We start from the raw sequence: 252143 nt of genomic DNA on the forward strand, positions 1-252143 counted from the left end.
AGTCCGATGCTCCATCCACTGTGCCACCGCCTGGTCAGGCTCTTTTTCTTTTTAGATGAGAGGAGGGGAGATAGTGGGGCAGATTCCCACATGTGCCCCAACTAGGATCCACTCAGTAACTCTGTCTGGGGCCAATGCTCAAATACTGAGCTATTTTTAGTGCCCAAGGCTGACTCTTGGACCCACTGAGCTATCCTCAGGGCCTGGGGCCATGCTCAAATCAATTGAGCCACTGGCTTCCAGGAGTAAATGGGGAAGAAGAAGGGCAAAGGGAAGGGAAGAGAAGCAGATGGTTGCTTCTCCTATGTACCCTGACCAAGAATCCAACCTGGGACGTGCATATGCTGGGCTGACACTCTAGACACTGAGCCACCAGGGCTTGGGTTGTATCTTAAGTAGAAATTTTTAAAAGATGCAAAAATATTCTTCAAATTGGTAGCTTCTTATCTCAAGCGCTTTTAAGAGATAAAAGTTTTCTTATTTTTTTTAAAGATTTTATTTTCTGATTTTTAGAGAAAGGTAGAGGGAGAGGAGCAGGAAGCAATTCACAGTTACTTTTGCACATGAGTTAACCCCAGAGCCTCGAACCAGCAACCTCAGCATTCCAGGTCAATACATTATCCATTGTGCCACCACAGGTCAGGCAAGAGATAAAGGTTTAATATGAAGTTGAATACATTCTACAGGGGGTCAAAAAGTTGGTTGAGATTTGTAGTTCTCTGCTGACCCAGCTTAAGACAGGTTTCTGACATGAGCTGGAGGAAGACATGTTAGTTCCTGCTCTTTGCCAAGGCTTACTGTGTGCTAAAGGCTTGGTATCCCCCACATCTCTCAATTCCCATAATGACTGACTGAGCCATCCATAACCGAGATAAAGGATGTTGATTGAATTAGTTATCTGTCTCACTATGTAACAAATTACCCAAAAACATAGCAACTTAAAACAACAGCATTTATTATATCATTTACTATATATACTTTTAATATAATAGGGAAATTAAAGGTAATTTTTAAAAATTGATTTTAGAGAGAGGAGAGAGAAAGAGAGCACGCAAGAAGGGGGGTGAGGAGCAGGAAGCATCAACTTATAGTAGTTGCTTTTTATATGTACTTTGACTCGGCAAGCCCAGGGTCTCAAACCAGCGACCTCAGCATTCCAGGTTGATGCTCTATCCATTGCACCAGCACAGGTCAGGAACAACAGCATTTATTATCTCCTTGTTTCAGAGCATCATGGATCTGGGTGCAGACTAGCCTCTGATTTAAGGTCTCTCACAAGGTTGGGACTGCAGTCGGACCTGAAGGCGCCATCGGGAGAGCTTCCACTTGAAGGTCACTCGCATGACTATCTTGGGGATTCACTGGCTCGTGCGCTGTTGGCTGAAGGCCACCCTCAGTACCTTGACACCTGAGCCTCTACATACACTAGCTTAAAACAGCAGCTAACCTCCATTAGAGAGAGCACTCAAGCTACAGTCTTTTGGTAACCTAATCTCAGACATGAGAGCCCATCACTTTTACTATATTCTGTTTGTTAGAAGTGAGGCACTAGATCCAGACCACCCTTGTGGGGAGAGGGTTTCAAAGGGAGTGAATGCCAGGAGTTGAGAATTATTGAGATGGGTATCTTAAAGGTAATGTAGCCCTGATGCGAAGGTGGCAAAGTTGACTTTTTTTTTTTAAATTTTTTCTTTATTTTTTCTTTATTCATTTTAGACAGGAGAGGGAGAGACAGAGAGAGAGAGGAGAGACAGAGAGAGAGAAGGGGGGAGGAGCTGGAAGCATCAACTCCCATATGTGCCTTGACCAGGCAAGCCCAGGGTTTCGAACCGGCAACCTCAGCATTTCTAGGTCGACGCTTTATCCACTGCGCCACCACAGGTCAGGCCAAAGTTGACATTTTAATGAAAATGAAACAGTCACTCCTCTCGGTGCACTGGTGCAGGGTGACTACCCTGCAGCTGGAGGTAGTGGCCAGAGCCCCAGGACTCTCCTCAGAAAGGAGCTCTGTCTGGCTCAGCACTGGTGTCCAGCTGTCTGGAAGCCTTAGTGGTACAGCGTGGGACACTATGAAAATACAAGGGGGAAGGGGGAGGTGTCTTCCATCATGACTGTCTTTGCTTAACTCTTAGAACTGTGGTTCAGGGCAGACATGACTCTAAGTACTCTGCCAGCACACAATGATTAATTTACTATTAATTTAATCAGACTTGAAACTCTTGCCTCCACACTTTTCTCCTTTGCAACCCTTTTTTTTTTAGATGTTATTGTGGTTGTTATTCTTTTTTACAGACAGAAAAACCTCAGCTTAGAGAGCTCAAGTAACTGCCCCAAACACACAGTAAGTGACTTAACTGAGTTTCAAATTCATGTCCCTCTGATTCCAAAACTTCTGCTCTTTCCATCACATTCTGCCGCTTGTACTGCTCCAAAAATACCTCTCTGCATAAGCAAATGAATCAACGTGTAAGGTGGAGACACTTTGTGTTGTCCGTTGGTCTGTCGGATTGGCTGATATGGAACTGCCCTTGGCAGTAACTGGCCAGCAGATTCAGAGGTTTTGACAAATATCTCCCAGAGTGTGAGGACAGGACCATGTCATCGGCTCATCTTGCAGTTGGCCCGGCAGGATGCACTGGGCCCTGGTTGTCTAAATGCTATGCCAAATTAGGTCGAGTTTAAAAGGAGGATTCAACTCTGTTTAATGCCATTTGGAATTAGAAATTTCCTTATTAAGAGTCCATTTCTGCCAGTTTGATTCTAGGAGTTTCTCCGTGATAAGAGCTCCAGGGGACTATTAACAGCCTGGAATCAATAGTGAGCTTTTCCAACTTGAGCGAGAGATGTCTCCTGAAAGTACCATCGAGCTTGACAGTAGATCGCTAAATGTTACAGGTATCCCTGAACTGTTCTGAGCCGTTCCATGGAATGATAATGACAACGGCAATGGTTCTTAATTCAGTGGTGCCATTTCAAGCCTGTCTCTCTCCTCAGACATTCTATTCAATTATGAACTTCAAACTGCCCTTTACTGGGAAGAGCTGGCAGAGAGTCCCCAGGGGGTACCCAGCAGCAGATAGCTCTGTAATTTGGGGGAGAAAATAGGTTGCCTTTTCTGTGTACTGGGTTGTTGATGCTCTGATTTGCTACAGAGGTCACTTGATCCCAGGTAAGGAAAATGGGGGGAAGTTCCCAGGACTATAATTAGGAACTGAAGCACTCACAAGGCAGCAGCAGAAACATGTGTCTCCCAAACCCTCTGTATAAAACCATGGAGGGACCAGGTTTGAGCGCCTGTTGGTCTGTATGACTAGGACCAGACACCTCGCTTAAGCTGCAGTACTGCACTAAAAAATAGAAAAATGCCTTCTTAAAGTATTTACACTGTCTGAATTTCTGCATTCTTTATCAGCGTCTGTTTCGGATGCAGGCTTTAAACTCTGCTGAGGGTTTTTTGGTTGTTTTTGGTTTTATTTATTTATTTTTGGTTTTGTTTTTAATTTCAACATATCTTTGTCAAAACCAAGAATCCTGAGGCCAGTCCTCTGATCCCCATAGGGTAATTTAACTCTCTGGTGTTCATTAAATGAGCCGAGTGTCCCAGGTCCTGGGTCCATAACTAACCCCATCCTAGCTCAACTCCACACGGGCCCTGGGCTGACCAGAAGCCAAAGTTGAGCCCAGGGCCCACATAGTAAAAAGCAGAAATCACTGAGAGAAGGAGCCTTTGGCTTCTTTTGGCTCCCATATGATCAATCCAATTCACCTTTGAAATAAAGTAAGGGCTAGGCTTAGGGTTTGCCTCTCCTCTCCCCAATCCTAGAGTGAAGCTTTCTGTCTCCTCTCCACATTTCTCAGTCTTCCTTTCTCTTCATCTGTCTGCCATTTTATTCCTTCTCTCTTTCTCTCTCCTACTCTCTCTCATTCTCTTGCTCGCTTGCTCATTCTCTGACACACACACACACACACACACACACACATACACACACACACACACACACTGCAGGACTCGGTCTCCTCCAGCCATGCCTACACTTCTGGCCTTTGCTATAGGATGCAGTAGCCATCTCTGTCCTGGGTTGGGAGTTTTTTAGGATGGAGGTGAGTGGCCCTTAGCAGGAGAGTGTAGGCTCAGCTACTTCACTAATGTGAGCCTGGAGGACCTGCCTTCTGAATCTCCATGAGGCCCCTGGCCCCTGGGCAACTCTGCCCAGCACATGGGGTGTTCTCTGAGCTCACTTCAGTCTCGTGTCAGGGTTGGGTGCCGGGCCAGCTGCGGCTCCCTGAGCCACACCAGCTGCTCTTTGCAGGCCACCATCGTCTTGCCTGACCTGGATGCTGTGCTTTATGACCCTTAGTGTTGGAAGACCCCTGACAGTTCAATCCCAGTTGCTTCCTGGACAAGGATGGAAACTTCGTGGTCAACAGGCCTTTCTGCCATTCTCTGCAGGTAGTGGCACAACCCTGGGTCATGGGTGGTGAATAGGCAGTGTGGTGGGACAGGGACAGCTGCCACCCTGTGACTTTTTCCTCTGCTTCCAGGCCATTGGGTGTGCCCAGGGGACCAGCTGGCTCAGATGGAGCTTTTCCTGATGTTTGCCACCCTCCTCAGGACCTTTAGGTTCCAACTGCCAGAGGGGAAGCCGGGGCTCAGACTGGAGCACATCTTTTGGGGTACTCTGCAGCCCCATCCCCAGAAGATCTGTGCCGTATCCCATCTGCACTGCCCTGCCCCAGGTCCTAACGAGAAGGGTCTTTAGCTAGTTGGGGGTCTGGAGACCTACCCTCCTCAGTCTTTCCTTGGTATCCCTTGGCTCCTGCCAAGTTGGAGAAGATGAAGAACAGGAGCCCACCTAGCTTGGCTGCTTTTGGTTTACCCTAACACAAGCTTTTCAGAGTGGTATTAGAGAGTAGACCTTTTAAGGATTCTACAAAGGTAGCTCAGTTTCCATAGTTCTGTAATTAAAGTAGGTTAGTTATGCTTTGGCAGGGAAGGATTTTACAAGGTTAATTAAGGTTCACTGCACAAGATTAATTTGGAGAGTCAAGCCCCACAAGGTAGCAGCTAAGTAGGTTCAGTGGGAAAGGTATTTAAGCAAAACTGAATCTAAAACAATATGTCCAAATACAATTGATGCTTTCGTAAGGTAAGCCAAAAACTGGGCATCTTATTTTCTGCCCTCTCCTGCCCTCTCCCGACTGAAGGGAAGAAGTGCAGGTCCTTGCAGACCTAGGACCAGAAAATACCTCCCCTACTCTCTCTGTATCAAGCAAAGACAGCAGCCAGTGCAATTGTTTCCATCCAGCAAGTTTTCCACCTTTACTTCCCCCCAAGGGTTCCCAAGTTTCAAAATTCTGTGTCTCCAGACAAATCGTGTTTATTTAAAAAGAATAACTTGTTTTAAGGAAAAACATTAAAATAAAAATAAGATGCCAATAGCCCTGGCTGGGTAGCTCAGTTGGTTAGAGCATTGTCCCCATACATCAAGGTTGCAAGTTTGATCCTTGGTCAACACACATACAAGAACAAACTAATGAATGCATAAATAAGTTGAACAACAAATTGATGTTTCTTTCTAGAAAATCAATAAAGTAAATGAGCAATGAGCCTGACTAGTGGTGGCACAATGGATAGAGCATCGACCTCTAATGCTGAGGGCCCAGGTTCAAAACCCCAAGGTCACTGGTTTGAGTGCAGGTTTGTCAGCTCAACTGCAGGATCATTAACATGATCCCAAAGTTGCTGGCTTGAGTCAAAGGTCATTGTCTTGAGCCGAAGGTCTCTGGCTTCAGCAAAGGGTCACCAGCTCAACTTGAACTCCCTGGTCAAGGCATGTCTGAGAAGAAATCAATGAACAACTAAAATGATGCAACTATGAGTTGTTGCTTCTCATCTCTCTCCTCCCTCACTCTCTCCCTTCCTGTCTCTTGAAAGAAAGAAAGAAAGAAAGAAAGAAAGAAAGAAAGAAAGAAAGAAAGAAAGAAAGAAAGAAAGAAAGAAAGAAAGAAGAAATTTAAGAAAATAAAATGCTGCGTCGGCCTAGCGTGTGGAGGACCCGGGTTCGATTCCCGGCCAGGGCACACAGGAGAAGCGCCCATTTGCTTCTCCACCCCTCCGCCGCGCTTTCCTCTCTGTCTCTCTCTCTTCCCCTCTCGCAGCCAAGGCTCCATTGGAGCAAAGATGGCCCGGGCGCTGGGGATGGCTCTGTGGCCTCTGCCTCAGGCGCTAGAGTGTCTCTGGTCGCAACATGGCGACGCCCAGGATGGGCAGAGCATCGCCCCCTGGTGGGCAGAGCATTGCCCCTGGTGGGCGTGCCGGGTGGATCCCGGTCGGGTGCATGCAGGAGTCTGTCTGCCTGTCTCTCCCTGTTTCCAGAGTCAGAAAAATGAAAAGAAAAAAAAAAAAGAAAAGAAAATGCTAATATGCATCTATTAAAATTGCTAAAAATCTAGCAATCCCAAGTACTGAAACTCTCATACACTGCTGGTGGGAATGTACAATGGTACAACCACAGGTCTTCTTTGGTGACTCCTCCCCCTTTCCAACTCCACCCACATTTATCTCTTAGGGGACAAGCTAGCCCTATCTCAAGTCTCTTGTGCCCACAGAGCCTGATCGAGTCTTGGCTGTACCGTGTGGGTGAAGGACTGATTAGCTGAACCACAAGTCAACATGACAGGTCGTTTAGGGGAAACTGTGGGGTCCTGAGAAGTCTTTTTCATTTTGACTGGAGATCACAATATACAAAAGCTGCCCTACAACATGAATGAGGATTGGGATTTAGTTTTGAGTTCACTAAACAGCAGAAAGAATTATAAGTTATTGCTAGTAAATTTTCCAGGAAGGAAATAATCCCAAGTGCTGCAGAATATAAAACTGATAAGTATCCTGTCCCCCTAATTAAAAGAGCCTGGGAATTCCCTGGCCCCATAGCTCTGCTGGTTAGAGCATTGTTCTAATATGCCAAGGATGTGGGTTTGATCCCTGGTCAGGACACATACAAAAATCAACCAATGGCCCTGGCCGGTTGGCTCAGCGGTAGAGCATCGGCCTAGCGTGCGGAGGACCCGGGTTCGATTCCCGGCCAGGGCACATAGGAGAAGCGCCCATTTGCTTCTCCACCCCTCCGCTGTGCCTTCCTCTCTGTCTCTCTCTTCCCCTCCCGCAGCCAAGGCTCCATTGGAGCAAAGATGGCCCGGGCGCTGGGGATGGCTCTGTGGCCTCTGCCCCAGGCGCTAGAGTGGCTCTGGTCGCAACATGGCGATGCCCAGGATGGGCAGAGCATCGCCCCCTTGTGGGGAGAGCGCCCCCCCATGGTGGGCGTGCCGGGTGGATCCCGGTCGGGCGCATGCGGGAGTCTGCCTGACTGTCTCTCCCTGTTTCCAGCTTCAGGAAAAAAAAAAAAAAAAGAAAAAAAAAAATCAACCAATGAATACATAATAAATAAGTGTAGCAAATCAGTGCTTCTCTAGATCTCCCTTTTTCCCCTCTTTAAAATTAGTAAATTCAATTAAGTAAATAAAAAATAAGTAAAAAAACCTGGGAACATGGTTTAATAAATATATACATTCTAGCCTGACCAGGCGGTAGCCCAGTGAATAGAGTGTTGGACTGGGATATAGAGGACCCAGGTTCGAGACCCTGAGGTCACCAGCTTGAGTGCAGGCTCATCTGGTTTGAGCAAAAGCTCACCAGCTTGGACCCAAGGTCGCTGGCTCGAGCAAGGGGTTACTCGGTCTGCTGAAGGCCCGCAGTCAAGGCACATATGAGAAAGCAATCAATGAACAACTAAGATGTTGCAATGAAAAACTGATGATTGATGCTTCTCATCTCTCTCAGTTCCTGTCTGTCTATCCCTCTCTCTGACTCTCTCTGTCCCTGTGTGTGGGGGGAATATATATATATATATACATACACACACACACACACACACACACACACACATACATTCTAGAAAGTTGTAGAGCCCTTGAACTTGGAACTTTTGATGCCTGTTTAATTACTGAAGAATTGGCTTATGTAAAAGGGTTCAGACTACTACCGAAGCAAATTCTTTGGGGCAAATGCCTCTTATTATTGCTGGAAATGATCAACAACAAAAGAACTATTTGGGGAGGATGACTGAAGAACCAGTGATATGTGCTTACTATGTAACAGAACATGGAGCAGGTTCTGATGCAGCCAGCAGAAGGCCAAAGCAGAAAGGAAAAGAGATGAGTATATTGTTAATGGTCAGAAAATGTAGATAACCAATGGAGGAAATGCTAATTGGTACTTTTTCTCCATTGATTTGAGGGGGTGGGGGAGGGGAGGAAGGGAGAGAGAGAGAGAGAGAGAGAGAGAGAGAGAGAGAAGCATCAATTTGCTGCTCCACTCACCTGTTCCATTTAGTTATGCATTCAATTATTGCTTCTCCCAAGTGCCGTGACCAGGGATGAACCACCACCTTGGTGCAATGGGAGGACACTCTATCCACTGAGCAACACAGTCAGGGCTTAATTGGTATGTTTTTACTGGCTCGTTCTTATCTGGATCCTAAGCTTCCTTCTGGTAAAGCCTTTACTGGATTTATTGTGGAAGCAGACACCCCAGAAATACAGATTGGAAGAAAGGAATTAAAGATGGGCCAGTGTTGTTCAGATATAAAAGGACTTGTCTTTGAAGATGTGAAAGAGCCTAAAAAAATGTTTTAACTGGTAAGGGAGCCAGTTTCAAAATTGCTTTTAATAAAATCAGACCTCTAGTAGCTGCTGGTGTAGTGGGACTAGTACAAAGAGTTTTGAATGAAGCTACTAATAACGCCCTAGAGAGGAAAACTTTTGAAAAGCTGCTTGTAGAGCACCGAGGAATATCATTTTTGCCAACTGAAATAGCAATGAAAGGTGAACTAACTAGATTAAGTGGTGCAGTGGATAAAGCGTTGACCTGGAACACTGAGGTTGCCAGTTCGAAATCCTAGACTTGCCTGATCAAGGCATGTACGGGATTTGATGCTTCCTGCTCCTACCCCCTTCTTTCTTTTACTCTCTCCCTCTATTATGTCTATTGCAAAGGCATTTGCTGGAGATATTGCAAATATGTTAGCTACTGATGCTGTGCAGATGTTTGGAGGCAATGGGTTTAACACAGAATGTCCTATAGAAAAACTAACGAGAGATGCCAAGATCTATCAGATTTATGAAGGGGCAGCACAATTTCAAAGGCTTATTATAGCCCATGAAGACACTAGCAGGTATAGAAATCAACAAGATTGCTGTAGAAACATGATTAATTGTTGAGTAAATAGAATACAATCTACTATTTAAGTGACAGAAAAGGGAAAGAGCTTTAAGATTTTTCCTGATGAAAATCTTAAAATATTGGGTTGGGGAATAAGTTCGTAGCGTTTTTACCGAAGACTTTTATTTAAACAAAAAACAATAATTATATCAATAAGTTAATCAATTATATATTCGCCGTTGCTGTTTACAACCTCTTCCCACCTCTCGACCAATTTGTTGATGCCGTTCCGCCAAAAATCGCCTGGTCTGGTGTCAAAGAAGTTGTTGAGCCAGTTTTTAAGGACCTCTTTGTTATCGAAGGTAACACCCTTCATATGGTTTGACAGGGAGCGGAAAAGATGGTAATCGGTCGGTGCAAGGTCCGGAGAATACAGCGGATGCTGAAGGACCTCCCATTCGAGCTCTTGGAGTGTGGCTTTGACGACTTGTGCAACATGGGGCCTGGCGTTGTCGTGAAGGAGTATGGTTTGACCATGTTGATCAGGTCTTTTCAGTCGAATAGCCTCATTCACGCGGTGTAGCTGGGCAATGTAGAGCTCCTTGTTGACCGTGGCATTCTTTTCGAGCATTTCCCAGTTCTTCATCGAATTCAGAAGGCCTTCCACTGCGGCACGTGTCATCGACGTCAAAGTCGCCATTTTTGAACTTTGCAAACCATTTCCGTGCTGTAGACTCACCTATGACACCTTCTCCATACACGTCGCAAATGTCCCGGGCTGCTTCGGCAGCTTTTTTACCTCGATGCAAAGAAGAGCAGGTGTCGAAAATGTTGATTTTTGCCTCCTGGGTATTCCATTTCTAAGCCTCAAAACTAATAAAAAATTAAATAACTCAAAAATACAATTAACATAGTTTTGTAGAGCAGAAAGAGTTTTATCGAATGAATACTTACCCTTTGCCAAACAGCAAACAAATCATTGTAAAATAAAAGAAAATATAAAAACACTACGAACTTATTCCCCAACCCAATAAGTACTCTTAACTAAATATATGCAACGGATTCTAATAGCAGTTTTTATTTTATTTAACTTTATGACTTACCTTTCCTCAAATAGATTTGGTTTTCTTAAAATTATGTGTTGTCCTCATTACCACTATACTTGAATTATATTAACCTTAAAAAATACATTTGTTGCCCTGGCCGGTTGGCTCAGCGGTAGAGTGTCGGCCTAGCGTGCGGAGGACCCGGGTTCGATTCCCGGCCAGGGCACACAGGAGAAGCGCCCATTTGCTTCTCCACCCCTCTGCCGCGCTTTCCTCTCTGTCTCTCTCTTCCCCTCCCGCAGCCAAGGCTCCATTGGAGCAAAGATGGCCCGGGCGCTGGGGATGGCTCTGTGGCCTCTGCCTCAGGCGCTAGAGTGGCTCTGGTCGCAACATGGCGACGCCCAGGATGGGCAGAGCATTGCCCCCTGGTGGGCAGAGCGTCGCCCCTGGTGGGCGTGCCGGGTGGATCCCGGTCGGGCGCATGCGGGAGTCTGTCTGACTGTCTCTCCCTGTTTCCAGCTTCAGAAAAAAACAAACAAACAAACAAAAAAAAAACATTTGTTTTGTTATTTTGACCTCTCAAAATTAAAGTAACAGAAATTTCTTGGAATTCCAATACTTTTCAAACAACAGAAAAGTGGGTTTATAAAAGTATTCAGGGTGGTCTCAGATTTACATTGGGATAATATTGTAGGATTTGGATGCCATCAAATAACTTGCCAGTGACTTTGTAGACTTAATGGCAATATTGCATTAGACAAGTTCATTTTGCTACCATTTGGAAAACATTTGTTTTCAGTTTTGTACAGTAATAGTAAAAAATTTGATGTTCAGCCTGACCTACAGTGGCACAATGGATAAAGCATCGACCTGGAGTGCTGAGGTCACTGGTTGGAAATCTCTGGGCTTGCCAGGTCAAGGCACAAACAAGGCACATGTGAGGAGCAACAACTATTGCTACAAGTTGATGTTTCCTGCCCCTCATCCCCCTTTCTCTCTCTTTTTCTTCTCTCTAAAATCAATAACTAAAAATCTTTTTAAAAAATTTAATGCTCAGGCCCTGGCCAGTTGGCTCATCAGTAGAGCACCGGCCCGGCGTGAGGAAGTCCTGGGTTTGATTCCTGGTCAGGGCACACAGAAGTGCCCATCTGCTTCTCCACCCTTCCCCCTCTCCTTCTTCTCTATCTCTCTCTTCCTCTCCTGCAGCCAAGGCTTTATTGGAGCAAAGTTGGCCCAGGTGCTGAGGACAGCTCCATGGCCTCAGGCACTAGAATGGCTCTGGCTGCAAAGGAGCAACGCCCCAGATGGGCAGAGCATCACCCCCTGGTGGGCATGCCAGGTGGATCCTGGTTGGGTGCATGCAAGAGTCTGACTGCCTGCCCGCTTCTAACTTTGGAAAAATACAAAAAAAAAATTATGCTCATATTCTCCCATTATACAATAACCAGAAGTTACTTGTAAATCTTGTCTAGTTCTGAGCTCATGTTTCACTTACCTTATTTAAAATAAATCAATATAATTTGCCTTCAGTTAAAAAAAATGGTACAACCTTTGGTGGGATTCAGCCGGTTCACACCAGTTCAACAGAACCGATACCTAACTTTTTGTTGAGTTTGGCAAACTGGTTGTTAAAGTGGCACTTGTGATCATGGTTCTCTCTTAAGGTGTGTGCCTGGGCAGCTGTCCAATGTGGAAATCAAAATTTACATTCATTACTCTTTTTAAATGCTCATCTGTGCAACAGCATATTTTAAGCACCCATAGTAATGTTTATTCCGTCCACAGGTGAAAAAATTGCAAGTGAGGACGCCAATCAAGAAGCAATTTGGGGATCAATTTCAAAATGGCGAAGGAGTAGGTGGGTGTTCCAACTGCCACCTCCCAGGAGCAAATTGGATTACCTCTTAATTTAAGAACAATCATCTTGAAAAACCAACTTTGGACTAAACAAAGAGGAGTCTATAACCAAGGATCACTGAAGAAGCCACACCGAGACTGGTAGGAAGGGCAGGACACGGAAAGGGCTGCCCTACTCCCAGGAGTGAGCAGCAGCTGAGGGTCCAGAGAAACTCTCACTGCTGGGAGGGTCGCTGAGAGGTGTCGGTGCTCAGCCCCAGGCCTGGAGCCCCAGCCTAAAGCCCCAGAGCCTAGAAGAGGTACCCACACAGTATATGAAGGTGAAAAGAGCTGAGTTTCTGTCTGCAAAAAAGAGACGGAGCTCTAAGAGATGCAGGCTCCATCTTAAAGGGCCCGTGCAGAATCTCATACACAGCCACTTACTCAGGGCTCTGGTGGAGGGAGAGCTGAGAGGACTAAAGTTGCAGGAGAAGAGTGTTAAGTCAGAGACCCAGAGAAAGACACTGTGGGGGATGGCCACTGGAACCCCTGTGCTGAGTCATTCTCCAATACTGCAGTTGCCATCTTTCTTGGGTGGAGCAGTCCTCTCTGAGAAGCTTCAGCCTGGGGAAAAGCAACTGCTCCACCCTCAGGAGTCTCTCCTACCCCAGTCATGGCCACAGGTCATTCTGAGAGGCCAGCAAGCAGGGGGCACATCAGTGACTCAGTTTTCTGGCGTTGAGGATTAAGCTTTCCCCCACACGCTCCCGACTCTAAGACTGGTGCTTCCACCTCACTGGAGACTCAGTAGAAAGTGTTGAGAGTGTGGGCAGACCACACCTCTAGGTTTCAGAGGCCACACCCACCAGATTCCTGGGGTATACCCTACTGAAGTCTGTGAAAAAAGTCTGGACAGACTGACACCTGGGGCCAAAGGACAGAGCCACACCCACTACCCTTCCTACTTCCTGAATTGCTGTAGGCACCAGACTCTACCAGGGTTTTTTCAGTGGCCGAGCCCAACAAGCAGCCAGCAGACAGAGGCTTCAGGAGGCAGGACTCAGGGAACCTTGGCCTTTTAAGCAGACCTTCCTCCAAGCCCAGAATGGGTAAAAACCAGCCTAGGTGTGCAGCTGATATTTCCATGTGCACCTGGGCCCAGCAGAGGCAGCCACAAATTCTGGATTGCTTATAACTCCAAGAAGGTTGCTGAGGACTGGTCACGGGCAGTGTCTCCCACTGGTTTGTGCTGGATTCCCTCCAGGGAGGCCCAAAGATAGCACATCCAGGGGCCAGCTGTGGAAAGCATCGGTTCAGTACCTAACAACCCTTGCTAGAGTGGTATCCTAAGGAAAGGCTCCTCACACCCAGGAAAGGCACTGGGCCCAGCTGAGATGAGTTCCACTTTCTGTGATCAGCACCAGCATAGCAGCTCATGTGTTTTGGATAGGGTGGAGCTTCATAGTCAGCTAGCCTGGGTGCTGGATATCCTGCCCTGCTGGGCTACATTCTACAGGGGGAAGAGAGAGAGGCTTGGAGCATGGACATTTAATGTGAGGGACTGTGTGAGTCTACTGTTGGATCTGGTCGAGGGGGCTGGGCTTAGCCACCTTTGGTGGGGGCATCATCAGCCCCAGGATAAGACTCTCTCAGTCTTCCTCCCTAAGACCAGGGTCTCACCAGCTGAAAGAACTTCTGCAGAGGGGACTGTTGGCCACACTTGGTCTGAACCTACTGCTCACCTTGTTGAGGAGAAATAAAATTTGAGTATCCAGCAGTGGCTGAGGGATCAAGCTCTAAAGTAGGGGCCAAATTCCCCGTACTGTGCTTCTGACCAAGAGACCCTGAGGTAGGGGGTCCCACTAACATTGTATTCACAACCTCAGCTGCCCTAACCCACCAAGCATGCAACCTGTAGAGGGGTTGGTTGGGTGAGAACAGTCTGAGCCCACACTACAGTCTTTCCACAGAAGACTCTGTGGGAAGACAGGCAGCTACAAGAGGAGGAGGAGCAGCTGACAAAGTGGAGACAAATCTTACAGAGCTTGCAACTTTTATGGAGCTGCTATCATCTCTAAGCAGGAGGAAGCTGATCCTTATACACAGTTTGACCACTCCCACACTACCCAGGCACAGAAAATGCAGACACAAACAGCAAAAAGTGCAGTAGCTACAGACAGGTAGCCCATAGCAGGTTACAAACAATAGCTGATGCCAACCCAATATGATCTAGAACCAACACTACTGGTAGTGGGTGGCAGACAGCACCAACCCTAGACTCAACTATCTACACAAGCAGCATGCCCAAAAGAGGAGTCTATCAGGTACCAGACACAGTGGAGAATAAATATGCCCAACAGGACAGACATTGCACAGCATGTAATACACATGATCAAGGTTGACCCTTATAGCCAGCCAGCCTGAAGGTATAACCATACCCACAAAAGAAACAACTGCATTCAATACTCACATACAACAAGAGGGAAAATAGTACCCTCAAGAAACATTTCTAGAACAAAGAGAACAGGTGGCCTGGAGGTCAGTACCATCGAACCCATCTTCTTCATAAAAACACCACAAAAATTTCAAAGTCAGACAGTGCTACCTAATACACAGACAAAATGGGCAGACAGAGACATGTGACCCAAATGAATCAACAAGAGAAATACACAGAACAATAACTGAATGAGATGGAAATAACCAAACTACCAGATGCAGAGTTTAAAATAATGATTTTTAGAATGCTCAAGGTTCTCAGAACAACAATGGATGGACATAATGAGCACCTAAATAAAGAAATAGCAAGCATCAAAGAGGACATTGAAATAATAAAAAAGAACCAGTCAGAAATGACAAAAACAATATCAGAAATGAAGACTGCACTAGAAGGAATCAACAGCAGGCTGGATAAAGCAGAGGATTGAATCAGCGATCTAGAGGACAAGATAAATGAAAGCATGGAAGTAGAGCAGCAAAAAAGAAAAGAGGCTCAAAAAGACTGAGGAAACTCCGAGAGAGCTCTGTGACAACATGAAGAGAAAGAACATTCTCATAAGGGTTCCTGAAGAAGAGAACGAATAAGGGATAGAGAACCTGTTTGAAGAAATCATAGCTGAAAATTTCCCTAAAGTGATGAAGAAAAAATCACACAGTTCAAGAAGCACAGAGAGTCCCATTAAAGAGGAACCCAAGGAGACCTACACCAAGACACATCATAATTAAAGTGCCAAAGTTAAGAGACAAAGAAAGAATACTAAAAGTTGCAAGAGAAAAGCAGTTAATTACCTACAGAGGAGCCCCCATAAAGATGACATCAGACTTCTCAACAGAAACACTTGAGGCCAGAAGGGATTGGCAAGAAATATTCAAAGTAATGCAAAACAAGAACCTACAACCAAGACTTCTTTATCCAGCAAGGCTATCATTTATAATTGAAGGAAAAATAAAAAGCTTACCAGACAAAAAAAAACCAAAAAAAACTCAGGTGCTGTGAACCAGTGCAGCTAGTAATTCCAGGTCCTGAGAGGGAATGGTGTGGAATTAAGAAAATAGGCTTAAAGAGAAACAGATAGGCTTGGGAGGCCTCTGCAATGCCTTTTACTTGCCAGAGAGAGAGAGAGAGAGAGACCCCAGTCTGCTTTATTGGATAGTGTAGAAAATTAAAGCCTTCAAGCCAATATACAAATAAGGAATTCTTTGATACAAAGCCACTTATCTGAGGCATAAATGGGATTCCTCATAAGAGTGCACCACCCCCCATCATGCAACAGTCAACGGAAAAGCTTAGTTTTGAGAAAATCTTAGTATTAGAAGGATGTTGAAAAGATATTAGTATTAAAAGGGTGGGAAAGGCTTTGTCTTAATCTAAGTCTTAGGCTATAAGGACTTTGCCAGCTTACAGCCTGTTTCTCACATATGCCCCTTTATTATTTTTTAAATTTAGCTCATGTGCTGAGATTTGCACTCATCTGATTTCCCAGATTCTAATTCAAAGTCAGATAGGAAAAATACAGAATAAACAGAAAATTAGCATAGCCAATGTTAACAAATATCAAAACAAGTGTCTTAATACATTATAGGGATTAAAACCTTTAAGCCAATTCTTAGCTAATAACACCTTTGCTGTTTTGAATATGTTCAGCAAGTCCATGCTGACACATCACCGTTTTGTATTCCCTGAAAATGCAACCCAACCCCAGTTCAGTCCATTAAGAACTGTCACAAGGAGCAGGAGTCGAGGAAACACATCCAGGAAAAGTCCAGGAACACGTCCAGGAAAAGTTCGCATGGCACTGGAACTGTTGTCATATTTCTACACATTGCAGATAGCCTTCAAGTCCCATGACCACTGCTTCCAGCACATTAAACTTTCGTCTCAAGCCGAATGTCAATTTTTGGTTTCTGGCGATGGTTCATGTAAACTGGAAAGGCCATTCGCAGGCATGTGTGGAGATGGAGCCCCTGTTCTCTTCAGCCTGGAGAGATGAGACCAGGGGCCCCTTCCTGGAGTTTTGCAGCCGTGAAGGTGCCGAGGAGAACCTTGGGATTTACTATGCTGGGTGGTAGAAGTAAATTTGTAACAGAAGTGGGCAAATCTGGCTGGCCAAAAGTAGTAACAAGGCCAACTCTGAGAATGGAGGTGAAAGGAGAGAAAGACTCTGAATTCTTGGCCTAAAATAAGGTTGGGGCACTGAGGCAGGAGGAGAAAAAAAACGTGTAAAGGAGACACTATGTATTAGACAAGGCAATGGATCCATGGCAAACAAGGAGGAAAATAAGACCATCAGCACCCATGATCTTCAAGGGATGAGCAGGGCCTGAATATTCATGCAAGGCAGAGTAAGTGGTCCTGTGTCTATAAGAAATGAGATTGGCTTACCTGCTACTTGGACGGTTACCCTAGGTTCCTCCACGGTGACATGATATGGGGCCAGTGGCCCTGGGCACCTTCAATCTTCAGTGGCAAGCTAGGCAATGCTGGGCAAGGCTAGGTCAGAGGTGGCTGGGGTAGGGCTGGAAGAGACTGAACCTTCCCTTGGAGGAGCAAAGGAGCAGTCTACCTTCCAGGGTCCCTTTTTCCCATAGCTAAGGCATGGCCCTGGTGGGGGCCAAGAAGCCTGACAGGCTTTAGCCCAATGACCTTCCTTTCTACTCTTGAAGCAGGGCCCTCATGGGGTCTTATGAGACCCTTAGGGGAGTTGAAGCTTTTAAGGGTGTCTGTCAAGAGGTGGTATTTTGCCTGATCTCTTTGGGCTCTGTCTGCCTTCTCCTGTTCATCATGGTCATTATAGACCTTAAAAGCTATGCTCAGGGGATCTTGTGGAGGGGTTTGAGGGCCCTCCACTGTCTATTTAAGCTTTTTTACAGAATCATTAAAGTTTTTTACAGAAACAGGTTTTACAGAGAGAGGGACGAGAGCAGAGTAAAATAAACCTTATACAATGGCTCTTGTGGAGTAAGTCTCTTCTCCTGGCTCATGGTGTCTCACCAAACATTCAGGACCCACCGAGGAGCCTCAGCAGACCTAGGAAAAACACAAACATATCCTCAGCCCCATAGGAGGGAGAACAAGGTCTAGCCCTTGCCAGATTCCTGTAAGCAGGTCTTTCCATCACACTTTAGGGAAGGCTTTTCTTGTTGGATTCCAGAGTGTCTAAGCCACTGAATGGCCCTGTACATCAGCATTCAAAAAGTTTAAAGTAAAGAGAGCGTGATAAAGAAGATTGGCAGGAGTTTGAGGGTATAACTCCCCCTTTTTTATTTTTTCTAATTGACTTTTAAGTGTTTGATGGGTACACTCTACAATGTCTTGGTCTTGAGGATTGTAAGGAATACCTGTCCTCAGGTCAATTCCAGTAGTTTGACAAAATGTAGTAAATGCTTTTCCTACATACGCAGGAGCATTGTTAGTTTTAATCATCTTAGGAAGTCCTAAATTAGAAAATGCATATAAACAGCAAGCTATAACATGCTTTAGCAGCCTTACCTGTTCTGGTAGAGTCTACCATAAATCCAGAATAAGTATCCACTGTAATGTGGACAAAGGACTGTTTGCCAAATGAAGGTATATGAGTAACATCCATTTGCCAAAGTTGTCCTGTGAGGAGTCCTCGAGGGTTAACTCTAAACGAGGGGAAATTTGTTCAGCAGAACCTCTATGAATGTTTAAAAATGGTTTTAGTTCCCTTGTAGTTAATTTTAAGGAAGGCCTAAGCCAATTAATGTCTCCTAAAAATTTCTGGAAATCATTTAAAGTTTGCAAATAATCTGTCTTGATTTCTCATTTTTGTGTATGAATTTGTTGTCCCTCAATAATTTGTCCCAAATAAGAGAAAGGCAGGACTGCTGTACCTTTTCAGGAGCTATATAAAGTCCTGATTCTTTCAAAGAATATTCTAATTGTTGCAAAATCATCAGCACAGTGTCTTTATCTGGATGAGCAATAAGAATATTATCGGCCTGACCTGTGGTGGCGCAGTGGATAAAAGCGTCGACCTGGAATGCTGAGGTTGCCAGTTCAAAGCCCTGGGCTTGCTCGATCAAGGCACATATGAGAAGCAACTACTACAAGTTGATGCTTCTCTCTCCTTCCCACTGCCCTCCCCCTCTTCTCTCTAAAATCAATAAATAAATTTTAAAAAAATTTAAAAAAAAGAATGTTATCTATATAATGGATTATGTATGCCTTAGGGTGCTGCTTTCATACTGGAAAAATAGCTTGAGCAACATATTTCTGGCACAAGGTAGGACTGTTGGCCATACCTTGAGGCAAAACTCTCCACTGGTATCACTCTATCGGAGCCTGAAAATTAAGTGAAGGGACACTGGATGCAAAAACGCTTGCTATCATGAGGGCTTAAAGGAAAAGTAAAAAAGCAATCCTTCAATATCAATAATAATAAGGTGAAAATTCATTGGAATGGCAGTAGGAGAGGGGAGTCCTGTCTGGAGAGGACCCATAATTTCCATAATTTCATTTATTGCTCTCAAATCCTGTAATAGCCTCCCGTTTCCCGATTTTTTTAAATGACAAATATAGGCATATTCCATAGACTATTAGAAGGGTCAGTGTGCCCAAGCTGTAACTGCTCTTGTACCAATTGAGCAGCTGCCTTAAGTTTCTCCTGAGAGAGGGGTCATTGGTCTACCCATACAGGATTATCTGATTTCCAAGTAATTGGGTCTGCACAATGCATTATTGAGGTAGCAGGAGCTACCAAGGCCCATATGCTAAATTTTGATATCCTAATCCACACCTTCTGGTATTGGGTGTTATTTCTATGGGGGTGAGAATTCCCTGCTGTTCTTTTCCTAATCCCTTAGTGGGCAAAAGTCCCTGATCAAGTATTTGAGCACTGAATAAATTATTAGGACTAACAAGTAATGCTCCCATATTTTTAAAAATATCTCTACCCTATAATATTAACAGGCAATCTAGGGAGCATATAAGGCTGAAAAAGTCGCCTGACCAGGTGGTGGCGCAGTGAATAGAGCTTCGAACTGGGATGCGGAAGACCCAGGTTCGAGACCCCGAGGTCGCCAGCTTGAGTGCGGGCTCATCTGGCTTGAGCAAAGTTCACCAGCTGGGACCCAAGGTCACTGGCTCGAGCAAGGGGTCACTCGGTCTGGTGAAGGCCCGTGGTCAAGTCACATATGAGAAAGCAATCAATGAAAAAATGTTCAAGGTCACTAATCATCAGAGAAATGCAAATTAAAACCATAATGAGATACCACCTCATACCTGTTAGAATGGTGCTCATCAATAAATCAACACACAATAAGTGCTGGCAAAGATGTGGAGAAAAGGGAACCCTCCTGCACTGCTGGTGGGAATGCAGACTTGTGCAGACACTGTGGAAAATAGTATGGAATTTCCTCAAAAAATTAAAAATGGAACTGCCTTTTGACCCAGCTATCCCATTTTTAGGAATATATTCTAAGATTACCAAATCACTGATTAAAAAGAAGAAATGCATCCCCATGTTTATTGCAGCATTGTTTACATTAGCCAAGATCTGGAAACAGCCCAAGTGCCCATTAGTGGACGAGTGGATTAAAAAGCTGTGATACATATACACAATGGAATACTACGCAGCTGTGAAAAAGAAGGAAATCTTACCTTTTGTGACAACATGGATGGACCTGGACATCATTATGCTTATTGAAATAAGCCAGGCAGAGAAAGACAAATATCATATGATCTCACTTATATGTGGAATCTAATGGACATGATGAACTGAGGGATGGAATAGAGGCAGAGGCAGGGTCACAGGGAGCAGAGGGACAGCTGTCAGAGGGAATGGGGATGAGGGGATGGGATCAGAAAAGGTGGAGGGATTAGTGAAATTATATATACATAACACAGAGATTCAGATAACAGGACAGCAAATCCCAGAGGTAAGTGGGGGAGTTCAGGGGAGGGGGGAAAAGGGGTGTAATGGGGAGACAAGGGGGTGGGGATGAAGAAGTTATATTGAGTGGGACACTTGAATCTACTATGTTAATGCAATAAATTAAAATTAATTTTAAAAAGCAATATGGAAATATTTTAAGTTTTATTTTTTGTCAGGTATTATTTAATATTTTTTATTAATATTTTAAAACTACTTTTATAACAATCTAGTTTTGTATACCTCTTTTATTGTTCTTATTTAAGTATTAAATGCATGAAATAATAAACTACCTTTCGGTATATTGTTTTTTTATACTTAAAATGGTCGTTAGGGAAGAGAACGGGTTGTTAAATTATTTGAATCTCACCACTGGGTACAACCACATTTGAAAATAGTTTGGCATTTTCCTGTACAATTAAACTTTATACCATACAATCCAGCCATCTCATTCCTAGGTATTTAACCAAAAGAAATGAAAATATATATTCATACCAAAAGAATTATATGATTTTATTACTATGATAGTCTTGAAAAGTCAAAACTATGAGACATAAAATAGATGAATGGTTGCCAGGGTCTGAAAGTGGAGTTATGGGGTGACTATAAACGAACACAAGGAAACTTTCTGGAGTGATGAGAATTTTCTGTATCTTGTCAATGCTTACACAGCTATATGTGTTTGTCAAAAGTCATTAAACTGTACACTTTAATATGTAAATATTAAATTCTATGTAAATTATATCTCAAGATATCTGACTTCTAAGAAAGGAATCTCTTATCTTTCTCCTTTGAGTTATTTAAAAGGTATGAATATGAATAAACCAATGTTTCTAATCTGTAGGATATCAGTCATCACGGCTACTGTGAGCTGGGAGAATTCCAGCCAGAAATAGGAAACCTGATGTATTAATTAGCCTCTGGCCTATCTGCAAGCAAATGTCCAAGTTACTAAACTTTTTGAGATCTCTTTTTTTTTACAGAGACAGAGAGAGAGTCAGAGAGAGGGACAGACAGACAGGAATGGAGAGATAAGAAGCATCAATCAGTAGTTTTTCACTGCGCATTGCAACACCTTAGTTGTTCACTGATTGCTTTCTCATATGTGCCTAGACCATGGGCCTTCAGCAGACTGAGTAACCCCTTGCTCGAGCCAGAGACCTTGGGTCCAAGCTGGTGAGCTTTTGCTCAAACCAGATAAGCCCGTGCTCAAGCTGGTGACCTCTGTTAGATTTAGGGAGTACTGACATGCTGGGGCTGCCAAGAGTGTACAAGGTCCCTGTGACACTGAGAACAAAGAGTTCAGCAACATCCTGCATTGAGTCAGAGACCCTTATCAGAAGTTTATGTTTGAAATTCTCCACTGAGTAATACCCCCCCTGTAACTGCGCACGACCTCCCTAGCCAATGACTAACAGCCACATCAGCTTCTGTATGATGCTTGCTCATCCTAGATAGCCACCCTATAAAAAGGAGCCATTTTAGAAGCTCGGGGCTGCAGTGCTCCAGTCTCTTCGGAGGCGTGGGTTGCCTGCAGTCCCTGTGCAGGTTTGGGGGCTGCAGTGCTCCAGTCTCTTCAGAGGCGTGGGTTGCCTGCAGTCCCTGCACAGGTTTGGGGGCTGCAGTGTTCCCCTGTGTGGGTTACCTGCATCCCTGCGCAGGTTTGGGGGGGCTGCAGTGCTCCCTTGCATGGGTTGCCTGCAGTCCCTGTGCAGGTCTGCAATAAAACGTATAAAATTTACTTTGTGTCTGCTGTGGCCTGTCTCCTAGGATGTAACAACCTCGGGGTCTCGAACCTGGGTCCTCTGCATCCCAGTCAGACGCTCTATCCACTGCGCCACCACCTGGTCAGGTACTTTTTGAGATCTTGAAGCTTTCTCACAGATACCTTATCTTCTGTGTGGAACCACACCCAGGGCCTGGGGAGACCAGACTGGAACCCACTGAACAAGTGGGGTCCCAGAAAGCTGCAGAAAACCTGGGGTTCTCTTGCTGGAGAGCCCCAGCCAACGCTGACAGCTGGTTGTGACCCAGGCAGGCTCTAAGGTGGAGAAAACAAAGCAGGCCCTTATTCAACTGCTTCTTGCCTTCCTTTCCTAATCCTCTGCCAGTTCTCTCCCTGTTAGAGACATGTGGTATGTTAAAAAATGTATTTGGGGAGATGACGTCAGAGTAATGGCGGGGTAGGAAGCGATACCGATAAATCTCCCCCAAAACTCAACAAGATCTTCAACCAGAAACAGAAAAACCTATACTTGGAGCTTCCAGATGCTTCGCAATACACCCAAAGGTATGATTGAGTGAAAAATTGGCTAAATATATAACCAAACCCCGAAGGAAATAGGGAGTAAGAAATGCTCCGCCTTCCTCACTAACCTAAACAGGGCGGCTTTCTCTGGTAACTGTGAATATAGAAACTGAGGCGGGCAAAGGGGGTGAATACATCCAGGCCGCGAAACAAACGGCCGAACCAGGCTGTGGCACGGAGATCCAAGCTGAGGAAAATCTGATCCTGTGGCAAGCCGGGCAATACAAGCTAACACTCGCGCAAAACCCAAACAAAGAAAGACAAGCGGCGCGGCCATTTTACCCGGTCTCCTGGCTGGTGCGCAGTTAGTGGGCGAGAGATTTCTTCCTAGGCCCCGGGAGTCAGTGCCCGTGTTGCCTCACGGAGAGGCAGGGTCAGAGGCCTTTCTGTGGGCCGAGGGCAGAGTCTCTGGGCAGCCCCAGCGCCCTGGGAAAGCCACGCACGGGAGGGAGTGAGAACTAATTCCAATGGTGGAGATTTTCCTTGCCGAGGGTGTTTCACTCAGAGGGAAAGCGGCCGGCCTCATATCCTGGTTTGCGCGCGCAGATAAGGAGTGAGCGATTCCTCCGAGTGCCTCGGCAGTGCACGCCCGTGTTATCGCACAGAGGAGCAGAGTCAGGGGCCTTTGTGTGGGCCAAAGCGGAATCTCAGGCCGCCCCAGCGCCTTGCAAAAGCCGCGCACGGGGACGGAGCGAGACTCAATTCCAACGCTGCAACTTTTCCCTGCGGTTGGGGGTTTCACTCAGAGCGTGAGACTGCTGGCCGGATATCCTGGTCTGCGCGCGCAGCCAGTGAGAGTTTCCTCCAAGCGCCCCGGAAGTGGGCACCTGCCTGTGTTACCAGACAGAGTGCCAGAGCCAGAGGTCTTTGAATGGCCGGAAAGCCCACCTGATTATGCTAGCAGCTCTGACTGACTGAGCCTTACCCAGAGCCCTGTGCTGAGTGGAAATAGAGTGGGGAGTTGCCAGCTCTTTGAGCCTCTTACTATCCAGGCAGAGGCAGCAGCAACCCATAGCTGGATTATCAGGCTACTAATTGAGGAAGGAAAGACTAGGAGAAAGGCTCTAGGAACACGGACTCTCTCACTGTCGGAGCCTATAAATGCTAATAGCCTAGACTGCCAACGAGACTAAAGCACAATACATGACATTGCCATAGAGACTTATCAACTGCAAACCTCCACCTGAGCGTGGCAAAGGGGCAAAACCCGGGGTACAGAGTCACCGACCAGGAAGAGGGAGAGAAAAGAAAAAGCAAGAAGATAACCTCTCAAAATCAAGAATAATCTGCAGACTTTATAACCTATCCCATTTTATTATATTTGTTCGTTTGTTTCTCTTATCTTCATTCTTGATACTTTTTTTTTCCTCCTCCAATTTGGCCGATTAACTCTCTACCGGTCTTACTCTCTCCTCTCCTTGAACTACACTACCCATAAGTGTTACATCTCCCATTATCTTTTCTCTTCTCTTCCTTTCTCTCTATGAGGGTTGCACTCCAAAACCCTTAACTCTCTCTCTCTCTCTCCTTTCTTTTTTCTTCTTTTAGTGGTTCCCTCTTTTTTCTCTCTCTCTCTCTCTTTCTTTTCTCCCTCTATATTAGTTTCTTCCTTTCTCCTTTACATCTCTTCTCACTCAAACCTCAATAACAAACAAATTATCTTATCTGGGACTCAAACTTATGTTTGTGGCATTCTGGGGGGTTTTTACTTCACCTTTTTAACTTACTAGCAGTGCTCCCATCCCTGGCTCTCCATATTATCTAGTTCTTGTTCCACTAAATACAATAGTAATTTTTTAATTTGTCCCCCCATTTTTCCGTTTTCCTCTTAATCCTCTCATCATAACTCTTAGACAACCAACACCTAAAAGCAAATCATTTTATTCTTGACCCAAATTTTTTCCTTATTTGCTTTTTGTGGGTCCATACGCTCTTTTTTTTTTTTTTCTTTCTTCTTTTTTCTTTTTTTTTTTTTTTTTTTTGTTTGCCCCTTTATTACTTTTCCCCAATTCAGGCCCTCCATCACAGGCATTGTTTGTTATAATTCACAGTCCACCACAAGATTTTATCAAGAAAGAGGGGAGAGGAGAGGAGAGGAAAAAAAGGAGGGGGGGAATAATTTCCTTTTTTTTTTTTTTTTTTTTTTTTTTTAATTTTTATTTTATTTTTCTTTATTTCATTATTAATTTTTTTTTTAAAAAAACAACTTTTTTCGATTTTTTTTTATTATTTTTTTAAACTTTTTATTCTTTATTAAATCTCATTAATACTAACAACAAAACCACCCTCAGATGCCATTAAGGAAGAGAAAATCGAATATCATGGATACAAAAGAAAGAGAGGTAACACAGCTAGATGAGGAAAAATCTATGGAGAAAAAATTTAATATATTGGAAACCTTGGAGCTAAATGACAGAGAATTCAAGATAGAAATCCTAAAAATCCTCCGAGATATACAAGAAAACACAGAAAGGCAATTTAGGGAGCTCAGAAAACAACTCAATGAACACAAAGAATATATGTCCAAGGAAATTGAAACTATAAAAACAAATCAAACAGAGATGAAAAACTCAATTCACGAGCTGAAAAACGAAGTAACAAGCTTAGCTAATAGAACAGGTCAGATAGAAGAGAGGATTAGTGAAATAGAAGACAAGCAACTTGAGGCACAACAGAGAGAAGAAGAAAGAGACTCAAAAATTAAAAAAAATGAGATAGCCCTACAAGAATTATCTGACTCCATCAAAAAGAATAACATAAGAATAATAGGTATATCAGAGGGAGAAGAGAGAGAAAATGGAATGGAGAACATACTCAAACAAATAATAGATGAGAACTTCCCAAGCCTGTGGAAAGAACTAAAGCCTCAAGTTCAAGAAGCAAACAGAACTCCAAGTTTTCTTAACCCCAACAAACCTACTCCAAGGCATATCATAATGAAATTGACACAAACCAACAGCAAAGAAAAAATTCTCAAGGCAGCCAGGGAAAAGAAGAATACAACATATAAAGGAAGGCCCATTAGATTATCATCAGATTTCTCAGCAGAAACTCTACAAGCTAGAAGAGAATGGACCCCAATATTTAAAGTCCTGAAAGAGAGGAACTTTCAGCCACGAATACTATACCCATCAAAGCTATCCTTCAAATATGAAGGAGAAATAAAAACATTCACAGATACAGAAAAGATGAGGGAATTTATCATCAGAAAACCCCCACTCCAGGAATTACTAAAGGGGGTTCTCCAATCAGATACAAAGAACAAAAAAAAAACAGATCCACAAGTAAAAGCTCCAAGAAGAACACAATAAAACCAAATTTAAACTGTGACAACAACAAAAAGAAAGAGGGGGAGAAGATGGAGATTAACAGTAGCAAAGGACGATGGAGTGCAAAAGTACTCACAAAATAGTTTGCTACAATGAACAGGGTAGGGACCCTTTTCATTATTCAAAGGTAACCACCATTGAAAAAACCACCACAGAAGTACATGAGATAAAAAAGATAGCAACAGTGGAAAGATGTATGGAATACAACCAAATAAAAACAAAAGATAGAAAAACAAAAGAGAAGGATCAAACAAGACACAAAACTAACAGAAAGCAAGATATAAAATGGCAATAGGGAACCCACAAGTATCAATAATTACACTAAATGTAAACGGATTAAACTCACCAATAAAAAGGCACAGAGTAGCAGAATGGATTAAAAAAGAAAATCCAACTGTATGCTGCCTACAGGAAACTCATCTAAGTAACAAGGATAAAAACAAATTCAAAGTGAAAGGCTGGAAAACAATACTCCAAGCAAATAACATCCAAAAAAAAGCAGGTGTAGCAATACTCATATCGGATAATGCTGACTACAAGACAGCAAAAGTACTCAGAGACAAAAATGGCCATTTCATAATGGCTAAGGGGACACTGAATCAAGAAGACATAACAATTCTTAATATATATGCACCAAACCAAGGAGCACCAAAATATATAAGACAGCTACTTATTGATCTTAAAACAAAAACTGACAAAAACACAATCATACTTGGAGACCTCAATACACCGCTGACGGCTCTAGATCGGTCATCCAAACAGAGAATCAACAAAGACATAGTGGCCTTAAACAAAACACTAGAGCACCTGGATATGATAGACATCTACAGGACATTTCATCCCAAAGTGACTGAGTATACATTTTTCTCCAGTGTACATGGATCATTCTCAAGAATTGACCATATGTTGGGCCACAAAAACAACATCAGCAAATTCAGAAAAATTGAAGTTGTACCAAGCATATTTTCTGATCATAAAGCCTTGAAACTAGAATTCAACTGCAAAAAAGAGGAAAAAAATCCCACAAAAATGTGGAAACTAAACAACATACTTTTAAAAAATGAATGGGTCAAAGAAGAAATAAGTGCAGAGATCAAAAGATATATACAGACTAATGAAAATGACAATACAACATATCAGAATCTATGGGATGCAGCAAAAGCAGTGATAAGAGGGAAGTTCATATCACTTCAGGCATATATGAACAAACAAGAGAGAGCCCAAGTGAACCACTTAACTTCCCACCTTAAGGAACTAGAAAAAGAAGAACAAAGACAACCCAAAACCAGCCGAAGAAAGGAGATAATAAAAATCAGAGCAGAAATAAATGAATTAGAGAACAGAAAAACTATAGAGAAAATTAATAGAACAAGGAGCTGGTTCTTTGAAAAGATCAACAAAATTGACAAACCCTTGGCAAGACTTACCAAGGAAAAAAGAGAAAGAACTCATATAAACAAAATCCAAAATGAAAGAGGAGAAATCACCACGGACACCGTAGATATACAAAGAATTATTGTAGAATACTATGAAAAACTTTATGCCACTAAATTCAACAACCTAGAAGAAATGGATAAATTCCTAGAAAAATACAACCTTCCTAGACTGAGTCAAGAAGAAGCAGAAAGCCTAAACAGACCTATCAGTAGAGAAGAAATAGAAAAAACCATTAAAAACCTCCCCAAAAATAAAAGTCCAGGCCCTGACGGCTATACCAGCGAATTTTATCAAACATTCAAAGAAGACTTGGTTCCTATTCTACTCAAAGTCTTCCAAAAAATTGAAGAAGAAGCAATACTTCCAAACACATTTTACGAAGCCAACATAACCCTCATACCAAAACCAGGCAAGGATGGCACAAAAAAAGAAAACTACAGACCAATATCTCTAATGAATACAGATGCTAAAATACTAAACAAAATACTAGCAAATCGAATACAACAACATATTAAAAAAATAATACATCATGATCAAGTGGGATTCATCCCAGAATCTCAAGGATGGTTCAACATACGTAAAACGGTTAATGTAATACACCATATCAACAAAACAAAGAACAAAAACCACATGATCTTATCAATAGACGCAGAAAAGGCTTTTGATAAAATACAACACAATTTTATGTTTAAGACTCTCAACAAAATGGGTATAGAAGGAAAATATCTCAACATGATAAAGGCCATATATGATAAACCATCAGCTAACATCATATTAAATGGCACTAAACTGAAGGCTTTCCCCCTTAAATCAGGAACAAGACAGGGTTGTCCACTCTCTCCACTCTTATTTAATGTGGTACTAGAGGTTCTAGCCAGAGCAATCAGACAAGACAAAGAAATAAAAGGCATCCATATCGGAAAAGAAGAAGTAAAGGTATCACTTTTTGCAGATGATATGATCCTATACATCGAAAACCCCAAAGAATCCACAAAAAGACTACTAGAAACAATAAGCCAATACAGTAAGGTCGCAGGATACAAAATTAACATACAGAAGTCAATAGCCTTCCTATATGCCAACAATGAAACAACTGAGAAGGAACTCAAAAGAACAATCCCCTTCACGATTGCAACAAAAAAAATAAAATACTTAGGAATAAACATAACAAAGAATGTAAAGGACTTATATAATGAAAACTATAAACCATTGTTAAGGGAAATCGAAAAAGATATAATGAGATGGAAGAATATACCTTGTTCTTGGCTAGGAAGAATAAATATAATCAAGATGGCTATATTACCCAAAGCAATATACAAATTTAATGCAATTCCCATCAAACTTCCAATGACATTTTTTAAAGAAATAGAGCAAAAAATCATCAGATTTATATGGAACTATAAAAAAACCCGAATAGCCAAAGCAATCCTAAAGAAAAAGAATGAAGCTGGGGGCATTTCAATACCTGACTTCAAACTCTATTATAGGGCCACGACAATCAAAACAGCATGGTATTGGCAGAAAAATAGACACTCAGACCAATGGAACAGAATAGAAAGTCCAGAAATAAAACCACATATATATAGTCAAATAATTTTTGATAAAGGGGCCAACAACACACAATGGAGAAAAGAAAGCCTCTTCAATAAATGGTGCTGGGAAAACTGGAAAGCCACATGCAAAAGAATGAAACTGGACTACAGTCTCTCCCCCTGTACAAAAATTAACTCAAAATGGATCAAAGATCTAAACATAAGACCTGAAACAATTAAGTACATAAAAGAAGACATAGGTACTCAACTCAGGGACCTGGGTTTTAAAGAGCATTTTATGAATTTGACTCCAATGGCAAGAGAAGTGAAGGCAAAAATTAATGAATGGGACTACATCAGACTAAGAAGTTTTTGCTCAGCAAGAGAAACTGATAACAAAATAAACAGAAAGCCAACTAAATGGGAAATGATTTTTTCAAACGACAGCTCAGATAATGGCCTAATATCCAAAATATACAAAGAACTCATAAAACTCAACAACAAACAAACAAACAATCCAATAAAAAAATGGGAAGAGGATATGAATAGACACTTCTCCCAGGAAGAAATACAAATGGCCAACAGATATATGAAAAGATGCTCATCTTCTTTAGCTATTAGAGAAATGCAAATCAAAACGGCAATGAGATACCACCTCACACCTGTTCGATTAGCTGTTATTAGCAAGTCAGGTAACAGCAAATGTTGGAGAGGCTGTGGAGAAAAAGGAACCCTCATACACTGTTGGTGGGAATGTAAAGTAGTACAACCATTATGGAAGAAAGTATGGTGGTTCCTCAAAAAACTGAAAATAGAACTACCTTATGACCCAGCAATCCCTCTACTGGGTATATATCCCAAAAACTCAGAAACATTGATACATAAAGACACATGCAGCCCCATGTTTATTGCAGCATTGTTCACAGTGGCCAGGACATGGAAACAACCAAAAAGCCCATCAATAGATGACTGGATAAAGAAGATGTGGCACATATACACTATGGAATACTACTCAGCCATAAGAAATGATGACATCGGAACATTTACAGCAAAATGGTGGGATCTTGATAACATGATACGAAGCGAAATAAGTAAATCAGAAAAAAGCAGAAACTGTATTATTCCATACGTAGGTGGGACATAATAGTGAAACTAAGAGACATTTACAAGAGTGTGGTGGTTACGGGGGGGGGGGGGGGGGGGGGGGAATGGGAGAGGGATAGGGGGTGGGGAGGGGCACAAAGAAAACAAGATAGAAGGTGACAGAGGACAATCTGACTTTGGGTGGTGGGTATGCAACATAATTGAACGACAAGATAACCTGGACTTGTTATCTTTGAATATATGTATCCTGATTTATTGATGTCACCCCATTAAAAAAATAAAATTATATAAAAAAAAAAAAAAAAAAAAAAAAAAAAAAAAAAGAAAGAGGACAGGCCTTGGGCTGGGAACCCTAAGGAGACCAAGATTTCTAAATTTGAACCTGGCCTTTAAACCTCAGGTTCTTTTGAGGTGCTTGAAAGAGTGATGTTGATGGGATAGGAGGTTGGATATGTGTTATGAGCCAAGATCAAACTGCATGGAATAAAGAGAAAACTGTGATCAGATGGTGATGAAACCAAAAAAAAAAAAAAAAAAAAAAAAAAAAAAAAAAAAAAAAAATGTATTTGGCCGGACCAGGCAATGGCACAGTGATAGAGCGTAGGACTGGATCACAGAGGACCCAAGTTCGAAACCCCAAGGTCACCACCAGCTTGAGCACGGGCTCATCAGCCTGAGCGCCGGGTCACTGACTTGAGAGTGGGGTCATGTCTATGATGGTCTTTAGGGTCACCATCATGGTCGCTGGCTTGAGCCCAAGGTCACTCACTTGAGCAAGGGGTCACTTGCTCTGCTATAGCCCCCCAGTCACAGCACATATGAGAAAGCAATCAATGAACAACTAAGGTGCCGCAATGAAGAATTGATGATTCTCATCTCTCTCCCTTCCTTGTCTATTTGTCCCTATCTGTCCCTCTCTCTCTCTCTCTCTCTGACTCTCTCACACAGACACACAATGTATTTGATCTTTGCCCCTGTTCCTGGCACAAAGCTCCTCAGAATCTTGGAATTTCCCCAGTGATAGGAGTGTCTTTTGTTAGTCATAGGAGCCCCTTTTGACCTTATACTAATGAGGTGATTTTGGATGAAACCCTCAGGTAGCATCAGAATTGGGCTGGTGACCCTAAAAGACCAGGGTTGGAACTTTCAGCTCCAGATAGCTGAAGGGTAGGGCAGTGATGGGCAATCTTTTGAGCTTAGTGTGTCAAAATTTGCCAAAAAACTGAGCATAACTTGGGTGGTGTGTCATTTTGAGAAAAAAACCATAATTTTGTGATATTCATAGTTTAAATAACAAAAATGTATAATTGTAATATATAACTGTATTTTTTTATAATTTTTATTTATTTATTTATTCATTTTAGAGAGGAGGGAGAGAGAGAAAGAGAGAGAGAGAGAGAGAGAGAGAGAGAAGAGGGAGGAGCAGGAAGCATCAACTCCCATATGTGCCTTGACCAGGCAAGCCAGGGTTTTGAACCAGCAACCTCAGTGTTTCCAGGTTGACGCTTTATCCACTGCGCCACCACAGATCAGGCTATAACTGTATTTAATAAACCAAAAACTAATTATTTAACTTACCTGCTTAGTGACTTTTTTGTTCATCTGTCAGTCAGTTTCTTTTGTTGGTCTTGATATTATTTAACTTGTGTGGGGTGCCGTGAACTAAGAGAAGTGAGGGGAAGGGGGAATTCTTTAACTATCCTGCCTATTAGTGACTTTTTGTTGCTGAATTTCATTGGCTAAATCTTCAGTTGAAGGTTGGTATTTTGTACACTTCAAGCCCAAGCAAGCGCTACTGACTTCATCTGTCAATCTGTTTCTTTTGTTGGTTTTGATATTATTTAACACTGAGAATAAGGTCTCACAAAAGTACATAGAGGGAAAAATTGTGAGTAAAGCCATTGCTATATTTTTCAGGGTGCTAAGAGTGTCTGGTAATTGGTTCCAGGCACTCCAAATTTCCTGTTCGTAGTGGCACTCCTCTTGATTCTCCAAGCGGCACCTTTCCAGATTCTCAAGCTTTGACCTCAAGTCAACAAACACCTGAGCCCAGATACTGTCTTGAAATTCTGCAGGTTGCATCTTATGTAAATTAAGATGGCTGCCGCTATTTCTAATGGCGGGAAACAGCACCCATAGCACAGGCCCTCACCTCTCCCAGCCTCCCCCTCACTTATCTCAGTAATGATGGTCAATTAGAAATCCACGACACCCCAGAACAGTAGATTGGATGATGGTTGCTGTGGTTATGTGGTTGCTGATAATGGCGATCACAGGGCCCCCAGAGATGCGTCCCCCATGGCATTCTGCTGCTCCCTGCTCCGCCGGCCAGAAGTGAGGTCAAAGATCCCCTAACGGCCTAACCGGAAGTCCCAGAACTAGACGCTCTGTGCCGGAGTTCTGTTGTTTTGGCCTATAGACCTCCGGCACAGAGTGAATATACTACAGCAAATGTTTTATCCTCGGCTACTGCACCTGGCCATGCAGGATCCGAGGATGAAACGTCCTTCTCGGCATGCAGCCCCATACTTCTCTGGTATGTGGCAGCGTGTCATAAAAAATGACTACGCATGTCAGTGCTGACACATGTGTCATAGGTTTGCCATCACGGGAGTAGGGAGAGACTGCAGATTAAGTTCTGTAAAAACAAATGATTTGATGAGCTTTCAGGTTTGTGAAAACAGTACATCTATAAACTGGGAGGGTGGTTCACTGCAGTTCTGTGGGGACAGAAGCTCCTGTGCTGGGGACCTCCTGGATCTTGCTCTATGTACTGCTTTATATGGCTATTCATCTGTATACTTTATTATATCTTTCATAATATATTGGTAAACATAAGTAAATATGTCTCTGAGATCTGTGAGCTGCTCTAGCAAATTAATTCAATTTAAAATGGAGATCATGAGAACCTGTAATCCAGGGGTCGGGAAACTTAGGCTGAGAGAGCCATGAACACCACATATTTTAAAATGTAATTCCATGAGAGCCATACAACGACCCGTGTATATTAGGCATTATCCAATAAAAATTTGATGTTGTCCCGGAGGACAGCTGTGATTGGCTCCAGGCACCCGCAACCATGAACATGAGCGGTAGGAAATGAATGGATTGTAATACATGAGAATGTTTTACATACATATATATATCTATATATTTTTTTTGACAGGGACAGAGAGAGGGACCGATAGACAGGAACGGAGAGAGATGAGAAGCATTAATCATTAGTTTTTTGTTGCAACACCTTAATTGTTCATTGATTGCTTTCTCATATGTGCCTTGACCGTGGGGCCTTCAGCAGACCGAGTAAACCCTTGCTTGAGCCAGCGACCTTGGGTCCAAGCTGGTGAGCTTTTTCTTTTTTTGCTCAAGCCAGATGAGCCCGTGCTCAAGTTGGCGACCTTGGGGTCTCGAACCTGGGTCCTCCGCATCCCACTCCAACACTCTATCCACTGTACCCCACCTGGTCAGGCGAGAATGTTTTATATTTTTAACGTTATTATTTTTTTTATTAAAGATTTGTCTGTGAGCCAGATGCAGCCATCTAAAGAGCCACATCTGGCTCACAAGCCATAGGTTCCTGACCCCTGCTCTAATCTATAGCCTGTTGGTTAGGAGCATGTGACAACCTGAACTTGTGATGATATCTAAAGTGGGGAGTGGGAGTAGTTTTGTGGGACTTTATCCCTTAATTTGTAGAATCTGACACTATCTTCATATAGTGTCAGAGTTGAGTTCACTTCTTTTTTATTTTATTTTTTACAGAGACACAGAGAGAGAGAGAGTCAGAGAGAGGGATAGATAGGGACAGAGAGGCAGGAATGGAGAGAGATGAGAAGCATCAATTATCAGTTTTTCATTGCAACACCTTAGTTGTTCATTGATTTGCTTTCTCATATGTGCCTTGACCGTGGGGCTACAACAGACTGCGTAATCCCTTGCTCAAGCCAGTGACCTTGGGTCCAAGCTGGTGAGCCTTGCTCAAACCAGATGAGCCCGCGCTCAAGCTGGCAACCAAGGGGTCTTGAACCTGGGTCCTCCGCATCCCAGTCCGACGCTCTATCTACTGTGCCATCGCCTGGTCATGCTGAGTTCATTTTTTACTTATTTATTTGAGAAAGAGGAAATGAGAAGGGGAGAGAAACATTGATTTGTTTGTCTATTTATTTATGCATTCATTGGTTGATTAATTTTTTTTTTTTTTTGTATTTTTCTGAAGCTGGAAACGGGGAGAGACAGTCAGACAGACTCCCGCATGCGCCCGACCGGGATCCACCCAGCACGCCCACAAGGGGGTGACGTTCTGCCCACCAGGGGGCGATGCTCTGCTCCTCCGGGGCATCGCTCTGTTGCAACCAGAGCCACTCTAGCTCCTGGGGCAGAGGCCAAGGAGCCATCCCCAGCGCCCAGGCCATCTTTGCTCCAATGGAGCCTCGCTGCGGGAGGGGAAGAGAGAGACAGAGAGGAAGGAGAGGGGGAGGGGTGGAGAAGCAGATGGGCGCTTCTCCTGTGTGCCCTGGCTGGGAATCGAACCCGGGACTTCTGCACGCCAGGCCGATGCTCTACCACTGAGCCAACCGGCCAGGGCCTGATTAATTTTTTGAAGATTTTATTTGATTTACAGAGAGAGGAAACAGGAAGGAGATGTATCAACTCATAGTTGCTTCACTTTAGTTATTCATCCATTGCTTGTTGTTTGTGCTTTGACTTGTGTCACAGAGACATTGACTACTAGGAGGTCACATGGAGTGCATGGATCCCTTATACAGGTTTCATGAGACGGCCCTGACCCTCAGTCCTTAAGGGTATTTATTGGTACACACCAATAGAAGCAGGGAGGAGAATAAGAAAGTAAGGAAGGGCAACTTCTTTAGAGCAGATAAAAGGTCAAGGGAGTAACTCAAATGTCTCCACCTATCAATTAATCAGAATTGCTAATTACATTCCTATTGTGCTGCATTTTAGTGTCATACTGCCTTCAATACTTTTGTCAGTAAAGCCACTGTGGTCTTTGCCTCAATGCATTGAACCCTGTTCCTATTCTATGTTCCTATTCAGGGCCTCTACAGATTAAGCAAGCCTGGGGTTTTGAGCTGGCAACCTTAGTATATCAGGTTGATGCTTTATCCACTGCACCACCATAGGCCAGGCTCATTGGTTGATTCTTGTATGTGCCCTGACTGGAGATCAAACCCACAACCTTGGTGTATCAGGACAATACTTTAACCAACTGAGAGCTACCGGGTCAGGGTTTGAGTTAATTTCTTGATAGTATTGAAAAACATCCATTGAAGCCTCTGTCTGGGACTGGCAGCACCCTTTAACACTCACCACTACCACCATCCAGCCTCCCATCTTTGATCCTGCCTGGCCCCAGCCATGTTACTCCATTCAAAGGCCAACTCCTTTAGAGAGCTTTCCATCATTTGGACTTCGACATTGGTTAAAATCCCAGTTTTGCTATCAATAACCTCCCTCTGTGTGCTGTGGTATTCTCATATGTCAAATGGGGTGATAATAGGAGTTGTCCCTTGGGATTGTTGTAAGTGACAATGCTCAGCAGAGTCTGGGACATGATAAGCACTCAGTACATGTTGGTGGACATCTCTTTTTCCCAAATACCTATATAAGCACTTTGCATCTTTGTTATGATGATAAGAGACTTTCTCCTTGTGGATTGGCTTCCACTTCAGTTTCTAATTATTATTTCATAATGATATGATGATAGTTAATCATGTGCAACTGGGTACCTAACACATACAAAGTCATCAAAGTGACAAGACAGAAATTATTATTATTATTATTATTATTGGACAGAGACAGAGATAGAGTCAGAGAGAGGGATAGATAGGAACAGACAGACAGGATGGGAGAGAGATGAGAAGCATCAATTTTTTGTTTCAGCACTTTAGTTTTCATTGATCGCTTTCTCATATATGCTTTGATTGAGGGGCTACAGCAGACTGAGTAACCCCTTGCTCAAGCCAGCGACCTTGAGCCCAAGCTGGTGAGCTTTGCTCAAACCAGATGAACCTGCGCTCAAGCTGGCGACCTCAAGGTCTCAAACATGGGTCCTCCACGTCCCAGTCCAATGCTCTATCCACTGTGCCACCGCCTGGTCAGGCAAGACAAATTATTATCTGAATTTCTAGACATGAGAGCGAAAGGGGTTCAGAAGAAACCTTCCCAACCAGTGCTGCTTTGACCTGTGCATTATTTTGAGCTGAAGGCAGTCAAGACCCTGAAGGCTCACAGGAAACTTCCACTTTTCCCTAAAGAATCCAAATTGGAGTCTTGTCCATATTAAGAGATATTAACAAAGACAACTTTTTATGACCTAGCTAGAGGGCAGGGAACATATCTCATCACTGAACATCTGCTCTTCTCACCATCCTGTGGGTGACTTTCCTCCCCTCGGTGAAGCTCTGAGGTGCCTGACCTTGCCCTTATCTCAGAATGTACCCTATACCTGGTTTTAACTTTCTCTCTCTGAACCTCTCATATATGTGGGGGTCTCTGATCCTCATCTATGGGGGGTTACCATACAACGTGTATTTAAATTTGGTTAGTTTCTTTTGTTCATTTGTCTTATGTCAGTCTGATTATAAAACCAGCCAGAAGAATCTAGAAGAGTAGAGTACAACCTTTTCCTTCCCCACAGGAGTCAAAGTGTCAGAATAGCAATAAAACTCAGTTTTAGCATTTGCAAAGTGGGGATAAGAATGCTAACTCATTTGGTTGACATTAAGATTAAATTAAGCATGATAACACATGTAAAATACCAAGCACTGTACCTGGCACATACTAAGTGCACAATAAATGGCAAAGGATAATAATAAATACTCATGCCTGGATCATAGTCATCACATTCCATAGACCCTTCCTACTTATCCTGATCCCTGACTGTCCCCTGAGGTCTCTGCTGCTCCTGCAGCCTTTGAAGTAAGCTGCTTGTTCTTTCTTTGTCAGTTCAGGTTCTGGCCAGGAATAGCACCCTCACTCAAGCTGAACAACGAAAAGGGCTTAATGACAGAATGCAGAAGCCAGTTCATGTGGATCAAGGAGGAAGGAAGTAGGTGCAATAAGTGCTTCTCTCCTCCCATGCTTCTCCACTTTCCTGTTGGCTGAGCCCATCTGAAAGCCAGAGGGCAAGGGAGCCCATTGGTGTAGTTCATAAACGTCAATATCCAGGGGCTGGAACAGCATTCAAGGATGACCTGGAGAGGCAAGCAGAGAACATTCAGCACATCCCAACATCAGATCCCTTGCGTTCAGAAGGTAGACCACATCCTCATCATACCCTAATGTGGATCACGTGTCCACAGATCTCCTTGATCATGTATTTCTCCTCTGGTGACATTCTACCCTGTATCTCTAGCTCTTCTTTGGCATTATTAATCATCTGCTCACTGCCTTTCACTGACATCTCAGGATTCCACTCCAAGTCCTGCTGTCATTCTAGTGACCCCAAGTTAATATAACAAACCAGCCAACAACCAGGATTCTCAGTTTCTGAGCTTCCTCATCTTTAGTAACTTCCAGCTTCATTCCTTCTCAGCCATCAGCCTTATGGCCACACCCAAGTTCTTGTTAGCACCTACAGAAGCTCTCCCTCTGGAATGAAAAATTCACAGTGTGGACCAAAAAAAAAGTGTTCTACAGCCCTGGACAGATAATCAGTTGGTTGGGGCATCATCCGAAAGCACAGAGGTTGCTGGTTTGATCCCTGGTCAGAGCACATGCAGGAGTGGATTGATGTTCCTGTCTCTCTCTCTCTCTCTCTTTCTCTCTGAAATCAATAAAAGAAAGATTTTTTTTAAAGGAGCTTCTATAGGAAGTAAACTCACAGGATGATCTGATCATAAGTCCCTAACTGGGGAGGTCATGGTGAGTAGTAGCCACTAAGCAAACCCTGACTGTTGTTCTCGTGCATCTAGGTTAATACACCTTTAAAATGTCACAGTAACCTTGTTTTTCAGAATTCTTAGAGGCATGACCATCTTCAAGGAGCACATACCACATTTCCCCACGTAGAAGACATACCCTTTTTCAAACAATTTGGGGTCTAAAAACTGGGTGCATCTTATACGGTGGTTGTAGTTTTTTTACTTGCATTTCCTGCTTTTTCGTGCTTGTTTTTGCATTCATTGTTGAAGACAGTGATGTGTCATCAGACACAGATGAGGACAAACTAATGGATGGGAGTTTTGACAGTGATGAGGAGTTGTATGAATTTTATGATGAATAAAACTTGAGTTCAATAACTTTATGTAATACTTTTTTTTTTTTCAAATTTCAGGCCCCAAAATTAAGGTGCGTCTTATACATGGGGAATCTTTATTATATGCGGCTTAAGTGTCTGTTTGTCGCTGATAGCTTATTGGTTGCTTGCGTAACTGTACTAGCCAATGGGGTGAAGTTGCCACGGCTGAACGCAAATTGAGCGGGTCAGGGGGAAGGTGAACATTTGTTTGCATTGGCAATCATCTGTTTTACATAAAAACTGTGTCTTAACGCAATTTCTTTTAAGAATGCCTCCTAGAAAATACAGCACTGAAGAGGAGAGAAAAGGAGCTAAAACTGTGCAAAAACGGCTTTCTCGACAAAAAGAAACCACTGAGCAGAGAAAGACAAGGCTTGCTTTAGTCGCAGAGCAAATGTGTCTTTCTCGGCAAAATGAAACTGATGAGCATAGAGAAACAAGGCTTGCCTCAGATGCAAGACAAAAAAGCCTGTCTCGACAAAATGAGTCCCTTGAACAAAGGCAGGAGAGAAATGCAAAAAAACGACAGAGTGATAGAAAGATCTACACAAGAAATGTTGTGTACAAAGAGATCTTTGACATGTGAATTAACATTTTATTATTTAAATCACCTTTATTTATTGAGCTAGCGGTGGCTCTTAAGAAATGTACTGCCAGTGGTTTCCTTCATTGCACTCTACTTTAAGCAATTAAGCAAGTAGAAAGGGGAAACCCCGTGGGGCACTAAGCAAAGGGGCGTCCTCGCTGCCTGCCCTGGGTAATTCAGTTTGAATTAGCAGACACCTTTGCACAAATCATTTTAATTACAATATATAATATCTAGAACAGTGGTCATTTCGTATGACCGCCGGGCTTTCTAGTATAATATATTTGTTAACTATCCTGTAATCCAATTCCCACCTTGATGTAATCTTCCTTAACTACAAATCCATAAAAGGAACTGTAAAACTGTCATTCTCCAGAGCATTTCTTAGAGAGAGAGAGAGAGAGAGAGAGAGCTGCACCAGAACTTGACCATGCCAGCACCTTGACCACAGACTTCTACTCTCCAGAACTGTGAGAAATAAATTTCTGTTGGTTAAGACATGTATGTGGTCTATCATATTTTCTTATAGAAGCCCAAGAAGACTAAGACACAGGCTATAAGCAAACCTTCCCTTTTGCTCTGGAGGAAAACGTATTTATCTTCTGTCAATGTAAGAAACATTCAGGTCCTGACTGGGTAGCTCAGTTGGTAAGAGCATTGTCTCCATGTGCCAAAGTTGTGGGTTCAGTCCCAGTTAGGAATTGAATTGATTCACTTACAAGAATCAACCAATTGGCCCTGGCCAGTTTGCTCAGTGGTAGAGCATCAGCCAAGCAGGTGGATGTCCCAGGTTCAATTCCTAGCCAAGGCACACAGGAGAAGCACCCATCTCCTTCTCTACCCTTACCCCTCTCCTTTTTTTCTATTTCTCTCTTTCCCTCCCACAGCTAAGGTTCATTGGAGCAAAGCTGGCTTGGGCGCTGAAGATGGCTCTGCAGCCTCCGATCAGGTGCTGGAATGGCTCCTGTTGCAATGGAGCAATGTCCCAAGTGGGCCGAGCATCACCCCCTAGTGGGCATGCCAGATAGATCCCGGTTGGGCGCATGAAGGAGTCTGTCTCTCTGCCTCCCCACTTCTCACTTCAGAAAAAAAATAAATAAATAAATAAAAAAGAATCAACCAATTAATGCATAAGTAAGTGAAACAACAAATCCATGTTTCTCTGTCTCTCTCTCTCCCTCTCACTCTAAAATCAAATAAAAAAGAAAAAACAGCCTTGGCCAAATAGCTCTGTTGGTTAGCAGAGATTGACAGTTCAATCTCTGATCAGGGCAGATACAGAAACAGATTGATATTTCTCTCTTTTCCTCTTTCTCGTTTTTATTTTATTTTTTTTATTTTAGAGAGGAGAAAGAAAGAGAGAGGAGGGGAGAGACAGAAAGAGAAAAGGGAGGAGAAGCAGAAAGCATCAACTCCTATATGCGACTTGATTGGGCAAGCCCCTGGTTTCCAGCTGGCGACCTCAGCATTTCAGGTTGACACTTTATTGTGCCGCCACAGGTCAGGCTCCCTTCCTCTTCCTCTTAAAAAATTCAATAAATAAAAAACAAACAGCCTGACCAGGTGGTGGCTCAGTGGATAGAGTGTCGAACTGGGATGCAGAGGACCCAGGTTCGAGACCCCAAGGTCGCCAGCTTGAGCTCGGGCTCATCTGGTTTGAGCAAAAGCTCACCAGCTTGAACCCAAGGTCGCTGGCTCCAGCAAGGGTTTACTCGGTCTGCTGAAGGCCCATGGTCAAGGCACATATGAGAAAGCAATCAATGAACAACTAAAGTGTTGCAATGCGCAATGAAAAACTAATGATTGATGCTTCTCATCTCTCCATTCCTGTCTATCTGTCCCTGTCTATCCCTCTCTCTGACTCTCTCTGTCCCTGTAAAGAAAACAAACAAAAAAACAAACAAACAAAAAATAAAAAAGTTCAGATTGTCAATGTAAGAAATTTCCAAACCTGTAAGAATTTTTTTTGGAGAGAGACAGACAGACAGAGACAGACAGACAGGAAGGGAGAGAGATGAGAAGCATCAATTCACAGTTGCGGCACCTTAGTTATTCATTGCTTATTTTCTCATACTGTATATGCCTTGACCAGGGGGCTCTCACCAAGCCAGTGACCCCTTGCTCAAGCCAGTAACCTTAGACTCAAGCCAGTGACCTTTGGGCTCAAACCAGCAACCATGAGGCTGTGTCTATGACCCCACGCTCAAGCTGATAAGCCTGTGCTCAAGCCAGCAACCTCGGGATTTTGAACCTGGGTTCTCAGGGTCCCAGACTGACGCTCTACCCACTGCACCACTACCTAGTCAAGCTTTAAAGAGTGTATCTGAGCCAAACTGTTGACAATTGCCGGAAGCAAAGTCTCAATGGATTGAGCAAGTGGTCTGGAAAATGGCAGTTTCACCACTTATTGTATACATCAAAATCAAAGAGAAAGACATGAAATTGGTTGATGATAGATTAGGAAGGCAGGTGAAAGCGAAGTGGGGAAATCTCTGGGACTGGATAAAAGCAACAATGTATATGCTGAAACTTCTTTTATGTAGGCAGGAACAAGATCGTTAACAGTTAGCAATTAACATGGTAACAATAATAACAGAAGGGGTTTATTGTTTCTGCTCTGGTGGGATGCCTGCTCTGAGGCAAGCAGGAAAAGAATATTACCCTTACATTTTAAAGACATGTTATCAGTTATTGTAGATGGAAAAAGACAACAGTCAGGCTTGACTAAGGTAAGCTTTGACCTTTGTTTAGAGAAAAATACCACCCTAGGACATTACTAATCACCACAAACTGCTTTCAGTTAGAAAGTTTTTAATTTTTGACCATCCTGTGTGGTTACTTTAGGTCTCTGAGTTTGCAAAGCCATTGTGCAGGGCTCATCTGAGCTTGTCAGGTTTAGTTTGTGGGCCCATCATTTTTTTTTTTTTTTGACAGAGACAGAGAGAGAGTCAGAGAGAGGGACAGATAGGGACAAACAGGAAGGGAGAGAGATGAGAAGCATCAATTCTTCGTTGTGGCACCTTAATTGTTCATTGATTGCTTTCTCATATGTGCCTTGACTAGGGGGCTACAACAGAGTGAGTGACCCTTTGCTCAAGCCAGCAACCTTGGGCTCAAGCTAGAGACCTAGGGCTTCAAGCCAGTGACCTTTGGACTCAAGCCAGTGACCACTGGGTCATGTCTATGATCCCATGCTCAAGCCAGCAACCCCATGCTCAAGCTAGTGAGCCTGTGCTCAAGCTGGCGACCTCGGGGTTTTGAACCTGGGTCCTTCCCATTCCAGTTCAACACTGTCCACTGTGCCACCACCTGGTCAGGCCGTGGCCCTGTCTTGTTTTTTATCATTCACAAAACCAAATTGATGATAACTGCCAGGAACCAAATCTCAACAGATTGAGAAAATGCTCTAGAAAATGGCAGTTTTACCACTTTAAAAAGGTTATTTTTTATTGACTTTTGAGAGAGAGAACGGGGGACAGAAAGAGAGACACAGAAACATTGATCTGTTTCTATATGTGCCCTGATGGGGGATTGAACTGGCAGCCTCTGTGCATAAAGATGATGTTCTAACCAACCCAGGTATCTGGCCAGGGCTACCACTTATTTTATACATCAGAATCAAAGGGAAAATGTAACGGGTGTAAGGTTGGTGGATAATGGGGAAAGGTCAGGCCCAGGAACTTTGGCTAGAACTGCCCACAACCAAGTGCGCCAGAAGAAACTTCCCAAGAGCCCTTTGGAAAAGAGCGACACCTCTGTCAGCCAGTGAGATTTCACCACGTCATATTAGCTCTACCACCCTAGAGACCCTTTAAATATCTCCCACGTGGGTCACTCCAGGCAACTTCCCTAGCTTCTGTCCCTAGGACTGGGGAACCTTGTCGGATGGGATGCGCTCTGTACTCAATAAAGCCTTTTATTATTCCACACTTTGTGGCTCCGGCCCCTTCCTTCCTTTTCAGCGGGGAAAAATACTTTACATTTTGGTGCCAAAAACCCGGGAGGATTTGAAGTCTGCAAGGACCACTCCTCTTCCCTTCCCCTCCAAGAAAGAATCAGGATCTCTGACCTTCCACCCACTTTGGAGCATGGTGCGGTAAGTCCCCTGCCTCCAGCCTTCCCCTCAGTTCTTTCCGCTGAGACTCCCTGTCTGAAACCGTAGCTACGTCAGGGACCTCTTTCCGTCCGAGTGCATGTGTGCCCGCAGAGATATCCCGAGCATATCCACTTTCCCTATCCATCCGTGGCCAGAGCTTGAGTTTTGAGACGCCAGTTCTCAACTCTGACCATTCAGAGGCCTGAGGGCGGCCATGGGGGCACAAGAATCTAAACCTAATCCAAAAACACTCCTGGAATTGCCTTATCCAAAATCTCTCCCTCCCTAAAGAAGAGGGAGGCTCTTCTCCGCTGTGGCCAGGCCACAGAACCCACTGAATTAGCCTCCTGAAGTGACTTTCAGTTTTAACACCCTCACCAACTTAACTATCGCCAAAAAAGCTGGGAGCTGGTTGGAGATCCCTTACATACAGGGCTTCTAGTTATTCGTGTGCCCGTCCTTAATCTCTGTGCCACCTGTTCCACCTCATAGGCCCTTTTTCTGGCCATAGAAACCTCACCTAAAACCTCCACTCCTGATATTTCTTTCTCTGCGGAAACTCCCAACTCTCTCTCTTTCCTGCCTGACCCCTGGGGGTACCCCTCTCTCGGGACTTCTCTCTGGTCCCTCTGCGGGCCTCTTTTGCTCGGGTCTCTTCCCTCCGAGAGCCCCCTCCCCTCCCTTTGCAAAATCCTGTTTCTTATTCACCACTACCAGTCTCGCTTTCTCCTCCCCTGCTGGCCAGGGGCCCCTCCCTTCTCCACTGTGTTCTTAAGTTCCTCCTCCGTCAGGCCATTCTCAGCCTGGCATTGGCCCTTACACCAGTTTGCAGGACATCCAACCCCAATTTTCTTGCAGGAAATTCTGGCCCTGTCCTGCCTCTAACTCTAGCGTTACTTGCCGGATCTGGGTGCTGGGCTCCCTAGGAGTCCTCCTCTTCTTATTCTCAACCCCCAAACCCCTATTCGGGACCTGTGAACACGGCATTTAAAGTTTTTAATGGTCCCGGCCCTGGCCGGTTGGCTCAGTGGTAGAGCGTCGGTCTGGCGTGCAGGCGTCCCGGGTCCGATTCCCGGCCAGGGCACACAGGAGAAGTGTGCTTCTCCACCCCTCCCCCTCTCCTTCCTCTAAGTCTCTCTTCCCCTCCTCCAGCCAAGGCTCCATTGGAGCAAAGTTGGCTGGGGCGCTGAGGATGGCTCCATGGCCTCTGCCTCAGGTGCTAGAATGGCTCTGGTTGTGCATGCGGGAGTCTGTCTGACTGCCTCCCCATTTCCAACTTCAGAAAAATACAAAAAAAAAAAAAAAGTTTTTAATGGTCCCAACTAGTAGAAACAGGCCAAGGCTGTTCGCCAGGCCCACATGCAGCAGAAGGTAACGCTCCAAACCTAGGCTCTTGTGGCAGCCCTGAGGCCGGCACAGCAACAGGGGCAAGGTACAGGAAGTGCCCGACCCAAGTCCAAGCCACAAAGAGAAATCCCACCAGCAGCTTGCTTTAAGTGTGGACCACTGGTCCCAGCAGGGCCCCTACCCGCAGCTGCCCACTGAGCACTGCCCTGACTGCAAGCAGCCTGGTCACTGGTGGAGCGATTGCCCCTTTGGGAAACAGGCTATTCCTCAGCGCCTCTATGTGGAGGACAAGCCGCCCGAATGGGGAGGATGAACCAGCCAGGTGGGTGCATCACTCGAACTCCTAGGACACGGCCTGGACTCGGAGAACCCAGGGTATGCTGCAACTAGTGGGTAAGTCCATCTCATTTCAAAGACACGGGGGATACCTTCTCTTTTTACCATCACACTCTGGACCTCTAGTTCCCTCACGGGTCTTGGTTATGGGAATGGATGGGACCCCTTCCTTTCCCCTTTTTATGCCACTCCTGACATGCAGTTCTGCCTCAAGCTTGCTTCCATACAGGACCACTGGGAGTCGGAACCACTGGACTCCATCCATCTCCAGTTCACCAAAAGGCTGGACCCTGCAGATCCCCCTATTACTCCTCTTTTTTTAAAAAAAAATTCTTACAGGACCACATCTGCAAAGTTTCTCAACTCACGGCCAAACAGATGTTCCTCCTGACACCCCTCAAAGCCACCACCTTCCAATCTCCCTCTTCCCACGACACCCCTAATCAGTAGGAAGTAGCCAGATGAATAAACAGCGCCCCTATTCTATTTAACACAAAAGGTCAGAATGTAAGGTCAGTGGATAATGGGGAAAGATCAGGCCCAGGAACTTTGGCTAGAACCACCCACAACCAAGTGCGCCAGAAGAAACTTCCCAAGATCCCTTTGGAAAAGAGTGACACCTCAATCAGCCAGTGAGATTTTACCACGTCATATTAGCTCTACCAGCCTAGAGACTCTTTAAATATCTCCCACGCGGGTCACTCCAGACGACTTCCCTAGCTTCTGTCCCCGGGACCAGGGAACTTCGTTGGAGGGGATGCACTCTGTACTCAATAAAGCCTTTTATTATTCCACACTTTGTGGCTCCGGCCCCTTCCTTCTTCCTGGGTGGGGAAAAATACCTTACAAGGGGATTACATGAATTCCACTTGTGATAGATTAGGGAGGTGGGAGAAAGCAAAGTGGGGAAATCTCTGGCATTGGATAAAAAGTAAAACGTATGGACACATACTTATGTTACCTAGGTGAGTATAGGATAGTTAACAATTAACATTTACAGCACGTAAATATGGTGTGCTGGAGAACAAGATAACAATGCAGGATTCTGTAGTCTTGTGTTCTGGGAGATTGAGCCCTGAGAGGTCTGGAGAAAGGGGATTATTCTGGCATACCAAAGGCATATTATCAGGTATTTTATCTTAGATTAAAAAAGACTATAGACAGGCTCAGGTAAGGGTGAAGATTGACCTTTGTTAGGGAAAACTACCATGCTGGGACATGACTACCCACCATGAACTGCTTTTACCTAGAAAGTTTTCTTTTCAGACCATCCTACGTGGTTACTGTAGGTCTCTGAGTTAGAAAGTCTGCCATGCAGGCCTCCCCTGAGCTTGTCAGGTTTAGTATGTGGCCCCTTTTTCATCTACGCTTCTGAGGTTGTTTGCTTGCTTACCACTTAAATTAAAATGGCAGATACCTCAAGTTCAGTGTTCTTAAGTTGAGCTGTAAATCCATTTTGCCCATGTCATTGCTATGGTGGGACTTAGAGAATAAGGGGAACCCATGCAAATATGATGCTCATGCTGCCTGTTGAGCTGTGGGTACTAATCTTTTGTCTCTGACTCAAGCATCTCCGGTTTTATAAGGGGACAGAGAACAGGCATATTCCCAATATACTGTATTAATCTTTTGGTATAACATTATATTGTAGAATTCTCTGAGTGCTTTTTTTTCTGGCATAGGGTGCTTGTGCTAAGGGCAGATTGAGTATTGCAGATTGTGGATTGTCTGCCTGCCATTGTGAGGAGCATTTTGCTGTTTATTTGCCCGAGAAGCGGTTTTCCCTTGCCTATTTGCTCATCCCTGTTGTGAGACTTCATTAAACTGTAATGGCCCAACACTTTCCACCTCCACAGTTTTTCTACTGTCTGCCCGAATCTAATGTGGACCTGCCTGGTCTCTGCCACCAACGTTACAATCCCCATGAGACATACAACCAGAGGAAAAATGGGCAGTAGCAGCTCCTCCCAGGCTAACTCCTTGACCCTGTCTCCAAAGCCCCCTTTTTCCGCTCATTTCTTTTCCATAAGGGTTTGAGAGAGCCGAGGCAGCCCCACCTAGGCTTTCCTGTTGCTTCTTCTATTCTAGGCTGTTTCTTGTTTCACTGACCCCAGCTTTAATAAACTTCCTCTCAAAATCACGCAGACTCATGTTGTGACATTTTTCCTACAGGGAGTCAAGAACCCTAGACCAACCACAATGGGCAGGTCCCCTTTCCAGTAAGGCAGGGACCCTAAAGGTGAAGGAAAACTTTTTCCTCCCGCAGGCCTCCTAGAAGAGGTAATACTTGGGGTTCCTCTGAAGGACCAGTGAGTTAGGTGGGTTGAGAGAGGCGGGAAAAGGGGTCTCATGCAGTGAGAATGGTACGTGAATTGGAGAAGTAGGAACTCAGGAGAAGTAGGAGCCTTTTAGAAACTGCCAATGATTCAGTATGGCTCCACTCACTCGTGTTTGAGCCGCCGGGGCACTGCAAAAACAGTAATATAGTATCAATCTCAAGAGTTTGGGGAGAATTAATACAATAATTTAGGTAAACTGCCTGATTCGTGGCATTAATCACTGCTAGTTCTCCCTCTTCTTCTCTGGACCTCATCTGCAAGTGGGGTTGGGGGTGGGTTGGGGGTGGGTTGGGGGTGGGTTGCCCTCCCACGCCCTCCCACGCCCCTCCCAGGTGCCGCTTAGAGGTCGGGAGAACCTGAGCCCGCTACGGTCCGGGCTCGGCTCAGCCGCGCGGGGGCGCTCTAGACTGTCCCCAGCGCTCTATGGTTTTTTCTTCGCCCCGGAAGTGGTTCGGCGGCAGGGGTTGGTAAGGTCGGGCCATGGTGGGGCAGAGGTTGGGAAGATGGCGTTGCGAGGCTGGGCGCAGAGAGGTTGGGGCTGCGCCCAGGCGTGGGCAGCGCCGGGAGTGGGCCGCAGCTGCGAGGACCTCCCTGCGGCCCTAGCCCCGCCGCGGCTGCTTGGACGCAGGTAATGACCGCCGCTCGGGGCTTGTCGCTTCTCCGCCGCTTAGCTCTGGCCGTGCATCCTCAGGGGCGGAGGCCATGCTAGCGTCTCTTGCTGTTCCGGGCTCATCTCTCCTCATCGGTGGCTTCTTCTCTCCCTTCCCTTTTCTTCTCTCTCCTCCATCCAGTCCTCGCTCGTCCCGCGCCACCCTGCGCCCGTTCCATCTGTGAGCTCGCATGGCCTTTCCATCGGGAGGGACGTGACGGGAAGGGGAGCTAATCTCTGCGGGCTAATTGGGTCCCAGCCTGGTAATCCCGCGAGGAGGTATTGGACCCATTACTTTTTCTTTTTTGTTGAAATTTTGACCTTTTTATTCGTAAAGCATTTTTTTTTTTTTTTTGGCCCTTTTAAATATAGGATAGGTGACATACAATACTCTTGGTTTCAGGTGTACAGAGTGATTCTTCGATATGATCACATGTCTAGACCTTGGCGGGGTAGTCACCCCAATATACCAAGGTTGTGGGTTTAATCCCCCTCAGGGCAGATACCAGAATCAACCAATGAATGCATAAATAAGTGGAACAACAAAATAACAAATCGATATCTCTCTCTACTTCCTCTTTCTAAAATCAAATAAAAATTTAAAGTGTAACTGTACAAAGTTATTAAGATATTTTTTTTCTTTTTTGCATTTTTCCGAAGCTGGAAACGGGGAGGCAGTCAGACAGACTCCTGCATGCGCTGGACCGGGATCCACCCGGCACGCCCACCATGGGGTGATGCTCTGCCCATTCCGGGTGTCGCTCTGTTGCATCCAGAGTCATTCTAGCGCCTGAGGCAGAGGCCACAGAGCCATCCTCAGTGCCCGGGCCATCTTTTGCTCCAATGGAGCCTCGGCTGTGGGAGGGGAAGAGAGAGACAGAGAGGAAGGAGAGGGGGAGGGGTGGAGAAGCAGATGGGCACTTCTCCTGTGTGGCCTGGCCAGAATCGAACTGGGACTCCCGCTCGCCAGGCCAACGCTCTACCACTGAGCCAACTGAATGCTCTATCCACAGTGCCACTGCCTGATCAGGCTCTTCATTTTTTTCTTTTTTAAAATTGGTTTTAGAGAGCAAGTTATCAACTTGTTCATTTATTTATGCTGTCGTTGGTTGATTCTTGTATGTGCCCTGACTGGGGCTAGAACCTGCAATCTCGGCATATGGGACTACACTCTGACCAACTACGCTTCCCGGGTGGGGCTTGTTCCTGCTCTTTAATCCATAGTTTCAACCTTCCCAATTTCTGACTTGGTTAGATTGATGCCTTGGAATCCACCTAATAAATGGTAGCAAAGAACATGAAGTGTTTATCAATACTGGGGACTAGCTAGTGGTAAAATAATTGAGGCCCCAATATAGTGGAGTCATTGCCTAATCTTAAGGATTAGCTGGAATGTTTGTAGAATATGTTATTTACTAGGCCCCACGCCAATCCTATCAATTCAAAAGAAGAGTGGGAAAACCTGTTCTTCAAATAAGTACTTCAAGTGAATCAGAGTAGGTGTTTATGAAAAATGTGCATATGTTGTACTTTCATGGTGCACTGTGACATGGAACAGGAGACCCTAATCTTTAACTCCTGAGGAGGTGGTGATAAATGTCAGTGGACCCGATTTCATTGTTTACTCCAAATCCCAGTTGAAATTGTAGGTTTGAAGGGGGAGAAAAATGAATATGGCTCTTAGGAAGCAACAGGTGTATTTAATATTAAAGTTAGGGATTAGAAAGGAAAAGCAAAAGGAAAAAGTGATTAATGAGCCTTCAGTAAAAATTGGAGACCATTTGAAATAAGCGAATGAAGAAATCTGATGTTGAAGATTACCATCTAATATTTTAGAGTTTGTCATTTCTATTCAAAGCTTGAAAATTACATTTGTTTAGTTGCATAGAAAACTGCATTACAAGAGAATATAGATAAAGCAGAAATAGAGTATATGCCTACTTGCCTCTGGAAATAAGCATTTAAATAGGCAGTATGAGTTACCACATATAATTTATTAGGTCTGCTTTGACTTCTTGTACTTCTGAAATTACTATACAGAAGAATGAAGTCAGGGATATGATTAAAAAGTCCAATTCTGGGCCCATTTACTTAGTTTGTTTACCTAAATGCACAGAAACAATAGGCTTGCTTAACCCTTTGAGTAGTGAGGGTTTTTGTGTTTTTTTTGTGATCACTGACCCCCTGGAGTGAGATTCTTTTTCAAAAAATGAAATTAGTTCCAGTTATAGTTTTATTAACTTAAAATCATGTTTGTTTGATAACCAATTTATGGAAACAAGAAGAACATACATTTGCCTTTTTTTAATGTTGCCTTACACATTTTTAAAATAAAATTTTTTGTTATGATCATACTCAGAATGGTCAGGAGGTATGAGGACGTACACAAACGTTTGTACTATTCAAAGGTTAAGACAAAGATAAGCCTTTTAGTAAAGAAGTTCTGTGCTTTGGGCATGACTACCCACCATGACCTGCCCAGTTAAGAATTTATGATCAGATCACCCTGTGAGATTACTGTTTATAGGACCCCCTTTTTTTCATCTGCCAAGTTTATGAACATGTGCATTGTGCATACACATGGGAATACCCAGTGATGAGTAACTCAAAGGAGTGTTTAGATCTTGGGTTTATATAGCATTTTAACAAAAGAACAACAAAATTTTAGGAGAATCACAATACTGTACAAAGGAAAAGGACTTTGAGTTTCTAGGGCAGCAAATTGTGGGAAGGTAATATGAGAGAATAAGGACTAGTTAGTAAAATTTGCTGTGTAGTTTCCTCTGGTGCCTTCTCTGGGCTCCTAAGGATTTAGAATTGTCTCATGATTAACTTTTGTCTTTCCTGGCAGAGAGGGGGGAGTGGGTACACCATCACAAATTTATATCCTTTTCGGCAGATAGGGACAGGGCAGGGCAGAGAGCTTTTCTTTCTTATAAATTTTTATTGATTGATTTTAGTGAGAGAAATCGAGAGAGAGGAACATCTATCTGTTCCCTGTGTGCCTTGACCAGGGAGGAATGCAGAAGCTTGATTTGGGGCGATGCTCTAACCAATTAAGACATCTGTCCAGGGCCAGGGAGCTTTTCTTATAGCTGCTTCTTCTCATTGCCTTCAGTTAAAAATAATCCTGTGGCCCTGGCTGGTTGGCTCAGTGGTAGAGCATCGGCCTGGTGTGCAGGAGTCCCGGGTTCAATTCCCAGCCAGGGCACACAGGAGAAGCGCCCATCTGCTTCTCCACTCCTCCCCCTCTCCTTCCTCTCTGTCTCTCTCTTCCTCTCCTGCAGCCATGGCTCCATTGGAGCAAAGTTGGCCCGGGCGCTGAGGATGGCTCTGTGGCCTCTGCCTCAGGCGCTAGAATGGCTCTGGTTGCAACAGAGTGAAGCCCCAGGTGGGCGGAGCATCACCCCCTGGTGGGCATGCTGGGTGGATCTTGGTCGGGCGCATGCGGGAGTCTGTCTGACTGCCTCCCCATTTCCAACTTCAGAAAAATACAAAAGAAAAAAAAATAATAATCCTGATGCCAAAGTGGCATATTTTGGAGTGGCATTTTTTTAAAAAAGGTTTATCCTTTTTTTTTTTTTTTTGACAGAGAGAGGGATAGATAGGGACAGACAGACAGGAATGGAGAGAGATAAGAAGCATCAATTTTTTTTGTTGTGGCACTTTTTAGTTGTCATTGATTGCTTTCTCATATGTGCCTTGTCTGTGGGGCTACAGCAGACCGAGTAACCCCTTGCTCGAGCCAGCAACCTTGGGTTCAAGCTGGTGAGCTTTTGGTCAAACCAGATGAGCCTGCGCTCAGGGTCTTGAACCTGGGTCCTCCGCATCCCAGTCTGATGCTCTATCCACCGTGCCACCACCTGGTCAGGCAAAAAAAAGTTTATCTTATTGATTTTAGAGAGAGGAAGGGAGAAAGCGAGAGACAGGAACATTGACTTGTTTCTGTATGTGTCCTGACTGGAGATTGAACTGGCAATCTCTGTGCTTTGGGATGGGGCTCTAATCAACTGAGCTATCCAGACAGGGCTTGGAGTGGCATATTTCGTTACTCTTCAGGAACCAACATTGAAAATTAGTGTTTTCGACTAAGCTTTCAGAATCATCACTGTCTCTGCCACTACTGACACAGTAAGTTAAATAGCCTGACTACAATAATGTACACCTTTTCTTATCCAGAATTTTTCACTATTCCTTGAAGCTGGGTTGGCCTTGTGACTTCCTTTGACCAGTAGCATGTGGCAGAAATATTGTGTAGGTCTAGAGTCTGGGCCTCAGGAGGCCTTGCAGTGTTAGCCTTTTGCTTCTTGGACCACTCCCGCTGCCATGGTAGAAGCCCCTGCTGGACTATTGATTACTAAGAGACCATTTGGAGAAAGATGGCCAGCTGACAACCAGTACTAAGGCTCCACATATGGGAGTGAGGGCATTTTAGACTGTATAGCTCCAGCTGAGTAGTCAAATAACTGGCTGCATGAGTGACCTCAGGTGAGACCAGTAAAATCGGCCAGCTGAGGTCAGCTAACTGACACTCATGAGAAATAATAAATTATGGTTTTAGAACAATTAAGTTTTAGAGTGGTTTGTTATGCAATAATAATGAGACTACTGCCTGACCTGGCAGTGGTACAGTGGATAGAGCATTGGACTGGGATGTGGAAGACCCAGGTTCAAAACCCTGAGGTCGCCAGCTTGAGTGCAGGCTTATCTGGTTTGAGCAAGGCTCACCAGCTTGAGCCCAAGGTCGCTGGCTCCAGCAAGGGGTTACTCGGTCTGCTGTAGTCCCCCGGTCAAGGCACATACGAGAAAGCAATCAATGAACAACTAAGGTGCTGCAACAAAAAATTGGTGCTTCTCATCTCTCTCCCTTCCTGTCTGTCCCTATCTATCCCTCTCTGTCTCTGTCACAAAAAATATGATGATGAGACTGCTGGGAAAGCTATTCCCAAATGTATCTGATTAGCAGACCCTGATCATATTTGGAACCCTAACCAAACGGATACCCGGGAAATAGTTTTTAGCGTTCCAGTCCCTGCAGCATACGAATGTACCCAACGTAATATGAATAGATGTTAGATGAACCAAGACAGTAGTTAATTCTTTTCCAAAAGTTCTGTATATCCTGCCTGACCAGGTGGTGGCGCAGTGGATAGAGCGTCAGACTGGGATGTGGAAGGACCCAGGTTCGAGACCCCAAGGTCGCCAGCTTGAGCGTGGGCTCATCTGGCTTGAGCAAAAAAGCTCACCAGCTTGGACCCAAGGTCGCTGGCTCCAGCAAGGGGTTACTCGGTCTGCTGAAGGCCCACGGTCAAGGCACATATGAGAAAGCAATCAATGAACAACTAAGAAGTCGCAACGCGCAACGAAAAACGAATGATTGATGCTTCTCATCTTCGTTTCTGTCTGTCTGTCCCTGTCTATCTCTGCCTCTGTAAAAAAAAACACAAAAAAAAACCCACAAAAAATAAATAAATTAATTAAAAAAAAAGTTCTGTATATCCAACTATTGTAATACCCAATATATATGTTCAGGATATGTATTCTGCATCTGAACTTGACTGTGGGACCACTTTGCATAATATTGTTTACCTGTTAAAGTTTTACAGAAGGAACAAGAATGTTTCACAAGTTTATGTGGGTTGAATTTGAATGGAGAGTGTATAAAAGGAACTATAGGAGGAGCCTTTAAGCTTATCTGTCATTTAAGGGACAGGAGAGAGGGGAAACCATCTGGAAAGGGAACTTGAAGAACAGGGATGCAGTCTTAGAGGAGCTGGGGCTGGCAGTTGTGATTATTAGTGTCAGATGTTTTGAGGAGGTCAAGCTATAGGGACTCAAACACCAGAACACTTTATAGATCATTTGGTGGATGTCCCCAAAACTAGTAGTGAAATAAATAGGGGGGAAGGAGGTGGGGGACATGCATCTGTTTATAATGGTCAGTACTTTTTAAAATTTTATTTGTTGATTTGAGAAAAGAAGAGAGAGAGAGAGAGACAGAAACATAGGTCTGTTTCTATATGTACCCTGACCGGGGATCAAACCAGCAACTTTTGTATTTTGGAGTGATGCTCTAACCAATCGAGGTATCTGGCTAGGCTCTATAATGGTCAGTATTTATAAATAATTGTTTGAATTTGGAGTAGCTGCAAGGATAATACATTGAGATGTCTGTTCTGGAAATTGATCAGACTTCAAACAAAATAGCAAAGCCATTCTGTGATAATTCAAACTGACTCTCCAGCTTTTTAAAATTTCTTTTTCTATCCATTTTCCTTTTTTTTTTGTTAGCGAAAGAGACAGACAAACAGGAAGGGAGAGAGATGAGAAGCATCAGCTCATTATTGGGGCTCTTGAGTTCATTCATTGCTTTCTCATATGTGCCTTGATGGGTGGGGGCACTCCAGCTGAGCCAGTGACCCCTTGCTCAAGCCAGCGACCTTTGGGCTCAAGCCAGCAACCATGGGGTCATGTCTATGATCCCACACTCAAGCCAGAGACCTTGCACTCAAGCTGGTGAGCCCGTGCTCAAACCAGCAACCTCGAGGATTTGAACCTGGGTTCTCTGCATCCCAGGCCAACGCTCTATCCATTGTGCCACTGCCTGGTCAAGTTTGCTTTCTCTTTTTTAAAGTTTCTTTTAAATTATACTTGACATGAGCCCTGGCTGGTGGTGCAGTGGATAGAGTGTCATCCTGGAGCACTGAGGTCGCTGGATTGATCCTGGGGGTCACTGGCTCTATCCCAGAGTTGCCAGTTTGAGACCTGGTCAGGGCACATGTGAGGAGCAATCAGTGGATGTACAATGACAGTGAAACTTCTCTTATCAATGAGAGTGATGCTTCTCTCTCCTCTCAAAAAAAATTCTAGTTGATACTAAATATATTAGTTTCAAGTATACAACATATTGATTAAACATTTATATACCTTCCAAAGTGATCACCACAGTAAGTCAACCATCTGTCACCATACATAGTTATTACAGTATTATTGACTATGTTCCCTATGCTGTGCATTACTTCCCCGTGACTAGTTTTATGATTGGCAATTTATATTTCTTAATCTTCTAGACGTTTTTTGCTCATTTCCCTGCTCTCCCAGAGTTCTTCAGCTTTTATAGTACTGCAAACTCTGTGTGGAAGATGGATATAGATTATTTTGTTGATTGATATACAGCAGGGGTCGGGAACCTATGGCTCACGAGCCAGATATGGCTCTTTTGATGGCTGCATCTGACTCGCAGACAGATCTTTAATAAAAATAATGTTAAAAATATAAAACATTCTCATGTATTACAATCCATTCATTTCCTACCACTCATGTTCATAGTTGTGGGCGGCTGGAGCCAATCACAGCTGTCTTCCAGGAAAACACCAAATTTTTATTGGATAATGCGAAACGTACACGGGTCGTTGTATGGCTCTCACGGAATTACATTTTAAAATATGTAGTGTTCATGGCTCTCTCAGCCAAAAAGGTTCCTGACCCCTGATACACAGGAACAGCCCAAACAAGTTCTCTCTAAAGTTACTGCAGTTTGTGTCTCCCCTTTCCAGAAGAGCACAGTTCAGTGATTTGACTTTAAGTCCTACCTGGGAGTAGGCGTTCTGGCTCCTCTGGGGTTATTGAGTGCAGATAAACTGAGGTGGTGATGATGCAGGCCAAGTGGGGGAGCTCATAGAGGTTCTGATGTTTGCGAGATGCGGTTCTGTTTCTGATCTCCTGTTTTCCCCTGTAGGTTTAACTTTTTTATTCAGCAAAAATGTGGATTCAGAAAAGCACCCAGGAAGGTTGAACCTCGAAAATCAGACACAAGAACAAGTGGTGAAGCATACAAGAGAAGTGCTTTGATCCCTCCTGTAGAAGAAACAGTTTTTTACCCTTCTCCCTACCCCATAAGGACCCTTGTAAAGCCTTTTATTTTCACTGTTGGGGTAAGAGCTCACATCACTGAGAGTTACGCATGTTGCTGCAGGTGCAGTGTGAAAGTCCTGTTGTTCTGATGGGCTCCCTTAAAGAAAAGTGGGGTGCGGGTTCAAAGGGACCTGGGTATCTTGGGGCCATGAATGATTACAGGAGAACAGGAATTTAATAAATGCTGTCAGACTCTGGTTTACATATATAATCCCTAGAGAAGAAACTTAAGGGACTTTCATTTGATAGAACATTTCAAGTAATATTAAGTTAATATTTTGAGGTTTTTTTGAAAGTATCTAGCTGCAAATAGGCCCCAGAGTATTGTGAAGTTATAAAAAGGGAAACAAAACAACAAAAAAAAAGGGAAACAAATGTTATTTTCACTGAACAGGTTTGACTGTGCCAGATGTTGCATCTGTTAGTAAAAAGCAATGAAAATTTGTATTGTTATTAGAATTATGTATAGACTTATTTCTCTTTTAAATTTATTTTATAATATATTTTATATAGTTTACAGGCTGTGCATTTGGATCAGCTGCCATTTGGCAATATGAATCACTGAAATCCAGGGTCCAGAGTTATTTTGATGGTATAAAGGCTGATTGGTTGGATAGCATAAGACCACAGAAGGAAGGAGACTTCAGAAAGGAGGTAAAGATAAACATAGATCAAGAACTAACAGATCACAATTCTGGAAATCTGGTTATTTATGAAGTATTTTTAGTTAATAGTAACAGTAAATCAGTAGATGTGAAATTAGTGTACTTGATATTCTTCTTTAGAGTCAAGTATTTATTAATATTTTGTTTATCTGGCAGTGTTAGCTTCAGTGATGATTGATACATGACCAGCTTTTTCATCTAGTCCCCTCTCCCTCTTCTCCCCACCGCAGATTACTAGAAAGCAAATCCTAGGTATGTTTCATCTTTGAACATTTCAGTCTGTGTCCCTGAAAGATTAGAATTTTCTGTCTCTCTTTTTCTGAACCTCCTTCGAAACCTAAATAAATGCAATTTTAGTAGAAAATATTCTCAGAATTTTAAAACTAATTCGGACCTTGGTGACTAATCACTTGATAGTTATCTATATCTGATAGTGTGGTGAGTGCTTTACTTTGCTGATATTTCTCAACAATAATACTGCTAGGTATCTGTTACTATTTCCATTTTATGATCAGGAAACAGGTTTATTTTTTGTTTTTTAACAGAGACAGAGAGTCAGAGAGAGGGATAGATAGGGACAGAAAGACAGGAATGGAGAGAGATGAGAAGCATCAATCATTAGTTTTTTGTTGTGACACCTTAGTTGTTCATTGATTGCTCTCTCATATGTGCCTTGACTGTGGGCCTTCAGCAGACTGAGTAACTCCTTGCTCAAGCCAGCAACCTTGGGTCCAAGCTGGTGAGCTTTGCTTAAACCAGATGAGCCGGCGCACAAGCTGGCGACCTCGGGGTCTCGAACCTGGGTCCTCCGCATCTCAGTCCGATGCTTTATCCACTGTGCCACCGCCTGGTCAGGTAGGAATCTGAGGTTTAGAAGTACTTGGTGATCTCAGAGCTCATCAGTGGTTCTGTGCAGAAAATGTGGACTATTATAAAGCACCTGTGCTTGCCACTATACACGAATTTATTATATCTCTTGTTCACCAGTGATTTTCATAAGCACAAAGCATATTCTTTCTGGCTTTTCATATTCCTACCCTGAAAATATTTGCCATATGGTGATCTGTAATTTTCCTTCTGTTTTAGATTAACAAGTGGTGGAATAACCTAAGTGATGGCCAGCGGACTGTGACAGGTTTGTGTTAGCTTACACGTTTTAGCCATTCAAGGAAAGAGAAATCAAACCAAAAGGTACAGTATGTCACAGTCAATGGCTTTTGTACCTCACTCACCAGTGGTTTAGAAGACATAGGGAGTCTCTGTACTTTTAGGCTAATGTAACTGTACAAAGTACTGTGGCATAAAGCTTTGGGTCAGTTATTTTCTCATTTTGATCTCTCTTTGTTGTAAAATCCTAGCTTGTGAAATAGGTTATGAATAATTATTCTGCTATTAAAGAAACTAAAGGGGACCTTGATTAAGTACCTTCTTTAGGCAGAGTGCTTTATATACTTTCCCTGTCTCACAGGGTCACTTACAGGTTAGTTATTTCCCTTTTTACAGATAAGGAAACTGGTTTTCAGAGAAGGAACTTTTCGAAGGTCACACTGCTAGTAAGTAGTAGAACCGAGTTTCAAAACCTGGGTCTGTCTGATTCTAAAGCTGATTTTCTCTTTACTATACCATACTGTTTATAAAATCCTCTTTAAATGTAAGCATGCCATGCATACTTTGTATATTTTTATAAAAAAACAAATCTGCCTCTTTAGGGTAATACTTGTTACTTGAGATTTGTTATGTGGACTTAGTTATTGGAGAAATGTGGGGAATGGATTTGAAAGTTCTTGAACAATTGTGCAGATAGGAAAAACATATCTTTGAGAAAAAGCAGTGTTTTGTTGTTTCCTTAGGAAGATACTTTACAATGGTACTCTTAATTTTCTGTACCTATCTAATTAGAGAAAAAGTGCTTAACTTTCTTCATTCAGGCTGTTTTCTGTCTGGAAGATTCAGTTTTTCTTTCTTTGTTGGAACCTGATCTGGTCCTCAAGCTTATGGTTCAGACATTGCTTCCTGTAGGAAGTACAACTTTTTTCTGAACTCATTGCACCTTTTAGTCATTTATAACAGAACCAGCCTTACGTAATTTACAAGTAGCATCCTTGAGGACAATAAGGTCTTTCATTTGGTTATAGCACCTAGCACATAACTTGCACACAGTAAGGGCATTCTCTTTGCATGAATGAATGTTGAGTGAGATCTTGAATCAAAGGGTTGAGATTTTTCAAAGGCATATTGCCATACTATAGAACTGATTAGTCAAGTGAGGTCTTAATAAATGTAACTTCAAGATAAATCTATAGTAGCACATCTGTTTCCACTAGAATTAACAGGGGTTAAGGTTTTTTTTGGGTGTGCTTGTTTTCTGAAAATTATTAAAACGAACTGCCTTAGGATAGCAAAGTTTGGATTTTTTTCGATATTATCAGAGTATCTCAGAATTTGTTGATATCTAGTGTTCTTTGAAAATGGTAAAGATTTTATGCCATTCAACATTTGAGGAAACCTGGGATCAGAATTGAAAACTTTTCTAATGCCAGTGAATAGTTTATGCAATGGTTGGGCTATAATTAAAAATCAGAATTGTTTCTCCTAATTACCTTTCTGGTAAACCACACTGTCTTTCCTCCATCCCAGGCATCAGAGTGTTGATTCACAGCCCATATTGAAGTAAATTGTCCCAAGGCAGAAGGCTGGAACTCAGGGATGAAAGGTGTCCCTTTTTGACTACTTAGGGTAGTCTTTTTCATTGTAAAATGAAAAAATGTGCATGATAGCATATTAGATAGTGTTAAAGAATATGTAAAGTGAAAAATAAATTTCTCACTGTACACTTGTAGCTCTGCAGTTTCTCTCTGCGTAATAACCATTGCCTTTTTAGTTGCTTTTGTAGCTCTGCAGTTTCTCTCTGCGTAATAACCATTGCCTTTTTAGTTGCTTATGTCTTCTTCCAAAGCATCTATTTATATATAGGCATTTATATCTATTTATTTATGGTTTAAACACAAATGGTAGCATGCAGAACATATTCCTCTGCACCTTGATTTGTTTTTTACTTACTATTTTAAAGGGCATTTCATATATACTGCTCACAAAAATTAGAGGATATTTTATCGGTTCATAGAAAGTGATAAAATATCCCCTAATTTTTGTGTGCAATAGTGTGTGTGTGTGTATTATTATTAATTTTTTTAGTGAGAGAGAGAGAGACAGACAGGAAGGGAGAGAGATGAGAAGCATCAACTCATAGTTGCATCTCCTTAATTGTTCATTGATTACTTTCTCATATGTGCTTTGACCAGGGGTTTACAGATGAGCCAGTAATCTTGTTCAAGCCAGCAATCTTGGGCTCAAGCCAGTGACCTTGGGGTCAAGTCAGTGACCATGGGGTCATGTCTATGATTTGTGCTCAAGCTGGTGACCCTGTGCTCAAGCTGAATGAGCCGGTGTTCAAGCTGGTGATATTGGAGTTTCAGACATGGGTTTTCAGCATTCCAGGTGACACTATCCACTGCACCACTGCCTGGTCAGGCAAGGGCATTTCATATTAATACGAGTAGGTCTGTTACATTATATTTATATTATATTGTAGTATAGTATAGGCAGAAGAATATGCCCATGACAGATGTAGGACTGATTTTCACAAACTGAGCATATCCATGTAATAGCACCATATCCATGTAATAGATCAAGAAGTGGAAATTACAAGCAGCCCACGCCCATTCTTTTAATGGCATTGTAGTAGTTCATGTGAATGAATTCTATGTAAAAAGTCTTTTATTAATAGATACTTAGGTTGTTAATATTGATTCTATGAATAATACTTCAGTGCATATCTTTATATATACATCTTTGCATCCTATGCAAGTATATATATATATTTTTGTTTGTTTTTTGTTTTTGTATTTTTTCGAAGTTAGAAGTGGGGAGGCAGACAGACTCCCACATGTGCCCGACCAGGATCCACTTGGCATGCCCACCAGGGGGCAATGCTCTGTCTATCTGGGGTGTTGCTCTGTTGTGGCCAGAGACATTCTAGCTCCTGAGGCGGAGGCCATGGAGCCGTCCTCAGTGCCCGGGCCAACCCTGCTCCAAAGGGTCTCGGCTACAGGAGGGGAAGAGAGATAGAGAGGAAAGAGAGGGGGAGAGGTGGAGAAGCAGATGGGCACTTCTTTGTGCCCTGGCCGGGAATTGAACTCAGGACTTCCACACACCGGGCCGATGATCTACTGCTAAGCCAACCAGCCAGGGCTCTATGCAAGTATATATATATTTTTTGTATTTTTTTGAAGTTGGAAATGGGGAGGCAGTCAGACTCCCGCATGCGCCCGACCGGGATCCACCCGGCATGCCCACCAGGGGGTGATGCTCTGCCCATCTGGGGCATCACTCTGCCGCAACCAGAGCCATTCTAGTGCCCGAGGCAGAGGCCACAGAGCCATCCTCAGCGCCCGGGCCATCTTTGCTCCAATGGAGCCTCGGCTGCAGGAGGGGAAGAGAGAGACAGAGAGGAAGGAGGGGGGGGTGGAAAAGCAGATGGGCGCTTCTCCTGTGTGCCCTGGCTGGGAATCGAACCCGGGACTTCTGCACGCCAGGCCAACGCTCTACCACTGAGCCAACCGGCCAGGGCTTATGCAAGTATATATTTAAGATAAATTACTGGAAATAGAATAGTTTTAGCTTCCAGAACTGTAAGAGAACACATTTGTTTTTTTCTTTCTTTTTTTTTTTTTACTTTGAGTAAAGCCATATGATCCCAGGCTTTTCTTTGTGGGTAGTGTTTTGATTATTAATTTAGTCTCTTATAGGCCTATTCAGATTTTTTATTTCTTCTTGAATCAGTTTCAGTAGTTTTTGTCTTTTTAGAATTTTGTCAATTTCATCTGTTATTCTGAGTTATTTGTATATAATTATTCATAGTTGATTCGAAACCCCAGGCCTGCCCAATCAAGGCACATAGGAGAAGTAACTACTATGAGTTGTTTCTTCCTGCTATTCCCCCCCTACCCCCAGCTTCCTCTCTAGTGGATCAAGTGTCAACTGGGACACTTGAGTACCGAGGTTAGAAACCCTCTGGTCGCCAGCTTAAGCTTGGGATCATACACATGATCCCATGGTTGCTGGCCTGAGCCCAAAGGTCACTGGCTTGAGCAAAGGGTCACTGGCTCAGCTAGAGGAACCCCTTCACCCCTGTTCCAGGCACAAATGAGGAGCAATCAATGAACAACTAAAGTGGTACAACTATAAGTTGCTGCTTCTCATCTCTCTCCCCTCTTGTCTGCCTCTGCCTCTCTCTTTTTCACTAAAAAATAAAATTATTCATATTCTCTTATAATCCTTTTTATTTCTGTAAAGTCAGTAGTAGCATTCTGCTTCCATTCCTGATTTTAGTAATTTGAATTTGTTTTCTTTGTCAGTCTAGCCAAAGGTTTGTTGATTTTGTTAGTCATTTCAGAAAACCAACTTGGTTTCATTTATTTTTCTATATTTTTCTATTCTCTACTTCATTTATGCAAACTTGTTTTTATTTTTTCCTTCCTTCTGCTTGCTTTTGATTTAATTTGCTCTTATTATTCCAGTATGTTAAACTGGAAGGTTAGGTTATTGCTTTGAGATCTATATTCTTTTTTAACATAGACATTCACAGCACTGCCTTTGCTGTATTTTATATTTTAGTATTGTCTTAGCTTGGGCTTCCATAACAAAATACCATAGCATGGGTGGCTAAACAACACAAATTTATTGTACCTCTTAGAGTCAGTTTTCTTATCTGTAATTGGCATTCAAAATAGGATATGCAAGGAAGAAAATACCTGCTACATCTCTCATTTCTTTTTCATTCGTTAGTGTGTTTTATAATGAATAATAGTGGTTCATATACATAATTTTATTTATTTTTTATTTTTTTTTGTATTTTTCTGAAGCGGGAAACGGGGAGAGGCAGACAGACTCCCGCATGCGCCCGACCGGGATCCACCCGGCACGCCCACCAGGGGGCGACGCTCTGCCCACCAGGGGGCGATGCTCTGCCCACCAGGGGGTGATGCTCTGCCCCTCCGGGCGTCGCTCTTCCGGGACCAGAGCCACTCTAGCGCCTGGGGCAGAGGCCAAGGAGCCATCCCCAGCGCCCGGGCCATCTTTGCTCCAATGGAGCCTTGGCTGCGGGAGGGGAAGAGAGAGACCGAGAGGAAGGAGAGGGGGTGGGGGTGGAGAAGCAGATGGGCGCCTCTCTTGTGTGTCCTGGCTGGTACATAATTTTAGGTGTGTTTGTTTGGTAGCTTACTGCTGGGATGCCAAATCATAGACCACTGGTCTGAGAAGTGAAGGGTTTGGACTACAGTGTGTTCCTGTACCATATTGTCATAATTTACCAGAAAGGATTCTTGTACTTGGGTAGAAAACTTGGCAGTGTTAACTCTGGCTATTGTTGACCTTAATATTGTCTATTTGCTTATTTTTCTCGTTTTCAAGTCATTTCCCTGGCTGTAGTCTCTTCACTCAGAGAGGCTCTCTACTTCTCCGCAGCGTTGTGGTGCTTGTGATTTCTAGATCTGTGTGCTGTGGGTGGTTGGCTTCAGGAGTAGCCTGAAGTAACCTGTGGGACTGGCAGCGCAGGCAGAAATGTTGTTGCCATTTTTCACCCTGGCAGGCAGATTCAGAGACCCTGTCTTGCTCTCTTTGAATTGAATCACAATTGGAGCAAACTGACGATTATCTTTCTGATCATAAAAACCTAGGCAAAATATTCTCAGATCTTCTTTACCTAACTTCTTTATCTCAGTCACTATGTACAGCAACCTAGACCTGAGAGAGTTCTCTGGGTAGTAAATATGTTTAACTCTCCCCAAAGAAACTAAAGCACCCCAGGCAACACACTAACCGTTGCTCCTAACCGTATACACACATACGTTGGGTATGCCCCTGAGGTCTCTTCCTCTATCCGAGAAGGTCCTGCCCTTCCTCTTCTCACCTGCCCTGCCGAGTTCCAGACTCCTTATTAGGAGGCATACACAGTGCTCATACATGCCTTGCTTATTACTCCTTTTCCGCATCCTTTCATAGATACTGTCCCTCTCACCGTCTTTGAAAGAGTTTTAGTTGCTTATGAGAGATGGCATAATAGCTGTCACAGTCCCCACTAGTAAGAATCTGATGAAATTGATGGAATCAATTCAATTAAATACAATAAAAAACTATTTAATTTACTTTGGAGAAAGGAAAAATGCTTCCAGTTAATTGATGACACCACCAATTGTAAGATCTCAGATAATAAATGGACAAAATGTCTTAGAGTCTATAAAAGTGGCAACTTCCTCTCCTCCCTAATTCTCAAGTAGGACAGCAAAGATTGGAAAGACTAGGAATGCCAGGAGATAGCTGAGAGCCTAACAGAGGGAGCAAATATAGAAGCCAAAGGTAACTTCAGGAAATAGCAGCTGGCAAGAACTAGAATAGCCTGACCTGTGGTGGCGCAGTGGATAAAGCATCAACCTGGAAACGCTGAGGTTGCCGGTTCAAAACCCTGGGCTTGTCTGGTCAAGGCACATATGGGAGTTGATGCTTCCTGCTCCTCCCCCCTTCTCTCTCTCTCCTCTCTATAATGAATAAATAAAATCTTTAAAAAAAAAAAAAAGAACTAGAATAAATCCTCTCACTGGAATGTTGGAAATCAGTCCTTTTTATCATTGCGGATGGTGAAAGGGCTAGTTGCTGCCTAAAGAAACTGAAGGGATGAATAAGTGTTTACATTCCTCTCATTCAAGTAGAGAAGGGCCTACCATGTGCAAGGAGTTGTGGTACATAAAATTAATGTATTTTTATTTATTTTTTATTGATTGCTTTTAGACGGGTGGGGGAAGAGAAGCATTTATTTGCTGTTCCACTTAGTTATGAATTTATTTGTTGCTCCCTGTATGTGCCCTCACCAGGGATCAAACCCACAATGTTGGTATTTCAGAACAACACTCTGACTGAGCTAACTGGCCAGGACCCATAAAATTAATGTATTTTTAAAAGTTTATAGCTTTCAAGAATAATAAGTTTGTGACTAAATAGTTAATTCTATCATTAAGTAAACCTACTCAGTTGAGTTCCAATAACATCAGTTCTTGCAGAAAAATGAAGGTCACCCAGCTCCCATGTGTAAACATATTTTCAAAAGCACTTGCAAAATTCTTTCAGATTATTCCTGAATATTTAGCTGATGGGTATTTTTCTCAAACGTGGTTCTTCATCTGCTCAGACCATCCAGAGATGTTTCATAAGCAGTCCATAGTTAAAGAAGCACACCATTTGCTGTAGAAAAAGAAGTGACGTTATATAGTGTCTCTCCTCTTGGCCTGAGGACCTGCATCTGTACATTACTTCTGTCTTTGGCGTGGCCATTTTCAAACAATAATTATAGATCTGATGATTGATTTAAAAGAGTAGACTGTTGTGAAGAAGTAAACTGGATCTAAATGAAGACAGCGCCTAGAGCATCTGCAGTTTTTCAGGAATTTTTTGACTTCACCAACTCATGCCAGTTTTGATATTTCAAAACAATTATTTTGCTTCCTTTTCTTAGCTCACTTTTTCTCCCCAAGTATATAATACAGTGGTACCTTGAGATACAAACAGACCAACATACAAATTTTTTAAGATACAGGCTGTGACTTGGTCCATATTTATGTTCGAGATCCAAGCGAAATTCCGAAATACGAGTCGTGATTCGGGAAGCTGAAGCTAGTTGGCGCATTGGCGCACGGGTCCAGTATCAGCAGTTTGATATACGAGTTGACTGACTTCCGAGCTCGGTTACAGGACGCATTAAATTCGTATCTCAAGGTACCATGCACTCTTATGTAATTGTGGTCAAAAATCTTATTCAGGTGGACTTTCAATCAGACTTTCTTTGCTCTTAAGTTTTAACCTTCCTAATTTATCAATATTTATTTTGTAGGTATCATAGCTGCAAATATTTTTGTATTCTGTTTATGGAGAGTACCTTCTCTTCAGCGGACAATGATCAGATATTTCACATCCAATCCAGCCTCCAGTAAGTCTAACTTTTATGATTTTATTTTGAGATAGAGGTAATATAAAAGAAATATGCTTTATGTTAACTCAAATGCTCTAAAAAGAATGTGAGTTCTCACCCTGGCTGGGTGGTTCAGTGGATAGAGCATCATCCTGGCATGCCAAGGTCAGGTGTTCAATCCCTAGTCAGGAGGGCATATATGAGAAGCAGTCAATGAGTGTGCAACTAAATGGAACAACTAAGTGGAACACTGAGTTGATGCCTCTCTCTCTCTCTCTCTCTCTCTCTCATCAATAGAAAAGAAATTTTTTGAATACTTAAAAATAAAAGAATGAGTCCTTACTAAGAATTATAAGTAAAATCAGAAGATAGACTATAAGCTCTTTGAGAACAGGGACCACAACTCCCTTACTGCTTGCTATGTTTCCCTGCACATAATAGATATCTAAATATTATTTAATAACTCACAGTTCGTGATCATGCCCTGTCCAGGTAGTTCAGTTGGCTGGAACACCCTCCCAGTGTGTCAAGGTTGCGGTTCAATCTTTGGTCAGGGCATATACAGGAGGCAACTGATGAACGCACAACTAAGTGGAGTGACAGGTTGACTTTTCTTTCTCTCTCAAATCAATAAAAGATTCGTGATCATTACAGGTTTACCCTTTGAAAAAGCTGTTATACACAACTTCATATCTATCATTGAAATTATTTACTAATTCTTCTAACCAACTTTTGCTATAAGAACAAGTTGCTTTTACTGAACTGAGAATTTTAATTAGTTGCTTAATAAGTAGAAAAGAGATTTAAGATAGATTTATAACACTTTGAAGAATGCTTTTTTTAAACCAACTTCTTTAACTTTTTAAAAAGTTTTTATTTATTCATTTTAGAGAGGAGGGGAGACAGAAAGCAGGAGAGAGCGAGAAGGGGGGAGGAGCAGGAAGCATCAACTCCCATATGTGCCTTGACCAGGCAAGCCCAGGGTTTCGAACCAGCGACCTCAATGTTCCAGGTTGACGCTTTATCCACTGCGCCACCACAGGTCAGGCCCAACTTACTTAACTTTTTAACTGGCTCTGTTTTTGTTCCCTGTGTTTGATTTTACAGTAATGATGAAAAAACAATCTAAAATGGACCATTTTTACTGGCTGTGTTCCACGATCACCTGTTTCCTTTCTCTTGCAGAGGTCCTTTGTTCTCCCATGTTGCTGTCGACATTCAGTCATTTCTCCTTGTTCCACATGGCGGCAAATATGTATGTTCTGTGGAGCTTCTCCTCCAGCATAGTGAACATTCTGGGTCAGGAACAGTTCATGGCAGTGTACTTATCTGCAGGTAAGGAGCTTTATTCTTGGGACCAGCTCTCTGGAGGAGGTACAGAGGAAATGATTAGAGCCGTGTTCTACATACAGTGAGTGCTCAGTACCTACTCGTTTCTCAGATTGTGCGAAGGGAAGATTACCACAGACAGTGGGGCTGTTGTCTTCCCTGCTTTGGATTTTGTGGGTGTCCTCTTACGTGAATTATTTAACTGCTGTTTAGTTTTAAATGAGGTAGACAGGAGTTAAGGTTTAGTGTTGAACTTAAATATGTCCTTTATGTCACTAGGCATTGGTTTCTTTAGCTTCAGGCTCGCTATTTTACAGATAAGTAGTTCCCAGACTTCCCAGCTCTCTCAGTCATCTGACTCTTTCTTAAGTAACCTTAGGCTTATTTCCCACTGTTTGTTCAGTTTCCAGAAAGCTTTAGATCATTGCTATCCAGTAGATTGTCAAGAATGCATTTATTCTTGCAGCATATAGGTTAGCATGGACTCACTAGCTGTGGTCCTGGGGAGAGCGTCCTTTCCTTCGTTTACCAGGAAATGGCAGTGCAGGATTCTAAGTTCCTGGATGCTGCTAAATTGGCAATTGGTCAGTTAAATTTTATTTATCTCTTTGTAAAATGTACTTAAAACCATAAAGTATAAAAATTTATTTCTAAAAGCCTTTTATTTAAAACAGTGTATTTGGCAATTATTCTGTAGTGTAAAGAGCACTGAGCTTGTAATAAAAGACCTAGGGTCAGATACTTTTTCTGCTATCAGCTCTGTGATGTTGTAGAAAAGACTATATACCTCTGAGGATAATAATTTATACTCTAATGACAAGGGGTTGTAGAAAGGATTAAATGAAAGCATCTACCATGAGGCCCAGAGTAGGGACTTTATTGGTGTTAAATACTCATGTTTGGCCCTGGCCAGTGGCTCAGTGGATAGAGCGTTGCCCTGGCATGTGAACATCCCAGGTTCAATTCTTGTCAGGGCACAGAGGAGAAGCGACCACCTGCTTTTCTCCCTTCACCCTGACAGCCAGTGGCTCAATTAGTTTAAGCGTGACCCCAGGCACTGAGGATAGCTCTGTTGGTCTGAGTGTCGGCCTCAGGCACTAAAAATAGCTCAGTTGATTTAAGCATTGGCCCAAGATGGGGTTGCTGGGTGGATCCCAGACGGGTCGCATGCAGGAATCTGCCTCATTATTTCCCCTCCTCTTACCTTAAAAAAAAAAAAAAGCCTGACCAGGCGGTGGCGCAGTGGATAGAGCACTGGACTGGGATGCTGAGGACCCAGGTTCGAGACCCCAAGCTTGCCAGCTTGAGTGCAGGCTCATCTGGCTTGAGCAAAAAAAAAAAAAAACAAAAAAAAAACCAGCTCACCAACTTGGACCCAAGGTCGCTGGTTCGAGCAAGGGGTTACTTGGTCTGCTGAAGACCTGCGGTCAAGGCACATATGAGAAAGCAATCAATGGACAACTAAGATGTCTTAATGGAAAACTGATGATTGATGCTTCTCATCTCTCTCCATTCCTGTCTGTTCCTATCTATCCTTCTGTCTGACTCTCTGTCCTTGTAAAAAAAAAAAATTTTTAATTAATTTTAAAAATTTTCAAAAAATACTCATGTTCATCTAATCCAGGGGTAGTCAACCTTTTTATACCTACCGCCCACTTTTGTATCTCTGTTAGTAGTAAAATTTTCTAACTGCCCACCAGTTTCACAGTAATGGTGATTTATAAAGTAGGGAAGTAACTTTACTTTATAAAATTTATAAAGCAGAGTTACAGCAAGTTAAAGCATATAATAATAATTACTTAACCAAGTACTTTATGTTGGATTTTCACTAAGTTTGGCAGAATAAATCTTTATAAAACAACTTACTATAGTTAAATCTATCTTTTTATTTATACTTTGGTTGCTCCACTCCCGCCCACCATGAAAGCTGGAACGCCCACTAGTGGGCGGTAGGGACCAGGTTGACTACCAATGATCTAATCCCTCAAAACTGGAAGCTGAGCAATTTCTCTTGACTGTAAGATAAGTGTGTAATTCTTTGGCCATGCACTAGTTGTGTTGTAGGTGCAAATAGTCTGCTTTAGGTGCCATTAATTCCTGCTCTGTAGGAAGTTGTTTGTATAAATAAACCACATCAGCTCAGATGGTATTGGATGGACCTATAAAGGATCATCTAATTTAAACCTGCAGCAGAATCATTGGGCGAGCTAGGTGAAATGTAGACTCCCTGGCCCTGCTCCAGGGGTTATGAGTTAGTACTTGGGTTGCAACCCAAATGATTCCCAGACACTTGGTGAGTTAGGAAACTAGTTCGTTCTTCCAGTTATATCTGAGGAAACTGGTAACTGAGAGGTAAACTAAGTGATCCTGTATCACTCAGCAAGTCGTGCAGCAGTCAGGCTTTTCTTTCCTTTAAGATATCTGAATGATAGACAGAATAAGTATCGATGCCTGCACCTTACAGTCACCCAGGTAGAAACCCAACACTTACTCTGTAGGGTGGAGATCAGAAGTGGAAACCATTGTAATACCTCACTAAAATTACTGAAATGTGACTTATTTCTCAGGTGTTATTTCCAATTTTGTCAGTTATGTGTGTAAAGTTGCCACAGGAAGATACGGACCATCACTTGGAGCAGTAAGTATTTATAATTTAAGGAAATTTTAATTTAGCTTTTTAACTTTATTTTAAAATAATTTTAGAATTACAAAAAAGTGGCAAAATTTTATATTTAAAGTAAGTCTAAAAAGGTTCAATTTTCGAAAAGAGTCTAAGGTAAAATAATCATCCCATAATTTGTATGTTCCTCAAAATGATATATACTTAATTTTTCTAATGAGGTCTGTAATCTTGTTCTATGACCTACATGCTTTCTTTTTTTTGGGTTGATTTTTAGAGAGAGGGAGAGAAAGGGGAGGAAGCAAGAAGCATCAACTTGTAGTAGTTGCTTCCTGTATAGGAGGTCCTTGGGTTACAACAGTCTCGACATACAGTGTTTTGAGTTTACGACACTCACTTCCATAAAAACTTAAAAAATTGAGACATGAGTGTTTCAGCTTAGCTGTTAGCGTTGTACTTACGGACTCCATGGGTGAACATTTTGGTTGCACGCAGCAGAAGAATACACAGTACAGTGGACAGTACAGTATATTTATGTTCTTTTCCTTTTTCTGTGGCTTAGTTGTGTTTTATGTTCTAGATTATGATTTTACAACTGTGTTAGGATAGGTAAGTGACTTAGGCTAGGGGGTGTTTGAACTTACACCAAAATCTGGGTTACGTCACTATCGCAGGAACAGAACTGTGTCATAACCCGAGGACCCCCTGTATGTGCCTTGACAAGGCAAGCCCAGGGTTTTGTACTGGTGGCCTCAGCAATCTAGGTCAGTGCTTTATCTGCTGCGCCACCACAGGTCAGCCTACATGCTTTCTTAAGTTTTTCCTTAATGGAATTTTTGTTTTACATAGAAAATTTGGTGCTGGTATAATTGATGTATTTCAAATTCTATTCTGTACCTCATTTACCAACTAAGCATCTATGTGTGAAGGCAGTAAAGACCATTGAGATGAATCAGAAGTAGACTGTGACTTCTAGCTCAGTTTAGTTGGGGAGAAAACATACACATCTAATATACACTGAAAGGGCCGAGTGTATTCTAGGTAACTGTGGAGGTTTGAGGGTGAAGAGACTTTCCCATTAGCTGAGAGGATCTGGGAAGGCATCTTGATATGTCCTCAAACAACTGTTACTTCCTCTTCACCTATAAAAAATGGAGTCCAGACGCTGGCTGGGTAGCTCAGTTGATTAAATTGTCATCCTCATACACCAGTGTTGTGGGTTCAGTCCCCATTAGGGCACATATAAGAGTTAACCAGTGGCGGCCTGACCTATGGTGGCGCAGTGGATAAAGCGTCGACCTGGAAATGCTGAGGTCACCGGTTCGAAACCCTGGGCTTGCCTGGTCAAGGCACATATGGGAGTTGATGCTTCCAGCTCCTCCCCCCTTCTCTCTCTCTCTCCTCTCTCTCTCTCTCCCTCTCTCTCTCCTCTCTAAAAATGAATAAATAAAAAAAAAAAAAGAGTTAACCAGTGGGTATATAAATAGGTGGAACAACAAATCAAATTTCTCTCTCCCTTACTCTCTAAATTCTCTCTTCTATCTCATCTCTCTCTTAAATAAATAAAATTATTTTTGAAAAAAGGAAAGTAAGAAATAAGCCCAAGATGGCTAGAGTGGCAGCCTGGTATTGGGATTAGACTGGATTTGAATCCTGCTCTACGACGTCTCTGTGATTTCTAGGACATATTAGTTAACCTCTCTGAACCTCAGCTTATCCATATAAATGGGGTAACACACATTCTGATCTGTAATTCAGGGTGTTGGCATGCTTAGCATGGTAAGGAACATGTAGTAAGAGATGTGAAGTGGGACCTAGTCATCTTCAGAGTCCTACAAGGGCACACATGAGATCTTGCTCCCTGGCATATGTCATCATTGGACTCAAACTAATAAAAAATCAATAAATCCCAGCCTCATAGAGCCATGGTGATATAATTAGTATTCCCAAATATTTCCATTCATTCTTGGCTAAAATTAAACTAAATCATCAGGTATATATTTTTCATAAGAAATCTGGAGGGGAAGCACTAATGATAAAATTGTGTTAGAAAATATGAAGTATTAATCTTACTGCCTTTGTAAAAAAATTTTTTTAATTTATTTTTATTATTTTATTATTATTATTTTTACAGAGACAGAGAGTCAGAGAGAGGGATAGACAGGGACAGACAGACAGGAATGGAGAGATGAGAAGCATCAATCATTAGTTTTTTGTTGCACGTTGCGACACCTTAGTTGTTCATTGATTGCTTTCTCATATGTGCCTTGACCACGGGCCATCAGCAGACCGAGTAACCCCTTGCTGGAGCCAGTGACCTTGGGTCCAAGCTTGTGAGCTTTTGCTCAAACCAGATGAGCCCGCGCTCAAGCTGGCGACCTCGGGGTCTTGAACCTGGGTCCTCTGCATCCCAGTCCGACACTCTATCCACTGCGCCACTGCCTGGTCAGGCTAAAAAAAAAAAATTTTTTTTTTTAATTAAACAATTTATTAACTTTAGAGAGAGAGGAAAGAGGAGAGAGACAGGAACATTGATCTATACCTACATGTGCCCTGATTGGGGATCGAACTAGCAACCTCTGCACTTCAGGACAGTGCTCTAACCAACTGAGCTATCAGGCCAGGGCTTACTACCCTTCTTAAAAGACAACGGAGACTATTGGCTGGCTGGGTAGCTCATTTAGTTAAAGCATTATTCCCATATGCCAAGGTTGTAGGTTCATTCCCTGGTCAGGGCACATGTAAGAAACAACAAATGCATAAATAAGTAGAAAAACAAATTAATGTTTTTCTCTCTCCCTCTTTCTCTAAAATTTTTTTTTTTTACTTTTTTTTTTTTTCCCCATTTTTCCGAAGCTGGAAACGGGGAGGCAGTCAGACAGACTCCCTCATGCACCCGACTGGGATCCACCCGGCATGCCCACCAGGGGGCGATGCCCTGCCCCTCTGGGGCTTCGCTCTGTTGCGTCCAGAGCCATTCTAGTGCCTGAGGCAGAGGCCACAGAGCCATCCCCAGCGCCCGGGCCATCTTTTGCTCCAATGGAGCCTTGGCTGCGGGAGGGGAAGAGAGAGACAGAGAGGAAGGAGAGGGGGAGGGTGGAGAAGCAGATGGGCATCTCTCCTGTGTGCCCTGGCCCGGAATCGAACCCGGGACTCCCACACGCCAGACCGACGCTCTACCGCTGAGCCAACCGGCCAGGGCCTAAAATTTTTTTTTTGAAGATGGAGACAAAGAATGTTTCAATTATCATATTGGCACTAGAGAGCAAGAATTTGTTAAGAGTACTAGATTTTGGTAAGGGCTTTGTTTAGTTAGAGCTATGCATATTCTGAATCTCATTTATTTGTTATACTTTTCTGTATTGCGTGTAATTTATTTATTTATTTATTCATTTTAGAGAGGAGAGGGAGAGACAGAGAGAGAAAGAGAGTGAGGAGAGACAGAGAGAGAGAGAAGGGGGGAGGAGCTGAAAGCATCAACTCCCATATGTGCCTTGACCAGGCAAGCCCAGGGTTTTGAACCGGCGACCTCTGAATCTCATTTAAAAACTGAGTTTCTTACTAGTTGTTGGCAGGAAGCTCTTCCCTAATATTCTGCTTTTCAAAAAGTTTACTTTCTGCCAGACATAACTCTTTATCGTGAGATGGCGAAGATCAATCAAATGTTTGTTGTAGGAAATAGTGCTTGTTAAAATGTTAAAGAAGTTTTTTTCACTTGAACTTGTAGATAGGTTTATCATAGGCTGAATTTGTTTACCAATATTATGATAATCTGTTTCTTGTAATGTCATTGATTTAACTATCACTGATCTAACCTGTACATAAAGTGAATTTTCTTGCTCAGTCAGGAGAATATTTTTAGTCTCTTCTTTACAAAGTTTCCAGTAAAATAAAATGATCACCAGAACAGATTCATTTGGAATTCCATTTTGATTTGTTTGTAGTCTTTTGGAATGTATTGCCTTGTATAACGTTTTTGTTGGCTGCTCTACATATTGCGATATATACATCACTTATCAGAGTCTGCGGGTAGTCTCATTCTACCAGTTTAAAGTGAACCTTAACCTCTCTTTTCATCACCATAACCTCTCCAAATTATAATTGTCTTAAATATTTCCTGTACATACATTTATAGTATTAGTCACTGTTAAAATACTTGCTTTGCCTGACCTGTAGTGGTGCAGTAGATAAGTGACAACCTAGAATGCTGAGGTCACAGGTTCAAAGTCCCAGGCACATACAAGAAGCAACTACAAGTTGATGCTTCTTGCTTCTCCTCCTGCCCTAAAAATAATAAATAAAAATATTTTTTAAAAATTTTGCTAACCCTGGCCAGTTTGCTCAGTAGCAGAGCATCAGCCTGGCATGTGGATGTCCCAAGTTTGATTCCTAGTCAGGGCACATAGGAGAAGTGCCCATCTATGTCTCCACCCCTCCCCCCTCTTGCTTCTCTCTCTGTCTCTCTCCCCCCGCCCTTTTCCTCCTGCAGCCATGGCTCAATTGGAGCGAGTTGGCCCCAAACCCTGAGGATGGCTCCATGGCCTTCGCTTCAGGTGCTAAGAGGGCTTGGTTGCTGAGCAACAGAATCACACCTCAGATGGGTAGAGCATCGCCCCCTGTGGGCTTGCCAAGTGGATTGGGGCGCATGCAGAGTCTGTTTCTGCCTCCCCTCCTCTTACTGAATTAAAAAAAAATTTTTTTAAACATATTTTGAAACTTTGTATTTATTTAATTAGTTACAGAGACAGAGAGAGGGACAGACAGGAAGGGAGAGAGATGAGAAGCATCAATTCTTCGTTGCGGCACCTTAGTTGTCCATTGATTGCTCTCTTATATGTGCCCTGACAGGGGGGGGGGGTGCACAGCAGACCAAGTGACCCCTTGTTCAAGTCAGCGACCCTGGACTCAAGCTGGTGAGACTTGCTCAAACCAGATGAACCCATGCTCAAGCTGGTGACCTCGGGGTCTCGAACCTGGGTCTCCATGTCCCAGTCCAACATTCTATCCACTGCCACCACATGGTCAGGCTTTTTTTTTTTTTGCTTTAACCGTTAAACATAATTTAGAGAATCCCAAGGAAGAAGGAAAATCTATTGTATTTGCATATAATTTTTACTTTTTTCATTGTCCTTACTTTCTGATATTCCAAGATTCCTCCTTTTATCATTTTTCTTTTTGTTTAGAGGGCTTTCTTTAGCCATTTCTTTTAGGGAGGTCTGCTCATGACAGATTCTCTAAGCTTTGCTTTGTCTGAAATGCCTTGATTCCTTCTTCCTTTCTCAAAGATATTTTTACTGGATATAAAATTCTAGGCTGACAGTTCTTTCAGCACTTGAAAGTGTTGGGCCATTCCTTTTTGTCCTCCATAATCTGAAGAGAAGTCCCTTGTTATTTAAATAGCCTTTTCTTTTCTTTTTTTGGTATTTTCCTGAAGTGAGAAGTGGGAAGGCAGAGAGACAGACTCCCACATGTGCTCGACCACAATCCACCCAGCAAGCCCCCTATGGGGTGATGCTCTGCCCATCTGGGGCATTGCTCCATTGCAACTGGAGCCATTCTAGCGCCTGAGGCGGAGGCCATGGAGCCATCCTCAGCGCCCAGGCCAACTTTGCTCCAATGGAGCCCTGCCTATGGGAGGAGGAGAGACAGAGAGGAAGGAGAGGGGGAGGAGTGGAGAAGCAGATGGGTGCTTCTCCTGTGTGCCCTGGCTGGGAATCAAACCCAGGATTTCCACATGCCAGGGCGATGCTCTACCACTGAGCCAACCGGCCAGGGTCTCAATAGCTTTTCTTTTTTTTTTTGACAGAGAGAGAGATAGTCAGAGGGATACATAGGGACAGACAGGAACAGGGAGAGATGAGAAGCATCAATCATTAGTTTTCGTTGAGACACCATAGTTGTTCATTGATTGCTTTCTTATATGTGCTTTGACTGTGGGGCTACAGCAGATCGAGTAACCCCTTGCTCAAGCCAGCGACCTTGGGTCCAAGCTGGTGAGCTTTGCTCAAAACAGACGAGCCTGCACTCAAGCTGGCGACCTCGGGGTCTCGAACCTGGGTTCTCCGCATCCCAGTCCGACGCTCTCTACCGCGCCATTGCCTGGTTAGGCTAAATAGCTTTTTGATGTAGGTAAGGTTTCATTTCTCTTACTGCTTTAATGATTTTTTTCCTTTGTAATTTCCAGAAGTCTTGTCATGGGTATTGTTTTGTTTACCTTGTTTGAATTTTGCCTAGCTACTTGGAATTATAGGTTTATTCTTTTGGGGAAATTTTCAGCCTTTCTTTTTCTTTTTTTTTATACAGAGACAGAGAGAGTCAGAGAGAGGGATAGACAGGGACAGACAGACAGGAACAGAGATGAGAAGCATCAATCATTAGTTTTTCGTTGCGCGTTGCAACACCTTAGTTGTTCATTGATTGCTTTCTCATATGTGCCTTGACCGCGGGCCTTCAGCAGACCAAGTAACCCCTTGCTTGAGCCAGCGACCTTGGGTCCAAGCTGGTGAGCTTTTTTTGCTCAAACCAGATGAGCCTGAGCTCAAGCTGGCGACCTCGGGGTCACGAACATCCCAGTCCAACGCTCTGTCCACTGCGCCACCGCCTGGTCAGGCAGCCTTTATTTCTTGAACTACTGTTTCAGCCTCACCCTCATACTTCTCTCCTAGGACTGTGCTGACACAGTATTAGACCGTTTGTTACCATCTCATGGGTCCCTGAAACTCTGTTAATTCTTTTAAGTTTACTTCCTCTCTTGTCCAGATTGGTTAATTGCTGTTCTGTCTCCAGTTCACTGATTATTTTCTCTGTTCTTTTCATTCTGCTTGAGCCCATCCATTGTGGGGGTTTTTTTAGGTTATTGTATTTTTCAGTTCTAAAGTTTATATCTTCTATTTCTTTGCTGAGCCTATTTCTGTGCCTTTTTTTTTATTATTTGTTTCAAGCATGTTTGTGATGGCTCATTAAAGTATTTTATGATGGCTGCTTTAAAATGCTTTTCAGGACCCTGGCCAGTAGTTCAGCTGGTTAGAGCATTGTCCAATACACCAAGGTTGTGGGTTCAATACCCAGTCAGAACATGTACAGGAACAGATCAATGTTCCTGTCTCTCTCTCTCTCTTTCCCCTCCTCTCAAATAATTTTTTTTTTTTTTTTTTTTTTCCTGAAGCTGGAAACAGGGAGGCAGTTAGACAGACTCCCGCATGCGCCCGACCGGGATCCACCCAGCACGCCCACCAGGGGGTGATGCTCTGCCCCTCCAGGGCGTCGCTCTTTTGCGACCAGAACCACTCCAGCGCCTGGGGCAGAGGCCACAGAGCCATCCCCAGCGCCTGGGCCATCTTTTGCTCCAGTGGAGCCTCGGCTGTGGGAGGGGAAGAGAGAGACAGAGAGGAAGGAGAGGGGGAGGGGTAGAGAAGCGCCTCTCCTGTGTGCCTTGGCCAGGAATTGAACCCGGGACTCCTGCATGCCAGGCTGACGCTCTACCACTGAACCAACCGGCCAGGGCCAATAAAAATTTTTTTTAAATGTCAACCAATGAGTACATATATAAGTAGAACAACAAATCGATGTTTCCTTTTTTTTTCAGTGAGAGAGACAGGAAAAGAGAGAGATTAAGAGTATCAACTCGCCCTGGCCGGTTGGCTCAGTGGTAGAGCGTCGGCCTGGCATGCAGAAGTTCCAGGTTCGATTCCCGGCCAGGGCACACAGGAGAAGCGCCCATTTGTTTCTCCACCCCCCCCCCCCCTTCCTCTCTGTCTCTCTCTTCCCCTCCCGCAGCCAAGGCTCCATTGGAGCAAAGATGGCCCGGGCGCTGTCGCAGCAGAGCGACGCCCCGGAGGGGCAGAGCATCGCCCCCTGGTGGGCAGAGCTTCGCCCCTGGTGGGCGTGCCAGGTGGATCCCAGTCGGGCGCATGTGGGAGTCTGTCTGACTGTTTCTCCCTGTTTCCAGCTTCAGAAAAATACAAAAAAAAAAAAGTATCAACTCATAGCTGCGGCACCTTAGTTGTTCATTGATTGCTTCTCATATGTGCCCCTGACCTGGGGTCTCTGTTTGAGCCAGTGACCCCTTGCTCGTCAACCACCTTGGGCTCAAGCCAGTGACCCTGAGCTTCAAGCCAGTGACCATGGGGTCATGTGCATGATCCTATGATCAAGCCAGCGACCTTTTGCTCAAGCTGGATGAGCCCGTGCTCAAGCTAGCAACATCGGGATTTTGAACCTAGGTTCTCAGTGTCCCAGACTGACACTCTAGCCACTATGCCACTGCCTGGTCAGGCTGCTATGAAACTTTGAATCTTGTTTCTTTGTTGTTTTTACATTTTTTAATTTATCGATTTGAGAGAAACATTGACTTATTTTACTTATTTATGCGTTTACTGATTGATTCTTGTATGTACCCTGACCAGGGATCAAACCTGTAACGTTGACGTATCGGGATGATGTTCTAATCAACTGAGTTACCCAGCCAGGGCCTGAATCTTGTTTAAATCCACTGTTTAGCAGGCTGCCTCTGACACTGCTCTAACAAGGGAAGGGAGTGCACTGACCATTACTGCCAGGGGAGGACGGAGGTCCAGGTTCTTCACTCAACCTCCTTTGACACCTAGGACCAAAGGGTTCTTGTGCCTGCAGTACAGGGCTGGGCGCTCTGGAAGTGCAGCCTCCCTAGTAGATGTCTGCGACAGCTATTCTGGCGAGGAGGAAAGGTGCCATGATATTGCTGCCCATTGGACCTCCACTGGCACCTCCCTGCCCAGGCTGTGGGGACGCTTCAGCACAGTCTGCAGAGGTGGACGTCTGGGTTTTCCACTCAGCTTTGTAGATGGGGATTGGGCTACTGTTTTCCTATGGTTTTTGGTTGGAATAGAGGGATTATTGTCTAAAAGGTTTTTGTCTTGCTAGGCTACCCTTTTTTGGTCCTTTGGCTAGAGAGAGTGCTTTTTGTAGGGTAAGCCCTATATTGTGTGAGTTTATTGGAGTTTCTGGGTTGTGAGCTTCTCCTGAGTCCAGTTTGAGCTCTGAGGCCAGAAGAAAACCCAGGAAGTCAGCACTCAGGGCCTGAGGTTCCTGGTCTACTCTCCCCTCTCAGCTTTTCAGAGTTGTTTTATATATAATGCCCAGGGTTTGTAGCTGTACTTTGCTTGTAGAAACAGAAGGCCCTTTAAAGGAAACTCATTTAAAATTAATAATGCAAAAATCACATAAATCATTAACATTATATGAAAATATAGAAAATTATTTATGAACATTGTTTACTTATGAAATAAGTAAAAAATTATATGTGTATATTGATTACAAGTACATAACCAGTATACATAAATTATTGGTGGAGAATAAACAATCTTCATCTCTAACCAAGATGGCAGACCTTGGCCCTGGCCAGTTGGCTCAGCAGATAGAGTGTTAGCCCGGCGTGCAGATGTCCTGGGTTCAATCCCTGGTCAGGGCACACATGAGAAGCCACCATCTACTTCTCTTTCTCTCCCCTTCTCTCTCCTTCTCTCTCTCTCCCCCTCTTGCCACCAGTGGCTCAGTTGGTTTGAGCATTGGCCCAGGCACTGAGGATAGCTCTGTTGTTCTGAGCATTGGCCTTAGGAGCTGAGGATAACTTGGATGATTCGAGCATCAGCCCCAGGTATGGGTTGCTGGGTGGATCCTGGTCTGGGCACATGTAGGAGAATGTCTATCTTCCTTCCTCTCACTTAAAAATAAAAAAGAAAGCAGACTTCCAGGATCTACATGGATTTGACATCATGACTCCCTGAAATTCTATCTAAAATATATGAATGTGAAATTTTTCTGAGGAGAAACGGTCCATTTTCGTTATATCCTTTAAAAGCCTCTGACTAAAAAAAGGTGAAAATAAAGAATATCTGCACAAGAGTGAACTCAAGCATTTGTCAAAAGAGCAAGTTGCGATTTATTCAAACACATAAATGTTTAAATTCGTGTAGGTAAAGATCACTTTGAGAAAATTTCAGAAGGATAGTGGAACTACTTCCTATCTTTAAACTAATGTATAATGAGTTCAATGTGTTATAGTGAGAAGAAACTGGCTTTATGTGGAAATGTGCAGTTAATGAGAATTTTCTTTATTAAAATGTCTGTAATGAGCACTTTAGATGTAGAATATAATCATCTATGGAGAAACAATTTAGAGAACAGAATTTTAGTGCTCTTTTACATCAACTAATCAAATGGTATTTGCTTCATTTGGGGGAAATTGTAATTTTATTATGTTTTTTTTTCTTTGAAAAATAAGGCTTCAATGTGATTTCTTCTGGATTGGGTAGAGCTGACTTTTTTAGGTTTTGTTAAAAATAAACCTAGGATACTAAAGTTGCCCATATGCTGTGCAGCCTGGAAGGTGATGGGCTGCAGTTCAATTGGATTTTCAAATTCTTAGTGACACTGACATCTATTCCAATGCATATGTGCTGCTGATAGGTTTTGGGAGGCAGATGTTGAGGCTCCAGTCAGAACAAATCTTTCAGAATGACTATAAATATGGCCAGTGTAACATGTTGTATGCTGGAGGAACCATGACCCAGTAGTTTCTGTGGGGAAATCAGCCAGCCATCTTCTAATGTGGTTCTGATGTCCTTGAAAGTTGTTGTGACCTATTTAGAGGTGGACGAGGGGAACAGGGAAAGGTAGAATAAATTATGGAGGTGTGTGTATACGTTTCTACACAACCAGTGATTGCCCTGTTAAGGGAAGTCAGGATTTCAGAAGAACCCTGTGTGTTTCTATTACAGACTTGCATAGAAGCTTAGTTTAGTCCGTATACAGTAGCAGGCAGTTGATCTTAAATATAGAATATAGAATTCTGATTCGTAACCCCCACTGCAGAATTGGCAGATACCACCAATACCCAGCCTGTCCCCTGTAATGTGTAGGAAGTTGTTTCCATATTCTTTGCAGTTTTTCAGTATAAGCACTGGGTTATCAAATTCAAGAAATTTAATGTTTTTATAATACTTTCATTTACTCTATAGAACATGATTCCATTTTTTTCATTTGTCTCAATAATGTTCTTTGTAGCTACTTCCCCCTCTTAGATCATGTATTGTGTTCAGTTGTATGTCTTTGATCTCTTAAAACTGGGACATTTCCTCTTTCTTTTTTTCCCCCCCTGTGACAGAGACAGAGTCAGAGAGAAGGACAGATGGGGACAGACAGAGAGAGAGAGATGAAGAAGCATTAGTTCTTCGTTGCAGTTCTTTAGTTGTTCATTGATTGCTTTCTCATATGTGCCTTGACTGGGGGGCTACAGCAGAAGCCATCGATCTTGGGCTTCAAGCCAGCAACCATGGCCTTTGGACTCAAGTCAGCAACCATGGGGTCACATCTATGATCCTATGCTCAAGCCAGCTACCTGTGTTCAAACTGGATGAGCCCGCGCTCAAGCCAGCGACCTCAGGGTTTTGAACCTAGGTCCTCTGCATCCCAGTCTGATGCTTCATCCATTGCGTTCAGACAGGACTTCCTTCCTTCCTTTATTCTTCCCCTCCCCTCTCTTCCCCTCCCCTTCTTTCCTTTCCTTCCTCCTTTCCTCCCTCCTGCCTGAAGGGATAGAAAGGGTAAGAAGCATCAGCTTCGGTGCTTTGATTTTTGTTGTGCATTGATTGCTTCTTGTATGTGCATTGATTGAGGCTAAGCTGGTGTTCCCTTGTTCAAGCCAGCGACCTTGGGCTTTTTATTCCAGTGACTTTTGGGCTCAGCTGGCAAGCTTTGGGATTGTGTGGATGATTCCCCTGCTTAAGCCAGTGATCCCATTCTGACTAGCCTGCACTCAGAGCTGGTGACCTCAGGAATTTGAACTGGCAACCCCAGCATTCTGGGTTGACGCTTGATCCACTGCACCACCACCAGTCAGGCCACATACTTATTTTTTCAATTGTGGTACAGTTGACATACAGTATATTAGTTTCAGGTGTACAACAGTGGTTTGATATTTATATTATGACATGATTTCCACAGTAAGTCTAGTTTAAAAATCTGTCACCATACGCCTGACCTGTGGTGGCGCAGTGGATAAAGCGTCAACCTGGAATGCTGAGGTCGCCGGTTCGAAACCTGCACTTGTCTGGTCAAGGCACATGTGGGAGTTGATGCTTCCTGCTCCTCCCCCCTTTCTCTCTCTCTCTCTCTCTCTCTCCTCTCTTAAATAAATAAATAAAATAAAATAAAATAAATCATCAGTTTAAAAAAAATAAAAATAAAAAAAAAAATCTGTCACCATACATATAGATTTTGTCCTGTCATGAGAACTTTTAAGATCCTTCTTAACAACTTTCAAATACACAATACAGTATTGTTACCTGGTTACCATGCTATACATTATATCTCATGACTTACGTATTTTATAATGGGAAATTTGTACCTTTTAACCCCTCCTTCATGCATTTTGTTCACCCTCTCAAACCCCTCCACCCCAACTCTGGCAACCACCAGTTTGTTCTCTGTATATATGACCTCGATTTATTTTATTTTTTTAGATTCCACACATAAGTGAGATCATACAGTGTTAGTCTTTATCCATCTGACTTATTTTGCTTAGCATAAAGCCCCCAAGGTTCATCTGTGTTGTCCAAAATGGCAAGGTTTCCTTTTTGGGGTGGGGGAGTTTCCTTTTTTTATGGCTGAGCAATACTCCAGTGATGTATATCATTTTCTTATCAGTTCATCCATTGATGGACACTTAGGTTTTTTTTCCATATCTTAGCTATTATAAATAATGCTGCAGTGAATGTGGGATTCATATGTATTTTTTTAGTTATTTTTTATTTATTCTTTAAAGATTTTGTTGAGGGGGCACCAAGAAGTATCAACTTATAGTTGCTTCACTTTAGTAGTTCATTGTTGTTTGTTGTGTCTGCCTCCAGGGTTTCAAACCAGGGACCTCAGCATTTCGGGTAGATGCTTTATCCACAGTACTGCCGCAGGCCAGACAGTGTTTTGTTCTTGTTTTTGTTTTGTTTTGTTTTTTTAAGTGAAAGGAAAGGGAGATAGGCTCCTGCATGCGCCCCAACCAGGATCACCCGGCAACCCCCATCTAGAGCTGATGCTTGAATCAACTGAGCTATCCTCAGCGCCCGGGCCGATCCTTGAATCAGTCAAGCTACTGGCTGCGAGAAGGGGAGAGGAAGAGAGGGAGGGAAAGAAAAGCATATGGTTGCTTCTCATGTGTGCCCTGACTGGGGATTGAACCCATGACTGAGCAAACCGGCCAGGGCTCAGGCAGTGTTTTTGTTTTATTTGGATAAATATCCAGAAATAGAATTGCTGGATCATAATCTATTTTTAATTTTTTTGATGAACTTTCATCCTGTTTTCCATAGTGGCTGCACCAATTTACATTTCCATCAACAGTGCACAAGAGTTTCCTTTTCTCCATATCCTTGCCAAAAACTGTTATTTCTTGTCTTTTGATAATAGACATTCTAACAGGTGTGAGGAGATAGCTCAGTGTGATTCTGATTTGTGTTTCCCTGATTATTAGTGATGTGAACACCGTACCTGTTTACTCTCTGAACATCTTTGGAAAAATGTCTAATCAGATTCTTTGCCCATTTTTTAATCAGTGTTTTTTGGACATTGAGTTGTATGAGTTCTTGATATATTTTGTATGTTAACCCTTATTAGATTATGTGATTTGCAAATACTTTTCCCATTGGTAGGCTGCCATTTTGTTGATGGGTTTCTTTGTTATGCCGAGCTTTTTAGTTTGATGTAGTCCATTTGTTTATTTTTGTTTTTGTTGCCTTCTGGTTAACCTTTTTTGTTTTTTCATGGCATTAACAGTTTTGAACAATGCTGGCTAGTTATTTTAAAGAAAGTCTGTCAGTTGGGTTTATCTGTTTCTTTATGATTAGATTCTGATTGTGTATGTCTGGTTGGAATAGGACATGAGTGATGCGCCCTCAGGTATCACAGCTGGAGGCGCATGATGTCCATTTGCCCTTGATTGTCCTCTGATGACTGCTTACGGTGTTTTCTAGCTTCTCTACTGTAAAATTATTTTTCCTTCTTCTTTTATTTAAAGTTAACAAGTAATTTGTGAAAAGTTATTGGGGATTATGTAAAGATCTTGATATCTTGTTTATCAGAACACACCCCTTGCCCTACTACGCAGAAATAAGCATACATTGATTATTCTGGCTTCAATCAATTTTTGCTGTGATGGTGGTTGTAAGGGTGAAGGTAGATAGACATCTTATTGGCTTTCCCTAATGTTAACATCTTCCATAACCATTGCTCACTTATCAAAACTAGGAAATTAACATTGGTACAGTCCCATTACCTGCAGACTATATTGGGAGTTCCCCACTTATTCCATGGTGGGTTTTTGTTGTTGTTTGTTTTGTTTTTACAGAGACAGAGAGTCAGAGAGAGGGATAGACAGGGACAGACAGGAATGGAGAGATGAGAAGCATCGATCATTAGTTTTTCGTTGCACATTGCAGCACCTTAGTTGTTCACTGATTGCTTCCTCATACGTGGGGCTACAGCAGACCGAGTAACCCCTTGCTCGAGCCAGCGACCTTGGGCCCAAGCTGGTGAGTTTTTGCTCAAACCAGATGAGCCCACGCTCAAGCTGGCGACCTCGAGGTCTCGAACCTGGGTCCTCCGCATCCCAATCTGACGCTCTATCCACTGCGCCACGCCTGGTCAGGCGGTGTTCTTTTTTTTTTTTTTTTTTGCCAGGATTCTACTTTCATTTCATTGCCATGCCTTTTTAGTATTGTCTTAGTCTGTGATGGTTTCTCAGTCTTTCCTTGTCTTTCATGACATTGATACTTTTGAGGAGTAGAAGATACTTTGTACAGTGTCCCTCATGGGAGTTTTATTCTATTTAATAAGTAACCAAGTTTGTCTCTACTAAGAACGTTGGTAGTGATTGCCTCCCCTTGCTCTTGCTTCACACCCGGCCACACTCAGCTGTTTTGCATTCATCCACCTTTATACCTTCTTTCAGGCTTGGTTCAAGCTGTTTTTCTGCCCAGAACACTCTTACCACCTCCTCTTGTTTTACCTGGCCAACATCTGGTCACCCTTCCCTTCAAAGTTTGATGTCACTTACTAACTCTGAGCTTACATCAGGCTCTCTCCCTTCCATCGCATGCTGTATCTCCCCATTACTTAGAATGTCTTTCCTGCCGCTGCGTAAGCTCCATCAAAGCAGGGACTGGAAGTTTTGTTCCTCTATAGCCCCAACATCTAGCATCGTGCCTGGTATGTAGTAGGATTCAAATATTTGAATGAATCTTTATCATGAGATTTAAGGCAAACTAAGGTTTATGATCCAATTTCTCAAATATTTTACCATTTAGAGGAATTTGGGACATGTCTAATGTCAAGAAAGTTTAGTTAAACTGGCATAACTTACCCATTTTTTTCATAGCCATTATAAATTTAAATTATGAAAATTTTGTAACAACCTGGAAAAACATGTATGATAAAAGAAAAACTATACAGCAATTATAATTTAAACTATAACAAGATGACTGATTTATTGATGTTAAGGTGAGATTAGAGGTTTATTGTCTAATGCGAGGCTTTTGGGGGAAATGTGTATCACTCAGGCGGATGAATGGGTGTCCCTGGGAGGAGCCACGAGGGGTGGGCCCTGCAGAGCTGTAGGATAAACATGGCACACTTTCCTGGGAGGAGCCACGAGGGGCGGGCCCTGCAGAGCTGTATGTAGTATAAACATGGCACACTTTCCTGGAACAGAACATTTGCTCAGAGGTTTTAAAGGAAATGTTAAATTTTACTATGAAGTAGGATGCAAATTTTACCTGGTTGTTTAAAAGATAAAACATTATAATTCCACATGTGGGTTTCTTTGGGAAATTCATGCTCTCTGGTTGGGGAGAGTTTTGGTGAAGTCTGAGAAGTTCCTTTTTAGTTATTAAATGAAATGATGCATCTGACATATTTAACACTGTCCCATACTTCACTGAGCGTGCACGGGCTGGCTGTCACACATCTTATTGCCTGCAGTCAGTCCTTCCTGGTGGTGACTCTGTGATGGACTGGAGTCCCTGTGCCCAATATTTTGTACATTCGTAACTGAAAGCTTTTAAGCTTTGTGCTCACCTAATTTGTGTTTTATTGACTTTCTGGAAAAGTATTGCTACTTTCGATGTTGTGGTTGGTGAGCATTGCACATTGAGAGCTTCACCTTTTCACCAGAGTGTTACTTTGCAGTCGGGCGCGATCATGACGGTGCTTGCCGCTGTCTGCACCAAGATCCCGGAGGGGAGGCTTGCCATCATCTTCCTTCCGATGTTCACCTTCACGGCCGGGAATGTAAGTATCTTTATGAAGTCAAGTGTGGGGACAGTGGTGGTAGTTTTATATTGACTGAATTCATGCCCTTAAATGAGAAATGCCAGTGCTGGAGGAACCGAAGTTGTACTGGTTATGTTCTCTCTTGCTGGCTTGCAGGCCCTAAAAGCCATTATTGCCATGGACACAGCAGGAATGATCCTGGGATGGAGATTCTTTGATCACGCAGCACACCTTGGGGGAGCTCTCTTTGGAATGTAAGTTTGAGGGTAACTGATTGCTACACTGCTGTTCCTGTCCGGTCCACAGATGCCACCCTGACCTCCATCTCACAGGTTGGGCAAACACACGGAGCGCGCGGAGCTGGGCTCTGCCTGTAGGGAGTGTTTTGCGTCACGCTGCATGACAGGCCAAGGAGCAGACCACTGTTACCACTTAGCATCTGTTATGTGGCAGGCACTGCTAGTTACCTTATGTTATACTATCGTTACCTCCATTTTATGGACGGGCTCGGAAGTGCTCTTCCCCAGGTCAAACACCTCTTAAGTAGCAGCAGGCCTGGCTGGTGGGCTCAGTGGCAGAGCGTTGCCCAGCATGTGAACATCCTGGGTTTGATTCCCAGTCAGGGCACACAGGAGAAGTGACCATCTGCTTCCCTTCCCCGCCTTCTCCCTACTCTCCCTCGCTCCCCTCCCCCTCTCCTGCCACCATGGCTTGATTGGCTCAAGTGCATTGCCCCCACCCCATCCCAGGCACTAAAGATCTCAGTTGTGAGTATGGCCCTACATGGGCAGAGCGTCGGCCCCAGATGGGGGTTGCTGGGTAGATCCCAGTTGGGGCACATATGGGAGTCTGTCTGTCTATTTCCCCTATCTATCTCCTCTCACTTGGAAAAACAAGAAGTAAAAAAAGAAAAATAGAGCAGAATTTCAACCCAGATCCAAAGCGCTTCCTCCCCATCATACCATATTGAGTACAATTGCATTGTGGTCCCAAGATCTTCCACTTGTGCTTTGGACAGTGAGATTTGGTAGTGCTATATATAGCGTCTCTGCCCCAGAACTTCCTCAGGATTCCTGGAGCCCAGGTGACCACGAGAGTCCCGTTAGCAGTTACCATTTCTTTGATGTGCTGGGTCCCCTGATGGCCTGTCTTTTCTTGTATAAATGTTGCTTTTTGCCCTTGTTTTAACTTTGCTTCATGACAATGGGAAAACTTAATTTTTTTTATTTTTAAAAAAAGTGGAACAGTTTTGCCCAGTAGGTGGTAGAATTAAATGCCATTATGCCATTTTTAGTTATGATTACAGACTAGCATATGTGAGTTCTAGCTTTAACAGCAGCACATTATAAATAGTAGGAACTGACCTGATATTACTGTATGAGAAACATAAAGACTTATGAAAAAGGGTTGTTTTATGAACTCTAAATTTATCTGGACCCTGCCATGTAGACTTAAAGGAGCTTATCCCCAGCAGGTTTATATTCTTCTGAACTATATAATTAAATGACTTTTCTGCATTCTGAAAATAATTGGATCAAATGTATTTTAAAGTCCAGGATCTGAAAGGCAGAGGAATCCTTTTTCTTTGCTGTTTCTAATTTCAGCATCTTTCATTTACTCTGTTCAGACATGTCCCAAATGCATCTTTTTTTTTTTTCTTTGTTTTTTTGCAAGAGAGACAGAGGCAGAAAGGTAGAGAGATGAGAAGCATCAACTTATAGTTGCAGCACTTTAGTTCATTGATTGCTTCTCATGTCCCTTGATGGGGGAGGAGGCTCCAGCCCAGCCAGTGACCTCTTGCTCAAGCCAGCAACTTTGGCCTCAAGCCAGCGACCTTGAGGTTTTGAACCTGGGATCTCAGTGTCCCAGGTTGATGCTCTATCTACTGCACTACCACCTGGTCAGACTCTTCATTTCTCTTTCATTTTTTAAAATATTTTATTATTGACTTTTTTAGAGAGAGGAGAGAGAGATAGAGAAAGGGGGGGTAGGAGTGAGAAGCATCAGTATGTGGTAGTTGCTTCTTGGGCAAGCCCAGGGTCTCAAACTAGCACCCTCAGCATTCCAGGTTGATGTTTTATCCACTGCGCCACCGCAGGTCAGGGTGTTGATTGTTTCTCATACATATCTTGACCAGGGGGCTCAAGCTGAGCCAGTGACCTTGGGCTCGAGCCAGCGGCCATGGATCATGTCAATGATCCCACACTCCAGCTGGCTACCCTGTGCTGAAGCTGGCGAGCCTGTCCTGAAACTGGCACCTCATGGTTTCGAACCTGGGACTTCAGCCCCTCGGGTGCATGCTCTGCCACCACTGGTCAGGCAATTTGCATCTCTTTTAAAATCATTCTTTCTTTCTGTAAGTTTACTGATTTTCTTAATTTTATAAAATTTTAATGATGACTATATTTTTTAGACTAAGATTTTAACTATTTTTAGTGAATATTAAGATTTAGGTGTAATTCAAACACTTTATAATAAAAAATACATATTCAGAACATTGAAAAATGTTAAATCCTTAAACTGCTATTCTAGCACTAATCTAAGGTAAATAAAGCATTTTTCAGACAGGCGTTTGGGAGATGCAGGGGTCAACAAAATCTGGTCTCTGGCTTGGGACAAGAAATCTGGGACACTAGGGCAAAAATAAAGGTTTTAATAATAAAGTTTTCTCCCTGGCCAGTTAGTTGATTGGTTAAAAGTGTCCTCTACATGCTGAGGTTGTAGGTTCAATCTCCACTCAAGGCACATACCAGAATCAACCAATGAGCCTGGCCTGTGGTAGTGCAGTAGATAGGTCTTCGACCTGGAATGCTGAGGTCAGTAGTTCAACCCTGGGCTTGCCTGGTCAAGGCACATACGAGAAGCAAGAAATGAACAACTAAAGTGAAGCAACTATGAATTCATACTTCTTGCTCCTCCCTTCTCCTCTGTGTAAAATTAATTACTAAATTCTTTTAAAAAAAAAAGTTAAACAAAAAAACCAATGATGGCGTGGCAAATGGAATAAATTGATGTTTCTCTTTCTCTGTCTCTTCCTCCTTCTCTCTCTCAGAATCAATTTTTTAAAAACTTAAGGACCTGGCCGGTTTGCTTAGCAGTAGAGAATCGGCCCAGCATGTGGAAGTCCTGGGTTCGATTCCCAGTTGGCACATAGGAGAAGCGACCATCTGCTTCTCCACCCTTCCCCCCCTCACCTTCCCATAGCCATGGCTTGAAGGTTTGAGCAAGTTGACCCTAGGCACTGGAGATGGCCTCAGGTGTTAAAATAGCTTGGTTGCTGAGCAGCGGAGCAGTGGCCCCAGATGGGCAGAGGATCATCCTGTAGGGAGTTTGCCGAGTGGATCCCTGTTGGGGGGCACATGTAGGAGTCTGTCTGTCTGTCTGCCTCCCTGCCTCTCACTTAATTAAAATAAGTAAATTTTAAAAAATAAAAAACTTTCATTAACAGCCATTTCAAATCCCACATCCTTCAGGAAGCCCTCCTAGCCTCCCCAAGCCCAGGAGGGGAGGCCAATGCCCCTGAGTTACTCTTGCAGCCTGTGTTGCCCTTGAGTAGAGCACCTGGTCTTGTAGTACTTGGACCCAGTGTCTTCTCAAAAGCAGGACCTCTCATCTGTCACTCATTCTGTTCCTTAGCCGATAGTACATACCCCCCTAGGTGCTGCATTATGCACAGTGGTTAGAGCGCAGGTGTCAGAGTCAGCTTTGGGTTCTAGTCTCAGTTCTGCTGATTCCTAGTTGTGCAGCCTGAGCAGTTTGGTTAGTAACCCTCTTGTGCTTCAGTTTCCTCAGCTATTGCTTCAGGCTGCTTCTCGGAGTTTCTAACAGGAGAATAGGGATTGGAGCTATGCTTTAAAAGGAGGCAGAATCTGCATCAGCAGATACCCCTTTGTGTAGCCAGGTGGAAAGTGGCAAGGAGCATTTAAACTAGCCATCATCAGCCTGACCTGTGGTGGCGCAGTGGGTAAAGCATCAACCCGGAATGCTGAGGTCACCAGTTTGAAACCCTGGGCTTGCCTGGTCAAGGCACATATGGGAGTTGATGCTTCTTGCTCCTCCCCCTTTCTCTCTCTCTCTCTCTTTCTCTCTTTTCCCTCTCTAAAATGAGTAAATAAAATTAAAAAAACAAAAAAACTAGTCATCATTAGTAAATTCTACTTGTGAATTTTTTTACCAGGCTCAGAATTGGTCTAATCTGCTGGTGAGTCCTTTAAGCTGTTAGTACCTTGGGCAGATTACCTTCTCTCAGGCTTGGTTTCCTCATCTGTAACAGGAAGAGTGATGCTTAATTTGCAGGGCCGTGGGGAATCCAAAGTAGTGTGTGTGAAGTGCAGGGGTCACTAGCTCAGCTGGGGCCCCGGGGCAAGGCACGGAGGAGAAGCAGTCAGTGAACAGCCTAAGTGCTGCAGCTACGAGTTGGAGCTTCTCATCTCTCTCCTTCCGTGTGTGTGTGTGTGTGTGTGTGTGTGTATCTCTCCAAAAATAAAGATGCAAATTAACAGGCATGTAACAGAATTCTTTTGGGCTTAGAGTCAAATTCTGTGGTAAACTTAGAAGAGAAAAAGTATCACTATAAGGTTCAAATACAGTTGATAGGCTTTTCAGATCAGTCGCACATGGTTCTACCCTACTTTGACCTTTTACCTACTCCATATATTAAAGGTGAATCATAAATTTATATCAAATAATCAGCAATTTTAATAGGCTAGATCAGTGGTAGTCAAACTGGTCCCTACCGCCCACTAGTGGGCGTTCCAGCTTTCATGGTGGGCGGTAGCAGAGCAACCAAAGTAGAAATAAAAAGATTGATTTAACTATCGTAAGTGGTTTTATAAAGATTTATTCTGCCAAACTTAGCGAAAATCTGACATAAAATACTTGGTAAGTAATTATTATTATATGCTTTAACTTGCTGTAACTGCTTTATAAATTTTATAAAGTAAAGTTACTTCCCTACTTTATAAATCACCATTACTGTAGAACCAGTAGGCAGTTAGAAAATTTTACTAATAGAGATACAAAAGTGGGCGGTAGGTATAAAAAGGTTGACTACCCCGGGCTAGATAGTAAATGACAGTGGCATAATTTTTTTTAAATGTCACTTGTTATCATCGTGGTACTTACCATTTGTATGTCATACTAGCTGAATGTCAGGCTTGCTTTGTTTTTCTTTTCCCCAGATGGTATATTACTTACGGTCATGAACTCATTTGGAAGAACAGGGAGCCTCTAGTGAAAATCTGGCATGAAATGAGGACTAATGGCCCCAAAAAAGGAGGTGGCTCTAAGTAACACTGGGGTTGGATGATACTGGTGCGTCTGGCCCATGCCACCTGAACACATCAGCCCTGGAGTGACCACAGCTTTGCTCCTGCCTGGAAGATACCCAGCAGCTAGCTTTCCCGGGATTTTAAACTGTGTCCTCAGTACATGTCTTATTAGAAAGTGAACTATGACAACGTTGTGAAATAAAGGTTTATATCTCTAGTTTGTAAACAGAGGGTGTGTGTCTTTTTTGAACAGCACTAATGCTGCCCAGAAATCTTGTTACATTTGATGTAGCTTGAGCCATGAACCTGGCAGGGTACACAGGGAGACCTGATGGGAAATCTAGACTTGCAGGGAAATCGAGAATGTCCCCGGTTTTTGCACATTGGCCTTTTCGCATTTCTGCTAAGCATTTACTCTTCCCTGCCTGCCCCTTTCCTGGGTTGATTAACAGGTAAAAGTTGACTATTTTTCTCTGACATGGTCTGAAACAACAGCTGCAGTATTTTCTAAATTTTCCCAAGAAAGGTAATATTTCCAGGCAGTGAGTGACAACACAAAAAGCGATTTTTAGGCTTTTGCATTCTAGGTTAAAATTGTAGCTTAACTGAGACTTGAAGTATCTTGGATAAATTCAGACGAGTCTGAGCCTAACTGCAGCTTACATTTGAAAATGTGTGTTCTTTGAATTGAAGCATCTTACCGAAATGGCAGGCTTTGGTCATCGTAATAGCTTCACTTCTGTGGGACTGACATGCTCTCATGATTGAGAATTATTTCTAGGAAATGCAATATGAGAATGTAAGGTTTTCTTGAGCAGATTTACAGGAGAGTTTATAGTGCTTTAGTGCCTCGAAAGGTTACACCATATCTTGTATCGCACTGGAGAGGAGCGAAGGCCCCAGTGTCCAGGTGCCGGGCACGGAGCACTGGGCGTTATGAAGGCGTGGGAGTCACACCCACTTCACAGTGTTGACAGCTGAATGGCAGCATGTCCTCAGAACATATGAATTGTCCAGGATTTGGCATTTCTTCACATCCTTTCACTAGACTCTTCTCTAGTGGGAAATGCCAGTTATTCTGACCAGGCAGAGGATTCTGTTCTAAACCTGTGTCCCTTCCAGGGAGAGGACTTTTTTAACCCAGCTCTCATTTTGCCAGTAGGTAGCCAGGGCAGTCAGTTGTGGGACCTGCCTGTCATACTGCTGTGCTTCGACATTTTTAAATACCTGATGCTAACAACTTCGCGACATACAGATGAGGCAAGAAATGCTTTTCAGAGATGGGATAGGGGGCTGTCACATGGATATTTCATATGGAGTTCAAAATGTCCTGCCAGGGGCAGACCAGGACAACAGTTTAGCGGACATGTTTCTTCTCCCTGCTTTCTGGTTAGAGGAGGAGCACTAAGATCAAGTCCCTAAAGCACTTCTGCCTGTTACCTCCTTCCATGAGGAGCCTTGGAGCAGCCAAGGTCCCACTTCCCTGAGGCCTTGGAGGTCAGTGCCCAACTCTGGAAACACAAGCTTTACTTACTGTCCACAGCTGTGGTAACTGTAGTGGTTCTAACATGGATCTCCCTGGTCTGGCCCCTTCTGCCTCTGGCTGGAGCCTATTCATTCCCACCCATTGGATGCCGTATTCCCACCAGGGATTGCCTCCCGCCCTCCAGTGTGAGTCCAGTCTCCCAGACCCCTTTCACTGCTCTTGGCTTTACCATGTCAAAAGCACGAGGCGTTGTTCCAAGCATACAGTAAGTGCCCTTTGTTTGATGAAGTAAACACATGAAGAGCTGCTTTTTTCCCCTATAGGAGTGATTATTTATTTATTTATATATTTATTTTACAGAGAGAGAGAGGGATAGACAGGGACAGACAGACAGGAACGGAGAGAGATGAGAAGCATCAATCATTAGTTTTTCATTGCGCATTGCAACACCTTAGTTCATTGATTGCTTTCTCATATGTGCCTTGACTGCAGGCCTTCAGCAGACCGAGTAACCCCTTGCTGGAGCCAGCGACCTTGGGTTCAAGCTGGTGGGCTTTTCCTCAAACCAGATGAGCCCGTGCTCAAGCTGGCGACCTCGGGGTCTCGAACCTGGGTCCTCTGCATCCCAGTCCGATGCTCTATCCACTGCACCACCGCCTGGTCAGGCCAGGAGTGATTATTTTAGTCACCAAATCTATACTGCTTACAAAAATTTGGGGATATTTCAAAATGAATACAAAATGATAAAATAAAAAAAAAAAGCATTTGACTTTTTTTATTAAACAAGAACATCAGAAAAGCAAATGACAAGTCAAAGAAAGTTGTTTGATTATGCAAATGAGATGCAAAACCAACTTCATTGGTGAAAATGCACTATAGAAAAGACAAAGTACTGGAGTATGCACGTCCCCTGATCCCCTAATTTTTGTGTGCAGTTTTAGGTGGCTAACTCAGGGCCCTGGTAGTGAGGTCACACGAAGGCAACTTGCTCCATCTGGAGAGCATCTGAATATCCCAGTGTCTTCACAGTGCACTTCTCTCCAGGAGCCTCTGGCCAGGGCAGGCACTGTGTCCTTTGCTGTGACTTCACGGCTAAGACAGTGGTTTGGAAGAGGGTCCTGTTTTGTGCAAATACAGCCGGCGCTGTATTTGCAGCCCTTTCTGAGATTCAACACCTTGGGTACCATCCAAGAATATGCTTTAAATGGAACTGTGGGTGATACCATCCAAGTATATGCTTTAAATGGAACTGTGGATGAGTGCTATTTCATTAGTGGTTTTAGTGTAATTGATCTGCAGTGAGCACCCAGGCTATGTGTCAAACATTCAGGAAACATTTGATTGTAGCCAGGAAGCTGTTTCTGGTACTGTACTTGCATGCTAGACTGACTTGGAGGGCTACCAAATTTAGCTTTGCAATAAAACAAGAATGTAGGCCCAAGAGGGAAGGGAACATTTGTACTATAGTGGCCAAAGATTTGTGACAGTTTTATAAACAAAAGCCTTTGACTATGCTTTAAAATTAGGGATTTTAGAGCCCCCGGAAAGGTCAGTGAGGGCTAATACCAGTTCTCAATGAAAACTGGAGTGATTGTCACAAATTTAGCACTGTAGGCAAATAGTTGGGTGACTCACAGGCTGATTCAAACATGTGTTCTCTGGAAAGAATCGCCCCCAGTTTTCTCTGGGACCCCCACCCCCATCGCTGCACCTCTGCGCGCCTGCCCCCGCGGTGCAGCTTGTAAATGCGGCAGCCACCCGCGGTCCCTGAGACAAACGCCCCCGCGGAGGCGTGCTGTCCCTAGTGCTAGCTCAGGGCGATCCACAAGGAACTGTCAACATCCGACCCTCGCCCTTTGCGGAGCCAGCCCTGATTTATAAGATAATATTTAGGAAATTTTGTATTAAATCATGCAACATTCTAAAAGTTGGACAATTGTCAATGCCTCCAGGCGGTTTCGTCTCCTCCGGGCCCCCCGTCCCCATCCCCGCTTCTGCGCCCTTCCAGTCGCGCGCTCCTGCCCGGCTCGCGCTTCGCTCCAGCTGTGCACACGCGGGTCCCAGTCCCACCTCCCCGGGCTGTCACGGAGTCTTCCCACCTCTCATATGGCCACCCCCCGCCAAGGGGCAGTGCTGCGGCGGCGCGGGGAGGACCGCGGGGGCGGGGCCGCTGGGCGGGGGCGGGGCGGCCCGAGCGCGGGGAGCGGAGCGGCGGGCGCGGGGTCGCCATGGCGTGGCCCTGCATCAGCCGCCTCTGCTGCCTGGCGCGGCGCTGGAACCAGCTGGACCGCTCCGATGTGGCGGTGCCGTTGACCCTGCACAACTACTCGGACCTCGAGAGCGAGGAGCCGGGCCCTGGCGGTGCCACCTCGCGCGCGGGCGCGTGCCCCGCAGGAGTCCGAGACCCCGGTCGGGACGTGCCGCTCACTCAGTACCAGCGGGACTTTGGCGCGTGGCCCGCGCCTGTGGGGCCCAGAGATGCGACGCAGGGCCGCCGGCTGGGGGCAGGAGGCCGCAGGGGCAAGTCCTCCGCACCCATAGGCCGGGGGATCTACGTGCTCCCCATCGGCGATGCGGACACGGCTGCAGCGGCGACCACATCGTACAGGTATGGGGCCGCGGCGTGGGAGCGCGCCGTGTCCAGACCCCGTGGGCGGAGGAAATCGGGGCCGGGAGCTGTGAGGACCAGGGTGGGTAGGGGAGTGGGGGCGCCGGGATCCCCCATTTCACACGACTTCAAGAGCGGCAGGCAGCCTGGGAGGTCATCCCCTTTGGTCCCTGGGCGCAGCAGGCGTCTCCTTCGCTGCTCCCTGAGCAGCCTCAAGAGTGAATGAGCAAGCGCCTCCGCTGACGGGGAGCTCACTTCCTCACTCCCAGCCCGCACCCATTTGGGCTGCACGGCCAGAAAGTCCTGCCTTCGATTAAGTTAAAATCTATTTCCCTTTAACTACTACCAGGTGGGTCCAGCCGTAAGAGAGGTGCGCGCAGGCGGATGGACTGAGCTCCCTCTGGCCAGTGCCCTCTGTGGAGTGGTTGGTGGTGAGGCCCAAGCAGGGGCCGAGTGGGTGATCCCCCTTGGGGTCCCACTGAGGGCCGCTGACTTGGCTTTCATTGAGGACAGGTCTGTGGGTCCTCCCCACGCACACCCACTCCCAGCTCGGCCCCTGGACACCAAAGGGCTTTCTCCCTCCTTTCTTTCATTACAAAAGTCATACATACTTACTGTAGAAAAATGGGAAATTACAGAAATAACCCCACCACAACCTGGTAGTTATTTCTAATCCCTAACATTCATTTGAATGCATGTTCATTTATAATTACATATTACAAGGTTAGCTTCTTACTGTACGTGTTGTGGAGGTCTGTCCATGTTACTAGATATCCTTCTACAACATGGATTTTTAATAGATGTGCAATATTGTTTCCTATGGATATGCATTTATCTATCTACCTACCCAAATACTATTAATCTACTTTCATGCCATTGAATATTTAGTGTTTCCAATCCGTTCCTTTGATCCAATTACTTCCAGGAATTTTCCCTATGTAGGAGAGAGCTAAGAAATACAAGGGCTTTTGCAACATTGCACAGAAGATGGAAACAACACCCCCCCCCCCAAGCGCCCCCCCAGGCCTGCTGAAGGAGGGGGCTCGTTAATTATAGCTCCACCATAGGGTGGGCTACTGGGAAGCCCAGGATGTACTGATAACAGAAGCTCTTCAGTAGGTCCATGTTAGACCGGCAAGATGCAAAACAGCATGCCTGCTACTATTTGCATTTTCTTTTCTTTTTCTTTTCTTTTTTGAGAGAAGGGGCAGGGAGAGAGAGAGAGACAGGAACATCAGCTGCTTCTGTATGTGCCCTGACGGGAATTGAACCGGCAACCTCCATGCTCTGGGATACTCCAACCAACCCAAATATCTGGCCAGGGTTTAATTTATCTGATTTTTTAAAAAAAAAGAGGAAAGGAGAGGGAAGGGAGAAGGGAAGCATTTGTTGTACCACTCAGTTGTGTATTTTTATTTATGTTTTTGTATTTTTCCAAAGTTAGAAGCCGGGAGGCAGTCAGACAGACTCCCGCATGTGCCCCACCGGGATCCACCGGGCATGCCCACCAGGGGGCGATGCTCTGCCCATCTGGGGCGTTGCTCTGTTGCAACCAGAGCCATTCTAGTGCCTGAGGCAGAGGCCATGGAGCCACCCCCAGCGCCCAGGCCAACTTTGCTCCAATGGAGCCTTGGCTGCAGGAGGGGAAGAGAGAGACAGAGAGAAAGGAGAGGGGGAGGGGTGGAGAAGCAGATGGGTGCTTCTCCTGTGTGCCCTGGCCGGGAATCGAACCCGGGACTCCTGCATGCCAGGCCAATGCTCTACCACTGAGCCAACCGGCCAGGGCCTTCAATTGTGCATTTTTTGTTTGCTTCCCATGTGTGTCTTGACTGGGGATTGAACCTGCGACCTTGTTTCAGGAGGACAATCTTAACCAACTGAGCTAACCATCAGGGCTATTTGCATTTTCAAAAGAGGTATTGATATACACACATCTGCTCGAATAAGCATAGGATATCTCTGGATGGATGGTAAACTTTGTGAGGAGGGTGGATGCTGCCAGAGAAGGATGGAGACGAGTGACTTTTCACTTTACTCTGTCTCTTGAACTATCGGTTTTTTGTTTTGTTTTGTTGTTTTTTTAAACAGCCAGACCAGTGCTGGCACGCTGGATAGAGTGTCGACCTGGGATGCTGAAGTCCCAGGTTTGAAACCCCAAGGTCGCTGAGCATGAGCTCATCTAGCTTGAGCACAGGCTTGCTGGCTTGAGCATGGCAACATGATCCCAGGGTCGCTGGCAGGAGTGTCAAGATTGCTGGCTTGAGCCCCAGGTTGCTGGCTTGAGCACGAGGTCACTCAACTCGAGCTCCCCCCCACCCAAGGCAGGTATGAGAAGCAATCAATGAACATCTAAAGTGACACAACTACAAGTTGATTTTTCTCACCTCTCCCTTCCTGTCTCAAAAACAACAACAAACAGATATAGGTGTCGGGGCACATACAAGAGTCAGCCAGTGAGTGGAGAGGTAGGTGGGTAGTGGGTTGATGTTTCTCTCTCCGTTCCTCTCACTATAAAAGTCAATAAAAAAGATCCAGAATTTCTAAAAAAATAAAGTCTTTTTAAGAGAAAAAGATAACTTCTGTGATAAGCATCCTTATAACTAAATCTTTGCTCCTACCATAATTTAGTATAAATTCCCACCTGTGGAATTAAAGGGGTAAACAGGTGAACTTGCCACTTCAGTTTTATTTTTGAATCAACTGTATTAAGGTTTAATTTTTTTATTTTTATTTTTTTTTTACAGAGACAGAGTCAGAGAGAGGGATAGATAGGGACAGACAGACAGGAATGAAGAGAGATGAGAAGCATCAATCATCAGTTTTTCGTTGCGACACCTTAGTTGTTCATTGACCGTGGGGCTACAGCAGACCGAGTAACCCCTTGCTCAAGCCAGTGACCTTGGGTCCAAGCTGGTGAGCTTTGCTCAAACCAGATGAGTCCACACGCTCAAGCTAGCGACCTCGGGGTCTCGAACCTGGGTCCTCCACATCCCAGTCCGACGTTCTATCCTCTGTGCCGCTGTCTGGTCAGGCAGGTATAATTTTTATATAGTAAAATTCATCCATTTATTATCAAGACATGTAAAACAGCCCTGGCCAGGTGGCTTAGTTGGTTAGAGCATCTTCCTGATATGCTAACATTGTGGGTTCAATTCCCTGGTCAGGGCACATAGAAGAGTCAACCAATGAAAGTATGAGTAAAGTGGAGCAGTGGGTCAATGTTTTATTTTTTTCTCTCCTTATATCTCTAAAATCAGTAAATAAAACAAAACAAAACGACACGTAGATCTTTCCGTCTCCCCAGAAGCTTCTTCATGGGCCTGCAGTTTTTCAGAACTTGATGCTGAGGGAGGGTGGTTGTTGCAGGCAGTTGTGGCCACATGATCTCAGCTGGAGCATGTCGGGGGCGAGGCCGAAGGTGGTGGGTTCTGACTGCTGCACCACAGGCCCCGAGCCAGCTGGGGGGCCTGACCGGTGAGGTCTGGAAGGTCAGAGGTCCAGGCTGTGCAGTGTCCCCACAGGGCTGATGCTCCAGGTGCCACGAGCAGGACAAGGGGAGGTGCTTGCGGGGAGCAGCTTCAGCTCAAGGAAGGAAGTCCTTTCTAATAATCAGAACTGACTGCGGATGGAGCAGCTGCCTTGTGTGTTATGACTGCTAGCTGAGATGTTCACAGAGGCTAGGCTTTTAGAAACAGTCCCTCACCTGTGCTGAGCAGATGGCAGATGGCAGCTGAACGTCCTGCTGGGTCCTCCCTGCTCCAGTGATACCACGGGCACTAGTTATCACTCTGCTTAGCATCTACTGGGCACCGGCTCAGGACTTCCCACCAGGATCTCCCGGGCCTCACAGCAACCCTCTAGAATCGGTTCAGTTCTTGCTGTCCCCATTCTGCCAGGGAGGAGCCTGACCGGTTGGTACAAGGTTCCACAGAGAAGCTGGGGGTCCCAAGTGTGTCGCCTTAGAGACCAAATCTGTGCCCAGTGGGCCCTAAATGCTGCCTCCTCTGAGTCACTTGGTTTCTTAAACAGCATCCTGCAGTGGTGCCTCACTTCCTCATGGATAAACCTGGTAGGTCACTGGCCTCTGCCCCTCTTATCTGTGAAGCAGAAATAACACGAACTTGGCTGCCTGTCCCCCCCACCCCCCATCCCCCTCCAGACACAGGATCACTGCTGAACCTGGCTCCCAGCACCAGGCCAGCGGCCTCTGGGACCCGCCACCTCCTAGCTCGAGAGCCAGGCACGAGCAAGCCTTCCTGCAAGATGCGCCTAAGTGAACTGTTCCTCAAAGATGTCAGAGTAGTCATGGCCACTTCACCCCGCAGGTCCGGCCCGGCCCCCGTGTGGGAACTGCCCTGCCTCACGTGCTTGGCCAGGTGGGCACAGTGGGCTGGCCCACAGGCAGCCCGGTGCCCTCCTCTCGGAGCCTCCTCTCCAGAACTCCGTGCCTGCTGGTCCGCACCTTGGCCCAGGTTCTAGCCCTCCCAGCTTCTAGAAGAGTTCCTTGCGCAGTCATCGCCCTCTTTCTTCCCTTCCTGGCGAGTCAGCGGAGGGGCCAGCTGCTAGAAGTACCACAGGACTTGACTCCTACTTTTCCAAGTGCCCAACAGGAAGGCTCACAACTTTGTGCATGTGATATAGTAGCCTCACTTTTCAGCAGAGGAAATGAAGACTCAGAAATTAAGGGATTTGTCTGAAGCCACGTTGGACTGAGAACCAGGCCTCCAGATCCTGGGTCCTGGGCTCTCTGAGTTGCCCTGGGCGGCCCCCTGCCTCTCAGTCGGAGGGATTAAGCCCTCAGGGTCCAGCTGAGGCCCCCGTGAGGAGGACAATGGTAGAACCTGTGTGGTTAAGGGAGGCACAGTGGCTTTGGCTAGTCCTCCATCTTACTATCTTTTTGGTCGGAGTTTTGAGTGTGCCTTCCTCTCCTGCAGTCACCAGGTCCTCTGATTGCTGTTGGGTCCTCTCTGTGTCCCTGCTCCGGCCCCTTACCTGGGCCCTGGCCCCAGCCCTGTCCCAGGAGCAGCGGCCACAGGCACCCTCCAGCCCAGCTCTGGTTGCTTCCTGCTCTGGGGTCCCCACAGCCACCCTGGGGCAGCAGCTTGGGATGCCAAGCCCAAGGCCCAGCCCCGTTTGGGGACAGGTCACACCCAGAGGAGGACACGCTTCCCCAGAAGAGTCCAAGCAGCAGATGGCTCAGGCAGCCGGTCCTCGGAGCCGTGCAGCTTCAGAGCACAAAGGGTCCGAGGGCCCGGCCAGCTCTCCTCCTGGCACCCGAGTGCTGACCACAGACACAGCTGCTCCCTGCACATGCAGCCCGCTGGGTGGGCCCAGCTGCGCCGCGCTAAGGAGAAAAGGCGGCTTTGTTGAGCTCGGGGCCTGAAAGCTGTCCAGGGCTGTGGGTGGAAGAGACAGGAGTGGACCCAGTCCCCATGTGCGTGTGCTCCGGCCAGCTGGACACTTTTCCATAGAACATGGCCTCGGCCAGGGGCTCCTGTGGACAGGTTTTTTTGTTATTGTTCAGAGGATTTGAGGAATTGTCTTCATCAAAAGACTGCTCTTCCGGAGACACGGAGCAAGCGGTGCGAGCCGTCACCTCCCTGCAGGGAGCGGGCTCTGCCGGTTGCACCACCTCCCTGCACCTGCTCAGGGCAGAGCCACGCAGGAAAGCCAGAGCACCGTGCAGGCTGTATGACGGTCACTTTGATTTATTCTCTTTTGCAGGAGTTAATAAGATAAATTACTAAAAACTAAACATAACATTGAACCTATTTTCCTGGGTATGAAGGATTTGGCTGTGCTGGGTGCTCTCCTGGGCAGCGCCTCCTCTGGACGTAGGGCCAGCGGTGACCCAAGCCGGAGTGAGCAGCCTTCACTGGTGCGAGGCCCCTAGGGAGGCCCCTTGAACGTGGCCTGGAGACGACACAGAGAAGCACTGGGTGGGAGCGCTGGGAGCAGCTTTGTGCCATAGGACCAACACACAGCAGCTTTGGGCCGAGTAAGGTCCACGTGCTGACTGAGCTCTTTCCTAACTCGCTGTGCAGCACGAGCCAGTCGCTCCTCTGTAACACGGGAGGCAAGTTTCCGCTGCTGCTTCCTTCAGGCATCAGGCACAGCTGGGCTGGCTGTGGCAGGCGGGCTAGACACGCCTCTCCACTGGCCGCACCTGGGGAGTTCGCTTCCTCTGCTGGTTCGTGTTTGTGAGGAGAAAAGAGCTCCGGGAGCCGAAGCCAGGTCTCAGCAGTGGGCACGGCCAGGAATGCTCCGAGAAGGCCAGGAATGCTCCGAGGAGGCCAGGAATGCTCTGAGAAGTGCAGGGCAAGGGCAGTGTTCCCTGCAGGGGCAGGGCAGGGGTGGCTGACCTCGAGCAAGGTTGTGACTTTGTTCTCTGTCCCAGACAGGAATTCCAGGCCTGGACTGGAGTGAAGCCATCAAGATCCACAAAGGCAAAACCCACCCCAGTTATCACGACCCACAGCTCCAGATGGGACGGCAGCCCTGGGGCGGGCTTCCAGGTCAGCCCGAAGTGGGTGCTGCAGGGCAGAGGGCGGGCACCTGGCTCACGGGGGCATGGGAACAGGCCTTTTTTATTTTTCCAGGTTAGGGACTAGCAGTCAGATTTAATGGTGTCAAATGGCATTATGGCTGGGGCACCCAGCTGCCTCTCAATAAACAAAACCGAGTTCCTCCTTCGTCGTGGGGCAGGTCCCCTAGTATTGGCTTCTCTGGTGAGCAGGGTGCCTCTTTCCCTCCTAAGTCTCCATCTTAGCCTCCGCCACTAGCAGCAGTGACAGGCATTTGTGTAAGAGAAGACAGAAGGGAGGTGGGAGCTATTCAGCTTCCTGATCCCATGAAAAGGAGGCTTCGGGGAGCAGAATGGAAGGTCCATGTGCCATGTGTGTCCTACTAATGCAGTGACCTGCCCACTGCTGACACGTTCCCCACGGACCCTTAGGTTAGCAGTCTTCACTCTTGGAGGACAAAGCGAAGGTTGGGAGGAGGGAATTATCTTCCTGGAGCTGGGGGAGGGGCAAAGTGAAGGAAGAGGCCCACTGATAACGTGGCCCGTTCCTCTTGTCAGGTCCCTGAGGTGAGGAAGAAGTTCGCTCCTAACCCCTCAGCCATCTTTCAGGCTCCAGCTCCCCGGATCCTCAACGTGTGACTGCCCGCGGAGCGGAGTGCAGAGACTGGGCGAGATCTCAGCCGACAGCCCCCGCTGTCAGGGGGGAGGGTCCTGCTTCCTCACCCTGGGCACCAGGCCCGGCACAGATGGACATGGCACCGCCAGCTCAACCCTGGACCTCAGCCACCCTCTGCTTCCTCAGGAAGAGTGTGGAGGCTTCTGATCTTTTATAAAATTGCCTCTTTGAGCCACCCTTCAGTTTTTAAATCTGAAGAACTTGAGGATCAATTCTGCTATGAACTGAATTGGTCCAGGGGGCTGAGGCATATGGACACAACAGACCCCTGAAAGGACCAGTCACGGTCACCTTGTTTTCCCAGGCCGCACGATAATTTTATAACCTGTCGTAACCCAAGGTGATGTCCTTGAGTTTTCCTACAAATGGCTTCAAATGTTCAAGTTGTAGAAGATACCTTAGGTTATCACCTGCATGTGATTCGAAACAACCAGGAAGTTTACAAAAAAACCCCATTATCAGTCACAGGGTGTCAATTTCAAGGACAGACCTTTATGGCCCGGATGACCCTTATGTTTTAACAAAGCATTTCTTGGGATGAGTGCTTGAAGAATTGAATGAATGAATGCCAATTACCTTGTGGAATGTTTTTGAGCCCACATTTTATTACTAATTCCAAGTTTTTTCCTTTAACATATTGATAACTAGAAGGGAACTATACCATCTACACTAAGAATTGGGAGCTTTTCTTTTTTTTTAAAGAAGAATGCAGCATCAGCCTCACTCCCTCAAAGACCTAACAGGGGTCCCCAAACTTTTTACACAGGGGGCCAGTTCATTGTCCCTCAGACCGTTGGAGGGCCACCACATACAGTGCTCCTCTCACTGACCACCAATGAAAGAGGTGCCCCTTCCGGAAGTGCGGCGGGGGCCGGATAAATGGCCTCAGGGGGCCGGATGCGGCCCGCGGGCCGTAGTTTGGGGATGCCTGCTTAGAACATCATCCTCACCAGTGGTTTTCAACCTTTTTACACTGGGAACTGGTGAAAACAGATTTATTTCAGGGACCATTCGCTTACTTCGTCATAAGCGAATTTGACGAAGATCGCTGGTTCTATAATCTTCATGCATCAGGGCGCTAACTCCTTCTCAGAGAGCGGGTGAAAACCCTGCTCTACAGCAACCCTCACTCCCAAGCCCGCCTGCTCCAGCGATGGCGCTCGCTGCCTGTGGAGGATGTGCATTTTGTCTTTGGAAAGCTCTTCTCTGTAAATTCCATCCAGTGTGGCCACGGCCGGGGGTGGGGGGGCAAGTCTGGTCCCCTCTGCACAGCAACCCTTCAAACCCAGGAAGGAGGACGCCCGTCATGAAGATCAGAGGCAGTCGGCCAGTCGTGGTAAGGAAACTCAAGGGGTTCCCTTGGGAGCTTCATCCCTCTCCAGCCCATGAGTGGCTCCAGTCAGGAGCACTTGCTGAGGCCACAGGAGGTGGCACTTGGGTCTGAGACCCACCCGAGTGGAGGCGGGGCTGTTCCCAGCTCAGGCTGCAAGGGCGCCGACACTCGGAGGGGCCAGCTCTGGCAGGCTCGGCCCTTCCCCTCACCCCAGCAAAAAAAAGGGTTGGAGAATCATTTTAAAGGGAAAACCAAAAGCATATGCCGACACAGAGGGTTCTGTTGTTTCAGACGTCACTGGTTTGCATGTTAGATGTTTCTAAAAGAGAGACTGCGGGCAGAGCACTGTGGGAAGTGCACAGATTAACGGAACGAGCTCAGATTTTACTAAAACGTGCCATTTCAATTTGTTATTTCTTTAATTATAAACGAGCACCTTCTGTGACTTCCTTCAGCCTCCCCACGAAAATAAGGACTTTAATGTCTGACGAGTGCTGCTGGTTTCCCTGTAGAGCCCTCGCTTTGGGCTGCGGTCCACACCAGTGTTATATGCAGTCTTTCACAAAATCTACCAAACTCGCCTCTGTCACAGTTACCCCCATTGTCAGGACTCTAGGGTAAAACGGCTGTCTTTGAAGGTAGTCTTGGGCTCAGATCAGCTAGTGACTTCTCCACTCACTAGCTGTGAGCAGTAAGCTTTCGTCTTCTTGTCTGCGAAATGAGGCTAATCCCCCGCCTCGCTCGAGTCTGTGTGCCTGTGCAGTGCCTAGCACAGTGAGCACTGGCAGGGCGCAGCTGCTGTGATCACGCTCCCCGCCCAGCACCCTGTCCCTGCCCCAGGGGGCCGGCTGTTCTGAGGCACAGCTCTGACGGTCCCTCTCATAGACCCTGCCTGTCACACCGCCCAGGGGACAGTGCCCCCCAACCCCCAGAGCCTTCTTTTGCCACTGGGTCTGCTGTACCTGGTGGGGATAAGGTGGGCCTGCCTCTTCGTGGCATACTTGCATGTCCAAGAACCTTTCTGGATTTCACTAGAACAGAAGGCTTTTCAAACACCCCAACCTGATAACCACCCTTACTAGACAGACTTCATTATTAGGAGATCTGGATTCTGAAGAAATCTTCCCCTTACTCACTCTAGGTCCTAGTTAAGGCACACTGTGTTACTAGAGTGGCTTTAAGAAGCAACTGCGACAACAGTCTCTACTATGAGGTCCCAACCTGTGTCCCACACATGTACTGTACGCTGACGAAGATGGGAGGAAATGCACTATGGCGGTTACCCTAAGATGGGAATTTATGGGCCCCAGCCGGTTGGCTCAGCAGTAGAGCATCGACCCGGCGTGTGGAAGTCCCAGGTTCGATTCCCAGTCAGGGCACACAGGAGAAGCGCCCATCTGCTTCTCCACCCTTCCCGCTCTTCCTCTCTGTCTCTCTCTTCCCCTCCCACAGCTATGGCTCAAAAAGTTTGAGCAAATTGGCACTGGGCACTGAGGATGGCTCCATGGCCTCACCTCAGGTGCTTCGTTACCTAGCAACAAAGCAATGGTCCCAGATGGGCGGAGCATCACCCCCTAGTGGGCTTGCTGATTGGATCCTGGTCAGGGTGCATGTGGGAGTCTGTCTCTGTTGCCCCTCCTCTCACTTAATAAATAAATAAAAGGGGATTTACAGGTAATTTTAAGTTTTTTACACTTTATTATGTTTACTAAAGTTTCTATAATAAGAATTTTTGTATTAACTCTGTAAAGAGAAGATTTTAAAAATAAAAAAACCTGTTCAATCTGTTAGCTAATTTCAGCCAAAAGATGGAGTTCAATATTAGGATTCGTAGCTGAAGTGCACACTGCCGGCAGCCTCCTGCGGCTGCACGGCCACCAGGGGGAGCCCGCAAAGTCCTCTGTGTCCCTCCGAGCAAGGGCCCACCTCTGTGCCCTGTAGTGCTTCAAACTCAGAAAACCCATCACAAATACTAACACTTCCATACCTGTAATAACTCCAGGATTTTAGGCCAAATTCCAAAACGCCGCTTTTGAGGAAGCCTTGCCCTGCTGGCCAGTGGCCTGCAGCCCACCCTGGGCACATGGGGGAACTTCCCTTTCAGCAGGGTCAACACTGCCAGCCCCTCTCAGTTCCTTCAGCCAGGAGTCCCCAGCCAAGGCACTGCCTGTGACAGGGATCGTACTGTCTGCTCCGCGGCTCCTGTCAAAACCGTGGCTGAGACTACCCTCAGGACGGGAGCCTCGGGACTTCCCTATTTTCCTTCCTCCAGATCATTCAATCCAATCCCTAAAGGTCGACACTGGGTGAAGTCTGGTCCCAGCAAAGCTACATTCTGGGCTGTGCATCACAACGCCTTTTCCCTGCAGACTACGGGCTTCAAGAGCCTTTAGTTCTTGAAAAGGATGGATGTAAAAAGTGGTCATTCTGAAATGTTTCTGCAGTTCTGGTAGTTCTCAGCCGTTACGACAGCAATGGTCACAGCAGTGACTTCCTGAAGACCTTAGCACAGACCAGTTGTGTGTTGTCGGACAAACCAGCGAGTGCGTCACACAGGAACTTCCCTGCGCCCTGGCTCCGAGGCGGCAGTTTCCTTCCCCCCAAGCTGTCAGAAATCATACATCCAGGGTCAACATGGATCTTCCAAAACTTTTTCAGACTTTTACATAACTGTTACCCTTTATCTTGAATAGCCTCAAACTCTTTCATGGAAATAAGAGAAAGGATTTGACATAAATACCTGTATCTCTGCCCCACCCTGCTCTTTCTGACCTAATGTAAGAGGAATACTACCAAAGTGTACTGATGCAAACTCAGAAAAACCCATCACAAATACTAAAAGATTTATTGTAGGTATTTTTGTTACACAATTATGTTACACATTATGATACAAATACATCTGAAACAACACATATGGGGGCTGTTAAGTCATTTAATATTTCTTTTGCAAAAATGTAATTTCTTTGTGCTTTCACCCCGGCAGTACATCCGTTCTCATTTGGATGAAATCTTCCGTCCCGTAGAGCTCAGTCACAGTCCGCTGCTAAATGAACTAGACACTTGCCCACTAGCCTTTCCTAAAGTCAGTCGTGACAGATTAGCGGAGCGTTTACTACTAATTCTTTCATCACTGAGCCAGGGCGCACCCTTGCCTTACAGGGGTTTCCTTCTGCGTCAGCAATCCTCAGATGCTGAATAAAAGAGGGTAGATACCTCGCGTCACCTCCCTGCTTTTCCCGACAAACAACTCATGAAAACATGAATGTTTCTTGGATAAAATCTTTGACTGACTCATGGGTTTCAAGTTATCTTCAAACAGCTTCCTACATGAGAATGAATTCATTCCCTTACTTCCACACAGACTGGTGGAAGCCTGGGAGAGAGTACCTTTAATGGGACTGGACATCATCCGGGTAGGTAGCTAACCCTCCTCCACTTCTCCCTCCCATCTCCTTATAGACACAATCCTTTCTCACTGCTTCTGAGCAGGTGGCCCTGTCTTTTGGCTTCGGCAGTCATTTACCTTTAAGGCACTCACAAGTGTTTCTCTGAAACACTTTCCTTCTTGGGAAACACTTCACAGAAGAGCGGGCGGTGAAATCTGCGGACAGGACAGGCCACCCCAGCAGCGCCTGTTGCAGGAGCTGCTCCCCACTGTCACTCCGCACGGATCCAGCAGAAGCTCCGACGGCCATGCACACAGCATGGCCTAGCTCTCCGCCTGGCACACACAGCAGACTGGCACACATCTGCCAAGGGCCCAGGCTCTGTAGGTATTGTCTATTACGAACATATTGAGAGCTTCTTGGTTCTAGTCAAACAGTTTAGATCAATGCTGGGATCTGTCTATCCCTTATCTCTGAGACTTGTAGTAATGCTCCTACGCTCCAGAAAAAGAAAAAGGATTCTCTCAGCCTGGAACCTTCCAGGCCTTGACGTTTTCTGCGTGGCATTACTGTGTCCTGTAGCCAATGCACGTGGGCTGCGTGCAGGTCTTCCACCACTGAGTGCTGAAGCCTAGTCCTCCTCCAGATGTTACCAGGGTAACTGTTGAGGCCGCTGTAACCCCAGCTACAGAACAGGTGACATCTGCAGCCTGCCAGACTCACTGTCTGCCCCCTGGAGGGGGACTCGGGCCCCAGGAACCCCCTTGAGGCCACTCAGGAGGGAAGGAGCTGACCCACACGGCATGGCCCAGCTCCGGGACCCTCCCGGGGAGCCGCACTGAGTGAACCCATGCAGGCGGACAGAGCACGCATCCACAGCTCTCTAGAATCGAGACTTCTGTCCAAAGGGATCTGATCTGGGAGCGAACACTGGTGTTACACTGAACTGGGTAGAGGCAATGGTTTGGTAGCCACGATACTCTGAGGCACAGAAAACAGCCTCCTCTGCGAACAGAAGAGGCATCCCAGTTCAAAGCCTCGGATCCAGCTCCAGCTCCTGCTTGGCCAGAGGCGCCTTCACTCTCCTCACTGGTCGTCGTTCAGCACCCCCATGTGTTTGTTTGTGAGGAAGTCCAGGAAAGGAGTGTTGCAAATGGCCTGGTGAATATTACTCACTGTAATTTCTTTGGGAATCCTGGTCCAAAAACAAAGGCTGTTAGGTGCACTTCTCTCAAGCATCTAATAGTTTAATCAATTTATCTAAAGGACCATCTCCTGCACAGGCCCTGACAGAAGGGGATTATGGTGAGTGACAAGTCACGGTTTGGGGACCCTTGGGGAGTAGCCAGGTGCATTCTCTCTCCTATTAATTCCTTTTAACTTTGGTAAAGATTTGGCCTACCCTCTTCAGTCAGCCCTACTTAGGGCTCAAATCTGACTCCTCTGTCTCAAGTACGAGATGGATTTCAAGAAGCTGCTTGAATGATGAGGAGAAAAGATGCTCAAGGTTGAAGAAGAATGAAGTCAGGTGCAGAGCAGAACACTGGTGTTTCTGTAACTCGGTCTTAGCAGACTGAAAGCGGAGTCCAAGACCACAGTAGTGGGGCCACATGTCCCCTCTTGGGAAGACAGGGGATGGAGTCAGGGCAGGCCAAATGGGACATCAAATGTCCTCATCAAAAGCACCCAAGTCCCTTCACACTGCCCCAGCAGGACCCGGGGGCGAGGGGCCCGCAGGCGCTCGCCGGATCCCACGATCGCACGCATTCTGGAACTCCTTTGTTTCCCTCCCTTTTCTTTTTAACATTTCAAAATATTTATTGATTTTAGGGATGAGGGGGAAAGAGAGAGACAGAAAGAGAAGCACCATTTGTTGTTCCACTTAGTTGTGCATTCACTGGTTGAGTCTTGTATGTGCTCTAACCAGGGATCGAACCTGCAACCTTGGTGTACCCGAATGATACTCTAAACCACTGAGCTACCTGGCCAGGGCCTCCCCTCCTTTTCTTAAAGACCTCTGTTTTTTGCCTGATGCTTTATATTCCTGTGAGGTCGACCTGACAGTCCTCTGACTTAGGCCTCTGTGCCAGCAGGCATGCCGTTAACAATGTTTTAACTTTATGGCAGCCTTTAAGCACAATGGGATAAAATGCTTCCTTTGGAAGGAAAGCCAGGATGTGGAACAAGGCCTGTCTACCATTCTTTCAGGGCCCAGGAAGAGAGCACAACCCAGCGACCCAGTCAGTGACAATCGGAGAGACAGCAGACAGTGGTGAACCTGCAGCTGCGCAGCCAGTGAGATCGGAGCCTGACTCTGGTTCTAACCTGGTTCGCACCTGCTGGGAAAGCCAGCTGAGCCCCCCCAGTGCAGGCTTCCCAATGCCTGCACGAGGACGGTGAGTTCTGCAGTGAAAAGCAGATCAGGTAGTATATAGGATGGTTGGCCCCAACGTCTGACACACAGTGAAGACTGCTATTCCCTTCCACTGCGCAGAGCCGTATCTGTCCAACCCTGTAACAGAACAGTCCTACTGCGCGGCGTCTATGAAGTAGTGAGTGAAGGCACAGACCTCCTCTGGGCAGAGTTGGGCTCTCACAACCAAGAGGTTCTCTCAAAATAACCAAGTAGACTTGAGTCTGTCTGGCTCTGACAATGTTCCAAGCTTGGACACCTCCATCACCCAGTGTACTGACTTCTATGTAAACATTCTGGTGAGCAACTCAGCCGTCAGGAAGTACCTGCAAGCCTGACTACAGCGATAACAGTACCTGTTGTGGGACGCTGTCTGGTATCCAACCGCCAGAGCCTGTCTCAGGATGTCACTCACCAGCTGCTCCGTGGCCTACAACAGAGCACGTGGTTACACTCAAACACGGCCATCTGCGTGCAGACAAGAAGGGACAGGTCTGATCTATCCCATACCCAAACCTTGGGAACAACCATATCTCAGGATCAAATCTTTAAGGAAAAATTAAGTGTTCAAATAATAGACCACGAATGATAGCCACACGGATAGAAGCTATGACTCTGAGTAACTGAACAGGAGTTATTCTCATTAATCAGAAGCTGTTTTCAGGAAAACAAGGCAGGGTTATCTGCGAGGCACCGGCCGCGGGAGGGGACACACCAGGGAAGGAAGCACTGAGCTTGGGGCAGGCTGGGTAGGAAAGCTGGTCTGTCTTCACCTGACCCAGGGATGGGACCGTTGTGGCTATTTCTCTGTTGCTATAGTGACAGGTGCAGAAACCCCAAGGCTCTGCCTTTGTCACATGAGAGCACCAACCCGCCCCTCGGACTACTTAAAGCCCCTGAAACAACACTAAAAATACCGTTAGAATGACGTCAGCAAAGAAACTCTTACTGGGGGCGCTTTAACGCTTAGAAGAACCGTCCTTTAGTTCATTTAAAAATCAGAAGGGAAAAAAAAATACCTGTAAGCCTAAATAAGATGTGAAATCTTAAAACGTGTCATCTGTTCTGTTTCTGTCCTTGTCCCCGACTCCAGCCTGTCCTGCCCCTGCCCCTTGCTGCCTGCAGGCACCCACCTTCAGAATCATGTCCTCCACCACGGACGCGTACACGTTCTTGTGAAGCGCCACGGGCTGCAGGGTGATCCCAATCTGGAAAAGCAGAGCAGCGTCAGCTCCTGTTTCTACACTCATATAACCTCTCTCCAAACAAGCAGAACTTCTCTGATAGCCAAAGAGATGTCCAATTGGAATAAGATATCCCAGTTCTCCGTGTTTCCGACTGATGTTTAAAAATGCTGTTATAGCCTAACCAGGCGGTGGCACAGTGGATAGAGCATCGGACTGGGATGCCCAGGACCCAGGTTCGAGACTCCGAGGTCGCCAACTTGAGCACGGGCTCATCTGGTTTTAGCAAAGCTCACCAGCTTGGACGCAAGGTCACTGGCTTGAGCAAGGGGTTACTCGGTCTGCTGAAGGCCCGCGGTCAAGGCACATGTGAGAAAGCAATCAATGAACAACTAAGGTGTCACAACGTGCAATGAAAAACTAGTGATTGATGCTTCTCATCTCTCCGTTCCTGTCTGTCCCTGTCTATGCCTCTCTCTGACTCTCTGTCTCTGTAAAAAAAATAAAAAATGAAAATAAATAAATAAGTAAAAACGCTGTTATAATCCTGCATCTACCCCAAGAACCCCTGCGTGGAAGAACACGGGCAGGACTCGCCCAGGGTTCTGACTGTGGGACGACGCAGTGGAAGGCCGGGCCTCAGACTAAGGCCAATCGCAGAAGAAGATGAAGACATACTTGGACACTGCGTCTGCCCATTTTCCATTCCTTCCTGCAACTGAAAGCAGACGCTTACTGCCTCTCAGGTGACTATGTAGGGGCAGATGCTGAAGAGCTCTGGGTCCCACCACAGGCGTAGTGACTGCCGCTCCCCTGCACCGTGAGGAACGGCGACCCCACGACGGCCACCGGGAGCCAGAGCAATGTGAGGGGCTTACCCTCCAAAGTGTAACTTGGAACTATTATGACATTCCTCATAAGAGAAAGGTGTTTCTACTGAGGCCAACCAACAAAAAGGGATGGCAGATAAAAAACTACCTAGCTGCCTTGCTACAATTCCATGTTCAATAAGCAACCTTCCCATATGTAATTAAGTCCTTGCCCAGGGCCCTGGTGTGGGAAGCAGCCATCAGGCAGAGGAAAGTCAGAAACGCCTTCAGCAGAAAGCTCTCTGCGGCTGGGGAGCCCAGCCTCCGACCCGGCTGTGACCCCCCAGGCCACAGCCCCTACCTTCTGTGTGACTCCCCCCCCCAGGCCACAGCCCCTACCTTCTGTGTGAGGTCCCCCCAGGCCACAGCCCCTACCTTCTGTGTGACGTCCCCCCAGGCCACAGCCCCTACCTTCTCTGTGACTCCCCCCCCCAGGCCACAGCCCCTACCTTCTGTGTGACGTCCCCCCAGGCCACAGCCCCTACCTTCTGTGTGACGTCCCCCCAGGCCACAGCCCCTACCTTCTGTGTGAGGTCCCCCAGGCCACAGCCCCTACCTTCTGTGTGACGTCCCCCCAGGCCACAGCCCCTACCTTCTGTGTGAGGTCCCCCCAGGCCACAGCCCCTACCTTCTGTGTGAGGTCCCCCCAGGCCACAGCCCCTACCTTCTGTGTGAGGTCCCCCCAGGCCACAGCCCCTACCTTCTGTGTGAGGTCCCCCCAGGCCACAGCCCCTACCTTCTGTGTGAGGTCCCCCCAGGCCACAGCCCCTACCTTCTGTGTGAGGTCCCCCCAGGCCACAGCCCCTACCTTCTGTGTGAGGTCCCCCAGGCCACAGCCCCTACCTTCTGTGTGACGTCCCCCCAGGCCACAGCCCCTACCTTCTGTGTGACGTCCCCCCAGGCCACAGCCCCTACCTTCTGTGTGAGGTCCCCCCAGGCCACAGCCCCTACCTTCTGTGTGACGTCCCCCCAGGCCACAGCCCCTACCTTCTGTGTGAGGTCCCCCCAGGCCACAGCCCCTACCTTCTGTGTGACGTCCCCCCAGGCCACAGCCCCTACCTTCTGTGTGAGGTCCCCCCAGGCCACAGCCCCTACCTTCTGTGTGACGTCCCCCCAGGCCACAGCCCCTACCTTCTGTGTGAGGTTCCCCCAGGCCATCGCCCCTACCTTCTGTGTGAGGTCACCAACGAACTCAGAGCCCGGGGTCGGTGGCAGGTAGAACTTCATTTCTTCCTGTTTCTCCTCCTGCTCTTTTTTGACGTTTATCTGCAAGGGTCCCGAGAGGTTGAGGACGTCCACCTCCTCCTCGCTCTCCGGCTCTCTCTTCTGAAACTGCTGGAGGTCCTCCAGCTTCCGGCACAGGCCGTCCGCAGAGGACAGGGAGGACGGGCACTCTGAAAGAGCAGGAATCGGTCTCGGGACAGTTACGGTGGCCAAAGACAAGACCTTCCATCTTTGTAAGAGCAACGATCTGAGACCCAGAGAAAAGGGGGGTTCAAGGGAACTGACCTTTCTGGTTCTAAAATTCTATGGGTCTATAGTTATGAGAAACAGTAATTCATGAAGCAGAGAAGCCGGGACAGGCATCCGTTACAATGTATGGGATGTAACTGCCATCTGAGATGAAACAGGCAGGCCATAATTCTGACTTACGCCACCCCAAATTAGGCTGTCTCCTCAACCCTCAAATAATAATGACTGACCTGATTTTTTTTCATATTTTAGATCTAAAAAGTTTTGACCTGATTTTTTTTCATATTTTAGATCTAGAAAGTTTAGAAATGCAGAGTGAAAAAAGTGAAACTCACTCTTATTCTCATTGCTCATGGATAAGTACTGTTACCACTTTAGAGTACACCTTGAATCGGGTCTTTACTAAGTTGATTTATATAAAATCCAACAGAGTAATAGAACTTCAAAACCAGCAGGGGCTGTAAGCATCCTGAAGTGCATCCCCCTCCCTTGATGGGTGAGCACACGAGGCCCGGACCTGCTGCCGGACGAACGGGCTTCCAGGCACCGGCAGGATGGCGGCAGCACACCCAGCTCCCGGCTGCTTGTCTGACTGACCAGGCACTCACCATCCGTCGTATGAACAGAGAGCCCCGTGGACATAAAGCACAATGCTTGACATTTACTACCAGCGAAGCACGAAAGTAATCGGCACGGTCTCTGCTCTCATAGGCGCTTAGATATATTAACATGACACGCCCTCCAGACTGACGTTAAGTGCTGCTGGAGACCAGAGAGAGCAGAGGTCCCTGCAGTAGGGTCTCAGGAAAGCTTCATGGAGAAGTGGGACTTGTGCTAAGTCTTCAAGGACCCTCACACCCTGTGCTCCAGGTCCCCTCAGACTGGGAGGTGGAGCTTCTGTTTCTCTACAGAAATAAAGTTTGGTGGAGAAAAGAACCCTTCTTATTCTTTGAGGTGAAACTCATAATATTCTCCCCATGTACCTTTTATACGCCACTCAGTTGCTTGTGTCTTTATCATAGATCAATCCATTTATCTGCAACATTACACCCGTGCCTCCAACACTGGGGAGTGCACTTCCTAACTCGGTTCAGAGATGCAGTAGTGGATAAGACAGTGTCCCCAAGTTCAGGGAGGTTGGATAGATTTGTCTATGGGGGGTTTACAAGGTCACAAAGGAGAAGTCAGTTCTATCTGGAGGAAAGGAGGTGGATTAGCAGCCTTCCGAGGAGAAGTGGTGCCGAGGGGACTCCTGAACAAACAGTGTGTGCTACTGTATGAGCGGGGCCGGGTCACTGCCGCTGGGGTGCGGCCCTTGGGAGACTTGGGCACAACAGTTCTGCAGGGACTGTATTAGTGGGGGCGGGGATGGAGGGGACACATGGTCAGAGGTGAGCAGAGGCTCCTGTTCTCCATGGTAACTCGTGGAGTCCTCGGTACCCTGCTGGGACTGAAGTGGACCCAGACCCAGCAAGGCTGAAGGGACGCGAGTGTGAGCCACAGAACCCCCCAGACGCCGCCGACGCTCAGTGCGCTCAAGGGACGCGAGTGTGAGCCACAGAAACCCCCCAGACGCCGCCAACGCTCAGTGCCCTCAAGGGACGCGAGTGTGAGCCACAGAAACCCCCCAGACGCCGCCAACGCTCAGTGCCCTCAAGGGACGCGAGTGTGAGCCACAGAAACCCCCCAGACGCCGCCAACGCTCAGTGCCCTCAAGGGACGCGAGTGTGAGCCACAGAAACCCCCCAGACGCCGCCGACGCTCAGTGCGCTCGCCGGGCTCACCTGGCTCGCTGTCGATCTGGGTCAGCACGTCCTCGATCGAGTCCCCGTCGTTCCGCAGGCTCTCGGGGTCGGGCGGGGTGTAGCCGTGACAGCGACACCAGTGAGCAATGTGCTTGGTTTTAAGGGGAGTCAGGTGGTGAAATCTCGGATTCTTCTCCACTATTTCTTGTAAGACTTTTCGCATTGTCATTGCTCTTTGCCACTTAAAGAAAAAATTTTTTGAACCATAATCAAATTCTTCAACTTAGCAGCATGCTCAAGAAGATCCTAACCATAAATCACTCTCACTTGTTAGAATAATTTTTTTCCCAAGGAAAACAAATCTGATTGTGCTGCACTTCAATTTTAAAGAAAAAGAACTTTTACCTAATGATTATAAAACAGAATGAATCTCTAAATTTGGCCTACAGGGTTTTCACCTGGTCTCGCCCTATGATCTCCCACTTCTTCCCCCTCCCCCCCTTCCCGAACCCCTCACGCTGGCTCTCCGTGCTCCCAAGTACGCGCCACCCCCTCATCACCCCACCGTCCGCACGGCAGCCACCACAATGTCAGTACTCAGTAAACGTTTGATTTCATATACTAGGATCCACTAAAAAACTTGTAGAAATGTTTACCAAAGCAAGAAAAGTAGACTTTTCAAAGGCTAGCTACAAGTCCTTTGAAGAATGACATTTTTTTTTTTGTATTTTTCCGAAGTTGGAAACAGGGAGGCAGTCAGACAGACTCCCGCATGTGCCTGACCGGGATCCACCCGACATGCCCACCAGGGGGCGATGCTCTGCCCCTCCGGGGAGTCGCTCTGTCACAACCAGAGCCACTCTAGCGCCTGGGGCAGAGGCCATAGAGCCATCCCCAGCGCCCGGGCCAACTCTGCTCCAATGGAGCCTCAGCTGCGGGAGGGGAAGAGAGAGACAGAGAGGAAGGAGAGGGGGAGGAGTGGAGAAGCAGATGGGCGCTTCTCCTGTGTGCCCTGGCTGGGAATCGAACCCGGGACTCCTGCACGCCAGGCCGACGCTCTACCGCTGAGCCAACCGGCCAGGGCCAAGAATGACATTTTTAACTGAGGAAAAATCCTATCCTCAAACACTAAATGGAATACGCTTCCTGTTTATCACTGTCCTGAACGACGAGGTTTGTGGGGCAGCCCAGACGCACACATTTCGGTCCTTCTCCCCTGGGCTCTGAGTGGCAGCCCGCACCTCAAACTGGCAATTACCTCGGCAGCTCTCCTCTTCCCAATGTTCCAGCCGTAATACTGCTCCACGGACTTCGCGGAGAAGCAGCTGGCATCCTCACCTAGAAGGCACACATCCGCAAACTCTGAATGAAGTGAGGATTTCATTCAAATCTTATTTGCTGGAGACATGTCCAAAAAGTTTCTTTAGCCTTCTTTATTGAAGTATGTTCCTTACTGGGCAAGTTCAGATGCTGCCCCTTGAAAGAGAAGGCATCTCATCTGTGGGTATCGGAACAGCCTTCCTGGGGAGATGAGCTGCTTTGGCAGAGAAAGGTAACCACTGGCACGAAGCTACTGAGGTAAGAGGAGATGGCATTCCTCTGGAAGCCAGGCGCGCTGGCCGGGCCATTAACTAAGTGGCCTTGGGAAGCTCAACATCACCTCCCTGGGCTTCAGTGTTCTGATCTGTAGGATTAGACTGTTGGGAAAGATGGTTTCCGAACTGCCTTCCAGCTCTAATATTGTGTTTGTACCTAATTTTTTTTTTAAGTGAGGTGGGAAGAGAAGGAGAGAGACAGGAGGGAGAGAGATAAGAAACATCAATTCTTCGTTGCGGCACCTTAGTTGTTCACTGAATGCTTCTCATATGTGCATTGACCGGGGGGCTCAAGCCGAGCCAGTCCTTGCTCAAGCCAGCATCTAGGGGTCATGTCTGTGATCCCACACTCAAGCTGGGGACCTCAGGGTTTTGAACCTGCGACCTTGGTGTCCCAGGTCAACTCTTATCCACTATACCACCACCAGTCAGGCCTTACACTTTTTTTTTTTTTTACAGAGACAGAGTCAGAGAGAGGGATTGATAGGGACAGACAGACAGGAACACAGAGAGATGAGATGCATCAATCATCAGTTTTTCGTTGAGACATCTTAGTTGTTAATTGATTGCTTTCTCATATGTGCCTTGACCAGGGGCTACAGCAGAGCGAGTAACCCCTTGCTCGAGCCAGCATCTTGGGTCCAAGCTGGTGAGCTTTTTTTGCTCAAGCCAGATGAGCCCGTGCCCAAGCTGTGTCGAACCTGGGTCCTTGGCATCCCAGTCTGACACTCTATCCTCTGCGCCACCACCTGGTCAGTGAGGCCTTACATTTTATTAAAAAACGATTTTTGAATGGATTTTCCTGCTGGGCTAAGAAAATGTCACTGAAAGTTTACTTTGAATTACCTCAAAATGACACCTCGAACTTCAACCAAAGAAAAAAGATAATTTCTTTGATATTATAGTTGGAATAGAATAAGCAGGGTAGCCTGTATTTGGCCTAGCATTTTCATATTCACATGAATGCAATACGGTAACGTGATAGCGTGCTTCCTCCCTTCCTTCTAAATGTTCGCGGTGACCGTGCCCAAGAGCACACACCTAAGGGCTGCTGACGGTGTCGGGACAACTGTGCTGGGAGCAGTCAGTCAGTCCAGCTAATGAAGGCACTGACAGAGCAGCCCTCACTGCTGGAGGCCGCAGTCATCATGCATCTCTGCCAAGGGAGTGACAGTGAGGGGTACAGGAAACATGAATGGCTTCAGAATCAAACAGAACTGGGTTTGTATCCTGCCTCACCACCCATAGCTAGTGATCTTGAGCAAGTACTTAACTTTACTTCTCCTTGATTTTCTCATCTGTAAAACAGAGATGACACTGCCTATCCTACAAGAGACTGATTAAGACAGTGAATGTAACGAGCCTGCGGGGTCTGGCACAACTTAGGCAAATGTTAATTTCTTTCTTTATTAATAAATATTAAAAACCAATGCAGTTTTAATTACATATATGCACAACAGATTGATTTACATACAGGAAATGTAACAAATTATTCCTGCAGATCAAACACTGAAGACAGAAAAAGACTAACTTGTTGATCATGATGATACTGTGAATTCTAAAACCCTGCAAATGAGCTCTAGCTGTACCTAAATCCTCCTTAGATAACTACCACCTCAGTACTAATGTACAATACAAGTGATTTAAGTTGACTCAATATCCCAAGTAATTCACAGCTTAAGAAAAATGCATCCATACATTTAGTACAATTGTCTTACTTTTTGCAGTGATTAACGGGATCTTCTTCACTATTGCTGTTAAGAGTTGCGGCATAGTCTCTAAATGGTCTATCCTGAGAGAGATAAAAGAAAATTATGGTTGTAAGTATATGTAACAGTTTCTTGGCCTTGGCCAGTGGCTCAGTGGATAGAGCTTCAGCCCAGCGTATGGACATCCCGGGTTCAATCCCTGGTCAGGGCACAAAGGAGAAACAACCACATCTGCTTCCCCCCCCTTCTCCCGTTTCTCTCCCTCTTACTCTCCCATAGCCAGAGAATCGACTGGTTCAAGCATGGCTCAGGCACTGAGGATGAATCCATTGGAGTGTATCAGCCTGAGGCGCTAAAAATAGCTTGGTACTCAAGCATCAGCCCCAGATGGGGTTGCCAGATGGATCTCGGTCAGGGTGCATGCAGAAGTCTGCCTCACTATCTCCCCTCCTCTTATCCCCTTTGTCAAAAAAAGAAAATGAAAAAAACAGTTTCTAGCTATATCTGTTTATGAATCTATGTATGTATTCCCCCTTTCTGAGAGAATTAAAACTTAAAACTAATTACACTGGTAGGTCTTTCCTTCCATAGATAGCCTTCTTTATAAAAGAAGATCATTCTATGCTTATAAAGAAGACATCAGACTAAATAAATAAATGAGACCCCAGGAATGGCAAATTATACAAGTATCAGAAATTTTACTTTACTTATGCTTGTAAATAGCTAACCTTTTGCATTGTGATTGTCACCAGAACAGAAAACACCTATCCCAGCGTTATTACAGTTCATGTTGTCACCTATCATGGGAAAGTGGTTAGTTTTCTATTGTCCCCAGCAATCTGAGATCCATCAAATATGTTGTTAGAGGTAGGTTCCCAATTTGGAAATTGGAAAATCTTAAGAAGAATTTTTAGAAGCACAATGAGTGCATATGGCTCATGAAAAGGCAGCTGTCTAGGCAGACATGTGGGTACTTGGACACAAAATGTGTATACATCTGAGTAATTACATCATGAGCAAAGTAAGTACACGCCGGCAAGCTTGCTGGGCAGGAGTCTGTAATTCCCCAAGACTCCCGAGGTGACAATGCACTGCTGCCTCCAGGTCCCACCAATGTGTACAGCGAAGGCCTGGGCATCGCGGGGTGACACTGCTCACTGCACACAGGCAGCTTTCCCCCCCTCAGGGGCTTAACACTCTATCACACAACTCCACACACTCGACTGGCATCATGGGTTTTTAAGCTTCAGAGAAGCATGCAAAGCACAACTCCCTTAGAAAAGACTGAAATAATTACTTAATAACATAGTTTCCCAGCTCAGAACTTTCTTCTGTTTTCACTGCTGTCTGACCCTCCTGAGAGAGGCAGCTTGGCCCAGGAGTTTCTGGTTCAGTCTTCACTACAAAGGAAGAGCAACAAAGAGCGAGCTGTTAGGGTTCAATGGTGGAAGGACACGTGCAGGCAGAAACAGATGTGCTTCCATGGAGACCCAGGGAGGAGACTGCCACACCAGCTGCTGCAGGGACGCAGCCCAGGACTGAGATGGCGCCGGTCATCACAGGGTCAGCAGACAAGGGAAGAACTGTTCGCTTGGGTCTCATGGGTCTTTGTCTCTGCTGTCCCCTTAATCTGGCATGCCCTTGATATCTCCACAGCTAAAGATGCTCCCTTGTTTTAGAGCCCAGGTTATAATCCATGTCCCACACAAAGTCCTATCCTCCCCGCCCTACCAACTTGGATCCGACATCCTAGACTGAAATGTTCCACACCCAGAGCACCATCCTGCATTTATCCACCATTGCTTACTGTCTACTTCAACTCTCTTCAACATGATTATACATTCTAGGAGGGCAGAAATAAGACCATAGCTCTGTTTCCCTCAATGTCAAGTCCACTAAATAAGCAGTATGCATTTCTAAGGTGGCTGATTGACAGACGCTGAAAATTCACGGGGCTCATTACAGTACCGTCTTGCATAAAACCTGTGGGAAAATATAGTGTGAGAAACAACGTACCTTTTGTAACAGCTGCGGGAGCAGAGCTGGGGACAGCTGGAGCTGGGGCGGCTACAGGCAGAATGGTAGGTGATTTGTTGGCAGAAAATGACTGAACCACTAACAGGCCAAAAAAACAAATAAATAAAAGGAAGGGAAGGATATAAGAAATATTAACATTATTTGAATGAGGGTGATTTAACTCTCAGGGGGTAACCCAATTTTAGGCTAATAGCACAAAAAACAATCACAGTTCAGCAGAAATGGTAAGGTTCTTCATAATAGTGATTTTTGACAAGGTGGGTTGTTTACTAGGGTAAACTAAGTCATTATCCATCAACTGTGGAAATGTGGGCTTGTCATTAAACTAGAAAAATAAAAATCCAATTAACACGAACTCTCATAAACGCTTAAAATGTCCCCCCTCTACTCAACTTTGGCAATGGGCAGCCGTGAGAAGCCAGTGGGGAGTCTGTGTTTTCCTGTCAGTCCAGGACGAGGAGCCGGGGGCACCGTGAGAGCCAACGGGAGCTGGCCCCAGGGGCAGACCTGGAGGCCAAGCCGGGAGCACTGTGAGAGCCAACAGCCGGTGCACGGTGGGAGCTGGCCCCAGGGGCAGACCTGGGGGCTGCCCAGCAGGACTCACCTTTATTCACGGGCATCAGGATGGCCTGCACTCCTCCGGAGGTGTTGACACCGAGTGGTCTGAGCTGGCTGGGGATGCTCAGGACGGCCTGCTGGGGACTGCACTGGCTGGAGTGAACCTTTAACAACCCTGAGACAAGGTGTGAGACAGGCCCAGCCAAAGGTCAGGTGCGTCCTTAACATTCCTGCCCTCTTCCCTGAGACAAGGTGTGACACAGGGCCCAGCCAAAGGTCAGGTGCGTCCTTAACATTCCTGCCCTCTTCCCTGAGACAAGGTGTGAGACAGGGCCCAGCCAAAGGTCAGGTGCATCCTTAGCATTCCTGCCCTCTTCCGCATTTATATTCTCTCCTGAGAGGAAGTTCTTAAGACATTTACCCTTTCACTAAACAAAGAGCTGGGAGCGTTAGGCAATGGACATGGCTGACTACACAGCGAAACAATGGTGTGATCACGATGACTTTTTTTTTTTACCTCGCAATCACAAACAGACATTTTTGGAAAAGCAGAACTAATAGAAAAGAGAAAAAGTCAACCCAAAGTTCTACTTCAGAGACAACCAGTACTGAACGTTCAGAGTTCTTTCCCATGACTGTTTTCTACAACTTGTTTGTGTTGTTGTATAGCTGTAATATGCACAAACCTGGATGTACACTTTCCTACTTAAAAACCTTCCCTGACTCCTGACCGCCTCGATTAACTTTCCAAAATCAGTTTAAAAGCTGTCAGAGTCCATTTTCCTTTGGTCCTGACTACCTGCATCTCCTTTACACCCTCTCTGTGCACCTAACACTCCAGTCTGTCCGCTTGCGACACCTTGTCATTTCCGTTTCCGTGAAGCCTCTATTTCTCAAACATCAGATATTCTCAACTTATTTTGGAGAGGGGCATCCTCTTCCACTTCCCTGGAAAGGTCATTTCCACATTCCCGTTCCAGGACTACTGCAGGTGCTCAAGCCCAGGAAGCAATGACAAAGGGCTCTGTTGTGAGAGAGCACTTAAGAAACAACACAAACACCTGTTAGAACAAAACTACTTATTTTTTTTATTTTTATTTATTTATTCATTTTAGGGGGGAGAGAGAGAGAGAGAAAGGGGAGGAGCAGGAAGCATCAACTCCCATATGTGCCTTGACCAGGCAAGCCCAGGGTTTTGAAACAGCAATCTCAGTGTTTCCAGGTTGACGCTTTATCCACTGTGCCACCACAGGTCAGGCCAGAACAAAACTACTTAAAAACGGCATGAACCAGTCATCTTGTTAAATTTCTAAATAAAAAAACCAAAAATGGCATGAGTGGCTAAAGATACTTTAAGGTACTGGGAAGCAGCTGTGTTAGGAAAAGAATAATCCTAAATACTTTCAAGGACAAAGCCTTAAATAAACAAGAAAATCTTTCTTTGCAATCAATGAACATGAAATCAGTGCTGTAAGTACCCCTGAAATAGCTGTACTTACTGAGATGCTCCTGGAGAGCAAGACAAGGACCTGATGGCTTCTTTTTTTTCATCTTACACAGAACATTTATTTGGTAAACCATTTTATAGAATTCATATTTTAAAAATTCTTATTTTTATTAAAATATTCTATGCTTATCAGTAGAAAAGTAAAAAGGCTAAAAAGCTTATAACTAAAATCCATCCTTTGCACCACCTCCCTAGTCTGGTCTAGTTCCTCAGCGGCACCCACTGTTAACCCTCTTGGTCCTTTCTTTTAATATTTATCTCAGTAATTTTTAAAAGAACGTGTGTATTGTAGGCTTTGATTCATTTTGATGTAACATACTGATGTTACACACTGACTTACCATTAGGATAGATAAGCTTCTTTTTTTTTTGGCAGAGACAGAGAGAAGGACAGATAGGGACAGACAGACAGAAAGGGAGAGAGATGAGAAACATCAATTCCTCATTGTGGTTCCTTAGTCGTTCATTGATTGCTTTCTCATATGTGCCCTGACCAGGGGGCTACAGCAGACCGAGTGACCCCTTGCCCAAGCCAGTAACCTTGGGTTCAAGCTGGTGAGCTTTGCTCAAACCAGATGAGCCCGTGCTCAAGCTGGTGACCTCATGGTATCAAAACTGGGTCCTCCACATCCCAGTCCGACGCTCTATCCACTGTGCCACTGCCTGGTCAGGCAGGACAGATAAGCATTTTAAGGAACTTATATACCCTTTCTCTGCTAATACTCCAGTATTGTTCTCTATTGATCCAAAGCATAACACAATACGATTCCATTTTATTTTCTAGGCTTGCTGTAAATCACTCATTAATAAAATTCTCCACACAGTCAAATCTCCTAAATTATTTACAGTTCCCATTTTTTGGGGGTTTGTTTTATTTTTATTTTATTTATTGATTTGAGAGAGAGAGAGAGAGAGAGAGAAGGAGGGAGGAGCAGGAAGCATCAACTCCCATATGTGCCTTGACCAGGCAAGCCCAGGGTTTCGAACCAGCGACCTCAGCGTTCCAGGTCAATGCTCTATCCACTGAGCCACCACAGGCCAGGCTACAGTTCCCATTCTTATAAGAGATATCCTTCCTGCAGTGTCTGATCTGCACCAGATTGCTCTGTGGCTTTCTAGGCCTGCGGCGAAGCTCTCAATGCCGGGATATCCTCCACTGTGAACTGCGAGTCCCCTTTCTCTTCCCTCTATGTTGGATTCTGTTTTCTTCTTCTGTCTTTGTCCACGACTCTTCATGCTAATAAAACGTATATATATTACATATATATATTTTGTGTGTGTGTGTGTGTGTGTGTGTGTGTGTGTGTGTGTGAAAGAGACAGAGAGAGGGACAGACAGACAGGTCTCATATGTGCCTTGACTCGGGGGCTACAGCAGACCGAGTGACCTCTTGCTCGAGCCAGTGACCTTGGGCTCAAGTGGTGAGCCTTGCTCAAACCAGATGAGCCCGTGCTCAAGCCGAGACCTCAGGGTTTCGAACCTGGGTCCTTCCCGTCCCAGTCAGACACTTGATCCACTGCGCCACCACCTAGTCAGGCAAAAACATCTCTTTTAGTAATGTCTTGAGACAGAGTGCATAGGAAATATATTTGCAACCTTGCCTGTCAGAAAATACGTCTACCCTCATACTCTGTACTGACCTGGCTGATTAGAGAATTCTAAACCAAAAGCCATTTTCCTTTAGAATGTTGAAAGGCTGAACTGTAGCTTCCATTATTGATACTGAAAAGCCCAATGATAATGTAATTCCCAACTTTTACCTCTCTGCCATCTTTTAAGATCTTGGCTCTGTCCCTGGTGCTGTGATTTCATGAACAAACTGCCCTTTCATTTGCTGTGCTGGACTGGGCACTGTGACTTTTGAACCTGGAAGTTTGTACCCTTCAATTCTGGGATAAATCGTTTCATTTCTTGGATCATTTCCTTCTCTCTAGTTGGTTTCCTTTCTGGAACTCCTTTCAGTCTGGTGTTGCTGGGACTCCAGGACACATCCTCGAATTTTCTTTCTTAGTGTCTAGTTCTTGGCCCGTTCCCTGCTTCTACTTTGTGCCTCACAGTTTAGTCTAAAGGGTCTAAAAACTACCCGTGATCCTGTTAAAAGGTAAGGCAGGTCGCGTTACTTTAGCTTAAAACCCTGCAGTGGCTTCCCTGGAGTCAGAGTCCAAGTTCCTCGCTGGGCAACAGAGGCCCGAGGTGACCAGCCCACCAGGCCGGCCTGGCCTCTTGGTGTGCTTCCCGCTCACTCTGCTCCAGGCCCAGTAGCAACTGCCCATGTTCACCCCGGCTCGTAATGCACACAAAAATCTAATTACAGTATTACTGGCCGGTAGGAAATACTTGGATTCTTTTATAAGAATATTCAGAAAGTTTTACCGCAGCATCTCAGGAAACTTGAACTTAAGCAGGCAGACTCCATTTACTTACTGCATGTTAAAACTTTCATCAGAAAAGGGGAGGGCATTTGTTTCTTATAATAATTCCTTCTATTTCCTCTCCAGTCCTGGCAGCGTGCCACCCCAAACATTCACTTAGCAGAGAACAGCACTCGCTATACTAGACAGAACTTGACTAACCTTAGCTGGGAGGTGGAAGTCATGGTAAAAGAGACTGGCCTTACTCTACCCCACAGCGAACACCCCAGGGGCTTGAACAAGAGTCATGTATGGAAGGTAGTGATGATGATAACAATATCCTCAGTGTTTTGTCCAAAAGTGCTAAGGGTGTGTGTGTGTGTGTGGCACACATATCTCAGTGGTACTCAGTTTTCTGTTTACCAGTGTCACGTGGCACACTGTTCTCAATCTACAATAGGACATTAATTTGCGACATTATAGAAATTTAGTGTTCAGAAACTTTTGTAACACTTTGACATTGCCATGGTACTTTCATTGTGTTTTATAAAACTGTCAGTACTGGATTGTAGACAACACTGATTTCTCAGGTTTGAGAAGCAATGCTGTACATTAATTATATCAGCTCCCGGCATCTAGGACAGCACAATGTAATCAAACACATGAACATTTCTTAGGCAAAATATGAATACTCATATTGTAGTATAAATAGCATATCAATGGAGATCAGATTTCACCTTAAAATTAGCTATAGGGAAAAAAAACCCTTTGGTTTTCACAGCAGTTTGGAGTTTAGCATAGCAGATAAGGGACTGTGGAATAAGAATAACACTGGAAAGTGGTAATAATAGCAATTATTTATACACTGGCTACTACATGTCAGACATGCATTAATATATTAACTCACTTAATCCTCTCAACTTTATGAGGTAGGCATTATCATCCGGAAACTAAAGCAAGTGATGTCAATCAAGGTGATGTGGCTCCAGGGTTTGTGCTCTAGTCAGTGGTTTTCAACCTTTTCACACTCAGGGACTAGTGAAAATAGGGTTATTTCAGGGACCACTGATGCAGAAATCACGTTGAGCATAATTATGCAAATCTGACTGAGATCCACTGGGTCTAGAATCTTCTAACAACATCAGGCTGGTTAACTCTTTTGCAGACCTGAACAAACTTTCTGGCAGGCTGGTCCATGGACCAGCAACTGAAAAACATGGCTCTAGATATTATTCAACAAAGTAAAAGGCACACTGTTCTGGGGCCCTTTAGTGTCATAAACATATCATTCACCTTGTCAGACTTCAAGCCTGTCACCCTAATACTGCCCAATATAATAACTAATGTTAAAAATCATGACTTGGGAGTCACTGAGGCTAATTTGTATTTTATATGCTTTGTGAAAGCAGAGACATACAGTATTTATGAGTTCCATTTAAAACTGATTAAAAAAAAAGAAATTGGTACTTTAATGAGTAAACCCTCAGCTCGCCACAAAATTACATTATGAAAGCAGCTAAAATACCCAATAGAGTTCCAGATGGCTAAGGTTTTGTTATGTCATTTAAAATTATTCAAAAAGAACGAAATGAAATCCAAAAGAAAAAATTAAAATTATTATTTAAGCTATAAAACCACCTCTGACTTAAAACTTACATATAGATTTTTAAACAAAAATTTATCTAAAAAGCAGCTACCTGGAAAATGTTCCTGAATTATTTAATAACTTATTCGAACAATATTGTTTAAGATCTTCTAAAAATATTCTAGCCCAAAGAAGGGAAAGAAAAATAACGTCTTTCTGGTACAACTGACCTGATACCGTAGCTTTTCCGGAAATGGAGCTTGGTGTGGACACCAGGGACGTGGCGCTGATGACAGAGGGGGCCGCGGCCTTGCAGCTTCCCACGGTGGCCTGGCTCACACACACCTGCTGCTGCCCAGAGGTTTTCATCATAGAACCTATAGTAGATGATGCACTGGGAGCTGTTCCGTCTGACTGCTCACCCAGGGTCAGAAATAGCAGAAAGCAAAAAAGAAAGCCATGTAGCTTACATAAAACAGTGACTGTCATGTAGCATACTCAGTAGATCTCACTTATTAGCTATTATCACCTTCCTATTAAATGTCATGCCACTTAAAAAGACTGCCTCTCTAGTTTGGTGGGTCTAAAACTTTTGGATTTCATGGGCCTAACATTTTTTAAATGAGGAGATATCAAAGGGTTAGCACATTAAAAAATTCACTTTATAAAAGGATAAACACCAAAAAATGTAGCAGCATATAATCTCAGAATGTAAACTGAAATACAATGAACCTCATTAAAAACTCACTATGATGTTTTAAAGTTTGTTATATTCATTCAACAAATATCTACTACATGGCCCAGAGATAAAACTTCTCAAGAAAGAGAAGGTTACCAGACCGTGATGAATGCTATAGTAGGCACATGGCACCATTACAAATGACGGGAAAGTGACTACTTCTACCTGGGGATGGGGAGGGAGTACTGGGGAAAGCTCCAGGTAAGAATATGTTGTAGCATCTATCAGTACTTCACTCCTTTTCACAGCTGAATAATGTTCAATTTCATAGATATGCCACATTGTTATTCAAATCAATAAGGAAAAGACGATAAACAACCCAACTAAATAATGGGCAAAGGATCTGAATAGATATTTCTCCAAAGATATACAAATCTAAAAAAAAAAGCCCAAAAAACAACAAAAAACACCACTTTAAAAGATACTCAATATCATTAGTATAGGAAAATACGAATTAAAACCACAATGAGTTACCAGTTCATGGCTATAATTGTATTATCTATCTATCTATCTATCTATCTATCTATCTATCATCTATCTATATATCTATACTGCTCACAAAAATCAGGGGATATTTTATCTCTTCATATTAATTTTGAAATATCCTCTAATTTTTGTGAACAGCATAGTTATTTTATGAGTTTATTTGAGCCATACTGACAATTGCCAGGAAGCAAAATCACAATCAATTGAGAAAATGCTCCCTTGAATGGCTATCATTTGTGTGTGTGTGTGTGTGTGTGTGTGTGTGTGTGTGTGTGTGTGTCAGAGAGAGAGAGAGAGAGACAGACAGACAGACAGACAGACAGGAAGGGAGAGAGATGAGAAGCATTAACTCATAGTTGTAGACCCTTAGTTGTTCACTCATTGCTTTCTCATACGTGCCTTGACTGAGGAGCTCCAGGCGAGCCAGTGACCCCTTTGCTCAAGCCAGCAACCTTGAGCTCAAGCCAGTGACCACGTGGTCATGTCTGCAATCTCACGCTCAAGCTGGCAACCCTGTGCTCAAGCTGGATGAGCCCATGTACCAGCCAGTGATCTCGGGGTTTCGAACCCGGGTCCTCAGCATCCCAGGCCAATGCTCTATTCACTGCGCCACCACCTGGTCAGGCCTAGAATGGCTATAATTTTTAAAAATGGACAAGAATGAGTGTTGGCAACAATGTGGAAAAGGTGGAACCCTTCTACATTGCTAGTAGAAATCTAAAATGGTGCAGCCTCTTGGAAAAGTTCAGCAGTACTTCAAAATGTTAAACATAGTTACTAGATAATCTAGCAATTCCTTTCCTAGTTATACAGACAAGAGAAATGAAAATATGAGTATAACCGTGAACAAAATGTTCGTGGCAGCATTAGTCACTGTAGTCAAAAGGTGGAAACAACCTGAATGTCCATGACTGCTACTGGGCACAGAGATTTTTTGGTTTTTCAGAATGAGAACAAGATATTCTAGGGGATAAAGGTATTGAGAAAAAAGAGAGCAAGAGAGAGACAGAGAGAGAACCTCATGGACATAGACAACAGTGTGGTGACCGCCAGGGAAAGGGGGGAGGGGCCCGGAGGAGGGGAAGGAGGGGACAGAGGGATAAAGGGCGAGGGGCAGAGACTTGACTTGGGGTGGGGAACATACAATACCATGTACAGAGATGTGTTGTAGAACTGGGCACCTGAAACCTGTATAATTTTGTTAACCAGTGTCACCCCAATAAAGTCAATAAAAAGGAAATATGTTCTTAGAATTAGATGGTAATGGTTGTACAACCTTGAGAATATAATATAAACCACTAAATTGTACACTTTAAAATGGTGAATTTTAGGCCCTGGCTCGTTGGCTCAGAGGTAGAATGTTGGCCTGGCATGTAGATGTCCCAGGTTCGATTCCTGGTCTGGGCACACAGGAGAAACGATCATCTGCTTCTCCACCCCCCTCATTCTCACTCTCCCCCTTTCGCAGCCATGGCTCAACTGGATCAAGCGAGTTGACCTCAGGTGCTGAGGACGGCTCCACGGCCTCATCTCAGGCACTAAAAATGACTTTGGTTGCAACAGAGAGCAACAGCCCCAGATGGGCAGAGCATCGCCCCCTAGTGGGATTGCTGGGTGGATCCCTGTCGGGGGCATGTGGGAGTCTGTCTCTCTGCCTCCCCTCCTTTCACTAAAAATAAAATTAAATTAAAAAATCAATTAATTAATTTAAAAAATTAATAAATAGAATGGTGAATTTTAGGGTATATAATTTACATTACCTTTAAAGTGAGCAATAAGGCCCACTGATGTGCCTACTAAGTATCTTCCTTATGTTTTTACTACTTTTATTTTCATTATGATTTTCTACTCTCACACTAATTCTCACCTGTTGTGCAGGACCATTTGCTGAGAGGGTCACAGCTGGTGAAGTGGCAGTGGTGATGACCCCTCCTGCTACTCTCAGCATCGTGGTTCCCGGCTTGGAGAGCTGTGAGGTGGCTGGCACCGACTTCAACGTAACATCAGATATCTTCATTAGCGACGCCTGTCCCCCAGGGGCTGCCTGCAGATGCAAAATGGGTTGATGTAATAACGTTGCCCTGGTCAATAGGAGATATAATTTCTTCCTTACTTACATATGTCCCTAGAATTAGAGCATATCCAAGAAACTCCTGCTAATCAAAACTACATGAAGTGTTTGTGCAACTTTCCAACAAACTCTTCAAGTTTATGACCTTTTACCTACAAATGTTCCTTTATCCCTAATGTAGAATGTAACATCCACCGGGTACAAGAACAAACGTCGGAGACTTTCAGGAGTATAGATGTAACTTTATTGGCCAGTTTTACCTGCGCAGGGGCAAATTCCCGAGGTGTCCAGAGACACTGTGCCCACAAGGAGCTGCAGATGGGAATCGCACCTAGCGCTCACAGCTAAATCTTTTTATAAGCTAAGCAAGCAAGCCTAATACAGAAGCAGATGTGGTGGTAACCTATTTGCTAAGGGGGCTGCACATAGTATAGCAACAGGGGCTGGGGTCTAGCTCATTGGCGAATTCCAAACCTAAACTTCTGATAAGGGTCTTTTAACCAATAGAATGCAAACGTTTGTCTTTTCTTTTTTTTTTCTTCTCTCTCAGCCTCCCAGAGTCCCTATCTGTCTCTGCTTCTTGAACGACCTTGGGCATGTTATTCCTAACGGAACAGGAGCAGGTCCTGCCTGTAACCCTTAAGTTCCCTGTTCCATTAGTGCCCTGCTTATTTTCTGATCTTCTCTTGGTCCTTACATAGAACAAGTAAACGAATACAACTGTAAGCCACTATTTGGCAGCCGTGTCTTCAAAAATACCAGGACAGCCTGACCAGGCGGTGGTGCAGTGAATAGAGCGTTGGACTGGGATGTGGAGGACCCAGGTTCAAGACCCCGAGGTTGGCAGCTTGAGCGCGAGCTCATCTGGTTTGAGCAAGGCTCACTAGCTTGAGCCCAAGGTCGCTGGCTTGAGCAAGGGGTCACTCAGTCTGCTGTAGCCCCATGGTCAAGGCACAAAGGAGAAATCAATCAATGAACAATTAAGGAACTGCAATGAAGAATTGATGTTTCTCATCTCTCTCCGTTCCTGTCTGTCTGTCCCTTTCTGTCCCTCTCTGACTCTGTCTCTCCTACAAGAAAAAAAAATACCAGGACATTTGTTAAAATAATGAGTCCAAAGAGCCTATAAATATAATATTTAAACATGAAAATCAAACCAAGAGGGCCAGATTTAAATGGGTAAATTAATGGTGTTCCAGCCTAATACATTTAGCACTGGAGAATCATTCAACAAATTATAGTTTTCAGTTTAAAACTGGGTTCAAAAAGCTCTTCAGCCCTGGCCGGTTGGCTCAGCGGTAGAGCGTCGGCCTAGCGTGCGGAGGACCCGGGTTCGATTCTCGGCCAGGGCACACAGGAGAAGCGCCCATTTGCTTCTCCACCCCTCCGCCGCGCTTTCCTCTCTGTCTCTCTCGTCCCCTCCCGCAGCCAAGGCTCCACTGGAGCAAAAGATGGCCCGGGCGCTGGGCATGGCTCTGTGGCCTCTGCCTCAGGCGCTACAGTGGCTCTGGTCGCAACATGGCGACGCCCAGGATGGGCAGAGCATCGCCCCCCTGGTGGGCGTGCCGGGTGGATCCCGGTCGGGCGCATGCGGGAGTCTGTCTGACTGTCTCTCCCCGTTTCCAGCTTCAGAAAAATTCAAAAAAAAAAAAAAAAAAAAAAAAAAAAAAGCTCTTCATGTAAATGGCGTGACTAAGCACCACAGGCCATGCTATCTCTGCTGTGACGCCTCAACTCCACTGTTAAAGCATTAAATGGGCATGGCTATACAGCAATAAAATGTTATTTATATAAAATAGGAAGCTTTGGGCTTATAGTTTGCTGGCCCCTGATCTAAATATTAGCTTTGTGCCCAAAAGTAATGCACTTCACAAGTCAAGCCATTTCTCAGTCTGTGAAGGCATACTCTGTGTCATAAATGGCAGCACTTTTACGTACCTTATGTCATTTAAACTTTTCATAAACTTTACAGGGCAGACTTTACTCCCATTTTAAAGATGAAGAGATTAAGTTCAAGTCACTTTACCAGGATCAATTAGCTAGTAACCGTAGGAACCATGATTAGAATCCAGGACGCACAGCCATGGCATCACTTGCATTGGAGTCTTAAGTAGATTAAAACCAAAATGAAATATTACTTCATAGTCACAAAAATAATTAAAATGAAAAAGAACGATGACCTTTCGTGTTGGTGAGGATGTGGAACAACCGGGACGCTCCCATATTACTCACGGAACAGTCAAAGGGTGTAACTACTTTGCAAAACCATTTGTCAGTTTCTTGTAAAATTTTTTATTCTTACCCTATGATGTAGCTAGACTACTATACAAAATGATCTATACAAGAGTGTTCATAACAGTGTCATTCATAGGTCAACACTGGAAATAATATAGATATCCATCAACAGGAAAAGAGTCATGCAACAAACTACTCCTCAAGAATGAAAAGTAAACACTGATACACATACGGATAAATCTCAAAACAGTATGTTGACCAATAGAAGCTAGATATATATTATATAATCTTACTGATATAAAATTCAAGAACAGACAAAAGCTAATCTACGGTGATGGAAAGGAAAAGTTCTCTATTTTGATTGGGATAGTAGCTGCATGAGTATAGACACTGGTTAAACCTCACTGAGCGGAGCTCTTATGATATGTGCATCACTCAATGTAAAACCACATCTCAACAAAAAGCAAGGGTAACTGTCTCAGCAGTGGCAGAACAGAGAGAAAGGCACTGTACCAGCTGCAGTCTTAAAGAATTGCCTAAGAATTTGGGGGGCCTCCTCTCTGTTTGAAATAGTTAAGAGCATCTGACCAAAGTATTCAAGGAAACCAAATGCTAGTAATTTGAAAAGATCAATAAAATTGATAAAACTCTAATTAGACTAATCAAGAAAAAAAGATACATCATTATCAAAATCAAGAATAAAAAAGGGGGGCATCACTAAAAATTCTACAGATATTAAAAGGATAATAAGGAAAAAGTATGAACATCTTTATGTCAATAAATTTGATTACTTAGATAAAATAGACAAATTCCTTTAAAGATATGAACTACCAAACTTCCCTCAAGAAAAAATAAACTAATAGTCCTATATCTATTAAATACATTGAAATTATATTTAAAACCTCCCCAGCCTGACCAGGCAGTGGCGCAGTGGATAGAGCGTTGGACTGGGATGTGGAGGACCCAGGTTCAAGACCTGAGGTCGCCAGCTTGAGCACAGGCTCATCTGATTTGAGCAAAGCTCACCAGCTTGGACCCAAGGTCGCTGGCTCGAGCAAGGGGTTACTTGGTCTGCTGAAGGCCCGTGGTCAAGGCACATATGAGAAAGCAATCAATGAACAACTAAGGTGTCGCAACAAAAAACTGATGATTGATGCTTCTCATCTCTCTCCGTTCCTGTCTGTCCCTATCTATCCCTCTCTCTGACTCTCTCTGTCTCTGTAAAAAACAAAACAAAAAAAACCCCAAAAACCTCCCCAATTAGGAAAACTCCAGGCCATTATGGCTTCACTGTTGTAGTCTAAACAGTTAAGGAAGAAATAATATCAATTCTACATAAACTCTTCCCAGAAAAGTGAAGAGGGAAGTTTCCAACTCATTACCTGATACCAAAACTACAAAGAAAAAAAAACTACTGGCCATTATCTCTTGCAAAAATTTTAATTAAAAATTTTACAAAGTAAACTCAATATATTAAAAAAAGGAAATACAGAACAACCAAATGGGGTTTATCCCAGGAATGCAGGACTGGTTTAACATTTGGAAAATTAACATAATTCACCATATTAACAAAAAAAAAATGATATGACCATCCAGAAGAAAGAGCATCTGATAAAAATGCAGTATCTGTCCCATGCTTTGAGAACTGCTGACTTCTCCAATCACAGAAAATGCCGTTTATCGATAAATGGTATCATACTCGCTACATCCTTGTTTGTTTCATTGGATAAGTTTTTGAGATCTAGCTATAGATTTAGATAATTATGATACTCCTCACCCAGTTATTATTCCTTGTCATTATTCTTTGGCTTATACTAAAAAAATGCTGTGGACCCATGCACCAAACTCCCTATAGCACTATTTTCAATCTCCTGTATGAAGTCCCTCCAAAGAAATTTTAGAATGATGTGTCAGGAAAATTTTTGTTTCTTCTAGGAAATAATATGTGGTTACTTTTTTCCCTCTCTCACAAATAATGTGAACTTTGTAACTGATCACGCTTCTCATTTTGCTTTGGCAAGTTTTATTAACTATATGAAACAATACTGTTTGCGTATCTGAAAACTCTGGCTTTATCTCTTATCCTACTTACATTTTCCCAAATTTCAAGATTTTATTCTTATTTTTCTAAACTATTCATTTTCTTTTTCTTTCTTTTTTGTCTTTTAGCAAGACAGAGTTGAGAGGGAGAAAGAGAAAGACAGGAAGGGAAAGAAGCATCAACTCATAGTGGTAGCATCCTAGTTGTTCATAGATTGCTTTCTCTTATGTGCCTTGACCAGGGACTCTAGCTGAGCCAGTGACCTCTTGCTCAAACCACCAACCTTGGGTTCAAGCCAGTGATCTTGGGCTTCAAGTCAGTGATCTTTGGGCTCAAGCCAGTGACCATGGGGTCAGATCTATGATTGTATGCTCAATCTGGCGACCCTGAGCTTAAGCTAGAGGAGCCCATGCTCAAGCCAACATCCTCTGAGTTTAGAACCTGGGTCCTCAGTGTCCCAGATCAGTGCTCTATCCACTGCACCACTGCCTGCTCAGGCTATTCATTTTCTTATGTAACCTTAATTTTTTTTGTGGAAGGAGTAAGTTGTAAATATGTAAATGCCACAATCACCATTTACTTGCGTGTGTGTATTTACCTGGGTAAACAAAGTAGTTTTTTGTCCAGAGATGACTTTTAATGTTTGTTGTCCTTGTGCAGAAGACGTGCTCACTCCAAGTGTTCCCTGGACCACTGACCCAGTAGTGAGCTGTTTGCCCGATGTCTGGGGTGATGGCTGACCAACTAAAAATGTACCCTAAATTAGAAAAAAATAAAGACCTAATCAGTAATTTAGTAAAATCAAAGTTTCAAGCTACAGTGGCTCCCATTATCTGCAGCTCAAAGTAACTGAAAAGAACGGTGCTCGGTGTCGCTGACAATAACCCCCTCTTCTCACTCTGCACGGTGGTTACGGCGCAGGTGAGGGGCACTCGAGTTCTGCAGTCCTCAAAGCTGGATTTAATCCTTCAGACTGATCACTATGCATCCTTCTCAGAACTCTATTACTTTCCTTAGAAGAGAACCAAGACTTAAGTGACAAGGGGGAAAGAAGGCAGACACCTGTTCCCAATCCTGAATCCCCCCGAACTCCAAATACACAACCTGACAGCTTATCCCCTTAGTTATTCCCTAAGAGGAAATTTTTATTTGCACATGAATACTGTCCATTAACTACCTCATGGGTTTGGGAGGCATGAGCATAGTGAAAAACTTTGTTCTATTTGAAAGGTCTGTGTTTAATCCAAAGCAGCGCAGGCTTAGCAGAGAGCCTGGGATAAATTACTGAGTCTTTCTGGATTTCCACTTCAAAACAAAACAAAAAAAGCCCCAAATAACACAGATTTATAACATGGCTAAAATGTCAGTATTTGACTCCTGATCTCAGAGCTATAATGGTAAATCCACTATAATTAAAGGCAGTTATTAAATAACTAAATGATTTAAAAGACCAGTCACAATGACCAGACCTGAGGTGTCTGCTTGAGGATGTAAGATGTGTAAGTCAGGTGCTGGGATATCCCTCCAGGCCCAGCGGGGCTTTGGGCTCCTCCTGTCCCTCCTCCTCCACCGCTACTGCCTCCTCCTCCGGTACCCCCACCACTAGCGGCAGTGGAGCCAGACTGTAGGTCTGTGGATACAATGAATGACAACAACATCACGAAAAGTATATGGTGACAGAAGATGGTCCGACTTGGGGTAGTGGGCACACAATATAATCATACAGATCATGTACAACAGAAATGTACACTTGACACCTAGATCCCATTAACCAATGTCACCCAGTAAGTTTAATTTAAAAAAGTATCGAGCCCTGGCTGGTTAGCTCAGTGGTAGAGCACTGGCCCAGTGTGGGGAAGTCCTAGGTTCAATTCCTGATCAGGGCACACAGGAGAAGCAACCATCTGCTTCTCCACCCCTCTCCTTCTCACTTCTCTCTCTCTCCCTTCTCTCTCTCTCATCTCCTTCCCTCCTGCAGCCTTGGCTCAATTGGAGTGAGTTGGCCCTGGACAATGAGGATGGCTCCATGGCCTCTGCCTCAGGCACTAAAAAAAAAAATTGGCTCCGGTTGCAACAGAGCAATACCCCAGATGGGCAGAGCACCGGCCCCTCGTGGGCTTGCTGGGTGGATCCTGGTTGGGGCACATGTAGGAGTCTGTCTCTGCCTCTCCTCCTCTCACTAAAAATAGAAAAAAATAAAAATTAAATTAAAAAAGTATCGAGAAGCTTAACAGTAAAACAGGTGAGCCCACAGAGACATTTCCTTTGCAGCACCACTCCTTCCCTTCCCTGTTTCCTTCCTCCTTTCTCTAACAAGCATAAGAAATTCCTTGACTTGAAGACTGACATCTATTTACTTCCAAATGAATGACAGTTGACTAGCTCAGCACTGAGTGCAATGAAGAACTTACCTTTGACAACTGTTTCGAGTTAGTTGTGGAAGATCAAGAGAAAGTCTAATACTGTACTGACATTTTTTAACCAAGTCTTGAATTTAATCAACACTTCACTGTGCTCAGAGACATGCTTCCAAACTTTTTGGCATCTGATTCAATTTCAGGGAAACTAGAATGTAGTGCAAATTTTACAGTACTCTCTCTCTTTTGTCTCCCCTCCCCCCCACCCCCAAATTAAGACTTTCCTCATATTTATGATGACTCGGGTCCCACTCATTTTGCTCTTCAGATTCCACGTTGGACCCTTTTCACTTCCCTTTGGGTGACACAGTACATTAACTCAAATCTAAGTAGTTCTCTCTGACAAATTCTGGATTTACATTGTCTTTTCTTACATATCTAACTTTATGATATACCACTGATAAGGTATGAGGAAAAAAATAACCAGGGTGAGAGTGGAAATCACCCATCAGAGTCAATAAACAAATGTTGATTAGCTTACATACTGCATTTTGGCAAGAGTGGCTAATAAGTATGTCTAGATAAACCACTTAATTTCCTTGGGGCTTTAAGACATACAGGTTGAGCCTGTATTTTTCTTCCCATCTCTAAACCCAGCAAACTTAAAAAGCGTATCTAAATAATAGCAGAGACCGTCGATTTCTGCTTATTCCTACTGCCTTCAAAACAGAAAGAGGCTCCAGCTACTGGCAGTAGACAGGCGGCTCCCAGGTGTCACCAGTTTTCAGTCACTGCTGAGGGAAGATCTCTTCCTCATTTACAGTTCACGTAGACAGCTTTCTTCCAACACAGCCTCAACAGCCACACCTCTCTGGTGTAATTCGTCCCAGATCACAAACTCTAAGTAGCGAAACTCAAAATAACAGTGCCACCTCCTAAGACTATGATTATTTAAAGCCAATTCTAGTTAATGCATGCATATGTTTTAAGCGCATATGGGCAAATACTACCATATGTCACCAAGCAGAGCTATGGAAGTGATTCCTCCAACAGGCAGTAACTGCTCCTCAGGTGGATGAGATGAGCAGACCCAGAGACCTAAGAACCAAAGGACTTAACAATCGACTCACTAGCACTGCTGGTGGCCCGCAAGATGGCGCCTTGCGGAATCAGCAGCAGCTTCCCTTTTCCCGAAGGGTTCTTGCTGTTCGTCGTAAGGTAGAGTTTAGTGCCAGGTGGCAAATTTGCCAAGTTGGCCAAGTTCGTGGCTGGTAGCTGCAATGTTGCCATTACTAAAATGGCAATAAAAAGAAGAAAAGGAAAGAGAAAAAACAGTAAGATAAATGGGACCAAGAGTAATGTTAGTTCTAAAATTAAAACACAGATTAACAAAATCCTTATTAAAAAACACAAACGTTAAACTCTCAAGTTTATTTCCCAGATGCACAATGCTCAAGGCAGATATTCTTAAATATCTTGCTGGCTCAAAAATAATTTACACACTAGAGCCTGCTATAAACTATAAAGTCATTTATATTTATATTTCAATAGGGCAACTAAATGTTCTGTTTTGCCCAAAACAGTTCGAGTTTACATCTATGTCCCATTGTGATGATTAATCATGGCTTGTTTTACTCTCAGAAGTACTGTGATTTAGACAATTAAATAAGCACCCTATCTATGGATAAATACACATTCTCTCCCCATTTTTTTAAAGCCCCTTAAGTCAATTTCTGGTCATGGATAAATCTGATTTGAAACAAGACTTCGGGCCTCCCTCGCTATCTAACAACTACAAAATGCTACGGTCAACAACGGCACATGGCTATGAAACTGTAGTTCACCTTCTTAACATCTCACCCATGTCAAAGAGCTCTCACTTACCCTTGAGAATATACTTCTTGATGCACATGGCTATTTACTCTAAACATGAGTCTTAAAGGAGACTTACATATCAAATTCTCTTTAGTTTCTCTGAATTCAAATCTCTATGAAATAAAGCCTAGAGACCAATATTGAGTCACCACAGGGAAAGGACTCTTACAGACTCCTCCAGCCTGCTGGAGTGGTCCTCTTCATCACCACCAAACCTTTGGGAAGCAGGAGTCCTGGAAGCTGCCCCCAAATATCAGAGACTGAGTAAAACTGAGCACCATCCTCTTCATTACCAAACTAACTCCATCTTACACCACTGTGTGTCTGCCACTGGCACAAACCTCTGTAGTTGGCCCCCTCACCCGAAGTCCCTTCTCTACACTGTTCACGGTCCTTGATCTGAACCAGTCTCGGCTCATCCTCTAGGACCCGGACTTCCTGCTGTGATCACTACACCCTCTAGAACTTCCTTGAACACGATCTCTTTCTGCAATCATTAAGCCTGTCAGTCCTCTGAAGTTAGTATTTCCCAGCAGTCCCCTTACCTAGGGGTGGTTTTGTTTGTTCACTTATTTGTTATCTTACCCTCAATCTCCATTTTGCTTTCCATTTTGGCTTTCAGACCATTATCAACCCTCTCCAGAAAACAACCAATAAACCAAACCTAGCTTCCACAGGTTCATGCGTGGCTACACCACATTACCCCTTTCTCTTTCACTCTATTTACTGAAGTCCCATCATTCCCCCTCATCTGCTAAAGACTGCTTCCTGCCTCCAAGCCTTTCTCTCTACGGCAGACTGTCATTCTCCGTGACAGCACTATAGATGACATTTTATTCTCTGGCTTCTCAGCTGCCTGATCTTCTAAACTCCACAAATCATTTCTTCCAATGCATCTCAAGCACTCATTTCAATGCCACAAACAAACTGCCATCACTAGCAATCCATCACCACTGAAATCTTTGTTTTAGACATTGATTATCCTTCCAACAATTCTTTAGCCTCATCAAGACTTTTAAAAATTAATAAATATTTCATGTCTTAGGCATATATCATATTTTTATCATGCCTTCACAGAACAATACATCAAAGCCTAAAACACATTCAAATGTTTAAACTTTGTTTGGCAGAGAATGCGTTAGTCAAGTATCTCAAAATACTGCGCTGACCATACCAAATTTTAAGTCTGAAATACAGCCCAAAGTAGAGATGAGGGCAAATAAGAATTATTCTTCAAAGCTGAAAGCAGTATCATAAGAAATACCTTCTACTTTTGTTATTGCTAGCACACACACACACTCACACATTCTTACTAGGTTCTCCTAGACACAACCAAATACCAAATAAAATCACTACCAAGAACATCTGGGAAGGTGCTGCTGCTGAAAGGGCCCCATCCGCATGAGTTACCTGAGCCCTGGGGTCCGCTCTTCTGCGGGCCGGCAGCAGTGGCCTGGGCCTTGGCTAAGGCTTGCACTGGCTGAGCGACAATGGTTCCACCACCTCCACTCACAATTGCTTTGGCAACTCCTTGGGTCACAACTTGCTTTGGGCCAACTGCTTTGGTGACAGAAGAGCTGGCCTTGGCTACAAGGATTTGGCCACCACTGATTGCCACAGCCTGTTTTACTGTTGAAGGTAAAGTAGACCCAACTGGCACCCCGACAACCTGTTCAAAACAGAAGAAAGTCAGTAATGCTTCTTCTCATAGTTCTCTCGAGAGCTCTTAGAACAGAACAGGCGCTGTGCTCTACACAGAACAGGCGAGCCCTAGACATAGCACGTGGGGTCTAATCCAACGTAGGAATGTGACCTACGATCGATGTAAACATAGCAATCTTTCTTATAATTTGGATAGTACAGTAGTTTTTCTCTTAACCCCAGCTATAATCTATTACTTATTTTAATTATAAAAAGTGATATGTGTTTTTATAGAAAATACAGAAATGTAAAGGAGAATAGTACTCATTCAGAAAAAATCTCAATATTTTAGTGAGTTTACTTCCAATTTATTTCCATATTCATTTTTAAACAGATTAGGATCACACGTGCAGTTCTGTAATTTTTAATGCTATAACATATCACAAGCATTTCCCAGTTGTTATTATTTTTCAAAAACATTTTTTAGATGACCAAATAATATATTAAAATACATATACTATAATGTATGTGGATATTTAGGTAATTTTAAACTTCACATCATGAAAAACTGTGCAATAAACATTCTCATATAGGAACTATAAATGCCACTATAAAATTTTAAATATCACCTCTTCTGTAACCCCTTCTATATTATCTCCATCTGAAATAATTATTTCTTCATCTCTAGAACTCCTAACAAGTCATGTCACCTCTTCCAACTGACTTCTAAGAAAAATTATCTTTTTCTATATACTTCTAATCTTTCCTTTCCTAAATGTAGGCACTTGGTTAAAAATGAAAAAGTGTAAACAAAAAGAATATTTAATGAAATTAAGAAAATAAAAAAGAGCCCAGTGTGAAAACTATGAAAGTTAAAAAGATCTGGTTCTGAAGTGAACTCTTTCAACGTATGGGAATACTATAAAGCTCTTTTAAAACAAAAGTAGGAAGCTCAATCACAAAAAACAATTTAATTAATGGCAAACAGGGCAGCACTTCCCACTCCTCAGTTCTTTATTTAATAAAAGAACTCTCACCAGAAACTAGATGAAAGGATTTTTATAAGAATGGCAAAAGACAAGAAAGGAAGGCAAAAGATCTGCCTTCAAAAGGCCAAAAAAAAATAAAGTAGGAAGTACTTTTTACTCACCAGATTGGACAGGAAAATTGTAAAAGTCTGATTACACCAAAAACTGCCTGAGCAGTGGTCGGCAAACTGTGGCTCTTTGGCCCCTTGAGTGCGGCTCTTCCACAAAATACCACGTGCGGGCGCTGCCTTGATAAGGAATGTACCTACCTATATAGTTTAAGTTTAAAAAATTTGGCTCTCAAAAGAAATTTCAATCGTGCTGTTGATCTTTGGCTCTGCTGACTGAGTTTGCCGGCCACTGGCCTAGAGGACATGAGGAAATGAGCTTTTGCTCACTGCTTATAGAAAAGTAAATTTGTACAGCCAGCCCAGGGAGGTACTGGCAGATCTACTAAAATTGAAAATTCATTAAAAAAATAATAAAATAAAATTTAAAAAATTTAAATAAATAAAAATAAAATTGAAAACTCACATAACCCATGTTGTAGTAATTACAGTTCTCCCCTGAACATGGGGGTTGGGGTGCTGACCCCCAAAGTTAAAAAATCCAAGTGTAACTTTTGACTCCCCCAAAACTTAACTACATCAGCTGTTCCTTAGTGTGTACGAGGATTGGTTCCAGGAGCCCTGCAGACACCAAAGTCCACGGATGCTCAAGGCTCCTACATAAAACGGCACAGCATAATGCAGTCAGCCCCTTATCTATGGACTCCCAACCACAGACGGAAACAGTATAGGTAGTTATTGGAAAAAATGTGCATATAAGTGGACCTGTACAGTTCAAATCCATGTTATTCAAGGGTCAACTGTATCTTTTGTGTAAATCTTCAAACACACAAACATTACGTGTTATTTATGGCTACATGTTTAAAAAAGTGAGGTATAGACTGAAAAGCTACACATCCAAATTCATGCTAGTGTTACTTTTGGAAAAAACAAAGTGGATTTCAACTTTATCAGTCATGTTTTTATTTGGAGAAAAAATGATTTAAATTAAATATGAACACACTAATTCAGGGTGGAAGATATGTGAGTACTGAATATATTATTCCCTGAATTTTATTGAAATTTTAGAATTTCTAAATTAAAAATAATAGGATTGGCCCTGGCCAGTAGGCTCAGCGGTAGAGCGTCGGCCTGGCGTGCGGGGGACCCGGGTTCGATTCCCGGCCAGGGCACATAGGAGAAGCGCCCATTTGCTTCTCCACCCACCCCCCCTCCTTCCTCTCTGTCTCTCTCTTCCTCTCCCGCAGCCGAGGCTCCATTGGAGCAAAGATGGCCCGGGCGCTGGGGATGGCTCCTTGGCCTCTGCCCCAGGCGCTAAAGTGGCTCTGGTCGCTGCATCTTCTGCAGAGCGACGCCCCGGAGGGGCAGAGCATCGCCCCCTGGTGGGCGTGCCGGGTGGATCCCGGTCGGGCGCATGCGGGAGTCTGTCTGACGTTCTCTCCCCGTTTCCAGCTTCGGAAAAATACAAAAAAAAAAAAATAGGATTACTTAAGAGGTAGAATAAAATGATAAACCATATACAACTGAATGGGAATTTCAAGTTAAATAATTATTAAATCATACACGGTTCCCCTTCAAAGAATGTGAATATAGAAAAATACACTTGCCATGGCTTAGATAATATGACTGATGTAAAGAAAACAGTCCCCTAATCAACTGTTATAAACCACAGTACACCACAGAAGAAAGAATACAGGTTTTTCTAAGCAGTCAGACGTGATTTCCCAGTTTTGTTCCATCAGTTAGTAGCTGGATAAGTTATTTAACCTCTGAGCTTTATCTTTAGACACCTCATCTATAATATTTATATCATAAGATGACAAGGCACAAATGAGAGCAAGCCTGTAAACTGCGAAGCCAACATGATGCACTTAGGAAGTCGTAGCTGCTTCTAAGCACAACTGCTCATTACTACTAACTGAAGAACGGTAATCTAGGAGACAACACGGACACTTACTGGAGAGAGAGAGCCAAAAGATAAACATTTATCACTGTCCTGAGCATCTGTCCAGGGCAGAGGACATTTTCTTTTTTTAAACTGATTTGAGAGAAAGAAAAGAGAGCAACAGGGAAAGAGAGCGAGAGGAGACAGATGAGAAGCATCAACTCATAATTGCTTGACTTAATTGTTCATTGGTTGCTCCTCATACATGCCTTGACGGGGGGAGGGGAGGGTCCAGCCGAGCCAGTGACCTCATGCTCAAGCCAGCAACCTTGGACCTTAGCCAGTGACCTCGGGGTTTTGAACTGGGGACCCCAGTGTCCTGGGTTGACGCTTTATCCTCTGTGCCACCACTGGTCAGGCCAGGGCAGAGGACCTTGATCTTAAAACCTGGATAGTTAGTCAAATAGAAATTAAAGTATATAACATCTAGTCTCTGCTTTAAAGTACTCTAGAAAGAGAAATAAGATTAGCAAAATGCTGATAATTATTAAAACTGTATAATGGGCACATGGGATTCATTGTAATAGTTTCTCTATTTTTACTTAAGTTTAAGAAAGGGCCTGACCAGATGGTGGCGCAGTGGATTAAGCGTCGGACTGGGAGGTGGAGCACCCAGGTTCGAGACCCTGAAGTCGCCAGCTTGAGCCCAAGGTCGCTGGCTCGAGCAAGGAGTCACTCGGTCTGCTGTAGCCCCCTCCCCGGTCAAGGCACATATGAGAAATCAATCAATGAACAACTAAGGAGCCGAAACGAAGAATTGATGTTTCTCATCTCTCTCCCTGTCTGTCTGTTCCTATCTGTCCCTCTCTCTTTCTCCGTCTCTGCCACACACACAAAAAAAAAAGTTTAAGAAAGGAAGGAAGGGGCCCTACCCAGTTGGCTCAGTGGTAGAACATCAGCTCAGCATGTGGATGTCTTGGGTTTGATTCCTAGTCAGGACACACAGGAAAATAAACCATCTGCTTTCCACCCCTTCCTCCCCTCTCCTTCTCCCTCAGCCACGGCTTGATTGGTTCAAGCACATCAGTCCCAGGTGCTGAGGGTGGCTCCACGAACCCTCAGCCTCAGGCACTAAAAATAGCTCAGTGTGAGAATGGTTTCAGATGGGCAGAGCATTGGCCCCAGGGGGGGTTTGCCAGGTAGATCCTGGTCAGGGTGCATGCAGGAGTCTGTCTCTCTATCTCCCGTCTTCTCACTTGGTAAAAGAAGAAAAAAAGGAAAAAAGGAAGGAAGGAAGAAAAGAATGAAGAAATAAAAGAAAGAACCAATTTATTAAATAAGCAAGTTGAGCTAGAAAAGAGTAGAGAAATTCTCCCAGTTATCCTGGTTTGGCTAAACAATCCTTTAGAATTATCCAAATCTCTTTATTCTGACTCTGTGAGCCTTGTTCTGCAGGCTGCAGGCAACATAGAGCGCTGCTGTGGCTGCCGAGCTGGGAAGGTAACTCTCCCCGGAGATGCGGTAATATAAAAACTCTTGTTACTAATCAAGAAGTTCTCTGTGCATTTATAAAAAAAGGTTTCTTAGTAGTAGAAAAGTGTTGTGAGCCAGTGCGACTCAAAATGTTGCAGGTCTCGAGTGGGGACGGCGAAGGATCAGAAAGAAAAAGGATGGGACTGGGAGGACTCACCGCCAAGGCTAACGGTCTGTAAGAGCGCCTGCACTCCCCAAAGCTTTATTTTTATGGTGTAAAGCAAAGTTATTTTGCAAAACAAAGAAAGCTCAGATACAAAGTCACATTTCTGAGGCAAACCAAGAATTCTCCCAAGTGCAGAAAACCCCCCACCATGCATAACATCTTAACTTCACAAAACAAAGGGTAAAAAGAAAACTGCTTTCAGTCTCTTTGAGGGACATGGGGGATGGGACATGGAGGTGTGGGGAAGGGCAGGCAACCAACTTGGTCAAACAATCAGAGGCTGTGGGGAAGAGCTTACTTAGCCGTTTGGCTTAAGCCTTAAACTACGAGGACTTTTGTCAGCTTGCAGTCTCCCACAGAAAAACATTTTTGGTGCACAGCAGAAACTGCTAGCTGAACTCCAATATTCATTCTTTGTTTCTTTCTCATAGTAATAGAGCCTCCGGCCCTGGCCGGTTGGCTCAGTGGTAGAGCATCCTGGCATGTGGAAGTCCCGGGTTCGATTCCCGGCCAGGGCACACAGGAGAGGCACCCATTTGCTTTTCCACCCCTTCCCCTCTCCTTCCTCTCTGTCTCTCTCTTCCCCTCCCGCAGCCGAGGCTCCATTGGAACAAAGATGGCCCAGGCGCTGGGGATGGCTCTGTGGCCTCTGCCTCAGGCGCTAGAGTGGCTCTGGACGCCCCAGAGGGGCAGAACATCGTCCCCTGGTGGGCGTGCCGGGTGGATCCCTGTCGGGCACATGCGGGAGTCTGTCTGACTGCCTCCCCGTTTCCAGCTTCGGAAAAATGGAAAAAAAAAATAGAGCCTCCAATTTTCAGCTAGGGACACGGCCACACAGAATATCGACTACAGCCTGACCAGGCGGTGGCGCAGTGGATAGAGCATCGAACCAGGATGCGGAGGACCCAGGTTTGAGACCCTGAGCTCACCAGCTTGAGCGCGGGCCCATCTGGTTTGAGCAAAGCTCACCAGCTTGACCCCAAGGTCGCTGGCTCGAGCAAGGGGTCACTCGGTCCAGGCACATATGAGAAATCAATCAATGAACAACTAAGGAACCGCAACGAAGAATTGATGTTTCTCATCTCTCACCCTTCCTGTCTGTCTGTCCCTATCTGTCCCTCTCTCTGACTCTCTGTCTCTACCACAAAAAAATAAAATAAAATAAAAAAGAATATCGACTATATTTCCTAGCCCCGCACAAGTTGGTATGGTCATCTAATTTCAACTTTAGGGTTATACCGCCCCCGCTTCCCTTCTCTCTTCCTGCTGGCCAGAAGTGTGATCGTGGTAGGATGAGATGAAGTCGCTATCATAGCCCACAAGCTGAAAAAACAAATTTCGATAGTGACAGAGCAACTAAATAGGGGTCTAGATTCTTGTGATTGTGGGATTAACACACCAGAACTCCCTACTGGGCTATAATGTATGAAACAGACTGCTTTAAGTCTCTGATTTTTGGATTTCTTGGTTATAGCAGTTAAACTTGTTTCCTAAGAACAAGTCTTCACATTTCTTAAATATATCAAATGTAATAACCAACTGCATAAGCTAAATTACAGTCTATCTTTGTGTTCCTAAAGAAAACAGAGTTCCTAAAGGAAAATAATACATACATATTGAACCTATTTTAATTTCTTTCCCCAAATTCCATGCATCTGACTTGCTTTCCCCTCCTCATGCCAAACTCTATCTTCACACTCAACTGCTTCAAAATTTCCAGGATATGATAGTCCCTCTAAGAGCCAAATAAAATGTGGTATCCTAAGTTGGCCACAGGAGGGCAGTTTTTATTAGCAAAGCTTATCCACGAGGAGCACAGCCCTCACAAGAGGAACAGCTCCTCCTTTGTTCTAAAAAACCCTGAGAATGAGGCAGTGTGGCATTCTCCTGGGGGCTCTGCACACAGCTGCATACGACACCACAGGGAAGGCTCTTACTCAGGACACATAACCCCAAACTAGTTTTGCTTTTTTTTTAAACAATACAAGATTTTGGCCTAGAACCTTCTCTGTATTCCTTTGTTATGTATTGTTATAAATACACCATCTTGATTCACTGTTTCTATTTCTGTCCTTCCTGTGCCCTTATAGACCTCTGCAAGTCAGAATTTTCTTGAGTGACCTGAAGGTAAAGATTCTGTATATGTGATTTTCCCTCCAGACACTGAAGAATACGGCCAATTACAATTTAGTACACAATGATAATAACCATGACCATGGTACCCATACATGCATACAGAGGGCTCATCTTCAGTCACAGATGTTAGCTACTCTCATCTATTGAGCGCCTGCTGTGTGCTGGATCCTTTATATAAATGGACTAAAATTCTCCTACACCTTTGAAAGAGGCAATTCTTCCAGAGATAACCTGTCCAAGTTACACCAGTAATCAGTCTGAGGTCTGAGATGTGTAACAAGCTCTAGTCTGAAATTCATGCTCTTTTTACAATATACTCTGCAGGCTTTCCATACGAACCAACTAATTCCTGTCCCTTTTCATGTCAAAAGCATACCCTTCTCTACTTTCATGAAATAGACAAACTGTGTTTCTATTAGGCCAACGTGTATGGAAGGTAAAAAGAGTATCATTTGGTTAAGGCTTCTGGTTCTTAGCAGTTTCTAGGAATGCACTTCAACAATAACCAGGGACTGTCTGTACCTGCAGATAGCTCCTTATCTGGAGTCCAAAGCATGAACTCAACTTCCTGGATAAACAGTGATGTCTTTTTCTCACGCTCTAGTGTTTCTCTGCAGTTCTTTCACATTCTTCTGTGGCTTTTCTTTTTAGGTGCCTTTAACTTTTATTCAGGGCATTCGAGCACAAACCCATCCACTTCCTCTTACTCTTCACTGCTATTAGGCAGGTGGCAGTGGGACAAGAAAGTCCCACTTGTTTAGTCCCAGTTGTTTAGCATTACTAGATGAATGGATTTGCAAAATGCAAAGTGGCACAAAGTGGAAATTAACTTATCTTGAGCTTCTGGGCATAAACAGCAGTGCTATATTCAAAAACTTAAATCACTAATACCACATCTCCAGGTGAAGTAAAATATAGACTTTGAAGAACATATAGGAAGTGTCTGAGTAGGAAGTCCGTGTGGCAATAACTCGTTCATTAAATGACACTGATATAACACTTGTTCCTGACCGAAACAACAGCGGGAGCATTAGGAAGCAGTTGAGGCCCAGGTCTTACTGATTCTAGCTACAGAAGCCACAAAGTCCAGTTTGATGCTGTAGCTCAGTGGTTCCTAAATTTGCCTAACCATGAGTCCGTAGGAGAGCTTTTTTAAAATCCAGATTCCTAGGGTCCCCGAGAAGATTGTGATTCCATAAGCATGGGATAGGGGCCTATGTTATCCAGATGACTGTTATAACTAGATCAGTTTGGGAGAGTAGTTAATGAACTCCCACAGATTTTAGAACCACCTGTATAACACTGTAAATTTTTATCTTGATCTATCTGAGGCGTTCTTGACCAGTGTTTTGCAACCGCCAGTCCGCTGAACACTAGTCTAGACTAACCAAAATATTTAAAATCTTTTTCTGTTTTAAAGTATTCCTCTCAAAACAATTCACTCTTCCTAGATAAGCTGGCTCTCAATTTGAAAAGCAAACACTTCATATAATGTTCTTAATAGCTTTAGAATATATCTGCCCAAAAAATGAGGTACTTTAAGTCTGGATGTTCTAAAGTCCTGTTTAGGTCACACACAGTATCTTACAGAGTTTGATTAGCTCTGGAACGAGTCCTGGAGTCAGCACACTCGGGTTCAAACCCTCTGTCACTTATTAGCTACAGGAACACACGAACCTATGTGCAATTTCACAGTTCTCCCAATGTATAAATTCCCCACACTTCCAAATTATAAAGAAATGAGTCTCCTAAAAGCCAAGGATTATCAAACAGATCCCACAGCTGGGACATCGGCGGTATAAACTATAGCACTCTCCTATCAGAAATAGAGAAGTAAAACAGTAGATCTTATTCCTGTCAGTTACCCACTTTAGGCTGAACCATGTGGAAGGTTGTGTCCATGAAGTCAATACCCTTCACTGCAAGCGAGGCCACACAGTGTCCCTTTGCCTCTTCGACTGTTTCTGGACCTTCCATGATACACAGGCCCTGCTCTCATCAATGATTACTGTAAAAGCAGATGGGTTTAACATTGGCTGGCTTGCTTTTCCAATGGGGTGTTCCTATACAGGTGTTTCTGGGATCAGCAACCTTGTCACCTTATCTTTTCAGCACCTGTCAATTATTTAGGCAAATAATGATCATATACTTGTTGACCTCCCCATCCCTGCCCAACACAAACCTTGGAGGGCTGCATCTTTGGTGACTGGGCAGTCCCTTCTCCAGCAGTTACGACCTGCTTTTGAGGGGACACGGCTATCATGTGACCCCCTTTCACAGTCACATACTGCGGGAGTGGTGACTGGCTGGCAGCTCCTGTGGTGGGCACGTGAGAGGCTTCCCCAGGTTCCTGTTTGATGATTACCTTGCAAAAAACATGATAATGATACTGAATAAACATCCCAAGAAAAAAGCTACTAATATCTGAATCTATTCTGTTTGTAGGGATAAATGAACGACACGTGGTCTGTAAAGAATGATTCCACCAGAAGGGCAACACCACTTCTTAAAGATAGCCCGTAACAGCTATTAAAGGGACCAAAAGTAGGACCTGGACTTGATCCTGTTTATCTGCAAACTCAACCTAGTCACTGGTTTTAACACTGGCAAAATGGCCCCAGAGGGAGAGGCGCCACTGTGCTGGGAAGCTGCCAGCTGGCGGGACTCTGGGGCTGCCCTGTGGACGGCGCTGAACAAAGGCAAGCAGGCCTCCAGAGTAGAGTCTGGTCTGCGATTGAGACAGACTTCAAAGTTATGTGTTGTATATATCACATGCTACATAGGTAGTGTCAGTCAACTCCAACATGCCACAAAGAAAACCTATGTAACGAGACCATAATCGATTTCCAGGATAATCTCCTAAAAAAATACTCACTTTTGTGAAAGCTCCAAGTCCTCCAGTTATAGGTTTGGGGCTTTGAACCTTAGGGTGACTCCCAATTGGGCAAAGAGGTGGCATGGATGCAAACAAAGAATCCTCTTGCTGTGAATGTACAAATATATGTTGTACAATTAGGATCAAATGCATGATTTCAGATACTCTGTACTCACTTAACATTTAATACAAATCTGTGACAGTCTCTAGCAGCATAAAAACCCAAACCAAAACAAAAAGCCCAAAACTCTTTAAGGTCTTCCAAGCCTCAACATTTGCACTTTAATATTATTTCAGAAATCCAAAACAAAGAAAGGCTGTTAACTTGGCAGGCACCTACTCGTCTGCGCCCCACTGTGTACTGGAAGACCCCTATCATACTTCCTGTAATACCTGGTGGACTCACTGGTCTCCATGTCCAGTCTCCTGCCAAGTGGTAAGTAAGCTACTACAAGACAGACACCATGCTTTGTTTCTCTTCTATCCCTAGAACTTAGGCACCAAATAAATGAAACAGGCAGTTACACTGTTTCAGCATATTCACTCTTCTGACAGTACTCACAACTTGATTTACCTATACTCAGAATAAATATCCAGGACACAGGGGGAAATTTTTCAGTAAGCATTTAAAAACAAAACAACAAAAAGAACTCGAACAATTAGCAAATGCAAATACAGCAAAAGCCAACATTCAAAATAATGTCATTTGTCTCATTCTCAAATACAAAATGCAAATCTCAGAGGCAATTTGTTATAAATAAATGTTATGGGCAAGAAAAAAAGTACACCACCTGTGTAATAAAAAGATCAACAACAAATATTAAAACACAGACTGGCAAAGAATTAAGACTTTAAAGGGAATTATTACAGTTCCCTCACCTTGGACCAGGAACCTATTCAGTATCATCACCATTAAGTGCTTAAGAATAAGAAATGCTATGTTAGCACTAGTCATGTAAGAGATGATCTCTGACTTCTCAGGTGTTCTCACACAGGAGTTTATACCTCAAACGCTCTAACCTTAAGGCAGCCAGGACAAGGACAAATAAATTCAATAACCAAACAGCAGGAATTGTCTTTGGTAAACAGTGAGCAGGTAGCTAACACTTTCATCTGAACAAGTCAGATAACTACATTTAGAATTTCAAATTTCAAAGGATTTATTACCCTGAAAAATGAAAAAGAAATTGTGGAAAGGATTATTTTTAAGTAACCAAATGGTTGATAAGTGGAAAAGGAAATAAGGAAATACAGTTACTCCTGTTGGTGCAAAAAAGAATAGGAAAAAAGAAATGAAGTATCAAAAGCATATTTTTATAAGGAAAATTTTATAACAAAGCTGTTACGCCCTCCCACCCCAAAACAGGCCACCTTATCACAGTAAGATTGCAAACAGATACTGGGCAGCCAACTGACAGGGTGCGGAGAAACATTTTCTACACTAAGAAAGGATCAAGATAAGGTGGAGAGTCTGGAGTAAGATGATCTTTAAGACGCTTACTAGACTGAAGGTTGTACTTTATGAAATTTGCAGTATCAACTGACAACTTACTGTTCAACTCAAACACAGTCTTTGAAACTAGCAAAGTGCAATAAGGCAATAGTGTTACCTTGACAGTAGATGTTACAAAACTACTTCCATGAATTTTAGGAATAGGGGAGCCTGTCCCTTGGGAGGCCTGAGAGGCACTAGAGAGCTTGTTTGTAGGACTTCCTGTAAGCAAGAGAGATGAAAAAGTACAGTATAAACAAAATAAAATTTGCAAAATGGAATTTTAAAGCATTTTCTACCACCCTCCCCTTTTCCCATTATTTATCATTTTTATGGACTGAAAACTTACAAGCCTGAAATTGCTATAGAAAAAACACTTGAGGATTTATCCTACCACGTTGACCACTTCACTAACTTGAAAAGGGACAAGCAGCTAGTAAGGAGGTGTAAAAGTGTAAGTAAAGCAAGTAGACATATAAACTCTGCTAGTTACATAAAAGGACACTTTAACATAACGGTATTGGTTATTTAACAATGTGCCAAAACCTATGTGTTCAAGTGAATGCTAGCTGCTCCTTCAAAGTCGTTTCACTAGAAGGTTACATCTATTTGAAAATACTGCCAACATCAAACATTTTATATTCCATCTGTATAACTGCGTTTAGAGTCTGATAAAATAAGTTACATTAGCTACAGTTAAAACAAGTCAAGACCAAAAATGGTATCTGATTATCTACCCATTTACCAAAATTGCAAAGACATTTGGCTGATTGCTGAAACTAAACATCCTCAAAGGACATGTACTAGGCATCCCTAAGTATATTTAAAAGATTATCAGGTAATTTCTGAAAGCAGCATTTTTTTTAAAGTACTTCCACAATTACAATCACTGTTAAAGGAACCAACTTTTTCAGAACCCTACTTGGAAAGGCCCAACACACATTCATGGGGTTAAAAAAGTATTTGTAAAAAAAGTTATTCATTACCTTATAGTCATCTCTCTTATTTCATTTCTCTTTTCACTATTTCTCTTAATCAAAAGTGAAAACTATGGGGGAGTTTACACTTAGTAATGTGTGTTCAAAGAGTTTAATTGAAGGGAATAAATAAAACAATTTAGTGAAAAAACTAAAAAAAAAAAAGCCCCAAAAGCAGTCTGTGGTTACATGAGATTATGATGACAACTATGGTGAATCCCAAGCCTTCTTATTCTGCCTAGCAGCGGCTTCTTTTTATAATGGTCAGGCACACTACTCCTTCCACATGCAACGTCTATCTTGTTCACAGAAAAGTAAAGATGACTTTTATTTGACTGGGGTGAAATACACATGGCTCACAAAGTTATTCTTGTACTAAAGCTTAATCTGATAAAGTTAACAGCCACATTGCTCACAGCCCCCCTCCCCCCAAAAGAGTTTTCCAAATGAAATAAAATCAACTCTTTTTATTTTTTGGAAAAAATTGTAATGACTCACTTTTAATCTTTAGAAACTAAAAAGAAAACTTAAGTAAATTTCTAAAACTAGAGCTTTCTAAAATCTTCCGTCAGAGTCACAGCACTGGAGTTACTCTGCTATGTCCCTCCTCCTGTTTGTGGATGGAGAATTCACTCTCCCTGTATATGGCTACGAAGTCACGCTAGGATCTCATCCTTGAGAAAGACCAGATGTTCTGGATCGCATCAACACTGATCAGACACACACCTGTGGTGGGGGTGGCGGCTCCAAGAACCTGCCCTGGCTTGTCCATGAGAACATAAGGGTTACTAAGAACAGAGCCGGCAGGGCCTTGCTTCGCATGGACTGGAGTGGAAGTTGGGGTTCGAGGCAATGGTGATGGACTTGGCGTTGATATAGGGGAACCTTTATTAATTAAAAAGAGAAAAAAATAAACTAAACAAAATAGATATATTCGACCCATTTAAGAAGGTGCTGGAAGATAGTGACAGAGGGCAGAGCTGCCAGGCGAAGGTGACAGACAGGGAGAAGCGAAGGAGGCTGCACGTCTCAGGGCTGAGTGGCAGCGGCAGCGGCAGTGCAGCTGAGGCCAGAGACCAGCGTGTTCCACTCCCTACAGCCTCATCTGCAGACCAGCACCGACAGCAGCACCACTGCGGAACTTGTTAGAAACACTCTGAGGTCCTACTAAGACCAACTGAATATAAATCTGTATTTTCACAAGTTCCCCTGCAGGCAGGTTAAGTTCAAAAAGCAATGTTTTACGTAACAGTGTGAAATACTGAATCCCTAGTTATTACATCTCTTAACAACTTAGGCAGGTTGTTAGAATACAGGTTATACTCAAAGATGTTAAAATTAGTGAGGATGTTAGTAAGTGAACAGCCAGACTTAGGAACCAGGAGTCTTCATTAGCAATTAATTTCCAATAGGAAAATAAGAAATTCATCCACCCAAGACAAAAGTCTCTGTCCATACTGTGTCACAGCCACAATCCAGAGATTCTTCTTCCCAAAGAATATGCTCAAAGGTCACCAAATGTACCACTAATATATTCTCTAATGTCTCCTATTGATCAAATTTGCCATCATGAGTTTCTCTAAACTTCAAATGAATTTATACACTGCCTTTTCCACCTCTGAAGCAACAAGTTCCTAAGTGCTTCTAACCAGTTAGGCATTCATTCTTTACTTCTCATCGTTTTCGAAGACTTGGATCATATTTCTGCTTAGTTTTCATTACACCACAGACACCCTTTTATCCCCCTTTCTTTAAGTATTATATAGACACCTCTGAGTACCTAAACAGTTTTACTGACTCACTCTTTTCTAAGGTGGTATGGCAAAACCATAAAGCATATTCTTTTTGTTTGTTTGTTTGGTTTTTTTTTTTGTATTTTTCTGAAGCTGGAAACGGGGAGACAGTCAGACTTCCGCATGCGCCTGACCGGGATCCACCCGGCATGCCCACCAGGGGGCGTCGCTCTGTTGCGACCAGAGCCACTCCAGCGCCTGAGGCAGAGGCCATAGAGCCATCCCCAGTGCCCGGGCCATCTTTGCTCCAATGGAGCCTCAGCTGTGGGAGGGGAAGAGAGAGACAGCGAGGAAAGAGAGGGGGAGGGGTGGAGAAGCAGATGGGTGCTTCTCCTGTGTGCCCTGGCCAGGAATCGAACCCAGGACTTCTGCATGCCAGGCTGACGCTCTACCACTGAGCCAACCGGCCAGGGCCTGTTTGTTTGTTTTTTCTGAAGTTGGAAACGGGGAGGCAGTCAGACAGACTCCCGCATGAGCCTGACCGGGATCCACCTGGCATGCCCACCAGGGGGTGATGCTCTGCCCATCTGGGGCTTCTCTCTGTTGCATCCAGAGCCATTCTAGCGCCTGAGGCAGAGGCCATAGAGCCATCCTCAGCGCCCGGGCCAACTTTGCTCCAATGGAGCCTCGCTGCGGGAGGGGAAGAGAGAGACAGAGAGGAAGGAGAGGGGGAGGGGTAGAGAAGCAGATGGGCGCTTCTCCTGTGTGCCCTGGCTGGGAATCGAACCCGGGACTCCTGCACACCAGGCCGATGCTCTACCACTGAGCCAACCGGCCAGGGCCATAAAGCATATTCTTACTAAAAGTTTACCTAATGCAAATGTGAAACTCAGGAGGCAATGGACAGTTGACCTTGCTGAAAGTGAACTACCTACTGATAATAGGAATGAATAACTTCTCTCGTGGTTAGAGAGCATAAAAGATATTTCAACTCCAAACCTAAAGGTCCCAATTTTTTTTCTATTACTAGTTGCTCTGGTTTCCATATATAACTCACTTTAAATTTAACCAAAAGCCTAACAAACATTTTACCTGTGCTGATTCTAGGAAATGAAAATTTGACCTCTTTGAATTTCGTTTGCCTCACGCAAAAATTGTTTCCATATAGATGGCTTTTTGTTTTTGCTTTTGATATCTTTGCTTTAGGTCATTTTTTTCATTTTTTTAACATTGACAGAGAGAGTCAGAGAGAGGGATAGACAGGGACAGACAGGAACGGAGAGATGAGAAGCATCAATTATTAGTTTTTCATTGCGTATTGTGACATCTTAGTTGTTCATTGATTGCTTTCTCATATGTGCCTTGACTGCGGGTCTTCAGCAGACTGAGTAACCCTTTGCTCGAGCCAGCGACCCTGGGCTGAAGCTTGTGAGCTTTTGCTCAAACCAGACGAGCCCACGCTCAAGCTGGTGACCTCGGGGTCTCGAACCTGGGTCCTCTACATCCAGTCCAACGCTCTATCCACTGCGCCACTGCCTGGTCAGGCCACTTTTTTTTGGACAGAGAGAGAGTCAGAGAGGAACAGATTAAGACAGAGACAGGAAGAGAAGGAGAGAGATAAGAAGCAGGTATTCTTCCTTGCAGCACCTTAGTTGTTCATTGATTGCTTTCTCATATGTGCCTTGACCAGGGGGCTACAGCAGAGCAAGTGACCCCTTGCTCAAGCCAGTAACCTTGAGCTTCAAGCCAGTGACCTTTGGGCTCAAGTCAGCGACCATGGGGTCATGTCTATGACCCCATCATGCTCAAGCCAGTGACCCCACGCTCAAGCTGGTGAGCCTGTGCTCAAGCCAGATGAGCCCGTGCTCAAGACAGTGACCCTGGGGTTTTGAACCTGGGTCCTCTGCATCCCAGTCTAATGCTCTATCCACTGTGCCATCAACTGGGTGGGCAACTTTTTTCTTTTTTTAAATTGAAAGAATGAGAAAGAGAGAGAGACACAGATAGGAAGGAAGAGAGATGGGAAGTATCAGTTCATAGTTGTGGCACCTTAATTGTTCATTGATTGCTTTCTTTTTTTCTTAATTATTTATTTTATTGAGGGGGGGGGAGAGAGAGAGAGAGAGAGAGAGAGAGAGAGAGCGAGCGAATGGGGTGAGGAGCAGGAAGCATCAACTCCTTTATGTGCCTTGACCAGGCAAACCTAGGGTTTCAAACCAGCAACCTCAGCATTCCAGGTTGACAATCCATCCATGTGCCACCACAGGTCAGGCTATTGATTGCTTTCTCATTGGTGCCTTGACTGGGAGGGCTCCAGACAATTCAGTGATCCCTTCCTCAAGCCAGCGACTCTTGGGCTCAAGCCAGTGACTTGGGCTTCAAGTCAGCAACCGTTGGGCTCAAGCCAGCGATCATGGGGTCATGTCTACGTTCCCACGCTCATGCTAGCAACCCCGCGCTCAAGCTGGATGTACCTGTGCTCAAGCCGGCGACCTCGGGGTTTTGAACCTGGGTCCTCAGCATCCCAGGCCAATGTTCTATCCACTGTGCCACTGCCTGGTCAGTCTTGACAACTTTTTAAAAAATATTTATTGATTGATTTTTAGAGAGAGAGAGAGAGAGAGAGAGAAATACTAATCTGTTTCTGCATGTACCCTGACCAGGGATCCCACATGCAACCTTTGTATACTGGGATAACACTCCAAGCAACCAAGCTATCTTGCCAGGTTCCAACAACTTATGCATATCAACTTCACACACATCATCTGTATACCTGAAACGATCTTGCAGCTCATGGTGATAGGCTGAAAGGATTTCCCAGGGGACTCAGGATTGGGAGCCTGACTCTGCGGCACAATCTTGCAGCTTGATGCTATTGGCTGAAAAGCTGAATTGCCATGAGAACAAAACATAACCTTCTGGGATGCTGTCATTTTGGTGGGTGTTCGTTCCAATGAAGATGGCAAAGAATAAAATGTCGTGGGTCTCTCAGTCTCAGCGTTGGCTGGGAATCCTGCTTGAAATGAAACAGGCAAATAAAAAGTCATCAATCACTTTGAAATAATAAAATCTTACCACTATGGAGGAAAAATGAAACAATAAAATCCCTTGTCATTTCAACAACCCTTTAATCCATTTACTAGCAGTAAAATAAACACAATCCACAGTACTGGATAGTGCTTTAAAAAACAAATTTCAACTGAGTAAACTTTAAAGATTTTATTGACTTTATTCAATGATTCATGAATCAAGCAGGATTTAATCTAGCAGAAAGAAAGGAACTCCCAACAGATGAAAAAAATGAAGGACTTTCAGAGGCAGAAAGGAACAGCAAGTTATAGGACAAAAAGCAAGTTGGTTGTGGTAAGGTCACTTTCCTTTAGGAGAGGGGAGGGGCCTATTAGGCAGATTGCCTAAGGACTCTTAATTGACTGGTTTAAGATTGCATTTCTGGGGAGAGGCCAAAACTGTAATCACATTAAGTTTCAGTGTGGAGACACAGGCTTGGCATAAGGGACCCCATTTGGAGCCGGCTGTCATGTTTTTTAGCAAATCTAAATATGCATAGAATTGTATTTTGTTAAAATGCTTCTTCTTAAAAGTTAGAAAACATATTATATACTATAGATCAGTGGTTCGCAACCTTTTTTGGGCCACAGACCAGTTTAATGTCAGAAAATATTTTCATGGACTGGCCTTTAGGGTGGGACGGATAAATGTATCATGTGACCGAGATAAGCGTCAAGAGTGAGTCTCAGACGGATGTAACAGGAAATCTGGTCATTTTTTAAAAACAAAACATCGGCCTGACCAGGCGGTGGCGCAGTGGATAGAGCATCAGATTGGGATGCGGAGGACCCAGGTTCGAGACTCCGAGGTCTCCAGCTTGAGCACGGGTTCATCTGGCTTGAGCAAAAAAGTTCACCAGCTTGGACCCAAGGTCGCTGGCTCAAGCAAGGGGTTACTCGGTCTGCTGAAGGCCCACGGTCAAGGCAAATATGAGAAAGCAATCAATGAACAACTAAGGTGTCGCAACGAAAAACTAATGATTGATGCTTCTCATATCTCTCCGTTCCTGTCTGTCTGTCCCTATCTATCCCTCTCTCTGACTCTCTCTCTCTGTCACTATAAAAAAATAAATAAATAAAATAAAATAAAATAAAAAAACAAACAAAAAAAACATCATTCAGACTTAAATATAAATAAAATGGAAATAATGTAAGTTATTTATTCTTTCTCTGCGGACCAGTACCAAATGGCCTGGCCCAGGGGTTGGGGACCACTGCTCTAGATAATATAAAAAGTAAATAAGCTCACTATGGTCTCCCATTTTTTTATATAGGAATTGAAAAACTGTTCAAATTAGAGAAGAGAAAAAACACAAAAGAAAGTATTCACTTAATCTGTGTCATGTCTTATTAAATGCCCATAAAGAAGTAACAAATTTAAAGAGAAATAAAGTTGAGATTTTATAAAAGAGTTAAAATATTAATACCATATTAAAATGTAGGCTAAGAGATTAAACTAATACCATTTAGAACCTATTTTATTTCTTATTGTAAGTTACATAAGTGAACACTTAAATACCTAAAACATTTATTTATGAATCATCTTCTATTTTAAATAAGATTAGTTATTTAAGTTTCCTGTTCACACAATTGGGAACGAGACCAGTAATTTATTAGATGAAACCACCATAATCATCAAAGAATAAAAATGTAATGCTTTCTAACTCCAGGAAAAAGCATAATTTTCTTCCACCTCAAAACCTGGCAAAATTCAATATATTTTGTATTTACTACATATAATCATAGCATAGCTTAAAATACATGGTATCTTTAATTAATGTCTACTAAATGAAAAGAATTGTAACTCACTGAATTAGTTATAATTCACTATATATAATATTTAATAAAAGGGTTATAATGCAACAATAGGTTGAAAAGAGACATTAAGATCTATGCTCTATGACAGTGATAACGCTGGACACAATCACATCACAGTGCTGTTATCAGATGGTTATTTACAGTTTCCCCATGTTGAGACCAATGAGAAGCAGTTTTTCCATTAGTGAAAAAGACTGACACAACTTAAAAATGCAACTGTTTTTGTCTGCTTGATTTTAACTGTGATGATGGAAGTCCCCTAAGCTGGACCGAGAAGCCTTGCTTATCTCTGAGTTACCTGTTGGAAAAAGAAACCTCAAGAGACAAAAAACATTTAACAGAAAAAATGGTTTTTAAAAGTTTGTATTACAAAATCCCACATTTATATGCAAAATCAGAAATAATGTTTTTGTTAAGGAATCACCCCCTTACAGGAAACAGTATCTGGCTCCCTCGTTCAGGTGAAAGGAGGAGGTAGGGTCGCCCTCCGCCGGCTACTGCACCTCACTGTGGAAGAAGCTGTGTTTCTCCCAGCTCAGCTAAAACTGAGAGGTGTTCAAGTCACCTTCCCTAAGGCACATACAAGCTTGTGAACCTCGTGTTCCAATTCAGTACTATTAATTGGAAGTTTTGCTCTATTCTGTAACATGGGAAGAACAGGGCCTATTCCTTAATAAGCAATTTGTCACACTTAAGTGAGATCTGTGGTAGTGTCCAGTTTGTAACACTGATTTATTCAGGTATGTCCTAGAAAGAAAGAGTACAGCTTTTTGTTGAATCTACAAAATAAGCAATATAGCCATAAAACATAAATGTAATTTATGTTTTTTTAAAAAAATTGATGCTTTATAATGAGTTTTGAGTTCTATAAAATGCTAGTAGAACTTAAAAAAATATTTTCTGAGAAGAGTATGCATTTGGGTTGTTGGATAACAAGGCTATGTAGTAGAGGCAGCATGCCTGCTTATGGAAAATTTCCATATACTCTGTCTCTGAAGGGAGCAGCAGTTCAATGTCAATATTATACAAATATGAGAGAAAGGAATGCCCCAGAATGACTCCTCCATATAAGGAAAAATACATTTCCATACAAGAAAAAATATATTACCTTTCTCCACAGAGGTATCAGGTACTGGCTCATGTGACTGCTTTATTGGTGAGGAAGCTTTCACTGGGGCTGGAATGGTCAAAGGCAAAGATGGTGGGGCATCAGAGATGTCTGACTCGGAGGACTGAGGATAAATGGAGTCTTCCCCAAGAGAATGCCGGTGGAGCTCAACATCCACTACCTACAAAACCGGGCAATAACTGGGCTCATGAGTTCATCATCAATGTCCCAGAAAGCCCCAAACCTTCTAAGAACATGGTCCTCTAAGAGAGCTGACAAATAATTTCCACCATACTTCAAAGACAATTTCAATCTCAGAACCTAAAGGATTATCCAAAAATATATTCTGGCTTAATAGATAATTTAGTAAAACCAATCATAAAACTGGGGTCTTTTCATTTGTTGCTTAAATGCTTTACAACACTCTTCCCCCAAATCGTACCATGTCTGTCTCTTTCTCACCAGTAGGTCTCAATCAAACGTCATCTTCTCAGAAAGGTCTTTCCTAACCAACCTAGATAAAGCAACTCTCCTGTCCCCCACCTATTCTCTTCTTTATAGCATTTATTTGTAAATGAATCCTTATTTGCTTTTATGCTTACAGTATACCTTCTTTCCATTCTCAACAGACCAAGAATATAACTCTTGAGAATAGTAGCTATCTTGTACAGAACCCTGTCTCCTCACTACCCAGACCAGTGCCTCACTATGGTAATTAAAAGTGTGATCCTGGCATTAGGGAAAGATATACAGATTGTTGGACTAGAATATAGAATACACTCTCCCATATATGGTCAAATTATCTTGACAAGGATGCCAAGACCATTCAATGTGAAAAGGAGTCTTTCAACAAAATGTTGCTGAGAAAACTGGCAATCCACATCCATTAGAATGAAAGTGGCTCTTCACCTCACACCATATACAAAAATTAACTCAAAATGGACCTAACATAAAAATTAACTCAAAGACCTAACATAAGACCTAAAAACAATAAAACTCTTAAAAGAAAATATAGGGGCACAGCTTCACGACATTGTACTTGGTAATGATTTTGCAGATATGACACAAAAAACAGGCACAAAAGAAAAACTAAACTATGTCAAAACTAAAAATTTTTGTGACTCAAAAGAACAGAATCAAGAGAGTAAAAAGGTAACCCATATAATAGAAAATATTTGTGAATCACATATCTGATTAGAGACTCAAACTCAACAACAAAAATAACAAGCTGATTCAAAAATGAGTAAAGGATCTGAAGACATTTCTCCAAAGAAGACATACAAATGGCAATAAACATATGCAAAGATGCTCAACATCATTAACCATTAGGAAAATGCAAACCAAACCCACAATGAAACACCACTGCACACCCATCAGGATAGCTACAATCAAAAAGACAAACAAGTGCCGGAGAATTAGAACCCGTACGCACTGCCCTGTTGGTGGGAATGTAAAATGGTGCTGCTAAGGAAAACAGAGTGGCAGTTCCTCAAAAAATTAAAAACAGAATTACAGTATTATCCAGCAATCTCATTTCTGGATATTTATCCAAAAGAATTAAAAGCAGGGACTTGAACAAATATACTCAAATATAATTCTTTGCAGCATTATTCACAATAGCCAAACAATGTAAGCAACTGAGTGCTCACTGACAGATAAATGGATAAACAAAATGTGTATAAATGGAACATTATTCAGACTTTTTTGGAAAGAAAGTCTGATACATGCTACAACATGGTTGAACCTTGAGAGTGTGCTAAGTGAAATATACCAGTTACGAAAAAACAAACACTGTATGATTCCACTTATACTGTATCTAGAGTAGTCAAACTCATACAGATAGAAAGTAGAAGGGTAACTGCCAGGAGCTGGGGGCAGAGGAGAATGGAGAATTATTGTAAATGGTTAGTTTTAGTTTTCTAAGAAGACAATAGCAATGACTACACAAAATGTGAATATATTTAATAATATTTTAGCCATACACTTAAAAACAGTACATTTTACATGTATTTTATTGCATCTAAAAAAAATAAATAAACAAAAAGGGGATATGAACGGTTTTTAAAATTTAGCACTCATTTTTTTCTAACTAAAAACAAAAATCAGGCCCTGGCCCGTTGGCTCAGTGGTAGAGCGTTGGCCTGGTGTGCAGGAGTCCTGGGTTCGATTCCCGGCCAGGGTACACAGGAGAAGCCCATCTGCTTCTCCACCCCTCCCCCTCTCCTTCCTCTCTGTCTCTCTCTTCCCCTCCCACAGCCAAGGCTCCACTGGAGCAAAGTTGGCCTGGGCGCTGAGGATGGCTCTATGGCCTCTGTCTCAGGTGCTAGAACGGCTCTGGTTGCAACAGAGTGACGCCCCAGATGGGCAGAGCATCGCCCCCTGGTGGGCATGCCAGGTGGATCCCGATTGGGCGCATGCGGGAGTCTGTCTGACTGCCTCCCTGTTTCCAACTTCAGAAAAATACAAAAAATAAAATAAAAACAAAAATCAATTTTCAGTCTGTTTGTTCCCAAATAAAATTGTAGGAAAAAAACCTACCGTCTCTGCTCCAAGAGTCTGCAAGCCAGTATAAGTTCTATCCAGCTATCGAAAGACAAAAGAAAGAGTTCAGTTTCATTGTGCTTACTTATAAATCTTAGGATACAATATTATCAAAAACCTCTTCTACCACAAGTCTTATATTATAGGACCTAATTTTTCATAATATAAAGTATCAATTCATCACTTCAAGAAAAACTCTCTTAATATTCAGAAAAATTGAGTAAAATTAATACAAACAACCTCAGACATATAAGTAGTCATTATACTTTTAATAAAACTTTATACTTTTTTAAAAAAGATTATTTTTTAATTAATTTTTTAAAGAACTTTAGCTATTCATCTTAGAGAAGAGAGAGGAAGAGAGAGAGAGAGAGAAGGGGGGAGGAGCTGGAAGCATCAACTCCCATATGGGCCTTGACCGGGCAAACCCAGGGTTCCAAATCAGCAACCTTAGCATTCCAGGTCGACGCTTTATCCACTGAACCACAGGTCAGGTCAAAACTATATACTTCAATAATCCATTCTAAGGACAATCTAAGAGTGGAAGAAGTTTTACACAAAAAGATGTTTACTACAGCATTATTAATAACCACAAAAAATAAAAGCAATATAAACATCCAGCAATAGAGACATGCTTAAGAAGTAAACCATCAACTATCAATTTATGAAGTGCTATATTCCCCCATGTACAAGACGTATTCATGTATAAGACACACCTCAATTTTGGGGCCTGAAATTTGAAAAAAAAAAAAAAATATATATATATATATATATATTACATAAAGTTATTGAACTCAAGTTTTATTCATCATAAAATTCATATAACTCCTCATCACTGTCAAAACTCCCATTCATTAGCTTGTCCTCACCTGTGTCTGATGTTGAATCACTGTCTTCATATATCACCTTGTCCTCAGTTCCATCTATGGCATTTGAAATGCCACACTTCTTATATGACTTGACAACGATCTCAATCTTGATATTATCCCAGGATGATCCTTTCACCCAGGTACAAACTTCTCCGATAGTTGGTTCCTTAACTCTTCCTGCTGGTGTCAAATTGTCCTCAGAAGACTTCATCCATTGGTCCCATTCGTCTCTCACAGCAGCTTTGAAGGGTTTATTAATGCTGACATCAAGTGGTTGGAGCTGGGGTGTCAAGCCTCCAGGTATGAAGGCAAGTTTTATTTTTTGCTCTGCAGCAATCTCCTTTGTGTTTTTTGTTATATGTGCCCTGAATTGATCAAGCACAAATAGGGCAGGTTTGTGTAAGAGCCCACCTGGTCCCTTTCTCAGACCAGATCTTCATCCCATCCTGATCCATCCAACCCTTGTCATGAACACGGACAATCACTCCTTGAGGAATGTCTGCTTTAGGCATTGTTTTGTGTTTGAAAATCAGCATAGGAGGCAGCTTGGTCCAATTGGCACAACAAGCTAGATCAACTGTATAATGTCTCTTTTCATGTCCACTTGTCTTCACAGTTACAGTTTTCACCCCCTTCTTATCAACAGTTCTGTTAGTTGAGACATCAAATTGAAGGGGGACTTCATCCACATTTGCAATCTGTCCCAACTCAAACTGATGTGTCTTCTGACACTGAATGACAAAACGAAATTCAAGGACCTTCTGCTCATAGCTTTCAGGCATCTTTTGGGCAAGTCTGGTGTGTGTACGCATGCTTAGTCCATTCCGTTTCATGAACCTGAAGCACCAACTGTGTCCTCCTTTGAAATCAGTAACTTCCTTTTCATCAGCAATTCTTCTTGCCTCATGCTGAACCATCTTTGTGGACACAGAAATTCCAATTGTTCTTTGCTCTTCGATCCATATCCTCAATTCCTTCTCTAAATCAGGCCATTTTGCTGACTTGCCTCTCATGGCCTTCTTCTGCTGTGGTGTTTTCAGTAGGGTTTCTCCTTCCCGTAGCCAGTCTTGATTGATTTCTCAGTCGGAGGAGAACCAAACTTATGGTCAGCAGCACAATTTCCATTCGCTTTTGCAACCTGGATCACTTTTAACTTGAATTCAGCACTGTACGAAAAATTTTTCTGAACCATATCCACGCAGAATGTGGCAAAACGTAACCTGCCGTAATATATCGCTAATGAATGTGAAACGAGAGCAAAGACAACAAGCTCAAAAAATCAGGAAATGTAAGTAAAAAAATCAAGAAGGGTAAAAAAGCAGAAAATGCAAGTAAAAAGAGCTACAACCATTGTATAAGACGCACCCAGTTTTTAGACCCCAAATTTTTTGAAAAAGGACACGTCTTATACATGGAGAAATGCAGTATTATGCAGTCATTTAATGATGTTTACAAAGACTGTGTAAAATATTTTCAGCTACATCATTTTCATATTCTCCAGTGCATAGAAATAATGTAGTTTCTATCCTGCATTGGCCTGTTTCATTCTTGGGACAACAATTTCCAGGAGACATTCATAAAACAGAACTATTATCAAATGACAAGAGGAACTGGAAAACACAGGCTATACAAAATGCTACAAGAGGCCCGGTCAGTTAGCTCAGTTGGTTAAGAGTATCGCCCCAAAATAACAAGGTTATATTTGATCCCCTGTCTGGGCACAGACCGGAAGCAACCAATGAATGCATGAATGAGTGGAACAACAGATGAATGCTTCCCTCCCTCCCTTACCCCCCTATTTCTGTCTCAAAATATATATAAATTAAGCCCTGGCCAGAGAGCTTAGTTGTTTGGAGTGTCAACCTGGAGCACAGAGGTTGCCGGTTCGACTCCCCAGTCAGGGCACCCACAGGAGCAGCTCAATGTTTCTGTCTGGTTCTCTCTCCCTGCCTCTCTCTCAAAAAAAAAAGAAAGAAAGAAAGACAGAAAGGAATGCTACAAGAGCAGGTTTTGTCTGGAAAAGAAATGACTGAGAGTCATAAATGCTATCATTAAACATTTTTAGGGTTCTTGTAAAACAGAAAAAGTCCTGTTTTGTGCTATTCCAGAAATCAAACTAGCACAAATAAGATCAAGGTTTTTAAAAAAGGCAGTTTTAGGTAAATTTATAAAAAAAGTTTCAAACAGCTCTTTACTAAGTGAATAAATGGGCTCTTTCAGGAATTGCTGTGCTCCACAGCGATGGTGAGAAGAGCTTCAATGACTACCTGTCGGGGATGCAGGATACAGATATTTCATACATTCAGGGAACTTTAAATTTTATGTGACTGACACTTAGACTATTTAGTATTTAATATAACTATTATAGTGTCAAATAAGCTTGTTATGTACTACAAAATTCAGAATATACAGAATTAACTAGCCAAGAAAAGTTACTGGAACTTGGAGAATGAAAAAAATTCCAAACAGGCGATCCAGGAGGGGGAGAGCATGAGAGAAATCACAGGGAGGCCACGGCACTTCTACAATGAACAGACCGACGTGGCTGGAGCAGGTGCTCGTACAGGGACTCCTGTGTGGTAATTCAGGGGCAGTGTGTTCAGTCAAACTGTGAAGGGCTCTGACTAGTAGGCAGGGGTGTCTGAACTTGAATGACAGGGATTCAATCAAGGTTTCTCAGAGAGAAATAGCATAATTGTTCTCCTAGTTTAGGAAGACTAATGGTGGTGTGCAGAATGAACAGAGGGGAAAAGGATGGATTAGAATTAAAGACGCTAATTAGGCCTGACCGGTGGTGGTGCAGTGGTTCGAGTGTCCACCACCGGTCCATTGCACAACATGTGCAATGCTGAGGTCCCATGTTTGAAACCCCGAAGTTGCTGGCTTGAGCATGGGCTCATTCAGCTTGAGTGCAGGCTTGCCAGCTTGAGCAATGTGTCATTGGCTCAGCCTGAGCTCCCCCTGCACCCCCCCCCCCATCAAGACATGTATGAGAAGCAATCAATGAACAACTAAAATGAAGCATCTACGAGTTGATACGTTTCATCTCTCTCTATCCACCCCTCTTGCTAATAAAATAAAATAAAATAAAATAAGCCAATCAGGAGACAGTAAAAAGGTAGAATAGAAGATTATGAAGAAAGAATGGTATGCAACTGAATGGATATTTAGAACAAAGAAGGGAAAACCAAAGTTGGCTCTGAGGGTTAACACGGAAATAACAGGGAAAATGATACTCCAGTACAAATAAAAATCATATGGTCACAATACAGATGTTTAAGATCTCAAGGCCAATTGATACATAATAAATAGTAAAATTAAGTTTTCCAAAAACCTGACAAGAAATGCTTTAAATTCATCATTTTAAAATACTATTTGTGTCTCAATCTTCTACCAGGAACTCTAAGTGATATGAACATTACAATATGTACAAAAACTATGCAAACAACTTCCTTTATCCTAGGAATAAGGGCTGGGTCCAGTGCAATATGAGAAGGTACATGCGTGCTTAAAATAAGATCAAAGGAAAGCAAAACTAATTTAGACATTCCTCTAAGTAAGTGGGAGCATATTCTGCCCCATTGAACAAAGTAGAAGTGACTGTATGTTCTTTATTTGGGTTGAGTTATTCTCTCAGCTCATAAAACAATCTAGTCTGACAGTAATTTCTAGAAGATAATTTGCACATGAAGTTAAGCAGTGCTATTTTACTATGGTTGCGGAACAAATAATGGAGGGCAGATTTCAGCATGCCTTGAAGTTGAAAAGGTGCATTTGTAGAACAAAGGGAACAAAGAATTCTGCAGATGAACCCAGACTTGTTTAGTTCAATTTTAGGAGTCATTAATGGGAACTATGTGGTAAGCCATTTTAAGGGTGCTTTGGGATAAGTTCGATATTAGGAAATGTATATATGACTACTGCAGAGATGGCCAAGAGGAACATTAAAAAAATGCTATGTTGCCTGACCAGGCGGTGGACAGTGGATAGCGCGTCGGACTGGGATGCAGAGGACCCAGGTTCAAGACCCCGAGGTTGCCAGCTTGAGCGCTGACTCATCTGGTTTGAGCAAAGCTCACCAGCTTGGACCCAAGGTCGTTGGCTCGAGCAAGGGGTTACTGTCTGCTGAAGGCCCACAGTCAAGGCACATATGAGAAAGCAATCAATGAACAACTAAGGTGTCGCAAGGAAAAACTAATGATTGATGCTTCTCATCTCTCTCCATTCCTGTCTGTCTGTCCCTATCTATCCCTCTCTCTGACTCTCTCTCTGTCCCTGTAAAAAAATTAAAAATAAAAATGCTATGTCTTCCAACTATGAAAGTCAAATGTTTATTATGTAAAACTGGAAAAATACTTAAAACAGCAGGGGAAATAGCCCACAACATCATTACTTCAGTTATGTATGCCAACATGTTGGTATACTTTCTTTGTATTTTTTTTCAAATCATGGTTAACCTCATACTATACAGTTTTATATTCTGTGCTTTCTACTTACTATATGTAATGGTAATTTTTCCCCAGGTGTAGAAACACTTTGTAAAATATAATTTATAATAGCTGCATAACAAACCATGTGAATATATTGGCAAAGGATTCTGACAATACCAATAAAAAATATTACAACCTTGTACAGTACTTTATACAGTGTGTCTGTAAAGTCATGGTGCACTTTTGACCGGTCACAGGAAAGCAACAAAAGACGATAGAAATGTGAAATCTGCACCAAATAAAACGAAAACCCTCCTAGTTTCTGCAGGATGATGTGGCAGCATGTGCGCATGCGCAGATGATGACGTAACACCGTGTATACAGTAGAGCAGCCCATGGCCATGCCAGTCGAGATGTGGACAGTACAGAGGAAAGTTCAGTGTGTTCTGTGGCTTGCTAAATTCAAATCCGTGACCAAAGTGCAATGTGAACATCGGTGTGTTTATAACGAAGCGCCACCACATAGGAATAACATTACTCGGTGGGATAAGCAGTAGAAGGAAACTGGCAGTTTGGTAGAGAAACCCCGTTCTGGTAGGCCATCAGTCAGTGACGAGTCTGTAGAGGCTATACGGGATAGCTACCTAAGGAGCCCTAAAAAATCTGTGCGTGAGCCCACATCAAACTGCACTGAATAGGTATGAAACTGGGAGAGTTTTCCTTTTATTTGGTGCAGATTTCACATTTCTATTGTCTTTTGTTGCTTTCCTGTGACCGGTCAAAAGTGCACCATGACTTTACGGACACACTGTATTTTCTAAAATATGTTCATTTCAGTCTTTACTCTTAGAGAACAAATATACTGTTTATCTTTATGAGATAACAGACACTGCTTATTATAGTAACTCCTTACTTAGGGTCATTGATAGGTTCTGTGACTTTAAGCGAAACATAGTATAACGAAATTGACTATAAGCTAATATAAACAGAAGTTCCTATGACATCTCATCATTATAATGACTTTGAACAAAATATGATTTGAGGACTTCCTGTATTTGCCTCATTTTACAGAAAAATAAGTAAATATTTTTTAAAAAGATTAGCCGGCCATGGCTGGGTGTCTCAGTGGATAAAGCACTATCCCCACGCACCAGAGGCCACAGGTTCAACCTCCAGTTGGTCAGGGCACGTGTGAGAGACAATCAACAAATATACAATTAAATGGAGCAACTCAAAGAGACGAGTTGATGCTCTATCTGCCTCTCTCTCTCCCTCCCTCCCCCTTTCTCTTTCAAATCAATAGAAAAATTAACAACAAAAACATTAGCCCCAGGTAACAATAACAGTGAGCTCGGGATAGAAGTTCAAGTGTTCCGATGATCTGACTAGCTCATCTTTTTAAAGAACATACATTCAACTGTAAAGCAACCCCTCCCCCAACCCTCAGAGGATAAAGGAGTGTTATAGCAGAGAGCATAACACACTCAAAAAGATGTTCCGGCCCTGGCCGGTTGGCTCAGTGATAGAGCGTCGGCCTGGCGTGCAGAAGTCCCGGGTTCGATTCCCGGCCAGGGCACACAGGAGAAGCGCCCATCTGCTTCTCCACCCCTCCCCCTCTCCTTCCTCTCTGTCTCTCTCTTCCCCTCCCGCAGCGAGGTTCCATTGGAGCAAAGATGGCCTGGGCGCTGGGGATGGCTCCTTGGCCTCTGCCCCAGGCGCTGGAGTGGCTCTGGTCGCGACAGAGCGACGTCCCGGAGGGGCAGAGCATCGCCCCCTGGTGAGCAGAGCATCGCCCCCTGTTGGACGTGCCGGGTGGATCCCGGTCGGGCGCATGCGGGAGTCTGTCTGACTGTCTATCCCCGTTCCCAGCTTCAGAAAAATACAAAAAAAAAAAAAAAAAAAGATGTTCCCTGCTTCTACTATTCTTCACCTGGCTGCTTCTTTCAGAAGCCCTAACCTATTATTTGAAGTAACAGGTGAAAGATATACTTCATTTCCCAGGAGCAATATTTCATTCCAATACCTTCAGATTATGAATGATATCTATCCGCTTGTTCTGGCTGTCCTTAAAGTGAACTTGAACTCGGACAGGAAACTCACCCCAGCCTCTTCTGGTCAGGTGGAAAGGGGGCTCTCTAGGGGAAAGCAGACATCAACACATTCATGCATGCGTAATCATTCTAGAGGAAAAGTTTTCTCATAACGGATAAGTTAGAAATTCACATCCTCTATCATTTACGTTTCCTCATTTGAAGTTAAATCAATATGCTACATTATGTTAAAACGATAAATTATAAAAGTTCAACCCAAATCTACATTAAATTTTCAATTACTATTTACTTAGAGCTAAGACACTTATACCATATAATCCAATGTCATTATTTTCACAAAGAACTAAAGTAATTTGATGGCTGTCACAATATTAGAGTCAAAATCCTTACTGCTACTTGACAGACACAGGCTATGAAGTACAGCCTCCCTACCCCAGACACTCCTGTTTATTGCTCCACTCTGGCAAAAATGAGATAAATCAGGAATATTCAATTTGCAAGTGACAATTTATTTGGACATATCTGCTGAGAGGACTTAACGTGATCCCATGTTCTCAGTATGATCTTCCCCTCATGGTGACTACGATTTTAGAGGACAGAGAGAGATATGTGTGAATGCTCCCTGGACCAAAGAGTTTTCAGTCAAAACATAATTGGCAAAGGAAAGAAAAAAGAAAAATTGATGAAAAAATGACTTGCAAAGTGTTAATAATTGGTGCTGGGTACATGAGGGTTCAATATACTCAGCTTTTGTATATGTTTGGAATTTTCTGTAACATAAAATTTAAAAATTTAATTGTGAGCCCTCCGTGTACTCAAAAATAATATATGGTGTAAGTTAGTGGGGGAAAGAGAGAATGCTTTAAAATGAAAATGTCCATTGTGAATCACTGGCTTGGAGTTATTGTAATGAGAGAGGATGCCAAATGCAATGAGAAAGCATTCTGGTGGAGTGTGCTTTTGGAAAACTATGGCAGGACATGAACTCAGAAAGGCAGCGTCCAAGAACAGGGCCTGAGAGGAGTCTTCCAGCAGAGAGCTGAGTGACGCACAGAGCCAGAGGCTACGAGGAGAGCCAAGACAGGAAAACTCCCTGAGCGTGAAAGTACCCTGGAAAGTACAAAGAGCAACAGCTGCACTATAAACCAGAGGGAAAACAAAGCAAAGCAAACTAGAATGCCTTGGATAAAAGAAACCAAGCTGAACACCAGCTGAGCTGATAAGAGAAGCAGCCATGATGTTGGTCAAGATTCAGACAGAAATGAAAAGATAGGCCTGCTGTTCAGATCCCTGCATGGTTGTCAAAATTAATTCATTCATTAATTAACTAACTAATGAATTAATAATAACAACAACCAAAAACGACAGGCCTGGGGTCCAATAAGAAGGTGGACTTATAATAGGAGTTCGAAAACAGATCCAAAGCCAGAAGAGTGGGGCCTAGAGGCAGGGTGGACTTAGAAAGAGAATAAGCAAATGAAATGCTACTGATAAGCCTGGTCACTTAAAGTCCACTAAAGCTAAATGGACAGCATAATTCATTTTGTAATATTCGGCAATTATACTGGATATACACTGAACTTCACTAACTACAGACATAGTAAATAAGCTGTGTTCCCCAATTTATGTACATAAGCTCAACTCTAGTGAATAGACAGACAAAAGCAGAGAGGTGGCTATTTCACTGATGTCAAATTGCATACATTTCGCAAAACGAAGTTCATTTACTATATACAGAAAATACTCCAGATGAGTAAAATGAAAGAGAAATTTAAAAGGCGCTACACAATATGATCTTTTCCTTGGATTTCCTCAGACTGTTAAAATACGTCCTGTTAAGTGTGATTAAGCATACCTTTACCTGCAGATTAGTCAAGATTTCTTAGTAAATACCATTTCATATATTACTACATGATACTTTTTTACAACTTACAGAAAATCAGTGTTTTAAAAATTCCAATTCTTGGGGGGAGAAATGAGAAATATTTAAAAAAAAATAAGAAGAAGAAATAAAACAAGCATTGGTTTGCATCATTAAGTATTAAGGGTTTAATATAATGAGTTTTTGTTGTTTTTTTTTAGTGACAGACACAGAGAGATAGAGATAGACAGACAGACAGGGACAGATGAATAGGAAGGGAGAGAGTGATGAGAAGCATCAATTCTTCATTGTGGCACCTTAGCTGTTCAATGATTGCTTTCTCATATGTGCCTTGACTGGGGGCTCCAACAGAGCAAGTGACCCCTTGCTCAAGCCAGCGACCTTGGGCTTCAAGCCAGCGACCTTTGGGCTCAAGCCTGCGACAATGGAGTCATGTCCCACACTCAAGCCAGTGATTCCATGCTCAAGCCGGTGAGCCCAAACTCAAGTTGGATGAGCCCGTGTTCAGGTTGGCAACCTCAGGGTTTCGAACCTGGATCCTCAGCATCCCAGGCCGATGTGCTATTCACTGTGCCACCACCTGTCAGGCTAATGTAATGAGTTTTTAATCCTTTTTGTAAATCAGATATTTAACTTCAATAATAATATGATTAAAATATTTTAACCAATTCACATGATTTATATTAAATGAAGTATTTTACTAAGACAGTGTGCTTTTTTTTTTTTTTTTTTTTACCACATAAAGGAATTTCTTGCTAATCTGGACAATGAGACATGTTCTTTTTATTATTTACATTTTTATAGACACAGCACTTTTTAAACTCATCTATTTCTTACCAAATTCATTAAAATATCTGTATTAGAACACTGGGTTAATTTGGAGTCAGGCTACCTAAACTCAGAAAATATTATTACTCTATCAGATTTTTTTTTTAATTTTAGTGAGAGTAAGGGAGGCAGAGACTGACTCCCCACATGCGCCCTGAGCAGGATCCACCCAGCAAGCCCGCTAGGGGGTGATGCTCTGCCCATACGGGGCCCTTGCTCCATTGCAACCAGAGCCATTTTTTATTGCCTGAGGCAGAAGTCATGGAGCCATCCTCAGCACCCAGGGCCAACTTGCTCTAATTGAGCCATGGCTACAGGAGGGGAAGGGTGGAGAAGCATATGGTCACTTCTCCTGTGTGCCCTGACCAGGAATCGATCCTGGGACTTTCACATGCCGGGCCAATGCTCTACCACTGAGCCAATTGGTCTATCAACTCTCTTAAACTAAAACACATTGTTAATATCCCAATAAATCAAGTAAATATTCATTTACTATAATTTAATCTCTAGAAAAAAGTAGGGCAAAGAAGTATTCACTAAGGAAGTAAACTCTGTGTTATGTACTGAAGGGCAAAGGGCAGACCTTTAGAAAGATAGGCATACTGTGTGTGCATGTATACACAGACATATGTGCGTGCATGCACGTGTATATACAGACAGACAATAGGAAGATGGTATTCCTGGCAGAGAAAACAAGTGTAAGACAGGCTAGGTGAGCTGTATTGGGTATTTCTGAAAGGTTTTATGAATCACATATATATTTAAACCAAATCACAAACAAAGTCTTTCCAACACTAACACTTGAGAGGCTAAGAATAAAATTGCTCCTTTATCAATTAAACTCTAAATCAGGATATCAATACTTTTCTGAGGGCCTATCCAGTGAAATATGTCAAGAAAATAAAGTCTTATAAACAGTAAAAGGAAAAAAGTCTTATTTGCAATGGAAAACTACAACATTGATTCTCCTGGGTAGACAGGCGATAGACCATCAACTCCTACCCTTCCAGCTCCATTCCTGATGCAACTATTCTTTAACCTCACTGGGACTTTCATTTCTTGCCCATACCAGTTTTCACTACCCATTACTGCTCTTGTATAATTTCTTTCTCCTCTTATTCAGCTTAGATTCTAAGATATAATCATAAGCATACTCTTATAATTAAAGAGAAAATCAATGAACTGAGAGACCAGGGTTTTGAATGAATTGTCTATACGCACGCACGTCAAAACCCTCAAAACCCTTAAGAATGATGGCCAGGGCACATAGGAGAAGCGCCCATCTGCTTCTCCACCCCTCCCCCTCTCCTTCCTCTCTGTCTCTTTCTTCCCCTCCCGCAGCCAAGGCTCCATTGGAGCAAAGATGGCCCTGGTGCTGGGGATGGCTCCTTGGCCTCTGCCCCAGGCGCTAGAGTGGCTCTGGACGCCCCGGAGGGGCAGAACATCACCCCCTGGTGGGCACAGCGTCGCCCCCTGGTGGGCATGCTGGGTGGATCCCGGTTGGGCACATGCGGGAGTCTGTCTGACTGTCTCTCCCCGTTTCCAGCTTGGGGGGGGGGACCCTTAAGAATGATAAGGGGCCTTGGCGGGGTCCCGATACACCAGGGTTGTGGGATCAATCCCAGTCAGAGAACAAATAAAAACCAACTAATGAACGCATGAGTAAGTGGAACAAGTGAAAAACAAGTCAATTGTTTCTTTCTCTCTCAAAAAGACCAAAAAATTTTAAACATATTTTTTTAAAAAAAGAATAATAGCAAGAGTACTGACAGAAAATCTGTATGCTCAGTGCTAAAACTGAAAGTGGGGAGTGAATGGAAAATCAGTAGATGCCTGCAACAGAGAGGAGCAGTAGGGTCGTAGAATGCTTCAAAAAAGCTGAGGTTTTTGTTTAAAAATTTTTTTTTAGGCAGTCGAGAAAAGGTGATATGGAAACCACAAATATGAACAAGAAAGACATGTATCCCACCCCAAATCCAATGGTACATGGAATGTGAGAAAAAACAGCTGCTACTTGAAAGTCGTTCTCAGGAGAAGTGGTGTTCTCAGGAGATAGCCATGTTTTATTTAATACTCAAGAGTAGGCCCTGGCCGGTTGGCTCAGCGGTAGAGCATCGGCCCAGCGTGTGAAAGTCCTGGGTTTGATTCCTGGCCAGGGGGCCAGGACACATAGTAAAAGCACCCATCTGCTTCTCCACCCTTTCCCCTCTCCTTCCTCTCTGTCTCTCTCTTCCCCTCCCACAGCCAAGACTCCATTGGAGCAAAGTTAGCCTGGGCACTGAGGATGGCTCCATGGCCTCCGACTCTGGTGCTAGAATGGCTCTGATTGCAGCGAAGGAATGCCCCAGAGGGGCTGAGCATCACCCCCTGGTTGGCATGCGGGGTGGATCCCGGCAGGGCTCATGCACGAGTCTGACACCCCCCACCTCCACTTCTCACTTCGGAAAAATACAAAAAAAAAAGAGTCAGGAGTAGATGGCATGTTCTGAAGAGAGCTGAGGATGTAAGATATTTCCCAGATAACCAACCATTCATACAACTACTGCATATGTGATATGTAACTTCATATAAAGACATAAAGACTACAATTAATACAAATTTCAGAATAGTATATTTATATATATAAAACCATTCTATCTTTGTGAGGCTAATAATAATAGTAACAACAACAAAGAGCAACTATACTAGGTTAATGTATATATAGAAAATACACCATCGGGGGCTACTTCTGAGAGGGTAAGATCATGAGGAATTTTCAACATTAAATATTTCTATAATACTAAAATCCTATGTTGAATTATGTTATATTCTTATATTCATAAAAATATAACCTCTTATTATTTATCTTTCTCCATATAAACTAGTTTAGCTATTTCCAGAGCAGAACAGAATTAGCTAATATAATTCATACGGTTCACAGCCTGACAGAGCACACAGTGCCTATTAAGTGAGAGTAATGGGAAAGAGAACCACAGCTACAAGACATTGTGACTAAAGCAAAAGCTGAGCAAATTATTTATAATACAAGAGTTTCAAGGGAGTGTCTTCAAGTTAAATCACTTTTCTTCCACTTCAGTAAATCTGTCCTTCTTAGGTTAAATAACTCAAGTATGCTTACCTAACTTCCACAAGGTCATTTGGTTTATAGCTAGGATGAAGGAAGAACCAAACTTTCTTGACAAAATGATTAATGCTGGGTTCTCTACGAGATCCTCGGACATACACCATCCACTTATGGGTTGACTGGTCATTTTCTTCTCTCTTATCAGGTGGTATATACCTGGAGGAGAAGGAAAAAAAAACTGAATTCTTTTTTTCCTTCAAAAACCTACCAAAACAATTAATACCTATTTAAAACAAGATTAAAATATATTACAAAAATAAAACTGAAAAATTCACAAATATGTGGAGGATATTAAACAGCACGCTACTGTTCAATCACTCCTAGGTCAAGAAGAAATCTAAAGAGAAATAAAAAAGTATCTTGAGATAACTGAAAATGAAAACACAGCACACCAAAATTTAAGAGATGCAGCAAAAGCAGTGCTAAGAAGGAAGTTTATACCAATAAAAGCTTACTTTAAGAGAAAGATTTCAAATAAACAATCTAACTTTACACATCAAGGAACTAGAAAAAGTAAAACAAATTAATTCCTGTTAGTAAAAGGAAGAAAATAACAAAGATCATAGGAGACTAAAAGAATAAAAGATAAAAGAAACTAGGAGCTGTTTTTTGAAAAGATAAACTATATAGAAAAACCTTTCACTCCACTTACCAAGAAAAAGAGAGGACTTTAATAAATAAAAAAATAAGTGAAAGAGCAGATGTTGCAACTGATACCACACAAACACAGTGAATCATAAGAGACTAAGAACAATTATATGCCAAAATATCAGACAACCTAGAAAAAATGAAAAATTCCTAGAAACATATACCCTAGCAAGACTGACTCATGAAGTAATAGAAAATTGAAACAGAATAATTACTAGTAAGGAGATTCTAGGACCAGATGGCTTAAAGCAGCGGTTCTCAACCTGTGGGTTGCGATACGTATTTTCCAATGGCTTTAGGCGACCCCTGTGTTTTGGTCGTTCGACCCCCGCCAGGGTTGTGACCCACAGGTTGAGAACCGCTGGCTTAAAGGTAAATTCTACCAAACACTTAAGGAAGAATTGATACCAATGTTTCTCAAATGCTTCCAAAAAGATGAGGAGGGAGCACCTAGAAACTCATTTTACAAAGCCAGCGTCAGCCTGATACCAAAGCCAAACAAGGATACTACAAGAAAAGAAAATTACAGGCCAAAATCCCTGACAAACATAGATATAAAAATCCTCAACAAAATATTAGCAAACAAAATTCAACACTACATTAAAAGTACATACACTAGCCTGACCTGTGGTGCCGCAGTGGATAAAGCGTCAACCTGGAAACACTGAGGATGCCGGTTCAAAACCCTGGCTTGCCTGGTAAATGCACATATCGGATTTGATGCTTCCTGCTCCTCCCCCTTCTCTCTCTCTCTCTCTCTCTCTCTCTCCCCACTTCTCTCCTCTCTAAAATGAATAAATAAATTTTAAAAATGTATAAAAAAATAAACTATAAAAAAAGAAATGTTTAAAAGTACATACAGTATGATCAAATGGGATTCATTCCAAGCATGCAAGGATGGCTTAACAGCCATGAATCCATCAGTGTGATATACTACATTAATGAAATGAAAGATGAAAATCTTAATAGATGCCGAAAAGGCATATTACAAAATTCAACATCCATTCATGATTAAAAAAACTCTCAGTAAAATAGGTGTAGAGAAAACAAACCTCAACATAATAGTGGCCATATACAACAAGCCCACAGCTTTCCTCTAACATCAAGAACAAGACAGGATGCCCACTCTCATCACTTTTATTCAACACAGTACTGGAAGTACTAGAAGAGCAATTTGACAAGAAAAAAAGGCATCCAAATCAGAGACCAAGAAGTATAACTGTCTCCATTTGCATATAATGTGATATTATATATAGAAAACCCTAAACTGTGAGAATAAACAAATTCAGTAAAGTTATAGGATTTAAAATCAACATAAAAAATCAGTTATGTTTCTATACAACAGTAATGTATCAGAATGAGAAACTCAATTACATTTATAATAGCATCAAAAACATTAAAATACTTAGCAACAAATTTTAACCAAGGAGGTGAAAGACCTGTACACTGAAAACTGTAACACATTGATGAAAAAATACTGAAGACACAAATAAATTTAAAGATATTCTATGTTCATGGATTGGAAAAATGAATATTGTTAAAATGTCCACATTACCCAAAGAGATCTACAGATTCAATGAAATCTCTATCAAAATTCCAAGGGTATTTTTCACAAAAATAGGAAAAAAATTCCTAAAATTTGTATGGAGAAAAGAACAAAGCTGGAGGCATCCCTCTGAATGATTTGAAACTATATTACAAAACTATACTAATCAAAACAGGATAGTGCTGACATAAAAACAGATACACAGCCTGACCAGGCAGTGGCACAGTGGATGGAGCGTCGGACTGGGACGCAGAGGACCCAGGTTCGAGACCCCAAGGTTGCCAGCTTGAGCGCGGGCTCATTTGGTTTGGGCAAGGCTCACCAGCTTGGACCCAAGGTCGCTGGCTCAAGCAAGGGGTTACTTGGTCTGCTGAAGGCCCATGGTCGAGGCTCATATGAGAGAGCAATCAATGAACAACTAAGGTGTAACAATGAAAAACTGATGATTGATGCTTCTCATCTCTCTCCATTCCTGTCTCTCTGTCCCTATCTATCCCTCTCTCTGAGTCTCTGTCTCTGTAAAACAAAACAAAACAAAACAACAGATACACAATCAGCGAAAGAGAATAAAGTCCAGAAAAATAACCATGCATATATGGTCACCTGATTGATGACAAAGGAGCTGAGATATACACGGGGGAAAAGAAAGTCTCAAAACAGGGTGTCAAGAAAACGGGACAGCCATATGCAAAAGAATGAAATCCAATCTACACCACATACAAAAATCAACCCATGATGGATTCATGACTTAAATTTAAGACCTAAAATAAACAAAAAAACTTCTAAAAGAAAATATAGGGAGTAAGCTCCTTGACAATGGTCTGGGAAATTACTTTTTTAATTTGACAACAAAAGCAAAACTAAACAGGCCAGGCTTCACTTAAGTAAAAAGCTTCTACACAGGAAAGGAAATCAGCAACAAAATGAAAAAGCAACTTACAAAATGGGAAAAATGTTTTCAAATCATATCTAATAAGGGGTTAATATTCAAAATAAGGACTCACAGTTCAATAGCAAAAAAAAAAAAATCCTACTTAAATATGGGGGAACTGAACAGACATACAAACGGTCAGCAGTACATGAAAAGGTGGTCAACATCACCAATCAGGAAAATGCTCATCAAAACCATAGTTCAGCCTGACCTGTGGTGGCGCAGTGGATAAAGCGTCAACCTGGAAACTCTGAGGTTGCTGGTTCGAAACCCTGGGCTTGCCTGGTCAAGGCACATATGGGAGTTGATGCTTCCTGCTCCCCCCTTCCTTCTTTCTCTCTCTCTCTCTCTCTCTCTCCCCCCTCTCTATAATGAATAAATAAAATCTTTAAAAAATTTTATTTTAAAAAAACAACAAAAAACCACAGTGCATCATTACCTCACACCTGGTAGAATGACTATCATTAGAAATACAAGAAATCACCTGCCACTAACACAAAAATAAAGGTTGCCAGGGCAGAGGGCAGGGAAAATACAGAGTGACTGATAAGAGGTACTAACTTTCAGCTATAACTTAGGATCTAATGCATAACATGGTAAATATAGTTGATAACATTGTATTATATAACTGACACTTGCTAACAGAACTTAAATGTTCTCACACACAAAGAAATGATCACTATGTGAGATGATGATAGGTGTGTGAATTAACTTGATCAGAGGAACCCTTTCAAAATGTATACATATAGCAAATGATCACAATGTACACTTTAAATATCTTACATTTTTGTCAATTATACCCCAATAAAGCTGAAAAAATTTTAATCAAAAAAATTAAAACTGTAGCAAAATTCAACAGCTATATCTAACCAAAGTGAGTCTTTGCAGTTAATCTTTTTGTTTTAAATGTATAATATATATTACATATGTAAATATATATAATGTATATTTATAATATAATTTTTTTTCTAAAAAATATATATATGTATTTTCTTTTTGGTCTAAGGGGCATTACCCAAAGTTTGTTTCATTTTCTGATTATCACTATGGAATTATATAAAAAAAGAAAATAACCTTGCTTTTCCTGCCAAGTAGGTACATGGTGTAGAAACAAACTGGCAAATGTTATTGGTGGGTTAGGAATCCTCTAGACTTTCTGATTTCATGCAGGTTTTGGGTGCTGGAACTTTGGACTCTTCTGGCTCTTATTCTTTTTTTTTTTTTTTTTTGTATTTTTCTGAAGCTGGAAACCGGGAGAGACAGTCAGACAGACTCCCGCATGCGCCCGACCGGGATCCACCCGGCACGCCCACCAGGGGCGAAGCTCTGCCCACCAGGGGGCGATGCTCTGCCCTTCTGGGGCGTCGCTATGTCGCGACCAGAGCCACTCTAGCGCCTGGGGCAGAGGCCAAGGAGCCATCCCCAGCGCCCGGGCCATCTTTGCTCCAATGGAGCCTTGGCTGCGGGAGGGGAAGAGAGAGGCAGAGAGGAAGGGGGGGGGGAGAATGGAGAAGCAAATGGGCGCTTCTCCTATGTGCCCTGGCCGGGAATCGAACCCGGGTACCCCGCACGCCAGGCCGACGCTCCACCGCTGAGCCAACCGGCCAGGGCCCTGGCTCTTATTCTTTGCCACCAAGAATTTTGCAACTGGTTTGGTCTTTTAAAAACCAAAACAAGCCATTCCCTTAAGTTCTGCTCATGGTAAAACCAGTATCTTTAGTCCTCCACTTTGCAGTTCTATTTTTATTTCATGAGGCCCCCTTATCTGTTGGAAAAATATGGTCATGGCTTTCTTTTTTTTTTTTTCTTTTTTACAGAGAGAGGGATAGACAGGGACAGACGGACAGGAACGGAGAGATGAGAAGCATCAATCAGTTTTTGTTGTACGTTGCAACACTTTAATTGTTCATTGATTGCTTTCTCATACGTGCCTTAACCACGGGCCTTCAGCAGACTGAGAAACCCCTTGCTCAAGCCAGCGAGCTTGGGCTCAAGCTGGTGAGCTTTTTGCTCAAACCAGATGAGCCCTTGCTCAAGCTGGCGACCTCGGAGTCTCGAACCTGGGTTTTCCGCATCCCAGTCTGATGCTCTATCCACTGTGCCACCACCCGGTCAGGCGGTCATGGCTTTCTATGCCTATGGTTATCCTTAGTACTGCAGTGGGCCAAACTGCCTAACCTCGGTCTTCTTCAGCAGTATTCTCATCCAGTCTTTACTCTTCCATATACAGTATAAAGACCAGCCTGTGAGTTTCATGAACTCGCTGGGATTTTAATCAGAATTATCAATATGAAGAGAAGTGATATCTTTATAATATCTATCCATGAAAATGGTAAACTACGCTCTTTAGTTCTTTTATGTCTTTTAATAAAGTTTTTATCATTCTTCATGTAAGGCTAGCATGTCTTTATTTATTTTTATTTATTTATTTATTTTTTCCTGAAGTTAGAAGTGGGGAGGCAGTCAGAGAGACTCCCACATGCACCTGACCAGGATCCACCCGGCATGCCCACCAGGAGGTGATGCTCAGACCCTCGGCATTCCTCTGTTTCAGCCAGAGCCATTCTAGCGCCTGAGGTGGAGGCCATGGAGCCATCCTCAGTGCTTGGGCCAACCCTGCTCCAAAGGAGCCTTGGCTACAGGAGGGGAAGAGATAGAGAGGAAGGAGAGGGGGAGGGGTGGAGAAGCAGATGGGCGCTTCTCCTGTGTGCCCTGACCGGGAATTGAACTCAGGACTTCCACATGCCAGGCCGACGCTCTACCACTGAGACAACCGGCCAGGGCCTTTAATTTATTATATATCTACTGCTATAATAAATATATATATTTTTTTAAATCATGTTTTCTAATTTTGTGGCTGTTACACAGAAACAACTGACTTCTGCATATTGATATTATAGTCAACCTTACTAAGTTCTCTCATTAACTCTAAAACTATCAAAAATTGTTTTAGATTTTTCTATGTAGACATTAATATCTGTTAATGACATTTTGTTTCTTATTTCCTTTTTTTTTATTTATTCATTTTAGAAATGAGAGAGAGAGGGAGAGAGAGAGAGGAGAGAGAGACAGAGAGAGAGAAAGGGGGAGGAGAAGGAAGCATCAACTCCCACATGTGCCTTGACCAGGCAAGCCCAGGGTTTCGAACTGGCGACCTCAGCATTTCCAGGTCGACGCTTTATCCACTGCGCCACCACAGGTCAGGCTTGTTTCTTATTTTCTAATCCATATACTTTTTAAGTTTTTAAGTCTGACTACATTAATTAGTATCTCCAAGACCAATGTTGAAGTAATGAAACCAAGCATCTCTTGTCTTGTTTCTAATTCTGAAGGGAAGACTTTTAAGTTTACCAATGAGTATATCTGCTGTAATTTTTCTGAAGATATTCTTTATCTGAATTAGCTAATTCCAAGTCTGACATGAAGAGTTATCACAAATAAATGTTGAGTTATGTCAAATGTTGTCAAATGAGAGGGAAAGGGAGAAAGAGAAGGAAAGGAAGAGAGGGAGGGAGGGACAAGGAGGGAGGGGAGGAAGAGGAGGGGGGGGGCTTCAACTCATTGCTCCACTCAGTTGTGCACTGATTGCTTTTCATATGTGCCTTGACTGGGGGTCAAACCAGTGACCTTGGGCTCAAGCAGGCAACCTCAGGATTGTGTCAACAACTCGAGAGTTAAGCTAGTGACCCCATGCTCAAACTGACAACCCTGATCTCAAGGCAGCAACCCTGGGCTCGAACCAGAGACTTTGAGTTTCACACTGCCGACCTCAGCCTTCTGAGTCAACACTCAATTCACTGCACCGTCACTGGTCAGGCAGGAAACAATATTTTTACATTATTGGAATACACTGGGGAACAAATTTTTTTTTTTTAATTTTCTATTGCATGAGGTTTTAGAACTGTTTTTATATATTTCTGCATCGCTGATTCCAAATCTGAAATCCGTTTTTGGTGCATGCTCTAGTTTTTATGCAATTTTAATTTCTTTTTGTTATAGTTAATGGCATGCCTTGGTTTTTAAATTGGAGTTAAAGGGCAATGACTCTTGGATTGAACATAACCACAAGGCAATTAATGTTTTACAAACATCACTTTTACATAATTGTAGTTATTTTTAAATGTAAAAAATTATCTGATAAAAACACCTTCTTATTTTAAGATTGAATCATAGCTTCTTCGAGTAGGCATAAATGTAAGAATAGTACTGACACTTTCTGTTATATATGTGGCTGTTATTTCAATGTCAAAGGCGCAATATTTCAGCATTTCCTATTTTCACGTTCCCCTTAGCGATCAAGACAAGAATTGGGCTCCTCATATTATGTGTCATGATTGTGAGGAAATGCTTCGTGACTGGACAAAAGGAAAATGCAAAGGAATGCCTTTTGGTATTCCCATGGTTTGGCGTGAACCTAAGGACCACAGCAGTGACTGTTATTTCTTTTTTTTTTTCTTTTTCTTTTTTTTTGCAGTGACTGTTATTTCTGTCTGATCCATACAAAGGGCATCAGCAAGAAAAAACAGCATACGATCGCATATCCTAATATTCCTTCAGCAATACGACCTATCCCACACTCTGAGACACTCCCGGTTCCAGTTTTCAATGGTTTTATTTCTTCTAAGGACGAAGAAAGTGAACATGGTGATCAAGTGTATTTTAATAAGATGTATGAGGAAATGGTTGTAGAATCTGAAGGGTCTTCTTCTGATGCCAAGCAGTCATTAACCCCTCAGCAGTTTAGCCAACCTGAATTGAATGACTTAGTAAGAGATTTGGGGCTATCAAAGAAAGCAGCTGAGTTATTATCCTCCAGGCTTCAAGAAAAGAATGTACTTCACTGGTCAGCTAAAGTATCCCATTTCAGGAAGCATGAACAAATTTTTGTGGACTTTATTCCGAAGACACTTTGTTTACTGTCATATCAGTCTTCTCAGCCAGCTAGGTGTTACCACTTACAGTCCAACAGAATGGCGGCTATTTCTTGACAGCTCTAAACAGAGTCTGAAATGTTTTCTCTTACACACAGTAATGTTTATGCAGCGGTTCCAACTGGTTATTCAACTCATCTGCGAGAAGATTATAATGACATAAAATTTGTCCTCGACTTTCTGAAGTATTAGGAGCATAACTGGATCATTTATGTGGATCTTAAAACGGTAAATTTCCTGCTAGGACAACAGAGAGGTTTCACGAAGTATCCTTGCTTTCTATGTTTATGGGACAGCCAAGCTCAAGAGAAACACTGGACACAGAAGGAGTGGCCGAAACGTGAAGCTCTGGAAGTAGGGATGCAAAATATTGTGAGTGAACCTGTAGTTAATCGAGACAGAATCATTTTTCCCCACTTCATATCAAACTTGGCTTAATGAAGCAGCTTGTTCAGGCTTTGAATAGAGAAAGTGAATGCTTTCAACATATTATTTCTGCTTTTCCTGCCTTGTCTTTTGAGAAGATAAAAGCAGGCGTATTCGATGAACCTCAAATTCGAACCCTCATACGTGACGAAGAATTTGCCAGGAAGATGAATAAGGAGGAGAAAGCAGCATGGCAGTCTTTTGTGGCAGTTACAAAGAACTTCCTTGGCAACAAAAAAGCAGAAAACTATGAACTTCTGGTTCAAAGGATGCTGTTGGCTTTCCGCGACATTGGTTTTAACATGAGCGTTAAGATTCACTTCCTGGCCTGACCAGGCGGTGGAGCAATAGATAAAGCATCGGACTGGGACACGGAGGACCCAGGTTCGAAACCTAGAAGTCACCAGCTTGAGCGCGGGCTCATCTGGTTTGAGCAAAGCTCACCAGCTTGGACCCAAGGTTACTGGCTTGAGCAAGGAGTCATTCGCTCTATTGTAGCCCTCCTGGTCAAGGCACATATGAGAAAGCAATCAATGAACAACTAAGGTGCCGCAATGAAGAACTAATGCTTCTCATCTCTCTCCCTTTCTGTCTGTCTGTCCCTATCTGTCCCTCTCTCTGACTCTGTCTCTAGAGTCAAAAGAAAAAAAAGATTCACTTCCTGAACAGTCACCTTGATAAGTTTCCCGAAAATCTTGGAGCTGTTAGTGATGAGTAGACTACTGCTGGAGCATCAAACAAGATTGTCGTCAATAAGTACACAAACGCAAGAGCTACAAACACAAATTTTTGCCTGAATAGAATTTAAATAAGTTTTGTGCAAATTTTATGATTAAAATAGTGTTTTAATATGTTCTATTTCGAAATTGTAGACAAATTATGATGTAATCATATCTTTTAGTGTATTAGTGTATTTACTGCATTATATAAATTATTATATTTTCACAAAGATGATGCCCAAGAAGACATTCTACTTCATTATGTTAAACTAAATGTTGAAAATTTTACAATAAGATGAAAACCTAAAATCTTGAATTGCAGAAAAACTGTAGCTTACAGAGAAAAACTAATGTCAGATTTGAGATCAGCACACTCGAATTAGGTTAAGAACAAGTGTTTTTGTGGATGCAACAAAAATTTTGTTCTCCAGTGATATTTATATCTTTAACCATTCCTAGATTCTTGCCAAAAATGTTCAACAGTCCCACATGTAGCATAAGATCATACTGTTAAAGAGACAGCTCTTTAACTTGGAGGAATTCTGTCCACAAGACCTGCTCTGCAACCATTTGCTACATATTAAAAACATTTCAGTTTGATGAACTAAACACTTTTCAAAAGAATCAAAGGTTCCTCCAAACTTATCCACACTTACATGCTTGCTGAAATACACTATTTGTATAAAAACTCATGTCTTAGAAATTTTCACCAAGCACAATTTTACTCTGTCAAAGATCAGCAGACACACTAAGGCAGAATCTCAATTTTCTAGACCTAGTTTACTTTTAAAACAACTGAGAAGCCTGACCTGTGGTGGCGCAGTGGATAAAGTGTCAACCTGGAATGCTGAGGTTTCCGGTTCAAAACCCCGGCCTTGCCTGCTCAAGCATGTATGGGAGTTGATGTTTTCTGCTCCTCCCCCACTTCTCTCTCTCTCTCTCTCTCTCTCTCTCTCTCTTTCTCTCTTTCTCTCCCCTCTCTAAAATGAATAAAATCTTTAAAAACAAAACAAAACAACTAAGTTTGTGAAATAGAATCCCTGAGCCCTCTATCTACTGTAATACTGTGATAAGAGTATGCCAGAGTTATATTAACATAAATGGATAACTGAAAACAAGACAATTCAACTCGCTACTTACTTGGACACATTGCCCACTACTATTGTTTTCTTTATGAAAAGTCGTGAAGTCTCATCTCCTGTAAGATCAGCATTCCGTTGCTCTGTTTTATGGGAGCCAGTAATACTAGAAGCATCCTGAAAGAAATCATAATTTTCATTTTCAATTTGGACAATTTCCAGAAACTGCAAAATCATTCAAGGTATGAATGGAATGAACAGATTTCTTTTAATTACAGAATTCTCTGGCTTTGTGGCACCTCAGAGCACAAAAGAACAATTTTATTATAACTTTTGCACTGGTTGAGACAAAAGGTATATACACTATAATTCCACATGTCTGTGTGTATGTTCTTAATAGGCATCCACATCTGCTTTGTATATGCAAATAGAATGTGGAAGAGTACATAAGAAACTATTGAATGGTAAACCTCTGGGAAATTGGAATGGGGAAAATGCTCAATGGATTTACTTTCTTTTCAACTTTCTATACTATCAAAATATTTTCAATGAGAATATAAATACAGTGGGGAATTTAAAGTTTGATTATGGAGAAAGATGCCAGGTTTATTTAAATCCCAGTTCTTCCATTTACTCAATGTGTAATTTTGGGTAATTATTTAACTTGTCTCAATTTCCTTACCTATAAAGATGATCAAAGTTTCTACCTCACACAATTGTTTTGTACAGTTTTTAGAAAAGTACGTGCAACACAGTAAGTACTAAATATGTTACATAAACATGGGCATGTATATTACATAAAAGATGATAAATTTGCAAATCCTATGATCAACACAACCTAATGTTTTTTAAATTATAAAAAGAAAAACATACAGCTTGACCAGGCAGTGGCGCAGCGGATAGAGCGCCGGACTGGGATGCGGAGGACGCAGGTTCGAGACCCCGAGGTCACCAGCTTGAGCCCAAGGTCGCTGGCTTGAGCAAGGGGTTACTCGGTCTGCTGAAGGCCCATGGTCAAGGCACATATGAGAAAGCAATCAATGAACAACTAAAGTGTCACAACGAAAAACTATTGATTGATGCTTCTCATCTCTCTCTGTTCCTGTCTGTCTATCCCTATCTATCCCTCTCTCTGACTCTCTCTGTCTCTGTTTAAAAAAAAAAAAGAAAAACATACATAATATTTTTCCAGAAATAATAATGAAAAAGACAAGTAAATCCAAACATTAACAGTTCTGATTTTTGAGTGGAGGCATTATAATTTTTCTATTCATTCTTCCTTTTCTGTAGTTTAAATTGTTAGCAATGAACACATGAATTTGTAATCAGAAAAGAATTTTAATTTCATTTTTATTAAAAATAAATCAAATTTGCCTAACCAGGTGGCGGTGAAATGGATAGAGCATCAGCCTGAGATTCTGAGGTCCCAGGTTCAAAACCCCAAGGTTGCTGGCTTGAGTGTAGGCTCACCAGCTTAAGCACGGGATCATAGACATGAGCCCATGGTCGCTGGCTTGAGCCCAAGGTTGTTGGCTTGAGCAAAGGGTCACTGGCTCAGCTGAAGTCCCCCATTCAAGGCACATATGAGAAGCAATCAATGAACAACTGAAGTGCTGCAACTATGAGCTGATGCTTCTCATTTCTCTCCCTTCTTGTCTGTCCCTGTCTCTCTCTCTCTCTTGCTAAAAATAAATGAATAAATAAATAAATAAAATCCTTAATGTCTGAGAATATCCTTTATTACAGAATACTTGGCTGAGAAAAACAATTGGTCTCATATCTACAGCCACATATTATACCAAGAAGTTCAGAGAGCAATAAATGGTTTTAATTCTATTTATTATTCATCAAATTTCCTCTAGTTATCAAAGCATCTCAGAATATAAAGTTTCACAGAGGAAAATATTGAAGAATTACTGCTCTTGAGAATAAGCATGCCAAGTGGAAAGACCTCGGGCAAGGGCACAGCCCTGCCAACTCCTCCAGGTTTCTTCCACATCTATGTGAATAGCACTGGAGCTATGCCATGCACAAGAACCCTGAACTTTAAAATCAGAAAGACACAAGTTTAGCTCTCAGTTCTGATACTTAAGATTAAAATAACTTGATCTCATTGAGACTCATTTTCCCCATCTCTAACAGGGATATAATTGACTTATTTCCCAGGGCTCCTACGAAGGTTAACGGAAATAACATGTGCATATTCTGAGAAATACTAGTTCCCTTCTTCAGTGTCTCTCTCCCATCCATCCAACCATACCCTTCCAGTATTTCGACTTGGTCTCTGTTCGATGTTATTTGAGAACCTTTCCTCTATATCCATATTGCTGTTGTTGTCTTTGTCAGATAAGAAGTCATTGTGTTGAGATAAAGAATCACTTTCAGAATGATTGGCTGATGGTGTTTCTGATCTCTGATTAGCAGGAGATGATGATCTTGATGGGGATTCCAAAAATTTCTTGATAGCAGGATGATTAAAAACCATTGTATCACATGTCTTTGATCCCTAAAAAAAAAAAAGGACAGCAATAAAAAAAACTTTAATCAAATTCAACAAAAATAGGTAAAATTTTTATCTTTTCAAAACCCTTATTTATTTCAGAATAATGCTTAAAATTTTTCAAAATCTCTCCACACCCATAAAAAGAAGTCTAAACTCCTGAATAAAATGAGCGAGTGCTAAATAACTATGCAAAGGTCCTAACACCAAAAGCTAAGTATACAAGTCCTCTGAAGGTAAATGAAAAATAAAGGTAAATATATAGTAACATATAGAAAGCAAAATTTGCCTTAAAAAAGAAGTTTCAGGCCCTGGCTGGTTGGTTCAGTGGTAGAGCATCACCCTGACGTGTGAATGCCCCAGGTTTGATTCCTGGTCAGGGCACACAGGAGAAGCAACCACTTGCTTCTGCACCCCCCCAATCTCCTCCCACAGCCATGGCTTCATTGGTTCAAGCGAGTTGGCCTTGGGTGCTGAGGATGGCGCCAAGGCCTCTGCCTCAGGTGCTAAAAACTGGCTCTGTTGCTGAGCAATGGAGCAAAAGCCCCAGATGTGCAGAGTATCGCCCCCTAATGGGCTTAGCAGGTGGATCCCAGTCAGTGCACATGCGGGAGCCTGTTTCTCTGCCTTCCTTCCTCTCATTAAAAATAAAAAACATTTTTAAAAAAGTTTCCATTGCTTTACATAAACACAACAGCTCTGAAAATAACATTCCTGTAATTAATATATATTTTTTTAAATTTTTATTAAGTGAGAGGTAGAGGAGGCAGAGTGACAGGCTCCCACATGAGCCCTGACCAGGATCCACTTGGCAAGCTCCCTACCAGGCTATACTCTGCCCATTTGGGGCCACTGCTCCGTTGCTCAGCAACTAAGCTATTTTAGCACCTGAGGCAAGTCCATGGAGCCATCCTCAGCACCCAGGGCCAACCTGTTCAACCATTAAAGCCATACTGCAGGAGGGAAATAGAAAGAGAGAAAGAGAGAGAGAGAGAGAAGGGGGAGGGGGAAGGGGGAGAAGCAGATGGTCATTTATCCTGAGTGCCCTGACCGGGAATCGAACCTGGGACTTCCACACACTGGGCCGACGCTCTACTGCTGATCCAACCAGCCAGGGCCTATAATTAATATAAAGATAAAAAATATATGCATTTGTTAAATGGTTCTCACATAAGAAGAAAATGTAGTACTATATATAATGCTTTTAAATGATTAATATTGACATAAAGTTTGCCCTCAATTCAGAATTGAATCCTAGAGTATTTTTCTCTATTTTGTTACCTGCAAAGGAAATACAGTGTGTTCTGTTATATAATGTGTAACACTGTAAAGCTACCTTCCTAGGGAACCCAGCTTTTCAAAACTGTGCTATTGCCTGACCTGCGGTGGCACAGTGGATAGAGCACTAACCTGAAATGCTAAGGTCTCCAGTTCAAAACCCTGAGCTTGCCAAGTCAAGGCACATATGACAAAACAACCAATGAACAACTAGAGGGAAGCAGCTACTTCTCAAATTCCCTCCCTCCTGTCTCTGTAAAATCAATAAATAAAATCTTTAACCAAAAAAGAAAAAAAAAACCAAAAATGTGCTATTTAAATAACTTTTAGAAAGAAAAAAAGAGCCAGAGACTAGTGTTTCAGAGTCAAACAAATAAAGTTGTTGAATTTCAATAATTAAAGTATCTTTTAGAGCTATAAATGTATTTTGTTACAACAAACTTAAAAATAATTAAATTGCAGATCATAATAAACAAAAGTATACCTAATATCCTTGAATATATCCTAATCAGAATATAACAAGATAAAAATCAGTGTATTTCTAGACCATAAAATAGCACAATTCGAAACTGCTAATAGTAAAAACAGAAAGAAAAAGGAATAAACATTAAATGAATAACCAGCTATTCGGAGTAGTTACAGTCCTACATCACTCAACCACTAGAAAACGATGACCATCTTGTTGAATCCATTATTAAGCCACATAACAGATGACATCAAAATCTGCCCTGAGTTAAATAGTGTCTCTCAAAAATTCATGTCAACTCTAAACCTGTGAATGTGACTTTATTTGGAAATGGAATCTTTGCAGATGTACTCAAGTTAAGATGACCAAATCCAATGCCTAGTGTGCTTTCAAGAGGAAAACCTGAACAGAGAATGAGAGGATACACAGAGGGAAAACATCCCTGAGAAGACAGAGGCAGAAATCAGTGATGCAGCTATAAAACAAGGGACACCAAGCACTGCCAGCAACCACTACAAGCTAGGAGACAGCTAGGAAGGCTCTTAGGGAGAACCCTTCCTGGTCTTCTGTGACAATAAATTCCTGTTGTTTAAAGTCAATGAAACTTGGCCCTGGCCGGTTGGCTCAGCGGTAGAGCGTCGGCCTGGCGTGCGGGGGACCCAGGTTCGATTCCCGGCCAGGGCACATAGGAGAAGCGCCCATTTGCTTCTCCACCTCCCCCTCCTTCCTCTCTGTCTCTCTCTTCCCCTCCCGCAGCCAGGGCTCCATTGGAGCAGGGATGGCCCGGGCGCTGGGGATGGCTCCTTGGCCTCTGCCCCAGGCGCTAGAGTGGCTCTGGTCGCGGCAGAGCGACGCCCCGGAGGGGCAGAGCATCGCCCCCTGGTGGGCAGAGCGTCGCCCCTGGTGGGCGTGCCGGGTGGATCCCGGTCGGGCGCATGCGGGAGTCTGTCTGACTGTCTCTCCCTGTTTCCAGCTTCAGAAAAAAAATTTAAAGAAATAAATAAATAAATAAATAAAAAATTAAAGTCAACGAAACTTGTAGTAATTCGTTATGGTAGCTCCAGAAAAGTAGTTCAGATTCATGTTTTATGGAAACTCCTATAATAGGAGAAATACCTACCTACCATCTAAAATTAAACTCAGCCTGACCTGTGGTGGTTCAGTGGATAAAACGTTGACCAAGAACGCTGAGGTCACTGGTTCGAAACCCTGGGATTGCCTGGTCAAGGCACATATGGGAGTTGATACTGTCTACTCTTCTCCCCTTCTCTCTCTCTCTCTATTTCTCTCTCTGTTTCTTTCCCTCCCTCCCTTCTCTAAAAATAAATAAAAATTTAAAAAATAGTAATAAAATAAAATTAAATAATACTCCAGATTTCTCTAAGACAGCCAATACCAGGTACCCTACAGCTCCACAGGATGACATGAAAGCCTAAACATGAAAGGCACCTTTTATCTGTGAAACCACAAGGAATGATGCAAAGCAGCATGCCATCCTACCAATCCCCATGCTCACAAGTCAGCACTGTCCAAAAGAAGAGCTACCTAATTCTAACTGGAAAAAAAATAGGAAAACAAAGTTATGCTGAAATTATCAAAATGTTAAATCATCCTTTCCATCTCCATTCAATCTTATTTCCACCCTCTATAACTGGAGCAATCTAGCTAAATGAACAGTAACCAAATGATTACACTTATAACAGCAGGACAACATGACTATTATATCTCCTGATGTGAAACAACAGAAGGTATCTAGCATCACCTATAAAGTATTACTGCTAGAAAGATTTAACCTTGCTCAGTGGTAGAGCATCAGCCTGGCGTGCAGGAGACCTGGGTTCGCTTCCCGGCCAGTGCACACAGGAGAAGTGCCCATCTGCTTCTCCACCCTTTCCCCTCTCCTTCCTCTCTATCTCTCTCTTCTCTTACAGCAGCCAAGGCTCCACTGGAGCAAAGTTGGCCCGGGTGCTGAGGATGGCTCTGTGGTCTCTGCCTCAGGCACTAGAATGGCTCTGATTGCAGCAAAGTAACACCCCAGATGGGCAGAGCATTGCCCCCTTAGTGGGCTTGCTGGGTGGATCCTGGTCAGGTGCATGCGGGAGTCTGTCCGCCTCCCCTCCGTTTCTCACTTCAGAAAAATAAAAAAATTAAAAAAAAGATTTTACCTTAATCTTTTTTTTTTGTTATTCAGTGAAAGGAAAGGAGGCAGAGACAGACTTCCACATGCGCCTGAATCGAGATCCACCCAGCAAGCCCACTAAGGAGCGATGCTCTGCCCATCTGGGGCATTGCTCCGTTGCTCAGCAACCGAGCTCTTCTTAGCACGAGGCAGAGGTAATGAAGCCATACTCAATGCCCAGGGCCAACTCGCTCCAATCAAGCCACAACTGCAGGAGAAGGAGGGGAACAGAGAGTGAAAGAGAGAGAGAAGCGAGAGGGGGCAGGATGGAGAAGCAGACATGCATTCTCCTAGGTACCCTGATTGGAAATCAAACCCAGGACATCACATGCCGGGCTGATGCTCTACCACTTAGCCAACCGGCCAGGGCCACCTTAATCTAACTTTAGACTTGACTTCCAGTTTACAGAAGAATAGAAAGAATGAAGGAATAATCCGAGGGAAAAAAATAAATTCAAAGTGTGGGATATTCTACAAGATAAATGGTTTGGTCTCTTCAAATAAGTCAATACTGGGGTGGGGTGGGGTGATGGGGGCAGCATCTTGAGCTACAGAAGGAACACATGATCTAATTAATCAGTGCTTCTCTTGATTTAAGTCAGCAAACAAAAAAGAACCCAGAAAACAGTACCTCTGAAATGGAGAAACCTACTGGCCACACCTGCACCAACGATGAAAAGTTACCACCACTAATACTGGGGCAAACTGACCTCATGGATTTTCTGATATGCATTGAGAAGACTACCTCTCTATGTGGTATTTCTGCCAAAAAGTTGAATCTAATCACAGTGACATCAGACAACCCTAAACTGAAGGACATTCTACAAAGTAACTGGCCTGTATAATTCAAATATTAAAGTCAAAGAAAGTTTTAGGAGATTTAAAGCGACTAAAGAGGACAACTATATAAATGCACTGTGTGATCCTGGACAGGATCCTGGAGATGGAGACATAGTTATAAAATACAATACTGGGATAACTGGTGAAACTTGGATATGGACCACAAATTAGTGTGTGTGTGTGGGGGGGGGGGGGGGGGGAGGCAGAGAACAAGTCCAGATAAAATGAAACTAGAGACACAAAATAGCGAAATGTAGCCATTAACCTTGATTAGATACTTGTTCCAAAAAAAGAGCTTTTGGGGACAACTGGAAAACTTGAATATGGACTGATTAACAGATTACATTAATGAATCGTCCTTCTCTTAGGTATTATGACTATACAGAAGAATGGCCTTTAGGAGATACATTAGAGGTGAAGTGTCATGATGCCTGGAACTTATTTTCAAATGTTTTAGGAAAAAACAAAATAGATAAAGCAAATATGGCAACAAAATGTTAAAATTGCTGAATCTAGGTGATACATTAACAAGTGCTTATTGTAACTTTTTTGTGTGTATCTGAAATTTTTCACAAAAAGTAAGGGGGAATATCAGGGCTTCTTGAAGAGGGCAGATCTACTGAAACAAAAAATGGCTATTTATTAGCAGTAAAAGGTCAGAAGAAAGTGAGTCAATCCAAAGCCAACCATAATCAAATAAAGAGGAATAAGGCAAGTTATTTTCATATCTGCAAAGCCTAACAACACTGATAAATATTTGTAGGAGAAGGATTAAGGGAAAAAAACGTTACTTAGGCTTGTTAACAATGTAGAGAGGTATGATTAAAGAAAGGCTTATGGTTGAACACCGTATGCACATTCCCAGAAAAGTAGGCTAGCTTGCTGAATTCTAAAGGTCAACATAAGAAATGTTTCCAAAGCCAGAATTCACATCAACACTAACTCCCCTGTCCACAACAAAGGTGGGTGGCTGGAAAGGACTGCATGAGGAAAACTTACCTCAGAGACTTTGAGAAGACCTGCAGAAGCATAGTAGTTTGCAACAATGCAGGCACGCAGTTTATCCATCATCCTCCTTGCCTCAATTAGTCGCTAAAAACAAATATAATTCATTACTTTTAAAAATGGAAATGACAGGATATAAAAATAATTCATAAAATAAGAAATGCAAATGACCAAAAAAAGCTCAACCTCTCTAATAATCAAAGACAAATCAAAATGACCATTTTCCACTTCTCTGAACTGGCAAAGGATCCGAAAGCGTGACAGAAGCCAGTGTTTCTGCGAGAGTATACAGACATGTTAATAGTATGTATGCCCGTGCATAATCACTGAAATGTGCACAAAGACGGGAGCACAGGCCCTGGCTGGTTAGCTTAGCTGTTTAATGCATCATAGTGCTGTGCCTAGGTTGCAGGTTCCACACCCCTCCACCCACCCCCCGTCTGGGCACATATACAGGAGTCAACCAACAACTGCATAAAGAGTAGAACAACAAATCAATGCTTTTTTCTAAGATCAATTTTAAAAATAGTTAAAAAAAATAAAGGCCCTGGTAGGGTTGCTCAGTGGATAAAGCTTTGTCCTAATGCACTGAGGTCACAGGTTCGATCCCTACTTGGGGCACATACAAGAAGCAATCAATAAGTGTACAATTAAATGGAACAACAAGTTGATAATTCTCTCTCAAATTAATGGGAAATTTTTTTTTTAATTAATATAAAGTTTGAGCATAAAAGCAAAGGGGAATTATTTTGGGGGGTGAAATTTTAGATAATTTTTTACCTTTTCCTGCAAAAAATTTTTTTTTCTAAACATGAAAAAGCTCTTTTTAAAAATAACAACAACAAACGACAAAAATAAATCATGATTCTATCTCAATAGGTTTTTTTCAAGTCATTATATATATATTTTTTTCAATAGCTTTGGTTTTTTTAACTTATCATTATTATACCTGGTCAATGACTTCAATTTCATGTTCCTTATTCTTCATTTCAAGTGCAAATTGTTCCTTGATAATAGTCTCAATCTTCTGCACAGCAGCATCTCGAGCTACAGAAGGAACACATGACCTAATTAGTCAGTGCTTCTCTTGATTTAAGTCAGCAAACAAAGAAGAACCCAGAAAACAGTACCTCTGAAATGGAGAAACCTACTGGCCACACCTGCACCAACGATGAAAAGTTACCACCACTAATACTGGGGCAAACTGACCTCATGGATTTTCTGATATGCATTGAGAAGACTACCTCTCTATGTGGTATTTCTGCCAAAAAGTTGAATCTAATCACAGTGACATCAGACAACCCTAAACTGAAGGACATTCTACAAAGTAACTGGCCTGTATAATTCAAATATTAAAGTCAAAGAAAGTTTTAGGAGATTTAAAGTGACTAAAGAGATAGGACAACTATATAAATGCACTGTGTGATCCTGGACAGGATCCTGGAGATGGAGACATAGTTATAAAATACAATACTGGGATAACTGGTGAAACTTGGATATGGACCACAGATTAGATCATGTAATAGATAAAAGATAAAATTTCCTGCTTTTGATAATTGTACTGTGCTTACATAGAGAATGTCCTTAGGAAATACACAGAAGTGTTTACATGTGTCCAATTTATTTTCCAATGATTTAGAAAGAATGATCTGTATATATATCTGTATGCATGTACACACATGCATGTGTGCATTTGTATGTGTGCACACTCAAACTTGGAGGTGAGAGAGAATGATAAACCAAATGAGGTGAAATGTAAACAATTGATAATTAATCTTAATAAAACACATAGGGGCACTTCTTGCAATTTTCCTCTTCGAAATTATATCAAAATAAAATTACAAAAAAAAAAATTTAAAAAGAAACCCATGAAGATTCTGAGAGAAACATTTGGTGACTTAGGAGAAAGTAAAAAGTTAACTAGAGCAGTAATATGAGAGCCGTTCATAAGAACGCAGGAAGTTTCCTTCTGTAGAGTAGAATCTACCAAGCAGTTGAGCTGTTTCTGATCACAACCACACAAAGGAATGAGTAAAGAAAGAATTCAAAAGAAAAAAAATTCCCCTTACAGTGACAGAATTCAGATGATGACTACTCAAAGTTATATGCAACACAGTCTGCCCCTGGCTGTCTGGCTCAGTGGATGAGAGTGCCAGCCAGCATATGGATGTCCCAGGTTCAATTCCCAGTTAGGGCACACATGAAAGTGACCATCTGCTTCTCTCCTCCTCCCTCTTCCCCTTTCTCCCTCTTCCCCTCTCACAACCAGTGACTTGATTGGTTCAAGCTTGGGCTGCAGGTGCTGAGGATAATCCCACTGGTCCAAGCACAACAGACTCAGGCACCAAAAATAGCTCCGCTGATGCCAGCATCATCCCCAGATGGGGGTTGCCTAGTGGATCCCAGTCTAGGCACATGTGGGAATCAGTGTCATTATCTCCTCCTCTCATTTAAAAAAAAATAAATCATGATATAAAATGTAGCTTAACACAAGGGGGTTAAAAAAGAACCAAATTACTACTTGAACAACCTAAGATTTTACAAACTGATACTATATTTGTAAGTTGAAAAAAATCACCATTCATGCCTTGGAGTATATGTAAATCTGCAGAGAAAATTGTCACTCTTTGATTACTCAGGTCACTTTCTTCCCATAAAATATGCCATTGGACTGGCAATTTAAAACAAGTAATGGTATAAAACATTCTTGTAGATATCTCTGCATAGAGGCAAGTGACCAATTTTTCTCATACTTGAGGTAAAAAATATTTTCTAGTATTGTTGTATTTATCCTTCTTTACATAAACCAGGGGTAGTCAACCTTTTTATACCTACCACCCACTTTTGTATCTCTGTTAGTAGTAAAATTTTCTAACCTCCCACTGGTTCCACAGTACTGGTGATTTGTAAAGTAGGAAAGTAACTTTACTTTATAAAATTTATAAAGCTGAGTGACAGCAAGTTAAAGCACATAATAATTACTTACCAAGTACTTTATGTTGGATTTTTGCTAAGTTTGGCAGAATAAATATTTGTAAAACAACCTACTATAGTTAAATCTATCTTTTTATTTATACTTTGGTTGCTCCGCTACCGCCCACCATGAAAGCTGGAACGCCCACTAGTGGGCAGTAGGGACCAGGCTGACCAGCACTGACATGAACCTTGTATACTGAAACCAGCAGGAACACTTAGGAGAGACTAAACATTTCCTTAGAGACGATAATCATTGCTGGATGTTTTATCTTAAGCTTTCAAAAAGAAACTCTTCTAAATTATCTTTCATGAAATGAGTAAAAACAAAACAGACAACAAACAAAATAAAACAATATAAGCAGCCCTAGCCGGTTGGCTCAGTGGTAGAGCATTGGCCTGGCGTGCAGGAGTCCCGGGTTTGATTCCCGGCCAGGGCACACAGGAGAAGCACCCATATGCTTCTCTACCCCTCCCCCTCTCCTTTCTCCCTGTCTCTCTCTTCCCCTCCTGCAGCCAAGGCTCCACTGGAACAAAGTTGGCCTGGGCACTGAGGATGGCTCTATGGCCTCTGCCTCAGGCGCTAGAATGGCTCTGGTTGCAACAGAGCAATGCCCCAGATGGGCAGAGCATCGCCCCCTGGTGGGCGTGCCAGGTGGATCCCGGTCGGGCACATGCGGGAGTCTGACTGCCTCCCTGTTTCCAACTTCAGAAAAATACAAAAAAAATATATATATATAAGCAAGGGAAAGCATCCTACCAAATATACTTAGAGAAAATTTTTGAAAAATAAAAATATGGTTGAGAATTGGGTAGAATATGGACACCAATAGGAAGAATAGCAAATTGTGACTCAATAACAAAAAAACTGTGCCTGCTGAGTATCTGGGAAATTAAATTAGAACTAAACTAAAATTATGATGTTTATTAATACATTCAGTTTTTCCTATTCTTGTTTTTGTTTTTAAAAAGTCATGTCATGTGATACATTTGAGTTTCATAATTCTTTCATGTTTATTTGGCTTGTTTCTGAAAGGAAACATTTCCTCGTAAATAAAATTACAACTGACTGGAGGGAAAGTTGCACTGAAATGTTTTCACTATTTGGAATTACCACTTGATAATTTTCAGTCCAGAGACTTCAGGGCGGGGGTCAGTATGATTTGATTGCACTTAGAAAAACAGGAATTTTCTTTAAGTTAAACTCTAGGAGTCCTCATCTTTGCAGAGCAGCGACACCTTTTTTTTTTTTTGTAAGAGAGAGAGAGACAAAGAGAGGGACAGATAGGGACAGACAGACAGGAAGGGATAAAGATGAGAAGCATCAATTCTTTGTTGCAGCAACTTAGTTGTTCATTGACTGCTTTCTCGTATGTGCCTTGATGGGGGGGAGGGGGCTATAGCACAGCAAGTGACCCCTTGCTCAAGCCAGCAACCTTGGGCTCAAGCCAGTGACCTTGGGCTTCAAGCCAGCGACCTTTGGGCTCAAGCCAGCAACCCTGAGCTCAAGCTGGTGAGCCTGTGCTCAAGCTGGTGAGCCCGCACTCAAGCTGGTGACCTCAGGGTTTCAAACTTGGGTCCTTTGCATCCCCACTGACACTCTATCCACTGCACCACTGCAGGCACAACACCTTTTCTATGACTGATGCCTTCCTTACTCAGCTATAAGTATTAATTTCTATAGATTTATTATTTAAATGAAAAATAAATTTCAGTAATAATTTGTTTTAAAAACTCAAATTTAGCACCATTTTTTTGAGATAGCTTGAAACATTCTGGGAAATTACCGACACATAATAGATAATCTGCCCTTCAGCTAATTATATGACCTTGAGCAAGTAATTTAATGCTCCTGAGTCACTACTAGCCCTATGTGCAGAGGTAAACTAGATCAATGTTTCCCAAATTCCCATCCTTCACATACCACCTTCAAGATACCTATCACACCAGAGAACCATGTGAAACATCTAATTAAAACAATTAAATAAGCCTGACCAAGTGGTGGTACGGTGGACAGAGCATCAGACTGGAATGCAGAGGACCCAGGTTCAAAACCCCAAGGTCGTGGCTTGAGCACAGGCTCATCTGGTTTGAGCAAGGCTCGCCAGCTTGAGCTCAAGGTCGCTGGCTTGAGCAAGGGGTCACTCGATCTGCTGTAGCCCCCAGTCAAGGCACATATGAGAAAGCAATCAATGAACAACTAAGGATTAATGCTTCTCATCCCGCTCCCTTCCTGTCTTTCTGTCCCTGTCTGTCCATCTCTCTGTCACAAAAAAAACCAAAACAATTAAATAATATTTTTAAATAATTTTAACTTTATCCTTAAAAACAGAAGTTATGAAACTACAAGTCTCATGAAACCATCATCCTAAGACATTAAAATAATATATAACTATTAATATAAAAAACCTGAATCCAAGTACCACCTATAGTCATCTCACAAGATATCACACTGTAGACCACATATCATAAGACTATTACACGTAACATACAACAATAGCTAAAACTTACAGGCTGTCTCATTACTGATGTTTCACTACCTGTTACTTTCTTCTTATGCCACATAACTTACTGAGTTAATCTCTCTCACAAAGCTCTGAATTATACACAACAGTGAAAATGCATTTCATTTTAGCTCCTGTAACTCTCACAGGCAGTCATACGTGCTAACAAATAAACAATTTCCTAAGGCAGGTGAATTCCTACCTGAGTTCTCAATTGCTTTATGCTGCTTATTTGGAAGGGCCACGGATACATCCTCATAATCAGGGTCAGTTTCTTTGATTGTTCGCTTGATTCCAGACATGATGACATCTGTTCTTCACTGTGAAGCAATAATAAACAAATTAATTAATAACACAGCTTGATACTACACTTACATATATGTGTACACACATACAAAGAAAATACTGAAAAAGAATACTAACACATAGTGTGAAAAAAATACCTCTCTTTAAAAAAATAATATTGGCTCACAGAAATTTACTGATAATTTACTCTTGGCAAAAATTGGTAGGATACTACTACTATAAACTTCAAAATAATTTTGTCATAAACTAGAGGTGATTGCAAATGGGGTTTTGAGGCAGGGTAGCCACATCCAAGTATGTTTTGTGAAGCTGCTGTGCTTTCTTCTTCCAATATTTATTTCTCTAGAATTTTCAACCTCATTGTATGTTCTAATTCCTACCTGACCGTATTATACTAAACCATGTTCTTTTTTTGCCTTCAGCTGTGGTAATGGGAAATTAACAAGGCTGATACGTATCAAAAGAAGGAAAAAAGGAAATACTGACACTTAAAAATCTGTGTAAAGATGTCCACATCCCTTCCAAAGCCAAAAGCACAATTATATCATTGCAAAAGTTCTACTAGACACTGTTCCTCTTCCAAAAGCGGTTTCATTAAGCACTTATTAATATTTCATGAATCAGTGTAGGGTATGCTGTCTAGACCAGCACTGTCCAAAAGAAATATAATGTGAACACAAATTTAATATTTTCAAGTGGCCACATTTAAAAGAGGAAAAAGAAATGGGTAAAATTAATTCTAATAATAGTTTATTTAATCAATAAAGCCAAAATATTATTGTTCCAACAATGTAATCAATATAAACAAATAAGCAAAAAAAAAATTTACATTCATATCTTTGTATTAAGTCTTTATAATCCAGTGTGCATTTTAAACTTAGAGCACATCTTAGTCTGGACTAGCCACATTTCAAAGGCTCAATAACCATCCGTGGCTAGTGGTTCCCTTATTGGGCAGCAAGTATGTACTGTTAAAGAACTGGCCCAGCATGGTTACATGAGTTGCCCCATACATACAGCATTCAGCTATGACACAGAAAAGACAAGAGGAGTTTTCTGATTTCCAAACCTCTGCTTTATCACTAACAGAGACTATGTACCTAACCAAAGGCAAAAATGTAATGCTTATTTATTAGGGAATTACAAAGTTTTAGAATAAAATTAATAAAAATGAAATGTTAACTCAAAAATATTTATTTTTTATTCCCTCAAAGTAAAAACAGAACCAGCCATTTAAGAGCCTCTGGGCTCAGTCCAGTTCTCTCTCCTGCCCAGAGAGACTCACTGACCCAGCTGGAAGAAGGGTGCCTGTAATGACATACGCATACGTAAATCCTGGATTTACGAGAACATTCTTTCTATAACTGTTATCTTGTGTAATACCCTAAGCTTTAAAATGCTCTAAAAACCTTCAGCATTAATAAACATACTTAAGCCATTTAATGTTTATTCATCATCATTACCTACCTGCTCTAATTCAGAATATAAGTGAGTATTTTTGTAGAGACCCTGAATTCAATTATTATTTCTTGTTTTTAAAGCTTATAAAAAGTGAGAGTCAAGTCCTACCTTCAGCATTTGGTTGGCAAATAGTCTTAGTTAGCTCGAAAAAAATTTTGGGGAACTTACATGAATACATTTTTTGTTTGGGGTTTTTTTTGTTGGTTTTTTTGGTGAGAGGATGGGAGACAGTGAGACAGACTCCTTCCTGCATGCGCCCCGACCGGGATCCACCGGGCAACCCCATCTAGGGCTGATGCTCAAATCAACGGAGCTATCCTCATTATCTGAGGTCATGCTTGAACCAATCAAGCCACTGGCTGCAGGAAGGAAAGAGGGGTAGAGGGGGCACAGGGGAGAAGCAGATGGTAGCTTCTCTTGTTTGCCCTGACTGGGAATTGAACCTGGGATGTCTATACAGCAGGCCAACACTCTATCCACTGAGCCACTGGCCAGGTTTGGTTGTTTTGTTAAACAAAAATCAATAAACCTCATTTCTTTTTCCTTAATGTAGATAAGAAAAAACAACAATATCCTTACTCTCAGATAAACCTAAAATCAGAGGCAGACATCTGGGCAGATCTCCAAATCTGTCTCTGCGCCTTAATTCCTCAGTAACCACCTGTCTCTGCAGCTGGCCAAGAGTTGTATGGGATTTCCCGTGAAACTGAGTTCAGCATCATCTTCCCTCATCCATTCCATGGACCTCATAACCCACATAATCTCTTCCCACCACCCCCTCAAGTAATCTCAAGAATGACAGTGGCTCTTCCCCAGAAAGACTGGGAATCCCTGAAGAAAACAGTATTTTATTTCACCCTCACTTAAAGTGTTAAAGTGAAAACTCTCTTTTAACTTTTGCTTTAAAACTAGAACAGGCCCTGGCCAGTTGGCTCAGTGGTAGAGCGTCGGCCTGGCGTGCAGGAGTCCCGGGTTCAATTCCCGGCCAGGGCACACAGGAGAGGCGCCCATCTGCTTCTCCACCACCCCCCCTCCTTCCTCTCTCTCTCTTCCCCTCCTGCAGCCAAGGCTCCATTGGAGCAAAGATGGCCCGGGCACTGAGAATGGCTCCTTGGCCTCTGCCTCAGGCGCTAGAATGGCTCTGGTTTCAACAGAGCAACGCCCCAGATGGGCAGAGCATCGCCCCCTGGTGGGCATGCCGGGTGGATCCCAGTCGGGCGCATGTGGGAGTCTGTCTGACTGCCTCCCCATTTCCAACTTCAGAAAAATACAAAACAAACAAACAAAAACAACTAGGAGAACAGAAGATAAAAAAAGGGAAGAACTTGGTGGTGGAGGGGGTTGGGCAGGTAAACCACCAATGAGTTACCGTTTCTGCCAAGGTAATTCCCATTTTATGCAGCCTCTGTAGGCAAGCTTCTGCTGTCATCTTTGGGCCCAAACTTGAGCTTCTGATAAATATGTTAGGGAAGATTGAGGCTTGTACTTATAACGCTTAAATAATTCAGGTTTGCTTCAGTCCAGGAAGAACAATACTAAAGTATACACACATGCGACATTCAAGCGTATGCTAGCTAAGGCTGGGCACATCTGCCTAAGCACGCTATCATCATGAGGTAGTAAATAAGCGAACTGAATGTGTAACAAATGACCCATGGTAATATTAAGTTTTGGATTCTTTTTGTCTGGCTTCAAGATTTATGAAAAGGAAATGTGAGCAGTTATCAGATACTGCCAGATTCAAACCTGAAACAAAATGCCCTACGAATCTTTTTTTTTTTTTACTTTTTTTTAATTTTTATTTTAATTATTCATTTTAGAGAGGAGAGAGAGAGGGAGAGAGAGAGAGAGAGAGACAAGGGGGAGGAGCTGGAAGCATCAACTCCCACACGTGCTCTGACCAGGCAAGCCCAGGGTCCCGAACCGGCAACATCAGCATTTCCAGGTCAACGCCCTATCCACTGTGCCACCACAGGTCAGGCTGCCCTACTAATCTTTAGGGTTTTTTTTTGTTTGTTTGTTTTTGTATTTTTCTGAAGCTGGAAACGGGGAGAGACAGACAGACTCCCACATGCGCCCGACCGGGATCCACCCGGCACGCCCACCAGGGGCGACGCTCTGCCCACCAGGGGGCGATGCTCTGCCCCACCAGGGCGTCGCTCTGCCGCGACCAGAGCCACTCTAGCGCCTGGGGCAGAGGCCAAGGAGCCATCCCCAGCGCCCGGGCCATCTTTGCTCCAATGGAGCCTCGGCTGCGGGAGGGGAAGAGAGAGACAGAGAGGAAGGAGGGGGGTGGAGAAGCAAATGGGCGCTTCTCCTATGTGCCCTGGCCAGGAATCGAACTCGGGTTCCCCGCACGCCAGGCCAACGCTCTACCGCTGAGCCAACCGGCCAAGGCCTCTTTAGGTTTTGAACCAGATAAAATTAAAAAGAATACTGAGATGGTATTGTGAACCATTAAAAAAATCTGTTGCTGTTAGTATTTGTCTGTGAGAAAGGATTTTCTACTTCCCAGGAAACCAACCCAAATACAGAAATATATGTAATGCTGATTCCTGTAATAACATTTTTATCACATTGAAACAGCTTCATCATATATAGTAAATGTTCACTTAACCTCAAAAAATATTCATTTTGGCCCTGGCTGGTTGGCTCAGTGGTAGAGCGTCGGCCTGGCGTGCGGGGGACCCGGGTTCGATTCCTGGCCAGGGCACATAGGAGAAGCGCCCATTTGCTTCTCCACCCCCCCTCCTTCCTCTCTGTCTCTCTCTTCCCCTCCCGCAGCCGAGGCTCCATTGGAGCAAAGATGGCCCGGGCGCTGGGGATGGCTCCTTGGCCTCTGCCCCAGGCGCTAGAGTGGCTCTGGTCGCGGCAGAGCGACGCCCTGGAGGGGCAGAGCATCGCCCCCTGGTGGGCAGAGCGTCGCCCCTGGTGGGCATGCCGGGTGGATCCCGGCCGGGCGCATGCGGGAGTCTGTCTGACTATCTCTCCCCGTTTCCAGCTTCAGAAAAATACAAAAAAAAAAAAAATTCTTTTTTTTCAATTAAAAAACTTAAGCAAAAAAATTTTATAAATTTCCTGTCATGTACAACATAAGAAAGAAAACTAGCCTGCATTTACACCCATTCAAGTAACATAAAATGAGTCTTGAGTTTTTGAAAAAGGTTAAAGACCAAAAGCAAAAAAATCTTTTAATATTCTACACTTTGAAATAAACCTTAAAAGAAAAATAATCTCTAAAACATTACATATAAAAATACAGCTCTGGCAAGGTAGTTAAGTAGAGTGCCATCCTGATACACCAAGGTTGCAGGTCAGGGCACATACAAGAATCAAGCAATGAATGCCTAAGTAAGTGGAGCAACAAATCGATGTTTCTCTCTCTGCCTTCTTCTCTCTCTCTAAAATCAATAGATGAAAAAATTTTAAAGACACAAAAGTTATGTAATATATAGTCACTAGAAATCCTTAGTAAAAGGTTGTAGTTCCCATGTCAGAGAAAACCTAGAGCCCTGGCTGGGCGGCTCCACTGATGAGAGCACAGTCCCAACAGGGCCAGCTTGCAGGCTCCATCCCCAGTCAGGACACACGCAAGAGTCAACCAATGAATGCATAAATAAGGGAAGCAATAAACCACTGTTTCTCTCTCTCTCCTTCCCTCTCTCTCAAATCAATATATAAAAATAAAACCTAGAACCCTCTCTTGCAGACACATCTTACAAGATGTGGCCAATTCTGGAAGGAAGGAGTAAGTTGGGTTAAGTGCCTGAAAAATCTGCTATGTATACTATGTGAGGTGTCTTCTCAATATAAAAGTCTATGATCCTCATAACATCTGAATCTCATTAGAACCTGAATTCTCTGCTCTCATTCAAGACACCTTTTCCCATCAGACGGAAAGGGGGAATGAGGAGGAGCAGCACAATCACTTTCAATACAGACAAATGTTCCTAAAATGCTCATAATGATTTTTTTTGGCACTGTTCCTAGTCTTCATTTCAAACAAAATTATTTTCACTTTTTTTGCGAAGACAACCAGTGTTCCTTTATCAAATATCTGAATGAGAGAATCTATAATCCATTCTCCTCTATTAGCCAGAGACATTTCAAAAATATCTACAAAAGCCAAAACAGAATGGGTAAACAAACGGTGGTATACCTAATGAACTCCTCATCCGAGCAACAACAGGACTGAATCTCAAAATCATTAAGGTAAGTAAAAGAACACAGATACAAGAGTAGAGAAAATGATTCCACTCATACAAAGTTCTAAAACAGACAAATTTATCTATGGTGAATGAAAAGAGACTAGCAGTGGGGTGCTGGTGGTGAAGACTGACAGGGAAGACAAATAAAGATGCTTCTGGGGATGTCTTCATCAGGGTGTGGGTTACATAGGTAATATGCAATCGGGAAAACTCACCCCACCATACATACACTTAAAATCTGTGTTTTTCACTGTACCTCAATTCAGGAAAAAACTATAAAAATACTTACTGATCATACCAATTCCCTGCTTGAGATCTTCAATGGCTTCCCATAACACTTAAAATAAAACCACTCTCCTAACATGACCTACAAGATCTTACATGAACCCTGGCCAGCAGCTCAGCTGGTTAGAACGTCATCTCGATATGCAAAGGTTTCGGGTTCAGTCCCTGGGTCAGGGCACAGATCAATGTTTCTGTCCTTCTCTCTTCCCCTTCTTCTTGCTCTAAAATCAATCAATAAATTAAATTTAAAAAGATCTTACATGAATTGGGTCCTGCCTCCCTCTCCATTCTTAATGACTAACATCCAGACACACCGATTTTCTTTCTGTTCTTCAAATACATCTCAATCTTTCTTTAGGGTTTTTGGATTTAAGGCCTGTTCTCTCTGGAATGCTCTTCCCTAGGTTAGCTTTACCAGATCCCAAATCAAATGCTTACCTCCTCATTAGAGAAAGCCTTCCCTGATCACACCATCCAATACAGCTTTCCCATTTTCCTCCTACAAACTTTCTGTAAGCACTCAATAAACTGTGCTGAATAAATTAATGGACAACTAAAAGACATGCCAAAATACCACCCACAGAGAATATGACTACTAGCTTACACTAGCTTTCATCATGCTTTCCACAATGCTATCTTTATAAATCTACTTGTTCATACTGTACACCTTCAAAAGCACTATGGCTAAATGTATGCAAAGTTATACACAGACACATGCAAACACAAAAGACAACAGGCATGACAAGATTAATAACAACAATTTAAGGCAAAAAAACAATATAATTGAGACTGCTACCATTAAAAGACACAATCACAAAGATAGGTCATAAACTATACCCCAAGCAACACAGTGTCAAAATATACAAACCAGCCCTGGCCGGTTGGCTCAGTGGTAGAGCGTCAGCCTGACGTGCAGGAGTCCCGGGTTCGATTCCTAGCCAGGGCACACAGGAGAAGCGCCCATCTGCTTCTCCACCCCTCCCCCTCTCCTTCCTCTCTGTCTCTCTATTCCCCTCCCACAGCTGAGGCTCCAGTGGAGCAAAGTTGGCCTGGGCGCTGAGGATGGCTCTGTGGCCTCTGCCTCAGGCGCTAGAATGGCTCTGGTCGCAACAGAGCAACGCCCCGGATGGGTGGAGCATCGCCCCCTGGTGGGCGTGCTGGGTGGATCCCGGTCGGGCGCATGCGGGAGTCTGTCTGACTGCCTCCCCGTTTCTGGCCTCAGAAAAATACCAAAAAAAAAAAAATATATATATATATATATATATACACACACACACACACACAAACCAAAAAGACAAGGGAAAGTTAAGAAAATCAATCACAATATAATTTGAACACATTTCTCTCAGAAATTTAAAAGAGCAAGACAACAGATAAAAATTAAAATGATACAAATATAATTAACAAGCCAGCTTTAACAGATGCATGTAACTCTGAATCCAGCATAGAATAATCCATTTGAAATATTTATAAACCTTCATTTAAATTAATGCATATAGTAAGATATAAAGAAAGTGTCAATAGTTACAAAATGTAAAAATGTTACAGCCATAGTCTCTAATCCTAAAAAAATTAAACACAAAAACTCACTATGATAGGGAAAATATGATATTCTAAATTAATTCCTGCCTCAGAAAGGAAATTAAAATAACAGACTTGAAAAATTAATAATGAGGACATAATACATCTAAATCTATGGAGATGTGGTCAAAGGCATCCTGAGAGAAAATGACAGACCGGTTTTTTATTTGTGAATAAGATACAAATCTTACCTAGCACGGTATTAAGAAGAATAGCACATCATAACTAGAAGGCGAAGCAAGGTAATTTGTACAGCACATGTTGGACCTTTAGAAATATAATAATGCAACTGACTCTCAGTAATCCAAATATATATGATCCATTTCCTGAATTAGACAATAATTTGTACAGTTGTATGTAAAAATTTGTTCTTATATTGATGATTAATTACTGTATTATTTTCCATATGAATTGTAAACCTACTTCTGCCAACCCCTGCATTTTGTTTTTGACCCCTGTATTTTGTGAATTAAAAATAGCAGCAGATGCCTGACCTGTGGTGGTGCAGTGGATCAAGCATCGACCTGGAACACTGAGGTCGCCGGTTCAAAACCCTGGGCTTGCCTGGTCAAGGCACATATGGGAGTTGATGCTTCCTGCTCCTCCCCCCTTCTCTCTCTCTCTTTTTCTCTCTCTCTTTCTCCCCATCTCCTCTAAAATGAATAAATAAAAATTTTTTTTTTAAATAGCAGGTTTTACCTCAACACTATCTAGGCTTCCCAAGGGCTGCTCAATGTGTACTCTAAGAATTTACATCCATTTCAATATTATACTGAGAAAAATCATTATGTGTAAAGAAGTCCAATCAAAATAAAAATATATTTCAATGTCAAATTTAATTTTTTCCTCTATTTGAAGATTACTCATAAAACTATCAATTCCCACTGATACAGATAACATGTATACAGTTAATCTCCCCAAAATGATGCTTATTTTTCACACTACAAGCTATGTGAACTGACCTATCATAGGAAAGATTTAAATTAAGGGAAATCTAAAGATTCTGCACTGATTTTCATTAAAGTTGGTACTGACAAAACCTCTATCCTAATTATCCTAAGTCGTGTCTTTTTTTTTTTTTTTTTTTAAGCAAAAAAGAGAGGGAGAGAGACAGGGACAGACAGGAATGGAAAGACATGGGAAACATCAATTCTTCATTGCAGCACTTTAGTTGTTCATTGATTGCGTCTCATATGTGCCTTGACCGTGGGGCTCCAGCCAAGCCAGTGACCCCTTGCTCGAGCCAGCAACCTTAAGCTTCAAGCCAGAGACTTTTGGGCTCAAAACAACAACCATGGGGTCATGTCTATGAGCCCGCACTCAAGCTGGTGAGCCTAGGCTCAAGCTAGATGGGCCTGCGCTCAAGCCAGTGACCTCTGAGTTTCGAGCCTGGGTCCTTAGCGTCCCAGGCTGATGCTCTATCCACTGAGCCACCGCCGGGTCAGGCCTTAGCCATGTCTTATACACAAAATTGTTTGAATATGCTTTCACTTGTTGGCCAACATAATCAATGTTTCTTCAACTCATCTGGATTAAAAAAAATAGTGCTTTAAAGTAAAAAAAAAAAAATCTCAATTTTACACTGGACCAGAATAATGAGAAGCTGACAGAGAAGTTGGTCATCAGCATCAGACTGAAGTAGGTAGGCCATTCCCAACATGACATGTAAAGAGCTGAGCAAAATGAAAAAGCTAGACAGCTGGGCTCAAAAGTATTGTTTCATTATTTAAGTATTATCTACTACCAGGTCAAAACATCTACTTCCCTGTTATAAATAAAACTGCTTAAGATCAAATACAAGTTGCTCTATAAGGTCAGCCTCAGGATCCAGTCAGGCCAGTACTCTGTCTCTATTCTCACAGAGTAACAGTATGAAAAAGAGTTTAGAATAAAAAAGCTATTCTATTATAGATTCTCCATGCCCTCGCTCCTCCTACTCGCCAGTGTAGCAGCTAGAGAGCTGGCCGTGGTGAGTATCACCCTTCCTTTACCCCATCATTTCACCATATTTAGTCTGGACAGAGTGAACCAGGGATGTTTAAGGGTTTTGTCATACATATTTCAGGTAAATTCTAAGGTTTAAAAAAGGGAGGCCATCTAATCTTCCAGTGACTTCCTTCAAGCCCCGTTCAGACAAAGATCACTGGAATCATCTAAAATGATAGTTCTGACCAGTGGTGGGATTCAAATAATTTAACAACTGGGTTCTCTGCTCTAATGACTGTATTAAAAAAAAAATAAACCGAAAGGCAATTTATTTATTTTTTTGTATTTTTCTGAAGTTGGAAACAGGGAGGCAGTCAGAAAGACTCCCGCATGCGCCCGACTGGGATCCATCCGGCATGCCCACCAGGGGGCGATGCTCTGCCCATCTGGGGCGATGCTCTGTTGCAACCAGAGCCATTCTAGTGCCTGAGGCAGAGGCCACAGAGCCATCCCCAGCGCCCGGGCCAACTTTGCTCCAATGGAGCCCTGGCTGCAGGAGGGGAAGAGAGAGACAGAGAGGAAGGAGAGGGGGAGGGGTGGAGAAGCAGATGGGCGCTTCTCCTGTGTGCCCTGGCGGGGAATCGAACCCGGGACTCCTGCACGCCAGGCCGACGCTCTACCACTGAGCCAACCGGCCAGGGCCCCGAAAGGCAATTTATTATTTCATACACTTAATATTTAAATAAGAACAATATAAGAGGCATGCAAAACTAATTATAAGAGTTTTAAAATATTAACGAAAAAATATTAAATAATACCTGACAAAAAATAATTAAATTATTATTTAAGATATTTCCATATTGCTTCTTTTTTTTTTTTTTTTTTTTTTTTTACATAGGCAGAAATAGACAGGGACAGACAGGAACGGAGAGAGAGAGATGAGAAGCATCAATCATTAGTTTTTCGTTGCGCGTTGCGACTTCTTAGTTGTTCATTGATTGCTTTCTCATATGTGCCTTGACCGCGGGCCTTCAGCAGACTGAGTAACCCCTTGCTGGAGCCAGCGACCTTGGGTCCAGGCTGGTGAGCTTTTTACTCAAGCCAGATGAGCCCGCGCTCAAGCTGGTGACCTCGGGGTCTCGAACCTGGGTCCTTCCGCATCCCAGTCCGACGCTCTATCCACTGCGCCACCACCTGGTCAGGCCCGTATTGCTTCTTAATTGGAATCCTCACTTGCAATTTTTTTTACCCATAGATGGAATGAACATGACTACAGGCACTTAGAATATGCCATTGTGCAGATGAACATTAAAAAAGAGCGAGAAATGTAAATTTGTGATTTCCACATTGGGCGGCTGCCCAGGTGCCCACCATAGAGAGAACCCTGATTACAAGTGCGATTTTAACAACCAGTTCGCTGAACTCAACAAAAAATTAAGTAGGTTCTGCCAAACCAGTGCGAACCAGCTGAATCCCACCACTAGTTCTGACTCATATGACAATCCTGTTATTCATTTGTGAAGCCATATACGTTTTCTTTCCAAGAAAAGCAAAAAGGAAACAAAACTTGTTTACACATCCACTTTGGAAAGGAAAGAAAGAACCAGACCAGATCAAGACGGTGTCAAACTCTTGGACAAAGTCACTGAAAATATATAGAGACAAATTTTGCACACTTCACTAAATAGGGATTTTTCACTCGAGTTTTCAAACTGACAATAAATCTCATGAGGTTAATTCCTATACCTTTCTATCTGGAGCTAAGGGTATAAAAAGGAAACAAACACCTTAAAGTCTAAGACATTTTTAAATTTCTTAGAAAATTGTTTTTTCTTTGATTAACACTACTACCTAATCAAGACAGTGTGCCCATCAACAACAAAAGCCTACCCATAGATGAAAATTTTCTGGAATTTACATATAATGATGGTTATATAATTTTGTAAATATAGTATTAAAAAGACTGAATCTTACGTCTTACAAGAGTGAATTTTAGCCTGACCAGGCAGTGGCGCAGTGGATAGAGCATGGGACTGGAATGCGGAAGGACCCAGGTTCGAGACCCCGAGGTCGCCAGCTTGAGCGCGGACTCATCTGGTTTGAGCAAAAAGCTCACCAGCTTGGACCCAAGGTCACTGGCTAGAGCAAGGGGTTACTCAGTCTGCTGAAGCCCCACGGTCAAGGCACATATGAGAAAGCAATCAATGAACAGCTAAGGTGTCACAACAAAAAACTGATGATTGATACTTCTCATCTCTCTGTTCCTGTCTGTCCCTATCTATCCCTCTCTATAAATAAATAAATGAACTTTAAAAAAGAGTGAATTTTATAGTATATGAATTAGATCTCAACAATGTTGTAAAAAATAACAATGATAAACCCAATACACATGAATCTTAAACATAAATGTACAGTGATACCTTGAGATACAAGCAGACTGACATATGAATTTTATAAGATACAAGCTGTGACTAGGTCTAAATTTTTGTTCGACATCCAAGTGAAATTCCAAAATACGAGTTGTGATTCCGGAAGTTGCCGCTAGTTGGCACGTTGGCGCACAAGTCCAGTATTGGCAGCACAACACCAGCATCTTGTTCCTTCCCATGTGTTACCTGCAGAATCAGGTTGAATCTCATGAGCTGCACTCGTTTTTGCATCATTTTGCATTTTTTACTAACTTTTTTTGTGTGCTATCGTGGGGCCTAAGAAAGTGAGTGTAAAGGACAGTGGTGAGAAGAGGAGAATGATGTCGATAGAAGTAAAGCAAGAAATAATAGAAAAACATGAGCGTGGTGTACGAGTGATTGAACTGGCAAGGCTGTATGACCACAATACATCTACAATTTGTACCATCTTTAAACAAAAGGATGCCATCAAAAGCACAAATCCAGTGAAAGAAACTACAATTCTGTCCCAATTAGGACAAATATCCATGAAGAAATGGAGAAGCTTCTGCTGGTGTGGGTGAAAGAGAAAGAGCTGGCAGGAGATACAATGACAGAGAATGTAATATGCGAAAAGGCACGTATTATTTACGGCAACTTGAAGAAGAAAGAACCATCAACCTCAAAAGAGGCAGCAGAAGATATGTTTAAGGCAAGTCATGGCTGGTTTGAAAATTTCAAGAAGAGATCTGGCATCCACTCGGTGGTGAGGCATGGTGAAGCTGCAAGTGCTGACATTAAGGCAGCTGAGGAGTACATCACGTTTTGCAGCACTTATCGCAAAGGAAGACTACATTCCCCTAAGAAGTGTTCAACTATGATGAAACAGGATTGCTTTGGAAAACAATGCCCCAGAGGGCTTTCATCACCGCAGAAGAGAAGAAGCTGCCAGGCCATAAACCCTTGAAGGGCCCTCTGACCCTTGCATTATGTGCAAATACTAGTGGTGACTGTCAAGTAAAGCCACTGCTAGTATATCATTCCGAAAATCCTCGAGCCTTTAAAACTCACAAGATTCTTAAAGAAAAACTGCAGGTTATGTGGCGCGCCAATGCTAGGGCATGGGTTACACGGCAGTTTTTTATTGAATGGGTAAATCTCGTCTTTGGTCCTGCAGTGAAGAAATATCTTCAAGAAAATAAACTCCCGATGAAAGCATTACTACTCCTTGAAAATGCTCCAGCCCACCCACCTGGTCTTGAAGATGACATTCTCGATGAGTTCAAATTCGTGAAAGTCCTCTACCTCCCACCCAACACGACTTCAATCTTGCAACCTATGGATCAGCAGGTCATTTCCAACTTTAAAAAGCTTTACACAAAGCACTTGTTCCGCTGCTGCTTTGAGGTGACTGAGAATACAATTCTAACCCTTCAAGAGTTTTGGAAAGATCACTACAACATCGTGATATGTTTAAGCATTATTGACTTGGCATGGCAAGAGATTACAAGAGGAACCTTGAACTCAGCATGGAAAAAGCCATAGCCTGATGTTGCAGACAGGGACTATGAAGGATTTAATCCAGAGACCGAGACCGAGGTAGAAGCGTTAGAGGAGATTGTGTCCCTCGGAAAGTTGATGGGTCTGGAGGTAGATGAGGGTGATGTAAATGAGCTCGTCGAGGAACATGAGGAGGAGCTCTCAACTGAGGAGTTGAAGGAGCTACAGATGATGCAACATACGGAGCTTCTGCAATAGATTAGTAGTGAGGAGGAGGTAGAGTCGGAGGAAGTGATTTCTACAAGTGAAATTAAAGACATGCTGGCAATGTGGGAGAAGCTTCAAGTTTCATTGAAAAGAAATACCCAGAAAACATTTCAACTGGTTGTGCTTCAGCACTTTTTAACGACACATCACATTTCCATAACATTTTAAAAGGCAGGCAAAAGCAAACCTCTTTAGATAGACTTTTATTCAAAAGTCCTACAAGTGAAAGTGCAGAAAGTACAGCCAAAACGGCAAAAACAGGTGATGATTAAATGAAAAATACGTAATGTTAAGCTTAGGTTAAGTTTAAAGTTAAGAAAGTGAATTTTTTTTTACAATTAAGTTTTTGTGGTTTTATTTTAAGTAAAGAAAGTGCAGTTTTAGTTTACACTTAGTGTTAAGAAAGTGCAGTTTTAGTTTACGTGTCTATAGTGCCTGCATCCCTTCCTCCCTCCCCGCACTAGTCTCTCTCCAAGGTAAGAATACAGTACTAAACAACACTTTTTTCTTTTATTTCATATCTTTTGTTATGAATTGGTAAAGTATACATGTGTGTTTCTTAATTAAAAACATGTCTTTTTCATAAGGTAGGGTGGTTTGGGGACGTTTCACAGGGCTGAACAGATTAAATCTATTTCAGTTATTTTAAATGGGAGAAATTTGTTTGATATACGAGTTGACTGATTTACGAGCTCGGTTACAGAACGAATTAAACTCGTATCTCAAGGTACCACTGTATTTACAAATTATCCCTTCCCACGTGTGTGTGTGCAGTGTGTGCACCGGAAGGGCCGTCAGCCAGGGAATCGACATTCTTTCAGAAGACCATTTGGGGGGAGGGGAGTACAGATTTTTAATACTTTTAAATTTAATTTTTCTTGGAATATTTCAGATATTCAAGACAGTATAAAATGATCAGTGAGGGGAGTACAAGTAAATTCAAAAGTATTAGTAATTTCCTATCTTGTAGGCTGGGTGGCATTTATTGCTTTCCTACTATTCTTTTTTTGGTTTTTGTATTTTTCTGAAGCTGGAAACGGGGAGGTAGTCAGACAGACTACTGCATGCGCCTGACCGGGATCCACCCGGCACGCCCATCAGGGGGTGATGCTCTGCCCATCCGGGGCGTCGCTCTGCTGCAACCAGAACTATTCTAGTGCCTGAGGCAGAGGCCACAGAGCCATCCTCAGCGCCCAGGCCAACTTTGCTCCAATGGAGCCTCGGCTGCAGGAGGGGAAGAGAGAGACAGAGAGGAAGGAGAGGGGGAGGGGTAGAGAAGCAGATGGGCGCTTCTCCTGTGTGCCCTGGCCGGAAATCAAACCCAGGACTCCCGCATGCCAGGCCGATGCTCTACCACTGAGCCAACAGGCCAGGGCCTCCTATTATTCTTTAAAACATATTTCCTGATTTAGGTGCTCTTTAGCAGTGGTCCCCAACCTTTTTAGGGCCATGGACCAGTTTAATGTCAGAAAATATTTTCACGGACCAGCCTTTAGGGTGAGACAGATAAATGCACAAAATAAAATTATGCAACCGGCGTAAAAACTATGATATTTTTAAATATAATTGTCGAACTTACGAGACAAGCGTCAAGAGTGAATCTTAGAGGATGTAACAGAGGGAATCTGGTCATTTTTAAAAAATAAAACATAGGCCCTAGCCAGTTGGCTCAGTGGTAGAGCGTCGGCCTGGCGTGCGGAAGTCCCGGGTTCGATTCCCGGCCAGGGCACACAGGAGAAGCACTCATCTGCTTCTCCACCCCTCCCCCTCTCCTTCCTCTCTGTCTCTCTCTTCCCCTCCCGCAGCGAGGCTCCACTGGAGCAAAGATGGCCCAGGCGCTGGGGATGGCTCCTTGGCCTCTGCCCCAGGCGCTGGAGTGGCTCTGGTCGCAACAGAGCAACGCCCCAGAGGGGCAGAGCATCGCCCCCTGGTGGGCGTGCCGGGTGGATCCCGGTCAGGCGCATGCAGGAGTCTGTCTGACTGTCTCTCCATGTTTCCAGCTTCAGAAAAATACAATAAATAAATAAATAAATAAATAAATAAAACATCATTCAGACTTAAATATAAATAAAACGAAAATAATGTAAGTTATTTATTCTTTCTCTGTGGACCAGTACCAAATGGTCACAGACTGGTACTGGTCCATGGCCCGGGGGTTGGGGACCACTGCTATTTAGTATATGTGATGTACACCACCACGTTTAAAAACAAAACTTTAAAAATTAAAAAACAATTATGTATGTTGGTATAATGTGACATATGCATTTCTAAAAATATCATACTGTGTAAAATTGTATCATGAAAATCACCAGGTTTATGAGGGAAAAGAAGTTTACAAGTACAACACTCAAAAATTTTACCAATGACATAAAAAAGGGGACCTAATTATAATGGTAGTAGTTTTATGCATTAGAAATGGTTAAATACATAAATGCCCAATAAACATGGCACTTCACCTTGACAAAAGACCTCAAGAGTGCTGTGGTAGTAGGCGTTGCAAGTCTGCAGCTTGTGAGTCACCATCCAGTGGCAGAAAGAGGGTAACCTGAAGTCGACAAAAGCTCTGACACCAGGCACGATGCAGGGTGCAGGTGGCGTTTTACTACTGAGTTGTGCACTTGAGACCTGTATGGTTTTGAAACCAATGTCATCCCAATAAATTCAATTAATAAAGAAATAAAGCTGTAACACCAGATGTGGATGGGTACGGCTCACAACATAGCAGTAAACTGAGATCACTGGGAGGTGTTTGAGGTGCTTGCCTGTGTGTGGTCTGTGAGTTCCTTCCTGGCTCAGTTCTGCAGGGCACAGTTTCCTGCATCTACCTCGCATTTCTTGCATACAAAATCACACACATAAGAAATGTGAACTTCCTACAGTGTTATTTACAAAAGTAAAGATATGGAAGCAACCCAAGTGCCCATCAATAGACTAGTGCAGTGGTTTTCAAAAGAGTGCACCAGGGTGCACTGGTGCGCCCTAGAAGATTTCCAGGTGCGCCCTATCGTATTCCAGACAAATATGTGCCTGTTGGGGACCAAAAAACCAACAGGGTTTTTGGAGTTTAGATTTTTGGGGGACAGAGGTGTGGGGAATTGGCTGTAAGCTGACAGTCTGCCCAACCCCCCACCTCACTTGCCTGATTAAGTTGCAAAATGCTGTTAAGCTGTGGTGCTGGATTGTTTACACTACCCCCCATGTTCCCTGGAAAGACTGGAGGCAAGTTTCTTCTATCCTTTGTTTGGTGTAAAGCAGGGGTCCGGAAACTTTTTGGCTGAGAGAGCCATGAACATCACATATTTTAAAATGTAATTCCATGAGAGTCATACAACGACCCATGTACGTTATGCATTATCCAATAAAAATTTGGTGTTGTCCTGGAGGACAGCTGTGATTGGCTCCAGCCACCCGCAACCATGAACGTGAGCGGTAGGAAGTGAATGGATTGTAATACATGAGAATGTTTTACATTTTTAACGTTATTTTTTTTTTATTAAAGATTTGTCTGTGAGCCAGATGCAGCCATCAAAAGAGCCACATCTGGTTCACAAGCCACAGGTTCCCGACCCCTGGTGTAAAGTATGGTGGGGGTTTTCTGCACTCAACACAATTAAGAGTAAAAAGAGCCTGACCTGTGGTGGTGCAGTGGATAAAGTGTCGACCTGGAAATGCTGAGGTCGCCGGTTCGAAACCCTGGGCTTGCCTGGTCAAGGCACATATGGGAGTTGATGCTTCCAGCTCCTCCCCCCTTCTCTCTCTTTGTCTCTCTCTCCTCTCTCTCCCTCTCTGTCTCTCTCTCTCCCTCTCTCTCTCCTCTCTAAAAATGAATAAATTTAAAAAATTTTAAAAAATAAACAAATCTTTAAAAAAAAAAAAAGAGTAAAAAAGAATTCTTCAATGTATTGACAAGGAAATGAGTTTGCCTTTCAAATATATGCCCAAACATTGAAGAAATTACTAGGACACATCAGGCTCATGTTTCTCATAAACACAAGAATGAAAAAACTTAACACATTCATGCCGGGACCTGCCGAATTTACTAAATCTTACTAAGAATGTATCTATATATATAAAAAGATGCATTTATTGTCATTCTTTCATTTTTTAACCCCTTTTTATAAATTCTTAAAAGCATAACTCAAAAAATGTAACATAAAAGTGTTTTTAATGTCAAAATAAATTTAATTTTGTCGTATTTATTTCATTTAATTACCATAAAAGCATGCTTGGACTTTGTATTTTTTTCTTTAATATCTGACTTAATTATTATAACATATTTCTCAGAAATCTGTATATAGTGCGCCTACAATTATTTGTAGAATTTTAAATGTGCCCCAACTTCAAAAAGTTTGAGAACCACTGGACTAGTGGATAAAAAAGATTGGTGTGTGTGTGTGTGTGTGTGTGTGTGTGTGTGTGTAGTGTATGTATACATATATATACATACACATACATACATACACTACACACACACACACACACAAAATGGAATATTACTTGACCATAAAAAAGAATAAAATCTTAACATTTCTGACAGTATACATGGACCTAAAGGGTGTTATGCTAAGTGACATGGCACCCAGAGAAAGACAAACAGCATATGATTTCACTTACATGTGAAATCTAAAGAATAGAATAAATAAAACGGAAACAGATTCATTAAAAAAAATGTGAACTTCACATTATACTCAATTCCCTATTACATTAAGCTGCATTGAACAAATTTGTATTTTCTTTATAGCACAACAGACTGTACTACTGTAAGACTGTAATACAACCATTTAAAAATGTGCTGATATCCCTGGCCAGATAACTCAGTAGGTTGTGCACAGTCCCAATACACAAAGGTTGTAGGTTCGGACCCCACTTGGGACATGTACAGTAACAGACTGGTTTCTTTCTTTCTCTCTCTCCCTTCCTCTCTCTCTCTCAAGTCAGTAACTAAATATTTTAAAATGTGCTGATATAAAAATACCTATGAAATAAATTGTAAAATAAGCCCTGGCCAGACAGCTCAGTTGGTTAGTGTCACCCCAGTGTGCCAAGGTTGTGGGTTTGATCCCCAGTCAGGGCATACACAAGAATCAACCAATGAATGAACAAATAAGTGGAACAAATCGGTTTCTCTCTCTAAAAATCAATTAAAAGTGTAAAAAAATTGTAAAGTGAAAAGAGCAAGGTACAAAACAGTATATATACTTTGATTCCTTTTGTTGTAAACTGGGGAAGAAAAGAGACAAAGGAGATGCTGGTAGTTTAAATTTTACTATAAGACCAAAAACAATTAACAATAATTGCCCCTGGGAAGTGATTTTGCTTTACATTTTATTCCTGACTATAATGTTTAAATTTTCTTTTTTTTTTTTAATTAATTTTTTTTTTTTTTGTATTTTTCCGAAGCTGGAAACGGGAAGGCAGTCAGACAGACTCCCACATGCGCCGACAGCGATCCACCCGGCATGCCCACCAGGGGGCAATGCTCTGCCCATCTGGGGCATCGCTCTGCTGCAACCAGAGCCATTCTAGTGCCTGAGGCAGAGGCCACAGAGCCATCCTCAGCGCCCTGGCCAACTTTGCTCCAATGGAGCCTTGGAGGGGAAGAGAGAGACAGAGAGGAAGGAGAGGGGGAGGGGTAGAGAAGCAGATGGGCGCTTCTCCTGTGTGCCCTGGCTGGGAATCGAACCCGGGACTCCTGCACACCAGGCCAATGCTCTACTACTGAGCCAACCGGCCAGGGCCTGAATTTTCTAATCATGCCGAAAAGAACAACATGATAGATTGTAGGTGTCTTTATGTTATTTTGTTTTCTTCTTACTTCTCTTTTTGTTAAAAATAACGGAGTATAGAACAACTGGAATTCTCATGCACTGCTGGTGGGAGTGTAAAACAGGACAACCACTTTGGAAAACAGTCTGGCGGTTTCTTAAGCAGCTAAACATACCTTACCACATGGCTAAGTCAGTCTACTCCTAAGTATTTACCCAAGAGAAAATAAAAGCATATATCCATAAAAACTTGTACACAAATGTTCACAGCCACTTTATTTGTGATAGTCAGAAATTGGAAACAACCTAAAATATTCGTTAACAGGTGAATGGATAAACAAATTGTGATATATCCATACAACAGACTATTACTCATTAATGAAAAGGAACTGATATATGCAACATGAATTAATCTCAAAATGGTGATGAGTAAAAGCCAGCTTAGAAAAAAAGTATATATTACAATGATTCCATTTATATAAAATGCAAACTAGTCTACAGTGACAGGAAGCTGATCAGTGGCTGCCACGGGAAGGAGAAAAGACAGGGGAGGGGAGAGAAGGATTACCAAGGGGCATAAGAAAAACTGGGGGGGAAAATAAATTACTATCTTCATTGTAGTGATGGTTTCACAGGTGTGTATGCTAAAACTTATCAAACTGTAAGCTTTAATATATGTAGTTTGTGATATGCCTATTATCCTTAATAAAGATGTTTAAACACACTATTAAATATAACAGAGTCTGCCAAAAATGTATACAGAATACACAGCGGTAACCCTCATACACTGTTGGTGGAAATGTAAAATGCTGCAGCCATGGTGGATAACATTTTGGCAGCTCCTCAAAAACTTAAACACAGAATTACTGTATAAAACCAGCAATTCCACTCCCAGGTATATATCTAAGAGAAATGAAAAAATATATATATCCATGCAAAAATTAGCATATGAATATTCATAATAGCATTATTCATAATAGTGAAAAAGTAGAAACAATCCAAATGTCTACCAACTGATGACTGTATAAATAAAATGTGGTAAATTCATACCATGGAATATTATTAAGCAGTAAAAAAGAATGAACTACTGATACACAGGTGAACTCTGAATAAATCATGCTAAGTTAAAGAAGCCAGATACAAAAGGTCACATGTTAATTCTATCTATATGAAATCTTCACAGGCCCTGGCCGGTTGGCTCAGTGGTAGAGCACTGGCCTGGCGTGCAGGAGTCCCGGGTTCAATTCCCGGCCAGGGCACACAGGAGAGGCGCCCATCTGCTTCTCCATCCCTCCCCCTCTCTTTCCTCTCTGTCTCTCTCTTCCCCTTCTGCAGCCAAGGCTTCACTGGAGCAAAGTTGGCCCGGGCGCTGAGGATGGCTCCATGGCCTCTGCCTCAGGTGCTGGAATGGCTCTGGTTGCAACAGAGCTACACCCTGGATGGGCGGAGCATCACCCCCTGGTGGGCGTGCCGGGTGGATCCCAGTCAGGCGCATGCGGGAGACTGTCTGACTGCCTCCCCGTTTCCAGCTTCAGAAAAATACAAAAAAAAAAAAAAAGAAAGAAATGTCCACAAACAAAATCTATAGACAAAAAAAGTGGTCCCCAGGGGATAAGGAGAGAGAACTGGGATTGACTGCTAAGAGATACAAGGTTTCCTTCTAGGGTGATGGAAAAGTTACATAATTAGATAGTAATGGTTGTACAACCTATTGACTATACTTTGTACACTTTAAAACAGTGAATTTTACATTATGTGAATTATATCTCAATAGAAGTATACAACCTCAAATAAACTTTTTAAAAACAAAATAGATAAAAATCACCAAAATATCTAAAACCCTCGGTCACTTTTCAGATAAGCAGAATAAACAATTCTTGCTTAGGAGAACTAGTTCTACCCCTCCTTGTCTGTAGTCACCAAAGTTCACATGACTGAACATCTAACAATTACCTTCTAACGGATTAATATTTCACTTCTGCCTTCTCTCCATTACTAAAATGCTATTCCATCCTTCAAGAATCAAATTAAATTCCGACTCATCCATGAAGAGCACTCCAGCTGTCAAAAACTTTTTTTTTTCTCTTATCCCCACAGAACAGATAATATAGAAACAATATGCTTCACAAGCCTTGTTTTCTAGGAGGTAAAAGTGAATGGACCACCCCCACTCTTCATTTGGCAGCAGTGTAGAAAAAAGAATGAAAGGGCAATGGCTGGGAAGCTCTGTTTGTTAGAGAATCATCCCCATATGCCAAGGTTGTGAGTTTGATCCCCAGTCAGGACACATACAAGAATCAACCAATGGCCCTGGCCAGTTGGCTCAGCAGAAGATCATTGGCCCGGCGTGTGGAAGTCCCAGGTTCAATTCCCGGCCAGGGCACACAGGAGAAGTGCCCATCTGCTTCTCCACCCTTCCCACTCTCCTTTCTCTCTGTTTCTCTCTTCCCCTCCCGCAGCCAAGGCTCCACTGGAGCAAAAAGTTAGCCCGGGCACTGAGGATGGCTCCATGGCCTCCACCTCAGGCACAAGAATGGCTCCAGTTGAAGCAGAGCAATGCCTCAGATGGGCAGAGCATCACCTCCTGGTGGGCATGCCAGGTGGATCCCAGCTGGGCGCATGCAGGAGTCTGTCTGCCGCCCCCCCACTTTTCACTTTGGAAAAATACAAAATAAAAAAGAATCAACCAATGAATGCATAAATAAGTGGAACAATAAATCAATGTTTCTTTCTCTCACTCTCCCCTTCCTCTCTCTCTAAAATCAACTTTAAAAATTAAAAAATTATAATAACTAAGGTGCCTAACCTGTGGTGGTGCAGTGGATAAAGCATTGACCTGGAATGCTGAGGTCACCAGTTTGAAACTCAGGGCTTGCTGGATAAAGGCATGTAAAAGAAGCAACTATTGTGAGTTGATGCTACCTGCCCCCTCCCCACTCACCCTTCTCTGGAAGGAAGGAAGGAAGGAAGGGAGGGAGGGAGGGAGGGAGGGAGGGAGGGAGGGAGGGAGGGAGGAATACTGAGGGATTAACTTAACTAAGGAAGTAAAGACTTATACAATTAAAACTATGAAATAGTGCTGAAAGAAATTAAAGGAAAAAGAAATTAGAGCCTGGCCCGGCAGTGGCACAGAGGATGGAGCATTGGACTGGGACCCAGAGGATCCAGACTGGAAATCCTGAGGTCACTGGCTTCAACGTGGGATCACAGACATGACCCCACGGTCTCTGGCTTGAGCCCAAAGGTCAGTGACTTGAGCAAGGGGTCACTCGCTCTGCTTTGGCCCACAGCCCCATCCCCATTAAAGCACAAATGAGAAAGCAATCAATGAACAACTTAAGGAGTCACAATGAAGAAGTGATGCTTCTCATCTCTCTCCCTTCCTGCCTGTCTGTCCCTATCTGCCCTTCTCTTTGTTTCTGTTGCAAAAAAAAAAAAAAAAAAAAAAAAATAGATACATAAACACAGTCAACAGTTCAAATGCTATAGAAATGTTTGCCTGAAACCTATATACTTTTACTGATCAGTCACCCCATTAAATTCAATTTCTAAATAAAAAAAGATATAAATAAATGGAAATACATCTCATGTTCATAGATTAAAAGATTTTTGTTAAAATGTCAATACTACCCAAAGTCATCTACATATTCAATGCAATCCCTATCAAAATTTCAATAACATTTTTGCATAAATAGAAATGCCTATCCTAAATTCACATGGAATTTCAAGGGGCTCTAAATAATAAAAACAATCACGAAAAAGAATAAAAATGGAATACTTACACTTCCTGATTTTAAAACTTCCTACAAAGCTACAGTAATCAAGAGTTTGGTATTGGTATAAAGACAAATCTAGAGGCCAATGGAACAGAGCAGAGAGACCAGAAATAAGCCTTTGAATATATGATCAAATATTTTTTGACAAGGTTGCCAAGGCCATTCAATGGGAGGAAGGAATGGTCTTTTCAACAAATGATGCTGGAAAAATTGGATATCCACAGGCAAAAGAATGAAATCAGACCTTTATCTAACACCATATACAAAAATTAATTTAAAATGGATCTAGTACCTGCCTGACCTGTGGTGGCGCAGTGGATAAAGCATAGACCTGGAACACTGAGGTCATCGGTTTAAAACCCTGGGCTTTCCCAGTCAAGGCACATATGGGAGTTGATGCTTCCTGCTCCTCCCCCTTCTCTCTCTCTCTCTCTCTCTCTCTGTCTCCTCTAAAATGAATAAATTTTTTAAAAAACAGCATTATAAAAAATGGATCTAGGATGCTCTGGTTTCTCTTCAGATCATATAAATCTTTCACCTTTTAAAAAATGGATCTAGGACCTTAATGTAAGACAAAACAACAAAATGCATAGAAGAAAATATAAGACAAAAGTGTCATGACATTGGATTTGGCAATGCTTTCTTGAATATGGCAATTAAGGCACAGGTAACAAAAGAAAAATAGACAAATCAGACTTCATGAAAACTTAAAAATTTTGTGCATCGAAAGGTACTATCAACAGAGTAAAAAGATAATACTGAAAATGAGAGAAAATATTTGCAAATCATGTACCTAAAAATGGATTAATTTCCAGAATATAGAGAGAACTCTTAAAGTGCAACAAGAAACAACCCAATTTAAAAACAGGCAAAGGATTTGAATAGATTTTTCCAAAGAACATATTCAAATGGCCAATAAACACATGAAAAGTTGTTTAACATCACTAACATTAGTAAAGTGCAAATCAAAACTATAATGGCCCTGGCCCGTTGGCTCAGTGGTAGAGCGCTGGCCCAGTGTGTGATGTCCTGGGGTTGATTCCTGGTCAGAACACACAAGAGAAGTGACCATTTGCTTCTCTACCCCTCACCCTCACCTCTTCTCTTCCTCTCTCTCTCTTCCCCTCCTGCAGTCATGGCCCAACTGGTTCAAGTGCATTGGCCCCTGGCACTGAGGAGGGCTCCGTGGAGCTTCTGCCACAGATGCTAAAAATAGCCTGGTTGTGAGCATGGCCCCAGACAGGGGTTGCCAGGTTGATCCCGTTGGTGGGTCAGGGTGTATGCAGGAGTCTGTCTATCTCCCCTCCTTTCACTTGGAAAAGAAGAAAAAACAAACAAACTGCAACAATATATCACCTGATACCCATTAGGATGGTTACTATCAAACAGAAAAAAATGTTGGTGAAGATGTGGAGAAATTAACTCTTGTGCTTGCTGGTCAGAATGTAAAATGGTCCAGCTGCTATAGAAAATAGTGTGGCAATTCCTCAAAAAAAAAAAAAAAAAAAAATTACTGTGTTATCCAGCAATTCCACTTCTGGGTATATACGCAAAAGAACTGAAAGCAGGGCTTTGAACAGATATCTACAGATAGTATGGTATATGTAAACCACATTCTTAGAAGGATTATTCACAACAACCAATGAATGCTGAATAAAATATAGACATACAGTGGAATACCGTTCAGCCTTAAAAAGGAAATTATGACACATGCTACAATCTGGGTGAACCCAGAGGATGTTATACTAAGTGAAACAAGCCAGTCACAAAGAGACAAATATTGTATTATATGATTCTACTATGTCAGCTACTATCTAAAGAACTCAACAAATTAGAAAATTGTTTGTTTTTTATAAATAAAGAAGCGCAGAGGATAGAAACAATTTCACAAATGGTCAACAAATGTGAAAAAAAATCTTTTTTTAAAAAGGTTTTACTTATTCACTTTAGAGAGAAGAGAGAGAAAGAAGGTGGAGGGAGCAGGATGTATCAACCACCATATATGTGCCCTGACCAGGCAAGCCCAGGGTTTCAAACCTACGGCGTCAGTGTTCCAGATCAATGCTTTATCCACTGCACCACACAGGTCAGGCAAAAAAAATCTTCAACTATATTAGTAATCAAGGAATGGAAAAATTAAACAAGCCATCAATTTTTCACCTATAAATTTAGTTTTGGGGTAGAGGGAAAAAAGGTATCTTGAAGAAGCGGAACTGTTTTCTAATTCACACTCACTGTCTTTACTTCCTCACATCCCATTCAGTTATTCCAATCTGCTTTTTCACCTTCCACTTCTAGAACTCTGGATAGTACTACCAATGACCAAAACCAATAAGCTCCACAATGCCAAATCCAACTGAGCATCTTACCAAACATCTTAGAAATGCCGATAAAGCCTGACCTGTGGTGGCGCAGTGGATAAAGCGACAACCTGGAAACGCTGAGGTTGCTGGTTCAAAACCCTGGGCTTGCCTGGTCAAGGCACATATGGGAGTTGATGCTTCCTGCTCCTCCCCCCTTCTCTCTCTCTCTCTCCCCTCTCTATAATGAATAAATAAAATCTTTAAAAAAAAAAAAAAAAAAGAAATGCCGATAAAAGGACCCATTCTCCATCTTCCAGAAATGTATCTCTTTTTGATTCAGTAATATCAATCTCCTGCTTTTTCTCTTACCTCATTGGCTGTTTCTGTTCTGTGCTCAATCTTCTTCCTCCACCTGGTGGAGTCCACCAGACCTCAAACTATGGAAGTGCCTGAGCCTCAATTTTCACTATCTATTCTCTTTCTCCCTCAGTAATCCCATAGAGTCCCAAAACTTTGATATCACCTGTTTAACAGACCCCTCCCAAATTTTTATCTCCAGCTCTAGGCTCTCTCTGTTGTGAGTTCCAAGCCTGTACATCCAACTGCCTCCTCAACATACAGACTTCATAACTAACATGTATCTCAAATTTAAAATTCTTCTCCTTCTCAGTAAATGGCACCATCTATTTGTAGTTGTTCAAAACAAATATTGATAAGCAATGACTTCTCTCTTTCCCTAACCAATACATTCCCAAGTCTTATACATTCTTCCTCCAAAATATTTTTTAAATCTTTCTACCCTTCTCTACCTCCATTGTCATGGACCTAGTTCAAGACATTGCAAACAGCATTGTAACTGGTCTTCCCGTAGCAGTCATATTATGATCCTTACCTACTTAAAACCTTCAAAGAATTCCCATAATAACTAAATTCCTAATCAGGGCATCATCTGCTCCTATCTTTGAAAGAATATACAAAGCCAAAAAGATACAATGTTAATATCTGTAGGCAGGGAAAGTATGCCTACTTTTCCTCATTTTGCTTGTCTGAATTTTTAAATTTTCCTCTGAGCAATACCTGCTACTTGCTTATTAAGAAAGAGGAAATGGCCTGACCTGTGGTGGCGCAGTGGATAAAGCGTCGACCTGGAAATGCTGAAGTCACCGGTTCGAAACCCTGGGCTTGCCTGGTCAAGGCACATATGGGAGTTGATGCTTCCAGCTCCTCCCCCCCTGTCTCTCTCTCTCTCTCTCTCTCTCTCTCTCTCCTCTCTCCCTCTCTCTCTCCTCTCTAAAATGAATAAATAAATAAAAAAATAAAAAAAAATAACAAATAAAAAAAAAAAGAAAGAGGAAATGAGCCTGACCTGTGGTGGCGCACTGGATAAAGCATCGACCTGGAACACTGAGGTTGCCAGTTCGAAACCCTGCCCTTCTCTGGTCAAGGCACATGGGAGTTGATGCTTCCTGCTCTTCCACATTTCTCTTTCTCTTTCTCTCTCTCTCTCTCCTGCTCTTCCACCTTTCTTTCTCTCTCTCCTCTCCTCTCTAAAATGAATAAAAACAAATAAATTTTTTTTAAAAGTTAAAAAAAAGAGGAAATGATATTGCTAAATATTACTTATTACATCGCATTTTACATGCTAACCAGAAAAGGAAACAAAAAATTGTAGGTAATCTCTAATTGTTATAAACTTAGATGAAAATACTAGCAAACATATATCAAACTCTAAGGATTACTGGTGATATTTCCCTCCTTTACTTTATATTTTGTAACAATTACAGTTGTAACAGTATAAAAATGTTATGCTATAAAGCTCATTGTCTTCTGCAATCTGGCCACAATCCACCAAACCAGCCTTTCTTCCAACTACTCACTTTCCCAAGCTTTCCACTCCAACGCTGCACTCTCACATCTCTTTTGCTTTAACTCGAATACCAACCCTGGAATATCCTCCAACCTTTCTAAACTCTACTCATCCTCCACGCAGGAAGCGGACGGTAGGAATGGCGACAGGTTGGAGGGAGATTCCAAGATTCTTTTTGGTAAACCCACAACTTGCTAGTGCTGGGGCCAATTCTCATCTCCAACCCCATTATAGACCACCAACTAACAGCTAACAACCTGAAAGCTCCGGCCACTGGGGCTCACGGGACCCCACCCCCACCCCTCAGCGAGCGCTGCGCCCCTTAGAAAAGGACGCCCCCCGACCACGCATATACACAAATTCCGGGTTCCCGCTTTGGAGACTCGCCCGAGGTACACACTCGCCCGGGATCCAGCCTCCTCCCTCCGATCCTCTCCTCCCTGCACTCACCCGCCGCCTCCCCCTTCTCTGCACCTGGGGCAGCAGCCAGCTGAGTAGGGCAGGGGCGCGCACGTGCCCGCGCCACCCCCGCCCAGACAAGGCCCCGGAGAGCAGAGCGCGCTCCCGGCCGGTCCCATCCCGCTCCCGCCAACACTCACCCTCACCCTGGTCCCGTCTGAAACGCAGGCCGCGTGGGACGCCGCCCGACAGCACCGGGGAGGTGAGGGAGCGAGCAAAACCCCGCGAAGCTCCCGCTGGCCACGAAGCCCCAGCGACCCCAGAGCCCGCGGAAGCACAAGGCTCACTGCACCCCGCCCGGCCCCTTCTGCCCTGCACGTCACCAGCAGGGGCGGGGCGGGGCGCGCGCGGCGGCGGCGGGGGCGCGCGCGGCCAGGAGGCGGAGCTCAGTGGAATGTGGGCGGGGCCGGGCGGGGCTGGCCCTGGCTCAGACCCTAGTCCAGACCCGAGTGGCCCCTTTTCCTGGGAAGTATGGGCATCGCTTATGGTAGTCACCATCATTTATTGTTTCCCTTCCTAGAAGGAAACGGAGTGTTCCAGCCCCAAGTTTGACAGAATATTCATTCTGCAAACATTTATGAAGCTTACACAATACAGCATTAACAACAGTGGCTATGATTTTTTGCCTATCATCTTGCACCAAGCTTTGTGCTATGTGCTAGGAGTACAGATAACTACAGTTACTCCCAGCCTGCTTCACAGATGCAGAAACAGAGGCTGGGAAAAAGTGAGTCACCCAATTAGTGAGTGACAATCCATCAAGTCCAGTTTTCTTCCTAAATATCTCTTGAGCCCACCCTACCCTTTCCCTTGCCCTATACCACCCTGCCCCAGACTCCTTTATCTCTCTGCTCAAGAATGCTCTCACCTTCCAACTGGTCTCTAAGGATCTGTTTCTGTCCCCTTTTGATCTGTTCTCCTCATATATAAAGATTTACCACAGGAGACAAGTGGTAGGTTTACAGAGGATTTACTTTGTAATTGTTTTAAGCATTACATATTTTGCCCTAGCTGAATAGCTCCATTGGTTACAGCGTTCTCCCCAACACACAAAGGTTGTGGGTTCAATTCCCCATCAAGGCGCATACAAGAACAGACTGATGTTCCTATCTCTCTCTTCCTCTTTCTAAAAGCAATAAGTAAACTAAAAAGAAATAAACTTTACATATTTTATCAACTTTTTGGATGTATTTAATATTTAATAAAAATTTTTTAAAAGATTTACATTTTATCTCCAATAGCAAGCCAATGCATTGCACTTAGTATGAACTCAAACGTATTTGTTGAATGAATGAATAAAAGGGCCAGGAACTGACTCCAAAGTCCTGCATGGTAAGAGAATCCAGGGATTTATGTCTGTTAGGTATAACCCCGATTAACAATATTTGTTCAGCAAATTTTTATTGCGTTTCTATTCTGTGTTTTGGCACTGTGTGCCAAGCCCTATATTAGGTACTAAAAATCAGAAATGAACCAAACAGTGACTTTGGCCAGTTGGCTCAGTAGTAGCGCATCGGCCCAGTGTGTGGAAGTCCCGGCTTCAGTTCCTGGCCAGGAGACACAGGAGAAGCGCCCATCTGCTTCTCCACCCTTCCCCTTCTCTATCTCTCTCTTCCCCTCCCATAGCCAAGGCTCCATTGGAGCAAAGTTGGCCCGGGCACTGAGGATGGCTCCATGGCCTTTGCCTCAGGCGCTAGAATGGCTCTAGTTGCAACAGAGCAACAGCCCAGATGGGGAAAGCATTGCCCTGTAGTGGGCATGCCGGGTGGATCCCAGTCGGGTGCATGCAGGAGTCTGTCTCTGTGCCTCCCCACTTCTCACTTCAGAAAAATAAAAAATAAAGGAAATGAACCAAACAGTTCCTGTCCTTGTGAAATTTACCCTCAGTCTTATGTGAAATGCCAGGAAAGGCTTCCCGGAGCTTTAAACTATGACTGATAGAGGAATTGGAGAGATAAAAATGAATTTCATGGGCCCTGGCCGGTTGGCTCAGCGGTAGAGCGTCGGCCTGGCGTGCGGGGGACCCGGGTTCGATTCCCGGCCAGGGCACATAGGAGAAGCGCCCATTTGCTTCTCCACCCCCGCCCCCTCCTTCCTCTCTGTCTCTCTCTTCCTCTCCCGCAGCCAAGGCTCCATTGGAGCAAAGATGGCCCGGGCGCTGGGGATGGCTCCTTGGCCTCTGCCCCAGGCACTAGAGTGGCTCTGGTCATGGCAGAGCGACGCCCCGGAGGGGCAGAGCATCGCCCCCTGGTGGGCAGAGCGTGGCCCCTGGTGGGCGTGCCGGGTGGATCCCGGTCGGGCGCATGCGGGAGTCTGTCTGACTGTCTCTCCCCGTTTCCAGCTTCAGAAAAATACAAAAAAAAAAAAAAAAAAGAATTTCATGGAGCCCTAGTCAGATAACTCTGTTGGCCAGGACGTCATCCCAATATGCAAAGGTTACTGTTTCAATCCCCTGTCAGAAACAAATCAATGCTTCTATCTCTCTCTCTCTCTCTCTCTCTCTCTCTCTCTCTCTCTCTCTAAGATCAATAAATTTAAAAAAATAAATTTCACCGAGATAGAAGTAGGTTAAGAGGTTGGTATGAGTGTGTCAGTGTTCCCCTACTTTTGGGGTCTAACCTGAGACAGAGGCACAGAGGCATCCCATTAAGCAGGGGGTAGGGGATGGGGTTGGAAGTCCCCTTTCCCGGCCCGGTGCAGAAGGCTGCTGGATTCTGGCAGAAGTCTTAAAGTGAGCAGGGCTTAGGAGCAGAAAGGAGCATTTGGCATTGGGGAGGGGGAGGAGTCCGAGAAAATTGTGCTGGGTGTCCACAACTTGCACATGGCATGCTGGAAACCCAGCCTTCTCTATATGCTCCCTGCCAGGTGGGCAGAAAGTAGCATGCGTGAGAGCCATGGACAGACCAATGAGCACTGTGCCAGGGCCCAGCTGATCCTAACCAAAGGCAAGGGCAGACTGATTGGTGAGGAATGGCTGGAGAATGTGGCTAAGACCCCAATGGTGGACAAAGCTGAAGACTCCAGCAGGGGTAGAAATGCTCCCAAGCCAGCTGTGGAGTGAAGCGGGAATAGAGGAGTGAGGGTAGGAAGATAAGATGCCAGACTCCCAAGGTGCTGAAACAACAGATCGTGAGCTGGCCAGTCAGCAAGCTCAGCAGCTGATGTCAGCAGGGCCATGGTGACCAGGAGTGACTAGGGAGCAGAAGCCAGTGAGGACCCTGGTTATAGCCCAGCTCTGCCACTTCCTTGAAGTTTCCCTTTGATCCCACAGGCCATCTTATGGGGGGTTAGTTCTGACAGGGCTGCAACTTTAAATTGACTGAATATGTACTCCAAATGAGACTGCTTAAGATCAGATAAACTTTGGCCATGTAGTTTAGTTGGTTAAAGCATCATCCCGATACACCAAGGTTATGCGTTGGATTCCCAGTCAAGGCTTATACAAGAATCAAGCAATGAATGCATAAGGAAGTGGAACAACAAATTGATGTTTCTCTCTCTCCTTTCCTTTCTCTCTCTTAAACCAGTTAAAAATTTAAAAAGCCCTGATAACTTTATTTATTTATTTATTTATCTTTATTTTAGTGAGAGGAGGGGAGGCAGAGAGACAGATTCCCACATGCGTGCCAACCAGCATCCACCAGGCAAGCCCACTAGGGGATAATGCTCTGCCCATCTGGGGCCGTTGCTCTGTTGTAACCAGAGCCCATTTTTAGCACCTGAGGCAGAGACCATGGAGCCATCCTCAGTGTCCCAGGCTAACTTGCTTGAGTCAATCGAGCCATGGCTGTGGGAGGGAAAGAGAGAGAGAAAGAGACAAGGGAAGAGAAAGAGAAAGAGAAAGAGAAAGAGAAAGAGAAAGAGAAAGAAGAGTGAAGAGGCAGATGGTCATCTCTCTTGTGTGCCCTGACCGGGAATCGAACCTGAGACTCCCACACGTGGTACTGACACTCTACCACTGAACCAACCGGCCAGGGCAAGCCCAGATAACTCTAATCAGCAAGTTTAAAGTTAGCTTAGTCCCTGATAGGAATTAGAACTCATGAGAAAGTTTGCGTTATTTAAAGAAAAATAACATAGCTACAGATTTTTACACATATGCATGCAATGTGTCCCTTTTAATAACAGAGATAAGCTCTGGAAGGAAGTGAGAAGGGTGCTGAGAAAGCATAGCATAAGGGGGACCAAATTTAATGGGGAAGTAGAAAAGTCCTCCCTGAAAAAATATTAAATGAAACCTGAAGCAGTTGGAGCTGTTGGGTTATGATAAAGCCTAAGAGAAGGTTAGAGAAGTCCAGGGTAACTTAAGCAAGAGCAGAGTGGCTAGGGATGGGGCTGAGAGTTAGGAGCAAGATCACACAGGAGGTAGTGTAAAGATTTTGATCTTCATTGCAAGAACTACAGGAAGTCATCAGGGGTTTTAAGTAGGGAGTGAATGTATTCAATTTCCTCTCAAAAAACAAAACAAACAAACAAAAAAAACACTGGCCCTGGCCAATTCACTCAGTGGTAGAACATCAACCTGGTGTGTGGATGTCCCAGGTTCGATTCCCAGTCAGGGCACACAGGAGAAGCACCATCTGCTTCTCCATCCTCTCCCTCCCTCTCCCCTTTTTACTTTTTCTCTCCCCTCCCTTCCCACAGCAGTGGCTCCATTGATTGATTAGAGCACATAGCCCAGGTGCTGAAGAGGGCTCTGTGGAGCCTCCACCTCAGGTGCTAAAAATAGCTTGGTTGTGAGCATGGCCCCAGATGGGCAGAGCATCAGCTCCAGATGGGGGTATCCTGGTGGATCCCAGTCGGGACACATGCGAGAGTCTGTCTCTCTATTTCTCCTCCTCTCACTTGGAAAAGAAAAAAAAAAACAAAAACAAAAATGATCACTTACCCTGGCAAATGGCTGAGGAACGACTGGAAGGGTATATGCACAAAGAAGCAGCCAGACAACTGGAAAGCAATTTGAGTTGCCCAGGTGAAAAATGAGGGTGGCTTACACGGGAAGGTGGAGATGGAGGGACGTGGATGGATTTAACAATTGGGGAGAAAATATGAAGAAACTTGGTAATGAATTGGGAGGAGACTGGGAAGGGAAAGGAAGGAGGCTGGCCCCTCCTAAGTCAAATGACACATGAGAAAAAAATCACCCCATCCTTTAGGGCGGACAAATTCCTGTGCGGGGCACACAGCTGGGTAAGTGGCTTGAGGTTGGATTTCAGACCCCTCCTTGGCCAGGCCTGCTCAAGCATCACTCACCAGTACAATCACAAGGGGTGGAGGGGGGTGGGGTGGAGAGGAGTGGAGTATGGTGGGGGGTTGCTGTTATAAGTACAATATTGATGAAAGGAAAGCAACTAGTATTGAAGTTAATTAAGAAGTTTCAGGCCCTGGCCGGTTGGCTCAGTGGTAGAGCGTTGGCCTGGTGTGCAGGAGTCCCGGGTTTGATTCCCGGCCAGGGCACACAGGAGAAGCGCCCATCTGCTTCTCCACCCCTCCCCCCCTCCTTCCTCTCTGTCTCTCTCTTCCCCTCCCGCAGCCGAGGCTCCATTGGAGCAAAGATGGCCGGGGCGCTGGGGATGGCTCCTTGGCCTCTGCCCCAGGCGCTAGAGTGGCTCTGGTCGCGGCAGAGCGACCCCCCCCCCCCCCCCCGCGAGGGGCAGAGCGTCGCTCCCTGGTGGGCGTGCCCGGTGGATCCCGGTTGGGCCCTGGCCGGTTGGCTCACCGGTAGAGCGTCCGCCTAGCGTGCTGAGGACCCGGGTTCGATTCCCGGCCAGGGCACACAGGAGAAGCGTCCATTTGCTTCTCCACCCCTCCACCGCGCTTTCCTCTCTGTCTCTCTCTTCCCCTCCCGCAGCCAAGGCTCCATTGTAGCAAAGATAGCCCGGGAGCTGGGGATGGCTCTGTGGCCTCTGCCCCAGGCGCTAGAGTGGCTCTGGTCGCAACATGGCGACGCCCAGGATGGGCAGAGCATCGCCCCCTGGTGGGCGTGCCGGGTGGATCCCGGTGGGGCGCATGCGGGAGTCTGTCTGACTGTCTCTCCCTGTTTCCAGCTTCAGAAAACTGAAAAAAAAAAAAAAAAGAAGTTTCCAGGAGTGTTGACACTGACCCAGGAAAAGGAGCCAGTAGTTTAGAGGGGCCTCACACTGGCAGCTGCTGCCAGACAGCTTGCAGCTGAGAAACAAGGAAGCCTGAGAAGGGGGTGACCCCAAAGCTCAGCCTGAGTGGACAGGGAAAGCGGCTCAGGCAGAAAACTGTTGCTAAAGCGACCAGAGATACCTAGGCCCCAGGTGTCCCGGCCTCCTCCCTGGGAAAGCCAACCCCCTTCCTGGGATTAAGAGGAGCGGGACTCCTAGGGCCCTTAAGGTAATGGGATTCCCTTACCAGCATGCAGATACTAATTAGACTTGTAAAATGTTTTATTTACAGCCCCAAGCACACTGTTAAAGCAGTTAGTGCCTGGCGATTACATTCAGGAAGTTAAAAATAAATGATTGTCCCTAACAAGGTCCAGACAAAAAGCCAAACATTTGGTAGGCTTATTTGGATTTTGGTAAAAACCAGATTCCACTCTGGCAGTGTGGCAAGGAGTTAGGCAGGTATTAGCAGAGCAAGGCTAGGGGCCAGGTCCAGAAGGTCAGCGGGGAGAGTGCCTAGTAAAGGGCAAAACCGGGCAAACAAGGACCTCGCCCCCAGGCTAACCTTTCCTCGCCCAGGGCATGGGTTTATTTGAGCCAAACTGAGGACATGCTGGGGAGCAAGACCTCAAATGCTTCACAGAATAAGTTCTACAGTTTCTTTTATCCATTGGAAACTTGAAAAGGGGTATAAAGAAGGTGGGAGAAACAAAGTGGGGGTGGGATTACAGGATAATGAACAAGACTATGTGCTCTCTTGAGGGTTGGTACCTAAATGCACAACGGCTGTTTAAAACCTTTCACTAAAGAAATTATATGCCTGGGGCATGACTACCCACCATGACCTACCCAGTTAGGAATTTATGAAAAATCATCCCATGAGGTTACTTCCCATAGAACCCCTGGTTTTTTCCCTATCCAGTTTCATAAAAAAAAACAAAGCTGCTAGATGTGGAGAAATGGACCTCTCATACACTGCTGATTAACTGCTGATGGGAATGTAAGGGGTGTAACACTCTGTGACCCAGCAGTTAGCTCCTAGGCAAATACCTGAAGAAAATGAAAGCATATGTCCACACAAAATGTGTACAGAAATGTTCATAGTAAAAATGTGTATTAATACAGTTATTAAAATAAAAGGCCTAAAAAAATAAAATAAAATAAAATAAAATAAAATAAAAGGCCTCTCGTCATAAACTAAAAATGTCTGAACATTACTTGTAAAGGAAGGTAAAATAAATATAAAATTTCCACTGTAATATGAATAGTTTCCGGTGGAATTTAGACAATGTAAATAGGGGAATGTACAAAGTTAGTTTTACTTAAACTTCTGGGCCTGACCTGTGGGGGCGCAGTGGATAAAACATTGACCTAACACACTTAAGGTCACTGGTTTGAAACCCCCAGCTTGCCTGGTCAAGGCACATATGGGAGTTGATGCTTCCTGTTCCTCCCTCCCTTCTCTCTCCCCTCTCTAAAATAAATAAATGAAATCGTCAAAAAAAACCCCAAAACTTCTAAGTCTAATTTTTTGTTTCATTTTTCTTTTTTATTGATTTTAGAGAGAGAGAGAGAGAAAGGGAAACATCAACTATGTTGTTCCACTTATTTATACATTCATTGGTTGATTTTTTTTAAAGTCTTTTTAAAATAATTTTTTAATTGATTTCTTTAGAGAGAGGAGAGAGAGAGAGAAAGAAAGAGAGAGAGAAAGGGGGTGAGGAATGGGAAGGATTAACAATTTGTAGTAGTTGCTTCCCATAAGTGCTTTGACTGCCAAGTCCAGGGTTTAGAACAGGTGACCTCAGCATTCCAGGTTGACACTTTATCCACTGTGCCACCACAGGCCAGGCCATTGATTGATTCTTGTATGTGCCCTGACTGGGGATCGAACCCACAACCTTGGTGTATCAGGAAGATGCATGTTGGGCAGATAGAATGTATTATGCTCACTTTGTTGGGAATGGTGCTGCTCACGTGGGGCCGTCGCCCAGGTGATATTGATGTGTGTTGAGAATCCTTGTAGCCTGGGGCTTGGTTTTGGGATTGGGCCTTTCCCACCCTTTTTGATGTGGGGTGGTGCAGTCCGGTCATGCCTCGGAGAGGTGACTTTGTGTTGGAGACTTCCCTATTTTGTATATTGGATTACAGATTGTGAAGCTACAGTATAAAATGGGGGCAGAACGAGAGTTTGCCCTCTTGGTTCCTGGGATGATTAGCATGAGAGAGCAGAGGGAGCAGAGCAGAGAGCAGAAAGAGGCCATGTGGCCAGGAGAAGCAGCCAAGATGGTGGAGTGCTGAGTGAGATGCCAGTTTGTGTAGTGTTTGTATCTGGGATAAGGAAGGAGATGGGGAACTGAGGAGAATAAGGCTGGTGAGCTAGAAACCTTTGATTCTAGGAAACTCGGATAAGTCAGTGGCTTTGTGAGCACTGAATGTGAGTGGGTTTTGGAGCCCAGTGTGTGTTTTTACTTGCCCGCCGGGTGCAAGCTAGGATTAAAGACTATGGCCCACCAGTTTGTGGTTCCGTTGTTTCTTTACCGACTATCCGAATCCAATGCGAACCTGCATAGGCCAGGCTGCTGTGATAGTAGCCCTGGCCGTGGCCACTGGCTTTACAATGCACTAACCAACTGGACAACCCGGCCAGGGCCCTGGGTCAAATTTTTAAAAACCAAAGATTTTTTCCAGTTAGTGCATCTTCCTGATACACCAAGTTGTGGGTTCGATCCCCAGTCTGGGCACATACAAGAATCAACCGATGGATGCATGAATAAGTAGAAAAACAAATCAATGTCTCTCTCTCTTTCTCTTTCTCTCTAAAATTAATTAAAGTACTTTAAAATAACTAAAGACTTTCGATTTTAATTTGGTTACATTTTGTTATATATGTAATCAGCTTTTAGGTGTCCAGTTAATACAATACTGAGATATTTTCATTAAATTGTTTTTAAATTGGACTTCCACACTACAGTTCTCTGTTATGAAAGATAAATAATAACCCTAGTACTCAGCTTATTTATTTGTTGATAGAATTTTTTATATCCTTTAATTTCTTTGATGGTATTTGCTTGCATTATCCTCTGCTAGCTTTTATCATGATCTTTTCCTGGCTTCCTAGTTAATGGCCCATATATTCTAGAACTGCCCCCAAATGTCCTTAGTCAAGAGGTTCAGTCCTGACTGTAAATAGCCTTCATTCCCAAATAAAATAAGAGACCTCTGGTGGCCTAAACTGAGCCAAAACAAATAATGCTGCATATATCAGCTTTAAAAATCAATTACTGCCCAGAGTGCTAGCCTGTTGACTCTGATGTTAGGAATTGTATTCTGCCTTCACAAAGGGGCAGCCAAAGGCAGATTGTGGGATGTTGCCCTGTAATCAATTCTCAGATTCCTCCAATGTAAGTGAACATGTGCTTTTAACTGGGATGAACATTCTTCTATAAATTGACTTTGCCAGTAAGACATATCATGTGTGTACTATTTTAGTCTAAACATCTTCAAACTGATCCTTTGACCATTATGTTTCTCCTATGCTTGTAAAATGCCTTATTCATATGTTAGAGTATACCCATCCAGATTTGGGGTTCCCCAGCTGAGTAGCAATAATGTCAGAATAGTCTTAAATGTGCCTGGAGAAGAACTGTTCACATTATAAAAGAAATCAAAGAAGGGGAAGCTGTCAGGGAATTTTCCCTGTTGCTTTATTTTCTATTCATTATAGATAAGACCAAAAATAAATAAATAAATAAATAAAAATAGATAAGACCAAGTGGAGAATTTGAGTAGACAGAGTTTCTGTGTAGCAAGATGTTTGGTCTTCATGACCCTAAGTGCAAGCAGTCTGTTTTAAAGTAAAAAACAAATAATAATATGGGGTATAATAGCTGGGAAAACTTTTTTGACCCCTTAATTGTATATTGTTTGTACAATGTTGACATTTATACTTTGTATAAAATATTTATTTATGTAACAACATAGGGATAAGTAGCTGTGCCCTTCTCTCCTATTTTCATCACCCCTATCTCTTCAACTGCCCCTTACGTACCTGTGAGTTGCAAATCTATACCATTGAATTTGGGCTTCTTTCCTAAACCTGGACTGTTATTTTCAAGTGCCTTTAAGACATTTTCCCTTGCATGGCCCTGAAGCAGCTTCAGCCTATCCACAATTAAACTCATTTTTCTCATTCAAAACTTATTTTTCCTCCTTTCTTACCTATTTTGGTCAGCAGCTTCACCACTCACTCTGGTATCTGAGATAGTCTTTGGAATCTTCCACTGCAAATCTACTCTCACAGATCACATCCAGTTAGTCTCCAGATGTTACTGAGTCCATTTTCTAAATTCTTTTCAGGTCAGGCACCCACCCTCTCTTACCTGGTTTCCTGGCCTCTCCTCCTAATTGGCTGTGCTGCCTGCCTACCCTCTCCTTCTAATGCGTCTCAACGGCAACAGTCAACTTTCTACAACACAAGTCTGGTCACCTTGTTCTACTATTTAAAACACCTCACATTGCTCCATGCCCAGTGCCTCTTCGAAGACCTGTGGTTCTCAGACTTTACAGTTCATCAGCATTACCTGAAGGACTCGTTCAAACACAGATTGCTCGGCCCTGGCCGGTTGGCTCAGTGGTAGAGCACTGGCCTGGCGTGCAGGAGTCCCGGGTTCGATTCCCGGCCAGGGCACACAGTAGAAGTACCCATCTGCTTCTCCACCCCTTCCCCTCTCCTTCCTCTCTGTCTCTCTCTTCCCTTCCCGCAGCCGAGGCTCCATTGGAGCAAAGTTGGCCTGGGTGCTGAGGATGGCTCTGTGGCCTCTGCCTCAGGCGCTAGAATGGCTCTGGTTGCAGCAGAGCAATGCCCCAGATGGGCAGAGCATTGCCTCCTGGTGGGCATGCCGTGTGGATCCCGGTCGGGCGCATGCGAGAGTCTGTCTGACTGCCTCCCATTTCCAACCTCAGAAAAATTAGAAAAAAACACACACAAAAAAACCCCCAGATTGCTGGATCCCTCCTCCAGAGTTTCTGAGTCAGTAGGTTTGGGTGGGTCCTAAAATATGCATTTCTAACAAGTTTGGGGATGATACTGATCAGGGACCACATTTTAAGACTCACTGGCTTAGGCTATAATTAAAACTCATTAACATCAAATTTAAGATAATTTACAATTCACCTTCCTAGTTCCTGGCTGCTGTTCACTACATTTCTTTGATATTTCCAAAGTCAGCTTCCACTTTTATGTAAAGTCAAGGTCTTAATTCGTTCTCTTCCCCCTACCTAGAATGCATGTCTCCCTTCTTCTTCCTTGCAAACTCCCTTCCAATTCTTCAAGGAAGCACCTGCCTTCCTTTCTCCTGAAGAATTAATTTATTGCTTTCTCTTCTACACTCCTTTGGCACTTCATAGTTTTGCTATTTAAACTGTGGTCCTCAACCAACAGTAGAGACATCACCTGGGAGCTTGTTAGAAATGCAGAATCAGGCCCTGGCCGGTTGGCTCAGCGGTAGAGCGTTGGCCTGGCGTGCGGGGGGACCCGGGTTTGATTCCCGGCCAGGGCACATAGGAGAAGCGCCCATTTGCTTCTCCACCGCCCCCCCCTTCCTCTCTGTCTCTCTCTTCCCCTCCCGCAGCCAAGGCTCCATTGGAGCAAAGATGGCCCGGGCGCTGGGGATGGCTCCTTGGCCTCTGCCCCAGGCGCTAGAGTGGCTCTGGTCGAGGCAGAGCGACGCCCCAGAGGGGCAGAGCATCGCCCCCTGGTGGGCAGAGCGTCGCCCCGGGTGGGCGTGCCGGGTGGATCCCGGTCGGGCGCATGCGGGAGTCTGTCTGACTGTCTCTCCCCATTTCCAGCTTCAGAAAAATACAAAAAAAAAAAAAAAAAAAGAAAAGAAATGCAGAAACGTGGCCCAACCTCAGAGCTCCTGAACCAGAATCTGCAACTAACTGAACAGGACTCGCAGATGGTTCTAGTGCTTGCTGAAGTGTGAGAAGCACTGCTGGGCCATGGCCGGGTGGCTCAGTTGGTAGAGCATCATCCGGCACACTGAGGTCGAGGGTTTGATCTCTGATCGGGGCACAAGACTCAATGCCTAAATGAGTGGAGCAATAGGTCAGTGTTTCTCTCAATCTCTCTCCCTCTCTCTTTCCCTCATCCCCAAAAAAATCAAAATAAAAAGAAGCACTGCTGTGCAGGGCCTTGCCCAAGGCACTTTGATGACAGTATTTTCTTTGATTTCTTCAACAGTCCCATGGATCATCATTATGGCCTACAATTTATGAGAGGAAGTGGAGGCAAGTAATAGCAGAGCTGGGATTCAAACCTAGGACCATCTGGCTTCATAATCTGTGCTTGCTCTACTGTATGACTGTCTCCTTATTACAGATCTTCACACTTAGTATTGCAATCGTCTATCCCTAGGTCTGTCTCCCTGTCCATGTGAGGAAATGCTGAGCAGGGCAAAGTCCTATTGTCTCTATAGGCTTCAAGGATGAAAATTACACACTGGAAACAGGAAAGAACCTGTGTTCTTTTTCACTGACAACTCTGGTTCTGATAGTAACTTTGGGTAGGATGGGTTTCTTTTTTTTTTTTTTTTTTTTTTTTTTTTTTTTAATTTTTTTTTTTTTAAATTTTATTTATTCATTTTTAGAGAGGAGAGAGACAGAGAGAGAGACAGAGAGGGAGAGAGAGGAGAGAGAGACATAGAGAGAGAAGGGGGGAGGAGCTGGAAGCATCAACTCCCATATGTGCCTTGACCAGGCAAGTCCAGGGTTTTGAACCGGCGACCTCAACATTTCCAGGTCGACGCTTTATCCACTGCGCCACCACAGGTCAGGCAGGATGGGTTTCTTGAAGAAAAGAGTTTATACAGAGCTTTAAAAATATCACAGCTTTATTGACATGTAATTCATATATAATCTAATTAACCCACTTACATACATTTTGATAAAAATGGGATTATTGCAGATGTGGGGGTAGGGGTACCAATAGGGTCAGGGAGAGCAGTGGCAGAGTAAGACAGGAATAAAGCTTGGGTAGCAATCTAGGAGGACTTCCACTTAGCATAACAGGAGAGGGAGTAGCTGTGTGCCAAACCAGGAATCTTAGAGGGCTTGGGAGGCTTTATAATTTCCCTGTTCCTTTTTTGTTTCAACACACCCCTTCTGTTTCTTAGAGTTGTTCTTAGGCAAATAAATACTCATTGCCTACTCTGTGCCAAGCATTTTGCCAGATCCGGGAGATAGAATTAGGATAAAAAGGATATAGACTTTTAACCAATGTTTGTTTTTTTTTATAAATAAATTTTTATTTTAATGGGGTGACATCAATAAATCAGGGTACATATATTCAAAGAAAACATGTCCAGGTTATCTTGTCATTCAATACCCATCACCCAAAGAGAGATTGTCCTCTGTCACCTTCTATCTAGTTTTCTTTGTGCCCCTCCCCCCCTCCCCCTCTCTCTCCTTCCCTCCCCCCGCCCCCCGTAACCACCACACTCTTGTCCATGTCTCTTAGTCTCATTTTTATGTCCCACCAATGTATGAAATCCTGCAGTTCTTGTTTTTTTCTGATTTACTTATTTCACTCCGTATAATGTTATCAAGATCCCACCATTTTGTTGTAAGTGATCCGATGTCATCATTTCTTATGGCTACATAGATACCATGGTGTATATGTGCCACATATTCTTTATCTAGTCTTCTATTTTTTTTTTTACAGTGATTAAAGCCTTTAAGTAAACTCTTGGCCAATACAGCAAGAATCTATAAAAGAGTAGTGTCCTTAACATGTTCACCAAGTCCAAATTGGCCCCAACACCATGCCAAACCCCTGAAAAATGCAACCCAACCCCAGTTCAGTCTGTTAGGAGCTGTCACAAGGAGCAGGAGTCCAGGAAAAGTCCACATCCAGGAAAAGTCCGCATGGCACTGGAATTGTTGTCACAATTCTATACTTTGCAGCTCACGTCCAAGTCCCAGTGACCGCTGCTTCTAGCTGGTAATGATTCAGGTAGACTGGAAAAGCCATCTGCAGCAGGTGTGGATATGGAGCTTCTGTTCTCCTCTGCCTGGAAAGATGAGACCAGTTGCTTTTCCCTGGAGCTCTGTGACTGTGGCTTGGTAAAGAGAACCTTGGGATACACTAAGCAGTCTCGGTGTGGCTTCTTCAATGTTCCTTGGTTGAAGAGTCCTTTTAGTTTAGTCCAAAGTTGGTTTTTCCAGATGATAGTTCTTAAAATTAGTTTGTAATCCACTTTGGTTCTGGGAGGTAGATGTTGGTACGTCCGCCTACTCCAGCGCCATCTTGTCTTCTCCCTAACCAATGTTTTTTTTTTTTTTTTTTTTTTTTCATTTTTCTGAAGCTGGAAACAGGGAGAGATAGTCAGACAGACTCCCGCATGCGCCCGACCGGGATCCACCCGCACGCCCACCAGGGGCGACGCTCTGCCCACCAGGGGGCGGTGCTCTGCCCATCCTGGGCGTCGCCATGTTGCGACCAGAGCCACTCTAGCGCCTGAGGCAGAGGCCACAGAGCCATGCCCAGCGCCCGGGCCATCTTTGCTCCAATGGAGCCTTGGCAGCGGGAGGGGAAGAGAGAGACAGAGAGGAAAGCGCGGCGGAGGGGTGGAGAAGCAAATGGGTGCTTCTCCTGTGTGCCCTGGCCGGGAATCGAACCCGGGTCCTCCGCACGCTAGGCCTAACCAATGTTAAAAGAAGTGAGCCAACCTGACCGGTGGTGGCACAGTTGATAGAGCATTGACCTGGGATGCTGAGATTTCAGGTTTGAAACCCCAAGCTTGCTAGCTTGAGCACAAGCTCATCTGGCTTGAATGCAGGCTTGCCAGATTGAGCGTGGGGTCGTGGGCATGAGCATGGGATCATCATTATTGCTGGCTTGAACTCCCATCTCCACTTCCCATCAAAGCATGCATGAGAAGTAATCAATAAACAACTAAAGTGCTGCAACTATGAGCTGATGCTTCTCATCTCTGTCCCTTCTTCTCTCTCTCTCTGCCCCTCAAATAAGTAAGTAAGTAAGTAAGTAAATAAATAAATAAATAAATAAATAAAAGTGAGGCAAAGAAAAGACTTTTAAAAATGTGGGTGGAATTAGAAGAGAACTGAAAGCTGCAGGAAGTATTTTAAAAATGGGAGAGGAGCCCTGGTGCGGGAGTGCAGTTGGTTAGAGCATTGTTCAGATATCCAAGGTTGGGGGTTTGATTTTGGTCAGGGCACAGGCAGGAATCAACCAATGAATGCATGAATGAGTGGAACAACAAATCAATGTTTCTCTCTCTCTCTCTCTCTCTGCCTTCTTCTTTCTGTAAAATCAATAAATTAAAAAATTGGCCCTGGCCATTTGGCTCATGGTAGAACATCAGCCTGGCGTATAGATGTCCAGGGTTTGATTTTCAGCCAGGGCACAGGAGAAGTGCCCATCTGCTTCTCCACCCCTCCCCATCTCGCTTCTTTCTCTCTATTGATCTCTCTCTTCTCCTCCCCTCTTGTAGCCATGGTTTGATTAGAGCAAGTTGGCTCCAGGTGCTGAGGTTGGCTCCATGGCCTCTGCCTCAGGTGCTAAAAATGGCTCCAGTTGCAACAGAGCAAGGGCCCCAGATGGGCAGAGCATTGCCCCCTAATGGGCTTGCTAGTTGGATCCGGGTTGGGTGCATGCGGAAGTCTGTCTCTGCCTTCCCTGCTCTCACTAAATAAAAAAATTAATTAAATTAAAAAAAAACAAAGATGGGAGAGGCTACGGGGAAACATTCATAGAGAGAGGTTGAAAATCAGAGAAGGAGGTATAAGAAAGTCCCTAAATGCCAGGTGAGGATGATTCAGAGTTTAGATCAGGGGTAGTCAACCTTTTTATACCTACCGCCCACTTTTGTATTTCTGTCAGTAGTAAAATTTTCTAACTGCGCACCGTTTCCACAGTAATGGTGATTTATAGAGTAGGGAAGTAACTTTACTTTATAAAATTTATAAAGCAGAGTTATACAAGTTAAAGCATATAATAATTACTTATCAAGTACTTTATGTCAGATTTTCGCTAAGTTTGGCAGAATAAATCTTTATAGAACAACTTACTATAGTTAAATCTTTTTATTTATACTTTGGTTGCTCCGCTACCACCCACCATGAAAGCTGGAACACCCACTAGTGGGCGGTAGGGACCAGGGTGACTACCACTGGTTTAGATGGAGAAGGGACACTTAAATCAGGAGGAAGGGAGAGGTTAGGAAATAAATATTGAGAGAGATTCTACATCATGTCCTTTAAGTCTCTGAAGGAGAAGGCAAGATCAACTGCTGAGAACAAAAGAGAAGACAGTGGAGTACTCTAGGGGCATGGTGAGTGAGTTGTTGTGGAAGAAAGGGAAAAGGAGAGATATACATTGAAGGCTTGGCAGGAATATCTTGCCTTGTTGTGGTTGTAGATCACAAAATTTTTGAGGTATCAGTTTGCAGCTAATTGATTTTTCTACCTGTCTCAATAGCTTGGGAGTAGGATCATAGAAAGCCAACAATTGTATTGATACACATGTCAACAGTAGAAGAGTAAGTAGAATGGGAGGTCAAAGGGGTGAGGAAATTTTGCATGCTGGTTACGGGTTGGAATAATATTATAATCATGGAATGTAGATAAACTAGGGGCCTGTGAAGGGATGTTGGGTAATCTAGGGGCCTGCATGAAGAGATGTTAGAAGATTGGAGCTCTGAATAAGGTCACAAGGAAAATCATGGAGCCCTGGCCAGTTAGCTCAGTTGGTTAGAGCATCGTCCCAAAATACCAAGGTTGTGGGTTCAAACTTATGTCATTGTACACACGGAAAACAACCAATGAATGTACAACTAAGTGAAACAAGTGAATGCCTCTCTTTCTCTCTCCCTTTTTCTTTCTCTATCTCTCTAAAATTAATTTCAATAAAAGGGAGGATTGTTTTTTAAAAAGTCATGGAATGAGAGATAGAAAGAAAGGACTGTGGCAAAAGACAAAAAGGCATTAGAGTCTAAGGTGTCATAAGAAGAGTAATCCTGAGTGATGAACTGATCCAAGGCTTTGCACTTGTGTGTTACTGGAATGAATTGGGGTGAAAGTCTGTTGACTAGAAGTCAAAATAGTACAAGCCTAGACCAAAGGGATGGGTCCTATATGCTAAAATGACCCAGGATAATGGCAGAAATTGTAACCGTACAACCAGCTCTAACTGGTCCTCTCCTGTTTAATGAGATACTGAGTTGTATTCAAAGACAGTAGACCAAAAGTCATGCAGCCAGGGCATAAACAGATGAGAGAACTTTGACCTCCAGCTGCACCAGAAACCAAAGTTCCTCACTACCCCCTACCCCCATGGAACTAAAAGACATACATAACCGGAACTTGAACACGGGGACACTTTCACAAGCCAAGGGTCCATTGTCCAGGAAAATCTGGTGTTAATGTCCTTTTACCATAAATGGCCAAGTTCCAAGGTCTTTGAATTAAAACTTGCTCCACTAGCACTTCTGCATTCCTGTGTCCCCTACCCCCTTAAGAACCCTTTGCCTCGTTCAGTGGTCAAGATAGACTTGAGGCACCACTAAATCTTTCTCCCATCTTCTCAGTTGGTGCCTTCTCCATCAATAAACCTTTCCTTATTCCAAACCCTGACGTTTTGAGTTTTGGCCTTTTGAAGTGCTGGGCCTGCAGACTTTGGTCTGGTAACAAAATCAAAAAGCAAGACTATTAGTCAGATCTTAAATTTGCTAATAAACAACATTGTGAATGGTAGGAATAAGGAAGCCACAAGTTCAGAAGTGAAAAATGCAACAAACTGAGACATTAGTGGAATGTGATTTTCACGTCTTAGCAAGCAGCCCTTTCCTGATTGTTAAATATTTCCTCTCTTGACAGAAAGCTTCTGGAGGAGGGCCTGTCTCATCTGATGTGTCAATCCCACAGACCTTGCCCAGTGCTTGGTAACAATCAGAAAGAGGAGACCATAAAAATCTCTTTAGTCTAAAAGGGGGGATTCTTTATTCCCATTTACACAGTTCTTGGCACCTGGAATGCCTTGAACTTACTCTATCACACTAGAATTTGTCTGTTCACGTGTCTGCTTCTGCCATCAGTCACATTCATTATTGCACTTCCAGCAGAAAACATTCTGCCTGGTCCACATTAAGAATTGTAATGTTTGCCCTGGCCTGGTGGCTCAATTGGTTAGAACATTCTCTCAATAAGCCAAGGTTTTGGGTTCAATCACTAGTCAGGATCCATACAGGAATCAACCAATGGGTGCATGAATGGAACAACAAATCGATGTTTCTCTCTCTCTCTTCCTAATCAGTCAATCAAATAAAATAAGAATTCCAATGTTTGCCAAATAAATGAATGAAATCTTTAAGCTGTTAATGACTATAATCCTAATTAAGCACCAGTGCCAAGTGCTTTTACATTCTAATTGAATCACCACAACAAGCCTAAGTGGTGAGAGGGGAAGCTGAAGCTCAAAAAGGTTAAATATCGCCCTGGCCGGTAGGCTCAGTGGTAGAGCATCGGCCTGGCGTGTAGAGGTCCCGGGTTCGATTCCCAGCCAGGGCACACAGGAGAAGCGCCATCTGCTTCTCCACCCCTCCCCCTCTCCTTCCTCTCTGTCTCTCTCTTCCCCTCCCACAGCAAGGCTCCATTGGAGCAAAGATGGCCTGGGCGCTGGGGATGGCTCCTTGGCCTCTGCCCCAGGCGCTGGAGTGGCTCTGGTTGCAACAGAGTGACGCCCCAGAGGGGCAGAGCATTGCCCCCTGGTGGGCAGAGCGTCGCCCCCTGGTGGTCGTGCTGGGTGGATCCCGGTCCGGCGCATGCGGGAGTCTGTCTGACTGTCTCTCCCTGTTTCCAGCTTCAGAAAAATCCAAAAAAAAAAAAAGGTTAAATATCTTTTTTTCTTTTTTTTTTGAGAGAGAAAGAGGGAGGGAGGGACAGGCAGGGAAAAACAGGAAGGGAGAGAGATGAAAAGCATCAACTTGTTGTTGCGGCACTTTAGTTGTTTATTGATTGCTTTCTCATAGGTGCCTTGACCAGGGGCTTCAGCCAAGCCAGTGACCTCATACTTAAGCTAGCGACCCTGGGCTTTAAGGCAGAGCCTGTAGGCTCAAGCCAGTGACCACAGGGTCATGTGTATGATCCCATGCTGAAGTTGGTGACCCCGTGCTCAAGCTGGTGAGCTCATGCTCAAGTCAGATGAGCCTGCACTCAAGCAGATGACCTTGGGATTTCAAACCTAGGTCCTCAGCATCCCAGGTTGACGATGCTCCATCAACTGCACCATTGCCTGGTCAGGCAGAAAGGTTAAATATCTTGCCCCCAAAACACACAGGTAGTAAATGCTGAAGTTGGCAGTTGAACACAGTTCTGACCTCAAAACCTATTTTCCCATTATGTTGCCACCAAGCCTAGTCTACGTGTAACAACTAAAACTTTTCAGAAAGCTAGGTTTAATGGAAGGCTCCACAGTGCTAACTTTATTAGGGCAATGATTCCCAGTGAAAATTTTTTTTCTTGAGTTCCCATATGTGCGAGCCCTGTGTCCTCTGAGCAGCAGATGCCAAGATAAGATAAAACATTCAAGGATTTTAATAAAAATGTTCCAGGAGGCCCTGGCCGGTTGGCTCAGTGGTAGAGCGTCGGCCTGGTGTGTGGGAGTCCCGGGTTCGATTCCTGGCCAGGGCACACAGGAGAAGCGCCCATCTGCTTCTCCACCCCTCCCCCTCTCCTTCCTCTCTGTCTCTCTCTTCCCCTCCCGCAGCCAAGGCTCCATTGGAGCAAAGTTTGCCTGGGCGCTGAGGATGGCTCTGTGGCCTCTGCCTCAGGCGCTAGAATGGCTCTAATTGTGGCAGAGCGACGCCCCAGATGGGCAGAGCATCTCCCCCTGGTGGGCATGCTGGGATGCTGGGTGGATCCCGGTCGGGCGCACGCAGGAGTCTGTCTGACTGCCTCCCTGTTTCCAACCTCAGAAAAATACAAAAAAAAAAAAAAAAAAGTTCCAGGAAAGGCTCTGGGAGGGAAAACATGGAAGGAGAGAGACAGAGAAGGCTGGGAGACCCATTAGATCCCAAAAACAGGTTAAGGAGAAAAGGAAAGAAGGTTGGATAGGAGCATCCCACATTGCCATGTTGCCTAATGAAGGCCCTATAAAGCAGAAGGGGAGTCCAGGAGTCAAAACCACCATCAGAAGAAACCCATTTCCAGGAAGTGGTGTGCCTTAGGATCTCTGCCATAGGTCACTGGCTGGAAGCAGCTGGTGGGAGATGTGGTCTCAGCTCAAACGCAAGATGGATTCCAAAGCCAGCAGCTGGGGCATTAATTGGCCAGTTATGCTCCATGTACTTGAAGATCAGTCAGGCTCATTTCCAGGGCTGCCACAACATGCTAGAGCTTCTTGGAGGATTGCATTCTGTTGTTTCCTATTTACCCACTTGGGGACACTAAACTCCTATAGTCTTACCTTTGGTGCATCACCCACCAAATCTCAGTAGAATGCAGTATGAATGTTATATGAGTAAATACAATTAAAAAAATTTTATTGATTGATTGATTTTAGAGAGAGAGTAATGGAGAGAGAGACAGAAACATCAATCTGTTCAGTGGTGGGATTTCTCTCTCCTTTCCTCTCTCTCTGAAATCAGTTCACTGGTGGGAATCAAATAATTTAACAATTGGTTCTCTGCTCTAATGACTGTTTTAAGTATAAAAAACAATATACCGAAAGATAGTTTATTATTCCATGCATTTAATACTTAAATAAAAACAAAAGAGATACACAAAACTAGATTATGTTATAAGAAAGTTTTAAAATATTAATGAAAAAATATTAAATAATACCTTAGAGAGAATCCTGATTACAAGTGCCATTTTAACAACTGGTTCGCCAAACTAAAAAAATTAGTTATCGGTTCTGCTGAACTGGTGAGAACCAGCTGAATCCCACCACTGGCGATAACATAATCCTTAAAGTCTGTATTTCTATCCGTCCATTGTGTCCTAGCTTCCTACTGGCTTCACTGTTCGGGGGGAACACCAGCACGCTCAGAATATCTCGGGGAGTTTTGGGTGTAACACAAAGCTGAAACAAATGACAGCTTGTCACCCCTGGTTGTGTGGCACTTTTTCTCTGTATGTTATATGTTTGTTTACTGAAGTAACAAACACAATGGGGTTAAAATGTAGTATTTCATCAAAGGTATAATGAGTTTTACGAAATGAATAAATATTAAAAGCATAGTTCCGTCAAATATTTTTCACCTGTGGACGGAATGAACATTACGATGGGTGCTTAGAATGCACAGATGAACGTTAAAAAAGAGTAAGGAGTGCCCTGGCCGGTTGGCTCAGCGGTAGAGCGTCGGCCTAGCGTGCGGAGGACCCGGGTTTGATTCCCGGCCAGGGCACACAGGAGAAGCGCCCATTTGCTTCTCCACCCCTCCGCCGCGCTTTCCTCTCTGTCTCTCTCTTCCCCTCCTGCAGCCAAGGCTCCATTGGAGCAAAGATGGCCCGGGCGCTGGGGATGGCTCTGTGGCCTCTGCCTCAGGCGCTAGAGTGGCTCTGGTCACAATATGGCGACGCCCAGGATGGGCAGAGCATCGCCCCCTGGTGGGCGTGCCAGGTGGATCCCGGTCGGGCGCATGCGGGAGTCTGTCTGACTGTCTCTCCCCGTTTCCAGCTTCAGAAAAATGAAAAAAAAAAAAAAAAGAGTAAGGAGTATAAATTTGTGATTTCCACACTGGGCGGCTGCCCATGCGCCCCCCTTAGAGAGAACCCTGATTACAAGTGTCATTTTAACCAGTTTGCCAAGCTCAACAAAAAATTAGGTATCAGTTCTACTGAACTGGTGCGAACTGGCTGAATCCCCCCACTGAATCTGTTCCTGTATGTGCCCTGACCAGAGACTGGCAGCCTCTGTACATTGAGAGTTAATACGATTTTTAAAAATTCTCTCAAAAAAAGAAAAGATCCTGGTTGATTGGCTCAGTGGTAGAGAATTGGCCTAGTGGAAGTATTGAGTTCGATTCCCGGTCAGGGTACAGGCACAGAGAAGTGACCATCCTTCCCCTCCTCTCTCTCTCTCTCTCTCTCTCTCCCTCTCTCTGTCATCCCCTCCTGTGCAGCCATGGCTCAAATGAGCAAGTTGGCCCTGGGGATGGCTCCATTGCCTTGCCATAGGCACTAAAATAGCTCAGTTGCTGAGCAACGGAGCAGCAGCCCCAGACGGGGGTTGCTGGGTGGATCCAGTTTGGGCACATGTGGGATTCTGCCTCCCTGCCTCTCACTTAATTAAAAAAAAAAAAATCTCTCCCCTCCTTCCATTTGGACAAGATGCTTCTGTTTACCACATTTTCTCTGACTGAAAAGATATGAGGGGTCAAAGCCTTGACTCTTTGGACCAATTCCTCTTGCTTATAGTACATTTATACTATTTATTACGTTTATCAAACTTGGACTCAAAAGTCCTGTTTTAAGGTCTATTTTGAACAGGCTTGTATAACTACAAAAAACTGAATTGGTGTTTTTATTCATTAAAACATTAAGCACCTCTGTGTCAATCATGTTATTACAATATGAAAATGAACAAGTGATTTGTGAGTTTTAACTAATAAAGGTGATTGACAAGAAGTCAATGCCATTAACAGAAGTTTGTTACTCATAGACCCCCTAGAAACAGAAGGCATGGCGTGCCAAGCAAGGCCACAGGGAAGCAGCAGTGTCAGTCAAGAGCCAGGAAGGAATGAGGGGGAGCACAGGCCAGCCTTTTACTGGGTTTCTGAGGGAAAGTCACAGCAGGGCAGGGTAACGGTTTAGTGTTGGCTAGTTTGAATAATTCTGGTGGGCTTTGGGGCCTAAGAGCTATTTTTAGTTGTGTGGGACCTACCCCAGGATGATTTAGGGCAGGAGAAACTGGCTTGGTGTGTGAATTAGAGGTGGTTGTGGGTGTGGACAAGGGATTAGTTGGTTTATATATGAAAGGTGGGCTGACAAGTTGTTTACTGTCTCTAGAAATTAACTAGTTGTGGGAGAGGCAGTTCTTCTCCAGCCAGCAACTTCCCCCAAAGATGTCAAATATTATAAAAACACAAAAATTTATAAGGGCCCAACATATGGAAAAAGATTTGACTTGGGGTGGTGATCACACAGTGCAGTGTACAGATGATGTGTTGTAGAATTGTGCATCTGAAACCGGTATTACTTTTAACCAGTGTCACGCCAATAAATTTAATAAAAGGAAAACAAAGACCCCAACATAATTAGGAGGAAACTGACCCTTTTGATTATCTGCCTCCATTAATAGTTAATAAACGGCAGAGAAGCATAAAGCAGGGCTAGCCCATTTCCCTATTATTCCATACACGAGTACAGGGTTTTTATTTTTCCCTCCCTTCCTTTCTTTTCTTCCCTCCCTCCCTTCTTTTTCTGAGAGTCATCAACTTGTTCCACTTAGTTGTGTTACTGATTGCTTCTCATACGTGCTGTTCTGGGGCTTGAACCAGTGACCTTGAAGTCAAGCTGGCGACCCTGGAACTCTGGGATGGTGCTCTATCCACTGCACCACTGGCCAGGCCTACAGGTGTGTGTGTGCGTGTGTGTGTGTGTGTGTGTGTTTTAAAGATTTTATTTATAGATTTTACAGAGGAGGGGGAGTGGAGCAAGAAGTATCAACTCGTAAGTCGCCTCACTTTAGTTCACAGATTGCTTGTTGTATGTGTCTTGACTGCGCAATCCCAGGCTTCGAACTGGTGACCTCAACATTTCTGGGTGATGCTTTGTGCCACTACAGGCCAGGCAACACAGGTGGTTTTTTAAAGAGAAAATTTAAAGTATAAGAGGCTCCTGTCTTTCCCCACTCTCCACGGTTTTTAAAATATAAGCTATCCTTCTAGTTACTTTATGATTTAATATGTGCCTTTTCCCCATAACCACTTGTATATATTTCAAATAAAACAGAACTACATATTTTTGGTAGACAAAATTTAATACAACCATATAGTCAAGTAATAATGGTTAGACATCTTATTAGATATCTTTTTAAAAATACTATGCATAAAGTATGTACTATATAAACAAAACATATAAGTATCAACGTGCTACAACTGAATAGAGAACAAGGAAATACAAAGCCTTTTTTTTTTTTTCTTTCCACTGTGAAAACTCTGGAGCCTTTAATTGAAGGCAGATGACATTTGGCCGCCACAGGTCTGTACAAATTCTAAAGCATATTATACTTTTGTTCAACTTCTAAAGCATATTATACTTTTGTTCAACCCTGTAATTGTGTTGTCTCAGATAGCTCCAGAAACTCTCAAGAAAAATTTATATAAACCATGGGAGGGGTGATGGGAAAGGGAAGAGTAAGAACTTTTCCAAGAAAGTTAATTGGAAAGTCTGTAGAGGAAAAAAAAGTACGTAATGAAACAAAAATAAGATTTCCTTTTTTGACATTAGATGTAGATATTGTAAATGATGTTTACAAGAGCTGTTAGTCAGTGTAAGACAGATGTTTTTCTCAATATCTTAAAAAGCACCTTGGTAGCAAAACCAAAAAAAACCCCAACACCCCCCAAATAATAATAAAACTTCAAACACCCAACAACCTTTCTTATCATTCTCATTCACCCAATCAACCACACACTTGGGCGGTTAAATTAATTAAAAAATTTAAACAGGACTGCCTGACCAGTGGTGGTGCAGTGGACAGAGCACTGACCTGGGCTTGAGCAGGGGGTCACTGGCTCAGCTTGAACCCCTCGGTCAAGGCACACACATACGAGAAGCAATCAATGCACAACTAAAGTGAAGCAACTATGAGTTGATGCTTCTCACTATCTTCTCTCTCCCTGTC

General features: G+C 43.4%; 3 protein-coding genes and 1 pseudogene across 8 annotated transcripts; 3 read left to right on the plus strand and 1 right to left on the minus strand.

Moving 5' to 3' along the window:
* The first annotated feature begins 8240 nt into the window (after positions 1 to 8240).
* Positions 8241 to 9279, plus strand: LOC136379544 (medium-chain specific acyl-CoA dehydrogenase, mitochondrial-like; annotated as a pseudogene).
* A 38348-nt stretch (positions 9280 to 47627) lies between these two features.
* On the plus strand, positions 47628 to 91157 carry PARL (presenilin associated rhomboid like). 2 transcript variants are annotated; one of them, XM_066347572.1, is made up of 10 exons: positions 47628 to 47794; positions 55554 to 55749; positions 56243 to 56383; positions 57481 to 57529; positions 65336 to 65431; positions 66599 to 66748; positions 69310 to 69380; positions 85578 to 85679; positions 85818 to 85915; positions 90842 to 91157. In XM_066347572.1, exons 1-10 carry the CDS (start codon positions 47670 to 47672, stop codon positions 90951 to 90953), a joined length of 1140 nt encoding a protein of 379 aa, XP_066203669.1. In that variant the 5' UTR covers positions 47628 to 47669; the 3' UTR covers positions 90954 to 91157. The 2 variants fall into 2 exon arrangements, with proteins under 2 accessions (XP_066203669.1, XP_066203670.1); XM_066347573.1 differs by lacking the exon at positions 69310 to 69380.
* A 3464-nt stretch (positions 91158 to 94621) lies between these two features.
* Positions 94622 to 105219, plus strand: MAP6D1 (MAP6 domain containing 1). Of its 2 annotated transcripts, none has more exons than XM_066347654.1 (3): positions 94622 to 95025; positions 101423 to 101540; positions 102107 to 105219. In XM_066347654.1, exons 1-3 carry the CDS (start codon positions 94646 to 94648, stop codon positions 102185 to 102187), a joined length of 579 nt encoding a protein of 192 aa, XP_066203751.1. In that variant the 5' UTR covers positions 94622 to 94645; the 3' UTR covers positions 102188 to 105219. The 2 variants fall into 2 exon arrangements, with proteins under 2 accessions (XP_066203751.1, XP_066203753.1); XM_066347656.1 differs by having other exon boundaries at positions 102158 to 105219.
* Positions 105220 to 106393: 1174 nt separating this feature from the next.
* Positions 106394 to 227447, minus strand: YEATS2 (YEATS domain containing 2). Of its 4 annotated transcripts, none has more exons than XM_066347210.1 (31): positions 227282 to 227447; positions 199253 to 199370; positions 194523 to 194620; positions 193568 to 193660; positions 187566 to 187811; positions 185367 to 185482; positions 175020 to 175181; positions 169164 to 169275; positions 161835 to 161883; positions 159301 to 159477; positions 156080 to 156319; positions 152300 to 152458; positions 150715 to 150818; positions 149105 to 149212; positions 148412 to 148594; positions 139183 to 139441; positions 137028 to 137189; positions 135010 to 135170; positions 134139 to 134297; positions 129061 to 129237; positions 126199 to 126382; positions 120573 to 120701; positions 119948 to 120046; positions 119229 to 119331; positions 117941 to 118014; positions 115886 to 115965; positions 114667 to 114868; positions 112577 to 112803; positions 110490 to 110564; positions 109713 to 109786; positions 106394 to 108138 (listed from the first exon to the last, which is right to left on the minus strand). In XM_066347210.1, the coding sequence occupies exons 2-31, from the start codon at positions 199350 to 199352 to the stop codon at positions 108030 to 108032; spliced, it is 4221 nt and encodes a 1406-aa protein (XP_066203307.1). In that variant the 5' UTR covers positions 199353 to 199370; positions 227282 to 227447; the 3' UTR covers positions 106394 to 108029. The 4 variants fall into 4 exon arrangements, with proteins under 4 accessions (XP_066203307.1, XP_066203305.1, XP_066203306.1 ...); XM_066347208.1 differs by having other exon boundaries at positions 156080 to 156322; XM_066347209.1 differs by lacking the exon at positions 227282 to 227447 and adding an exon at positions 226182 to 226205 and having other exon boundaries at positions 156080 to 156322.
* Between the last annotated feature and the right edge of the window lie 24696 nt (positions 227448 to 252143).

This window comes from Saccopteryx leptura, chromosome 8 (assembly GCF_036850995.1).
Source record: "Saccopteryx leptura isolate mSacLep1 chromosome 8, mSacLep1_pri_phased_curated, whole genome shotgun sequence".
Lineage (NCBI taxonomy): Eukaryota > Metazoa > Chordata > Mammalia > Chiroptera > Emballonuridae > Saccopteryx > Saccopteryx leptura.

What these genes read in the sequence shown, in the direction of transcription:
- YEATS2 (XM_066347208.1), bottom strand. Translation starts at nt 199,352, where the DNA reads ATGTCTGGAATCAAGCGAACAATCAAAGAAACTGACCCTGATTATGAG. An exon ending in GTCTTCTCAAAGTCTCTGAG is followed by an intron (nt 187,812 to 193,567) that starts GTAAGTTTTCCT and finishes TTTTTTTTTTAG; the next exon opens with GGATCAAAGACATGTGATAC. An exon ending in GGAAGAGGAGAGCTGCCGAG is followed by an intron (nt 114,869 to 115,885) that starts GTAATTGCCAGT and finishes TTTTTCTTTAAG; the next exon opens with TGGCAAAGAGCAATGACAAT.
- PARL (XM_066347572.1), top strand. Translation starts at nt 47,670, where the DNA reads ATGGCGTTGCGAGGCTGGGCGCAGAGAGGTTGGGGCTGCGCCCAGGCG. An exon ending in TGGCCAGCGGACTGTGACAG is followed by an intron (nt 57,530 to 65,335) that starts GTTTGTGTTAGC and finishes TTTATTTTGTAG; the next exon opens with GTATCATAGCTGCAAATATT. An exon ending in ACGGACCATCACTTGGAGCA is followed by an intron (nt 69,381 to 85,577) that starts GTAAGTATTTAT and finishes GTTACTTTGCAG; the next exon opens with TCGGGCGCGATCATGACGGT.
- MAP6D1 (XM_066347654.1), top strand. Translation starts at nt 94,646, where the DNA reads ATGGCGTGGCCCTGCATCAGCCGCCTCTGCTGCCTGGCGCGGCGCTGG. An exon ending in GCGGCGACCACATCGTACAG is followed by an intron (nt 95,026 to 101,422) that starts GTATGGGGCCGC and finishes TCTCTGTCCCAG; the next exon opens with ACAGGAATTCCAGGCCTGGA. An exon ending in GCCCTGGGGCGGGCTTCCAG is followed by an intron (nt 101,541 to 102,106) that starts GTCAGCCCGAAG and finishes TCCTCTTGTCAG; the next exon opens with GTCCCTGAGGTGAGGAAGAA.